A 203,881-nucleotide genomic window follows, 5' to 3' on the forward strand; every position below is an offset into this window, starting at 1 on the left:
CGAGAGTAAAACCCACGACCGACGATAAGAAAAGCGCTCTCAGAAAGTATCTGATCGAGCCACATACGACAGACGAACGAATCGCTCTCGGAAAGAATCCGATCGAGCATACCAACGAATACGAAAAGCTCTTAGAAAGTATCTAGTTGAGCATCCTACAAACGAATTGAAGACGGAAAGCATCCGATTCAAACACGAGAAGAAAACGAATATCTTCATCATCATGGCTGCAAGCGAACCGTCGAGCCCACCCGAGTGGGCCAGGACGTTGATGCAGCACATCAGTCAGACAAGTATTAGTACCGATGAGAGAATTAGAAGACTCGAAGAATTAGTGGTTCGGTCCCAGGAGCGGGCCGCTCCCGAACCACCCACGGAACCACAAGGGATACCAATCGAATCAACCAGCGATAATAACCAGAGTCGACGACCTCGCCCTCGTCTCCCCGACCCCGCGATGTATGCAGGAAACATCTCTGATTGGCCAACCTGGAGAATCTCGATAGAGAACAAATTGCTAGTAGACGGAGCTGCCATCGGTACCCCACAAGAGCAATTCCTCTATACATTTTCCCGCCTAGAGAAAATGGCCGCCAAGAACACCGGAACGTTTGTGAAGACACAACGAAGCGAAGGCAACCCGTATATGCTTCTGGAATATCTTGAGAGGATGTATGGAGACCCTAACGCTCGATCACGAGCAGCTCGGCGTCTACATCAGCTTAAACAGAAGCCCGACCAGCCTTTTTCACGATTCCTTCCCCAGTTAGAAAGAGAGCTCGCAGATGCTGGTGCAACCGAATGGCACGACGAAGCAAAACGACAACTCTTACTAAACGCTCTTAACGAAGATATGACGAATTCGCTTATGAATCGTGGTGTTCCCTATGATTTTATAGGTCTTATCACACGGCTCCACGAAATCGACACTGATAGCGAGACACTGAATATCGCATTAGGCAGACGCCAGTTATCCACTCGCCAGCGAATCCAAAGAGATCAATCAACCATAGCCACAGAGGATAGGATGGACTGGACTCCAACAGTAAACACGAACACCACACAGACGAATTCGTCCCGATTCGTGAACGAAAAGGGACAGGTTCGTAAAGAGGATCAACATCTCGTGGGAAAACGTGCAAAATGGGTCGAGAAAGAAGAACTCCAACGTCGCCGTACAGAAAAGAGATGTCTACGATGTGGTCGAGATAACTGTTGGCAAAGTATATGCCCTTTACTGCCCGCACGGAATCCGAACCAAGTAGTGGTACGGAATGCAGTAGTCGAAGAACCAAGATCGAGCCACCCCCGAAGAAGGGAGTATTCGCCAGCGATCGAAGAAGATGAAGCGGAGAATGATTCGGGAAAAGATTAGCTCCTGCACTAAACCGCGAGCAGGAGCAGAAGGGGGTTGAGAAGCTGCTAAAGAAAGAGGCGTCATTCTATGTCGATGCTAGAGTTAATGGAATTCAATTCGCGAAGACTTTAGTAGACAACGGAAGCGATAGCTATGCATCTATCAGCGGACACCTAGCGCAATCTCTTAACCTTCCGCGTATCCCGATTCCACCGCGAATCCTGAACGGAGTCATCAAGAATCAAGGACGGATCACTCAGGCCACATACTTCGATCTTGATGTTAATGGACTACAACAGCAGAAAGTCTTTGCCTACATCATTCCAAGACAGTCAGACGAAATGATACTTGGGACGCCTTGGTTAAAAGATGTCGACGGAGTTTACGCTGCGAAACGAGGGTATTTAGATATCCATTCGAGAAATGGAGAGCGCATTCGTTGTTGGAACCGTATCGACCCGTCAATCGGTCCAATAAAAGTAAAGAGATTGAAAGTACAGCAATCATCTGCGGGAGAAATCAAAGAACTATTCGATAGCGTTTCGTCGCCGGACCACCTCCGAATAGCCAAAGTGACTATGGACGATATCGACAAGGCGCTGCAACCTAAGAAATTCACCGATCCGAGAGCTAAACTTCCCCCACAATATCTCCCTTGGTTAGATGTTTTTAGCCAGGAGAAAGCAGACAAGCTTCCGAGCCATCGCCCAGGGATCGATCATAAGATACCCTTGACACGCGATGGAAATGGTAACGAATCGACACCACCTCATGGGCCATTATATGGAATGAATAGAGAAGAGCTATTAGTTCTACGAAAAACTCTTACCGATCTACTGGGAAAAGGATTCATACGAGTCAGCAAATCGCCAGCAGCTTCACCGGTGTTATTAGTACGAAAACCTGGTGGAGGCATCCGATTCTGTGTCGATTATAGAGGGTTAAACTCCATAACCATCAAGGACCGTTACCCCCTACCTCTGATTCAAGAAACACTACGAAACATGTCGAAGGCTCGCTGGTTTACCAAACTCGATATCATAGCGGCTTTCCATAAGATCAGAATGCAGGAAGGCGAAGAATGGAAGACAGCGTTTCGAACACGATACGGGCTCTATGAGTGGCTAGTTACACCTTTTGGCCTGACTGGCGCTCCCGCAACCTTCCAACGGTATATCAATGAAGTTCTACGCGAATTTCTCGACGAGTTTGTGTCAGCATATGTGGACGATATCATTATTTACTCCGACGGATCGATCACGGATCATAGACGAAAAGTACGCGAGGTGCTCCAGAAGCTAAGAGATGCTGGACTTCAATGCGATATCGAGAAATCTGAATTTGAACAGAGCTCTGTGAAATACCTAGGGTTCATCATACGAGCTGGAGAAGGTCTATGTGTAGACCCGAAGAAAGTTGAAGCCATTAAGCTATGGGAAGCACCTACTAATATCCGAGAAGTACGTGGTTTTGTTGGATTCGCTAACTTCTACCGGACGTTTATACCACGATTCGCAGATGTCTCTGCACCATTGGTGCAGTTGACAAAGAAAGATACGATATTTAAATGGGACAAGGAGAAACAAGAATCATTCGAGACCCTAAAGGACCTCTTTATCTCTGCACCAATATTGGCTCATTTCCGAGAAGACACCGAAACAATAGTGGAAACAGACGCATCTGGATGGGCGACAGGAGCAGTCTTATCACAAAGACAAGAAGATGGGACACTAAGACCATGCGCCTATCTCTCGCGTAAGTTCTCACCTGCAGAGACCAATTATATGATACACGATAAGGAATTACTCGCTATCATCCATGCGCTACGGGAATGGAAGCCAGAGCTGAAGATGGTCCCGCGATTCGTGGTCTTAACGGACCACAAAAATCTACGATACTTTCATAAGGCGCAGGATCTAAGCGAACGACAAATGAGATGGGCAGACATCCTGGCCGAATTCGACTTTGAGCTACGATATCGACCCGGGAAACAGGCGATCCAACCAGATGCTCTATCCCGGCGAGGACAAGACGAACCTAAAGGAATCTCTGATGAGAGGCTCACGAATCGTTTCCGGAAACTCTTCGAATCAGTAACAATCCGTAACAATAGCACTGAACCAAGTCCACCTTTAGACTTTGATATACCAGTGGCGATGTTTGAAGAAGCAGAAACGCAGGAAGCATGGAATAACGCGCGGAAGGAAGATCAAATATACCAGCAGTTCGCACTCGCACTTGAAAAGGGAGACCGACGAATCCCTGCCGAATCGAACCTGAAAATAAGCCTATCCGAGTGTGACTTAGATGAACGAAATCTTCTACGCTTTAGGAAAAGGACATGGATTCCAGACAACGAACCACTACGCACAACCTTGATCCAGAAGGTCCATGATTCCTACACGACTGGACATCCAGGACGGGACGCAACCTATACGATACTGGCCCGTAGATTCTTTTGGCCAGGAATGACGAACGATGTACGGAGATTCTTAAGGAATTGCACCATTTGCGGACGAAACACGATTTGGAGAGATTCGAAGCAAGGCCTACTTAAACCGTTACCGATTCCACAACGAATCTGGGCCGAACTATCCATGGATTTCATCACAGAACTTCCACCCACTGGGAAAGAAAGAGCGACGAATTGTCTAGTAATTACTGATCGGCTATCTAAAGGAGTGATCCTAATAGATATGCATAGTATTACTGCGGAAAGCGTCGCAGATGTCTTTATGAAGCATATTTATATGCATCATGGTTTACCGATAGCGATCACTAGTGACCGCGGCCCACAGTTCGTAGGGGGGTTCTGGCGAATCGTGTGCGAAAAGCTAAAGATTCGACGCCGATTATCTACCGCATTCCACCCCCAAACTGATGGAGCTACGGAACGCGCAAATCAAGAAGTCGAACGAATTCTACGCGCCTTTACTACGTACGCACAGGACGACTGGGCAAGTTTACTACCTATCGTAGCCATGGCGATCAATAACCGAGACGCAACCTCTACTGGACTATCTCCATTCTTCTTCACACACGGATACCATGTCGATCCAGTCGAAGTGATAGAAGTCCAAGCAGAGAAAGGACCAGAGATCGCAGCGGAAACGTTCACGAACCGGCTACAAGACGCCACCGATTGGGCAAATGCAGCGATGGCTATCGCCCAAGAACGCCAACAGGAACAAGCGAATCGTTCAAGACGAGCCGCTCCAGTCTATAATATCAACGATAAAGTATGGCTAAACCTACGGAATGTACGCACGATACGGCCTTCAAAGAAACTAGACTGGCTTCACGCCAAATACACAGTTCTAGAAGTGCCATCCTCTCATACAGTGAAGCTGGATGTGCCAAGCGGCATACATCCTGTCTTCCATGTTGAGTTAATAAGACCCGCGGCAACGGACCCGTTACCGTCACAAATCGTGGACGATTCGCAACCGCCTCCGCTGTTAGTCGAAGGAGATCTGGAATACGAAATTGAAGAGATCCTACAAGCAAGGACGCGAAAAATTGGACGTGGATCGCGGAGGGAAGCATTAGTGAAATGGCGAGGATACGCAGAACTGACATGGGAACCTATCGACGCAATGGAAAACTGCACAGCTCTCGACACCTTTGAACTACGATACGGACCAATTACGACTTCGAATGGACCCCGGAAAACAGGAGAATAGGAGGGGGGTATTGTAACAGGTTGAATCCTGGTGAACTATCACGTGGTTGTACCACGTGACCCACCAACCGCATACCTCACGATTCCACCCCGAATTGTTCACGTTCTTCAAGGATTTTGTAAACAGCATGTGCCTAGCTAGTTCTGAATTTAAGATTAGCTTTAGCCCTTCACATACAAGCTCTCTTTCTAACTAGGGAAGGAATTGTGAAAAAGGCTGGTCGGGCTTCTGTTTAAGCTGATATAGACGCCGAGCTGCTCGTGACCGAGCGTTAGGGTCCCTATATATCCTCTCAAGATATTCCAGAAGCATATATAGGTTGCCTTCGCTTCGTTGTGTCTTCACAAACGTTCCAGTATTCTTGGCGGCCATTTTCTCTAGGCGGGAAAATATATAGAGGAATTGCTCCTGTGGGGTACCGATGGCAGCTCCGTCTACTAGCAATTTGTTCTCTATCGAGATTCTCCAGGTTGGCTAATCAGAGATGTTTCCTGCATACATCGCGGGGTCGGGGAGACAAGGGCGAGGTCGTCGAATCTGGTTATTATCGCTGGTTGATTCGATTGGTATCCCTTATGGTTCCGTGGGTGGTTCGGGAGCGGCTCGCTCCTGGGACCGAACCACTAATTCTTCGAGTCTTCTAATTCTCTCATCGGTACTAATACTTGTCTGACTGATGTGCTGCATCAACGTCCTGGCCCACTCGGGTGGGCTCGATGGTTCGCTTGTAGTCATGATGATAAAGATATTCGTTTTCTTCTCGTGTTTGAATCGGATGCTTTCCGTCTTCAATTCGTTTATCGGATGCTTAACTAGATACTTTCTAAGAGCGATTTCGTATTCGTAGGACGCTTAATTAGATACTTTCTAAGAGCTTTTCGTATTCGTTGGTATGCTCGATCGGATTCTTTCCGAGAGCGATTTGTTCGTCTATCGTATGTGGCTCGATCAGATACTTTCTGAGAGCGCTTTTCTTATCGTCGGTCGTGGGTTTTACTCTCGTTAGAGGAAGGATTTTGTATGTGAAGGGCTAAAGCTAATCTTGAATTCAGAACTAGCTAGGCACATGCTATTTACAAAATCCTTGAAGAACGTGAACAATTCGGGGTGGAATCGTGAGGTATGCGGTTGGTGGGTCACGTGGTACAACCACGTGATAGTTCACCAGGATTCAACCTGTTACAGTAAAAGGGCATGCGTTTGAAGATGCGTTTAATACTATAATATAAAAGGAGATCGACAGTCTTACTGAAAAGCACACATTCTTAGTCATCCCAAGGCTAAACGATAGATTAAAGCAGATTCTGCCCTTGAAATGGGTATATGCTTACAAGTTTGATGAGAATGGTTTACTCCTGAAGTGTAAAGCTCGTATCTACGTACGCGGAGATATGGAGTGGATATCTACTAAAGAGAAACGTTCAGCTACACTAGCCATTAAAACTATACGCATGCTATTCGCAATAATAGCTATATTCGATCTAGATGTACGTCAAAGAGATGCTGTCGCAGCTTTCCTGAACAGCTTCCTTGAAGATAAGGAGGTTTACACAGAGCTTCCCTCTGGCTTCAGGAGCACCAATGGCCAAGTTTGGCACCTCCATAAAGCACTATACGGATTACGCGTCTCACCAAAGCTCTGGCAGAAGGAGGCCTCTAGAGTCCTGTTAGGCCTAGGTCTTACATAGTTACTAGAGGATCCATGTGTCTTTATAGGCGACGGAGTCATAATATTCTTCTATGTTGATGACTTCCTGATTACTAGCCATAAGACAAAAGCTCAATACGCAAGGCAGCTTGAATCGGAACTCGAAAAAGCATGGGAACTGACTGATCACGGCGACGCAGAGTGGTTCCTGAACATACGCATTATACACGATTGTAAACAATGCAAGCTCTGGCTATGCTAGGACAGCTATATTGATAGTATGGCTGCCCGTTTCGGCCTAAATAACCGACCATTAGTGGCTACACCAATGCCAATTGAAGAACTCTTACTGTATGAAGGAACTGCGTCGCCTGATGCGATCAAACTCTACCAGGAAAAGATTGGTTCAATACAATATGCAGCTACTATAACCAGGCCTGATGTAGCTAAACCAGCCACTAAACTGGCCCAATTCCTGCAGAACCCAGGTCCGCAGCATTCTGCTACGGCAGATAGGACAATCACTTATCTGTTCTACACCAAGAACAGAGCACTCAGATATGGTTTAGGACACCATTCTGATGACACCTCTAACCCTGATTTCGGCCGAAATAAGGATCAGACCAACGACGTAAACCACCAATCTACAGGCACATCAGCACTAACCATCGCTAGTGACGCATCTTATGGTGACCATAAAGACCATAAGAGCTCTGCAGGCATGATATGCATGCTCTTCGGCGGCCCTATAGATTGGAAGGCGTCTAAACAAAAGACGGTGACGACGTCCACTACCGAAGCAGAATTGCTTGGTTTATCGGACGCAGCCAAAACACTGGTATGGTGGAAGAGAGTACTAGTCCATGTTGGACTAGAAATGGAATACGACAATATAACTCTCGACTACGACAACCAGAGAACAGTTGATCTGCTCACTAAAGAGGGAGCATTTGAGACCAAGCTACGTCACATAGACATACACCGCAGCTAGCTACGCCAGGAGGTGCAGGAAGGACGTATTAAGATCAGATGGGTCCCAACAAAGCTTATGGTGGCAGATGGCTTCACGAAAATCTTGCCAAAACAGAGATTTGACGCCTGGATTCGTCTTCTCAATTTGGAAGATATAAGTGAACTGCTCTAATCTAGGGTCTTACCCCTAGATTCAGAGGATTTAGAGCATCAACTGCCTAAATCAGGATATAGACTGCGTTTTTAGAGGGAATTGAGGCGATTCAACAGCCCAAATCGGCCCTGTGTTTAAGGCCAGTTTACACCTTGGAGGGGTGAAAACTGAAGGGGTGTGTCAAAGGCCCGATTCCATTTACAGTTAGTCTATTTTAGTCAGCATTGGAATCCCACAATGGGATTCCTCCATTCTACAATCGATACACATACACACTTTGGTACGCATACTGCGTTCTCATTTGCCCACTAGAATCCACTATTCCTTGGTAGTCGACCTCCATTTGACAAATCGTGTCAACTTGGGCGAGAAAGTGGGATTATATGAACCAATCAGAAGACTTCACAATCTCAAAAATGTGTGTATTCGCAGTAGTGAATCTTACTGCAAAGAGCGTACGGAAGCTGACTAATAAAGAACACTAGACTAAAATAGGACTGGCCATTTAACAAATCGAATATTCGATATCTTTGCCGAGCACTATAGATCATCCTCACCCACTTGGCTTCCTCCACAAACGAAGTACAATTCCCATCATCAGGTTTCCCCGCCTGACCTAATTATCCTGGTAATGGCCTTGAGAAATTTTCGGAAACCTTGTGGCTGTCGTGAAAACCTACTAATACCTCCAGTCCCTTTCTTCAAAGGCTGGGAGTTTACCGTCCACTCACATATTCCGTCACCACCAACACCTGTGATCCGTTTAAGCCACCTTTACACGAAAGAAGATACAGCTCGGTATGATAAGCTTGGTGCAGTTCAATGGCTTCCTAATAAATCTTTTCTTAAAGGCGAGAAGGGGTTACAGAGCATTACTTTAGAGATTATTGGTGACATTCGAAATGGGTATAACCATTCAGCCCAGGTTTTTACTGTGATTGTGCGAGATATGATACCTCAACCTCAACCTCCTGGGGAGCTTCAATCTAGTAAACTTTTGGTTGCTAAAGTTTATGATCCTCTCTATTTCGATAATGAAGAGGGTGGATTTTCGAGTCCCTTTAACCGCACCAAGCATGCCTATTTCCATGAGTGTGCTGCCTATGAGAAGCTTACAGAGTACCAAGGGAAGCAAATTCCTAAATTTCATGGATCCTTCTCACTCGATATTCTGTTCCTCCATGGAATTCGATCTGTTCACCTGATATTGATAGAGTTTATCTCTGGCGTGTCGATGCAGAAAGCTAGTGCAGCGGAATTTTCACAGCATGCCCGACAGCAAATAATGGAATCGATCATCAACCTAGAGAGCGACATCTTTGGCCGAAAGGATATTTTGCTTGACGATTTACACTAGACATGTGCATGGGTTGGGTATGGGTCAAAATTCATACCCATACCCAACCCATCAGGGGTAAGGTAAACCCATACCCATACCCAACCCAACCCACGTGGGTATGGGTTGGGTATGGGTCCCATATGGGTATTTTTGATGCCTTAATGCCTGATTTTCGCATCACCCTAAACTAAATTAGGGTAATTAGTGCCTTAGTGCCTAATTTTTGCCTCAATCTAGTACTAACTAGGTGACAAATATCACGTGAAATAAAAGTCTTGGCAAAAAGATGGGTTTATGGGCTGGGTGTGGGTTTTACTTCAAACCCATACCCAACCCATATGGGTTTTGGGTAAAATTTCTGACCCATACCCAGCCCATTGTGGGTTGGGTTGGGTTGGGTATGGGTTTACCCAACCCAATGAACATGTCTAATTTACACCCAAGGAACGTGATGCTAAGAGACACTATGGTAAAGGACAATGGTCATCATGATATTGTTTTTATTGATTTTGGGGACGCTATCTTTGGTCGTAAGCCAGACGATCGAATGTTTGCGAGGTTGAATGTGCTACTTGGTCACTATATTCCGCCAATTTTCAGGTGGAAATATCGCGGAAAACACTTTAAATCGGACGAGAAAGAGGACAGCTGGATTGACTGGGACATGAATGTTTGGCTTGATGAGAAATGGGGCTACATGGAAAACCTCATTACTCCCGAAGTAAGAGAATACTATACCAAAAAGAAGAAAGCGAGAGAGCCCTATGTCAGGAAAAAGAAAGCGTGATCCGCCTGCCAGTGTTGATTGGCATCCTACGAAAGCTCAGAACTTTGGAACTATACCTATCGTGGTGGATTTACGTACATTAATTTTGCTAGTACGTCCAAAAATGAAATTCAAGGTACCCTAGACAACTTTTAAGTGACTTCCATCTGTATTGTTCTGTTCGGAATCCCATTCCTCAGGCAGTCCAGTATTTCACACCCACGACGTAGGACGCCGGAAACAACAGCAGATATGGATATCATGAGATACTATCTCAGCTACCATCCTAGCTACTAGCTCTGCTGCTATCCCAGCTGCCATCATCTCTGCTAGCGTCTAGCCATGGAACTCCTGTGCTATCCCTCCACAGACCCCTGGAGATACAGAGGCTGTCTACACCCACAAAGAAGAAATAATGCCATTGTGGTTATCCATAACTAGTTAGTTAACATGATTCCCAGCTACTCGGGACATAAGTCCTATCACAATTTCATAAACGCATCAATTTTTATCCAATTTCTACGTACAAAAACATAATAAAACTGACTAAACTAGACGACTCCAACTCTAAGTATAGTTATGGCCCTTGTTATGGCACCCTGAATGTGTTATTTGACGTCTAATAGGGGTATGTGACACTGGCAATTCCAGAGGTCAGTTTCAGTAGGGTTATTCTAAGTGGCTTCAGTACCAGATATGTATACCCTATTACCATCATTCCCTTCAACACCAGGATTCTGCAGCTCCCGCAAACTCCTAAACTACCTTCAAATACCACCTATTTTTACTAGCACTCTTTTCTTTACTTATTTTTTTTGTTGGCTTGCTCTAAATGAGCGCAGCGATCGTGTAGAAAATTGTGGTGGTGGAGCCCTTTCCTTTGAAGATAAGGTAGGGTGGAAGAGCTTCTGTAATACACTTGACGACAGTCACCTACTCGCGATTTCCAGGCTTTAAACCTTTATGTTAGCGGGTTATACCCACAGTAGATTGGGGTGCCGATTTACAAGGCATCAGAATCGAGAACTATGAGAAGAAAGCGAGTTTCATTTACAGACTGTGCAATGTGCTGGCTCTGATTTATTCTGATTTATTACCTGATCTCGGACTTATTCTGTTTGTTTTTCTTACATTCACTAAGTAATCTCAATTAATCAACTGTTCAAATTTTAATTGGTCGCCATTCGGTGCGTATTAGTTGAAAGATGCCGTGAAGATAGTCAGATTAAGCAAATTTCGTTCAATGGCATCTATTTCATACATTCATATATTGAGCGGCCTTCGACTCTAGCGTGATAAAACTAAAAGTTGCTGCTTAAAGCATGTACATGGAATCGAGACTCCTATCTCCCTCCAAACCATTTGATGTAGCACCCTCAGCAAGAAGCTTCTTCTTCTTCATGTTTCTGCGCCTAAGCACAAACCAGCATGTTGTGTAGAGGAGCCCAGCGACACACGTCAAACCAGCAGAGACCGCATTTCCCTGAACATATCGAGGCTTATGTGTGCTAGGGTAGAGCTGCGATGATACCATGGAAGAAATATCGGCCATGGTATATACCATTGGCATGGCAATTGCACGTTTGGAATCGGGTGCAAAAGTATTGATCGCCCATGTGACAGCAAGCGTGGAAATAGGATAGAGACCTAGGCTAGGGATTAGAAATGTGCATCAAACAGGAGTGACTAGTGACTGCTTACCAAGAACGAGAATAAACATTCCCGCGTAGCCAGCGCCGGAAGACGATGATCCCACACAAATCAGGTAGCCGACAACAACTGGAGCACAACAGCCTATAATGAACATGCTCCGTTGTTTGAGCTTATCCGAAAAGTAGACCTGTGTTACAAGAGAGATAGCACCAAGAACGTAGACAGGGATAGTCATGTAGTTAGCCTGGAGGGAAGTGTATCTAATTTAGTCAGCAAGGTGCTCAAAGATCTCGTCTGATCCAGGTACTTACCCGAGGCCATTTATAATAGAAGGCAGGAAAACGCCGAAGCCATTGATCGCGACAGACGAGGTGAAGAAAGCTATGCCCAGGAAGTAGACAAATGGATCCTTCAGTGATTCTCTAGCCCACTTCCAGTCAAATTTTTCTTCACCTCTGATCACATAATCTCGCTCTCTCTTCAGACGCATAGTCTCCTTCTCTTCCTTATTAAGATACCATGCTGTTTCAGCCGAATCAGGGATAAAGATCCAACAAATTCCACCAATAAAGATAGTAAAGCAGAACTCAACAATGAATAGCCATCTCCAAGCCGCAAGGCCTCTTCGAGTTCCCATAGTTTGAATTCCATAGGCAAAAAGGCCGCCAAAAGCTCCAGCAATGCACTGAGCGAGGTTGGTCGTCATAATGCGCTTTCCTGCTTGCTCTTGAGGGTAGATAGTCGAGTAGACAAAGGCAAATCCAGGAGACAGGCCACCTTCGCAGGCGCACAGAATCATACGGACGGCGATGGCTTGACCATATGTGTGGATAAAGGCAGTGCCAAGAGTGCAGATACTCCACAATAAGAATGCGGTGCCGAGTGCCTTCCTGGCACCAAAGCGTCTAACAACCAGGGTCCAAGGGAGCTCGCCTAAAAAGCTACACAAGCTGGATAGAGTTTGGATGGTATTGAACTGATTGCCCACAAGGCCCAAGTCTTGCTCAAAGCCGAAGATGACAGCATTTCCGATCTAGTCAATGGTTAAGTATAAACATTTTCTGATGACACAGAGAATTCGTACATTGTTTCGGTCCAGGGCGGACAGGATAATAAAGATGAGTGAAACTGGTACAAGGTATTTGTCGAATTTTCTTCGTGCGGATGCTTCTTTCTCAGGATCAACGTAAATGGTTGAGCTGGCCTCGTCAGACCGAATATCAACGCTAACCTCAGCGCCGACGACTGTGGTCTTTATATCTTCAGTCTTTATATCAGAGTCCATTGGGGCGGCTTGTGCTATGGATAAGATCTGCAGGAAGTCGGATGTAGTCTGGAGGGAACAAGATCATGAACGTCCAGTGGTGTCACTATATACTTCATAGTCAGACCCTTATATTACCAGTTCAACGTGTACGCTGGGAACCATGTACGAAGTTGTAATTGTCAAGATAAGGGCTGTATATATGCTGACATAATATGATCCCTCGATAACTATGCGATCGGACAGAGTCCGAAGAGATAGATTATCGTAGCCACTCCCATTGGTAGATAAGCGCTATCAAGGTGGGGCAAATCGGCTTTTTCCGATGAAGCATCCAATCTATATTGCCTTCGTAACCTACCATGAAAGCCCCGTCAAGGTTATGCTAGCAGCCATTTCCCGTATCAGTTGTTGATCCTGATTCTCATCTAAAAATCACATGTCGCAAATGCAATCGCCATTGCCTCCGGCCGAAAGGCTAGCAAAAGGAGCGACCGCGTGTCTGAGGTAGGTGACCAGATTGCGTTCGTACGTGATGATTCGGGGCTAAAATAATTCGTAGATGTCGTCGGAGAAAGCAGAAGGTATCCATACTGTTTACCCTAGGCCGATAATCTGATTGCTGATGATATGATTGCTGACATTCTGCTAAACAGTGTGATTTGAGGCATCCGAGCTGCTCTAACTGCGAAGGCGCTGGTGTCCCATGCATGACATATCACTCACAGAATAAATCCAAGGTAAGTCTATCTTATAATAACCGTAATATCACCGTACTTACCTGGCATACTTGCAGGTTCCTCGTAACTACGTGTCGGAGCTTGAGGCAGAAATCGAGAAGTTGACTCGGCAGAACCGCGAACTGAGAGCACGAGCCCAGTCCGCTTCGGTCAATGGAGAGGTGAATACTCCACGCGACAACTTCTCCCCAGGAAGTCTAGCCGCGTCTGATGCAAGTTCAAATCACGTGCAAGACTTGGTGAAGAGCGTCAGTGACGTTGTTGTCGAGCCGTCAAGACAGCCACGATTTTTAGGACAGAGCGGCGGCATCACCCTTGCCAAATTGGTCATATCAGCAATCCGTGTCGAAGCCCTACCCTCTCCCCTGCTTACTGAGCCACGCTCATATAACTATTCGTCGTCTTCAATGGCAGCCGAGGCTTCGCTTCCACCGCGTCATGCTGCAGACCACCTGGTTGATGTCTACTTTCAGTACCAAACACCCCATTTACCCATTGTGAGTCGCTCAAGGGTTGAGGAGGCTGTAGAAAGCGCATATCAAGCCGCGAGTGGCCGGGACCTTCCGGACCGAGCGGTAGAAACGGACATTTTCATGTCTTTTATGATATTCGCTATTGCCCTCTGTGACGTTTCAAACCCATCTGGAGGTCGACCAAGCCAGAGTGAGGGATGCTTCAAATCAGCCATCAGTTTGTACGAAAAGGTTGTTACGAGCTTGGAAAGTGATATCGAGACTCTCCGCACTATCCTTCTATTGGCTCAATTTATTGCACTGTGCCCTTCCCGGGGGAGTCTATGGCATCTGACAGGTATCGCTTTACGCTTATGTATTGACATAGGCCTACATTGGGAAAACGAAGATCACGCCACTAGTGTGGAGCCAGCCATGTTATACGATCACCGACGCTTATGGTACTCTACATATCAATTTGACCGTATTTTATGCATCACGCTTGGTCGTCCCTTTGGCATCATCGACGAAAGCATGCGTGTGCCACTTCCAAATCCATGGGCTGTATATCAAGGAGCACCTAGCAGCGAATCCACTGCATTTGATATCTACAGCCAACGAGCTCACAACCACCTGTTTAGCTTATCAATGCTTGAATCTGAGATTAAACATGTGCAACACAGCCAAGTGTGGACTCCGAAAATAGCCTATCCCAGGGCAAACTATGCAGTCTGGCTTCAAGATATCCAACCGCGTCTTGAAGAATGGTACGCTACTATTCCGCAGACTACCAAGGCTCACCCATCATCCATATTCGCATATCAGGCATATTGGGACTATCTATATAATAACGCAATCATCCTGCTGTACCGGCCCAATTCCACCGGGCCACAAACATCCCCAGAATCAACAGTCCTCGCTTTTAAAGCCTCTTGTCAACTTATAGGAAGTATCAAAACCCTACAACGAGAAGGGAAGGTTGATATCTTATGGAAATCGGCCCATCATCTCTTTATGGCCGGTCTAGGGGTGATATACAGCCTTTGGCACTCGAAAGAAGTGCGAGACCAGAGTCCGGTTGGGAGTAGCATTTCCACTCTTCAATCTTGCGCCTCGACGCTCGCTGCAATGGCTGAGAACTTCCCGGGGGTTTCAGGCTGCCGTGATGCTTTTGATACGCTATCAGCAGCAACCGTCGATTGGCTAGTTAATAATAATGCTGCGGAACTACACCATGGCCGTCAAGAGTTCGAGAAACAAGCAGAGGACGTCCTGCAACGACTGCAGCCGTCTCGCAGAGTGAATGACTATAATGGAATGGAAATGTCAGGCATGCTATCGGCTGATAGTTTTGTTTTCAGCGAAATGTTCAGTAGTGCTGCTCAATGGCCTGAGCCTCAACACAGCGGTCTTAGTGACATGAGCTTTGACCCAATGGCAAGAGGAGGACCTCATATTTCTTGTAATACTTTCCTAGGTTAAAAAACGGATCTAATGAATTTCTATAACTCTAACGACATCTCAAATAAAGTTATCTACATCCTTGGTGAATTATACTTCGCTTTACTTGACGGTAGCCTCCATGGTCGATTGTAAGATCCAAGAATTTCTTTTAAAATATGAGTATTTGAACTATGCAGTACGCACGATCTGTGCGTAGTCCATTAGACTTACAGAGATTGAATTCATGAAAAATGAAAAATGACTACTGGTCATTTGAGCATAGCTATTGTATGCCATATTGGTTGACAAATTACGCCTTCTTTGTTGATCAGTATAGTTTCTTATCTCAAAATTTTGCGTATCTGTTCATTTAGGCCTGATCCCTTCGCAAATATCATGATAGATCCTGAGGGGACATCACAATCGAGCCTGCTTATAATAATTTGCGAAGTGAGGTCTTGAATTTGCCAATATGAGAGTCGGAAATAGCCCCCGTAAATACCCGCTTCGCTCAACTTACATCCAACGCCAACGCTTATATCATGAGAGAGAGTTTTAGTATCGAGCTGTTGCGAGGCCGATCGACGCTTTCAATGATTTTCGGAGAGTCCCGATAGGCTACCTGGGTGCAACAGGAAACCCTCACTATCCATAATGTGACCTGGATAAAGCAGTAGAAGGTTTCAAGTAAAAGATAATAATCCGTTTTTCATTTTTTATTATCTAAAGAGACATGTTGCTTCATCCGTAACAGAATGTTTATCATGTGAGTGCCTGATAGATAAGGCCTAGACATGATCAACTTTCTCATATGATCCATGATCGGAGATTTCCGACAGATTTGGAGCTTAAATGCTAATCAGTACAACAATCACAGCCAGTAACCTTTTCGGAAAAAAGCGATGCAGATTTAATACGAGGTAGATAGACAGCTTCGTTGGGAATACTTTTTTGCAACTGTCGCCCCTCTTTGTCTATAGTGGTAAATTACCTGAGTATATAGCTGTCCCTGCAAGTTGAGTAAAGCTCTTTTAGTCACTATTTTCCACGTAGAGAAAATTCATCATGGCTACTGGAGACTCGATTAAACTTTTTACCAATCGAAACTGCCCATGTTTGTTCTCCAAGTCTTGTTTTGCTGCAACATACTGACAAACTCCTACAGGGGCACACCGTGTTCATATTGTGCTGGCGGAGCTGGGTCTACCATTCGAGGAGGAGATCATTGACTACAGCAAACCAAGGACACCCGAGTATCTCAAGATCAATCCTCGTGGACAGGTTCCCACATTGACATATGGCGACCATATCGTTTACGAATCAGATTTAATCGCACAGTTCTTGGCCGACTCAGTCGCATCGACGCACTTGACTCCGCGCACTGGAGAAGCCCAAGATGCCCTAATACGCCACAGAATCGCCTTATTTGTCGGAGCATACTTTTCAAAGGCCAATGTCTACTACTACCGAGCAATCGAAGCCAAAACTGATGAAGATGCCGAGGAGCTCGGCAAGCGCTATGTTGAAGCCGTCGTCAAAGAGCTCGAGCCACTCTTGCAAGACGCGAAACCGTTCTTTGGTGGCAGTGACAAGCTGACCATGGCAGAGGTAATTACTCTCCGACCCTTTTGAAGCGTCTTGTTTGGTTATTTTCACATGCACCCGAGATTCATAATTGCTGAAACGGCTTGCAGGTTCTGACCGCTTCCTTTATCTTGCGTATTTTCACGCTGCCGTACACCGAGAATGCGCCACTGCCAAATACCATGGTAGCTGGCTTGGAGGAAAAGGCACCCAAATTCTTCGCATGGGCCCAGGCTGCCATGAAGCATCCGTCTGTGAACGGTATCTACAACCGAGATGGTTGTGCGGCAGAGATGCGTGATCGACGAGCTAAGGCTCGTGGTTTGGCATGATTCAATTCCTATTTTTCTCGACCAAGGCTGTTTTGCGGGAGTCGTGCATCGGCCAAGATACATAAAAGTTTTCGGTAGAGGTTATTCCGTCATACTGCTATGGATTTAATTAAAAGGAATAATGAAGAGCCTACTGTCAAGTCTACACTCCGCTACTTAGTGTTCTCATTGATTTGATAAGTAGAACACCTTTCTCGACATAAACCGGCTAGTTGAGTGCCACTGTGCTAGGAGGATTGAAATAATATCGTTTTCTTCGCAAATTCGATCAAATCCAGGAGTAAGATGGCTACTATGGCCATTTAGAATCAGAAGCCTAAATTCACCCTTTCTACGCGAAGTAGTAGCAGGGATAAAGAGCTTTGGAGGCAACGAAGCCCTATTTCGTCTGATGTCCAGCTATCAGAACTGACTTCAATTCGCCAATCTTGGGGTAGACCTAGATCAGGAGCACACCAGCTTTGCATAATCTCTAGGCAGCACGGTCGGAACGTGCGGGTCGATTCAGCTAGGAAGAAACCACCATAAACACTAGGGAAACTAAGGGAAACACAGAGGTTCCAGAGGGTGGAACAGGGAGTGGAGGTGTAACCGTGTTCGTTCTGTATCGATCTCAATCTATGAATAACTACATGCTTCGTTCAGGTTCTGACTGACATTCCATATACCAGGATCAGTATCATAGTGGTGCTTTCACTAACTACACTACTTCATTGGTCATTCTTGTTTTTTGGTTTGCATTAGTTTCTGGTATTCCCTCATTTCATCGGATTATCCAGCGTCTAGATCAACAGATCTAATCTGATAAGAACCGATAACAATGTTCCCTACCGCTTTTAAGGTTCCTAGTTTAAGGGTTATTCCGACAAAGGGTCTGATATTTGTTCTCCTATCTCCGGCCTTCGGATTACTCCGAATCGGACTTGCATCATGATGCGAAATCTCCAACAGTAAAGGTCTTGCGATCGGGAAGTATTTAACCTTGGGTGATCTGCTATTTTCAATTACATTCTTTTCTCAACAACAATCTCTTGTGCCTTGCTCACTTCCGAAGTTGCTAAGAATTCATCATCATGCAGCCATTCAATCTTACTGCTACTGGGCACAACCTAAATTATCTCCCTGAATATATCGCTCGCCGACATGGATTCTTCGAGGAACAAGGACTAGATGTCAAAGTTTCTATTCCCACCCCATGGGATGGCGTACTTGATGCGCTCGCTGATGGCTCAGCCGATATGGCCCTTGGCGGCCTTTGGGTACCGGCAATGTACCGCAACCGGGTGAAAGACTACACAGTCTTTGCGCAAATTGCGAATCGCTGCCCTCTTGCCCTCCTCTGTCGTAGCCCGGCGAAAGACTTCAAGATCGCCGATGTGGCTGGAAAGACAGTTTTGATGAAGGGTATCGGTGGCGCCAGCGCTGGTCTATTCTTCAAGATGTTCTTACGCGAGAACAAGGTTGACCACAGATCTGTCGACTATATCCAGGATCTCGATGGAAAAATGCTTGGTGAGTTGTTTGAGGGGGGAATGGGCGACTATTTCGTGACGGACAACCTCTCGGCCAAGGCTATGACTGAGCGGAACCCCAACATCTCAGTTGCGATGCAAATGGTCTCACAAGGTGAGATTCCCTGGAGCGTATACTATCGGGAGACCGCGACCATCACTCCCGAAGTCCTGGATGCACAGAGGAGGTTCTGCTTAGGCCTCCGTAAGGGTATCGAATGGGTTCTGGAACATGACGCAGAATCATACAAGGACGAGCTTGCCGAACTCTTCCCCAATATCCCAGTTGATGTCGCTGTTGCCGTTACAAATTCCTTCCGTCGCGATGGCATGTGGACGACACCAATCATTCCGCGCGCTGCTTTTGACCGATGGCAGCTAGGACTTGCCGAAGCTCAGCTGCTTGAGGAGCCTTTTGTATACGAAAAATTGGTCAATGATGAGCCTGCAGTAAAGGCTCAAAGTGAAAAGATTTCTTTCTCATGAATCTGAAATGGAAGTAGTCGAGATTGAGATGGAAGTCTGAAAGAATAAAGACTCCTAAGTTATCTCATCTTGGGACTGGATTTGGTACATAACATTTTTTGAATGTTGAATATTTTGAAATGAGTGTGTTGTTATGAGATGAGCATGTATCGGGTCGAAAATGGAACGAGAAGATATACGACAGCTCAGCATGCGATTGTGGAAAAACTTAGATTCTTTTTTTAAATAGTAACGCTGAGTGTTAAAACATTATGCTACCTTGAAGCTCTGGATCTGTGTGATAGATAATTTGATTCCGTGAGCTCAAAGCACAAATTGAGTCATCACACTGATCCTACGCAAGTAACAAAAAATTGTGGGATATCAGGCCATTCCGCGGCAGAATTTAGTATTTCCCCTACGCTAAAATTGTCGCTTGACAGAATATCTGACATAATAAAAGAGCTCTTTCAGCCCTGTAGGAAGCTCCATCTAAACAGCTGCAGATGTTGTATGAGATTTTTTTCAGTTGTATGTCGAAATCGAGATTTGTATGGTGTAGTATCATAAAGGTTGTAAGAATATCTCTTTTAATTCTTCTTGCTAGGCTCTGGTGACCATCTATGAAGAGGTATATACTCTCAATAGCTGCCTTAACTTGCGACCGCCAAATAGTTAGCTTATAGCACGTGTGATTTTAGAAGTAGATTTCGAACAGGTGGTCTGCAGCATTTGCGAGAAGTCTCGGCTGCTAGTTCGGAAACATAGGGATCGTGTGAACGTTTCTTGGTAAAGGATGGAAGTATTTCGACGTTAATGGCTGCTATACCTAATCTGGCCAGAGTGAGGCCGCCGCCACTTGGTTCTACAAAACGAGGTTGCTTTACAAAGGCTCCGCAAGGACATTCTTGAGGTTCTTCACCATACTCTGGAGATGAGTCAAGCTTGTATCGGAAATTTGAGCGGCTTACAACAGGATCAAGGTTGAAACCAGTACTCTTTCTATTGACTATTAACTGAACGTGTGCGTACTCGTAACTCTTCAATTTCTTCTATTGGTTTCTCTGGGACTCCAGATTCGCAAAGTAGTTTTGAGGTATCTCCCACAACCAAATTATCAATCACAGATGTAGTACCAGTTACATTTCATTAAACTCACCTCGATCGGTTTCTTCGAGTGATAAGTTAAGCACTGAAGATAGGGCAGTAGTTGGAAAGTGCAGACTGGTCGATCGGCATAGGCCGAGGAATAAGCCGATCAGATTATCAAGGGATACAAAAAACTCCGATGCGCAACAGATGCAATAATCTTGGATCTATATAGTGTCTGTACGCCTTTATTGTTTATTTGAGATCTTTTTCTATACTATATATGATCTGATGATATTAAAGATGTGTAAAGTTCTCTTCTATTCTTTCTATGTGACCTTGATTTGCAGCCTGGAATTTTAGTTGTTATATTATAGATAATTCCAACAAATGTCCAGATCTCAGATTAGGTGGAATAGATAAAATATGCATCTATCTTTGATCTCATGATCTCATGATTTTTATTCGTCCTGAGAGTCGGATTAGTCCGGTGGCGTCTCGAGACTGGCTGCCGAGGTTGCAGGATCCTTATCTTAACCAGATCGACGTATCTATCGCTTGATACATGGATAAATATTCACAGATATATATTACCTAGTTATTTGATCAGAAGGACCCACGAACATCTTGCTCCTTATTGATCAAAGGGGAGATACATAGAAAATCCCACTTGTGACTTGCCTCTGATATTCGCTATGTCGTCTCCGGAAACCGACAATAAATCCCTCAAGAGTGATATGAAAATCCCAGAAGAGACCAGCAACGAGATCAACCATGGAGTAGGCGAGATTATATCGGATATATATATCGAACCTGAAAAAGAGGCAGCTGTGTTGAGAAAATTTGATAAATTTGTCCTGCCGGTCTCGGTTGTCTTCCTGGTTCTATCCTCATTAGACCAGAACAATGTGAGTCAAGTCTTAATTTGAAGTAACCTCAATACACTCTCTAATATTTACCAGATGGGTAATGCTAGAGTCTTTGGCTTTGATAATGATATCGGACTCAAGGATGGACAATTTGGCAATATCACTCTGCTGGCCAATGTTTGCACCATCGTCTTCGAAGTGCCCTGGGTTTTAGCAGTCAAGCGTTTCGGCGCTAATAAGTCTCTGGGAACAGCATTGATCCTGTGGAGCTTCTGCACCCTTGGAACTGCTTTTATCCAAACCTACCACCAAGCTATCGCTGTTCGTATGCTGTTAAATGCCTTCGAAGCAGGTCTTGCTCAAAGCTTCGCCTATCTTTTTTCTACTATTTACCCTCCAAACTTGATAGGAAAGCGCATCATGTCTACCAATCTTGCCATGTGTATCTCAGGTGCCTTTGGTGGGCTTTTTGCATATGCTGTGCAAACCATGGGTACTCGACGCGGTCTAGAAGCCTGGAGGTGGTTGTTTATCGTTGAATTCTGCATAACGATTTTTGTTGGCGCCCTCGGCTTGCTTTGTCTCCCAAAAACAGCCGAAACGGCATGGTTTTTGAATGCCGAGGAAAAAGAAATTATGCGTCTTAAGAGAGAACGAGACATTATGCGCAGAGGAGAAGAGAAATTTGAGCGAAAGTGGATCAAGATCGCTCTAACAGACCCTTTTGTCTACCTTCTTGGTATCGCTTTCTTTACCTCATCGGTTTCTATCAACGGATTCAACGTTTTTCTACCCACTATTCTCTCTGGGCTTGGGTTCCCTTCTCTTTCAGTCAACTACCTAACTATCCCAGTTTATTTTCTTGGCCTGGTATCACTTGTCATTCAGGTGTACTTTTCTGACAGAGTCAACCGACGAGGTGTTTTCATAATAGGTTGCTGTGTTCCAGTCGTCGTTGGATATCTTATCTGTGTCGGCTCAGCAAGTGGTGCTGCTGGTTATGCAGGAATGTTCATTCTCGTTTTAGGTAAGTGTGATCTATCTTGCTGCTGATGTTTACTCGTAGTCTAAAACTTGTCTAGGACTATATCCAATTTCCACCCTTGCTGTAACATGGATATCTATCAATCTCCAGCCAGATTCCAAGCGTGCAATTGGAATGCCTATCGCCTATTCTATTGCGAACCTGTCTTCACTGGTGTCTTCCCAACTATACCCAAGTCATCAGGGCCCAAGGTATATCACTGGCAACGCTGTCTCTGCCGGCTTGACAGTGGTTGCTGGATTTTTGTATGCCTCATGCTGGATTCTTCTCAAACGCAGAAATCAAAAGAAGGCAAAGCTTCTTGCCGAGGGGGCCACTTCTAATGGGCTTGAAGGCGACATGAGCCTTGATACCATGTATAGCCTTTAATCAGCGAATGGCTTCTATATGCTTCCTAATCCTTTGAACAAGCTTACATACTAAAAAATTCTAGCATAATGGTATCACAATGAAATTCTATCATACTATATAGACCCGAATTAGATATTGAGGATGATATCTTTTTGTGTTGATAGGAGGTTAAAAGGGTTTTACTTTGGCAGTAGAAAGTTGAAATTTTTTAACTCGGTGCATTCAGGTGAGCAAAAACTTGAGTTAAAATTGGTAACATCAATAAACCCTCCTTATCGTTCTATACCCCTCAACACGCTCCTTTCAGTTTCATCATTTTCATAAATCCCCTCAAATATACTTTCTAATCCAATTACTCTGCCACCATGAACCACTCTATTTCTCTAAACGAAGCTGCTCCTCGGTCAAGTGAGGCTGTCCCTCCGCCAACCTTCGCTGCTTTTCAATCAAGATTTGCTCATTATCGCTCAACCAACTCGACTATCACCTCGAGTACTCAAATCACCCAGTCGACTGCCCCCACAAGCAATACAGATTTATCCAGTGATGGCGCAGAAGAATACCTCAAATGCAATGAGTATGTGATGAACAAGAAAATCATATCGCTGTCCAAGACTCTCACAGCAAATCAGGCTCTATCACTCGCAGAGCAGGATGGCTTCTTCGAGAAACTCCCTATTCACCTCACCTTTACCGAAATTAGTACAACACTTGGTCAAAACCTCTGGAGTCTTGTGGAGTCCCGGTATCCATTAACGCAGAAGACCTTTCTGCCCGCCCAGGGCGTATTTATCGTCAAGATGCCAGAGTTTGGACATAAAGCAATGCCCAATTATTTCTTCCAACAATTCGCAGATTGGATCCTACACGGTGTTTTCACTAGGGCAGAGGTCAGGGCTGTGGAGATTTACGCAACCCCAACCCTCCGATTTTCAAATGGAAGTCGGAAGCAACCAGATCTCTACCTGGGCATGTCCAATGAACCATCAAATCTGCCGACGGTTGTTGTTGAAACAGGATACTCCGAATCGTACCCTGAACTTCTTCGCGATATCAGCACCCATCTGATCGGCGGTGCGCCGACAATCTCTGTTTGCTTTCTCGTAAAGTGGAATCTACGCAAGCCTTCCCAACGTCATAACAATTACAATGCGTCAGGAATCATAGAGAAATACAAACTGGACCCTACAACCGGTACACGTCCAGTCAGCTGAGATTTTCCCACCAGACTCCACTAACCCGTCGATGTTTATGACTCGCGGAGAGCTCTTAGGGGCTCACCTTGCCCTGGGGAGAAACCCAGATGACCGTCTGGTCATGGACCTTGCGCTCTTGCGAACATGTTGTACGAAGAGCTTAGCACGTTCAGGACACACCGCATTGCAGTGAAGCTTGTAACAGTATAGCTAATGAAAACTTATTGAGTTATAAATTTCAGATGATAAATAACTCACTTCAGTTCTTATTCCAAACTTCCTATCATATTCTTCTCACACCATCGATCTTGAGTTCAATATTGAGATAACCTTGAAGTTTGACATGTTTGTGGTTGATGTAAGTGTTCCGTATCTAATCTAGACTTAATGGAGCGCAGGTGGAGCTCGACTGGAACTAGCTCAGGGTTAGCTCTCCAGTCACGGTCTTTTTATTGCATTCTGAGGTTCATGACGCTGCGCTGCTCGTTCGTTGTACCTCAAGAAGTCATCCGCTACGTATTCACATATTGGGTCTGCCAACCCTTCCTTTCCTTGAGATACCCCCACTATCATAGACCTGGAGCAAAAATAATAATACTATTTATAGAATCATCATCAATTGCTGGTGCCTTATCTACCGTCCTGCAACCTCATTACCTAAAGCCGGATCGTGGCCTGCGTGATGCATTTCCCCCGATAAATCTAGCAGGCCGAGCAGGGATGACCCACATAGAATTAGATTATGAAGGCAAGGGAGCCATGGATCATTAGGCGCTTTGTATAGATGCCAAGGGATCATTGCTTCAAGGGGGATAATACTATTCAATGGTTTTTTTAGAAGTGAAGGATTATTTAGTGCGATATTTAGTTATTTAATCATGCATTAGCTTAGTCTCACCCGGCGTTTACCCGTCGCTCACCCTATTGCACACTCATCTTGCTCACCCCACGGTCGCGCAACGCTAAGGCAGCGCTCACCCGCTGCTCACCCAGGCAACAACCACCTGACTATTGGCCGCGTTACATAGATGGCGGTACGCGGCCAATAGCCCAAAAGCCTTAAGCACCTAGCTCACCCTAAAGCAGCGATAGAACTCTCCTTAGGGGGAGGGTGATTAGGTGGGCAGTGAGCTGAGCAGCCCAGCCCGTTGTTATATTCTCGATTGCTAGTTGCTAGAGCTCAAAGCTGAAAATTGACATGCGATTGCCCGAAAAGCTAGCCCTAATTGATTTGTCTTTGATTTCACATGCTGAAAACCCTCTCAGACTGAATATTAGATATGAGACTTAAATATTATTATATTACGCCTGGCTCCATCCAAAATAATACAAACACCAGGTCCATAAACACCCAAATTCTCAAACAGAGTCAAAACAAACAAGATAACACCCTCTTGTTAAGAATTCGCGAAGTATAAAGAATAGAATCGGATAACCTCAAAAAAAGCGACCTGCGCCCAGCTGTTACCACACGAGTCAGGTAGTTGGGATTAAATCCACCCCGGAACGTTCATCTTTGGAGCCGTATTCGAACTCTCGCCGCTGCTATCGGTATCCATGTCCATGTCTATTTCCATTTCCATATCGGTATCTATTTGGCCGAACGTCGTACTCGTCGTCTCGCTTGAATTGAGACTGCCAGTGGAGCTTGTCTGCTGAAATGCCTCACGCCGCAGATAGTCTTCTTGGCTAATAGCTGTCTCGTTTGCACGTGGAGCTAGTGCCTCGCGGGACGGTTTGAATGGTGATGAGGGTTGAGCTCGTGGCTGGAAGAATTGCAGCAGGGTTTGTTGTCGCGGATCAACTGTTTCGGCCGTGAAAGGTGACTCTTCTATATCCATTGCTTCGTTACACGCATCAGCTTCTAGGGCATCCTGTTGCTTTTGCGCCGAGAAAATCCAACGAAGGGTTTTCGCTGGTGCTTCGTTAGCACTTGTTTTGATGCGAGCACGCGACATTACAGCAGCGATGAGAACCAACTATTATCAACAATGGCTACTTACCATATATCTGTTCATCACTAGGCCGATCGTCGCGGAATCTCTTTCTTGTACGGCTATGGAGGTGCTTGGTATTATCGACAGCTTCCCATTTGCTGGGCGCAGGAGCGAATGGGTTGGACGGGATTGCCGTAAACGAAGCCTTGCGTTTGAGAGACATGAGATTGGATATGGAAAGAGGATTATAGATTCCAGATATATGACTGAGAACGCTCGCAAGGAACAATTGCGCGTATCTTCCTCCGAGTCGTTATTGTTGAAGAGAGAATGTGCTCTAGAGTTGCATCTGAAGGTGAGAATGGCTGGGGCGGAATGCGATTGGCTCGGCGCGTCCATGAATTGAGGTCGTGTTTACGCTAACCATATTGGGCAATATTACATATTTCAACTCCCAGATTGGGCAAATATCTGTCTTTTCAATTCTGAATTCACTACCTATTAGCTGTGATAATTTTATAAGCTAGATCCAAGATAAAATATCAACTAGAACTTAGATCCGATAATATTTGAGAGGAGATCTGAAGGCGCGTCTCCGGAGAAGACCTCCAGCCCCTCAACAAAATCATCCCACAAGTTCTTCGAGGTCATGGGGGCCTGACTATATGGCTGTACACCAGAAGCCAACAGAAGATCATTCAGCTTAGGAAGCAATATATCTGCTGCATGAGCTTCCATCTCACGTTGGACCTCCCGGCTTATCCCGCCTTGCTCAACATACCAAGCCGAATCTTCCTTCACAACCCCACACTCATAAAGATCCAACAGGCTCGGATCAATATTGGCTTCTACGGCAGCTTCATATGCCATTCTGTGGCCAATTGCCTCAACCAATGGAAGAGCAAGAGGGAGAATATCCCGATTGAACTGTTTGCTGCGGTGAGTTCCCTTGGCACCTTGTTGCAACAATGTTCTCGCCTCAGAGAACAAAGAGGCTTCGTGTCGAGCAAGAGGGGTTTTAGGATCCTTGGGGGGTGGCATCCGGTACCGGTCAATCAAAATCTCCGAAGAAAGTCCTGTATCTTCGTGTCAGATTTTCTCAATTAATCTTGATCAATTTAAGTACATACGGATGGCAAGAACTCGGATATCACCCTCTGCCGTTGATGCACCGCGCATTTCAAGCTATAGAAAGATTGGTTAACTTGAACTAGAGTTCACGGGTGGGTGATCTTGGTTCTTACCTCCAACTGAAGAATCTGATTACTCTCATAATGTCCTTGCCAACCACATCGTTCATTTATGGCCTTCACACTCTTGCTGAAATGGCCCAGTGCCACTGCTTTGAAGGCTGTGGCTATCCCGTGACGCACTCTAGGGTCCAAACTCTGATTTCTGAATGCATTTGCTGCAGAAATAAGGAATGGTTCTAACACACTATACTGGGCGACAGCGTGGAGGATGGGCATTTGTTGAGTCCGGAACTCAATCACAGCTACTGGGCTTCCATTGTTTCCACTGACAAGCCTGTTCTGGCTGAAACTTGCGCCATTGAAGGCGGCAAGTTTGAGAAATGGAATAACACAGCCCGAGAGGAAGAGAGTTCCGACTGCAACGCGATGAATTGACTTGAAAAAGCTCTCTCGTTGGTTCTGAATCTCTTCTGTGCTACCCAGTAGGGCAGATATTGGTAGGCGAACATGGTCAAAGTATGTGATAGCATGGTCGACCGGGTGTGTGCCAGTCCGAAGAGGTAAGGCTCTTTTCATGAATCAGCCTTCACTCAAACTTCAAGCAACTACAATTGGAGAGGTTGGAGAATTACTTCGACACGATACCCTTGCACATTTCTTTTCCACTTCCAAGCTGAACTAGAAACGGCCGGATTCCACAGTCTTTATTCCTATTCACAAGACGAGCCATCACAATTGCAACTACTGGAATACCACCCCTGGTAGTAGTCGGCGGCATAACCCTGGCTATCTTTTAAGTATCACATGGCAAATCATGAATGGAATGTGATATTCTCGGCTTACTTTGCATCGTTTGGGGATGGAGTGTGGAGATCAATTTCACCACTGGGGAGAACCGTTGCAGTTGTCTGGATATTTCGTGCATCCAATCCATGACTGACTTCGGTCAACATGAATTGTGCCCTGAATATCAAGCTAATGTCAGCTTCAAATTGGAAGATGAGCCATCACATAAATCATCTTAAGCAAAATACTTACGAGATGTCAAAGTCCAAAGCAGATTGAAGAATTGGCTGAAGCTCAGTACGCTCCAAGGCAAAAGGAGCCAGTGTGCCCACAAAAAGATTACATTGAATACTGAGCAGGGTAAAGGCTCCTCCATCAAGTGCTACCAGAGGCTCTCGGTGCAGCTTCCAGAACTTAGGGGTGAGATATAGCACATCCTTGAGTGTCAAACCTGCACAAGTATTCGCTTAGTAGACGTACATATATAACTCCAGGGCTACTTAGGTAGGTGGCGGTGAATGAAAAGAGAGTGACATACCATAGGCATTGGCAAATGCTTTCGCCCTCTGGTAAGTCAGTCTGGTAGAGTCATTCAGGCTATAACTCCGCGGGGTAGGCTTGAAAATATCTGAGCTTGCCAGAGCATCCAAGCTGGCATTTGGTTGCTGTAGCTGTTTAAGCTGCTGCTGTAATCCAGCTTCCATAGTGGGAAAAAAGATCTTTCTTGAATTGCGAATAAACAGGTGAATTCCAGTTAAAAGATCACCTTGGAGGCAAGAGAAACAATTAAGTAATTTCTAAAAGTAGTAACAATTTTGTACTTAACATAGCGGATTGAAGCGGACTACTCGTCAGAGCTTAGGTGGAGTGCCGATGCATAGTGAGATTTTAGCAAAACACCACTCAGGTCTAGTCCCGTAGTACACTATCCTACGCCTTTATTCATGAGGGTTTTTTTCTCTGTAAGTCGTTATAAAGTATCCGTAGTTCTAAGTTCATGATGCTCCAAAACTATCAACAAAGTTAACGGATCTGCCAAGGTCATACCAACAAACCTCGGAAGTCCCGAGCTGCAACGACATGTGAATAAAGTCAAGTTGCTATGGTCCATCACTGATTACCTGAAGCGGTTATAAACTTGAATTGTGAAGAGCCTTGGTTGCGCGACCCTGTTGTTCGAGGTTGCATAAGAACTAGTCCGAATACGGCATGCTTCTCGTACATGTCTCTATTTAGAAATATGCTTTATTTAAATATTAGGTCAGTTGACCCCTTTTGCCCTTTTGTATTGACAAAATAGGCGAGGGTTAAGTAGCGTAAATTGACTCATACAATCATATCATTGGGGGTTCGGATCTCGATCTACAGTGCTTTTGTATACGAGAAAGAGTATCACAAATGCGCCATTCTGTAAGATACCACTGTGGACCAGTAAATCAAACTCCTAGATAATGGATACTGCTGAGAAGTCTGATTACTTCTTCAGTATTAGAAATATACTGATCTAGATCAGATACTCGCGGGGTCCCGATGTCTCAAAAAAGCACTCTTAAACAGCATATCTGCTTCTGGAAGGTATTGCGTAGCAATAATCAGGAAATGGGCTTAATTTTAAGGAACATCTAATTTCTTCAAGCTCGTATGCAGAAATGAGGACTTGTATGTTTTGAAATGTCTTAAAAAGGCTATATTCAACGAGAGTTTATCACTATAGATGAAGAGCAACAATTACTCGTCAAGAACACACTCTTCAGAAAATTGAATATTACTGCACTTCTCACAGTGGTTGGATGTGAGTACTGTGACCAATTCATATTGGAGGGAGTTTGCTAACTTCGCCTATAGACGTCGCAGTGGTGACAGACAACTTATTATCATTGCTGAAGCATATAGCGTTTCACCCCCTCCAAGTGGTCCTGATGAGGGAGATTGGGAAACGAAAACCATTGATTCATGGCAGTTAAGGAGAGAGATATGCTCTATTTTGGAGAGATGCGGCGTCAATGTATATAATATTTAGAAAAAATAGAGGGTTGTGGCGTGGATTTGGAAAAAAGACGGGGCGTGGCACACCAAACACGGGAAACATGTGTTTAGTGTGCTGATAAGACACAGATACCCGGAACTGAGTATACAGGCGGCGGGGTGGCAGGGTCGACCCTAGTGGTAAATAGCCATCTTATGTGGTAATATGCAAGATTTGACTTACGGTGCTTCAACCCTACCACCCCGCCACCTAGCTTCAATTTTCGACAATTTACCAGGAATTTGTAAAATGTTTCTTCCTTCATTCAACAATGAAGCAGTCAACTCAATTCAGATTTTGACAATATATATACAACTATTAAAGGAATTGCTAAGAATAACACGTTTGAACTGGTTTTAGGAACTTATTATCATTTTTTGAAGTTTTCATCTAAAATTATAAAATTTCATAACAATATATATCTATAGACTGGATCTATTTACATCTTAGTCCTTGCTAATCGATTCCTGTCTCTTACCATCTTTTACTGATCTTTACCATTATTTACCAGACTTTATAATTTCTTGGAACATATCAACTATTATCTATTCAAATTAAATACAATACTGTCGGTACACCTGTATCAAGTGTGGAATAACTATTCGATAGGCTAACGCCCACTTCTGACACCTATTACAGGTTGCGCTTTACGCCCCTATAATATCTTTGTGTTCTCTTGAAGTGGTTGTAAAGTCTGGTTTTTCATTCATGGTAAGGACTAGCTATTTATCCTACAAGTCGCTCTTCTGTCTGAGACGAATGTGTTCCATCGTCTAACACAGAATAGTCGGTAAAGACGGGACATCACAGTTACATGTATACTGTTTGTAACGGGTTGATGCCCGCCATATGGATCTTGGTGCCCATTATCCACTCTTACTGCAGTAGGATCACGTGACTCCAGGGCCCTTCATCCTCGACTCCACGCCGACTCTCTTACATCCCTTAAGGATTTTGTACACAGTTTGTGACCTAGCTAGTTCTGAATCTAAGATTAGCTTTACTCCTTCACAGAGATCACATCCTTAGAAATCAAGCGATATGTGTAGAGAAGTATAAATAGACGAAAAAAACAAATACCCAAATCTTCAGTCTAGTAAACAATGGTAAAGATCAGTAAAAGATGGTAAGAGACAGGAATCGATTAGCAAGGACTAAGATGTAAATAGATCCAGTCTATAGATATATATTGTTATGAAATTTTATAATTTTAGATGAAAACTTCAAAAAATGATAATAAGTTCCTAAAACCAGTTCAAACGTGTTATTCTTAGCAATTCCTTTAATAGTTGTATATATATTGTCAAAATCTGAATTGAGTTGACTGCTTCATTGTTGAATGAAGGAAGAAACATTTTACAAATTCCTGGTAAATTGTCGAAAATTGAAGCTAGGTGGCGGGGTGGTAGGGTTGAAGCACCGTAAGTCAAATCTTGCATATTACCACATAAGATGGCTATTTACCACTACCCGACGACTTTTTTTTTTTAGCTCCCCGACAAACTTATTATGATGTATCATATCACCCACAAAAAATGAAATGCAGAGTTTTTATTGGCCGATAAGACGAAAAGTTCGTCGGGTGGTAGAGTGGTAGGGTCGACCCTGCCACCCCGTCGCCTGTATACTCCCCGGAACTCTAATTGCTCCGCTGAATTCCCACTTTTTAGTCTCTTACTGCCTAGCACTGCTGCCTTGAATCGACCACTATTAAAGGCTTCAATCCCCCGTATTATTGAATACCTGATATCATAAGAAATACAAAATGGGTGGAACTGGTAAAATTAATCACTTGATCATCACCGCACCGTCTGCTCGGTTCGAGGAAGTCGTCCAGTGGTACATAAAGACATTATGTCCTCTAGGATATATAGAGCTTCATCGCTTTCCCGGGACAGTTGGGCTTGGTCCTGATGGCCATGCTGACTTCTGGATCTCCGCGAAGGAGGATTGGACACAGAGCCCCATTCACGTCGGGTTTACTGCTGCTGGTGAGTTGCGGACAATTGGTTCTTGTCTTTTGAGAAGAATATGCACTAAAGACCGCACTAGATCATGCCACCGTCGAAGCTTTTCATAAGGCAGGTATTGACGCTGGCGGTGAATGCCATGGTGCCCCGGGCTTACGAACACACTATCATGCAAATTACTTTGCGGCCTTTTTGCTTGACCCCCTTGGCAATAATATTGAAGCTGTAAATATATTTCTTGTCCTTCTCGTTCTGGCCAAAGCACAGGGATTAATAAAAATATCACAGGTTGATCACGGTATGTGAGTGGATGATAGTCGAGAAAGAATCCACGCCTCTCGAGAGTCTATATCGTTTGTATGGCTCCTTTATCTTTATATAATTATCAGATGAATCAATCAATCATTTGCCGTCGGGAAGTTACTGGCTTTTTTCAGACCATGTTATTGGCTGTTGTATGCAGGTCCTTCCTACAGTCCTAGTTGCAGCTACTACTTATAACCATCAAACAATCGTATGGCTTCAATGTCGGTTTACTCTTTCTCTTCATCTCGACTTGCATCAAAGTATTATTTAAAGGGTGAAATCTCTTAAGGTGGGCTCAGAAGTGCTACCTTGGGTAATATTGGAAGTGCTAGAAATTACACACGTTGACAGTTAGACAATCTTGAGTTGTTGAAACAAAAACCATGTTTTGAAAATTTGAACATTCTTTTCTACTAGTAGCACAAACATACGGAAATACTGTAAGTAAATTTCCTTTAGGTGCGAAAATATAGTCATGCTACTCTGCTCCGTAGTAGTCAGTGGATTACACTATAATTACGCCATCATACTAGTGCAATACCACTTTGTAAAGACCTGAGAAGTTATAGTTAGATGAAAAGCAGAAAAAATAAAATATGAAAAAAATAGTGCCATCGCGTCATCATTTTACACATCTTATAATGGGCTCATACTTCGGTTGCCTGGAGCTATCGAACATCTCATACTTCAAATACTGAAGCATTCATATCAGATATTAAAATATCAAAGGTGCTATTAATGATTAGGAAGTCAAGACAGAGCCTAGGTAATCTCCCTAATTTACCTAACTTTAGCTACGTTGATGGCTAATCCCTTACAGATACAAAATGACATCCAAGAATCTGAACCAGACCAGCAGCGAAATTATTCTTGCACAGTTCAGAACCGACCGTGCCGCTCACTCGCCTTATCCTATTCGATACCTTTTAAGCGATAGCGAGTTCTGGCAGGATATATTTTACGAGATTCCGCATGCCGTGGCCGCCCTTGATCAATATACCCGCCAGCGAAAACACACCATCGAGTACAGCCATCCAGTATTTAAAGCTTGGCCACGTCGCTCTTCTCAGAGTAGACCCGGCCCTGGCAATAATGCTGTAATAGGAAATACCAAAGTAGAAAGGGTTCATAACATTCTGAAAAAGCAAAATAGGTAAATAACCCTGTTCTACTAACTCTACCAGGCTGATAAGGTTATTAGCTCATCCTCGAAGGAAAAAAAAAATGACGTCCAAGAATCTGAACCGAACCAGGACCGATAAAATTCTTGCAGAGTTCAAAATCGACCGCGCTGCCAACTCGCCTTATCCTATTCGATACCTTTTATTCGATCGCAAATTCAACCAGGATATGTTCTACGAAATTCCGCAGGACGTGGAACCGGAAACCCTCAAAGCTGCCCTCAATCAATATACCCGCGAGCGGAAAAAGACTATCGAGTACAGTCATGCAGTTTTCAAAGCTTGGCCACGCCTCTCTTCGCTGGGCAACCCCAACTATAGCAATGATGCTGCTAGCACCCAGTCTGACTAGCGGTTGGGAATTATCTATCTACGGCGATAGTGAATGTGAGACCAGCGTGACCTCTTCATTTGAAGCGTCTGGCGATAGAAACTATACTCGTTTGACTAGTAGTCGCCGCAGCTTTGAATGGGATAATGTTGGCGACTGTATCATGACTCTTTATTCTTCGAGTGACTGTGACGAGGATACCCTTTAACTTTAGAGAATCAGATGATTGTGTCCCACCTGATTTTATTTAGAACTCGTTTGATGTATCAGGGTGCTGACGCTTCTGTTAAATCAAACGGATTTCTTTACTTCTCTTTTTCTTTTATGAATCTGTTAAGGAAAAAGCTGATCTCTTTTTTTGTAGTTCTGTCTGTTCAATATTGAAATTTATCAATCTCGTTTTGTTTATATATGGGCAAATGGGTCAGAATGGTCAAGAATCTTGACCTGACCTAACCTAATTCCCATATCTAAGTTTTGATTGCCTTATTATAACCACAAAGTTCTTTATATTAGAGTGTCGCTTCTCCGTATTTAGCCCACTTCATTCTCACGAGTGAGGCCACACAGAACATTAATACTTATCATGCCTATAATAGCATAGACAACCACTTTTTATAAGGACGGACTTTATCGCGTGTCAGGTTTATAGTGTGATCCTATAGTCGAGCGTTCGGCATCCCGCGCCCCGAGCCCCGCTATGACGCTGCCCAAGATGTCCCCCGCTTCTCAGCTCCTTTAGCATCCTTCTATTAACCCTGATATTTGAAACTATCACACATCACCATGCCTGCTAGAGAGGCTTTACACGCCGGTTCGTGGTACTCGGATAGTCCCCAGACTCTCACTGGCGAGCTGGATGACTGGCTAGCACAGGTACCGGAGGTGATGGACCATGTCAGCTCACTTCCGGTTCCTGGAGCTCGCGTAGTTATTGCGCCGTATGTATTCCCATCTTTATAGCACAAGGGTTAAATCGCCTTTTCTGATCAATGTTGGGATTAGACATGCTGGTTATGCCTACTCAGGACCCTGTGCAGCCTATGCGTACAAGGCACTTGATCTATCCAAGACGTAAGCTTTCCTGACTCATTCATCGCATGGTTGATTGACGGCTCTAACTATTGAATTCAAGGAAACGCATCTTTATACTGGGCCCCTCCCATCACCACTCACTCTCTACATTGGCCCTCCCCGAAGTCACATCATATTATACCCCGCTCTCGGACGATCCTCTCCCTCTAGACACCGAACTGATTTCTAAGCTCCGAACAGCGCAGGCCACTAAACCAAATGGATCAAATATCAGCTTCACGACTATGAAAAAGTCTGTTGACGAGGAGGAACACAGTATCGAAATGCACCTGCCATTCATCCACCGCCTCCTTCAATTGCAGTACCCGAACACTCCGACATCACAATACCCTAAATTAGTCCCGATCATGGTCGGTAGCACATCTTCTGCGACAGAAAAAGCATTCGGAGCTTTACTTGCCCCATACGTAGCCGACCCATCCAATGCCTTCGTCATAAGCTCTGACTTTTGTCATTGGGGCCTCCGCTTCCGCTATACGTATTATGTTCCGCAGGCACCAAAGCCAGGGCCCGAACTTCCTCTGTCGAGCGATGTGCTACCACAACCCAGTATTGATCCGCTTCATGTTGCGGAAAGCATCAATGTGGTCTCGGCTGGGCATTCCCTAAATCGGCGAGATCGGATCTCGAGTAAGGAGCCGGCTATTCACGAGAGTATCTCGGCCTTTGATATTGCCACCATGACAGCCATCGCAAGCGGGTCTGCAAAAACGTTCCTTGATACTATCGAGCGTACGGGAAACACTGTCTGCGGTCGTCACCCCATTGGAGTGATCATGGCGGCAATTGAGGTTGTCACGGCGAATCGACCGGAGGGCGAACAGGGTCAGTTCCATTTTCTGAGGTATGAACGTAGCTCAGATATCGTAGATGTGATGGATAGTTCTGTGAGCTATGTGTCGGCTTTTGCAGTGCTCTAGATCTTCAACGATACTAGGTGAAGTGTCTACTCTGATGTCGTATCACTTTGAAACATTACTTTTCGTACCAATTTGCGTGCATACCATATCAGGCCCGTGGGCTCTCAAAGGCTTTTAGCGCACAGAATATCTATATATTCCAGACTACATGAATTGACCAAATTATCACTTGCGAAAGTGAATGCTGAAAGTGAGTGCATTTTTTAGAAATTTGAGACTTGTGAGTCTAATCTCTGATATAACAAAAGTCACCAAACCCTAGGCAGCTTCGAGTGGCCGAATTTAAACAATCTTTTGAATGGGTTCAACCTCCCTTTGACTCTTGCCGTAATAAGAGGGCGTCTCAACTTTGAAAAGTGAATTTCTATCATCTTCAGGAGACACGCTGGATCGGGGCACTCAAGAGCCTGTATCAAAATATCACGCTCATTATATCGGTCACGATATCCATTTTCTTTATCATCTCCTCCACCATCTTTTCCAGGCTTTTCTTGATGCTTGAATGAACCACATCTACCCTGGGATTCCCTACAACATTGGCACCGGCCTGTGCAATGCCCGACTCCCTTGCTTCTTTCACTGTTCCAAAGACGATTCTCACAGCAATTGCAGCCTCGGCTGCAGCATCCGCCATTTCTCATACATTGAGCGATGAGATCCTTCTGAAGATACCAAGCTGGATCCTCTCGTATTTCCTCGTACATATCCTTCAAAGGCTGTCGAGGGAGACGCATCTCAGCATGATAGAGCTGCCACTCCCTCTGGTATATTGCTGCTTTTGCCTTTTCGATTTCTCGCTCAATATCTTCAACATTTCTCTTGAAAAGCCTTACAAGCTCACAGGCAGTATTCCGGAGGTCAGGTTTTTCCCTTCCGAAATCGTGGATTATCTCAAGAAATAGCTCACGCATCGTGATAAGAAATTCCTCTTCTTGCACGGATTCTCGAAGCAGATGCTCTCGGGTAATGATGTTGGCAAATGTGGAGGCGGGACACTGAAGGCCCTTACCATACTGGAAAACGCGATTGCGCATCTCTTCTTTACTGTAGTTTTGTGAAGGCTTGAAGCCTTTGATCTCTCCGAACATCAACTCAAGAGCCCAACCTGGGCAGACATCCCGGAAAATATTGAAGACCTTCATCTAAACAAGATTAGCACACTATACGTGACCTGTCAAAGCGCTGAGAACTTACTGATAATCTAGACTAGAATTCGAATGCATATGGATCAGAAAGAAATATTGGGGGGTAGAAAGAGATTAATCAAGTGCTACTAGAATGAGATCCATGGATCGATTACTTTTACTAGTACTCCGTATACGTGAAGATGATGTATATAGTCTAGCGCTGTCCCAAAACAGCTTAGTTGCGGGTTTTTCCTCAGCGGCAAAAAATGAACGACAAGGTGAACACTTCATTAAATGAACTGATCAAAACAAAGGGTGATAACCCCACCAATGACCGAGTGAGCTATAAAGTTGGATAGCTTCGAATACACTAAATACCTAGGTACGGACGTAATCCGATTGGGACCCGTTGATTAGAAAAAAGCAAGACAAGGATTTGGGAGTGACTCGTGGAGTGATTGATACTCCGTAGGTAGCACCTATGTATAAACCACAGAATCCTTGAATTCTCTCGATACGTTCCTACCTAGGTAACCTTGGAACCTTTCAACCTTTAGTTGGAAGGCACCTTTATTGGTCAATGAGCGCAGTGCAGATCACCCTGTCTAACGTGAAGTACTTCAAGCATCACCCTTGCTTAGCTTAGTATATATGTTCGTAATCATTGGTCTTATCTCATTAATGGATTTGAGGAAAGAGAAAGGAGTAGATAACTAGAGGTAAGTATAGAGGTATATAAGTAGACTAAGCCTAATTGGGAATTAGAAACAAACTCATCCACGTGATGACTCAGTAAGAAATGTCCGACCTTTGACAGTCTTGGCCTTTGGGCCCACTAACAAAGAGCTCCGAAAAACTTCAAACATGTGGGCTATGTAGAGTAACCTAGATGTCGTTCCGACTCGTTGCTCGGGGAGTACTCTCAGAAATTGCCTAGAATAACGAAAGAATCGGGATATTTCCAAAGTTCGCTCACCGATAAATGATAATTTTGAGTAAAGGTTGAGGCTCTAAGTTGGCTTTGTTACTGAAGTCTTTGACTTTTTTTTTTGTTACATGTCGATATCACTTCTTTAATGCAGGGCCCAGTCTGAAACATATCGAGGAGAGATATTAACGCGGCTATCGAGAAGTGCAGTACCATCTACTACGAATCTATCTTACTAAATATCTCTAGAGCCTTTAGTCAGATCTCGGAAACTTTTATTAGTGGATATCTGAAACCTAGCTAATCCTCCTTAATGACTTTACTTTTACCCCTGGACTTGCAAAGTCCTTGAGTAGTAAAATTGCAATTTGCGTCCCTCAATCTAGGGCCATCTTATCGTCTTCTATAGCAAATCAGAATGTCATCTGGGCACAAGCCACTCGCATCACCTAAACCCCCATGCACCAATCACACCTTCATATTGGTTCTTCGCAGCCACGGCGCTAACTTTTGGAGATGTCTTTCATGGTAATGGGGTTTTCTAGCTGTTTCATAGTCTGCACTGTGATGGAATCAATGTACAAATAAACTAAAATAAAATTAATGCTAAAATCCTTCTAATATGTAAGGAACTCCACGGAAGCTCCCGAATCACCAAATCATTCACTCTCTTTTCCCTTGATTTCACTTGCCCAGGAGGCAATCATTCTTTTTCCTTCTCCTCGCTTCATTCATTTATTTTTTTTATCCGGGGATTGGAACTGAGCTTTGAAGTGCGTATTTTACTGATTCTACGGATTCTATTGCTTAATCTATTGATTTATATGCTCTTGACAACTCAACTGACAGGTATAGAATGTTACATAAGCTCGTCTCGGTTGTACTTCTCGGCTTACTAGCGCCCTCGACCTGGGCCGTCCCGGTCCATGCTGCCCCAGCTCATGGGCATTTCCATCGACCTTCTTCAATCATGCATCGCTCAACCTCAACCTCATCTGGTGAAAAGCTGGTCTTTTGCCATTTCATGGTATGAACTGAGAACTTGAACAACTTCCCCGTATTTCATGTTAATATCTTGTAGGTTGGAATCGTGAGCAATCGCAAGAGCTCCGCAGACTATGATGATGACATGATCCGCGCAAAAGATGCTGGCATCGATGCTTTTGCTTTAAACATTGGAACCGACTCCTACTCTGATAACCAGCTGGAATATGCCTATACTTCCGCTGCTAAAAATGGAATGAAAGTGTTTCTGTCTTTCGACTTCAACTGGTGGTCCACCAGCGAGGGAAGTGCCGTCGGTACCAAGATCAAGAAGTATGCCAGTGAGTCCGCTCAGCTCATGGTTGATGGCAAAGTTTTTGTTTCTTCTTTTTCGGGCGATGGTGTCGATGTCGATGCCATGGTCTCCTCGGCTGGCCAAGAACTCTTCTTCGCCCCGAACTTCCATCCTGGAGAGGGCAATTTTGATAACGTTGATGCCGCTTTCAATTGGATGGGGTGGCCGAGCAACGGCAATAACAAGGCCCCTTCAGCAGGCAAAGATATTTCCGTGATCGCTGGTGACACTTCCTACGCTAGTGCTCTAAGCGGCAAGCCTTATATCGCACGTAAGATCTCCATATCCACAGCTAATGTGATAAGAAACTAAGAAAGCACTATAGCGGTCTCGGCATGGTTCTCTACCCACTTTGGCGATGAGGTCTCTTACAGCAAGAACTGGGTGTTCCCATCGGACTTGCTCTGGTATAACCGTTGGCGAGAGGTTCTCACTCTGCAGCCTCGATTTGTAGAGATTATTACCTGGAACGATTATGGAGAGTCGCACTATATTGGTCCACTGTCATCGCCTCATACTGATGATGGCGCGTCTAAATGGGTTATGGATATGTAAGTCACCTAACTACACCTGACTGAATGCTCAATACTGATACTCAAATTAGGCCACACGGAGGTTGGTTGGAAATGGCCAAGCCATTCATATCCGCCTACAAGGCCGGCAGTCTAGATGCAGGCCAATACATTACCGAAGAGAAGCTGGTCTATTGGTACCGTCCCTCGCCCCGAAACACCGACTGCGACGCAACCGACACGACAATGGGAGCTGCAGACAACTCCAGCGGTAACTACTTCCAGGGAAGGCCGGACGGATGGGAGACGATGAACGATGAGATCTTTGTTGTCTCGCTGCTCAAGGAACCCGCACAACTCTTGGTGAAATCAGGCAGTCATGAGAAGACTTTCTTGGCACCGGCTGGTATTGCTGCTTTCTCAGTGCCCATGGGTGTCGGTAAACAAAGTTTCTCGGTCACCAGATCTGGCGAGACTGTGTTGTCGGGAACTAGCATGAGAGATATTGTTACTTCTTGCCAGGCCGGTATCTACAACTTCAACGCCTATGTTGGAGTGCTGCCTGCCCCAGAGACTATTGACGAGCTTCTGCCTGAGGGATATGCTTCGCTAACAGTTGGGTTGAAAACGAAGTGTCCCATTAACACTCTGAGTGCGGTCTCCGGCGTGCCAACTGCCGTTGCGGTACCAACTACTGTCAGTGCTACTGCCAGTGCTATTCCCAATACCATTTCCAGTGCTAGTGCCAGTGCCAGTACCAGTACCGATACCGGTGCTAGTATCGATGTCGGCGCCAGCGTTGGTTTCAGTGTTGGTTACACTGTCGGCGCTAGTGCTGCTGCTACTGTCGCTGCTACTGCCGCTGCTACTCCCAGCGCCATTGCAGTCCCCAGTGCTAAATATAGCACCAACACCGGTGTCAGCGCCACCAAAGAACATTCCTCTCCAGCCAGCACTATTGATGATGATTCCTGCGGCTGTCATTGTTTCTGAGCCTCTGAGGCAATTTAGACAATCCAAAATCCAAAATAGAGAGATCAATTCCGCTATCATTGATAAATTGAATGCAATAGGATGATCATAATATGTCCCTAATTGTAAGATAGATCACAAAGTAAGCAAAATGAAAGTATGTTAGATATACGTACTATTGGGTCAAATTTAGTCAGAGTTGTTTTCGTTATCTTGGGATCCTCCTATTCTTTATCGCTCACCGACTCTATGGAATCACATCATGCGAGGTCGAACTGCGCTTTGTTTCTTTGACCCAATGCTGTCCGTCCAGATGGAATCGACATTCCTGTTAGGCTAGGCTCATGCTGACAATGGCTTGAGCCGATTTCCCCGAACATTTAATGCCTCAAGTTCCGTGCACCATCCCCTATTGTCTAAAGTTCAAGTATCTCCCGATTCCCTCATTTTCTCCTTCAATTCTTCTCCTCATTCCTATTCCTAAAGCATAAATGGCACGCATCAAACGGGGCGTTTTTTCTTGGGAGGATGTGCTCGCTCAGCGGTACCAGAGTCAGTTGTACCAACTCCAATACCCGCCAATGACTCTATCCGAAAAAATGATAGATCATCCAGGGTAGAGCTTAGGCTAATATCCAGGTCTTACTCTTGTGCATTTGGTAGCCGACAAGCCTGCTCCCCTCCCGCGCTCCCGCCGCATTGCAGAAGTCAAATCACAGACGCAGATACAACTCCAGTGCCAACTACTGACGCGCCTCTCGCCTGAACTCCGGCTGATGATATGGGAGTACGTACAAGGTGGTCACCGTCTACATATTATCCAGCGTAGTCGCCGGCGACTCGGTCATGTAGTGTGTCCGGTCAACGATCATGAGATATGCAAAATTTGTCAGGGCGGGGGAATTTCCCAGCCCGCGAAAGTGGGGGATCTGCGCGACTCTCGTGGCAATGGTATACTGCTAGGACTAGCATTGACATGCCGACAAATGTTTGGACATATACTTTTCCCTTACAACCTCACAGTACTGACAGTATGGAAGATATCACGAATCTATACATCTCCTCTACACACTCAACACCTTTGAATTCAGTAACCCCTGGTCTCTACCCTACCTCCGCCCAACAATCCTAGCTGACCATTGGAACTGCATCCAAAATGTCGAGCTCCGCTGGTCGTTTCACGGCCATTGGCTCCCGACCAAAGACCCCGTGCGTGCAGTATACGTCTCCGCAGGACGGGTGCAGTGGCACGAAACCTGTCACGCCCTCGCTAGTCTACCTGCATTGAAGACTTTCGTGTTGGTCCTGGGAAGTCGCTGGTTCAGTGAGCCTGTGGAGAGACTGCCTGTGTTTCTTGACCCGCTGAGCGCGCTGCATATTTCGTCATCGCCATCGTCATCGCCATTGCGGAACAAGGGCTGGATCAGTCGGATTGGACCGGGTCCAGGCTCGAAGGGTAAGCCGGCAGCACGTTTTGTGGAATCCAGTTCGGACGAGGAATCGTCGAGTTTAGACTCGAGTAGCTCGTCGGATTCGGAGACCAGTCTTCCTTCCTGCTCGTTCGCGCGTGCATCGTGGGAACTTAGACTACAGGGTCAGTCGTATGGGATGCCTGAGTTGAGTCGAGTAAGTGTTGATCTGCGGCGGAGGGGGATCGACTGTTGCATTTCCTATAGCTCGGGTTGAATGGAATCTTCTAGCGTTGCTGCTATGTATGCACATACCATATTGCCCTGCTACCTGGATATCTGCCAATGCCAATTTTCATCTCTTCTAACCTTGGACGGCTTCGAGGTTGTTTCTAGGCGGTTTCCCCCTTCGTATTTTACCTATAAGTTAAGAGTCCATGTGTATAGGCACTGTTTTCCAAGGCTATACTTCACCAAGTCGGATGCATTATACTCTGTTTCGAATTCCTAGCTGAGCTAAGAGGGTACCAACTACGGATACAAATGGCCTATTGATTTAATTGAACAATAAGGTGATAACCTCACGTTTAGGCGCTGATTAAATATGAAATCATGGAAGTACGTACAAAAATGCTAGATTCCATATAAAGACCCACATAGAACCATGGAATCTACAACTAAAAATAGACTCGGACCCCATTCAACCCGTGCCTGAATTGCACGCAGCAACTGAAATAAGAGTCAGAACGCTTGACATAATGTCATCTCAGGAGAAAACTTTGTCTCCAGTATATTGGGCATAGCGGGAATTTTTGTCAATGCGTAAATTATAACTGAGGATTGGTTTTTGGGTACAAAAGCTTAGTATTTCAGTGTGCGGTAGATGATTTGTAATGTTCATAGGGTCATTTCTTACGGAGAGCTTGATGCATAAAATAATAGATGGTATTGAAAGTGGGATAGATCCTCGTATAGAATAAGAATAGAAGGTGAAGAAATTGGATAGCAAGCCCTAAGCCAAGGGAGAAGGACATGGAAGGTAAAATGGAACCCCAATTAAGAAAGAAACCATTACTGGCAGAAGAAAAATAAAAGAAGCTATGCCCAAGCCAAATGCCATGCGAATAGGAAGAAATGAAAACCGATTATTTGTAGACCCGTGAGAATGCAAAATGCGTTGGAATCACTTCCTCGACGGCTGTTGTATCCAAAAAATGGAGAGAAAAAAGAATAAGAAGGAAAGATGATCGTGACAAGTGTCGATAGGTCATGTGGGGTATAAAATTTGTGATTGATGGATAATCGGTGTTTGTTTTTGTGCTCAGCATTTTTTTTTATTGCGAGTCAACTTTGGGATCGCGGTCGCGCCTCGGTGTCTGAACTGAACCCACGGCGTTATTTCACGCCGACGCGGGGAGATCCAGCGCGACAGTCATGCCCTCTGATCGGTCTAAGGGTGGTCACATCGCCGGAGATGCGATCATTCCCATGACTGGAGTCTAGTAGATCAGATTGGGTGGGTGTGTGTGTGTGTGTCGATTTGATACAATCGTTTTTTTTTTGTTTCTTCAAAATCCCAAGGGACAAAAGAAAGGAGAGGATGAAAGGTTCCGTTTGTAGGGCTTACCGCCCAGGAGACCGGTCAGGCCCTGACTGGCCATGTCCTCTGGCAGTGAGCCATTCCGCAGAAACCTCCTGGCGAGCTTCGGCGTGTTTCTGTTGCTCGCCCTGGAGACTGCTTGGGAATAGGTTTTTCATCTCTGTGGCGAGAGCAGAGGCAGTGTAGCCCTGCAACTCCCGTTCTTCACGTTCGTCCTCCTTGATCAAGCGGGCGTGATCCGACTTGGACATGTTTTCGCGGCGCTTTCGTCTAACCTCGCAAATCGACCAGAGAACAACTTCTTCGGGCGCACGGGTGCGTGGCTTTCCATTCCGGGCAAAGTTGCGTACGTAGCGGCGAGTGACGTCGGTCGCTCCCTCAATGGAGAAGGCAATGCAGTAGGAAATCTTCCAGCGCCATCCTTCAGTGTAGAGACGAGGCTGATCCCATGCTTCCTCGCAGGCATCCACATGCACCCATCGTTTGTTATGGTCAGAGTACACCTCTGTCCAGACATGGTCCTCTGAGTTCCATACCCAGCGAACGCGGGCCCCGACCGCACGGCAGAACATACTGAAGCAGTTGGCCCATTCTCCCACACGGCCTCGCCGTGTCTGTAGCAATTGCCACACATCTGAGTATCGGGGGAATCGTTCGTAGGCACCGCAACTCGGTGCTGAACATCGGTAAAGCTCGACACGGGTGGCGCTGCGGGCCGTTTCATCAGGGCTTGGGGGCGTCATGCCCTGGGAAATTGTGGGCATGTGGCATCTGGAGCATGGGGGGTTGTTGACAAATTGGAAGAAGGATCGCTTGAACCATCTGTAAAATAAGGGTTAATATAGGCGAGAGAGGGGGTGAAGAAAGTGGCATGGCTATTGGAATCTAGAGCACCCTGTACGAACCTCAATAATGCTCGAATAACACAATCCTGGTATCCCCAGTCCGGCTTCTCTCCTAGACTGGCGGCTTTCGCCTGCATAATTTGGCTCTCCTCCTCTGCTTCCGAGTACAACCGATCGAGTGGAATGATTGAAAGGGCATCGTCCAATAGACCTGGATTTTCGTATTTCGTGGGAGTCACGGATAGAACATTTAAAAAGTTAAAGAATGTGGTAGAGGTAGCATCCTGGGGAGGCGATGGCATGATGGGAAGGCCACGAAGTGTAGGCTTTGATGCTGATTGTGTAGTTGGTTGTTGTGCTGAAGCTCTCAAGGGAGGAGGCGGAGGTGCTCTTGAGGGTGGTGGGATTGAATAGTTGGGGTTTGAATTAGCGACCGGAGCAGGTGAGCCAGTTCGAGATCTGGATTGTTGAAGTTGATTAAATCGTCTGTTGCGCATTAATTGTTCGAACTCGCGACTGAGTGTTGAGGCATCGTAGCTGTTGTCCGAGGCAGGTGCCTGATGATGTCTGTCCGCCATGGTCTTTTTTCTCAAGTCAGGCAGACTCTAAATTCTGTGGATGTGAACCCAGAGAAGCTGGATGGGATGAGATGAACTGGAAGGTTGAAAGGGAGGATAAGGGGATTGGAAAAGATGTAGGGGAGGGGGCCCGTTTCCGAAGTTCGTTACGCGGCTCGATAGGGTAGGATACGTATTTACTGAGAAGGCGTGCGTAAGCCCTTAAAAAGCCAAGAAAAAGGACATTACTCCATGGTTTTTGAACACGTCAATCTCCACAGAAAATAAATATTAAGCTATTTTTTAAAATATTGTTATTTTCAAATAAGTATTACTGAGATGGAGAATGCAACAGTAGTGGAGGGAATATAGGCCTTGAAAAATGGTCAAGTCAAAATGGTCCAAATGGTAAAGATTACGCGCGTTCACTTGTAAATTTTATTCATTTTGTTCCGCCACGCAAGCGTCCGTCTTGGCATCGGACTAGGCCTTTTCGACTCCATCCTTTGTCATCGCATCTTACTCTCACATTTTACTTCATATACATGTTTATCTATATTGTTTGATTGGCAGCTCAATACCTAGTCACTACTAATCTGGTAGTTATACCATATTTACACAGTACTTTACACAGTTAGTGATTACTATATCATACCCTTCCAAGGGTTTCCAGATTCATCATTCATTGGACCCTGAAAAATCCATGGCTCGCGCATTTTCAACATTCCAAACAGAGTAACTGCACAGGTGGCAGTGTCTATCATGACGATATCAATATATCATACCTCAATCCAGATTCAATATGATAACTATACCGCCAAGTTCGATAGATGAAACAAACTTGAAATCTTCCAAATCTTCCAAGTCTTGTACTTTGAGTTATATAACTCTGATTATATAGAAAAGGCTTAGCCCTCAGTTTCATGCTTTGGTCTTCACCCTGAGTTCGGGGAATTTGCCCACATTATCTTGTACTTGATTGGTCCTAAATTTGTGCTAACCTATCTAGGCAGCAGCTTCATCTTCGAACCTTGGAATATCTCTTGTGGCGCCATATCTAATTGGGTAGTATTACGTGCTAATATCAGACTTCATGTTCGAACAACTGCACGGGCATGTACTCTGTGCCCTATGCATCGAGCCAAGAGTGACGATGTACAGGTCATTCGCGTCCAATATATTTTGAATTACTAGTTTCCAAGATTATTGGAGATGGACGATTCTTGGATTTTTCTTTTTCAGATCCACTTCAAGACTTACAACGCGTTAGCTTTACACCTCCGCGTCACCCTTGACTCCACTTCCTCCATGTTTTCAAGCCTTCCAAGGTTGAACGGTCGAACGGTTGAACTTTGTGTTGGCTACAAAATCAGGACTGAATTGCGTACATCGAAACACAAATAACTCAGCAGACATGGTCTTTTATGTCTATAGCATTCTAGACAGAGGACTGCTAGTTTTAATTTGAGGGAAATACTGCTTACATAGTATAATCCTTTCTCCACTATGGATAGCCCTTACGGACACAATGTCCAAACAAGGGTTAGCATCCTGCCCTATGGACCTCGCATCTTCTTAGTACAAATACCCCATCTCCACCTATGAACATGTCCATATACCTAGATGATGAAGGCTAAGTTAATTAAAGTAAATATTTACCTACGTAGTGAATAGTTGTCAACTATATGTCTAAATATGAGTCTAAGGTTTTTACTCCGCATTTCCACCTTCTCCTTCAGGTGTCAATCATATTTCAATCCCCCGCTTTCTTCTTCATTCTCCTTCTCTTCCTTCTCATTACTTCCCATCGCTCTGACCATATTAACTTCTATGTTTTCCATTGAACCCAAAAGCAAGAGCGTGCTCTAGAATAGACGCCGATTACCAACTATCCAACCTTGGAATGTTCTCTTCACCTTGGAAGGACTATCCCCATCAGGCAATACTACAAATCAACTGCATTGGGAAACCCCGGAGAAGCACGGTCTTTAGGGTAACGCCAGGCTGTAACATCCCCGAGAAACTTGTGGCGGGGTAGGAAGATCCGAGTTAATCCTACGGTTCCGAAGCTGCATGGTGTTGTTATAGGATATAACTAAGTCGCTCAATGTGAGATGTTAACTGATCTTATCAGCCAACCGGAAGTTTTAGGATGCGTTCTATATACATCTGGCTATTCACCACTCACTATTTCCAATTTTCGCTTTCCAAATACAATGAATCTACCTATTTAACCGAATGACCCATTAACTAGGACGCAGTTGCCTCGGCTGATACTGCGAATTCCTTTTCTTCTCAACTTCTGAATTCTTTTCTCTCCACGAACTCAACCTTGTCCATCTTCATTTCTCCTCCTAGGTTCCCCGTGATGACGGTGTTCATTGCCTCTCTGTGAGTTTAGACCCAATAGACCCGAATACCTAATCTTTAATCCCGAAACTAACACGATATCCAGGTTTCTTCCTTACACTATTGACTTCCAGTCAACTGACGTTGTGAGAAGACGACGACGCCGCAAATCGTCGCAAAGTTATGCTGCCCACGATGGCTCGGGTCCTCTACCCATCACTGGACGTGATATTCGCAAGTCGCGCCTCAGATCTGGCAGTCTGTCCCTGACACCCGGAGCTGCGACAGAGCATGAGAAGATCTTCAAGGCTTACGCATCGCATATGGCAGGAGAGATTCCTATTGCAGATGATCCCAGTGGACCCGGTCCTAATGAACCGCGCGACGTGCGGTGGGGTCGCAGTCGCAAATTCAACCAGCCTCGTTCAAAAGCAATGGCCCACCCTCAGCCATCTCTTCTGACCCTTCCACGTGAACCTCGGGAGTCTACTTTTCTGAATGGTGACGGTACACAAAGCTCGTCCGACCCCGATCATTGCAGCCCTACCGCAATTCTTTCCACTGTAGACTGGGTAGTGAAGGCCGCTGAACAAGGACATGGTGGTCTGCAGAATGCCATCCACGCGGCCGAAGACGTTGGTATCCTTGAAGATACCATGTGGGTTGGAACCTTGGGCATGCCCACCGACTCCCTGACCGAAACCACTAGAAGTCTTATCAGTGAGACTTTGAAGGACGATTATGAATCGCTCACTGTGTTCGTGGGCGATAGTGAGTTCGAGGGCCACTTCTCGCACTTCTGCCGCTCAGTACTCTGGCCTGCTCTCCACTACCAGATGCAAGAGACCCCTCGACACACTGAGTACGAGGACTACTCTTGGAAACAGTACCTCAAAGTGAATGAGGCTTTCGCCAACAGTATTGTCACTCACTGGTGTCCAGGAGATACCGTCTGGATCCACGACTACCACCTCTTAGCGCTGCCTGGTCTACTTCGAAAGATGTTGCCCGAAGCCGAGATTGGATTCTTTCTGCACACACCGTTTCCTTCATCGGAGATCTTTCGCTGCTTGACTCCGCGCAATGCCTTGCTCGACGGTCTTCTTGGTGCTGATCTGATTGCATTCCAGACGGACGAGTACTGTCAGCACTTTATCAACACCTGCAGTAAGCTTCAAAGACTCCAAGTCTCGCTTGATGTAGTACATGCTGGTAGTCGATTCGTTCATGTGAAGAGCATTCCTTTAGGGATTGATTATCAGTCACTCAACGTGTTGCGTCATTCTGTTGAAGTCAAGGACTGGATTCCAACCATCATGGAGAAGTATATGGGCAAGCGATTGATTGTGGCTCGGGACCGACTTGATTCTCCAGGTGGCATCAAGCAGAAGCTTCTAGCGTTTGAAATCTTTCTTGAAAGCTACCCAAAGTGGCGTGAGAATGTAGGAATAAGGCAAAAAAAAAAGAGCTCAAGGTGATACTGATCCATTTCAAACAGGTCGTCTTGATCCAGATCGCATCGTCGGCAACAGAAATTCCTGAATTAGAAGCTCAGGTATCAAAGATCACAATGCGAATCAACTCCCATTACTCAACACTCACACACTCGCCCCTCGTCTTACTCCAACAAGACATCAGTTATTCCCAGCTCCTCGCTCTACTCAACGTGGCCGAGATCTTCATGACCACCAACCTCCGCGAAGGAATGAACCTGACTAGCCACGACTTCATCCACTGCCAAGACGGCGAGCTCACCTCTCAAAAGCATGGCTCCCTCATTTTAAGCGAGTTCACAGGTAGTGCATCCATCTTCCATGGCTATGAGCTGCTCGTCAATCCATGGGACTACAAGCAATGCGCCGACGCTATCAATGCAGCCTTGGAAATGTCTCCAGCGCACAGAGAGCGCAACTGGAAGTTCCTACTCAAGCGCAAGGCTCCTCATACTGCAATTGCCTGGTACTCTTCCCTTCAAAATGCCCTCACGAACGCTCATAACGCGAATAAACTTGACGAAATTTACCTCGATTAAATTACCTTCCTCTGTTAATCCCGCACATACCAAATTCACGAGCATCATTACCTCGACTACATGCATTCGACCCCCCTTTAATCATTCTTAGGTCACACAATACCCCTCTTCTTTGGACTTCCGCCTTTTTTGAAGACAGTGCGCTCTTCTTCTGACATTCTCTCAATTTTCGAGACTTCACATAGGGAACAGCTCATCTTTATCGTTTCATTCCTTTTGTTAGGACTATTATTAGTGTCTCTTACTCTCCCAAGTATTACTTGATCTTCATTCCATCTAGCATAAGTACGTGTACATCACGCTCTCATTGGAACTAACGAGGATTGGCTAGTCATTGACTAAATAGGTAACTCACTTTCCAACTAGACGAGGTAAACCTACAGAAATGGAAACGACTATTGAAACAAGATGGTACAATAGTTTACAGTTTTTTTTTTTTTTTTTTTTTGTAACCTAGCAATTTCAAACCTCCAAAATAATAATAAAATATCTCATAGTAAGCACCTGCAGTATGCCACGTACTGTAACAAACGAAACACTCCAGCAAAATTGAAGTAAGAATATAACCCCGGCAACAATGCATCCTAAACAGGATTCATGTTGCACCCGGAAGAATATGAGAACAGGAACATTACAGCCACAAAGTCTTTTGGATGTAGAAGAACGTTAATCGGTCCAAGAATTCGAATAAAAGTTGAAAGAACATCCACCCGACAAGGTCACAGGGTATCAGTTCGAAGATGAGAGCGAAAAAGGAGATAATGAGATAGAGCAGGCTGATGAGCCAAGCAGATAGGGATATTGGAAAATGGTGAATCAAGACCGTGAAAGTTGGAAATAGCGTGTGAATCGTGATCGGAAGCAAAACTGTGGTTGTTTAGGCCCCAGTCGGACCAGCGCCATCCTTTGATGTTGATGCTGAATCGGTACTGGCTGAAATCAAAGTCGGGGCGATGCGGCGTTTCTTCGGCTGTTGGGCCTTGCTCTCCTGTTTTTCAGGTTCGCTAAAAGACGATGCGTCCCGTTTTCCTAAAACGGGCGCTGGGACGCCGGCTCCACTCTGTGAGGGGGTTGACAAGGGGGTTTGCGGGGGTGTGGTCAGCGGTAGCGTTGCAAGGTTCGCTGAGTGTGTTGCAGTCACTGAAGGGACGGATCCGAGTGTCGGTGTAGGGTTGTTCACTACCTGCTGGGAGGACTGAGTTGTGACTGAGCAAACTGAGCTGGAGCGCGCAGGACTAGCTGGCGGGGCCTGTGATGGGGTTGGTGCCGCCGGTCCCGTGCCTGCAGGTGCAAAGGTTGGCTTAACGGGAGATTGCAGAGATGTCGCGGCCGAGCTGGGTGGGTTGGTGGTAACAGAGTTCGGTCCAGTCACTCCTTTGTAAATTTGACCTAGCTCCTCAGGTGCGAATGCAAGGGTTGAACAGAACCCATCGGTGGAGCTCATAATCAAGGTCAGGCCATCAGTTGACCTATATGCGGTTAATTTCTGGTTCAAAAGTACTATGCGTTAAAGCAAGGATGGAGACCTACCAAGTCAGATCGGTAAAAGTGGCAAAGTGTAAGTTGCTCACAATACACAGGGGAGTCTGTTGCTGAGTATCATATACTAAAACAGCATCTTGTGTGGCTACAGCATAGACCATGCGGTATGGAAGCGCAAATGCAGCTACAGACAGGTTTTGACTGCTAGAATCGCTGTTGTTGGTGGTGGATGTTGGAGGGTCCATGGGTGGCTGGCTTGTGGACGATACTTGTGGAGCAACAATAGATTCTGGCAGAGGCGGGAACATTTCCTCACCAAAGGAAGTATCCAGTGTGATCCTCTTAGCGGGCTGGTAACCCGATTTCAGCGTGTAAAATATCGGAGAGCATTTGACAGCAACCGACGGTTTCTTGTGACCTGGAAGATGAGCAATGGGGGGCTTATTGAAGCCGCCTCTGGTGTAAATGTAGACAGTGTTAATTACTTCGTCAATTGTCTTCGAGGGATCATTGGGAGAAATATGAGTGGTCTTAAATTGTCCTGCCGGAGTGAACAGCATACTCCCATCAGGTGCAAAGGTCAATCGTCGGAAGAACGAAGTGAAGGTTTCGTTGGCATATAAGCTTGCGTTCTTCACACCCATTCCAAAGAGATTTGGGGAAGAGGCCTCCATAGGCTTTACAGCCGGCAAGGGTAGAGAAGGAGCAGGAGACGCCGAGCGTCGAAGTGACGGAGACGAACCAAACGACGAACGCCGGCTGTGAGAAACTGGAGGAGGATCCATAGGAAGGTGGAATGCCATAGGAGTCCCGGGAGTAGATGGAGCGGGTGAAGCAATTGAAAGGTTGTTGCGGCCCGTTAGATCTGGGGGAGCAGGACTGCTAGATATGATACGTCTGGCTGGCATGTCCATTTTGATGATTTTACCATGAGGTGTCAAAGTGAACTGGCCATCCTTGGTCTTTAAATTGTAGATGTGGACCGATCGATCCGATGACTGAGTCGCAACAAATTCATTAAGCGGATCCCAGGCCACACCTTGGACATAGTGAGAATGCTCTGCGATCTGTCGCACCATTTGACCTGTAGAAATCAATTAGTATAATGGCAACAAGATTGGATATAAATTTAGAAGGTCAGATTAGCCACGGACCATTTTGAGCATTGTAAATTCGAGCAATATTATCCATGCTGCCAGTCATGATAAAGACTCCATCGGGGGACCAGGCCAAATCATAGATTTCAGCACCTGACGAGCGACACATGTGCTTTACTCGCCAGGTCTCTTTGTCATCTGATCGATCTTCGCCCAGCGTATTCTGTAGTTGGAGCTCCGATGGTACCCAAAGCAAGACATTGCCGTCATCTCCGGCAGATGCAAGCATCTCACCTACACGTAAGTCAGATTATCACCCCGTTGAACGGAGCAGAAGATGGCGTACCTTTCGGGGAAAACCGAACCACATTGACAGCTTGTGTATGTTTGATCAGAGTACTCAAATACGTAACTTTGCGTTCGTCGCCGGTGGATTCAACCTTCCAGAGCTATAGAACTGGATTAGACAAGAATTATTTGGAACGGTAGGATCGGACGAAGGGAGATGCGGAGACGTACTCGAACGTTGTTGTCACTGAAAGATTCAAATTAGCCAAATTTCACAACATGACATTCATCAATCGGACTTACTTTCCAGCCGTTGCCAGGCGACCCTTGCCATTGGGGTCAAAATGGACGGAATAGATGGGGGCATGTTCATTATGCCATGAAATGAGCAGCGGAGAGACCTTCATGGTGAGCACAGCTGCTCAGTGAGCGAGTCTCGGGGGTTTGCCTATCCCACGAAAAAGATGTTTGGGATGATTTTCGTAAAGTAGGCACAAATAGTCTAACGGCTCAGGTTTCTCAGGGTTCTCAGGTTTGGCGTAATGGGGGAGGGGTTCAGGTCGGATAAGGTGGGTAGAAGGGTAGTATGAGGGGGAAAGAGAAGTAGTGTAAGTAGAAAGAGCGAAGCAGTTAAGAAGTAGAAGGGAAGGTTGGGAAAGAGAGAGGGAGAAAAGGAAGAGTAAAAGTGAGAAGTGAGTTCTTAACGATGATGCTTCGATTGTTTGCCGGGAACTTGAACGCGACCGAAAATGGTTTCCTGCCGATTAGATAGAATACGGCACAACAGGGAAGTTCAAGGTCACTTAATTTCCATATTTTCAATTTTGTATAGTTCTTGATTCCTCGTTACTGATTGTGTGACATTCATAGTTATAGGCAACCTTAATTGATACCTAGGTACAAATGCAAAGATTAATTGAGGATATAAGAGGTCCTTAAAATATCATAGCATAGGTCCCGGCCTTGAGATAAAAGTCTCCAAAACGCCGTTGCTTTTAAATCATATAGAGCAGAAGATAAATCGTATATAATACAGGTTCTCGAACAGCTACGACATCCATTTCCCAAGTGTCTTGCCGAACATGCTTACAGCCTTTTCTCTTCTCTTCTCGCGCGCATCCTCCTGGGATTTCATGAAGGGACTGGCCTCTTCGGCGTAGAGTGTATGCTGCTTTAACTGAGCATTGTGAGCTCGAATCTCCAGCTCTCGTTCATGTGGTGTGAGCTTGTGCAGCGCCTTAGAGGGCTTGAACCCTTCTGGGATAGCCTCGCCACCTGGAATCTCAAGGGTAGAACTTGATTTGGGCTGAGCTACCGGAGTCTTTGTTTGTTCGGTCTGGAAGAGCGATTGAAGGGGTGGTGGCTCAACACCAGCTGCCTTAGCCTCCTCTACGCGCTTCTCGTAGTCTAGCATTTGATGATAGAGCTTGTCGGCGTGCAACTGAATTCGCTCCTCTTTCTCGGCGTCATACTCGAAGGTTGAGGCGTAGCCAAGGGCTTGGAGGAATTTCTGATTTGATGTTAGCATTTGACCAAGAAGATCTAGATGGGAAACTCACACTCTGGGTTGTAAAGCATCGGGAGAAGGTGGCATTCTCCGCTGCGCACATTGTCAAGCGAGACTCGATTTGCTTTTTCCAGTTACCAGTTTGGAAGCAGAAGGTCAAATCCTCGTGCTCCAAGGCACAGTTCTCCATTGCTGCCCGCTGCACTGTATCCCCACGAGCCTTGAACTTTTCGATCACCCGCTCTGCTCCGTGAACTCCGTTGCTTTCATCAGCATTTGCGGTGGGATTATAGGTCTTCCACAGATCAGCATAGCGACCATCTTGAAAAAGCGACTGAGGGGGGACTTTGGGCTTCGAGGGATCGGTCTCTGACTCGGATGGCGTTGTAGAGGTTGGTTGCTTCACATCAGGCGCAGGCACATATTTGTCGGGAGTCTCTTGTTTGAGGTATTCTCGGAGACTAGGGTCGAGCTCCTTGACGGGATCATTTTGGCTGCTACCCCAGAACCAACCCATTGTGAATGGTTCTTGAGTAATATCAAGGTGAGAGCGTGGGTAATTGATTTATTCAGGACGCTGCGGAGAAGTTCGGTCAAAAATGGATCGACCCCGATAGTTGGCCCGACCGGTTGTCTTCTTCCATCATCAACACGACGCGTCTTTTTTGACGCCGTTCCTCCACTATGGCTTCTAGTATGTATATTTCATCGACAGAAATGGTAAAATCGTTACTAATTACTGATTCATAGCGCGAGAGGAGCGGCTGCAGATGCGACAGCGCGGAGCTGGGTACGCGTTCTACCCCGCGAAACATAACATGAGAACTGAGAGTTTGGAGCTGATGTGCGATATAGGCGCAAGATCAAAGATGTAGACTTTGGATTCTCATTCGGCGCTGCGGCACCTGGCCCCTCAGCCTCTGCTGGGCTTTCTCTATTTCCCGAACCAGAGAAAGCTTCGCAAACACGACCCGCGCCGAAGGTCGCGACACCACCGCGTGCCAATGCCTCTTCGCAGGTCGAATCTCACTTGACATCGTTTTCCCAGCGTACACCAAGAAGTGCGCGCAACAACCTTCCACCGCGTCCCTCGCCTTATGATTTACCATCAGATGACAGGCCTGGAGAACCGCGCAGCAACAAACGGAGACGAATCGGTGAATGCAAAGCCTAAGGCCATTTCTTGTGACATACCTACTAATAAAACTTGAATCATTCAGAAAATACAGCATATACATTGTCGCGAAATACCGCAGACTCTCAGGGTAGCGAACCGAAAACTGTGCCAAATGGCAACACAGATACTACCGAGGCACCAGCAAGCCACACCGCCGAAGTTCTGACTGCTCCAGATGCATCCCTAATAGCAGCTGAAACTCTCGCGCTTCAACCTCAGCTATTGCTTTTCCCATATTCCCAACCCAACGAACAAGCGCAGATCGAACCCCTCGAGACCAACGCCACGGTCACAGAGACTAGGGCACCTGCTCTCTTTGGGACAGAGCCACAGATATCAGAACAGGATGTAGCATCATATACTTCTCCAATACCGACTGCGGAGGTTGCTGCATCTGATAACGCACCAAAGTCCCCATCAGATGAAAATCAAGCTACCGTCGAATCTACAGTACCCCCAACCAGGCTACGAAAAAGTCAATCGCCACGAATCGCAAAAGCAACACAATCAACCAAAGCACGGATGCTTAAAAAAGATCTGAGAACCTCCGCCTCCCCAATTTCCTTGAAAGTCGTTAAGCAAAAAGTCAACGAGTCGAGGACCAAGGCCAAAAGCCAGGGTGGTTCAGTCGATTCTGGAGCTAGAGGCGATCCCGAGTCATATCAGTCGACTTCGGGGCCATCTCGGACAAACAAGAGTCGGGATGTTGAAGAACGACATCCGTCAAAATCACATGCCGTGGAAGAATCGATAGCTGCGGAGATTGAACGCAATGAATTGGACACTGTACAACCAGAGAAAGCGTCAAAACCCAAAAGTGGTCGCGGTAGGCTGTCACTTGCTGGTAAACATACTGGGACCATTGAGGCTGAAAGTCAGAAAGAGAATCAAGTGAACCCCGCGGATATTATAGTTGAATCGCCAGCCGGACCTCCTCGTCGGGGTCGCAAGGCGAAGAAAGCAGTGGGACCAGAGCCTGGGCCAGAATCACCTCAAGAGCCGGAAGCAGAGTTGCAGCTGGATTCTGCAAAGGCTGGCCGTGGGAGGTCTAAAAAGAAAGACAAGAGTTCAGTGACAGCGCACGAGCCTGAACCTGAACCGCCGATAGAGTCTAACCTTCCGAAATCTCGCGGTAGGTCGAAGAAAAACAAGCGGGCTGCAGTCGAAGAGCCCGAAGCCAACGCTGAAGCCGAAGTTGAAGTCGAAGTCGAGCCAGAAACGCAGGCAGGACCTGTTTCCAAGGCTCGTGGAAGATCTGGAAAGAAATCAAAGAGTGCATCAACTTCCGAGTCCATATCGAGGACTGAGCCTGTGGAAGAACAACCAGAGGGCGAGAGTAATAAGGAGACGCGATCTCAGCGTAAGCCCAGAGACAGACAGCCTCGTGGAGAAACCGTTCCCGTCACAGTCCATCGGTTGGCCAATGCATCTGCTTTGAGTGCCATATATAACTCTGCAGGCTCCGGTGACGAGGGAGAGGAATCTGCCGATGAAATATCAACCCGCCAGAAGACAAAGTTGCCCAATCGTGGTGGTGTCAATCCAGCAGATGTGCTTGGGCAGATATGTCGTGAAACCCTGGAGAAGACGCTCACAACGCTTCAGGACGGGATTGCTAAAGAGGCCAACCCTACACGGCGTGCCGAATGGACGCGCAAGCGGAAGGCCGTTGAAGCCTTTGGCTCGGAGCTCGACAGCCGTTTACTTGACCTGAGCGAGATGCTAGACAGCAACTTCATGTTGGGCATGCAGCTAAAGAAATCCAAGCGAGATATGATGGATCTCCGGACTCATTTGTTTCAAGTACGACGGGAACGAGAGAATATAGCTCTACAGATGGATGCAGTACGGGCCAAGCACATGGAAGAGGAAAAAGCGAAAACGGTGAGTTTCTCTTATTCAGTTATATCCTTTCTTGTCCGAAATTAATCAACCATATAGGCACGCAACACCATCAACCATTCTCTCCACAGCCTTGAATTGGCATTGGATCGCCGCCAGAACAATGCTCCACTTAGTGCGAACCCTTCGACCACAGAAATCGAGTTTATGCTCCGCTCTCTGGCTGACGATGTGAGCTCCCAAGCGCCAGGGTCTCAAGGTGGTCTTCTGAGTCAAATTCGTGCCTTTAATGCGCAGCTTGAAAGCACGGCGCGTCGTCTAGAAAGCTGATTCAACTGAAGAGCTTATGTATTTGTAATTCATGATACCATTATGCACATCATGGCATGATAGGGCTTTCAAAGATTTGTCAGCCAGATTATGAAGCCGGGCCTCCTGTTGCCCCGTATCCGAAACGGGTTCCAAAGTTCGATATGTCCTAGTGTCGGCCCTCGCTACACGAGAGCCTCTAATGAAGTATCATTTGTGTACTAGCGTCACCCCACCTGCTTAACAATCATAAATCTCAGATAACTAGTTATAAGAACAGTTAGATACTCGTCGTATGTGGTTTCTTATTTCAATTGACTCCATCTCTTCACCTCGATATCATCCCCTATAATATAAAAAAACTTGTTTCAAAATGACCAAGCTTTTCGAACCTCTCCGTGTCGGACGCGTCGAGCTCAAGAACCGTATTGTTCTGGCCCCATTGACCCGGTTCCGCAACGATGATGAGCACATCCCACTGCCCTTTGTAAAGGAGTACTACGCCCAGCGCGGCTCATCACCGGGCACCCTCCTCATCTCTGAAGCCGCACTGATCACTCCCCGCGCCGGAGGATACGCCAACGTTCCAATAATCCACAACGATGCCCAGATCGCTGCGTGGAAGGAAGTCACCAACGCCGTACACGCTAAGGGTTCTTACATCTATATGCAACTATGGGCCTTGGGCCGTGCTGCCAACCCCGAGCAGCTGAAGAAGGAAGGCGATTTCGACGTCGTATCCAGCAGCGCAACCCCTATATCTTCCGACAGCCCTGTCCCGCGTGCCCTGACCGAGACCGAGATCGAAGAGTGGATCGCTGACTACGCACAGGCCGCGCGCAATGCCATCGCTGCCGGCTTTGACGGTGTTGAAATCCACGGCGCGAACGGATATCTGATTGATCAGTTCATCCAGGATACATGCAACAAGCGCACTGATCGCTGGGGCGGCAGTGTTGAAAACCGCTCCCGCTTTGCGCTCGAGGTTACTCGCGCCGTTGTTGAGGCTGTCGGTGCCGACCGTACTAGTATCCGCCTGAGTCCCTTCAGTCCCTTCCAGGGCATGAAGATGGAAGACCCCTACCCGACTTTCACATACTTGGCAGAGGAGTTGAGCAAGTTCAAGCTTGCCTACACACATCTTGTTGAGCCGCGTGTTGCCGGTTTTGACATTATTGAGACCCCCAACTCCCTGGACTTCTTCTTGAAGGCCTACAAGAAAGCCAGCCCTGTTATTTTCGCTGGCGGATTCAGTTCTGACTCGGCGCGCGAGGCTGTTGATAAGCAGTACAGTGAGTATGATACTCTCGTTGCCTTTGGTCGGGCTTACATTTCCAACCCCGATCTGCCATTCCGCGTCCAGGAGAACGTGAAATTCCTTGACTATGACCGTAATACTTTCTACCTTCCCAAGGACCCCAAGGGATATACCGATTATGAGTTCAGTGATGAGTTCAAGGCCAAGTTTGTTGCTGTTGCCGCCTGATCAAGGGTTGTGTGATATAATCTTTTGCATAGCGGTTGCTTTTTCAGCTTTGAGAGTAACCTCTAGAATATAGACCGTTAATCTTTCAAATGTTTCATTTATGAGTTAATATCTCCAGTGTTGTTCCTTGGACATGTAGAATGTATGATCATTTATTGCCCTGGACGAGACCTGGTATGGAATAGTTGAATGTTAGCGCCCCAACAATGCCATATCTCCTGCAGATCAATATTTTAAAGAATTCAATCCCGTACGGACATGAAAATCAAACCCAAAAACATCGAATTGGAACTTCAGGTACCACCGAGCCGAAGGCTCTGAGGCAGTTCTGAAACTGAGCCAGATTGTTTCCAGAAGATAGACCAGCCTTGGCACCATGGAAGCTGAGTCTTGGATTCGGGAACACGGCAATGTTGGCACAAAGTAGCAATTGGTGGGTAAATCTAATGGTCTGATCCCCGCATTTCGGTTAATGGTCAGATGATGAAGTGTGGGGAAATTCAAAGTACGTAGTACTTTTTCCGGGGCTACGGAGTATCAAAGCCAGCATGTAGGGATCTGCAATGGATTCTCTAAAGTTGGATAGTAGACTGTACCTATAATTCCTTAACTCCGGGGAAGTCCTCTATGATTCGTGATGACGGTCAATGCGGTAAACTATGAGTTATAAAGTTTCTGACTTCATCATCCACGTGGACTTTAGGGCGGTGAAGAATATTGAAACTATCGAGTGTTGACAGACCGTTGAAAGTATTCCTTAAATTGTCCTAGGCTAGATAACTACTTAGGAGGGCACTGTGGCAGTATAGCGATTCCAAGGTTCCTGATTATGACCTATTTGCCACTGACTTGACTTCTGGGTTGCGTTCCACTCCACTATCAGCTACCGAGCAACTTGGCAACTTTTTATTTCTGCAGATATAGATGTAATAAATGGAGACTCTGGATTTTGAGAACAAGCTTTGGAAGATTAACTATGAATTTTCTATTAGTCATCGCTGACTATCTTTCGAGGTCTTAATCGTGACTGAGTAACTTGTTACCTATTTCATGAAGTCTGTTATCAATGTACATGCCTCTAGTTGAAGAATTAGATGCTAGAGGATTTATGATTAGTCCTCCTCGTCTAAAAAAAAAGCAGATGGAGGGAAATGGAGGATTTTCAGGCACATTTACCAATACTGGCATCTGAGTCGGACAAAATCAATGCGAGGGCCTGGGACTTCCAAGGTGACTGATCCAAGCCCTGGAGAAGAATAATCCAGCAAGATCATCATGAACAAAATAGGTTGAACGAAGGAAGAATGGAACGAGTGTGAAGTCCAAAATTTTGCTGTCGGTGTACCATTGGACGTTTCCTCCTTATTGGCTTCCAAGGTTAATTATTAATGTTCGGATGCGGGGTGGGCCAGATTGTGAGTATCCATTCCCTATTTAGACTAGCCTTCCTTTATATACGGTCAAACTTTCCAAAGTGGACTATGTTTTACGCAGGGCTAATTTAGATGAGATGCCGGTGAAAGAAAATCTGTCTTCTGTTTCAGGGGTTAAAACTCACCCACGCTTAGTTGGCAATACTCATTGGAGTATCTTGTAAAATCAATCTACTTTCTACTCCATGCTATTGTATCAGATTCATAGCAGGATCCAGAAGAGGGTCCGATGTTGATAACAATCGCGAAGGAAGAATAAACTTGAAGGCTGTGCTGTTGACGTGAAGATCAGTGTTTTGTTGTGGAGCTTACTTCAGCCAGCTTGTCCCACTTCCTTGGCCCATGGTCCCCAGCGCCTTCTCAAAAGATCTAGAAAAAAAATAATAGAGTGGCTTCTAAGGTTTGTTTAGCGTCGGGCCAATCGAGATTCAATTTCCTTTGTTTTCAATCTGGTTTTCCCCTTAGAGCTACCTTAGGGTCAAGGTTGTTTACAGGGTTATCAGCTTGTTCTGAAACATCCCGGAATCCCCAGGATAACCCTAACTCCTTTTCTAAGAGGGATGGACATGAGACGTTCCCGGTGTATAGACTTAGAAGTAGGACCAGATGTACTCTGTAGTTACCATCAAGAGTTCATTCTCTGACTCAAAAAGGGGTAAACTAGTACAGAATACCCCGTACGTCGTAGATGTCCACAGCCAACAGATGCAGTAGTGAGAGCAGTAGCGTGTATACTAAGGGGGGGGGAATAGCTTATCTCTTATTGGTGGTACTATTCGGCAAGATGTAGCTCCAACTGCATCATGTATTGCCTCCACATAGTTATCTATGATGACAGAAGGCATGACGCATTTGATGAACCTCCTTAAGTTCCTCTCCAATCATTGGAATCCAAGTTTCCCCAGAATATTGAAGATTTGCCACTTTTTCCGACGGAAAAGCAGGAGACATGGAAGTAGGAAAAATACAGTATTACCATGGTATGGCTGTGGTATCATTGAGCATAAACAGACCCTGGATGGATCCACATTTCACTTTAGAGCTTGATTAACTGTAAGATCTGGTTTACTTTACAGTTTCCAAGTCTTAAGTCTTTTTTGGCCGAGTATAATCTTGAATTGGAGAAACATTGAAGGGCCATTCATCTCAGATTGACCAAGGTAAGTTGGCAGGGCCTCCCCGGATTGTGGAACTGATTCCCCACGGTGCCCATATTATTATCCCGTTTCCCCGGGATGCTGAGATAAGTTCTGCTTAATTCCGTGAGCACGGAGTCTCTCGGGGCTGACTCCGGGGTGTTTCCCCTCATAATATTGCATGAGAAATAAGCAAATTACAGGACCTGCATTAAAAACAGTTAAGTATCCCTCGAAGCCAGAAGAGCCAGAATTCAGAGATAGGCATAAGCTACAGTAGTCTTTCAATTAACTGCTGTCCGGTGTGTAAATCAATATGAACCAGAAAGCGGATACGGAGTAAAGTAAACTCCACTTCTATTTTTTTTTCTTGCTTCCAACGGGTGTTAGGGCTTTTTGGGCTTTTTTGGGCTTTTTTGGGTCGTTTTGTTTCCCTGGTTCGGAAGCGGTTCATGGCACTTGTTGAACTTTCTTTGAATCCTAAAATCATCTGAGCTTTGGGAAAAAGTATATTAGCTTCTTTTTGTCATCTTCTCCAGCTTCTTTCTTCTCTCTTTCCATTATGCCTAACAGAGCTGCTCGGCCTTAATTCTTCCTCTTTTTTCTCCCAAGTATAACTGTGTTATACAAATTGGGTCCTTTTCATCTAATTCAGCAAGCTCTGAACTCATATTTCACGAATCCCCTTCTTGACGAATAAAGAAAAGAAAAAAGAATATCTCTCCATCTTCAAATATTCCTCGGAGACTCATACTCGAAATGTCCGCCAATTCCATCCATAGCCACGAGAAGGAGGGTGTTCCCCGGGTTTCCGGTGAGAATGGCTCGGCCCTTCGCCAACAAATGACTGCTGAGGAGCATGAGGTTGCCCGTGCGGCGGCTAGGTTTGGATATGGACCTCTGGCCGAGGTCAACCCTACAGAGTCTGGATTGCGTCCATTCGGTGGTGAGCTTCAACCTGGTCTGTACAAGTCTGTCGCAGATCGCAAGTTCGGTAACCCGGCTCCTCTGGGCTTGTCTGCTTTCGCTCTCACCACTTTCGTGCTGAGCGCCATTAACATGGGTGCGCATGATATCACTGCGCCCAATATTGTCGTCGCTCTTGCTTTCGGTTATGGTGGCTTGGTGCAGCTGTGTGCTGGCATGTGGTATGATCAAGGCCCTTACATCTCCAATAGGAGGTGTTTATCATCATTTGCAGTCTAGCTAATTCCATCATGATGATAATCACAGGGAAATGGCCGTTGGAAACACTTTCGGTGCTACCGCTTTGTCCTCGTATGGTGGATTCTGGATCGCCTTCGCAATTGTCTTGACTCCTGGTGGGTTCGATATTGCAGAGTCGCTCGGTGGTGCCACTAGTTGGAATTTTAACAGTTCGATGGGTATCTTCTTGATGGTAAGTGTCTTTGTTTTCGATCCTCTTGCTTGCCTTTAGCGACTCGGCTAATAAGTTACAAACAGGGTTGGTTCATCTTCACCACCATCCTCCTCTTCTGCACCCTCAAGTCGACCGTCGCTTTCTTCTGCCTATTCTTCTTCCTGGACCTGACCTTCCTTCTGCTGGGTATTTCCTACCTGCAGGGTGATGGTACCGCACCTGTTGCCTCTATTCAGAAGGCCGGTGGTTTCTTCGGTCTCCTCTCTGCTTTCGCCGCTTGGTACAACGCATTGGCTGGTATTGCCGACACCAGCAACAGCTTCTTCATTATTCCCGTCGCCCACTTCCCCTGGTCTCCCACTGGCAAGACCCGCCGTGCCAAGAGCGACCGTGAAACCGTCTAAGCTTTTCTCGTCGAGATTTTCGCGGGAATTTGTTGAATTATATTGTTGTAATGTTTCTGATATCCCCCTCATCGTATAATTCTGGGTTGTGGGCAATAGCAGTTCCGTCTCCTTTAAAACAGCTGTGCAGTCTCTAGTCGAGACGTTCGTTATCGACAGGGAAGAGGCGTTTTATCTGGAGGGGTAGTTTTTCGCTTCTTCTGTGGCTTGGAATGCTCGCTCGATTCTTAGCTGCATTGCTGGGTTGAGTTGATGCACAAAATGAACCTCTGTTTTCGTCGGGATTGATTTCTCGATGGGATCAGGTGAATATAATTGAGGATCTGAGATTTACCTCGAGGTCTTCTTATTTCCTTGTTATCTTTTCCCTTTTGTGTTTGTTTTCTTGCTGTATGTTAATGGATATGCACTTAATAGCATTGGATCATGAATCTATACTTTTCTCAACATGTTCAGTGATCTCAGAAGATTTCCGTATAGTTCCTAGAATACCAGGCAGAATACCAGGCAAGTTGACATTGGATACCAGTTCATTGCAACCCTATATACTAGGGCACAGTCAAATGGTCCATTTCAAGGATTGATCTGTGTTGAAAAGCATTCTAAGGTTAGCTCAAGATTGCAACTGATCTGATAATAGGTAGGTTCTGTGTTGTTCCAATAGAATCATCACAGTCCAAATATTTTCCCATAACTTTGAAATCAAAAATGATTTCAGAGAGTGATTATGCGAGATTAAAGAGAGAAATATTTTGAAAAAAAAAAAAGGAGCGAAGAGTAGGATTTCATTAGCTCCTGATCAAACCAAGCCGAGTGAATCCCGAGATTGAGCCGGGAAACTCTCTGCAGACACTCGGAGTTCAATTTATACCGTGTTGAACTTTAGTTATTCCTATTTCAACTACAGAGTAGTTATCTTAAAGGTGATCAATCTGTTCTCGTTGTAATTTCCGCGAAGTATATATGGAATTTTCTCACATTTAAATACCCCTGGACACCCTTGGAAAGTACTGGCAGATAGGTACTTTGGTACCGGATAGATATATACATAGGTACAACCTCGAGGTCATAAGGTGCCCAGATCCTACCTAGGTATGTGTTATTGGTCAGTACATATGGGAATGGATGGTTGAAGGTGGATCTGACACCGCACCTCTGGATACCTAGGTAGGCTTCTCGGATGGATCACTGGAATGATACTGAGTGGTCGACCTACAAGAATCATTTCAAGAGATTTACAAGGCTATAATTTACAAGAACCAACTAGAATGTTAATTACCCGAGTATGTTCTAGTTTTATGTTGAATAATATTCTAGTGACAATAGGTGTATATGCTAACTTCTTCCCACCACGCATTTAGTAGGATATGAGATTAATTACAATGTATATGGCAAGAGTGGGGATCATCGAAAAAAAGAATTCAAAGATGTCGGGATCAAACAGACAGCGGCTCCATATGCGTCTGCACCTCGACTTCATGCCAAATTTGACGCAGCATAGGCAGATGAATACGATCAGTGTAGAAGAAGCCCAATAGGATCTGCCGGCACTCTTGCCAAGAAGTCACGCCCATGAGACTAGTGGCATTAGCCAATTCCGAGATGAAATACGTCCGCTCATTCGGCATGACCTGTGTGCAGGCCGCGCCCATGAAGAGCAGCCAGACAAGCACATCCTGACAGAGCCCGTATAGGCCAGTTGGGATGGTGACTTCTAGGGCGGAGCGGAGGGTGAGAATGGGCTTTGGCAGCAGTGGTGCTATCATGGGGTAGAAACTCCAGATGGCGCTGTTGTGGAAGCAGAGGGCGGCTAGGCGGCAGCAGCCTTCGATTGAGTTGTCGCATTTCATTTGGCCGGTTGGCGTGTATCGGTCTGCGTATAGGGAGTATTCGACGTATAGGACTTCGAAGTTGAAGTATTCTTCTGTTTCGTCGTCGAAGTCTTTGTGGCCCGTGTTTCCTTTGATCCATTCTGCGTACCAGGATAGCTCTACAAGATCGATGATCGTTTTGGAGAATGCTTCGTCGAATATACCCGGGATTTTGATCAAGGGCATGAGTCTGGTTGCCATTTGCAGGGCGTCGTCGGTTGGTGGGATGAGAGTTAGCCCTAATGGGCGAGGGGATCGGACAAATGTGAAGATGGGTCTAGTCATTGCCATGGATGCGACTCGGATATCAGTCCTATCGTGGGATTTAGTAAGAAGGGATCTATGAGGAATTTAAATATCAAAACTAACCATGAGATCTGGAAGCGAATATCTGGAGCCACGTCGGCAAAGTTCTTGCGCAGTCCTACCATCTGTCGCAAACCAGCCAAGTGGATTTTCAAATAGTCAGGGTTACCAGACGCGATCTAGAACTTATGAGTATCTCGAATGAACTGTCAATTGGCATAATTTACTTACTTCGATGGTCAATAGAGTGGACACTGCCGCAATCAGCTCATCGCTGGCAGCCTTGACTGGGTCTGACAATCCCTCATTGACCAAGCGGATGGTCTCCCCACGATGATGGAAGGTATCAACCACAAGGGTGCTGCGTTGCTGGGTTGGATCTCTTATGGGCAATTCACCCCTTTGCATAGCTGCATTTGACGTTGACATACAAATAGTCGCATGCAAAATGGCCGGATCGCGTTGAACGAGAGCAGCCCAATGATTATGCAACTTGTTTTTATAACCCCGCTGCAGTGGGTGAGCCTGCTGCGTTAGGTCCCAAAGGACTATCATTTGAGTTAGTCACAATTTCGTAAGATAGAGTAGCAGTGAAATAGAAGACGCACAGTTATGCAGATAACTCAGCATACGATCTGTCATTTGAGTATGCCCAGTATTAAACGGGTCGTTAGCCCCCGATCCCACTGATGCATGTGACCATATAGACGGTCCCGCAGGCCTAGTCTGATAGCGCACGATTTCCTCATACTCATACTCATCATCCCAAGCCGTAGCCGTCGTTGTCGCTGTCGCCGTCGATGCAGGTAAATAATAGCCTACGGTAGTTGTTGTAGGGACGAATTCTTGCTTGATCGCGTGGTGGACATATGAGCCTCGACGATCAGAAGAGTGTGTGGGGGCGGAGACCGGTACCGGCGCGGACACCGACGGCCGGGAGGGACCTATGGCACCAGCGATGGTTTCAGGCGGTTGGAAAGCCAATTGCTTCCACGTCTTACTTTTATAATCATTTGTATTTTCTAATCGCTTCTTGCGATTATGCTCTGACATGACATGGGATCGAATTCGCTTCAATGTCTCTTCTTTTGACGAGCCCGCTGATACTGTCTTTTGGTCGGTATTGACCCAAAATAGGGTCGACTTCGTGGACTTTTTCCCAGCTGGGACTGAGGATGACGACGCATTGGTGGCCTTACGAGACTTGCGGACCTTGGAGACAACTTTGCGCTCCTTGGTCGTCGCAGTGGCAGCTGTAGTATCCGAAGCTGGAGCCTGAGCTGGTTGAGCTGGTTGAGCTGGTTGAGCTGGTTGAGCTGGTTGAGCTGGTTGAGCTGGTCGAGCTGGCAGAGGAGCTGTCTGCGTCGTCACAGTTGAGAGTTTCGCATGGGTTGCGGGATGCGGAGCAGTATAGGGGTCTTTGTAGAGGTCATCGACGTATGCCTGTGAACGAGATAACACTGGCAATCCATTCTCATATCCATAGGAAAAGGGATCCTTGGCGTCCATGACTCCACATATTATAAGGAAAGGAGGTGTAAAAGGGTTAAAAAAAAGGAAATATAAGGGAGAAGAAAGTAGTGTACGTCCCTCGGAGTGCCGGCGGGGTAGGGCCGTACTCCGTATCTCCGCCGAGAAATGGGAATTCTTCAAGGTGATAGGGAGTCAAGGGAACCCACCAAGTCAACTAGTGGGAATTGCAGGAGACTAGTGCTCCCTCTAACTCAGTTATAGGGATGTTGGAATGAAGATGAAAATGAATTTGTCAACCCTAATTGATTCGGGAAGTCAGTTTTGAACTTAATTTGATACAAGCTACTATCTACTATCTGTGGGGCTTGTACTTGTTGTTTTGCTGTTTAAACAGATATTATATCTTTTCCATTGATTCTGCTGATTCGATTCCAGATGTTTAGCTAGTCCACGTAGATCGACGCTTACAGTGGATACCATATTTTATTCAGACCCAATGGGATTTTACCCCTCAGATTGATACTGACACTATTATCCGCATGCACGCTTAGTGGTTGGGGGGCCATTTCTGTAAGATCACCGAGACCTGGGTTCAATCTGAAACTAGGAGGAAATTGTGAGGAGCTAATGACTGTGGAATTGTAGCAATGCCCACTAATTTTTGATAAGCTATTGGTAACTAACTTAATACTAAATATTCAATAGCTGTGATTACAAGATGTGGGTTCTTGGCATCTGCGAGTCTCAACTCCACTTTAACTGTCAACGTCTATTCTACATAAGCCGGGAGTAGGGATAAACCTGTATTTACACTTCATTGAGTATCTGGGGTTAGACCCAATGTGATATTATTTGCTCTAATTAATCTCCTCATGACTGTAATTGCGGATTACCAGCAAATGGCCATGCATAGTAAGGAGAGAAAATAAGGAAACACATAGGAAAAAGACAAAAGATAGAATAAAAACAAGATATGCAAAGGGAGAAGAGAATGCAAGAATGGTAGGGGTGTGTTGTAATATTGACCTTATGGAAATCTAGGCCATCCCGGGACGCGGGAATACTGGGACGGTAGGCAGCTGTTCTAACCCACCCATCGTTCCATTTTGTGTATTCTGCCAACCTTGGCCAGTTTGCTGGTTGATGAACTGGCTCTGTCGGAAAGGATTGGTACTTCCAGTAGGATTGGGTTGGAGTGGAGCTAAGCCGGCGTTCGTAGGAGCGACAGAGTTCCGAGCAAAGGGATTGGTTCCTGTACGCTGTTGTTGAAGTGGTTGCGGCGCCTGCTGCACTTGAGGCATCTGTGGGACTTGAGGCATTGGCTCAGGAGCACCATAGTTGGACTGGGGTGCCATGGAAAGGCGCTTGGCAAATGGATTCGTGTCCTGCCGTTTCAGAGCAGCTGCTGGTGCACTGCCAGTCGCCTGGCTGAACATTGTAGACTGACGGAAAGGGTTCGAGCCTGTCGGTTGCTGTTGTAACTGCTGCGGCTGTTGCTGTGGCTGTTGCTGTTGCTGAGGGAACGAGGTGACTCCGTTCTGTGGGATTGCTCCCAGCTGCGATTGGTAATATGACTGCGGTTGTGGTGTATATCCACCAAAGCCAGCACCCGTTGGAGTAGCCTGGAGAGGCTGTAGCTGCGGCTGTACCTGCTGCGTCTGTTGTACTTGCTGCTGTGATTGCAGCTGTCCAAATGGATTTCCGTTGTTTTGCTGTGGGGCGTTTCCATAGGGATTCTGTATGTCATATCCTGTCATCTGGGGCTGCTGCTGCTGTTGCTGTTGCGGGAAACCGGTCTGCTGGGGGTAAAACGCTTGCTGAGGTTGCTGGTAGCCGGTTTGTTGGTATTGTTGCTGGGCCATAGGCTGCTGGTTCTGTTCAATTGAATCAAAGAAATCAATCAAGTCCGGGGCTGGTCCCTTAGGCTGTTCCTTGGCCAGGCTTGGGAAAGCCTGTGAAGCAGAAGCCTGCGGTTGGTTAGGCGGCTGGCTAGGCGGTTGGTTGCTAGTAGTTGCAGCGGATGGAGCTTGTCCAGGGGGTTTGACGCCTTTCTGGACTAGATATTCTCGTCGACGAAGATCAAAATCGGGATCGTTTAGATCATCTTCAAGAAGACGTGCAAGGTCAGTGGAAGCGTGCTTGAGTTTCGGAATTTCCAACCGAGTGGCGGACTGGAAGTGTCTCGCAACTCCAAGGAACTGCACGACTTCCTCCGTCTGTTTCGTGAAAGTCTTATAGATTGCCAAGGCACGTTCACTATCCGGCCTTGACATTTCAAAATAGTGCTCTATTGGAGAGCTCTGTCAGAAGGTCACGCACAAAAGAAGACGGTGGCTGTAGACGTACCCAAGACATTGATTGTACCCTCATTCATCACTGAATACAGAGTAAGCAGGTCTAGTGTTAGAAGCCGAAATGCGGTCAGACTGATCTCGTTCTCGGGCTCATCCGTTAACAGCTAAATATCATGTCAGCCCCCCAAACATAACAAGTTTCGGGAAGAGTTCACTCACATCACATCGAAGCAATGCACGAATCTGCTTCTGTACAAATTCAGTTTCTCTCAAAAGACCCTTCTCCACACTTAGTCGCTTCAGGCGCCCAGGTCCGCTTCGCACGTAATCTGTCTTTGTCGCATCAAATGCTCTTGCGCGGGCAATAAGATAGTCGGCGTACCGTCGGATATTATGTCCTTGTGATTGCGCTGTACGCACGATCAGTCAATTGAAACAAATCCATAGTCCATCTGTAGTTCTCACCTTCAGAGAAATTGCTAGGCGCGATGTGTTTCGGGTGATCGGATAGGTACGCAAGTGCGGCATCTTGTTGGCCTTCTCGGATCATGAGGTGAACGATGATAAGTGCCTTGAATACTATGGTCCATGCTGAATCGCGCAGTCTGTGTTGGAGTGTTCGGAATACTTCTGCGACTCCAGCCTCGCCGGTGTGGGTCGCCATGAGGATAGTCTCGACATATTTGGATTTAGGGGCCGCGAGCTGCGCAGAGATAAGCGATGAGTATTTTATAGGATATATGACTATAGCTTCGCGTGAACCTCACCTTTAGCTTGGTGGCCCCTTTTACCGACTTCTCAAAGCCGGGCATTGTCTCGGCAGGTGTGTTCGCTAGATTTGGATTAAGTGAGTCAACAAAGACTGGATTGACCAGTCTTCAAAAAAGACTGAAAATATCAGTGCCTTCGTATGGCAGTGTAGATCCTCTATCATTACTGGCGTGTATGAAACGGGTATGGCGGCTCATTGGACCATGGATAAAGTGAGCGGGGGACAAGAGTCGTGTCCAGGAGAAAGTGACGGAGGGCGGAATGACCGGGTTGGGTCCTGAGAAACTGCACTAGCAGCACTATCTGGAGGATTTCAATAGGGCCTTGAAAGGATAAGGATATGGAGAGGTCATGAATCCAAGGGACAATCAGGTCGAGCTTCACTTCGGGCTGCGTAAGGGGCCCCTGAATAGGTTTAGCGTGTATCGGCGGCACGATCACTTCCAAGTTCATATTCTCGGAGAATAATGTACCACATCTGAATCATTTCAAGATTCAATTGTATTAAATTTGGCAAATTTGGCAAATTTGGCAATTTTTTAGAACTTAGACTCTTTCTGCTAAGTGGGTTATTAAGTCATAGACTGTAGTAGTGGTATCATCAATCAGGTACTCGTATATCCATAAATATTCAATGTTTCGAGCCGTATAAAACGTCACAACAAACATTATAAATATTCGTAGTCACACTTGAAGTTCTAGAATTGAATTTTCATAGATTACTGAATGCTAAGGACTTCGATCTACTGATCTATCTGCTAACCTTGGAATGATCTAAGCACCTGAGGTTTTCCTACCTAGGTATCTATCTATGTACTCACTTGGGCACTCTTTTAAAATTTGATGTTAAAAGATTCATTCCAAGATTCCTGCTGTCCTCTCAAATCGAATTTTGTTTAGGTAGGTAATTTCAGGTTATCCCTATTCTCCACTGCTTATTGTTTATTGTTTATTGTTATTTTTTATTTTCTATCTAACTATGCGTGCGAGCATCCAAGGGATTTCCAAAAGGTTGTAACATTCCAAAAGATGGAGACTACAGGCCGTTATTTACGGGTACCTGCCTTGAACTCGGTAAAAAAAAAAAATGGATATACGATAGTGTTGAGTTTTTTTATTTTAACATATTTGCTTATCAGGACTTCCGGCCTACCGCCGATAATTCCCTTGTTACCTGTCATGGGAAGCACTGTTGGTGGTGTTGGAAAGAGACTGAAGAGGAAGCCCGAGTAGAAATTCAACAAGAGGTTGAGCAAGAGACTCTAGCAGAAGAGAAGGGCGAGTCTATACTGAGACTCCTGAGTGCTTTGACAGCACAAGATGTACCCCAGCCAGGGATAGAAAGCAATATGAATCGTGCAGATACTCCCCATGAAGGTATCCTCGGACATTGCACATCGGAAGATCGGCCACCCCTGCCACCCATCCTGTATAGGTGGTCGAATATTTGGTCCCAGGGCATAAATGAACCAAATTCCTTGGTTGCAGGATTGTTTCAAAGCGTTGACTCGGAACAGTTTACCCCATATCAACTCTCCAGAGAACAATTTCTGAGGCACTTCAAGAACCATGTCACCAAACAGAAGGTCAGCACGCCATTCATTTCAACAAGTCAAATGCCTGTTACTCCAATACACAGAGCCCTTCACAATCAAGAGGATGCCATCGTGTTCATCATTGACACAGCGAAGCTTGACACGCCAGTAATCAAGGCCCAGACTCTGGTACCTCTGACTGGCACAGAAACACCGCACTGGCGAGGATATGGCGAGTATTTGATATGGGGCCAAGTGCCACGAGAGGCAATCGTGTGCTCCTTTAAGATAATCGATCTCGAAAAAATTGCTGGATTATCTGATGACATTGGAGAATTTCTTCAACTGGAACTGATCAAATCACATAAGTATTGTAGTAGAAACCTTTACATGGCTCTAACTGCAGGGCAGACAAGGAGTAATCATCATATCACTCTAGAACTGCTCAGTCTTCAACTCAAAGTGCCAGTGCCACAAAGAGATAAAGTGGAATCGGATTTTCTTAGGGCATGGTCGGAACGAGGAAGCCTGTTTATAAGTCGTCGTCAGCAAGTCGCTGAAGGCAGCAGAGAGCCGCCAATTCGTTCTCTGAATCCAGTGCTACATAGTCAGTTAGGGAATACTAGTGCATCGACATCTTCATACGAGCCACATTCCAAAGAGGATGAGCTTGAGACAAGACAGACAGAAACGAGACTACAGCCGCCTGAGGTGACAACAGACAGCCGGTATGAAGCAGCAAGTGACAGCTCTTCTGTTCGAGACTTCCCTAACCTGGAAGAAGGAGTTATTACAAAAGGGTACAGAGCTGGAAGGCATACGGTGAATGCCCCATATACCCCATCGACTTCTTCAAGTGCGATGAGAGCCAATATCAGAGGTACAGATCGACCCGGGACCAATGAACAGAATTCAATCAATCTACTCAGTGAAGAGGAATCTGGAATGGAATCTGGATGGGGTTCCATGGATGATGAAATTTATATGGAGCAACCAATATCTTTCTTTCCACGCCAACAGTGTAAGACGATGAGAGGTCAATGGGATCATAGAGAAAAATATGGCATAGTGGCGAGAATTGTTGCGCCGTTCGAGCTCGATAAAACTGGAATGGACTAATCTACGGCTGATCAGTTAATTTTGCAAAAGTCCAAAATTGAACATCTACAGGTGATGTAGAAATTGAAAACATCAACGCCTCCTATTTTGTCAATTACAACGGCCTATTCAGAATAGATGCCTGAGAAAAAAAAATTGCAGTATTCAGAACAAATCCGCCCCGACGGCTAGCTGGGGATAGTTCCCTTTCTGCTCCGGGTATACGGTTTCCCTGGTAGGAGGATTGATGAGAAATATTTTTGCTTTTTGTGTTAGATACACATTTTTAAGCAAGGTATCTGGGACATGGAAACTCGTAAACTATCCCGACCCTCGTCCTAGAAATTCCTGATATCCAGTTCAAACCGCTCCCTTCGCCGTACAGATCCAAACGCCTAGAACTTGGAGAAAGACTTGACAGCCTTACCGGTGCGGGGCAGGACACGCAGAACGTTGAAACGAACCTGTAGATAAAAAATGTTAGAATAGGGATCGTGAAAAAGTAGCATGTTGGGTAATGCAAGAGCCAAGAATTGACTCCGAATGAATATGACCACTATGGTGGACCACATCATGCATATAGATAGATCCAAGTGACATACAGTCTTGCTCAGGGGACGGCACTGGCCGACGGTAACCCAGTCACCCTCCTCAACACGGAAAGCGGGGGAAACGTGGGCGGAGAGGTTCTTGTGGCGCTTCTCGTAACGGTTGTACTTGGGGACGTAGTGGAGGTATTCACGGCGGATGACGATGGTACGGTGCATCTTGGTGGAGACAACACGGCCGGTCAAGATACGGCCACGGATGGAGACCTGACCAACGAAGGGGCACTTCTTGTCTATTGAATGTTAGTGTCGTGAACCTTTCCCTCATGCGATTTTGTTCTGGCGGGTCGAGATATTCGATTTCGTTTGTCCTGGTTTTTCGAGATTGGGAGATGGACAAGATTTCAATAGTAAATCATTGCAGCGTTCTTCTTGCAATACAAAGTATTCTGAGTCTCTCCAATCGCGTCGCAATGTCGCCACTTCTCTCAACCCTTGTTCGCTTTGTTGACTGTGCCCATCTTCAAACTCGAAAAGACGGTATAATATCGAATATCTCGCCCGGAAGAGAACTTAAAATCGTAGGTCGTGTGCATACCAATGTAGGAGCCCTCGATGGCGGTCAAAGGAGTACGGAAACCGAGACCGACATCCTTGTACCAACGGCGACCCTGGCCAGCCTTCTTGCTCTTGACCTTGGAGTTAAGGAAGATGTGAGGCTGCTTCTGGAAAGCGCGCTCGGACTGGACGGTCAACTCGGTCGCCATTTTTGCGGATATTTGTCGACGGGGGAAGCGGGTGTCGAAGAGATTGGCGATGTCGGGTCGGATTAGACGTTCAAAGTCTGAGAAAGATTCGCTAATGTGTGTGCGGCACTAGTCCATATTGGTCTAGTGCAAGCGGGCTTAGGGCTACCATATTTACCTATTATTGGCTATTGACAGGGGCGGTCAGACCGGCTTACCCCATCAAGGTTGCAACTCTATAGTTCAGGCTTACTATCTCTCGATTTTGGACTTTCAACCAGCCTTGTTAATACAAAATAAATGGAAATTTTAAATAGGGTTGGTGAGTATAGCCTTCAAAAGTTTGAGAGTTACCGGTCTTGAGAGTTGTGTGTTGTGGTGGTTTCAAATTTGACATTGCAGCTGTATACATTTGTATCCTTCGTGGCAGAAATGGTTGTTTGTATTCGCTGTCATGAACGGGCGGTCAGACCTTTGTTTACGTCACATGACTTAGACGCCTGCTTGGAAAAGCGGAGAGGAATGCCAGAGCTACGCTTGATCCGGTAGATTGTTACATCCCGCTCCCCTCTGACGTGAAGACCATGCTTTTCTGAACCGTGTCCATTATCAGGTCGCCAACATGTCTTCCCGACCTGATTCTGCGGCTACGCGCCTGCGCTCGCGTCGCTCAATAGCCCATATTCCACGGTCAAAGATGACGTCTGGACTCGATAAAGAGAATGCGACAACAGACATCGGAGCGGCAGAAGCATTTGGAACCACGAATAAAACTGCAACTAGAGATAAGAAATCCCGAAGTAAGAGCTTGGGACCTGGTGGTCTCGATGCTCTTCAGAAATCCAATGGTAATCGTCGCAAGGTAAATAATGATCTGATCTGAACTTGTCCTGCCATTGGAGAAACTAATTGTATAACTACTCAGTCAACTGCTTTATTTGCGCCAAAATCTATCTTGAAACCAACTCTCCCCGTATCTCCTGTACGAAGTATCCCATCATTCGCAGAAACACGCCGCCGTACCCCAGCTCGTGAAGCATCTAATCAGAAAGGCAACAACAATGATGACGCACGAAAAGAGGGTGTTTTGATTGATTTTGTGGCTTCCTCACAACCCCCTGCCAATGTATCTGATGACAAGAGCAACCCTTTCGATACGTTTAATGCGACATCTGCGATTCGCGACGAAATGGCCGCGACCAAAGAACGAGACGAAAAGGAGCGCCGTCAACGCGAGCGACAGAATATTCTTGAAAAGCGAGAGGCTCGACGGAAGTCAATGGGTTCGTATCAGTCCTTTCCAAACTTTATGCGACATCTCTAAATTGATCCCTAGCGAATCGCCGTGTATCGTTCGCCCCCGAGGCAACATTACACACATGGAACGTGGTGGACATTCCAGATGACTCAACTGCATCATCCGCCGCCAATTCTACCCGACGTGCTTCAACTCTCGGAGCCGCCCAGAATCAACACAATCCGGCGAGCGAGACACAATCCTCTTCAGATGACGAAGCAGAGTCAGAATTCGGATTCTCTCCAGTCCGTACGCAGGACCTCGAGCAGATAAGAAATAACTCGGCGCCTTCTGGCGGACATCAGCATACGGATCTCTCGGATCTCTCGTCTAGTCCCTTCAGTGGAAGCTCAGGCTCCGAGAATGAAGACACAGGCGCGCACGGCTTCGTTGAAGAGGGCGAGGACGGAGATTCCTCCGGGTCTGATGATGGGTTTGATGCTGAGAGTACAGCCATGAGTCTGGATGATATGACAGCTCGATCCGCCGCTACCATGCATTCAGATGTATCCTCCAGTTCAAGTTCAAGTGCCCGACTTAATGACGCACTACGACAGGCCGCAAGAGAAGCTGGAACTCCAGGACTTGATGAGGATAATGGCGAAATGTCGATGGAGATTGCTAGCGAAGAAATCACCGGCGCTTTTCAACCCTGGTTCAAAAAGGGCCAAAATCTTGACTGGGAAGATCTTAGCGCTCAGGTTGACTATTCTAAGACATCTCCCAATAAAGATGGCGCAGAATCAGATGGCATCAACGAAGACGAGGATATGAGTATGGATGTGACGAATGTCATCGGTGGTATCCTGGGCAAGTCCCCAGGACGCCGGAAAAGCGCTATGCGACGTCAATCTTCTAGCCAGGAAACTAATTACGATGACCAAACGATGGAGATGACGAACATGATCGGAGGAATCGCACAGATGAATCCTGTCCAATCACAAGACGATTATGATGAAGATGAAGATATGACCATGGAATTCACAGCAGCCATTGGTGGTCTCTTAAGCAAGGGCCCCTCTGACCCTCCTCCTGACAAGAATACCGGACAACCATCTTATCCACAGATCTCCGAGATCTCCGATCGCATAGATTTCGAACACGACAATGAATCTGATCAAGATGTGGATATGGAAATGACCAATGCCGTTGGTGGTATTCTACCATCGGGAATAGATAAGGCACACGCGAAAATGATAATGGAACTCGAAACGGAGTCGGGACAACTGAACAGCTCACCTTTCCAAGAAAATGTCCGGCAGTCGCCAGTCAAGTCACCAGCCAAGTCACCTCTTTTCAGAGTCGCTACTGTTACATCAGATGACGGAAGTCCAAGCTTAGCAACTGTCAAGTCTAGAAGCTCGCGCCGTAGCTCCGCCTCAGGGATACCAGACACACCTGGAACACCCCAGTCTACCTCTCTTGGCCGTTCTTCCACCAGGAAACCGTCAACACCTCCAAACTCGACTCCCGAACCTAAACCACATACACCCAGCAAAACCCCTCCTTCTGCGAGTGTGTCATTCAGAAGTGCTTCTCCGAAGAAGCTATTCCGGCCAGACATTAAGCAGTCTGCGGAACGACGAAAGTCTCTTCGTCGAAGCATTTTCGAACAGAATTCACTCACTGGACAGACGACACCACGTATTGTTTTGCAACCTAATAAGGGACGCCGCTCCTCTGGGCTTGGAATTGACAAGGAAGGCCTCGGGTCTCCCCGAGTAGCCGAATTGTTGGACAAACGCCTATCTTTAGGTGACAGCACTCCACCATTTATCATTCCACAGGAACGCCAACAAGCCGGTGTTCGGTTTGAAGATCCTTTGAAGCTACAAGCAGATGAAGAACGCGAGCGTGAGGAAGAGGAGCTCAGGGAAGATGGCCATCTCCTACAACCCAACGCCGCGAATGGGGACGTGACCTCGAACTTGAGAGACATGATCTCAAGCCTTAGTCCGAAAAAGACTAGGATTGGAAGTCGAAAGAGCCTACACGTCGGTGCTGCTCGAGGAATCTTGGGCAAGCGACCCATTGAGCTCGATCTGGACGAAGAGGAGTCTATGAATTCGCCTAAGAGATTGCGTGGCCATGATGTGAGCCCTGTCAAGGGGATTAAACTACCCGCACCAACTCCCTACGATCAAAGACCTCGACGCTCAATCCGCTCCCCTGTTCGCAGAGCTCAGAGTTCTTCGCCCGTCAAAGGCACCCCTACCCATGAATCTCGAGATGTTTCCAGAACAGGGGCAACTCCTCTAAAGGATGGTCTTGACGCTCTGCATATTGTTTCTGACCCCCAACAGCCGGAGCAAGATGAAGATGGGATTTCGGCCCAAGAGACTGCTTCCAATGTCGAGCCTATTCAATTACAGGAGTTCCTGAATATGACCAATGTCCACTTCATGGAGCTTACCACTACAAAAAGACGGCACACCACCGCGCCGGGGAGTGCTGCTAAAAGATTGGCCCGGCGGTCTGGATCGAATGTGCTTCCTACAGCCTCAATCACTCTCGATGATTGTGTTGCTGCCGGTTTCTGTACGGTCCCTATGCTTGAATTGTATCAGCACTCTTGTCGCGAGTTGAAGTCCTACATTTCGGAGGGTCGTCAGGTCATTCGATCGATAGAAGCTGAAACATATGAGAATAATCCACCCCTCTTCCAGGAGTATGCCACGGCCCCGGCAGATATTCGGGTGATTATGGATAATCAGTTCCGCAACGTGAAAACCCATGCACGTCTGCTTAGTAAAGCTACATGGTACGAATGGCGCATGAAGCTTCTCGAGGGTCTGAAGGACGGGCTGATCCGCCATGTGGATGAAATGAAGGCTGATGACGAGCTTCTATCTAAACGAGAGGAACTCCTGAATGCAACTGTGCCTGCACTTGTGGAAAAATATGAGTCACTAGAGCAAGAGGCAACCAAACTCCAACAGCATGTGGATGAAATAGAGAACTGTGACCATAATGAACTGCGTGGCGCGCGTGAGCAGCTTTCGAGCATAGAAGATGAGATCGAAGCGAAAAAACGTGAGCTTCAGCAATTGCAGCAAGAGGCTCAAGAAAAAACAGCTTCGGTTGAAGCTGGCACAGAGATGCGTGATGAGTACATGGCTCGGATCCAGGACGCGGAACAGGTCAAGGAGAAATGCCGTGGATGGAGTGCTCGGGATATCAACGAATTAAAGACGTCTGTTGAGCGTATTGAGCGCGAGACTGGATGGTCAATAATCTCAGCGTCTGATTCTATGCTGACCATGTCCTACCGAGATCAGCTGCAGGTCAAGTTCCACCCTAGTGCATTCGCCACGAATAAGTCCAACAACGCTCAGAAAGACAATCTTCCATTAGAGCTGACCTCTAAGAGCAAAACCACATCATCAATCGCTTCCCTTGTTCTGCAATCTCTACAGAAGCATCTAGCTACGATCGAGCAATTCAAGATCAGCCCGGCAAACCTTCTCAAATTCATCTCCACTGCATGGGACCGCACTCTGGGCCTTGAGAATGAGGTGCGCATGCTCGAATTCTGCGGCGTCACTCGCCTCACTCTCTCAGATCCTAAGGATGTCTCACTCTCCCTGCGTGCGCGCTGCACTATTCTTGGAAACACAGTTGGCTCATCTACACCGGCCCGCAAGGGCTCCTCGGCAAAACATAACGGTATCAAGCGCATTGACGTTGATTTTACTGTTCGCACACATATCAACCCTGGCGATCAAGACGCCCAAGAGATTGGGTCCCTGGATTTTGACATGGAAGTCCTTGCGACTAAGATCTACGGCTTCGGAGCTGGAAACAAGTCTGGTTTGCCGGATGATGAGATGCAAAGCATTCTAGGCAAGGAACTTGATGGGCAAAGCGGTACTTATCAACTTGGGAATGGCGTATGGTGCAAGGCTGTTCAGCAGCTTACTGCGTCTGTGTTTTGATTTCTGATACCCCCTTCTTTTATGACATTCTTGTTCAATTATTTTGCTATGGTGCTGGGAGGGTTCAATTGAGGGAGTTATGAATATCTCATTTTTATATTTTGTTTAAATCCGGTGTTTGAGAAGGTTTGTTTTATTACTTTTATGAATATTCATTCAAAATTCAAATTTTGATTCTTTCAACCTCAGAATTCCATACTGTATTCTTAAGCTAGCGACTGAATAGCAGTAAGTACAGATACCTAGCCAGGTAGTTCTTACATTACACCTGGGCAAAAAGTTGTAGAGACTGCACAAGAACCTTGGATTTTATTCGATATTTGATTCAAAACAATCGACTCAACCATCTACCATGTAATGCATAATCATCTCGGTTCGTAACATAACTTGACCAAACAGCTGGATCGTCCATCCTTTTCAACACGAGCAAGAAAGGCCTCACTGTCTCAATACAAGGAGAACAACGCGACAAAGAAAAGAGATCTCAGAAAGTGCGGTGGTATCTAAAAAAGGCCCAGCATCCCATTCGCCCAAAGAAACTCCTCTTGATTCTGCACCTGAGTCTGTTCTTGCGCTGTTGCCGCCGCAGAGTTAAAAGTCGTAGTATCTGTCCCGAACATAAGTTGTGTAGGATCGTGAGCAATATTCCCACTGTTAATACCAATCGGATGCTGTGCGGTATGAGTTGGATGGAGGTATGACTCTGCAGACAGAATAGGCAGAGAAATATCTTGGCCGTTTGCTGAGGTGGCGATTGATTCTGTGGGGAATAGACCTGACCATAGATTGTCTCCGTATTGCCAGTCTGCTGTTAGGGGCACTTGCCACGATTCTGGAATCCTGGTGCCGGTACTTGTGTCATTTTCTGCGGTTGTGTTTGAACTGCTGCTGTGCTGTGAGGATGACTGGGTTTCTAGCGGGTCTTGCGGTTGCCAAAAGGGGATGGTAGAATTGTTCTGTGGTATTTCGGTTGTGTGTACTCCGTTCAAGTTCAGATTTGTTACACCCAGACCTATTGTGGTGTAGGAGGGTGGTGGGGGTGGATGTTGGATAGTGGCTCTTGAAGCAAAAGTGCGCGGCTCGCCTGGTCCTGATTCTGGACTTAGGGGGACTACGTAACCAGATGAATTAATTGGAGGAAGACCCTCAATAGCTTCGGGGATCCCTATGTCGCCAAGACCATTGTGGGGTACTGCCGACGCGTTCGATATTGATGCAGTTAGAGTACGGGATCGATGATGTTTTGTGGATTCTGGGAGGGATGAAGACTGAGCGGACACGTGGTGTTTCATTGTCATAGGTTTGTGGCGTGGTTTTGGGTGGGATGCTGTAAGTACTCGTGATTGACGTTTTTTCGCCGAAGGGCGATGTTCCTCTTCTTTTTCGTCGGGACTTCGGGCCCGCTTCTCTTCTTTTTCGACTACCATCCGCGCGACGCGCTCTAGGTTCCCAGTCATGCGGGCCATGAATCCGGCGTAGCTTGCTGGGCCGGTGCCTGCCATTAGGCTTGTGAAGAAAGTCGATGCCATGTTCAGGGATTTGAGGTCTTCTCGGACTTGCGCGTGGCGGCTATCGCGAATAATAGTCGAAAAGATAGTTGCTGCTGCTAGAAAGACATAATACAGCATAGCCCTAAAACTCGAATCAGTGAGGACGCTTTACTTGATTTGTTTAGTGCAGCTTGTACTTACCACATCCATGCGATATCTCCCCACGGCATGTTATTCACCATCTTGAGCGTGTCTCTTGCCGCCTTGGTGGCGATTAATGCTGATCGTGAAGCATGTGCTTTACTCAGTGACATGAGTTCTTCATCGGGAAATTCACGAGAAGATATTTGGTAGTTGATAAGAAGAGGTACGCGATGAATCATGATCAAAGCGTTATAGTACCCGAATTTGAGAGCAATATTCGCAAAGCCGAATAAGAAGTCAACTCCAGCAACCTTTTCCTTGGGTTCCTCAACAACAGGGTAGTCCTTGTTCCACTCCTGAAGTTCTGCGTGCAGCTCTGTGACTATCCGGTAGATTTCACGAGGTGGCTTTAGCATTGCCTTGGCGGTATAAAGCCGGGAATAGATACGGCTTTTTATCAGCGACATACGGCATAGCTGACGGAAGAATAGAATATTACTCGGGAACTCTGGAGTTAGATCATCTTCCATTTCCGACGGAAGGGGAGCGTCGAAGTCATCAGGATGCTGAGATGGAGCATTTCCGGTACGCAAGCATGTGCTGATTGGAAATATTAGGTCTCAGTATCAGCGAATGTGGATCTAGATTGCTTACCTCTGGTCAACAGTAAAGGCGATCCAGAACACACGTCGTCTCTGTTCCACCTCAATAGCGCTCAGATCAGGTCTTGAAATATCACGGTGGAGCCCCATCCGTTGACTTGATCGCATAGCTGCCGTTATAAATGGAACAGCCGCCTGTGTTCCAGAATTTCCACGAAGATAAAAAGCCTAGAAGAACGTTAGGAGTAGTCAAAGAAAGAGATCCATTATCCATACCATGCTCAGTAGCGCCTGTACACTCAAAAGATCCGTGCGTCGCAATGCCAGCTCTGTAAAGACCGACATGGCATTTTGAAAGTATAGCCGGGACCTTTCTCGATCCTTTTCTGGCTTCAAGCTATGTGAAAAACGGTATTCATAGGCTAGACAGACGACCATGTTGATACTGGCCCATCGAGCGGCATCATCACATGTCTGTTGCGTATATTGCCACTCGACCATATTCATAAAAGTGCGTTCATGAAAGATTGGGAACAGTCGATTTGCTGTTCGGAAGAAATCTTTTATGAGGGAAAATACCTCTGATCTTGACGGGAGAGGCTTGAAAACCTGTGATGCAAATAGGTCGTGAAATACATCAGGGCGCCAAGTATTCCAAGGGGAATCATTGGCAGAGTTTGGAGACACAATACTCAAGAAGCTGATATCGCCAGTTTTGTTCTTAATCCACTCGATCCCGCCTCGAGATAAGATGGATAATGAAGAGCTCCGTCCTGTATCATTTTATTAGAATATTTAAGCAGAAGATGGTATAATGACATACCAAAATATCGTGTCTCATCGCTTTTGTGAGTCTTGAATAGGCCGGAGACCTCAAGATCACCAACTTCGGGAAAGTTGGCTTGATAAGAATCTAAAGATATACGAGATGCAGGTGAGAGATCGGATGAACCACCTGATGACTCAGTATGTCGATGGTCATTCTTCCAGTCTTCATATGGTGGATCTTCATCCTCATCGGAGGCAACCATATCACTCTCTTGCAAGATGCCAGCCGCCTTGAGGAGAGCTTCTGCTCTTCCAAGACGATCTTTGAGAAATTTTACATATTCATCACTGAAAGCAAGAGCGTTAGATGATAGAAAGAAAAAAAAAACGGCACATATTCACGAATCATAGAAAGCTACCTTTGTAAATCTTCGGCCTTCTCTTGCACAGTAGGAAAGACGCAATCCGTTCTACGACGCATACACTGCACACAAGTCTGAGCAGCATCTGATTCTGGACCATCAAGTTCACATTTGGTCTTCTTCTGATAACACATTCCACAAGCCTGAGGATCTAGTCAGTTCAGTCACCGCCACACGGATCTCACCGGCAACAAGAACAAATCAACATACCCGCTGGCTTCTTCTCCGCCCGAGTACACCAGAGACATTTCCGTGGGCGGAGTTGTCATTCATCTCAGAGTCTACCATCGGTCGGATGTGTGCATTTCCCCGGGACTCGAGTTTCCCGTGTCTTCTCATGCCAAGACTTAATTTTTCGGCGTCCCGAGATTCAACTTCAGACTTAGTGATTCCATAGGTGGCATAAGAAGAGCTTGTACCTTTTGAGTTAAGATGAAATTATGATTTTCATTCTGAGTGGTAAAGGGAAGAGTCTTACCACTTTGAACAGGGCGTTTAGGAGGTCTGTGGCTCGGGAACTCGGCAAATCCGAAGCCCGAGTCATTTTAACTATCTTCCAGGTACTTCCACGGTACTTGCATTTACGGTAATTTAACTAGGTATTCAAGGTTTCTATCATGTCTAGAACTTGCCATGATTCAATACGGTCTTTCGCGAGGAAATCCGTATTTTCATGCTTACTCTAAAGAAAACAAGATATGGTACGGAGTATGGGGCTTAAAATAGCTTAGATTACCTAGTAGCTAATAACTGTTATATCTGCAACCCCGGGACTAATGGTGATCTCCAGGGTTGTGAAAAGCCACTAATACCTACTAGATAGAAAGGCCAAGGTGACTGGGGTAAGAGAAAGTGTTCACTGTTTGGTAATATGGCCCACTGTCGCTGACAAATAGCCCCGCATTGGAGACAACAAGATAGCTATATTTCAATGGGAAAGGCAACTTATTCCTTCTCCATAGCCCGATATCCTCGAAACCACCCGGGCAGGATGCGAGCAGTTACCGTCGGAATCATCTCTATCGGAGACATGGGGCTAGGGATGTCAAGGCTGTTAAAAGCCCATGGCTATCGAGTAGTCACCTCGGTGGAAGGAAGAAGGTATTACAAGACTCTTTCCATATTCCATACTCCGTAGACAGGAACTAATCTTCCAAGTGAACACACACTTTCCCGGGTCCGCGCGGCAGATATTGAGCCATTGTCTGACCAGGAACTCGTCGTTCAGACAGATTACGTGTTGTCTATCGTGCCTCCTCGAGATGCCCTGGCGACAGCGGAACGAATTACGAGGTCCTGCAGGGAAGCAGATACAGCAACGAAACGCAATGCAATTGAAAGGGTAAATGGTGGGTCAAGTCGGGGGCCATTGTACTATCTAGAACTCAACGCCACATCTCCCCGATTGGTGGAGGAGATCGCAGCGATGTTTGATACCGAATCCTTCGTTCCTTGTCAATTCCTGGACGGCGGGATCATTGGAGGCCCGCCATCTCAAACTCTACAGGAATGGAAGAAACCTAGTGTAGTACTTTCAGGCACGGTGGATCTTCCCCCCACATTTTCACAGCTGACTGAGGTTCTAAATCTCAAGCTGGTCTCGCCGCGTATTGGTGCGGCGTCTACACTCAAGCTTTCCTTTGCCGCCCTCACCAAAGGACTAACGGCGTTGTCTATCTTGTCATTCTCAACAGCTCAGAAGCAAGATTTGCTGCCTGAGCTACTGGAACATCTCCAGCAATACTCGCCCCATACAGCGGCACTCGCCAGTGCTGGCGTGATCGGGATGAGTCCTAAAGCATACCGATGGGTGGATGAGATGCGGGGAATTGGTGAAGCTATTGATCGTGAAGGTGCATGGGGTGGTTTAGGATCCAGTGTATATGGAGGATTTGCAGATGTCTATCGCAGTGTATCAGATGATACAGTCCTTGGACTAGAACGCGTGGAGGCAAGAAGCCGTGGTAAGACAGTCGAGGATGCAGCTAACATAATAGCGGAATCTAAGAAGTAGTCTAGTAGACCTAGAGTGTTAGAGCAGTTGGAAGCGAGGTGGTAGCTTTGCCGCAGAGATACTAAGTACAAAGGCATTCGTAATGGAAATTGCTTTACCTTAGAGCTAAGTCAGAGAATCGCCAAGGGCGGTTTTAGTTAACTAAAATGCCAAGCCATTACCTAAGCCACGGTCCGTGCGCATCATCAATCGTGCCTTTTCAACGCCCTGTTTCTGAAAGAGTCCACTCCAATTTGAGCAATGAGATAATACAGACGGAGTAGTAAATGAGATAATGAATATTCAATAATCGAGTCTATACTGTCTTTAATATTACTATCATCATATAGAATACCTTCTATATCGAGGATAGGATGGATATTGCCAAAGCGGTGAGGCCATGTCCCAACCAATAAAAAGCCCTAATCGGCCTCAATGTCGTGATGTTGATTTCCCATCACGACATTAAGTAAGAAGATCTTTCCTCCTACACTTTTGCCGCACCTTGGCTCCTTCCGCCCCCCTTTTTAACTTCTTTGATTCAAAACAGCCCTGATAGGTCTACACGGCATGCATGGTTGAACTATTTAGTAATTGTGGCCAAATTTCCCCATCTTCCAAGGCAAGAAATACCTCTTTCAGGTGTCGTTCCGGTCTGATTTGCTTTTTCCGAGATCGTCCTTTTCCCCTCTCTTCACCTAAGCCTGATCTAAGGTTACCGTGAATGGTCCAGAAGCCCTAACAAAGCACTTAAGCTCTTTTATGCTCTTTTGCTGACTCGGGATTTTAAATTTTTGTCTTCTTATTTCTACATCTTCCCTCCCCCTCCTAACCTTCCGCTCCAATATGTCGGAGAAACTCCCTCTCCCAACTGGTGCCTTTGATAAAATTGAAAACTTCAATTTTCTCATGTCAAGGCATGATCCCGTGTCAAAAGCCAGACATTATTCATTTGATGCTGATGCTGGGCTGGTCCCGATTACCAAAATGAATCCTCAAGATTATGACCAGACCGAAGGAATGGGTGGCCTATCTGTCAGTTCATACGACAGTATAGATGATGATCGTGCTTCTCTCGATCTCCGAGGATATCCTTACAGTAAGTTGAAGCTTTGACGTTTGCCAAAGGTTGCATTTCTTACGCCATATTCCGACCTTTTGGTTCGTGTTTGCCTACATGCTGCACGGCCTGGGCAAAAAAAAAAGATTTCCCCCATTTCTTCCCCATCACAAATCTAACCCCGGTATAATGAACGTTCTTTCGAATTCCATTCGTATTTGCTTGTTTCAAAGACCCCTGCATTTTCAAGCCCGTGCATTCCCCAAGTTCAAGCCCACCAAGTCCATTTTCAAAGTTTAGGACCTATGGGTCCTCAGAAAACGTATTATCACGGCTTCCCCAGAGCACAGCAATGATGGGATTCAAAGAGCCTTGCACGAGACCACCAACAAGGTCCACGCTAAACGGGTCTGTGAGATGAGATCATCGTCCGTGTTCCCCCGCCAGCGCAATTTCATTAGTGAGCACGCAATCCTGCGCCTGGATGACACCCGCATGGCTAGGGCTGTCTTTCTGATCCTGGCTTAATCTGCACCTCTCTTGCCCTTTCCCCCATTTATATGTTGAACCCTTTGAGCTTAATTAATTGCGAAGAATGAGTTTATCCGTGCGAGCCCTTCCCTCCATGGGTTTGCGGTTCCCTTTATCCCCCAGTCCGTGAATGCACTTTACATTATATACAATCATATTCATTACCCCAGATTACTTACTCTTCACCTCCCAGGCCACACCGGTGATAAGAATATCGATTATTCTATCTCTGACCACATGATGCCTTACTCGGCACACTCCATCTATCCTCCTGTCCCTTTTGCTTCTGATGATCTCGGTCGTGGAACGGGACAGATGACTCCTTCAGATGTCTCATCATCCATCTCCCCACCTAACGGCCAGATGGGCAACAACAAATACAGCACCTCCATACCTGGGGATCATCTTTCTGCAGCTTTGGGCCAGGAAGAGGGCGTCCGAATGGCCGCCGAAGAGGATCGCCGCCGCCGAAACACGGCTGCTAGTGCTCGTTTCCGCATGAAGAAGAAGCAGCGCGAGCAGGTTCTCGAGCGCACCGTCCGTGAAACAACAGAGAAGAATGCCTCCCTCGAGGCTCGTGTCGCCCAATTGGAGATGGAGAATCGATGGTTGAAGAACCTCCTCACTGAGAAGCACGAAGTCGTCACCACTAGTCGCATGCCTCCACCACTAAAAGACAGTTCAGCCCTCGAGTCAAAAGGAGTTGCGACTCGCTCCGGTCAAAAAAATCTGCAGCCCAAGAAGAAGGGCGTCGGGACTGATGAGTAAATACCGAAATCAAATCTTGGTATTTTCTGATCTGTTCAATGCGTCTGTATTTTCTTGTCTGCATCTTTGCTATCTTTTTGTTTGGCCGAGTTTAGTCTACTCTTCTTCCATATCTGGAAAAGATGGCAACGCTCACCATAACGATGTCACGACTTTTATCTCAAATACTTGGTTGCGACTCGGGCTCCTCATTTTCCGACCGTGACTTTTGCGATAGGAATGGTCTTTCTCGAATACCAGCTACTATATATACCCCATCATCTCTACTCTGCGCCCGGGTACTTGGAATTACAAGACCGGGGGGTTCTTCCGGATTACTGTTTTTCTCTTTGGGACTTTATATTTTGATATCGTGCCCGTGGATTGTGATGCGTTCTGCGCGTTTATGGAGTGTTGAGTGTTGCGGTAACTTCGTAAAGTTACGTTAGGACTTTGGGGGGGTTTTCTTTATTTTCTTTTATCTCTTGCTGGCATTTTGCCATATTCTCCCTTACGTTTTGGTTTTGGGCTGGGTTTTACTTGCATATACATATGGCATTAAATGGTTTTTTTCTCTTCTAATTCTTCCAATTCTTCTAATTTGGGGGTAGTAGAGCACGTTGCTTTGGGGTAGATTGACGTGATCGATGATCGTTCTAGACCCACTATCAACCTTGGAACCTGACCTTTTACTACCAAGTAATAAATATATGTATGCCAGTTATGTACCTGGACCTCGGCATCTGACTATTATACCGCAGTAACTACGGAGTACATCCGTACTTTGTACCTATTATGACCGGAGTCCGACGAAGGAAATTCTAATTTAGATGACCCACTGAGACTAAAACTGAAGAAGAGCATCCAGGTCATTCAAGCCAAGGGCCTGGTCAATATTCCCACTTCGCGCCATTGCGTCTTCAAATTCCTCAATCCCATTAGACGGAGCTAAAAGTGAATCCTGCGAAGGTTCCGCGGAGTTCCTTTTTTTAACCTATACCCACTCTGTCTATCTCTCATTCGCCCTTGGCGCCCTGGATTTTGTAGCCAATCCTTCGTATGCGAACCGGCGGGTTTTAGCCGGAGGCTTGACTGCGACCTCCTTGCATAACTCTTATTTTCGAAATCAGTCGGAAGCAGCCGTTTAGCCTCTAAGACGAATGAATGTAGCGGGGACCAAGTCGGTACTTCTTCGCCAGTATTCTGTTCATGTTGCAGAGTTATTTTGAGTTCGCGTGGAAGAGAATGATGCGAATCTAGTTTGACCGTGTAGTTTTTACGAGATCTGGTAATTATCAGTCAATCTGGCTTCTGACATTACTTTCTTTTGCTCTCTCTCTATCGAAGGATTTGGGTTTGTGGGGTCATACTTCGTTCGACGTTTTCTGGCAACACAGGCTTGTCCTTCTTTCATGCAATGAGTGCATTCTTGCTCTCGCGGGTCAAAGACACATCGCTTTTTGCGTACATAGCAGGCTTCGCAGGCTGATCGTTTGGTGTTATTCACATTATTCCCTCCGGATTGGTGTGTCTCTGGTCTTTCGAAGAGTTGTTGAGGCTCCAGCCGGTTGTCCATTGCTAATTAGATGGGATTTCAACCAAAGGGAGCTCGGATAGTAATAGATAAGGCACTTGATTCTTTAATACTTTATTTGATGTAAAAGAAGGAAAGATATCTAATAGTCGAGGAAGAAAGAATTGTCCTTGGTATGACTTGATGTTGATTGCCATGGAGTGGGGATTTCTTGGCTTCCCCGCGTGATCTACATCGTTGCCACTACTATTCAGAGATCATGTGACTTAGGCTGTGTAGCAAACAGAGCCTCTATCATTTGGACTAGACACATATTTTACTACTCATTTACCTTTACTATAGTAGACTATCTGCCTGGTAATAATATCGATGAAATTTGACTAAAAATAGCTAAGAAGTTTGGGAATATCAGCCTGGGAATATTCCTATCAATATATTTATACTTCACTACGACCAATCTCGAGAGATCGGTATTATGCACACCTAGGTACTCAACATTTCTAATGTTTTTATTATCAGGATCGGCTCTTCGTATTTAGGTACCTGGTTTCCCAGGGCTAAGTTCATTTCTTTGCAAGTCAGATTTAGATAAATCTAGATCTGACTCAAGATCGGCAGAAAAGATCGCCATTTCTCCGGAAAACAACGTAGCAAATTCGGAGAATACTTCATCTTCCCCTCCTTTGAACCGAAAAGACGATGTATGGAAATCCACACCTGAGTGGAAATAAGCCTCAAATATGTCTGTTTGAGATTTTGTTGTCGATGATACCTTGGTAATATCACCTGAGAACCCGAAAGACTTTCTAAGGGGGTTGCTTGGTAATATGAGTACAAGCAAGTAAACTTTCCAAGATTCTGGAAATTGGACAACTAGTGATATCATTATGCGGCTTTGGTTTATGTGGTACACGGCCAGTATCTTCATAACGTTTAAATAGGACAGGGTTCCCAAGAAACAAAAACAATGGTTGATAAACAATCGATACAGAAAAATTCATATGATATTTGGTGTACCACCATTTCAAGACATTGAACTCGGTACAAAGAACTTGATGGTGAGAAGTCCAATTTGCATCCCTAATCCTTTCAACAGCATCTAAAAAGCGTTAGATAGCGCTGTAAATGACCAGTGGACCTATATGTCAGGCCAGACAACCCTGGAATGTGAACAGAGCATACCTAGGTGCCTAGAGACCCACATTCATCAGTACATCTGGGGAGACAACACCATGGTAATGCACAGGTCTATTCTCATGATCTTCCATGCGCTCCCAGAAGTCACAGCCCCCAATAGCGCAGTGATAAAATATCGACCACGGGTTCTTAGTATTCCCACCTGCTATGGTACGCCTGCTGAGAAAGTTACAGTAGCATGTGGGATTTTCCGGCAGCAGGCCTCGCACATCTGCAAAGCAAATAAAAGCCCCACACGGAGTGCATTTATAGTAGGGACGATTTCCATTACCCTTGGGGTTATCTGCATGACATGTGTATCTGGTTGTAGGTTGTTCACAAATATGGCAATGAGGCGGGCTTCGAATGCCAATATGAGTCTGAGTATTTGCGAATGCAAGGAGAAATAGGCTGTTCATCTTGAATAGCTGATTGATGCAATGAATATCTCAACGTCGAGGAAATTGTTCAAATTGGGGTTCTGGGCGAAAAGCACATAGGATGAAGGGTAGAAGTCAGAAAGCTTGCGGGCTCTGCGAGTATTTAACTGCTCAGGTGGTAAGCCGTGCCTAAGAAGTTGCCTATGGACGAGAACTGGCTTGATTTATCCAATTAATGGTGCCCTAGTGCTTCGCCTCAGTTGCTTCGCCTTGATTCCAGCATCACATGGGATTTAATAAGTCATCCTACTTGCCTAGCTAACTAAGTATCAAATGATACTTCATTTCCAAGATTCATATACCTAAGTTAGTATTGAGGCACTTATGTCTACATTGAAATTAAGTATATACATATTTTTCAATGGGTCGGGCACCGAATGTAGCTGGGGCTTTAAAAGTCAAGTCAGTACATTGCCAGGGTGTGTGAACAACTTGGAAACCTAGAAGGTCCAATTATCAGTGTTTTTCGATGTTGGTAGATCCAAGATTAGAAGATAATCGTGGCTCATTCCATACTATTCAGGGTTACAAATGTACTATTAGTGGTGCAAGGTGTCTTTGCCTATAGAATACGTACTGAACTGTTGGGACTGCGCCTCATCTTCGAATATTGATCATAGATAGCCCTACAATTAAGCGCCCACTGAAAAGTCTAAAGTACCTATGTATCAGCCTCAACCTTGAAATAACTCAATCGTGGGAAAATCTAGATGCTAACCGCCCAGTATAAGCGCCTATTGATGGCACAGCTCCGACGTACATAGTCTCTGGATTTCTCAAGAGCCTAGAAAATTGTCGAGACTTCGAGCACAAAACCTTTGATATTTTAAAACCATGCACAAGTCTTCCAATGCCTTGATCTACAAGCTGCCTGAAATCATTACCATATTTTGGCATCAAATGAGAAGTATGATGCGTGAAGTTATTTTCCACTTGATACTGTCTTCACGTCTATCTAAATGCCCTAAAGCTAGGTTTTTTTCGTATCCTTGCTTCAATCCACCATAGTCTCACCCTTCACTTTTGCTTTGAACTTCGCATTTCCAATTTGCATAATCCTAAGTCACCCCTCGGCCCTCGGGGCTCTTCTTCTAATACAAGACCCTTACCACACTAAAGCATGCTAATATATATATATATATATGGACGATTTCTAGAGGCAAATGAGATAGTATCATAAACTAAATGCTCTATCAAATTTGACGCTAGCTACGATAGAGTGAACTGTTGGCCTGATTCTCTGATACCTTCAGGTTTTGAAGGAAAATCTGCTAGTGAGAACGAGGCTAAAAGCGAGATACTCAAGGATGTTTCTATTTGAATAGCGAGGTCGATCTCTTCGCACTCGTCAAGCGGAAAACGAGAAACAGGTGTGTTAAATGGGTGCTCATCATGCAAAATCTCGCCAAGCGAGTCGATTTACTTTTTCCTAGCTTGCTTTTGGAATTCCTCAAGGCCCTTTATGGGGCAAGACTGGTAGAGGGAGGATGTGTCATATTACTAGACAGAACATATCAAGTCAACTTGTTAGCTATGGCTGATGGCGTAAGGACTAGAATGGAAAGCATGCTACCACAATTCAAAACCAGTAAAGAACTAAAATACTGCAATGGTAGAACAAAGTCTATGTCTTAGCCTTGCTTAGTAGAAGATAGGATCATGATTTAGAACTCGATTTCATTAGGTCCTATGGGATTATCCAGCTCCAACTAGCTTGTTCCACGCCTCAGATCAAGCCAACAAGGGGGAAATGGAAAAGCTCTGCACAAGATGGTATTACATTAAGGGAAAAATGGATGGAGGAGTAGCTTAGAGGGTAAGTAAGAAGCCAATGATTATGATTCATTGCCTTTCCAAACCGGAAGATGAATGGGCAAGTCAGAGGAAATAATAGAGCCGTCATTCGTAACAAAAGAAAATCCGGAGAAAGAAGTTGAAGATAAAGCTTAGGGCTGATTTAAGCCGCAATTGGCTCCCGCTCCTCCTCGCGGCCTCGCTCCTCACCCTCAATAGTGCTGGCAGCATCATCCTCATAGTTGGGGTGCTCGTCAGCTGGCAACCAGGAGTCGCGGTCACCGTTCATCGGGGCATCCTGCGAAGACAGGTCAATGCCCTCTATGCGCTTGGCGATGTTCTCACGGTGGCGCTGGGATAGAGTGCGTGAGCGAGTGGAGAGACTCGATTTCACCACAGCCTTGGACGAAACCCAGTTGCTCAAGGCATCCTCGCAGTCTTGAATAATAGCCTTGCTGGCGTCGTAGCCGTCGTAGGCGTAGCGAGTCTCGCCAGGGGTGACGGGAGTGTCGTCAATCAGGTCCAGGAGGTGTTTTCCGTAGCCAGCGATGATGGCCACCTTCTCGCAGTGCTCACGCAGAGCATCAAACTGGTACTGGAAGGCTGCCTTGACCTTCTCGCGGGTGATGTTCGACAATTGTGCCTCGGCCACCAGGGACTCGGCCTCGGCGCGGACCAGCTCCTGCTCCAACACAACAATGCGCGGCGACTGAGGGTCTTTGTACTTGAGTTTGGCAATCTCATCGGTGATTTTCTGTTTGCCTGTAAGGTGAATTGGAGTCAGTTAAATTCTTTTTTTTTTTTCTTGTCGTATGTGGTTGGGTCTTACGGTCTCGGCTGGGCTGCACAGAGGCTTCGATGTTGCGAATGCTCTTAATGGTGACACGGTACTGGTCATAACGGTCGACAAATTGATCCTCCAGCTCACCAATCTCGTAAATCAGAACACCGAGCTTGTCAGTGACATCTGAGACATCCTCGTCGCATGCCTCACCCCGAGAGAGAGATGTTGCTAATAAGAAACAAACCCAGTCAGTTATTGATGATCATAGATATGCCTGAGAATTTCACGTACAGCGACTTCCATGCGCTCCCGGGCGACCATCTCCATGCTGCGCATCACATTCTTCTCCATCTTAACGAGCTGCGCCAACTTGCGCGAAAGATCGGGACCAAAGGCGCCGGCTGCATTTTTACGGAAGGCATGTCCTGTTTTACCACAAAATGTCAGCGGCTATGAATTGAGGGTGGCTATCCACTACATTCGCTTTTAAGCTGCAACAAAGAGGGCGGCCCGATTGGGCAGCTTCGGACCGCGATTCCCCTCCATTCCAGCGCATCGGAATGCAGCGAGAAAGCATCTGAATTGTTTAAGTAAGAACTTACCAATTCCACCAACTCCAAGCCATCGGCCTGTTTTGGTGGTAGAAACTGGCGGCGGAGGGTTCTCGACTTGCGAAGCAGTCGGCAGGCGCGATGTGCGCATGGAATAGGTACGGTGCATTATGGGTGTGGTTAAGTGGGGGAGATGTAAAGAGGAGAGGTAGATGAGACCTGGAGTTCTAGTTAGAAGAAAGGAAAAGGGACCCTTGCGCAGTAATGACGTGGGCGCTAAGAGGGGGGTCACCTTTTTTTTTTCTTTCTTAACGGGATGCAACGGAGTAAATCTGCAACCGGACTTTCAGGGGAAAGATAAACTGAGCTTAATTGATTTTCTGGGTCAGAATTGGAGTTGTCCAGACGGAATGTGTGGGATTTATTGAAAGTTGAGTCGTTGATTGTCTTGGTGACGTAGGCAATAACTCCAATATTTGGGAACTTTACCCGATTCGGTAGTCAGTTGAAGAGTAAATCTGAATTTCAATAAGAAGGTTTGGTTCGGACTCTAGCGGATCAAGCCCCTTTTGAAGTATATGTTCTGATTAGACTTATAAAAGCTCAATCAGGTACTAACAAGTGTAGATCTTGATAGTGTCGATGTTAATTGGGCTTTTCTTCATATTAGGACCTCGATCGCCGACGTCATCGATCCCACCGATGTCATTGCTGTACTTTAATCTACTTACTCCAATATGTCATTGGGTTGCATTGTTGTTCCTGAACGAATCATACCGAATTAATGACTTTTAAGAACTAAGAACACTGCTTATTAGGCTGATCAACGGGAAGATCGTGCATACATTAGTGAAGAACTCTAGTACATCGATCTACGCAGTATGGATACACGTGTCTGAATAGAGTTATTCCGGGAAAGGCTTAGCCCTTCATACGCCTTTTTCAAGGTTATATATACTAGAACCTCCAGTGTTATAAAGGTATCAGGCACAGAGCATGCGCTTACTCTTTGGAGGCTTTTTTTTAAATGCCACCACTGGACATACCCTGCACCAGAATATGAAGGCTGGATTGTCTTTGTAGTCATAGACGTAGCGATACAACAGAGGTTGTTAGGCTCTCAATTCAGGCTCATTTGATCAACAGGGCTCTCGCGAGCATTGCCCCATTAACAGTAACTGTCGTCAAAATGAAGGGAAGCTAGCCTGTCGTTTCAATCTTGTCCAAGGAGCTCTTTGATCCGCCTAAGGCTTAAAGGTGCGTAAATTCTGTCAAGCCCTATCACTACTACCTAGTCAATAAACCGTCAGACTTCAGTCTCCTTTATGACTCTCGCTTGTCGAGTTATGAAATTAATCTTGGAGTAGACACAGAGAACGTCTTGTGTAGCTTCCGAGATTCTTTCTGTCGTAGGAGATAGGGCATCACTAGTTCGGACAGAAAAATCATCTTTTTTGAATCCAGTTTCCACTGAGCTTAACTCGCCCATCAGCAATGCTACAGAATTGAACTCAAATTCTCTGAATCAGTCTTCTCTGTAGCTTTGTCATCTCATGGTAGCATTTGCATCCTCCATTACTTTCCTGGGCTTGAAAATCGTTAGCACTGGCCAGAATCGTGAAAAGAGCTTCTCAGTCTACATCAATGGTAAGGTGATTGTTGAACTCCCGATTATCATCGCTATCGTCACGTGAGTGACACCATCTTGGGACTAGCGCGGGGAGATGTGGAATTTTGGGAATAACTTCCAAAATACCAAGTTGAATTGTGAACATTACATTGTGTCATCTCTGATCTCTAGAGGGGAAATGGTGTATATGTTCCATGCATACAGCACCTGATTAAACATGTCCCTTTCTCTGGAGGTTGGTGCACCCGTGGAAGAAGTTAAAGCAAAAAATGTTCACTAACTCAAACCCTCAGCGTGTCGATGCTGTTCTACCCATAACAGCACTTCGGACCTTTGACTGGAATAAGCACCATTTTGTGTTCCAAGGCCAGGGTCCTTATTTTCGCGTCATTGATGATCGGACAGGGAATATTTCCGCTCAAGTCCAGGTTTTTCGACGAAACAATGTGCATGGCTTTATCATTCTCCCAGGAAGTGAAGCAGGCCATGTAAAAGTCATTGTTTGGGGTGGACATTCTTTGCGAGTAGTAGAGCTTCACCTGATATCTGAAAATGATACGTTTCTACTCCTATCCAGTGCCGAGTTCCTCGCCCCAGACTGGATTAAGAACGGATGTTGTGCTACCGAAGATCGGCCTGACACGACATACTTTGTTACTGCAAATAATGCACTACTCAGTGTGAAGCTTGTCAAAAGCATATCTCATAATCGCTTGGACATTAAAGTCTACCAACTGACAACAAGTGTCAAGTCTATCTTGTTCTCGGCAGACCTGGTTGCGCTTTCTGCCTCTCATGTGCTCGTTGCCTCCGGAACGGTATTTGGGGAAATCATCGTCTGGTCTTGCTTCATCGATGATAGTCAAACATCTAAGGTTGAAGCTGTCGGATCTATTCATCATTTCTTCACCGGCCACGACGGATCCATCTACGGCGTACGCATCTCACCAAAGATCTCATCTCTAAAGGGGGGTCAGTCTGGCAGGCTATTGGCAAGTTGTAGTGACGATAGAACTGTCAGAATTTGGGACATATCCGACTGTGAGTATAAAATGGCCAAGGACCAGTCTCCATATTCAACAGATGGCTTCGAGCTTCACAGCACTGGGTTTGGCGCCGGGTTTGGCGCCGGCACGGCCGAGGACTCGGGACTTAGATCAGAGTCATGTCTCGCAAAGGCCTTCGGACATTCTGCTCGGATCTGGGATGTACATTTTCGACCGGTTAAAAATGACTCGTGCACGATGGGCCTGGTCACTCGTGGCGAAGATTGTAATTGCGTGCTGTGGGATCTGAAGTGGGAGCCATCCAACCCGACAAAATACCAGCTGCACAACATTTCCACTTTTAACCGTCATTCTGGAAAGCATATTTGGTCTTTGGCTCTGCGTAGCGGTGACCAGGAAACAACTGTTTATACTGGAGGCGCTGATGGAGCATTGAGAAGTTTCAAGATCAACGAAGCTGAGTGCTCATCATCACCTCAGAGTACCACGCTCAATAAAAAGCACGTGAGATTTAAAGGAACAAAAGATTTTGCTTTCTTTGCCCCGGGCTACCTCATTGCCGGCTCTGCTCAGGGCGAGTTGACGATTGGGAAAGTGATTCCAGAAACTGAGAGTAGTGTCACATGGGAAACACTGTGCATCGAAGATGACCTCCGCTCTTACATCTTAATCACTGGAATTCCTCAAAAGAGACTGGCGTTGATAGGTAATTCCAAAGGCCAGATTCGATTGTACAACCAAAGCACGAAATCGGTCTCCGATCTGGTCGACCTCGGTGCACGTGCCATCGGTCTGTTTGCCCTAGAAAGCAATCCAGCTCACCCCGACCAAATTATATTTCTCGCATCCTACCCGAAAGACGATATGGCGGCATTGGTGGTTGTGTCAAGCTGGGAGAGCAGCTGTTCGAAGGTTGAGATCTTCAACTTTAATCTTCCACAGGCACCATGTGGTATATCTTGTGCATCATTAGTCTGCAACGGCGAATATTTGATCATTGGATCGCAAACGGGTGGCCTAGCTGTGTACCGAGTCACAGGTCTCGGGCTCTCTTCCCAGCCTCTCATGGTGGACCGACGTCTACACGGCTCGAAGAGCGTCAATCATATTCTAGCTGTACCGAGAGGTGCGGAGGAAATTGATAGCAACTCAGAATACGTTTTGACATGCGGACGTGATGGGAACTTTTGTGTTCATGAGTTGAAAGCATGCGATCGAGACAAATCTATCTCGTTCAAAACAATACATCGAACCACTTCTAGCCTGGGTGGAAATATTGAAGGGGGCTATTTTGACGAGGTGACGGGTGACCTGATGCTGTACGGATTCAGATCTCAGGATTTTGTCCTCCGAAACGAGTCCAAGCAAACTGATATAACCACCGTTCCCTCGGGAGGCTTCCGCAGGCTCTGGGCCTTTCAGCCTAACACGAAAAACAGCAAGGATGCTCTATTTGTGTGGAATGAAGTAACTCATGTAAAGTCTCTTTGCATTCGAACAGACCTTGGTCGCACTCTTCGTGCTGGAGGTCATGGCCGAGAAATTAAAACAATGGATTGCCTGAACAGTTCTCAGGCAATGCAGAGGCTTTTTGTCACGGGAGCGGAAGATAATACCGTTCGAATATTTGCATCATCAAGCCAAGCGAGCATAGGACCGTGGGGCTCTTTTGAGTCCCAGCGGGTTTTGGACACGCACAGATCCGGAATTCAGCAAGTCAAATGGTCGCAAGATGGCGATTTCTTGTTTACAAGTGCTGCATATGAGGAGTTCTTTGTCTGGGGAGTGCGCTCGATTCCTTCTTTCGGCCTTGCAACTGTGTTGGTAGCTGCTAGTCCGAAGGACGACTCAACCTCTGAACTTAGGACGACAAGCTTTGATATTCTGGAAGTGGAGGATATTGGTACTGCGAGAGGGTTTCTGATTTGTCTGACCTTCTCTAATTCCACAATCAAGGTAAGAGAGATAAATATGCACTTGTGTCGACCAAAGCTAAAGCAACTGATCCCATTCTGCCTAGATATTCCATTTCTCGCCAGCTGATGGCAACCGATTCACCCTCCTGGCCAGAGGAGCTTACATGACCAACTGTCTGACACAAGCACACTTTCTTATGAAAGGCTCCTCTTTACATCTTATTACTGCAGCTACGGATGGCTACTTTACTCTTTGGGACCTGACCAACGCCCTTGAACCATTTTACGCGATTACCCCCTCTGCACTAAAGCTCAAACAGCCATTTGGGAGCTCCCAGACTTCCCCGCAGATAATCAACTGCGAAAGCAGGTATCAAATCCATTCGAACAGCATCAAAGCTTTGGAGTTGGTCCCTCTATCCGAAACAGCCACTGTGATTCTGGCTGGCGGAGATGACAATTCTTGCTCGGTATCTCTTTTGGAGACACAAACAGGTACAATTGCATCTGTATCCACCGTTTCAATCCCAGACGCACACGCAGCCTCAGTCACAACACTCAAAGTCCTCGATCAGAGACTAATCAGGTCACCGGGGACTGAAACTGAAATCACGAAACTCAAAGTGGCTTCCTCGGGTAATGACCATCGTGTCAAAATTTGGTCGATCACCGTGGACCCCTCAAAACCTGACATATATGGAATTACTGTGACATTGCTGTTGGACATGTATAGCGCGGTGGCTGATATATCATCCTTGGACTCAATCCAGGTGCTCGCTCAAGACAAACCCGAGTCCAATGAATTGCCGATTAAGTTGCTCGTTTGCGGTGTTGGAATGGAGATATTTCAATTACGCTTCAATAACTTGCCTGAATTATGATGACGAGATGATTGAATGCACATGAAAATTAACATGATATTTATTTGGGTATGTAGAGTCACAGAAATATCTGATTCAGCATCAAATTTGGAATCTTGGAAAGCTTTCGGCTAAGTAATCAATCACCTGGCTTGTGAATTTCCCGATATGCCTATTGTACCTTTGTCGATGTGCCCGAAGGGGTAAGATGGAGAGGAGAGTGTCGTGACTGACGGACAAAATAACGGATCAAACATCACGGATGATGCGCTGTAGATGAATATCCGCCTTGTAAAGTATCTGACTAAGAAAAGATGTCACACAAGTACATAGATACCTTTTGCGTGGTTTATCGCGAACGCATATCAGTGGTGGGAAATTATAGAGGATTGACCCCACAGTTGTATGCTTCATGACGGTTAGGTCAGGAGAATATGGAACATTAAAAGAATGAAATCGGAATAGATACTTGAATAAGTAAGAGAAAGGGGCTAGAATCTATATTTTCAATGTGGGCTTAGTATCCGACACAACGTTACAAGGGTTGCGGTACAAAAGGAAGGTGCGAGCTTACCTTCCTCAGGACCGTAGTCATTCCTCACAAATACCGCATCTGATTCTCTTATTTCTTCGATTTCTGCCAATATGTTCATCATGAAGTTTGGGGTCTTCAATTTTGCCGCTGGCCTTGCCATGGCGGCCGCAGTGCCTCTATCAAGCTTTTCTTCAACTACCTATTTCTTCACCTTGTAAGGAAGGAAAATCTGTGGAAGAAACATGAGAAATCCAACTAACATTTTCAGTGGCGATTCATACTCACAGACCAACTTCAACGTCTCTGGCGAGCAGCCAAATGCCGTAGACCCGATGGGAAATCCTACATTGGGTGCGTATGAAAATTGAGATTCATACAGACAGCCTCTCCAGAAAACTTACCTATTTCATGCAGGAACTGGGACAACGGGTGGTGGGATTAACTGGATCGGCCGCTTGACGACTACGTACAATGATTCCCTCGTCTTGAGCTACAACTTAGCCGTCGGCGGTGCAACCATCAATAACGCTATTGTCAATTCCGGATATGAGGACATGACTTCGCAAGTGGCGACCTTCCAATACGTATACAGCAACAAATCTGGCTTTGCACCTTGGAAGAGTAGTGATGCAGTGTTCGGGTTTTGGATTGGGATCAATGAGTAAGACAGACTTTCACTAGAAGTGTTCAAGACCTGCTAACAGGTTTTAAGTATTGGTAATGGGTTCAAGAGTCAGAATGCTAGCCAAGTAGTGCCAAGACTAATGGCCCAGTACAAATACCTTTTCCAGTCTATCTACGCCGACGGCGGACGCAAATTCTTGTTCCTCAATGTCCCGCCAACGAATCGGAGTCCTTTTATTCTCGACCAGGGCCTGGCGGTATCGCGGAAGCATACTGCGTGGCTAGCTGACTACAATGAAGCACTCAAGCTGATGGTCCTTGGTCTAAGAGATAGATATTGGGATGTAAGTGTTGACCTGCGGTAAGATTGATATTGGAATTCTGACACTTTCTAGACGCAGATTGTTTTGTACGATTCTTTCAAGTTCATGACCAAGGTTCTCAACAATCCTCAAGGATATGGATTTCGGAACGCCTCTTGTATAGATGATGATGGGGTAAGTTGTATTTGGTGGAATAACTACCACCCGGGTCAGAAATATCACAGTTTGCAGGCGAGGGATATGAAGCCCTACCTCGCCGCATTTGAAGCGTGGTAAAGAGTGACAGGAAGACTTCATTTTGACGATTCTATAGTTTATAGAAGAACACAAAGTGTTATTCCGGTTCCCAAGCCCTGAAGGTCATTTTCAAGGTCGGACAAGTGGGTGGATGATAAGGGAACAACAATACTTATGGCTTCCAAAGTTCCCTTCAATGTTCAGTTTAAATCATATGACAGGAATCAAACTTCGGAATCAGATTTCCTATATACTCCGAAATTTCTCTCTATAGTCAATTCCTAAAGAGCTATCGCTCTTGACTCCCTATACCTTTTCACTTCGAGTTTGTAGGGGTGTCTTACTTCGGCGACTTTCTTAGAAGTTCTTAGTCTTCGTGTTAGCTAGTTTTTGACAGAAAATTCCTAACAAAAGCGCTAAGGATGAGAAAATAAAAAAGCAATCAAAATCTGTGAATCTATTATAGAAGTTTTATAAACTAAGAAGGCACCACGTGAAAGGCACCGTGGCTTAAGACGACCTAGTTAAAGAAGTTGACTAGGTCAACTATGTTTCCTTGGTTTGGTGGGGATTCGCGCTATTACTATAGCTTAATAAATAATCCACCTTCGCTAGCTAAATATTTTATTGTTATAGAATGACTATACAATTAAATGCCCTTAGATAATAGTATATCTCATCATCCACTGGATCTAGGATCATTGGTAGATACTTCATGGGCCACTACTTTTGAACAGCATTATCGAAATAAGTTGGAATCCGTTGGATCAGCCCTTATTCGTCGCGCCTTGCAATATTCCCAGTATGCAGGATACCACCCGGCCTGAGCCCAGTCGATGACCGCTGCTACTTTTGGATTTGGCCCTGACGATAATATAATGTTAGGTGGAGCAATGTCGTCGTGGGTGAGCATGATAGACATCTCGACATTGATTTCAATCTCACAGGCCTCTTGAAACTGTTGGACGGCGTTGGCACCTTGAAATGGCCTAGCAAGTTCTGGATGGGTTTCGAGCATCATTTCCTTCAGCGATTGCTTCCCCAAACTACCTATAATATAATAGAGGTTATGGTTGCTTATATGACTTAATTTGAGACTGAGCCTCGACAATGGTAGCATCGGCTCCGTACTTGACCGCCAAACCTAGGGATGGTATCATGACAGGGAACGGGCGATTGAATGACGTGGTGCGTGGATTGCCCAACGCTTTATTAAAGCTCTGAATTCTGCTGTTGTAGGGAGAGTAGAGGATCGGATCTCCTCGAAGAAGCTGGACTGGAAAAACCATCATCTTGAAGACGGGTGAGTTTTTTCAAGTTGGTGCCTAGATTTAAGTATCCGTTATCGACCAGGGATGCGAGCGAGGCAAGAAACTTGAGGTTATGTTTTAAAATTTCGTTTTGGAATAGAGCATATGGTGATTGATGTTGTGAAAGAAATCAAACGGAAAGCGAAACTCATCGACCGGTTTACATAGTTATAACTAATATTATGCTAAATTAGCGAGATCGCTACTTTTGATTTAGCACGAGGAAGGGACGATTGGGATAATTATACCGTCTAAATGACGAACTCTATAGTATTCCCATCATTATCACAACTTATGTATTTGATACCTCTAGTTTTGCTCTTCCTTTTCTTTCTCTTGAAAATCGAAATCAAGGAAATAGCGCTTACCTGGTGTCCAGTGACAAAAGCCCCATGGCCGAATGCGGCCTTCTGGGCTAGTTGATGGCTCGTATTCTTCGCTCGCTGATTTATATTAGCGACTATATTGTAAATATTAATCACATTTTGCTCGCCTCCGTCAAGAAGAACTTTTCAGTCGCGAGACATTCGTTTCGGCTGGCAAGGCGCCCGTCGTTGACGAAGAACTCGTCGTAGACGGTAACCTTGCCTTCTTTGTAAAATTAATGAGTGTAGACACGTTTTGCACAATATCGGACCAGTAAGGGTGGGTTTTCGGTGTTTTTATGAACTTGGCTATGGCAGGGGCACAAATGCTCGCTCCTATTAACGACCAGGAGGTTCTGATTCCAGATTTGATTTTTTGGGATTGGATTGAGACGTTTGAGAGTTGCTATTTCGTTGGAAAAGAAGAGGGGATGGGACAAGGAGGAATCGAAAAGAAAGTGAGACTGCACTAACGAGCGGTATGGTGGCGATTAGGTCCCGATTAGATAGTGATTAGATAATTGGGCGGTGAGCACTCGAAGGTGAAGGGATTAAAACCTGCGTCCGTTTTCTTCGTTATTCAAACGTTTGTGTTCTGTCTCTATTCTAGTACTGCCACCGAAAAACGATCGTAATACTTATCATGTTTGGCGATCTAGTCCCGTTGAGTAGAGAAGTGTTTCCTACGCATGACGAAGTTAATACAAAAGAAAATGCTTAGATAGAGCCGACGATCCCAAGTAATGGAAGGAGGCATAAAGCAAAGCTAAGTTATGTTATCGTGACAGGAAATACATCTACATACCTAGTCAGGTGAATAGATTAGTCTATAGTTAGTTCAGATTATGCATGCAACTAACCCTTGAATATGAGGTATGCGTATCTTAATCGTGAGCGACACGTAACCATGGAAGTGTTGCGGTCAAGGAACAAGGTTCGAAATGAATTCTCTACCTAGGTACCTAGGTACATATGTTCCAAACTTGTCTGAGGTTCGTCAGTACAACAGTCCCGAAAAACCTTATGCTAAGAATAAATATAGAAACAATATATCCTTGGATGATAGGGCTTAGCTAGAGGGTACGTACTCCTCAAAGCTAGGGCCAGTGGCATTTAACATTGCGCCGCATGGATCCAAAATGGGGAAATGGAGATATGGAGAAATGGAGAAATGGAGAAGCCTAAACGCAGGCTTAGGCATGGGTGGTGGGGAAAATGTCAGAGATCAGCGGGAAAAAAAAAAAAAAAAAGAAAAAAAGAAAAAAAGGCAAATGACGCAGGTGAATTGCCCGATATGGCCCATTGGTATCAGTTGGTATGGCGATCGACGTCAATTAATTAATGTGGAGAGGTAAATTTGACACAAAAGACTTTCGAATAAATTAATTTACCGAACTAGACTGCATACCTACTGACTAAATTCTCACACAGACAAATCATGTTAGACCTGAAATTGAAATTAAAAACAACGTAAGCATATCGAATCTACCTTGGTGTGATGTCCATTTTAGGTTTAGTGCTGACTGAAATAGAAGTTGAACGTGGCGAGGCAGAGTGGATCATAAACAATATTTATTATTGGTTTGTTCTTTGTCTGCGCCTCTCTCCAGGAGGCTGGAGCTCCAGGGCTATCTTGGCTAAAACTGTTAATCTCTTCATAAAGTCCGACTGTTTCGCCATTTTTATTTTCACTTGTTCCATCCCTCACTTCTCTTACATTCCCTCATATCACCCTCATAACTTTATCCATCATGGGAGCAGCCGGTCGCATTGCGTGTATTTTCACACCTTACGTACTCACTACCGCGTCACTGATTTGCCTTATCTTGGTCGGCCTGGGCTGCACTAAGGCCAGTAATAGTACCCTTGATAACCTATATTTCCTGAGGGTAAGTCTCAACTTTAAGTCTAGAAAGAGCGTCTCACTAACAAGTACATGTACTAGGTTGATCTCCAAAACATCACCAGCACCGGTTCTAAAACAACTGAAGAGATTGAGACTGTTCTCAATAAATTTGGCATCACCAGTGTCACTTCAGCTGAGGTATCAGACCTAATCTCAAGCTTGAAGGATGACAGCATTCTGAAGGACTTCTACGATATTGGTCTTTGGGGCTACTGCGAGGGTGACATTGCCAACAGCAGCAGTACTTTCAATACTGACTCGTGCTCTAAGCCTAAGGCTGAATTCTATTTCGATCCGCTAGAAATCTGGGGTCTGAGCAACAGCACCTCTGTTCAAAATGATCTACCCTCAGACTACAACAAGTACATGAAGATATACCGGACCGTTTCGAAGTGGATGTTCATCGCCTACCTGGTCGCCTTCATTGCCACGTGTGTCGAGATCGTAGTCGGCGTTTTTGCCATTTGCAGCCGCTGGGGCAGCTGTGTTACCACCCTGGTCGCTGCCGTCGCCTTCCTCTTCACCGCTGCCGCCTCCATCACCGCAACTGTCTTGTTCTCTATCTTCAAGGGCTCTCTCGGAAAGACCCTCGAAGCATACGGTATATATCTTAGTATGGGCAAGCACATCTACGCTACAACATGGCTTGCCGTTGTCTTCTCTCTCGGTGCTCTTATGTTCTGGACCTTGAGTGTGTGCTGCTGCTCTGGCCGATCCCCATACAACCACCGTGAGCGTAGCCGTGGTGTCACCGCCGAGAAGGCTCCTTACACGTACGAGCCCATCGGGGGCGGTACCCTGCCCTTCAACCAGCAGTATCCTACATCGTACTCGCCCCAGGCTCACCAGAACGCCTACCCCATGACCGCTCAGCCCACCCAGGCTTACGAGCCCTTCCGCCATGCCTAAGCGATTCAATGACCGTTCTTTTTTTCGTATTTTTGAAGCGTTTTTAAATGCGAGATACCATGCCGTTTTCAAGACCATGATGATCTTCCTATATATCATGTTGGCTTTATTCTTTGCGGCTTTTGCCGAATGACTCCCTTTTCTGCTTTGACGACATGACACTTGCAGCGACACGTCGTTGGCAACATGACTTTTTTGAGCGATGAACTATTTAGATCACTGCAAATTTTACATACACAAATATAAAAGTTTTGACAACATTCAAATTATACATCTTAGAATTTCTCTCCCGGTGATTGCTGTTTCAGTAATCTTATAGTAAGAGCTAGGTCGGTACCTAGTTGTCACTCAAGAGCTATCGCGTTTATATTAAAAGGGTCCATTTCTCATCTATTAATTGGCCGTTGAATAACGCCTTGCTCATCAACCAAGATATTGAACCCTCCACGACGACGACGCTCGCTGAACACATTCTGATCGGCCACAGCCCATTGCTTAAAAGGAGTGTTTGGATCATCAGACCATACCGGCTCACTCCGGCGCTGACGGAGCAGATAGTGGAACCAGTTCTCCTCCTCACATTCACTTTCACTTTCATGATTGGATTCCACGTCAGATTCAGTGTCGAATTCAGCGCTAGACTGGCCAGGGGTGGCCTCTCTACGAGACTGTTGCCGACTGGAGATAAATGTGTCATCACCGAGCTCGACACTGGTCTCGCGATGCCTGTCTTCTGTGTCGGTTTCTGCAATTTCTTCTGTGTTGGTTTCTGCAATTTCTTCTGTGTCGGTGACCACTGCATTCTCGTCTGAACTTTCGTTTTCGAATGTATCAGAGTCAGTGTCGGCTTTGCCCACTGCTGCACTTTCTTCTCCCTTTTCAGTCATGATGTCCGGCTCCTTTTCTTCTTCTTGGGTTTCTCCAATCTCAAGATCTTCTGGTCTTTCTTTGAACGTTTCTACTTCAAAGTCCGCCATTTCCTTATCCGGTTTCTCTTTCTCACCTTCCTCCTCTTCTTCGTTATTTCTTTCCTCTCCACGGTCCTCTGTGGTGACCACGTTGTCTGTATCCCGTATCTCTCCATTCGCTCCATTCTCAGCATTACAAATTATCATCTGATCCTCGTAAGGCTCTGGCAGCTGAGCGCCTATGGCATCCTTGTAATGTGGCCCAGATCCTTCCGCTTTGATCAGGGGAGAAGAGAATAGAGATGCTGATGCTAAGACAGGTGTGCCACTCGGACCCGCGTGAAGTCCAAGGCCATTGTTTTCGAACGAGTGAGTGTGAAATTTGGAGAACTGGTTTGTCAGACTGGCTGTGAAGGAGGTATCAATATCTTGACCTTCCACACTAGGTATATTTTCAACCACAGCTGGTAAATTACAATCCGCTGATCTGCTCGTAGATTGAGGAGGCATATCCGTTGGCATGAACTTGCAAGCAACCAAGTCAATGCGATCAGCCGTCAGGAAGCGCTTTTTGTAATTAGCCTTGCTAAACTTGTTCATGAAGTATTCTTCATAGCTCAGTGTCTTCCTCTCTTGCAGTGTGCACTCATGGATATATTCGGGATATTCTTCAAAATGCATAATGGCAAAGTCGTCCCAGAGATATGGCCGCTGCAGCTTTCCTTGGACTTGAAGGGCTTTCAATTTGGCACATACTTCAGAGAAATGGCCGAAATCACCAGAGTAATTTGTGTATTCACTGCAAAAGTGACGGTACACTTCTTGGGCGTCTTCGGGTGTCGCTTGACTACCGACATACTCCTGGCGAAGTTCCACCGAGACATTATTTTGGGTGGTGGTAGGCAGAGATTTTTTGACAATTTTCCGGGCTCGTTTTGGGCTCCTCGGATTCTTCGATGGAGATTGGTCTTGATCGGCAGAGGCAAGCGGTCCTAGCGGAAATGCCCGTGGAAGCTCCGTAGGCCCATTGATAGGGGTCCAACCATGAACAGGGGTGACTTTCATCGCGGTATCCTGGGAAGATGGGTTTTGCTGGGACGGAGCTGGCTCATGCGAGCTTGGGAAATTGGGTGACAATGGCTCAACAAGATGCGAGTTGGACAAAGGTAGGTTTTCATGCCCCTCTGAGGAATCGGGCACGATTTCAGATGAGACATTTTGAGATTGAGATTGAAACTCCTGGTTCATGCTGCTGGCCTCAACTTGTGTTCCAGGGACATGTACTAATGGTGTATCATCTCTAGTTTTCTTAGAGAGCTCGGAATCCTGGGCTGAGGATTGATATTTCTGATGGCTGTGGTATGTATTAAGCACTCTTGATTGCGAAGAGCGGTTATGAGCTTGCGAAGAAGACAGTATTGAATTGAAAGGTTCAGGTTCCGTTTGATTCTTGGACAATTTCTGATGGCCAACCGTTGGAGTCTCCGCAACTTGGACATGTTCCACATGTGCACTAGACACGAAGAGAGCTGAACTTGCCAATTCTGGCTCAGCCTGACTGCTCTGTGTGGGACACGGCCAAGCTTCACCAAGTCCCAAGGGCACAGAAACATCCATCATCGACTCGTCATCCGAGTCTGTTTCCTCATTTGCCGTGGATTGTATTGGATGGGTAGAAATAGACGATTCCTCTGGTAAAAGAGGGCTTGGAATTAGCACTTGGCTTTCAAGCTGAGAAGAAGCCTGACCATATACTTGTCCATCAGATTTTTCAGAATGGGCGGGGGAAGCGCGCGTCGCAGGCGGAAGCATGCCTTCATGAACAGTTTTGAAAAATTTCCGAGGTGACAGTGACTTTTCGGTCACCAAAGATTTAGTGGTACTCTGAGGCCAATAATTTTCATTTCTATCTGCTTGCGATGAGATTTGAGAGCCATGGATATCTTCCGACTCTTCGTTTCCAGCCGGGATGGCAAGTATTTCGCTTGGCCTCCGCGGCGCCACAGGACTACTGTCAGCGGGCAGATTGGGTCTTCTAAAGTGTGACAAGGGAGACGGAGACCAGTTGGATGCTTCTGATGCTGCAGAGGAGACTGTATCTTGGGTCGGGGTGACAGGTCTATCAACACTAGCTGCTCTGTCTTGTTCAGTAGAGCGAAGACTACGAGCGGCAATATTGTTCCAGATTTGCAGAAGCGAAGGTGGCACATGCGCTTGAGGCATGAGATCGCCTGTTTTTGGCGGAATCCAGCAGATGTTGTTATTGAGAAGTTCATCCTGGTCCTTTGGGATTGTAATGTCGTGGGACGAAATACTGACGAGGCCCTCCCAAGGATCACCGAATTTGGGATCATCAACGTTGACTGGGGTTATGTCACGTTCAGGATCGAAGAGAGTGTTAGAGGATGATGGCATCCCTGGCTGATTGATCGGCAATTGTGTTTCAAGTTGCTCTTCCAATTCTTCTTGAATGATATCAGTGCGTTGCCGTTTTTTGGAAGGTATGTCCTCTGACAACTCCGCAACCTCTTTAGCCGCCGACTCCGTAACTTCTAGTCGGCGCTTTTTGGAAAGTTTATGGGTACCAGGATCTTTCCGCACTGGAGATTCGGTCCCAAACTGGGATTCGATGGATATTCTGCGATCCATATGCCCAGACCGGAAGGGCGATAGTGGAGCTGTTTCGGTGGGCTCTTTGATCCGTGTGCGTTTAGTAGAGCCCACGTCATCTAACGGCAGTATTCTGGGAGATGAAACTTGGCTTTTTTCCTCTGAAGAGTTCCGTGAAGACTTGTTCCAGTTTGAAGTGAGATTTCGAAGTAGATCGGCACCCCGTGAGCGAGAAAGAGCGACCTCGGAACCGCTTTTCAATACATCATGGTCATGGGAAATGATCTGAGTGACAAGTTGCTGGGATTGCACACCACTGGGTTGTTCGCTCTGGGATTGAAAGGATTGATTAATTTCATGACTAACGGATTTGCAAGTTGGCGTCATTGCTATATTGGACTTGACAGGTGGGCGAGATTGTAGAGCCTTCTGCTTCGCTTGATCCAAATCTTTGAAATGGATCTTCTTGATTTTTTTCGAAGGGGTAAATTTGGCCGGTCCGTCGTCAAAGTGGATGCGACAGTGATTAACAACAAGGTGTAATTGAACTGCAGGCGTTGAGTACGTGAAAACGAACTTGAAATCAAGTAGCGTGATCATATGTTTCTGAGGACAGTTAGGTATCTTGGAAGAGTCAATCGAGTCGCGCAAGGTAGCTAGTGCCTCTGGCGAAAACATAAGAATGGCGTCTATTTGACACTTTGAATCCATTAGAGATACAAAGGCATCCGTCACTCGAGCTTGCCACTATTTGGAGACAGACTGTTAGTGGCATAAAACAGTAATTGACAGCATTATGGCAGATGCAAGTAGCTTTCCTAGCATATATAGAGCTGGTATGCGTAGACTTCAGTGGGAATCGCGTACTTGTAAGATAACAGCGGTAGGTGCATCGCAGGCAATAGTGAAGATCAGGCGAGAGCCATCGTCTTCCACCTCGAAACCATCCTCAGTCTTGTCCAACACGTAATTGGACAGGCACTTTCCAACAATGGTCAAAATCCACGGAGGAAATAGATTATCGAGACTATGCGACATGATTAAAAAGGATCATGGGCGAATTACGTGATTTCATCACTTTCATGTTGATACTCTTTGAAGAGGAAAAGCATCTGCATTGATAGCGATAAGGATAGAAGGGATCGCGCGTCGCTGACTCAGCGATACGGCCACGTCATTGCGGGACTCTTTTTGACTTTGAGCTTCTTTGTCAATTTCCTTTCACGGACTTAGAGTCAGTGGATGTGATATGCTCTTACCAAAGACCCTTAATATATTGGGTGTTTAATTTTTGACCTCTTCTAGGCTTCGTCGGGATGATATCCGAGCTTATGGTCTGACCGCATCAAAGCGATCATAAACATGGCGCAACGGTCTTATGAGACACCCAGCCCCTCTACATCGTCCGGGTTCCTTCCACTCGGGCGATACGAGTCAAGGAGCTCTCTTACTAGTACACAAACTGAACGAGAAAATATGAATGCAGCCCTCGATCAAATCCATACCGCCGCGTACCAATCTGACTCCCTAACACTTTTTAACGAGTTTACGACCCCCCTGCATCAGCACCGAGACCATCATCTGCATCAGATGACAAACGACTGTCGGAAGACCTCCAGGGGGTCTCAGTGGACTGTACAGTCGTTTCAGGACCTCGGTTGGGGGCATGAGAGACATTGTAAGCGGTGGAACGAAATCTGCAGATAAAGCTGCTGCCGAAACCCCTGCCGGGAAGAGCTCCACGTTTGATCGGTCGATATCCAAGTCCGCTTCTGACTTGACAGGTGGATCGGTAGATTATCCACTCTCAAATCCAATCTCATCTCAGGGATCAAGACTACATTCGCCAGTAGTGACAAGTTTCCAACATGGCCATGAATCTATCCCTCCGTCCAGCACGACTAAGAGCTCTAGAATCTCTTCCAAAAGTGCCAGTATATCTTCGAGGAATTCTATACCTCCCTCCCCAGGCCCCAAGGCCAGCATTGGCTCCATGACAAAATCGACCAGCAGCTCCAACGCCACAGATCTTGTAATCGCTGCTAATCAACCACAGCTCGCTTCGAGTAGCTCTGTTAATTTTTCCGCACACGGATCTAAAAATCCAGATTCTTTCAGTATAGCCAGCAGAGATGGCAGAGATGGCCCTGTGGATGCACCCATAAGCCGAAGCTCCTCGGTGCTAAGCCGGGATCTCCCTCATTCACCCATCCTTCCAATCAAAACTCAAGAACTTTTTCATGATGATCCAGATGCCCTGGATGGAAGTATACATTTTACGCCAACGAGTCAGGTGTCTGATCATCAACTCAGAAGTTCAGTGTCTGGAAGCCAACAAAAGTTATCTGACAAAGCATCTATGGCGTTGATGGGCGCGAAGCACACTGATTCTACTCAAGATTTAGCATCTCAGTCCCAAGAAAACATGTTGCATTCACGGACGTCTTTTGGGAACGCTGAGCCGGCTACACCAAAATCTGCATCAAATAATCAACTGAAAATACCACCCCACGAAGGAGTTCCATATCGCGCAAGCTCTGTCACGGATAGCATGGCTTCAGTGCCGCGCGAAGAGACACGCGCTGTTGAGCCTGCGACTGCCTCTATCTCTTCAAAATCTAGCGAGAAGCTCAGTCTCTTAAGTGGTAGAATTCGGTTTCCTGGCCACACAATGTCCCGGGCCTCTACAGCTGAGACTACCACCACGGTTTCTTCACTTCCACCATTGAATACTGGTGTTGACCGACTTACTGTGCCGTCTTCATGGGGCAGTCGACAGTCTGCTCCCAGCGATGGCATGTTTGGGAACTTGCGAAACAAGTTACTTAGCAGAGATTTCTGGATGCGTGATGAAAATGCGAAAGATTGTTTTCACTGTAGACTACCGTTTACAACATTTCGCAGAAAACATCATTGCCGTACTTGCGGGCATATTTTTGATTCGAAGTGCACACTTCTTATCCCTGGAAACCGATTTGGGCAGGCTGGTACCATTCGTGTTTGCAAACCCTGCGAAACCATGATTAATGCACATGAAGATGACTCTTCTGAGCTTTCGGATAGTGAGCAGAGTCCTATAGTGATAAATCCTCGGGTCTCTGAAATCAGCTGGGCCGCTAGCACCCGTCCTTCTGCGGATGAAGACGATTCGTCGTCAGTAATATCACAATCGATCGATCATGTCTTGAAGACCCCAACTATGGCCATTCCAGCTACTCGACGCGCGGGAGAAGGTCATAACCGTCGTTCAGCTATCCTGGAGATCAACTCTGATCGTCCACTTACAAGACCGACCTCTTCGCGATCCTTAAGATCTTCCCTGGCCAGCAGACCACATACTATCAGTCACAAAAGACACCATTCTCGCCAGCAATACATTCGAAGCTTCAAACCATACCATGAAGATCGAGCACCCTTTCAGCGCCGCCATGTGGATGACTTGACCTTTGAATCTAGACTCCCCGCGTTCCATAAGGACAACATTATCGATCCAGATCTGGCTCAGTATCTTTCGGACGATGGCTCAAGTGGCGATGAGCAACCCAGTATAATGTCCGTAGCGTCTGAAGGGCAACTTTCCAAAAGTGGAGACCAAGATCGGGCATTATTCGGTGGATTTCTTGCCGCCATGAAGAAGGGGAGATCTGCGTTTGGCGATCGAGGTATTTCTCTCATCAATCAACCTGTCCGTGACACAGATGATGTAAGTGTTAGCAGCTTAAAAGCGGTGAATCTCCCTCGCTCCTCTCGCCGTCGAAACATGAGTGTAGCTAGCAGCGTACATCGTCAATCACCTAAAACATCCAAGAGTGATATTGTACCGTATGACCCGACGTTGGGAAACGTCTCCCATCCCGTTAACTTGGGCCAGACAGGATTCAAAATGACGAGAAGTTCATCAATGAAAGGGACTGGAGCACCACCAGTTGAATTGAATAAAACTAGCTTGGAACACATGCGAAGTATCTTGCGACAACTTTTGGCGGAGTCATCCGTGCCACGTGCAGACAGCTGGGAAACTGCTCTCATGCCAATTCTGTTAAAGGCAGCTGATGAGGTTGACCCAGATGTCCAGCGAGGTGATGACATGGATATTCGTCACTACGTCAAGTTGAAGAAAATTCCAGGTGGTCGACCTAGTGATACCTCCTACGTGTCAGGGCTGGTATTCACTAAAAATCTGGCGTTGAAGAGCATGCCAAGGAGTATCTTTCGTCCAAACATCTTAATCCTCACATTTCCCCTTGAATATGCTCGGCAACAACAACATTTCATGAGTCTTGAACCAGTTTTACGACAAGAGCGAGAATTTCTTGAGAATCTCGTTACTCGAATCGCTTCCTTGCACCCAAATTTGTTGCTCGTCCAGAACAATGTCTCCGGTTTAGCTCTTGATCTCCTTGAAAAAGTTGGTATTGCAACTGCATACAATGTGAAGCCATCTGTTCTTGAGGCCGTATCAAGATGTACCCAGACCAGAATTATGACATCCATGGACAAACTTTTGATGAATGATGTGCATAGTGTCTGCAACAGCTTCGATGTGAAGACATACGTGCACAAGGGGCGAAAGAAGACATACATGTACATCTCCGGCTGTCCTAAAGAGCTTGGCTGCACCATCGTCTTGCGTGGTGGTGACGAAAAGGCTCTTGGTAAGGTGAAAGAAATCACTGAATTCATGATTTACGTGGTGTACAACCTGCGACTTGAGACCTGTGTGATGCGAGATGAGTTTGCAAAGCTGGAAGATGCCCCGAAAAGTGTTGTTTCCGATAGACAAAAGAAGAGGGGTCTGATTCAACCGGCTGAAAGCCTTCTTTTGGAAGCAGCAGTCTCTCAAACGAGTACAGCCGAGGCCCTCGTCGAGAATTCCAACAAGAAGGCAGCGACGATGAAATTCACTATTGAAGTTCCTGACGATGTTCCCATGCCCAAATACTACAGCGGCATGGTCCAAGACCATGAAACGAAGATCCTTTCTGCTTCACCTTCTGTCAAGTTTGAGCCTCCGTATCTACTTATGCGTACAAGAGAGATGGAACGTAGGTTGACCTACCTCCAACAACTCCGCGAGCAAGATAAATACTCCGAGGAGAGTGCAGATGAGAAGGCCACATCACACAGCTTCGCTCTCATCACCCCTGAAATGATCCATGAGCCCCCACTTGATGCTCCTCCGAAGGCCAAAGAGGTTATGCGTGCAGCCTACGACGCAGAATACGACAGGGTGCTTTACCACTACCAAACTCAGAAACGACAGTGGGAAACCTATGCTTCGGGTGAAGCCAACATGTTCGATCCATACGCTCATCAGAACATCGTTGTTCTCTACAGCCTTGTCTGCACAGAAACATCGGTTCCTTGTACTGGACCTGATATCTTCGCCCTTGAGTTCTACAATGAACATGGGGATGACACGATATTCGAGCCCGACTGCACGATTGGACAATATGTGGAGGATCTTTGTCACACTGCAAATGCGGCCTGTTCTGTCAATGGCTGTGAGCGACGCATGTTCGAACATCATCGCCAATACGTCCATGGAGAAGCTCAGCTTAGTGTCATGACCCAACCTTATCCAGCTAAAATTCGGGGACTGCAGGATACTGTGTTGATGTGGAGCATTTGCAAAAAATGCGGCCACGAAACACAAGTGACCCAAATGTCTCAAAATACCTGGAAATACTCTTTCGGTAAATACCTAGAGGTTTCCTTCTGGGGAAGAAATTTACATGCGCGTGCTGGAGTTTGCCCTCATGATCTCCAGCGTGACCATTTACGCTACTTTGGTTACAAGGATGTTGCAATCCGCGTTCAGTACGATCCGATCAATCTTCTTGAGATTATCGTTCCAAGACCCCGAGTTACCTGGAAAGTGGATAATGACCTCAGGATGAAAAATGAAGTATTCTTGCATTGCAAACAACGCATCGACAAATTCCTGAACTCTGTTCTTGCTCGCCTGAAAGCCATCAATGTCCAGAGTGTCGTGCCTGAGCTTCTCGACGAATGCAAAAAAGAGATTGAGAACTTGGTTCAGAAGGCGCACGAGGACATGACAACATGGGTTCAGCAGCTTCAGGATGGGTATAACAACTCTGGATACTGGGAAGTAATACCGCTCAACAAAGTGCTCCGAATAGTACAAGAGAATGTCGTAGAATGGGACATCATATTCGCCGCATTCGAGAATAGTTTCTTCCCCTCTGAAAAGGATATCAAACGGATGGCTACCCTCCAACTGAAGAAAATCTTCCTCGACAAAGATGCAACATCCATGACCACGGAAGACTCACTACACGCTCCGGCAGATGTGGAAGACGAGGAAGACAATCAAAGAAATATGCCACGAACCACACGTCGCATGACTCTCTCGCCCGAAAAAACCCAAGATGTCTTGGTCTCTGTAGTTCAAGAACATGCTGGCAAGAATTATCAAGAAACCCCTCAACAAAATCTAGTTGAGGAAGGTCAATCTCCCCCATTTTCCGAGCCTACTGAAGAAGAAAATTTGGGTATCGATGCTGTCAATGGCAAAGCCTGCTCCCCACAATCTGAACTGGTCTCGCAGAAGGAAGTTCAGCATCTTGATTTAGCCGTTCCTTCTAGTCAATTAGAACAAGGGCCCCTCGACTCAATGACGGCTCTCGATCAATCCCGGAGCCAATTCGGTGGGGCCCCTCTTCCTGCTGAAAGTCAAATTAGCAAAGCACTGGCAGAGTTATCATCGTTACCCTCTGAACAATGTATCAAATCAATGGAAGATGGTAGTACACCTAGCACTCCTCCACGGCGTTCCGCAATTCCCAGGCTTGCAGAGGGGGCTTTTCGCCGAGCAGCCGGGAAGGGACGTTCTCCTTCATTGCAACGCTCTCAGACACAGCCTTCGCAGTTACTTAGAGAGAAATCTTTTGGCATCAAGCTTACTCCAACGAACTCGAATGACTCGGAGGCTTCTCGAGGCGAATCAACAAAAACAGCAGAGAAGAAGCTCACAGATCGTCTCGGGCTAAGTGCTCTCAAGAATGGACGATTTACTACAAGCCAGTCCCTCATCCCACGAGCATCATCTGCTCCAAAACGGCATCAACTCCGCGTGTCGAGCCTCGCCAAGCATTTCGAGCAACTCAGTCGCGAGTTCGATAAAGAAAGACAACGCGAAAGAGATCAACGGGCTGCCCGAGGCACTCAGTCACGGGCTTTCCCTTTGGCCTCTTCAAAACCTATCGTGGAAGTGTATCGAAACGTGAGAGAAGCAGTGGAAGAACGGGAGCCACCGGCGGATGGAGAAGAGTCTCCAATATCGTTACGTTTCCCGCTTGATAACTCAAGCCGCAAGAGTGATGAGTTCACCAACTCAATCACAAAAGAAAACCTGGCCCCGAATCCCACATCAGAAGAGAACCCTCACGAAACTGAAGGCAGCCATCGCACCGACCCTCAACTCATGTCTGAGGGCGAGCAAGATGAGAATCTCAGTGACGAAGAACGAAATACAGCTGAAGACCTCCATCCCGTTGATTCACATGAAGAGACAAAGTTGCCAGAAGATGACTCGATCGACTTCAAAGACCTCCCGAAACATGAACGTACAACACTTTTGAAAATGCTGACGAATTTCTGGTCTGAGCGCTCCGCCAGTGGCTGGGAAAATCTCGATTATCCCCTCAGCGTTATGGATCACGTCTTTGCAGACTCTGACATTATTGTGCGTGAGGACGAGCCTAGCACTCTAGTTGCATTTGCACTAGACTCCCCCGATTACAAGGGGAAGTTGGCAAGCATTCAAAATCAGTTCAATGATATGGAGAAAACGGGCATTGAGCCTGGTGATGGACATGAGCCCACGATGGAGGCTCCAGTCGAAAAGGCACTCAAAAGACCAACGGGCACTCATCTCAAGTATCAATTTGAAGAAGGACCGGCCAAGATGCTATGCAAAGTGTTCTACGCCGAGCAATTTGATGCACTGCGCAAAAAGTGCGGTGTTGCAGATCGAATTGTGGAGTCGCTGTCTCGCTGCGCAAAATGGGATTCTAAGGGAGGGAAAACCAAGTCACTCTTCCTGAAGACTCTCGATGATCGATTTATTCTCAAGTCACTGTCTACCATTGAGACTCAAGCTTTTCTCAAGTTTGCCCCATCGTATTTCTTGATCATGGCCGAGGCTTTGTTCCACGAGCTGCCATCTGCAATTGCCAAGATGTTCGGCTTTTATCAAGTCATTATCAAGAATCCTGTGACTGGAACAGAGTTCAATTGGTACTTGTTGTTGATGGAGAACCTTTTCTACGATCGTGTGCCAGAGCGTATCTTCGATCTGAAGGGCTCAATGCGCAACCGCAAAGTAGAAAGTACTGGCGAGCGGGACGAAGTTCTGCTAGACGAGAATATGGTAGATTTCATCTACGAGACACCATTGTTCTCGCGAGAGCATTCAAAGAAGCTCCTCAGCCAGAGTGTGTGGAATGATACTCTTTTCCTGGGCCGACAGGATGTCATGGACTATTCACTCATGATTGCCATTGATGAGCAACGCAGCGAACTTGTCGTGGGCATCATCGACTGTATTCGCACCTACACCTGGGACAAGAAGCTGGAGTCGTGGATCAAAGATCGAGGTTTTGCTGGTGGTGGTAGAAACCGCCCAACCGTGACCAGTCCAAAAGAGTACAAAGGTCGATTCCGAGAAGCCATGGCAAGATATGTTCTTCAAGCGCCGAGGTTAGTCTTTCTCACATATTATTTCATCGTATAATACTAACATAATTAGTTGCTGGCATCAATTCCAACCAAGAACGATGTATCAATACCCGCAGAACGAGGCCCATGTTGGGCCATCCCGTTTCACTGATATCGACACCTATGATAGAGGCGGCGCGACTAGTAGTACCGAGTTTGGTGATTTTCAGGCATGAGAAAAATTCATCTCAAGGGCTGCCTGGGCATCCTTGACCACACTCATTAATGACTTATGACTGATGTAAATGTCTGAACACACAATTTTTTCTATTTTATGAGCAATGAGCATGGTTATGTTACTTGTTGAACATACATTAGCTTAATTTCTTAGTTAAGCCGTGACAGCTGCCTTTCAGTTACCGTCTTTCAATTGTCTCGTGGTACGGTAGTACCTATCTATGTAGTACAAGTCTTCTTCATATCAATAGCATAAGTAGTAATATTTAGTCCCTCATGCCGATTGCTGACACAAACGACTCGGCGAAAATCGGGATAGAAACGGGGCAAAATGACCGGATCGGGAATTCTTAGCAAATTCCGTAAACCGAATTTGAATGATCCGTAATCCAATTTGATTCCTGCATTTCCTTTTCTTATTCTCATTCTCTCTTCAAAGTCATATTCCAAGGGTGGGATGCGAAAGGCGTGAAATTGACCGCTATCAACGCTATGATCCCGACAATACGTGACACGGACATACGCGACCTCAACCGAGGGAGCAAGACCTAGTTTTCGTCTCCCCGCAATACATTTCTCTCCCTCTTTTCCCTCTTTCATTACATATATTTTTTTTTCGGTGTTTCAAGGCTCTACGGTTGATATGCGCTTGCATCCAGAGCCCTATGCTTCTCTCAAGTCATACTAAATATGGACAGGTGCTACAGATGAACAGAGCTAATGCAGAAGGCCCAGGCCTTTTCTATTTGGTTTATGGAAATTTCTAAGCTAACCATTTGGACCTGAAGGCATTAAATTCGTCTCATGTACATGAACCATGGAATTCCCAGACCACGGAAACAGAAAGGGTGGAAAGAGAAAAGGGTGAAAAAAAAAAAAGAAACAAGCTTCGATTTTGAAACACGCAAGAGCGAAAAGAAGAAGATGAACCGAACTAGCTCTCGCACCGGCAAGAGCTAAAAAGAAATGCGAATAAAATGTCGGGCCCGCTTACTATTTGGCGCCGAAGATTTACTCCAGACTCAGACCGAGGTTCTCCTCGGCGGGGACCACACGAACGGTGTTGGTGTGGCCCATGCCGCCGCGCCATCCTTGAACGCAGACGATGGGGTCGCCCTTGTTGATCAGGCCGAGCTGCATACCGTGGGAGATACCCCAGGTAAGACGGCGGTCGACATCCTCTTGCCAGATCTTGACGTTGAAGTCAGGCTTCTGCTCGGGGAAGTAGAAGGGCCAAACACCGCGGTACAAGTGGGAGTAGCGGGAGGCGGCCTCGCTGCGAGTGACCATGAGGATGGGGCACACGGGGCGGTACTTGGACAGCAGACGGGCAGTGCGACCGCTAGTGGTAAGGACGACAATGGCAGCGGCGTTCAGCTCCAGACTGGCGCTAACGGCAGCCATGGCAATGGACTCGGAGGTCTCGGTGGGGCGAGGAGCCAGGTTACGGAGCTCATCGAAGATGCTGAAGTGGGGGACGGTGACCTCGGCGAGCAAGCAAGTCTCGGACATCATCTTGACGGCCTCGCAAGGGTAGTTACCCTTGGCGGTCTCACCAGAAAGCATGACACAGTCAGCACCGTCCAGAACAGCGTTGGCAACGTCGGAAACCTCTGCACGAGTGGGGCGGGGGTTGTATGTCATGGACTCAAGCATCTGGGTGGCACAAATGACGGGCTTGCCCTTGATGTTGCACTTGGCGATCATCATCTTCTGGGCGATGAACACCTTGGGGGCGGGGATCTCGATACCGAGATCACCACGGGCGACCATGACACCGTCAGTCTCCTCGAGGATCTCATCGAAGTTGTTAACACCCTGCTGGTTCTCGATCTTGGCAATGATCTGGATGTTCTTTCCATCCTCACCGAGGACCTCACGGATCTTAAGGATGTCACTGCCGCGGCGGATGAAGGAGGCGAATACCATGTCAACATTGTTCTTGACACCGAAGCGCAGATCGGCGATATCCTTCTCGGACAGAGCAGGGAGGTCTACGTCGGTACCGGGGAGGTTAACACCCTTGCGGGAGGAGATGTTACCGTTGTTAAGGGCCTTGGCCAGCAAGGTCTTGTCATCAACAACCTCAACAACCTCGAAAGACAGAATACCGTCATCGACGTAGATGAGCTTGCCGGGGGAGATCACCTTGGTGATGTTCTTGTAGTCGAGATACATGGTGTTCTCGTCACAGGCTTCAGCGAAGGCCTCATCGGTGGTGATCTTGATCACATGGCCGGCGGCGATGGGGTAGTCCTTCTCACCGACGGTGAGACCGGTACGGATCTCAGGGCCCTTGGTGTCAAGGGCAATAGCAAGGGGGCGACCGGACTGAATACGAGCAGCCTCACGGGCGTTGTCGATGACAGATTGGTGGTACTACGACCGATGTCAGTGCTTGGTTCATCATCCGTCGGGAATCGCAAAAGTACTAACCTCATAGGAACCATGGGAGAAGTTCATACGAACAACGTTAAGGCCGACTATATGATTCAGTTAATTATATATTCAGTACGATTGAGGGCATCGAGTTGCCGTACCAGTGCGGAGAGCGTTGATTCTCTCGACCGAGTTGGTCTTGGGACCTGTAAAATGATTATTGGTTAGTGACAAGTTTTCCCCTCTCTCTTGTTGTGGGTCCCCAGGGAACAAGCTTGAACTGGAGAGGGAGAGAGATATAAACAATCCATTTCTAAGGAATATCATACCGATGGTACAGATGATAGAGGTACGGCGGAAAGTCTTCGCCGGGGTCATCTCAGTGCTGAGCTTGGAGTGCCATTCCAGCTTCATGCGGTTGGCAAGGTGGTCAAGAGAGCTTGTGGCCGCCATTTTGTGGAATGTGAATAAAGCTAATCAAACTAATAAAAGTTGGTAGCAAAGAAGAAGTTGATGCAGAAAAAGAAGAAAGGTGAGGGAGGGGCGAGAACTTGTAAGAAGTTGAGCGAGGGGCCGGGGAGGGAAAATGTCGGCCGCCGATTGGTATCTCCGCCCACACCAAAATGGTTCGGTTCTCTTCCGCAAGGTTGCTGCGGTGTACATTTTGCGCTTGGCTTAACCTAATTGCATGTTACCCCCCTTGGGTCTTCTTTCTTTTTTTCCCTTTTTTTTCTTGATATTTTCTATCTACTCTAAGAGGAAATCGGCAACAGCGTACCCCACCACAAGCAGAAAAAAATGGGTTAAATAAATCATACAAAAGGGCGTGGCCCGTGCTGTAGCAAGAGGTGCTGGGCTATACATCGTATATTGCAGTCCTATGAGCAGTAAACGTGACAAATAGAGATAGCCAATTTGTTCTCGGGACCTTTTGACAGAAACGGTCTTTCGGTGATGCTCTTATCGATGAGATATCAAAGGGCCATCGGAGCCGGAGATACTTCTATCCTTGATTAGTCATGAAAGCTCAGCTGTCTCTTTGATGTCATGTGAAATAGAAAACACACGTGACTCTAATCGCCTGCCCATCACCTGCGTCTATAATTATTCCCTTGCCCTTGCCACTATCTCGAGACTTTCATTCTTCCCATACTCAAAATTCCCGATCAGTAGAAATGGTATGATTTCGTCTCTCTGGCGTGGTCGTTGCTGTTCTTGTCTCCCGGTGAACAGCTCGAGTGGCACTATGATGAACTGACATCTATGATCTCAACCAGCTCGGGCGTCTTACCCACTACGCATTCGATGCTGTCCTGTGTAAGTTGCCCTCAAACTTATGATATTACTTACCATGGACTAGGTCTAACTATTTTCTTGTAATAGTCTCCGCTTTCCTGGCTGGCGTGAAACGATCCACAGGCCTCACGTAAATACCAACCCCCCCCCTTCCCTCTTCCAGTCAACTTTTGATCTTGCTTGCTTTGTCTATGAGCTGAGCTTGCGGATTTTTCGCGACTGGAGAGATATGGTTCTACAAGCAGACTAACTCGGTTCACCCTCGCGCACCGCCCAGAATTGGGTAGCGTGCGGGGGCGTCGACAGCCCTAGTCTCAACTCCGAAAAGATCTCTGAGAACAAAGATGTGAAGCACTGGATTGACAACTATCTCGGTGTCGGCGAGTGGGTTATGGATCAGTCCGTAGCCGTGATGGGCTCATCCAGCTGGTTCGAACGGAGGCGGTAATCAGTCAGCCCACCCCACTCCCGCGACTTACCCTACGATTCTTGATGCCCGTTCCTTTCCATTCTTTTCCGACCTGATAGTCGGCCATGATGGTGGTTGGACGATACTGTGGAGACAAAGATTACGATCTTAGATGGCGTGGTTACTTATGCGATGTGCCTAGCAGAGATAGCCTGGCAATATGTAATGTCTCCATCTTACTTCACCGAATTGGTACTTGCCAAACACAGCTGGACTGATTTTTACTGCATTGTCCTTTCATCATGGTCAGAGTTGCAACGTCTTGTCCGAGTTTTGGCGTCCTTGGGCTTTTAATACTGCGATACCTTCGTGCTTTTTCTTTCTGATTGATATCTCTTCCATGCACAATTCGCTCTGTATCTTCTTAGCCTACTTATTTTTTCAGTAGACTTCAGTCTATACTACTAGATTTTTCTGACGGCCGAAAACCTTGGAACAGTTGCCCTCAATTGATCACCGAAACAGTTTCCAATTCCTGGTATGAAATAGCACCCATAGACCTCGAATCTCTCATTCCTTCTGATTCTTATACGAATACAAGGTCCCTTTTTGGTTTTATTTTCCTTCTTTGATTCATTTTAATTTATGCTTCGCTGTTTATTTAACCTTAGGTAGCTTGCTATGCAATTTCAATCAACGAACGCTCATCCGCGGTCTTGCAAGGTTCTTATTCCCTTTATTTACTATGTATCTTCACATCCAGTAAGGCATTGATGCAAAGTCAGCTAAATCAACTAACTTATTTTCAATCTCCATTTATCAGCTCTTAGCTGGATACGATTGGCGGTGAGTGTTGTCATGGATAGATATAGTCCTCGAAGCCACGTGATCGCCAAAAGAAGCAGCATGTTTACCCAGTCTCAGCCTGACACGCGAGAGCCTTGCTTAACAAACTAGCCCCACAGCGTGTATTTATGTTGTGATCGACTTGTACCTAATTGTACGCGCCTGAAAAAGCACCAATAAGTGGAGTTGCTTCTCAACTCCTGCATTTATTGTTTTCCAAGGGAGGATTTGGTCCACCTTTTTCATTTTCTGCAAACTTCATTCATCCCATCAAGAGTACCAAAATTTCCATCTTCAAATCTTTCTCTCAGTATCTTAATCTATTTCTTCGCCACGATTGATAAGTCCCGAACTTCTCAAAGCAAACATGGAAACCCGACGGCTAGCAAAGAAACGAAGAAACAGTTCGATTCGAACATCACGGAGCTCGTCACCGGTTTCTCACCGAACAAGACAAGCCATAGCTCCTATATCAGACCATCCTGCACATAACCTGCAAAGATCAGCAAGCACTCCCAGGAATTCTCGAAAGAGGGTTCGATGTTCTGATCCTGGTCCTCGAATACATCGCAGTGCTTGCTCAACTGGATTAACCCCTGCTATGCAGCGGACTTCTGTTAACGCACTCTCAAAGACTGCAGAGGTGTCACCGAGTTGCAAAGCGCGGCGACGCTCAGCACTAGCAATGCGTTCCCGAGAGTCCTTTGACCCGGTAGATCCATTTACCCCAGCATCCTCTGAACGAGTGATGCAGTTCACCCCGCTACGACAGATTCTGGATCAGCGAACTCAACGAAGAATTCGTCGAATCGGGTTGAGTGGCGAGATTAATGATATCGAGCGTGAGAAGCGCGAGGCGAGAAGCTACGTTAAGAATGTAGAAATTTTGCGTCAAGAACGCGATACTCTGCAACAAGAGTTAAATGCAATGAAACAACTGCGGGGCAACCTAGAACACCAGTCACATTCCTACAGTTCCCATTGGACATCTCCTCTGCCCCAGTCTAGGCATATGGAGGAAGAATCTACTTGGATTCAAGATGACGTTTCTGTGGGTTCTATAAGCAACCTGGATGGACCCGCTTTGTCAGTTGGTGATGATGAAGACACCTTCATGATCAATGACAGTACCGTGGTGGCTTCCAGCTCACCTGATTTCAGACCTATACTGGATTCCAATCCGCCTATTTCCGACAATACGAGTCTATGTGGTGAAACGGCTGTGGATAATGTCGAAGACACTGAAGTTCAGTCTCTGTCGCTTGATCTGGAAGCCGCAAGAAATGAAAAGACTGCCTTGTTCAATGCCTGTCGGTCGCACATGCCGGCATTGGAGGAGTATGGTTTGGGAGAAGTTCTTCGCCAATCTTCACCGCCAGATTTCTTCGATAATGTTGTCAATATCTTGACAACAGCTCTTTCTCGTGCCTCTGATGCAACACAAGCTCTTGAAGGCATCTACGAAGAGTGTTCGACTATGGGCTTTTCGGGTGAAAATGCGAAAGACATAGTCGACAATGTGCGATGTGCCTTCCGCTCAGCACGCCTCGACCTCGAGCGAGCCATTCCTAGTGAGACCAATGGTGCTAGTCTTGATAATGGCAAAGCAACATTAGGTGCTCTGGTGAAACGTGTCAAGGGTCTGGCAAGAGACCTTCGAAACGAGCGAAAGTTCCACTATGGCTCGGTTGGTCGTGAAAAGGCTCTTCGAGGGCAATTCGACAGTCTACTGCTACGATATGAGACAGCCGCAGAAAAGATCGGCAAGCTTGAGGGCTCCATTGCTGATTCTGCAAGTGATATGCTCCACACTCGGATCAAGTTGCAAGACCTCGAGAACGAAGACCTTCAGAAAAATATCGGAATCGGGAGATTGAACGCTGCCCTAGATAAGTACCATGATGATATGAAGGGCCTTGAAGACCTAATTGGCAAGTTGGAAGACAAGAACTTGGCCATGAAGGATAAATATACTCAGCAAATTTCCACCATGGAGGAGAAATTGGCCAGCGAGCGGAGTCAACGATCTGCAATGGAGGTCTCCTCCGCCGCAAATGAGATCCGCGTTCAAGAGCTTGAGGCTATTGTGACACAGAATAATACTCGCGCCAGCGATCTCACTACACATATTGAAGCTCTCGAGAAGGAGCATTCCAGGGCGGTTGAATTACTCCAGAAAGATACAAATGAAAAAGTCCAGCGACACGAGCAAGAAGCCGGAACTCTGAATGTGCGCATCTCAGAGCTCACCACCACCCTTGAAACAGCCAGATCGGAGACCCAGCGTATTCGGTTCATCAACGCTAGCCTTGAAGAACAATTGCAGCTGGAAATTGATGCCCGCGATGAGCTCCTGGAGAAGTGGGCTGCGGAGCAAGCGCGCTCATTTGCCTACATGAAGGAAACCGTGAACTCCGGGCGCCGTAGTGCCAAAGTGCGCGCAGCAAACTGGGAACTAAAATCAGACGACCTGATGTCCAATGGTACCACTGTCATGGGCAGTGATCCCATAACTCCCGTCAACACAGCCCGCTTCATTGATGTTGAGTTTGGCCGCGGCAAGAGTCGTCGCCGCTTTGATAGCGGTATTGGGATCCTATCAGAGGATATCTTGGAGGATGAAGGAAGTTCGGATCTTCCGCATATGGCAGAGACTCCAATGTGGTGATCAGTTGGAAATGCTATCTGGTTCATGTATTGTGATGTCTTATCAACGTTGAGCAATATCCTGTCATTTACTTCTTTGTTCCTGTATATAGTCTTCCAAGGTTGGGTTGATGACCTCAAAATTGCATATAATCATTCAGACCAGGATTAATCCTCATCCCTATCGCACTAGCTAATGTGACTAGCGTCTCTTCACGGGTTAATCCTATCTTCTATCATCCCGCTTCTGAGATAATAACATGCCACTGGGAATATATGCCCACTTGACAAATCGGGTTTGTCCCAATCACGCTTGACCTGCTAACAGAGATGTTCGTTAGGCCCTTGGTATTGGGTTGATGTATCCTTCGGTAGGAATGTTGCATTCCTGTCACTACTGGAGCAAGCAGACAAATCATTGGGATATGAGTTTCTATCCATAGAATTCTGATCTATTGGGACCTCACCTACATTATGGGGCTCGAGTTTCAAGTGCTAGTTCATACCTGCTTCAAATTCCCACCAGTCTTTTTAGCAGTCTTATATACCAGACGAAAAAATCATAGAGAAAATTCAATCTAGTCATGTGATAATAGGGTGCGGCTCCGACGACCATCGGATCCGATCAAGCGCAAGCGGAAGCAATTTCCAACCACCACCAGTGAACTATTTCAATTATCTCTGGATTCTCTGCAAATTGAAATTTATCATAAAATAAATGTCACCGAATCCTGATCAGAATTCACATCTACTCTAGTGATGTCCGATTTACCAACGCTGCTCTTCATACCTGGCTCTTGGCATAAACCTGAATGCTACCAGAAAGTGATCAAAATAATCCAAGAGCAATCTGAGCTGCAATGTGTCTCAATCAGTCTTCCTTCAAACTCTGGAGACCCAGATGCAGCCCTCAAGGATGATATTGATGTCGCACGAGAAGCGATAACCAACGAGACTGTCCGTGGGCGCAATGTAGTAGTCATTGCGCACTCTTATGGCGGCATGGTTGGCAATAGTGCTATCAAGGGTTTCACACGGCCACAAGACACCATTTCAAGCCAATCTCAGAAGAGTGGATACGTCATTGGTCTCATCCTCATAGCCTCTGGCTTCACCCTCTCAGGACTATCCTTTATGGATCCATTCTTAGGCCACCCACCTCCTACCTGGCGCGTCAATTCGAAAACCGGTTTTTCAGAGCTTGTGACTCCTCCACGTGAGCTCTTTTATCACGACTTGCCACAGCAAGAGGCTGAGTTTTGGGTTTCTCAGCTTACTGACCAGAGCCTCAAGGCATTGTTTGAGGGTGGTGAACACTCATATGCTGGCTGGAGAGATTTACCAGTCTGGTATATTGGTACTGTGGAGGATCGGGGCTTACCGGTATTAGTGCAACGGATGCAGATAGGCATGGCGAGAGAAATGGGTTGCAGCGTGGAGCATAGGGAGTTACAGACAGGCCACTCGCCTTTTTTGAGTCAACCTGAGGCGACAGTCAAAATCATGGTAGATGCTCTTAGGGCATTTACAGGGACATCTGAGGAGCACAAGTCCACAGATAGCGAACGCGGTAATATGCAGATCATGGTGCCGAAGGCTGTGCTCTGGCGGCCGTTCACATGGTTGAAATTTGGACTTCCATTGGTATTTGGCCACATATTAGGAAGGTCAATTCTCCTTTTTACGTGGGGAAGAACATTGTGGAGGTCTAGATTCGGTTGATTAAGCTTCATCTTTCTTCAAGCATCAATAGATGTTATAATGACGCAACTTCTTCCATCCATCTATTGCAGCATTTCAAGAATGCCGTTCGAGATTTGCATCAACTCCTAGACAAAGATGATCTCTGTATAGTAGAATGCGACAAGCAGTCCATGGATCTAGAATAAGAAGATATAATGGAAAAGCCAAGAATGGAGAGGCAAACATGGCCCGTTGATAGCAGTTTACTTGAAACTAAGAATCCACTTAATGCTGACTACCTTTAAATCTGACGTCCACTCCTTTGGTCCCTCAAAATTATGGAAAGCTATAAATATACAATATGTAAATATCCTACATTTTTATCTAAAGCCCCATGGTTTCAAAGAAACCCGTCACTATCAGGTTAATTAATCCACCTTTGAGCTGAAGTAGATATATGAGAAGTAAAATACTCTAAGAGCCGTATCCCTCGTTCAGATGTCCAGGTCCGTATTTAATGTAGGTAAAGCTATAAACAATGACTGGAAGTCACAATATGATTTAACCAAATACCTCGTAGTTATGGATAACCTCCCTCCAAGATTAGCAGAAAAGCTGAAATAATTGGGGTCCGTTGCTCCATAGAACCCTTGGCCATGCACTTTACTTCCAAGAGTTTGGATCTTCTCCGTTTCATGTGGTATTAAAGTAGAAGTATATTTATTTTCTAGGGTGGTTTAATTTGATTTGGCCCACTGGGGCCAAATCCTTAGGGCGGAATAATTCATTTCTCGGGGCCAAATCCTATAGCCCGAAATGTGGGCATGAGAGTGTTCAATAAGTATCTAGAGCTTAGTACCTTGCCCATGTGATCTCTGGCCGCTATTTCTTAATATTCCTGTAGCAGATTAAGTACCACTGTCTAAATACTTAATTAACAGTTTGATAAGTACACGATTTTACTAGATCTACAGCCCCTGGAGATCACTAGTGGTGGATCTCAGGGTGAATATGCCTTATATAACCTGTATCTTCCTTCCTATTTCAAAAATCGCTTTTTTACACATACCTAAATAACAAATTTCCAAAGACTTCGCGCCTCCTATCCACATAAGATATATCAAGCTTATAACCTTAAACAAAACTATCATCAAGATGCAATTCACCAACTCCATCCTGGCCCTTGGCCTCTCCGTTGGTCTAGCCATCGCCACCCCACTCCTTGGAATTCAAACCTCGGGTACCGACTGTTATGTTCGCCTAGACAACTTCCCTGCCTGCAGTGGTGCCAACAGCCAAAGCTTCGGTACTGCCGCGGACGGATTCTCCTGCAGTAAGTCTTTCAGTCTTGAATCCTTTTATGGAATGCTCGCTAAACAATAATATCTTATAGCTCTCGTTGGCAGTTATCTAACTGTCCCCGACTGCGAAGGCGTTGAAATCAGCATGACCAACGACGGTTCCCAGACAATTGCCTATAATGATGATCAAGGTAACGAGCTGGAGTGTGCGATGCACGATCTTATTGTTGGTAGCAGCTGTGATGCAACAACGCCCTCGCCTTCTTCATCTTCTGCAGCTGCATCTGCAGCTGCTTAGAGTGCAGTATTTATGACCAACACTTTCCAAGGTTCATACCAAGAATTATGCAGGCAAAATCTTGGTTATTGAGCGCGTGGAATATTCAGTAAACCCTGTGAACTGGGCGATACATCAATAAATGTTCTAATAGTGCTGTGGTAGATTGTCTGGACCTCAGGAGTTCTATGAATTTTATATGTTGATTTTCACAACAGTGCCTAGGTAGTTGTTTCGATCTTCTAAGGTTGTCTAGATACCTAGGTAGTCTGCGCAGTCATTATCTCTACGAATTTACGGGCCTGGTATTGATATAGCTTGAATACTTCCAAGGCTCGCTTGAAATTGCCTTGAGGAATGAGCCATTATTATTGCTATAGTCTACAAAAGCCTAGGCGTCTTCTAAGGCTGAAAGAAGTTCGCATTGCTTATATAGCCAAAACTATGTCGTTGAAACTGAATTCGAAGTGGACGTAGTTAAAGTAGTTTAATATATATATAATATTTGTTTTTGAACAACGGAAGACGGGAAAGTTAAGGTCGTTTTTTACCCCTCCATCAACGCAAGTTTTTTTGTTAAATTCATCTCTTACAATCTCTTAAGAACATCATCCAGGACCTCCTGGGTGGTAGCCTTGCCGCCCATGTCGGGGGAGAGGAACTTGGCCTCATCAAGGTTAGCATCGACAGCAGTGTAAATCTTGGCGGCAGCGTTGGGCTCGCCCAAGAACTCAAGCATCAGAGCAACACTACGCAGGGTAGCGATAGGGTTGGCAATGCCCTTGCCCTCAATGTCGGGGGCACTGCCGTGGCAGGGTTCACCGATAGCAAAGTTGTCACCGACGTTAGCGCTAGGAACAAGACCCAGACTGCCGACAAGCGCAGCAGCACCATCAGACAGAATGTCACCGTACAGGTTAGGAGCAACGATAACATCGTAGTATTCAGGCTGGCGGAAAAGCTTGTAGACCATGGAGTCCACAATCTGCTCCTCAACGTGGATGGAAGAGAACTTCTGGTCGGCGAGAGCCTTGCGGGCAGTCTCACGGAACAGGCCGTCGGTCTGTGACAGAACGTTCGATTTGTGGGTGATGGTAACCATAGGCTCAGCGCGGGTGATGAGACCGGAGGCGGAGCTGCGGATATTTTGACGACGGAGAGCAATCTCACCGGCAATTGTGGAGATGCGGAATGAGGCCCGCTCGGAGATACGCTTGATGGCCTCGGCGACCTTGCCGTCAGGGCCCTCTGTTGTCCGCTCCTCCTTCACATACAGGTCCTCGGTGTTTTCACGAACGATGACGAGGTCAATTGGCTTGCCGTTGCTGCTGCCGGCGGTGGTCTTGACAGGGCGCACGTTGGCGTACAGGTCGAGCTTCTTGCGCAAAGCAACAATGGGGGATGAGTAGCCGGCGACCTTGGTGCTCGGGGAGCTAGCGCAATTGTGTCAGTAGAGCACAATTAATTGAGGTCAACCGCATCATGTATTACCTGACAGCACCGAAAAGAGCACCATCACACTCCTTCTTCAGGGTGTCGACGGTCTTGTCGGGCAGAGCGGAGCCGGTGCGCTCGAAGGCACCGAAACCGGCATCCAGGTCAACGAAGCTGAAGTTGAGATTCAGCGACGAGGGGAGAGACTCCAGAATCTTACGGCCGGCCTGTATTGCATCAATTGTGCCACGGTCAGCAAACTGATTTCGTATGTGTCATTATGCATGAGCTACATACCGGGATAACTTCCCGTCCGATACCGTCTCCGGGGATGAGACCTGTACAGATTCAATTAGCTTCAATTGAAACAACAAACTAGTAGACAGAAAAGCCTTACCAATGCGAAGAGTCCGAGCAGCAGCAGAAGCCATGATTATTTTTCAAGGTTACCTGTTGGATGACTCCGTCATCGGCGCTTCACTTTTTGTACAGGATGTGGATGCGGATGCGGATGATTATTGATCCGATAGACTCCGGAATCCGGAGGAAATAACGTCAGAATACAGAGTACGGAGTACGCTATGGAGTATTATGCGTTCAAAGGATCAATGTATTCAAAATTGTTGAGCGAAATTTACAGCCCATGCTAATAAAGGTACTTCCGATCATCTGATTATCCTTTATAGGCCAAATACCGCGAGAGAAAGTGAATTCCAACCAATGGATTCCTGCATGGTTGGTCTTTTGTAGACCTTGATTAAGGGGTTTTACTCGATCAATTCTTCCACATCTTCCATATTGAGTAGATTTGCCCAAGATTCGGACCGCTGTCTAGGTAAGATCTCGGTAAAGCCATCGGCTACCATCTGGGTGGTTGGCACCCATTCCACCTTAATGGTGCCGAATTGCACCTCCTGGCGAAGCCAATGTCGATGAATATCGACATGCCTAAGCTTGGTTTCGAACCCATCCTCTGAAGTAAGTACAGTTCTAGCGTGTGCGTTCGCTAGGTTCGTAACATTGTAATCGTGACTTATCAAGGGGGAAAGAAATAGGTAGCTGTTGTTCACCATTATATGTCGTAAATGAGGCGGATGGGATGTAGTGGTAGAACTCGAGACGCTGCTCTATAAGCCCTGCTTCATGACTGGCCTGTCCTTTTTGGCGTCGTCCACTAGCTTTTGCCTGTTTACTTTGGTAATCAGACGCATATTTTCGAGGGACCGGTATACTCGAATGGAAAGGGGGGATCTAAAGGATACCTAGGTAAGACCAAGCACCGACGAGGGATACATAGGTAAGAACAGACTTTACATGACAGGAGACCATGATTAACTTCTTTACCCTACAAGATATTGAAAATCACGTGATCAGACGCATAACTAATTCTATAGTAAATTTATCTTGGCATTGAAGCTAAGAGTCTCAGACCCACCTCGTGGCACCATACAGTCAATAAGGATAGAATTGTCACGTTGACCCCTTCGCTTCTCAAGCTAATGATATCACTTTTTTATTGATTTGTACTGATTGGTTCTTCCAAAGGTCTGGAAGGACCAAAATTAGCCTATGATTTTTAAGGTTGCGGATGTTCTACGCTAAACCCGAAGTGGTCAGTGACCGCGAAGTTATATACCAATACGAGAAAAAAAAAAAGCTGTCAAGGCGTGGATAGACTATTTAAGCCCTCCATAAATCTCGTAAGTCTTAAAATAATACAATGATCATTATATGAAGCAGTATATCTTCCTGGTTGAAATCTAGTCACTGCCTTCAAGCATCATCAAAATGCCCACTACTCTCCTCTCTCATGATATAGATGACTCGATCCCGAAAGGAGTGCACGACATTGCCATCGCAGAACTTGTCCTTTTCTCAGTCATCCATATTATCCAAATTCCCATGAGATATATGCAAGAGTCTCGATATTGGCACCACAACAAAAAGCCACATCCTGCACGCTGCTTTTTCTACTGCTGGTGGAGTATGGTTGGCTTATTGGCCCAAGGTGAGTTCCACGGATGGAAAGTGATGAAAGAAGCCTTTGCGACAAACCAATATCCAAATCAAGTTGCTGATTTAACATGGTCACAGTCCGTATAGCAAGCGCAGCCATGATTGTTTCGACCTCACACCCAAGTCAAGCCATGCTGATTGCGGAGATTAATCTGCAAAGTGTAGGCCTTTCACCGCTTTTATTTGAAGTCAGCCTTGTTCTTTTGAGATGGTATGCCAACTTTAGTCAATTCAAATTGGATACTGAACAGCTGTTGACTTTTGAACATAGTGGCCAGACCGGAGAATACGGGCCTGGGAAATCAAGATACTCGAAATTGCAGCGCTTCGCGATACATGCTTTCAGATTCCCTGTATTTGTTGCCATTGTTCTTGCAGTGGCTGGAGGAAGCATTGAAATGCACACTCTTAGTGAAGCAGGATCCATGGTTCTCGTCGTCACCTTTGCATTTGTTTGTGGCCTGGTTGTTTGGTTCGTATTGAAGTCTCGTTCAATTTTGCCTGTGAGAGGACACCATGGGATTTTGTTAATTTCTCTCACTCTTCCATTCCTGTGCGTTCGGATTATTTACTTTTTGTTGCTAGAGTATGGACCCCCACGTTTCAATCCTGCCTCCGGTGACGTTGGTGTGCTAGCTGGTATGGGGTTGTTGATGGAGGTCATTATCGTCATTCTGCTATTGGCCACACGTGCTATCATCGAGCCAATGAGGCTGACTGAGATGGAGGATTATATCACGCCGATTGACATTGAAGGCTCTGCAAACTGATTCTGTTGAACTCAATTTGCTTTGAGAATGGGGCCATTATAGGATGATGGTAGTTAGCCTTATAGCTCTTCTTAATTGCAACCCTTTATTTTTGCCTCGCGTCATAGAACTGGTTGGTAGTTTTCTGGCTGGGCCGCTGCGTAAATCTTCGAGAATTTCTCTAATCGATTTATGATCCAAGATTTTGTCACAGGGTCAGCAACCTCAATTGCAACCCGTAAGGAAAATCCCACCCTGTAGGGACCAAGGGCTCCCTTGCTGCTGAATTCGATTGATTTGCAGATTTGATCCCGGTAATACACCACCATATCTGCGTGGGGACCGATATAGCCCAAATTCTTCAATGTTTCGTGAATAATAACCATGTAGGAGTAGTAGCCACAGTATATTTGAGCATCAGTCAAACCAGCATATGTTAAAATGACGGGATATAGGGCGTCATCTGTTGAGAGCTCTTCAACTGGAAGTGGGGCAATTTTACACCACTGGTCATACCAGGAGTCCAATTTGCTCCTCATATCCAGAGCTTGTGAAAGAGCGTCTGATGCCACCTGAAATGCCTCTGGAGTCGTCGGGTCAATTTCTCTGAGACTGAAGAGCTTGTGCACAAGACTAGGTGCATATGTAAAGTAGGCAAAGAAACTCTCAATGATGTCATGATAGTCAGCAGGCATGTCGGTCACATATTGGTGTTTCATCGTTTGATGCCACTCATTCGATGCCAGAAAGCATGGTTCGCCGGAAAACATCGAGTGCATGACCTATTCTGGTTAGTCATAATTGTCGTAGGTGAAGTTTCAAAGTATCGAACTTACGATCAAACCTCGAGAGACCTTGAGCAGGGAAATATCAAGCTTATTACGATAGCGGCCAGGTCCTCTTACCCTGACCAGCTGCCCAAGCCCTTGAGCATGTTTGATCCAAGATTCTGGATTCTCCCTATTTGTAAAAAGCTGAAAAAGATGTTAAGACTGAGCAACCAGCGATTGAACGATGAGATTGAATTACCTCATATAGGCATAGCATGACAACTGCGCAGAAAACATGAGAGGAAAGATATTCTGAGGGATTTGCTAGTGATTTTCTCAGTCTATGCAGCGCCTCTCCGTAGGTAGATCGAGCGTATACGAGCATCCGCTCATCTCGATAAAGTTTTCCAAGATGGTGTGTAACAAACGATTTGATTGCTGCGTCGAGGATTTTACTCTGACCATAGATATCGGGAAGAAGTCCAAACCACTGTGAGACCACAAACTTCTGGCTTAGAGCGGGTGTTGGATTGGAAAAATCATCAACCAGAGCACTCAAGCTCTGTAGGACATTCAAATCTGCTGACACAAAAAACAGTTGAGTATGTCTCTGGATCAACTCCTGAGAAGCTGATCTCCTGTCACTGCTGATTATGCTCGGGCTCACAGATTCCGGGCTCTGGATGTCTGTGGTATCGTTACCATTACCGGGTAAACGTCGACGACTTCTATATGGCTTTCCGGTAATGAATTTGAAGCCCCTGTTGTAACCTGGACATGGCTTCCCATATTTCTCACACTTAGCGCACTCTGGGATGCGTTCATCACACTGTAGCGTCGTCAATTTCCAAATCTATCAGTCTCATCCCGCCTGGACCGTACGCACCTTGACCCGACGCTTCACACAGAGAGCACAGCCTCTACTACGGGGTACACCAACCATCTTTGATCATATTGCATAACGCCGTTCAAGAGTAATGGAGATCTCAGACCCGCATATTACTGATTAGTCATCTAGATATTTGCCGAAACGGTAATAGTGCAGTCTTGAACCAAGGAATTGTGCTTAACTAGTGATATCAGAGTAGTCTTAGATCACATTGTGACTACGGAGTTACTGTATTTTTGCTTGTAGTTGCCACCATAGTCTTTCAATTTGAGCGTAACTGCCCATCCTTTTACTCACCCATTTCAATCCTCGTTTGTCCAGCAGGAGCACTACCAAAATATTGCCTCTAATGTCTATTCCCCATGAAAACATCTCCAGCCGAGCCTTTCTTTACAAGTAAGAAAATCCAATTCTTTAAGGACGAGCATGTTTTCGTCCCTTCACAAAATTCTGGCAAGAGAAACGTTTTTATCGCATTCATTCCCCCAACAAGCGGTTGCATGGGTTCAACAACAGCGCTACCCAATTTGAAATTCCCACTAAGGACAGCGTTGTCATTATTGAACTCATGGGGCTCTAGAGAGCAGCAGTGGTTGAAATTTTCAATCGGTACATGGGGAGGCCAGATCCTCACCAAAATCCATATGATCTCCTGAAGTTTGCCCATGGGTATGGCATCTACGCGACCTTCGGGTCTACGTCCAGCACGGGCTTAGCCCAAAGACGCGATGAACCGAGTCCGCATCATTGGATACCTCCAGGAAGCCCTAACAGACCCGCCTTTAACGACATCCAAAATATCGAGGAGCTCGGGTACTGGCTGAAGTTTTCTGTTAAAAACAATCACAAGTCACTAGGAAAGTCGAAACAGCCAATAATTTATGGCCCACGCCTGGACCATACCTTCACAAAGCAATGCTGTGAGCCCTTGCTTGAAACATGTCCGGCTATGACCTTCCATTTATGATCATTGAGGAGCCATTAGTGCGGGGAGGGTAATGTCCAATCTAGCTTGACAGCGACACAGAATATATATACGCTACAGTTATGGATTTGATGAAGAATGAAGATAGACATGGTTCTTGTGAGGACGGGGAAAGTGAGGAATATAGTGAGGAAGAGGATGGAGATAATTTCGCCCACGATAAATGGTTCGAGTATCGATAGCAGGGGTTTCAACATCTATCCTTGCGTTTATGTCTTAGGGGATACACATATTACTAGGTATCTTTCTTATGAGTCTTATCCCTATCAATAAATGTGCTAAGGACAGGACAGAGTCTCAGTTTCGCTTGATCTCAAGTGCACTATAATCTACTTCTGTTCTGGAGATAACGTGACCTTTAGAATTACCACGTGATCCTAATCATGACTAAATCATCGTGCTCGGTCTTCAAGGCCACACGTTGGTTTTCAGGAGAAGAAGAAGCAAACCAATGCATAACACTTAGTATCACTTACACTCTATACTCCCTGACACACAAAGCCACTTGACACCACAATAATTGCAAGAAGACAAAGATCCACTGTCTTAGATATTCGGTAATTTGATCCAAGATTCCTCTATCCCCAGATTACGGAATTCCTTCGATATCTGGGTCCCTGATCCATGGTCGGGCCCGGTTTTGTTCTGCACATCCTTTGGGTTTTATGTTGTACTTTGAAGCAAGGAGTATGCGAATGGACGTGTCTATAGTTATAGATCAGATTGGGTTGTTTGCCTCAACATAATCAAGGAATTGATCATTCAATTGGATAGGAATAATCAATGGGAAATGAAAGAAAAGCAATATAAGTTATATGAGATCATGAAGCTGTCACAAATAAATGGAAACAATTCCCCCTTGACCCCTGAAATAGAAAAAATAGAAGAATCTCTATTGGATGCGCTAATCATCACTAGCGCATTGAAGTAACTCCGTATGAGTTTCCTGCTTTCTTCACATCTTCCCCTTCTTGTTTACTCTCAACACTTCTTTGCGGACTGTGTTTTTCTCTTGATTTTTGCTACCCCAGAGGGGGGAAACTAAGTGGGATCTCGTCTTCCACTCCCTCTCTACCTCCACTACGCGCCCACCTCACGACGCCTCAACTACTCCCTATGCCCCTGATAAATTAACACCTACTGAAATCATGGCGGATAACAACGCCCACCATCCTGGCGTTCGTAGCCTGCTGGCCAAATTTGAGACCAACCAAACCCCCTCCCCATCCGATCGTGGCAGATCTCCTCTCTCGTGTGATACCTCTGCCGTTAGACAACTCTCTAGGGTTCGTGCCAGTTTTGTCACCGTTGAAGGAGCTATTCAGTCGGCAACCCCGGGATCACCGTTGAGGAAGACAAGCGGAAGAAGTGAGCCGGATATTTTTGGGCCGAAGATAAATGAACAAGAGGTGTCACACAGACATAGCGTTGTGTCCCCAACTCCTGCCGCCAAAGTAGAGACGCCTCATAATGGTATTTCTGATCGAGTGGTCCTTGATCAGGTGGTGAAGGACTCTCGGCCAGAGCCAGCGCAATGTGGGGCTAAGGAAGAACCGGCTTCTCCAGTGGAGAACGCAGCTTCCTCGAAGGAAACAACTGCTTCCCGCAAAACACCAATCCCGAACACCTCTACAAAGCGCCCGCCTACCCTTCATTCGCCCAAGAACAACGCTTCAAGCAAATCTTCAACAATGTCAGCTTCAGCTACCACCCACCCCACCACAGCTCGGGAGACAGCGAAGGAGCGAGCTAATGCTTCCACTCATACAACCAACCGTGCTTCCACACATCCCACCAAGCCCACCACCACCCGGGCCACAAGAGCCTCGGTACCTTCTCAGAAACCTGCGCCCCAGAGTTTGACGAGTCCCAAAGCACCTACTAAGCATGTGCGCTTACCTGCTTCCATGACGGCGCCGACTCGATCATCCGTGGCAAAGACTGGAACTACCGCCCCTACAACGCGAGCCAGTGCGAACACATCTACAAAGCAGTCCTCTGTCAAAAGTGCATCTGGTGTCCCGACACGGTCAGCCGCCGGCGCCACAAATGTGCGGAAACAGCCTCGCCCCTCCTTGCCTGCTCATGATAATGTTGCCACCAAGCCAGTAAACAACAGCTTCCTTACACGCATGATGCGACCTACTGCTAGCTCGGCAAACAAGACGCACGATAAGACTGATAACGTTCCCCCGCCCAAAACCACGACCACCAGGGCTCTCCGAGCACCCATTGGAAAGGCAACGGAGCGCGTTAATGTCCAGCCAAAGGCAAAGGCCGCTCCTCTGCGACTACAGACTGAAAAGTCCCAGGTTCTTCCCAAGGATCTAGCGCAAAAGGATGATGCGACCAAAATTGCGCACAAGCGGGAGAGCGCCAAGGAAAATACCCAGGAATCTATCCCAGAAACTCCGGTAGAGCCCGAAACTGAGAAGCCAAATGAGACAATTGTCGAGCCAGTCTTTGAGACCCCTGTCAAATTGACCGAAGAAGTCAAGGATGAGCCTGTCAACATTGAGTCTGAACCCACAGCCGAGCGCACTGCAGAGCCTAAGAGCCCGGCCCAACCCGCTGCAGCGGATCTTACACCTGCCCCTAAGGAGGTTTTAACAGAAGTCCTCCCCTTGACTGAAGAAGCTCCAATCCGGGATGACAGCAACGAGTCTGAACTTCTTACCAACGCCACACACGAAGTTCCAGGGGAGTCAACTGTTGTGTCTGGCGGAGATGAGACCAAATTGTCCGAAGTGAGCATCGAACCCACTGATGCTCAGACGCCGTCGGAAGTCAAGGATGTCACATTGATTGACGATGTCTTGCAGGTTCCAGAAGAACCTACTTTCGAGGATGAATCTTCTAGTGTTGACACTCCTGAGACTCTGGAGAACCCAGACGCCACCAAATTCGTGCAGGAAATTGCTTTACCTGAGAACACAGTATCGCCATACACTGAGACTTCGACTATTGCTGAGCAATCCTCAACTGAAAAGTCGACTGTTGATGAAATTGACATTGTTGGTCTGACACTGAACTAAACTGGAATTTGGATTCTTTCGACTCCACACCCTGAGGCAAAATCAATCGTCTTTGCTTCTCACTCTTAATTCACATCCAAATGATGTGCTCTCAACTCTTGAACTGTCCCATATATTTTATTTAAAGATTTTCATCTATCGCTTCTGATATCATCACTAGATACCCGTGGGTGGTCTAGATCTCAAACTGCTGCATTGGTTGGTTTCATATTTCAAGCATAATTGCATCTGAGCAAATTTCAAAAATCATTTACTTTTTTTAGTACGAAAGATGTAGGATGTTTGTTCTCCATCATATCATTATTTATCCGGAATCATGGTGTCGCTACCACATGAAAAGGTCAACGTATGAAGTCTCATACATTATTATAGAGTACTTTAGTAAATATCGGTTCATATCGGTTCTAGTACCAATCTTACCATACTGTGTCCAATGGCCTCATTCGTCTAAATAAAGAATATGTGGGCCAATGAGGCTAAGACGTTCAGGGCTATAGTCAATATTAGTCAATATTGCCCTGTCACATCACATTCTAAGCGCCCTTCGTCTCACGGGCCAATGTAGTTTTACCCCTCACCGCTATGAATGCTGCTTCTTGATATTGTTAAAAGTTCTACACCATCAATTCCACAATCTCAAACTTATTCAGAACAATATGCCTCAGAGACACGGCGAAGAGCGTGTACTGAACGTGTGAGTTCAAATTCCATGCCATTTCGGTTGTCTTGCACAGAACAATGTTAAATTTCATAGATTTGCTGATATCCATTACTACTTCTCCCCGCCAACTCCCAAACCCATTCACCATCGCTTTGATAAGGGTTCCTACCTCTACGTCTATCGTAATCACCACCAAAACAGCTCCAGGCTTGAGATTGCCAACAACCCTGGAACTCCTGACCAAGATGCATTTGAAGGGTCATTTCACAATGCGCATATACGGCATTCCGTTCGATTTGGGTCTCACTGCACATTGACAGTGAATGCTCGGCCAGGTTCCGGCTCCTTGAGGGGTGAATGGCAACTACCGATACTGGACCCAAGCAGCAGACAACATAATGTTGCCCTACTTCACACTCTTGACATCTACTTCTGGTCAAAGGAGGATTCAAATCTGTTTCTGGACATAGTCAGTCGCTTTCTATCCCCGGATCAGATAGAAACAGACCGAGCTCCAGACTTGCAAATCAGTTCCGTGGTTCAGAAGCTTGAAAATGTGGCCGTCTCAGATCCAGCATATCAGAACGGACAAACACGCAATTCTCGATCCGAGCCTCTAGCCCCAGTTTCAGTTGCAGCTGTATCAAGCGTGCAAACCACCCCTCAAAGTCTCAGTTTCCCACCACCTCCAGCTGGCCTTGTAGCTGAGCAACAGGAAACTCAGAATTCCGTATACCAAACCCCTACAGAGGAGAAGAGGGACTCTGGGGCCTTCGCTCCTCTCCCATATAACCCGGCAGCTCCGGCAGCACCAGAGCCGATCAAGCACCGCGAGAAAACCCCACCTCCCGAGGATGGCGCCGCAGGCACCGGGCTCGCAGCAGCAGCAGCAGCCGACCAGGGACAGGGTCTTGGGTATCCAAGTCAACCTCAAGGGCCCAGTGTTGTCGGAATCAGTTCATTCGCACCTCCTCCAACCTCAGTGCAGGGAATACCATACTCAAATGTGCCAACAGGCTACGCTTCTCCACCTCCCAGTGCCGGCCTCCCATACCAGACATCATTTGGACCAACAATGCAGAACCCGGGCTTCCCATCATACCAACAACCCTTCCACTCAGTAATCGGATCTCAGTGGAACCCAGGTACTCCCGCGTCAATTTCCATGACGCCACAAGACCACAATGCATATATGTACGGACAACAGATGCCCGGCACATCGCAGCAATCATCACTTCAGCGCTCTGCGACGCTGCCAATCGGTGGATACTCGAACTCGTCTGAGGCCCAATCACAGCCGCAGCCAAAGCAAGCGGAAACTTCCGAATATGACATCCATAGCCAGGTGTACCGACCGACAGAGGTAGAATTTGGTTCACAAGCCGGTATTGAAAAGTATGCGAAGAAATCGTCGAAGAATTCCTCACGCCCGCGGAAATTGGAGGATAAAGCGGAGAAGCTGGAGAGTCGCGCGAACCGATTTCTGAAGAAGTTGGAGAAGAAACTGTGATGAGAGCTGTTAAAACTTATGTTCTTTTGTTTCTCACGATAGCTTTTCCAAAGGTTTTCTTTAGGCAATCAGTGATTCGGGGAGGTTTTCAGTTGATCAATCTCCTAATTTTTGAGAGTTTATTAGGCTGTTCAATCTTATTTTTCCTTAAATCATTTAGGGCTTTTTTCCATATCTTAACGTCTTCATGTTTACCAACCCTTTATTATGCATGACGACGATCGTGGGTAGGATACTGCTGGATCCTCTTTTCCTTCCTTCCTTAGTTAATTCTTCTTGATCATCATCGGATCCGCACAGCGTTGTTTCTATATTCATCCCGTAACACCAAGCCTTAAATTAATTTTTAAATTACCAAAAAAATCAGAATTATAGCATAACTAATTGGGGCGTTACATAAATAAGAATTGGTTTGGTTTGAAACCAATTCCCATATCTACCAACCACCGAGTCGGAGCTGGCAGTCGGATGTCAATCCAGAGCAACAACAAATACCGACGGTATTTATTATGCTTTAACCCCCATCTTTTATAAGGAGATTTTGCTACACGGTGAAGCAAATCTGCCGAAACTTCGGCTTGACTTTCCCGGAATGTCAAGTTTATATACGAGAAGCTACCACGTATGTAACGGGCTGAAGCCCGGTGATGGATCATGGTGCCCAATATCCAAGTCCAAGCATGAACATAAGACCGATAATCTTTCAGGCTAGAACACCACGCGATTCAAGAACATCTCATTCTAGATTCCACACCGATTCCTTTATGTTCTTCGAGGAATTTGTACACAGTTTTGTGCCTAGCTAGTTCTGAATATAATATTAGCTCTAGGCCTTCACAGAATGCCCTCGAGTGTTGGCACTATAGCGTCGAAGATAGTGACGATGTTCTTGTCTGGAACAACGATTTGTGGCCGTTGCGCTAAGGATTAAATGTAGCTTTAATAAGTTTATTTGAACATATTTCAACAAATCTCTGCTCCAATGTATGCTTATTTGAAATATCGATAAATGAAAACAGCTCGTCGTGGTTGGGGATACTAAAAGGGTATCAGATTACAAACTCCAAAACTTTTGAAGAAGTATAGGTTGAGAGAAGTAGTTTAAAGAATATGCAGATTCAAAGGTGTTTGTACATTATTTCGGGGCATAATCTCAGCACCACTTCTCAATAGCAGCTATGCAGCTTCCGGTTCATCATATTTTGCTGCAAGCTGAAGGGGGGAATTTATGGCTTCTGTATCAGCACCAGCTTTCAAGAGTAGTTCCAAGGCTTCTTCCCGTTCATGTTTGACTGCCCAGTCAAGAGGTGTCAAAGCCTCCTCATCTTGGAGTTTCACATTGGCTCCCCTTTCCAAAAGCAGGCGCATAGGTTTTAAGCCATGAAACGTCGAGCCGTATACTGCGATATGAAGAGGTGTATAGCCCGTATCGGTGCGGGCGTTTACATCAGCACCTTTCTCCAATAGCAGCCGCACAGCGTCCTCCTGGAACTCTGCAATAGCGAAATGAAGGGTTGTATAACCATTATCAGCAGTGGCATTTATATCAGCGCCATACTTCAATAGCAGACGCATAGTGTCACAGCTCTCAAATGAGATGTGAAGTGGCATTAATCCGTCTTCACGACGACAGAAGTGTACACTAGCGCCATTCGCTAATAACACTTCTGTATATTCCGGTCCCCTTAGTCTGACTGTATCGAGGAGAGGTGTCAGATCATACTTGGTTTTAGCATTTGGATCGGCGCCATTCGCAAATAATAGCCTCGCAATAGGTTCGAATTGAATAATACATTTCGTGTTCTGTATTGCGCAATCAAGAGGTGTACGACCATCGGAATTTATTTGGTCATTCACATCAGCACCATGATCTAAGAGCAGCCTCACAATCGATTCGAAGTTTCCAGCTGCATGATGAAGAGCTGTAAAGCCACTACAGTCTCGACCATTTGTAGCAGACGCGCCATTCTCCAAAAGTAGTTTTGCAAACTCCAAGTTCTGATTTTCTGATGCTGAATCATTAGCATGACAGCCGGAAATTCTACAGAGGGCTCTATCTTTGTGAGATGATATAGCCCTACAGTCTTTCAAAAGCTTGCGGGCGAGGCTTATATCGCCTTGGCTTGCGGCCCATTCCAGAACAGACCCTTCCACAGTATATCCTTCCAGAACATTCTCTTGAAGAACAGGCCCTTCAAGAGTACAGACGTGACTTCGCGCTCGGTAACAAAATGCAGGCTCGAGACGAATAGCCAAAGAGCGACAGGTGAGTTTTGTAAGTGCAAGGACGTCTTTTACGTCATCAAGTTGAGCAGATACCGCAAAGAGAATCTCGTTTGGCAGCTCCAGAAATAAGCTTGTGGGAGGCATGGCTCTTTCCTTCTTTGAAAAGCCCTATCGGTAGTGCAGACCTCGGGATCTGACAGAATGTCTTTTATAATTGGAACTTTAACCTATGAAGTTCAATTAGTATCAGGTTCATAATCAGTTAAGGGTGTAAATTTTAGCTATCTTACGACTTGTCTAATGTTCAATTTTTCTTTTCCTGTGGCTTCCGGAGCTTCCAAGGTTTTTATTTATTTATTGGGCCTCTTCAACTCTCATTAATTTCTCTTTTGTCAAAATAAGTCGACCATTCCTCTTTAAGATGGATAAGTGGGGATAACAGCCAGCCATTACACAGTAACGCCATGGCAGTTGTATCACGCATCCGCAAATGCTGAACAGACACGTTTATGATGAGGTAAACATAATCCACCAAAGCACCGTCCACACTTGATTTCTACTCTTGCCTGGACCGAGCGGATAAACAGCCTCAATTTGAATGTTTAGACGTGATTTACACGGCCGATGTTGCTGAGGCCAATCCAGGCGATATTGCTAATGTTGGCAGACATTGCTAAGCTTACGACGCTAGTAGATAAGTGGAACCTCAGCTTTCCAATAATGGGTGTTTGTCGATACCACTAGACCAAAGTGGGGCACAGGACCAATGGTTCCGATACTGTTGGTTCGACATGAAGTGAATCTAGCGAGTTTTGTCTATTTAGTTACAGCGAGGATAAGATTGAATAACACACCTCTTACAACTTCGCATCGACGCACCTAGATCTATTCCATCGAGAATACTAGTTGCATATGCACCGTAAGAACGTCACCGTTCCGACAGTGTTATTATCGAATTAGGAGGCTGAGCCGGTCCCATGGGATACTGCGATTCCTCTATCCGATTAAAACTAGTGAAGAGGGCAAGGTTAGTGCTGTAGTCACTGGATTAAGCAAAGAATAGGAATGGCAGTCGAATTCGGTGTCAAGAATGTACAGATCTTACGTATGTGTGGGTATTATATAAGGGTCACATGATAACGTGTTTCCTGGCCTTCGCCACACGTCCCGTGTATGGGTCGCGCGACGCTAAAGCAGCGCTCATTGCTCACCAAGGCGATACACACCTGATGATATTAGCTTTATAGTTAGTTCACTTTTGTAATCGTTCTACCACATACGACCACAGGGTGTGGAGAACAGGGCTTCCCGTCCGCTCAGCCGTACTTAAGCCACCTATGGAACGCGGAAAATAGTCTAAAAGCCCTTAGTATTCAGCTCACCCTTAAGCAGCTAGAGAAATCTCATTAGGGTGATGGTGGGTGATATAGGTGAGCACCGGGTTCTCGTATAATTCTAAGTAAACCTTAATATTAAGCTGTCAACAAATAACAATCTTCTTGAGCCCATGAACTTCTTTACACATAGATAGACATGTGCATGGGTTGGGTATGGGTCAAAATTCATACCCATACCCAACCCATCAGGGGTAAGGTAAACCCATACCCATACCCAACCCAACCCACGTGGGTATGGGTTGGGTATGGGTCCCATATGGGTATTTTTGATGCCTTAATGCCTGATTTTCGCCTCAACCTAAACTAAATTAGGGTAATTAGTGCCTTAGTGCCTAATTTTTGCCTCAATCTAGTACTAACTAGGTGACAAATATCACGTGAAATAAAAGTCTTGGCAAAAAGATGGGTTTATGGGCTGGGTGTGGGTTTTACTTCAAACCCATACCCAACCCATATGGGTTTTGGGTAAAATTTCTGACCCATACCCAGCCCATTGTGGGTTGGGTTGGGTTGGGTATGGGTTTACCCAACCCAATGAACATGTCTAGATTCTTTTGGCCAGGAATAACGAACGATATACAGAGATTCTTAAGGAATTACACAATTTGCGGACGAAACACGATTTAGAGAGATTCGAAGCAAGGCCTACTTAAACCATTACCGATTCCACAACGAATCTGGGCCGAACTATCCATGGATTTCATCACAGAACTTCCACCCACTGGGAAAGAAAGAGCGACGAATTGTCTAGTAATTACTGATCGGCTATCTAAAGGAGTGATCCTAATAGATATGCATAGTATTACTACGGAAAGCGTCGCAGATGTCTTTATGAAGCATATTTATATGCATCATGGTTTACTAATAGCGATCACTAGTAACCACGGCCCATAGTTCGTAGGGGGGTTCTGGCGAATCGTGTGCGAAAAGCTAAAGATTCGACGCCGATTATCTACCGCATTCCACCCCCAAACTAATGGAGCTATAGAACGCGCAAATCAAGAAGTCGAACGAATTCTACGCGCCTTTACTACGTACGCATAGGACGACTAGGCAAGTTTACTACCTATCGTAGCCATAGCGATCAATAACCAAGACGCAACCTCTACTGGACTATCTCCATTCTTCTTCACACACGGATACCATGTCGATCTAGTCGAAGTGATAGAAGTCCAAGCAGAGAGAGGACCAGAGATCGCAGCGGAAACATTCACGAACCGGCTACAAGACGCCACCGATTAGGCAAATACAGCGATGGCTATCGCCTAAGAACACCAACAGGAACAAGCGAATCGTTCAAGACGAGCCGCTCCAGTCTATAATATCAACGATAAAGTATGGCTAAACCTACGGAATGTACGCACGATACGGCCTTCAAAGAAACTAGACTGGCTTCACGCCAAATACATAGTTCTAGAAGTGCCATCCTCTCATACAGTGAAGCTGGATGTGCCAAGCGGCATACATCCTGTCTTCCATGTTGAGTTAATAAGACCCGCGGCAACGGACCCGTTACCGTCACAAATCGTGGACGATTCGCAACCGCCTCCGCTGTTAGTCGAAGGAGATCTGGAATACGAAATTGAAGAGATCCTACAAGCAAGGACACGAAAAATTGGACGTGGATCGCGGAGGGAAGCATTAGTGAAATGGCGAGGATACGCAGAACTGACATGGGAACCTATCAACGCAGTGGAAAACTGCACAGCTCTCGACACCTTTGAACTATGATACGGACCAATTACGACTTCGAATGGACCCCGGAAAACAGGAGAATAGGAAGGGGGTATTGTAACAGGTTGAATCCTGGTGAACTATCACGTGGTTGTACCACGTGACCCACCAACCGCATACCTCACGATTCCACCCCGAATTGTTCACGTTCTTCAAGGATTTTGTAAACAGCATGTGCCTAGCTAGTTCTGAATTCAAGATTAGCTTTAGCCCTTCACAAGTACAATTTATTCCTTCTCTGTCTTAGTCCCTTCAGTGCCAACAGCCTCACTCAAACAATTTTTTCGATAGAGCCTTTATCGAATGATATCAGCCACAATGGGTGGCTCGGTTACTGAGGCATACGTCGCCACCCTGAGCGGAACTGCCGTGGCCTTCACAGGAGGCTTCTGTTAGGTCCTCCGCTTTGACCTCGGAGTTGCACGATGTCCATGTAGTAGAGAAGAATGCTGCCCGAACCTTATAGGTGGACCAGCTTAGACAGCAGAGACTCCCCCCACGGGTCGCACACTTGCTACGAGGAGCCGAGTCAATCGTGATATCAAGACCGCAGGAATACCCACTGACGCATGCCAAAAAAGCCCCGCATTTGGTCCATTTCACAGCGTGGCGACTGCTCGTGGAAAAAGTGCTAGAGCCACTACGCTTTTCGAGAGAAGTAGTATTGCCAGCAACTAAAGCCAAGATCTCCTCGACGTCTTCAACCATATCTAAGTCATTCGCGTCAAACTTCTTAGAATAGGCCGCTTCAGTGAGTACAATCGCCTTTCCCTCATCGGTAGTGGCCGAGGCTGGGTCGAGGGAGCTAAGCCAGGAACGAGTATCGGCATCATTAATTGAAAATAGGCAATCAACGTCGAAAAGACTCAAGTTTCCCTTTGCATTTGGGAAGTAATCAGAGGCAGTGAGTGAAATGAGGACGTCTGTAGAGTTTGAGGCAACTGGCTGAGCAATAATGCTAGGAATGTGGGCTAAGCCAAGAATGAGGCTGGCAACAATAGTAGAAGAAATCATTTGGCCAGATCACTTAGCAGAGAAACTGTTGGAATATGGAACAAAGCAGTCATGTGATCAAATTGTTACTTTATAATAGATAGCAAACTAAGAATGAAAACCAGACTTTACAACCACTTCAAGAGGACACAAAGATATCATAGGGGCGTAAAGCGTTACCTGTGATAGGTGTCAGAAGTGGGCGTTAGCCTCATCACCTTTATCGAATAGCTATTCCACACTTGGTACAGGTGTACCGACAGAAACTAATGTATAGGGTTTTTTGATGAAGAAGTTGGAAAATTTGACTGCTTCTTAAATATTCCAAACGGCATTCGAGACCTCCCCTTAGTATACTAGTGCGCCGATATCTTCCCTCCGTAATCCGTCGGATATGAAATACGGATATATATTTACTATGGCCGGATGTTACGGGAATTTCAAAGAAACCCACTTTACCTACTTTATACGTTAGACTAATTCCCTAATCTAATAGAGGTGTGGATTGCCAAAAGGCTTACTTTTTGCCGTCCTAACTATATTTAGCCTGTCCTCCGAGGTATACCCAGTGTATGTTTAAACATTACTCCGTAAACTGCCAACACACTCGGGAGGCACCTGCCACATCAAACTGCCACAGCAAACTCAATAATTATTTCGAGGAACAATTTTGAGCAGTTGGTGGCGCACAATGTATAGTGATATTCCATAAGTTCGTACTTTACGGTGGTAATTTATGCCTAATCATAGTATATTTTGTCATTGGTAGTTCGCACAAGGAAAAATACAACACAGTCTAAGTAGGCAGAAATAGACCTTGACATTTCCCATGGGACTAGCAAAAATCTAGTCCCATGTCCATGGGAAATTTTCGAACTCCAGTCCCATTTCCCATGGGACTACCTATTTGGGTTAGCGAATTACCCAAATAAGTAATTGATCAGAGTCTTGGCACTCAGCTCAAAAATTTAGTCCCATGAAAGTTACCCCCACGCGACCCCCACGGGACTAAAATTTCCCATATGGCAAGGTCTAGGCAGAAACACTAACCTATAACCTACTTGCTAGTAGTTACTCGGTAAAATCTTTACGAGGTACCTTATAAAGGGCTTAGCCCCAGAGCTCCCCCCTCAATTCTCACCTACGCCAGGTTCACTACATACAAAAATTTCTACAAATATGAAGTCCTATCCCGACGCCTTTCTCGCATACCTGAGTAAATGCATAACTGATGCTCCCTTCCAAACTACTATCATCATCGCTATACCCATATTCCTCGTCATGATCCTCACAGGGTCAGTAATAATACAGCCAGCATTCGAAACACTTCATAGACATAGAGGAAGCCCTCACAGCGATTCTCTAAAGTCTGGTGTTTGCGTAAATTGTGGTGTTTGTCCAACTTGCGGCCGTCCCGGCAATGCCAACGAGACTCAAAAAACACTCTCAAATCGCAACAGTACCTAAGTCTTCACGCGTCAAAATACTCCCTTAACCCTAGCAAAGTCTATGAAAACTTGTTTTGGCTCATTCATCTTATCCTTATTTACCCCCACTTTCCGGGGCTGAAACTGTTAGGGAAATAGGCCACAGCCAATCTTACTCTATGGATGTTCGTGGTCACTTCAATGCTCAGGGATATCTTAAGGAGGGCGCCAGCTATGGTCTGCTTAGAATGAGGTAGCTGTCACTATATAACCTTTGCACGATGGAAAAATTGTCATCAACTACCGCTCTTCACCCAGGGAAGGTTCAACTTTAATCTATGTCGATATTCTTATTCTTTACACTTTCATACATATCTATTTATAAGGACTGTTTAGTGTCGATTGACCTACGGTCAAAAAGACATCCACACGATGCACTATATGTAACAGGCTGAATCCTGGATGGGGGGAATCAACTGAGGAAAACCTCGATCATGTGATAGATATATCAGGCTTAGCGTCTTGGCATTGGAATGTTTACGGATCGCGTCGTCCATGCCCTACTACGCTTCTCTCCTAGCCTCAGCCTCTTGATCATGACTTTGAATTTGATCTTGATGCTTTACCTATCAAATTTGGCTCTGAGTTTGATAAAGAGGAGATGAGAATAGCGATGCATAGTCTTTCAGATTTGATCTGGCACGAAGGTGGATTCCGATTCCGACATACCTCAACTGATTCCCAATATCATCGATATGGATATCATTGTTGTCAAGATAAAGCACATATCCAAAGCTATCAATCTAATGTAGAGGTTGAAAAGCAGATAGATGGCCGCCGTATAGAGCGATATCCTTGTGGAAGTAAGCTTATTATACAGCCATCCTTACTTGATCGAACCCTCCGCCTTTCTATTCAACATCTGTCGGAACATGGATATTGCAATCATGCAATACCATAAATCCGGAACGGAACAAACAGACCCCCGAGTCACGGGGGAACAACTATATTAGGAACTCAAGTAGCTACATGAATCGAACACATTTCACACCACTTTGCACAACGTATATACTAAGAACCTAGGACGAACCATACCCTTTTCCAGTATATATAGTGCAACGTGTGAACCCTGTCCTTTCAACGTAGTTGATCGACAAATATATTCCGCCAAAAACCTTAGCACGACTTCAGATGAACCAAGAGAAGATTGTCAAACATATTGATATAGACCTCCTTAAACCAAGGGTTCAAAGGGGACTTAAATATCTTACTCGTCATTCCCAATTAATCCAAGAAGAGCGTCAAAATCTTAAGATTACAGTTGAGAATATTAGGGTTGCGCAAGAACCAATTCAGCGCTCTAAGACCAAACGACAGCTTAACCAACCACCCCTCCAGCAGACTGGTGTATTAAACCTACACCATGCAAAACGCGCTATGAAAATCAGGAAAACCAAGGAGGAGTTACAACTAGAAAAAAAATTACAAAAATAGGCCCAAAAAGCTCTAAAAGCTCAAAAACAGGCCGAGGAGCAGGTTCAAGAGCAGGTTCAGGAGCAGGTTCAGGAGCAGATTCAGGAGCCAATTCAGGGGGGAAATGGCCAAATATTGGAGGTGATGGAAAGGGATATACTATATTTTAAACAGATGCAGCAGAATTGTATTTAAAGCAGAATTGATAGAGAGAGAGTAAAATAATATTTTAAATTGGCAGAACCGGTGAAGCACACCCGACTCGTTTTTTACGAGTCGGGTGTGCACATGACACAGATACGGCCTAATCGGTTTGGTTTGGCACTAGGCTCTATATCTATATGGCAAACGTATCACTATAACAAATATCACTCGACTATGTCCAGAACAGAAAGTATATCGAGTAACGATTGAACCTGCTGGCAATCGTCCTCGAAATATCATCGTTAAGCAACGATATCTAAACATTGATCGGTAGAAGTATTTTAAACAAGAGGCCATAGCTTATGAAAGGCTGAAAGATCTTCAAGGGATACTTATTCCTCACTTTTTTGGAATAGGCCACTTCAAGGGTCACCCGGCGCTTATTCTCTCTGAAGTAATTGGAGATATATTGCTTGATCTTGCCGAGAGAAACTACCCGATCCTGGTGATAACCCTACAAATCCAACTTTACCAAGCGTTCCAACTCTTTTCTGAGCACGACGTAGTCTATTTAGACCAACAACTGGAAAATGTCATGATCTGCTGCGATAATGAAGAGTGGGACAATACCAAAGTTATATTCATCGATCTCGAGCACGTCGAATTTGTTCCACGTAACCAGTCTCTTCATCGATACAATGATATTGGCGCGCGTTCTCTGATGGAAGATTATAGCGACTATCAGGACCTCGAAAGCGAACCTCGGTACGTTCCTTGAGATCGATATGTCTCTATAGATAAGATAAATCAAGATTTGGACAAAATTGTGAATAGAATAGACGAGTGAGGAGAAGAGGAACTGTTAGCATCGGATTGACTTCCAAAAAATGTCTAGTCGCCGAGCTTTGGAAGTGAAAAGGAGGAAGGAAATAGGTGACTAGTACAAATTAGTTATAGATTAGGTCTACGGGTATTACCGTAAGCTTAGCTGGATCCACGATACGCTACTATTCAATAATAATCAACTGATGTCATAGTACAAAGTACAATTCTGTTGATATAGTGAGGATTCCTATTGGACTGATGCAGCCCTAAGTGGGGCTGTGGAGTACTTCTTAGTTTGATTCAGTTATAGTTTTGAACAACACCTCTTACAACATTGCAACCATATATTTTACGAATCAAGTAGATGCATGCGCACTAAATGTTGGTAGTGTAAGGATCTGTCAAATGAGACTGAATAGTGGATTCGTGCGAGTAAATAGGAACAGAGTATTCAAGAATGTTGTGTGTAATTCAATTAATAGTAAATGGCAACCAAGGAATCTGATAATTATGCACTAAGCCTGATTAGGAATCGGCCCTGTGATAAAAGCATTCAATGCGAGTGGAGCCGTGTGAATTGGACCAATAATATTGGTTTAATCGTCTCGCACCTAATTGGACCGGAGCAAGGCCGAAAACTGGGATAGGATAGGAATCTTATCCCATCCCATCCCATCCTATTGCTCATATCTAAATAGGTAGGAGCTTTGGCTCTAATAAAATAAGACCTCTTTTACTTGGTTTTTCTTTCCTTTATACGCATTCAGCTTACGGATTTGCTTGATAGCCAGCACGATCAAACCTTGTATGATGGTGGAGTAGTCATCCACACATGGGGCGATAACGGGGGATGAGATACATCCGACCGGATTCTGGGTCGTGCGTAAGAATTGAATGAAGCGGAACTAGGCTTCGCCGTTTATCTTCTGGCGTCAAGGTCCTTTTCGGGTCTTTCGCTGGCCGATCCACCTATCAGGTGGGCCAACTGCCACAGAAATAGTAACTATTACGAGACGCGATATTATCCACTCCTCTCTTCTTTTGTTTACTACCTAGGTAAGAATCTGAATATATAAACACAGATCCCTAAGTTTCTATTAGACACCATTGCAAGTTTGACCCAGCCCATCTTTTATACTTTTCTCCTTTCATCAAATAATAAAGGAAAACCTACCGAATCCCAACAACATCATGGGCGACTCCAAGATGGGCGACTCCAATGTGTGCGAGAAGTGTGGTACAAGGCGCCGTGACCAAGGCGAACAATTTCGGGCTTTTGTTGTCAAAAATGTCTTGGGGTTCATTGTTATGACTATATGCTTTGTACTACTGAAAATGTTCTTCCCGGGTGCTCTTGCGCAGCCTTTAAGCAATTAGTCTGATGTTACACTCTTCGAAATGGGGAACTATACGGATAATCTGACCGGCATTGATTTCACACTCTACATACTCGACACGTCGTTAAACGATGAGGAGGCTCTACAGAGCTATTATGGTGCCTTTGCTAATGATACTAGCCTATCTAAGAGAACCTGGTATGACTGCAACTACCCTGGTGGTGGTATCAAGCTTGCTTGCTGTGGCTCAGCGCATGCGATAGGTGTAACGGGTCGAGCCCGGTTTAGATTGTATGGTCTACTGTGAGACCATACTGCTGTATCTATCTCCTTTCCTAGTTCTTGTTTACCAATCGGATCTTTACAGCGTACAAATTCCTGCATTCATCCCGTAACAGCAGGCATCACTACAGAGCGGTTTCTGGCAGATCAAGGTATTATAGTGACGCATTCAATTCCAGGACATCCTGAGATGAATGGCCCAATTGAACGGGCAGGCGGCATCATAATTACACGCGCCAGGGCCCTCCTAGAGGAAGGAAAGCTCCCCATCAGCCTATGGCCAGAGGCGGTAAAGGCTACGGTTTACATCCTAAATCGTACGCCAACGAACGCAAATGGTTCCTGGATAGTGCCCTGGGAAGAGGCGCGCAAATACGCCAATTCAGACCTACAGGATAAACGAACGACACTGCCTAAGTCGAATCTCGCGAACATACGTCTATACGGCAGTCTAGCTTACTGCAGAATCCAAAAGATTCCGAAATCAGACAAGATGCTGAGAAGGGCAGAGATTGGATTCCTTGTTGGATATATGGCATCTAATGTCTGGAGAATCTGGTTTCCAGATTCAAGGGGTGGTCAAGTCAGGCCAGTCAGAGACGTCTTTTTCGACGAGAATAGGCGATATATAGCTGATTTTGTACCACATAAGCTGGTGGAGATGCCTGTTTTTGCTGGTCCTGAGCCAGTTATCCTGACTGAAGAAGAGGCTGACGACGTCCTCCAGAGGGAGATTAGAGTCCTGCAAACCCACCTACTGTTACGGGATGAATGCAGGAATTTGTACGCTGTAAAGATCCGATTGGTAAACAAGAAGAATTAACTAAGGGGGGAAATGGGTCCTGGGGACCGGGTGTTCTTATAGCTCGTTCGGCTCCGCATAGATGCCAAGAGCGCAGTCTCTCCAGAGACTGAGCATTTCATCGGGTATCAACCCGTTACATTACTCCCCTCCTCCTCTCCGGCGTCTCGTACGACGTGCCGGGGGTTGTCGTTGTTCCGCGTTACTATTCCATATGCGTAGCGCTTTAGTGTCCGCGAAGGCGTCCTCGGGTTCCCATGTCGGCCGTTTATACCCTGTCCACTTCACCAGCACTTTTCTCCTGCCTTGTACAAGTTTCTCCTTCATAATGTAGTCGACCTCGTATTCTTCCTCCTGTCTGTCATTCCCGACCAACTTCGGCGGGGGTTGAGAGTCGTCTCGCTGTTGACTTGGTAGAGGGTCGTCTGACGCTAGGCGTAGTAGTTGGCTATGGAACATATTATGGATCCTAGGTGGTGTATTCAGCTTATACGAGTGAGATCCTATTACCTTTATCACTATGAACTTGGTGTGTCTAGCGTCTAATTTCTTTGTCGGCCTATTGGTGCGTATATTCTTGAGGTTCAGCCATACTTTATCTCCTACACGGAAATTTGGGGACTATTGGCGGTGGCGGTTTATTGTTTCTTCCATCCGCTGTTGAGCTGATACCATCGACATTTAGGCCTACTCTCTAGCTTGTTTTAGCTGTCGTACGATGGCGTCTGCCTATGAGATTGGAGAGTAGTGGCTTATGTTTTCTGTTAGGTTATGATGGAGGTCCAGAGGTCGTATATGGTAGCCATGGGATAGGAAGAATGAGCTCACACCAGTCGCGGCTGCGTCTCTACCATTAATAGCAATCTCGGCCGAGGGCAGTAATTCGTTCTAGTTGTCCTATATGTAGTCCATAAACATATTTAGGTAGGTCTCGATTGTCTGGTTCATTCGCTCCGTAGACCCATCAGTTTCGGGATGGAAAGCTATGGATAGGCGTCGTACGATGCCTAGTAACTAGCATACCCTTGTCTAGAGCTTCCCTACGAATTATGGGCCTCTATTAGAGACGATAGCATATGGGAGGTGGTGTTGGCGGTAGTAGACTCTTATAAACCATTTTACGTGTGAAGGGCTAAAGCTAATCTTGAATTCAGAACTAGCTAGGCACATGCTATTTACAAAATCCTTGAAGAACGTGAACAATTCGGGGTGGAATCGTGAGGTATGCGGTTGGTGGGTCACGTGGTACAACCACGTGATAGTTCACCAGGATTCAACCTGTTACATTACGAGCGTCTCCGTAGTAATATCAGGTAACCCATCAACCATAACTCCTTTTCCTAAACGATCTGTGATCACCACCATATTCGTTAGGGCTGTTGCGAATATTCGAAATTGCCGATATTATCGGTTATCTTATCGCTGCCGATAAATATCGGCAAGGCTTTTGAGTTGTCGATACGATATCCGATAATTATCGGCGAGGTTTTTGAGTTGCGAATATCGTATTCGCGAATATTCGTCGATACGATAATTATCGGCAGACTATCACATGTCATTTGAAATTAACCAAATTAGGACTAGTAGGCAGACTTTTCTAAATATCATCATTAGTATAGGTAATGAGTTCCAACTTCACCCTTTCTATCCCTCATACTTCAACCATGCAAACCCGTGGGAACCGTCTAGACTACTTCGCTTTAAATGATGGACCTGAAGACTGGATTTCTAGCCAGGAAGAGCCGGTCCCATCCTCCCCACCCTTTGGCGATAGTCAATCAGCAATCGGTACCAAGATCGATTCTCTTCTTGAATCTTTCGATGAAGTTTTACCTTCAGAATCCGCCTCCCAGCAACCAGCCACGAGTTCGCTAAGCTCGAATCCACGCCAAAAGAATGATTGGATGTAGAGACATTTCTTGATAAGAAATATTCCGAACGAATGGATCGAGAAGAGGAGTCAAAGGAAAAAGGTCACTGATCGAGAGATTTGTTGTGCTATCACCAATAAAGATAGGACATAATGCAACTGGTCTATAACGGACTCCAAACGGCATGGCTCTACCACCAACATTCGGCATCATTTGAAAGAGAAGCATGGTGTTCTACCACCTACTGTTTCCATCCCTGATCCAGCTCCGAAGCCTAATCTTATTAGTCTCTGGGGAAAGAAGGGAAAGATTACAGCTCAACAACTTCTTGAGAATAATCTTCTTCGTTAGGTTATTAGCAGCAAACAACCATTCACAGTCATTGAGTCCCCAGAATTTCAGCAATTATTCAAGGATATACCAGGGATTTCACTCCCATTTACCTCTCGATATACACTTCGATAGCGTCTTCTGGAAGACTTCAACTTATAACGTGCTAAGTTGAAAGAAGAGCTTGCGACTACATGCCAAACAATCGCTCTATCCCTTGATGTATGGACCAGCAAGAACCATATCCCAATTCTGGGTGTCATTAGCCATTGGCTTACAGAAGAATTTGACTATCGAGAGAAAGTCCTTGAATTCAAAGAGCTCCATGGTCCCCATAGTGGAGAGAACTTGGCTGCAGCTATTCAAGCTCTACTTGTTGAACTGGATCTTAAGCGTAAGCTGCTTTCAATTACTGGGGATAATGCTAGTAATAATGAGCGAATGGCATCAGAACTACACGATAACCTGCAAAAAGCGTTTAGGACCAATTCCTTATTCTGTGGTTTAGATAGTTATATAAGATGCTTGGCCTATATCATCAACCTCATTGTGAAGGATATTCTACTGGCTCTGAAGTCCGGTAATATAGAAGAAGCTGCTTCTATCTATAATAACCTTGATAAAGGAGAACACCAGTCATTTGAATTTCAGGCTATTAAACCACTTATAAAGCTACAGATCTTAGCTCTCTGGATTCAACAGAGTCCACAACGAAGGTAATCATGGAACGATACTTGCAACCGGATGAACTTATCCAACAAGTTTATCGAGTATGATGTCGATACACGGTGGAATTCAACCTTTCGCATGTTAGGGGATGCGTTAAAGGCAAGGTCCTTCGTTCTATATATATGCTTAATACTAATACTCTCTATAGTCAAGGCGATAGCTTAAGACGTTCATCTACTATGAGACTAGCTTCCTTTCCTTCTCATCAGATGAATGGATATAGCTTTCCTATATCTATAATGTTCTCTCGAGATTCAATGAGTTTACATTATTTGTCTTAGAGAAAAGACCACAGATCAGTCTCGTTTTGCTAATATACTACGAGCTCCACGATTTACTCCATGATGTGGCTGAGCGCAAGGAAGATTTTGCAGATCTTACTAAGGACATTGCAAGTGCTGTTGGTGGGAGTATCAAGAAATATATCAAGTACTATACTTTTATAGATGCCTCTGATCTATACTATACTACACTGGTCTTGGATCCTCGTGTGAAAGGAGCTCTCCTCCTAAATGAGTTGGGTGAAGAGAACGCTGGGAGAAACATTCTTCAAACTCTCCGTGATGACCTTCACCGCAAATATCCTGGGACCACTGAATCACTGGGTATGATAGAGCTATATGAGCCTAGTCATAAGAAGCAAAAAGTAGGTAGCCGGATGTTATAAAGACTACAACCTCAAGATAGCCCTCGGTTTTCTGATATTGATCGGTATTTTGATGGCGCTCGGGCTGAAGTAAGTGATATGGAGGATCAAAACTAGCTGTGTGATTGGTGGAAGGTGCATAAGAAGGAATACCCTCGGATGGCTGCTGTGAAGGGCTAAAGCTAATCTTGAATTCAGAACTAGCTAGGCACATGCTATTTACAAAATCCTTGAAGAACGTGAACAATTCGGGGTGGAATCGTGAGGTATGCGGTTGGTGGGTCACGTGGTACAACCACGTGATAGTTCACCAGGATTCAACCTGTTATAATACCCCCTGTATCTGTGTCATGTGCACACCCGACTCGTTTTTTACGAGTCGGGTGTGCTTCACCGGTTCTGCCAATTTCACCGGTTCTGCCAATTTAAAATATTATTTTACTCTCTCTCTATCAATTCTGCTTTAAATACAATTCTGCTGCATCTGTTTAAAATATAGTATATCCCTTTCCATCGCCTCCAATATTTGGCCATTTCCCCCTGAATTGTCTCCTGAATCTGCTCCTGAACCTGCTCCTGAACCTGCTCTTGAACCTGCTCCTCGGCCTGTTTTTGAGCTTTTAGAGAGCTTCTTGGGCCTGTTTTGTAATTTTTTTTCTAGTTGTAACTCCTCCTTGGTTTTCCTGATTTTCACAAAGCGTTTTATATGGTGTAGGTTTAATACACCAGTCTGCTGGAGGGGTGGTTGGTTAAGCTGTCGTTTGGTTTTAGAGCGCCGAATTGGTTCTTGCGCAACCCTAATATTCTCAACCGTAATCTTAAGATTTCGATACTCTTCTTGGATCAATTGGGAATGGCGAGTAAGATATTTAAGACCCCTTTAAACCCTTAGTTTGAGGAGGTCTATATCAATATGCTTGATAATCTTCTCTTGGTTCATCTGAAGTCGTACTAAGGTTTTTGGCGGAGTATATTCAATACTAGAGGAAGAGAGTGGTAGAGATGGTGTGCGTTCATCATTGTGTTGACGAAGAGGACCTATAAACCATATTGTTATGGGATCGTGCCTATGTTCACGTCCATTCTACTGAGCTAAAAGACTATAATGATTTCGCTCTCACGAAATCATACTTAGGCTCTACTTGTATAGTGCCACTCTTGATCCTACACTAAACATCATTTGTCAGGTGTTCTTAACCTATGACACCTCACTAGGTTGAAAACCACACTCATCAAAGTTATAGATTAACCGCGAAGGCATACCACGAAGCAGATCATACCAATGACCTATCTTAGCTGGATTTTTAGCCATCATTCGCTTAGAATCCTTGACTTTCTGCTTCTAAGGACCTAGTTTTAGACCTTTAGGAAGACGCTTAGTAAAGCGATATACCCAATTTGGCCCAACAGTTCTAGTATCCTTAGTATCTTCAGAACTAGAATCTTGAAGTAGGCGATTTGCCCACATCTCAACCTGTTTTGGTGTTGGTGGCATACGCCAATCAGTTAGCTGGGTAATTTAGCGTACTAAAATCTCCTCCTGGATATCGGTAAAAACCTTATTGACTGGTTTTTGTTGAGTTTTCGCGGTCGCATTGGTTTTAACGCGGTTATGGAGAGTACGTCGATTGACACCAAATTCGCGCGCAATCTTAGAGATATTTGGGTTTTTTTCGCGTTTGGCGCATCAAAGGCCTTAGAGAGATGGGCCTTAGTCGATTCAAAGGTTTTAGGCATGGTGGGTGGGAGATATTGGGTAAAATAGAATGGAATGTGGAATTGGAAGAACCGGTGAAAAAAAAAAAATTGGCAGAACCGGTGAAGCACACCCGACTCGTAAAAAACGAGTCGGGTGTGCACATGACACAGATAACAGGTTGAATCCTGGTGAACTATCACGTGGTTGTACCACGTGACCCACCAACCGCATACCTCACGATTCCACCCCGAATTGTTCACGTTCTTCAAGGATTTTGTAAACAGCATGTGCCTAGCTAGTTCTGAATTTAAGATTAGCTTTAGCCCTTCACATACAAAATCCTTCCTCTAACGAGAGTAAAACCCACGACCGACGATAAGAAAAGCGCTCTCAGAAAGTATCTGATCGAGCCACATACGACAGACGAACGAATCGCTCTCGGAAAGAATCCGATCGAGCATACCAACGAATACGAAAAGCTCTTAGAAAGTATCTAGTTGAGCATCCTACAAACGAATTGAAGACGGAAAGCATCCGATTCAAACACGAGAAGAAAACGAATATCTTCATCATCATGGCTGCAAGCGAACCGTCGAGCCCACCCGAGTGGGCCAGGACGTTGATGCAGCACATCAGTCAGACAAGTATTAGTACCGATGAGAGAATTAGAAGACTCGAAGAATTAGTGGTTCGGTCCCAGGAGCGGGCCGCTCCCGAACCACCCACGGAACCACAAGGGATACCAATCGAATCAACCAGCGATAATAACCAGAGTCGACGACCTCGCCCTCGTCTCCCCGACCCCGCGATGTATGCAGGAAACATCTCTGATTGGCCAACCTGGAGAATCTCGATAGAGAACAAATTGCTAGTAGACGGAGCTGCCATCGGTACCCCACAAGAGCAATTCCTCTATACATTTTCCCGCCTAGAGAAAATGGCCGCCAAGAACACCGGAACGTTTATGAAGACACAACGAAGCGAAGGCAACCCGTATATGCTTCTGGAATATCTTGAGAGGATATATGGAGACCCTAACGCTCGATCACGAGCAGCTCGGCGTCTACATCAGCTTAAACAGAAGCCCGACCAGCCTTTTTCACGATTCCTTCCCCAGTTAGAAAGAGAGCTCGCAGATGCTGGTGCAACCAAATGGCACGACGAAGCAAAACGACAACTCTTACTAAACGCTCTTAACGAAGATATGACGAATTCGCTTATGAATCGTGGTGTTCCCTATGATTTTATAGGTCTTATCACACGGCTCCACGAAATCGACACTGATAGCGAGACACTGAATATCGCATTAGGCAGACGCCAGTTATCCACTCGCCAGCGAATCCAAAGAGATCAATCAACCATAGCCACAGAGGATAGGATGGACTGGACTCCAACAGTAAACACGAACACCACACAGACGAATTCGTCCCGATTCGTGAACGAAAAGGGACAGGTTCGTAAAGAGGATCAACATCTCGTGGGAAAACGTGCAAAATGGGTCGAGAAAGAAGAACTCCAACGTCGCCGTACAGAAAAGAGATGTCTACGATGTGGTCGAGATAACTGTTGGCAAAGTATATGCCCTTTACTGCCCGCACGGAATCCGAACCAAGTAGTGGTACGGAATGCAGTAGTCGAAGAACCAAGATCGAGCCACCCCCGAAGAAGGGAGTATTCGCCAGCGATCGAAGAAGATAAAGCGGAGAATGATTCGGGAAAAGATTAGCTCCTGCACTAAACCGCGAGCAGGAGCAGAAGGGGGTTAAGAAGCTGCTAAAGAAAGAGGCGTCATTCTATGTCGATGCTAGAGTTAATGGAATTCAATTCGCGAAGACTTTAGTAGACAACGGAAGCGATAGCTATGCATCTATCAGCGGACACCTAGCGCAATCTCTTAACCTTCCGCGTATCCCGATTCCACCGCGAATCCTGAACGGAGTCATCAAGAATCAAGGACGGATCACTCAGGCCACATACTTCGATCTTGATGTTAATGGACTACAACAGCAGAAAGTCTTTGCCTACATCATTCCAAGACAGTCAGACGAAATGATACTTGGGACGCCTTGGTTAAAAGATGTCGACGGAGTTTACGCTGCGAAACGAGGGTATTTAGATATCCATTCGAGAAATGGAGAGCGCATTCGTTGTTAGAACCGTATCGACCCGTCAATCGGTCCAATAAAAGTAAAGAGATTGAAAGTACAGCAATCATCTGCGGGAGAAATCAAAGAACTATTCGATAGCGTTTCGTCGCCGGACCACCTCCGAATAGCCAAAGTGACTATGGACGATATCGACAAGGCGCTGCAACCTAAGAAATTCACCGATCCGAGAGCTAAACTTCCCCCACAATATCTCCCTTGGTTAGATGTTTTTAGCCAGGAGAAAGCAGACAAGCTTCCGAGCCATCGCCTAGGGATCGATCATAAGATACCCTTGACACGCGATGGAAATGGTAACGAATCGACACCACCTCATAGGCCATTATATGGAATGAATAGAGAAGAGCTATTAGTTCTACGAAAAACTCTTACCGATCTACTGGGAAAAGGATTCATACGAGTCAGCAAATCGCCAGCAGCTTCACCGGTGTTATTAGTACGAAAACCTGGTGGAGGCATCCGATTCTGTGTCGATTATAGAGGGTTAAACTCCATAACCATCAAGGACCGTTACCCCCTACCTCTGATTCAAGAAACACTACGAAACATGTCGAAGGCTCGCTGGTTTACTAAACTCGATATCATAGCGGCTTTCCATAAGATCAGAATGCAGGAAGGCGAAGAATGGAAGACAGCGTTTCGAACACGATACGGGCTCTATGAGTGGCTAGTTACACCTTTTGGCCTGACTGGCGCTCCCGCAACCTTCCAACGGTATATCAATGAAGTTCTACGCGAATTTCTCGACGAGTTTGTGTCAGCATATGTGGACGATATCATTATTTACTCCGACGGATCGATCACGGATCATAGACGAAAAGTACGCGAGGTGCTCCAGAAGCTAAGAGATGCTGGACTTCAATGCGATATCGAGAAATCTGAATTTGAACAGAGCTCTGTGAAATACCTAGGGTTCATCATATAAGCTGGAGAAGGTCTATGTATAGACCCGAAGAAAGTTGAAGCCATTAAGCTATGGGAAGCACCTACTAATATCCGAGAAGTACGTGGTTTTGTTAGATTCGCTAACTTCTACCGGACGTTTATACCACGATTCGCAGATGTCTCTGCACCATTGGTGCAGTTGACAAAGAAAGATACGATATTCAAATAGGACAAGGAGAAACAAGAATCATTCGAGACCCTAAAGGACCTCTTTATCTCTGCACCAATATTGGCTCATTTCCGAGAAGACACCGAAACAATAGTGGAAACAGACGCATCTGGATGGGCGACAGGAGCAGTCTTATCACAAAGACAAGAAGATGGGACACTAAGACCATGCGCCTATCTCTCGCGTAAGTTCTCACCTACAGAGACCAATTATATGATACACGATAAGGAATTACTCGCTATCATCCATACGCTACGGGAATGGAAGCCAGAGCTGAAGATGGTCCCGCGATTCGTGGTCTTAACGGACCACAAAAATCTACGATACTTTCATAAGGCGCAGGATCTAAGCGAACGACAAATGAGATGGGCAGACATCCTGGCCGAATTCGACTTTGAGCTACGATATCGACCCGGGAAACAGGCGATCCAACCAGATGCTCTATCCCGGCGAGGACAAGACGAACCTAAAGGAATCTCTGATGAGAGGCTCACGAATCGTTTCCGGAAACTCTTCGAATCAATAACAATCCGTAACAATAGCACTGAACCAAGTCCACCTTTAGACTTTGATATACCAGTGGCGATGTTTGAAGAAGCAGAAACGCAGGAAGCATGGAATAACGCGCGGAAGGAAGATCAAATATACCAGCAGTTCGCACTCGCACTTGAAAAGGGAGACCGACGAATCCCTGCCGAATCGAACCTGAAAATAAGCCTATCCGAGTGTGACTTAGATGAACGAAATCTTCTACGCTTTAGGAAAAGGACATGGATTCCAGATAACGAACCACTACGCACAACCTTGATCTAGAAGGTCCATGATTCCTACACGACTGGACATCTAGGACGGGACGCAACCTATACGATACTGGCCCGTAGATTCTTTTGGCCAGGAATGACGAACGATGTACAGAGATTCTTAAGGAATTGCACCATTTGCGGACGAAACACGATTTGGAGAGATTCGAAGCAAGGCCTACTTAAACCGTTACCGATTCCACAACGAATCTAGGCCGAACTATCCATGGATTTCATCACAGAACTTCCACCCACTAGGAAAGAAAGAGCGACGAATTGTCTAGTAATTACTGATCGGCTATCTAAAGGAGTGATCCTAATAGATATGCATAGTATTACTACGGAAAGCGTCGCAGATATCTTTATGAAGCATATTTATATGCATCATGGTTTACCGATAGCGATCACTAGTGACCGCGGCCCACAGTTCGTAGGGGGGTTCTAGCGAATCGTGTGCGAAAAGCTAAAGATTCGACGCCGATTATCTACCGCATTCCACCCCCAAACTGATGGAGCTACGGAACGCGCAAATCAAGAAGTCGAACGAATTCTACGCGCCTTTACTACGTACGCATAGGACGACTGGGCAAGTTTACTACCTATCGTAGCCATGGCGATCAATAACCGAGACGCAACCTCTACTGGACTATCTCCATTCTTCTTCACACACGGATACCATGTCGATCTAGTCGAAGTGATAGAAGTCCAAGCAGAGAGAGGACCAGAGATCGCAGCGGAAACGTTCACGAACCGGCTACGAGACGCCACCGATTAGGCAAATGCAGCGATGGCTATCGCCCAAGAACGCCAACAGGAACAAGCGAATCGTTCAAGACGAGCCGCTCCAGTCTATAATATCAACGATAAAGTATGGCTAAACCTACGGAATGTACGCACGATACGGCCTTCAAAGAAACTAGACTGGCTCCACGCCAAATACATAGTTCTAGAAGTGCCATCCTCTCATATAGTGAAGCTGGATGTGCCAAGCGGCATACATCCTGTCTTCCATGTTGAGTTAATAAGACCCGCGGCAACGGACCCGTTACCGTCACAAATCGTGGACGATTCGCAACCGCCTCCGCTGTTAGTCGAAGGAGATCTGGAATACGAAATTGAAGAGATCCTACAAGCAAGGACACGAAAAATTGGACGTGGATCGCGGAGGGAAGCATTAGTGAAATGGCGAGGATACGCAGAACTGACATGGGAACCTATCGACGCAATGGAAAACTGCACAGCTCTCGACACCTTTGAACTACAATACGGACCAATTACGACTTCGAATGGACCCCGGAAAACAGGAGAATAGGAGGGGGGTATTGTAACAGGTTGAATCCTGGTGAACTATCACATGGTTGTACCACGTGACCCACCAACCGCATACCTCACGATTCCACCCCGAATTGTTCACGTTCTTCAAGGATTTTGTAAACAGCATGTGCCTAGCTAGTTCTGAATTTAAGATTAGCTTTAGCCCTTCACACCCCCCTCCTATTCTCCTGTTTTCCGGGGTCCATTCGAAATCGTAATTGGTCCGTATCGTAGTTCAAAGGTGTCGAGAGCTGTGCAGTTTTCTATTGCGTCGATAGGTTCCCATGTCAGTTCTGCGTATCCTCGCCATTTCACTAATGCTTCCCTCCGCGATCCACGTCCAATTTTTTGTGTCCTTGCTTATAGGATCTCTTCAATTTTGTATTCCAGATCTCCTTCGACTAACAGCGGAGGCGGTTGCGAATCGTCCACGATTTGTGACGGTAACGGGTCTATTGCCGCGGGTCTTATTAACTCAATATGGAAGACAGGATGTATGCCGCTTAGCATATCCAGCTTCACTATATAAGAGGATGGTACTTCTAGAACTATGTATTTAGCGTAAAGCCAGTCTAGTTTCTTTAAAGGCCGTATTATGCGTACATTCTGTAGGTTTAGCCATACTTTATTGTTGATATTATAGACTAGAGCGGCTCGTCTTGAACGATTCGCTTGTTCCTGTTGGCGTTCTTAGGCGATAGCCATCGCTGTATTTGCCTAATTAGTGGCGTCTCGTAGCTGGTTCGTGAACGTTTCCGCTGCGATCTCTGGTCCTCTCTCTGCTTGGACTTCTATCACTTCGACTGGATCGATATAGTATCCGTGTATGAAGAAGAATAGAGATAGTCTAGTAGAGGTTGCGTCTCGGTTATTGATCGCCATAGCTATAATAGGTAGTAAACTTGCCTAGTCGTCCTATACATATATAGTAAAGGCGCGTAGAATTCGTTCGACTTCTTGATTTGCGTATTCCGTAGCTCTATTAGTTTGGGGGTAGAATGCGGTAGATAATCGGCGTCGAATCTTTAGCTTTTCGCACACGATTCGCTAGAACCCCCCTATAAACTATAGGCCGCGGTCACTAGTGATCGCTATCGGTAAACTATGATATATATAAATATGCTTTATAAAGATATCTGCGACGCTTTCTGTAGTAATACTATGCATATCTATTAGGATCACTCCTTTAGATAGCCGATCAGTAATTACTAGATAATTCGTCGCTCTTTCTTTCCTAGTAGGTAGAAGTTCTGTGATGAAATCCATAGATAGTTCGGCCTAGATTCGTTGTGGAATCGGTAATAGTTTAAGTAGGCCTTACTTCGAATCTCTCTAAATTATGTTTCGTCCGCAAATTGTGCAATTCCTTAAGAATCTCCGTATATTGTTCGTCATTCCTGGCCAAAAGAATCTACGGGCCAGTATTATATAGGTTGCGTCCCGTCCTAGATATCTAGTTATATAGGAATCGTGGACCTTCTAGATCAAGGTTGTGCGTAGTGGTTCGTTGTCTAGAATCCATGTCCTTTTCCTAAAGCATAGAAGATTTCGTTTATCTAAGTCGTACTCGGATAGGCTTATTTTCAGGTTCGATTCGGCAGGGATTCGTCGGTCTCCCTTTTCAAGTGCGAGTGCGAACTACTAGTATATTTGATCTTCCTTCCGCGCGTTATTCCATGCTTCTTGTGTTTCTGCTTCTTTAAACATCGCTACTAGTATATCAAAGTCTAAAGGTGGACTTGGTTTAGTGCTATTATTATAGATTGTTACTGATTCGAAGAGTTTCCGGAAACGATTCGTGAGCCTCTTATCAGAGATTCCTTTAGGTTCGTCTTGTCCTCGCTGGGATAGAGTATCTGGTTAGATCGCCTGTTTCCTGGGTCGATATTATAGCTTAAAGTCGAATTCGGCTAGGATATCTGCCCATCTTATTTGTCGTTCGCTTAGATCCTGCGCCTTATGAAAATATCGTAGATTTTTGTGGTCTATTAAGACCATAAATCGCGGGACTATCTTCAGCTCTGGCTTCTATTCCTATAGTATATAGATGATAGCGAGTAATTCCTTGTCGTGTATTATATAATTAGTCTCTATAGGTGAGAACTTACGCGAGAGATAGGCGTATAGTCTTAGCGTCCTATCTTCTTGTCTTTAGGATAAGACTACTCCTATCGCCTATCCAGATACGTCTATTTCTACTATTGTTTCGGTATCTTCTCGGAAATAAGCTAATATTAGTGCAGAGATAAAGAGGTCCTTTAGGGTCTCGAATGATTCTTGTTTCTCCTTGTCCTATTTAAATATTGTATCTTTCTTTATCAACTATACTAATGGTGTAGAGACGTCTACGAATTATGGTATAAACGTCTAGTAGAAGTTAGCGAATCCAATAAAACCACGTACTTCTTGGATATTAGTAGGTGCTTCCTATAGCTTAATAGCTTCAACTTTCTTTAGGTCTATATATAGACCTTCTCTAGCTCGTATGATGAACCCTAGGTATTTCATAGAGCTCTGTTCAAATTCAGATTTCTCGATATTGTATTAAAGTCCAGCATCTCTTAGCTTTTAGAGCACCTCGCGTACTTTTCGTCTATGATCCGTGATCGATCCGTCGGAGTAAATAATGATATTGTCTATATATACTGATATAAACTCGTCGAGAAATTCGCGTAGAACTTCATTGATATACTATTAGAAGGTTACGGGAGCGCTAGTTAGGCCAAAAGGTATAACTAGCTACTTATAGAGCCCATATCGTGTTCGAAACGCTGTCTTCCATTCTTCGCCTTCCTATATTCTGATCTTATAGAAAGCCGCTATAATATCGAGTTTAGTAAACCAGCGAGCCTTCGATATGTTTCGTAGTATTTCTTGAATCAGAGGTAGGGGGTAACGGTCCTTGATGGTTATAGAGTTTAATCCTCTATAATCGACACAGAATCGGATGCCTCTACCAGGTTTTCGTACTAATAACACCAGTGAAGCTGCTAGCGATTTATTAACTTATATAAATCCTTTTCCTAGTAGATCGGTAAGAGTTTTTCGTAGAACTAATAGCTCTTCTCTATTTATTCTATATAATAGCCTATAAGGTGGTGTCGATTCGTTACTATTTCTATCGCGTGTTAAGGGTATCTTATGATCGATCCCTAGGCGATGGCTCGGAAGCTTATCTGCTTTCTCCTAGCTAAAAACATCTAACCAAGGGAGATATTATAGGGGAAGTTTAGCTCTCGGATCGGTGAATTTCTTAGGTTGCAGCGCCTTATCGATATCGTCTATAGTTACTTTGGCTATTCGGAGGTGGTCTAGCGACGAAATACTATCGAATAGTTCTTTGATTTCTCCTATAGATGATTACTATACTTTTAATCTCTTTACTTTTATTAGACCGATTAACGGGTCGATGCGGTTCTAATAATAAATACGCTCTCTATTTCTCGAATAGATATCTAAATACCCTTGTTTCGTAGCGTAAACTCCGTCGACATCTTTTAACCAAGGCGTCCTAAGTATCATTTCGTCTAACTATCTTGGAATGATATAGGCAAAGACTTTCTGCTATTATAGTCTATTAACATCAAGATCGAAGTATATGGCCTAAGTAATCCGTCCTTGATTCTTGATGACTCTGTTCAGGATTCGCGATGGAATCGGGATACATAGAAGGTTAAGAGATTGCGCTAGGTGTCCGCTGATAGATATATAGCTATCGCTTCTATTATCTACTAAAGTCTTCGCGAATTAAATTCTATTAACTCTAGCATCGATATAGAATAACGCCTCTTTCTTTAGTAGCTTCTTAACCCCTTTCTGCTCCTACTTGTGGTTTAGTGCAGGAGCTAATCTTTTCCCGAATCATTCTCCGCTTCATCTTCTTCAATCGCTAGCGAATACTCCCTTCTTCGGGGGTGGCTCGATCTTGGTTCTTCGACTACTATATTCTATACCACTACTTGGTTCGGATTCCGTGCGGGCAGTAAAGGGCATATGCTTTACTAATAGTTGTCTCGACCATATTGTAGATATCTCTTTTCTATATAGCGACGTTGGAGTTCTTCTTTCTCGACCCATTTTATACGTTTTCCCACAAGATGTTGATCCTCTTTACAAACCTATCCCTTTTCGTTCACGAATCAGGACGAATTCGTCTATATGGTGTTTGTGTTTATTATTGGAGTCTAGTCTATCCTATCCTCTATGGCTATGGTTGATTAATCTCTTTAGATTCGCTAGCGAGTGGATAACTAGCGTCTACCTAATACGATATTCAGTGTCTCGCTATTAGTGTCGATTTCGTGGAGCTATATAATAAGACCTATAAAATCATAGGGAACATCACGATTCATAAGCGAATTCGTTATATCTTCGTTAAGAGCATTTAGTAAGAGTTGTTGTTTTGCTTCGTCGTGCTATTTGGTTACACCAGCATCTGCGAGCTCTCTTTCTAACTAGGGAAGGAATCGTGAAAAAGGCTGGTCGGGCTTCTGTTTAAGCTGATATAGACGCCGAGCTGCTTGTGACCGAGCGTTAGGGTCCCTATATATCCTCTCAAGATATTCTAGAAGCATATATAGGTTGCCTTCGCTTTATTATGTCTTCATAAACATTCTGGTATTCTTGGCGGCCATTTTCTCTAGGCGGGAAAATATATAGAGGAATTGCTCTTATGGGGTACCGATGGCAGCTCCGTCTACTAGTAATTTGTTCTCTATCGAGATTCTCTAGGTTGGCCAATCAGAGATGTTTCCTATATATATCGCGGGGTCGGGGAGACGAGGGCGAGGTCGTCGAATCTGGTTATTATCGCTGGTTGATTCGATTAGTATCCCTTATGGTTCCGTGGGTGGTTCGGGAGCGGCTCGCTCCTGGGACCGAACCACTAATTCTTCGAGTCTTCTAATTCTCTTATCGGTACTAATACTTGTCTGACTGATATGCTGCATCAACGTCCTGGCCCACTCGGGTGGGCTCGACGGTTCGCTTGCAGTCATGATGATGAAGATATTCGTTTTCTTCTCGTGTTTGAATCGGATGCTTTCTATCTTCAATTTGTTTATCGGATGCTCAACTAGATACTTTCTAAGAGCGATTTCGTATTTATAGGACGCTCAATTAGATACTTTCTAAGAGCTTTTCGTATTCATTGGTATGCTCGATCGGATTCTTTCCGAGAGCGATTTGTTCGTCTATCGTATATGGCTCGATCAGATACTTTCTGAGAGCGCTTTTCTTATCGTCGGTCGTGGGTTTTACTCTTGTTAGAGGAAGGATTTTGTATGTGAAGGGCTAAAGCTAATCTTGAATTCAGAACTAGCTAGGCACATGCTATTTACAAAATCCTTGAAGAACGTGAACAATTCGGGGTGGAATCGTGAGGTATGCGGTTGGTGGGTCACGTGGTACAACCACGTGATAGTTCACCAGGATTCAACCTGTTACAGAAGCTGCTATTATCTGTCCTACTATATTTCTGTTTCTCGGTGTAGACCTTAGAGATAGAGTTTATCTCCTTTGAGAAGTCAAGTTTTGGTTTCGTAGGGTGATATATAAAGGGAGACGGGCTGGATTCATAGGGAGAGTGGTTGAAAGCTCCTTCAGTATTCTCTATTATAAAATGATCACGTCCTGGGCTTGCGAGATTGCTTCCGGGGGTAGAGAAATTGATCTTTGGTGTGATTCTTTCGTCCTCTTTGGGGGAGTGATCTCTTAGTAAAGGCTGTTTCAATCTGTCGTAGGTCGAATTAAGGCGTTTTCTGAGCTTCAAAGTGACCATTAGGAGGGAGAATTCTTCAAAAAAGTCTTCGATATCTCTATCTGTCCATTCGTGAAACTCTTCTTGCCGAGCTACTATAGATAGTAGAGTGTATATTGGCGTTTTACGATCAGGGCGAGGGACGAAAACTCCATGCTGAAGGAGATTCGCCCGTAATGCTGATCGTCTCGAAGGGGAAATTTGTTTGAAATGTTCAGGTTCCCAGTTTTCAAATAATTCGTAGTATACAATCCAGAGGTTATAATCCAGTATCTTGTTGTCGAAAAGCATGTTTTTCTCCATATAGTCGTTCATCTCCTGCTTTATGGCTGTCGCTAAATCGATTTCCTAATCATAGTCATCGTTGATTGATTGAGCTGATTCAGCGGCTGAAGGTGGTGTAGACATAGTGTAAAGTAGTATAGGTTTTTCAGAAATGTTAAGATGGTGTAGCGGTATATGAGATAGGTCACTTTTGGGTTTCCTGAATTTTAAATGCAGGGGTATGCAAGGTTGGAGGGCGAGGATGAGGGGATTTGAGCGGTCAAGGATATGCAAGTAAGAGAAATAGGATGAGGGGATTTAAGCGGTCAGGGATATGCAAGTATGAGAAAATGAAGGGATTTGAAAGGAATGGAGGAAAATGAGAGGGAAGTTTGGTAGTGTTTTTCAGTGTTTTTGAGTGTTTTTGGACGTTCTCCATAGATCTTGGGGCTTCTATGAAGTAGGTTCTTAGCAAGATGGTGTAATTCTCGGCGATCGTTCAAGCCTCAAATTATCACGATCTTCTCCTTCGACTGAGATATGGCAAGGACTTAGCGAATCTGGAAAAACAGCTTTTGAAGACTGTTCAACACGCTCAAGCTTCGTAGGTGCGTATGTCCTGATCTGTACGTCTACTGATCAGTGTCGGTTGACTAGGTTATTACCGAAGCAGACAGCTATTGATATCGTTTCTGTACGTATATAATAGGTGTATGCATATTGGGTAAAAGTGAAGTGTCATTCTAAAATGCTCAGATGAAAGAAGATATAGTAGCTGCCCTGCCAAGATCACATGATCTTAGTATGTCAGCTGATATTCGTTCCAACACTCATCAAAATTAAGAATATTCCAAGATAAGAGGACATCTAGTAAGAACTATGCTGAGTTGATTCGGATCTTCCACAAAGTGCCCAGATAAAAAGAGTGGAGTCAGAAACCCACTATAACGATCTACACTTGTGCTTGTAGACTATTCCCTTGAGCCAAAAAGGCTATAATCTTCCGAACGGAAGATTATGTGTAAGTTCCTTATATATACCAACCTTGTAGAACACTGAATTGAGCATAATGCCGGTCGCATCTCCGTACGCCGTTACACCCACACCACCGAATTTCGCATGTACATATTAGGGAAATGTCTCATTAAGAATATTATTTTTCATTATAGAGGAGAATTTCACCTCGCCTCTGATAGCCCTATAAAGTTTATTCAAAATTACCCAGGTGATAAATATGTGAATCTTTTACCAGATCGGGCATCACAACTCAACAATCCGCTCCGCTGTACATAAAAATTTTACCACCGAGCTATTCGATTCGCTTTCCGATCACTTGCCCTTCTTTTGGTACTTACAGTCGCCATTGAAGAAATCAAACAGATATTATATATGAAACGAAGAAATTCAATGTCAACAATCTGCCATGCTATTGACGCGCCGGTCCTAGCTATTCATACCCTGAAAACCAGTAGAATGGCATAGAGGTAGTGAGGGAAGCATAAGGATTTTCCTATTTTTGCTGCTACTTGAGGATGACTGGCTAGGAAAATAGAGAATCGGAGCTTGATTAGTAGCATTTTTTAGAGCTACTGAAGAATAATCGGGCATTAGAAAACGCCAAGGAAGTTTACCAGGAGGAACAAGTCTTACTATGCTCAACATGCTTTAATAGCTTAAATAGAGCCCGTGGAGGAGTGGGCAGAATATTCGAAGGATCTGGAACCACTGAATAGCTATAAGGAGGATTATGTTACGGGATGAATGCAGGAATTTGTACACTGTAAAGATCCGATTGGTAAACGAAAAGAATTAACTAAGGAAGGGAAAGGGGTCCTGGGACCGGATGCTCTTATGGCTCGTCCGGCTCCGTACAAATGCCAGGAGCGCAGTCTCTCCAGAGACTGGACATTTCATCGGGTATCGACCCGTTACAGGATTAGCCTTTCCTGTCGCTCGAAAGAGCGATATTCGAATATCGTACTGAAAATAGTAAGCGTGGTGAGCTCCAACAAACCACTACTCAACACTGTAGACAAACCACCAAGTGTAGTGGTTTCTACAGTAAAGTAAATCACATACGACCCGTGATTACATACGACCCGTGATTACATACGACCCGTGAATTTCATTTTTTTTAACGCGTCATTTACGTGTCTTACTTTTTCAACCACCCACCATGCCACCTAAGAATGCTCAAATAGCTCAGAAACGGGTTGAACAGGAGAGTAGAATCTTATTAGCTATTAAAGCTATAAATAATGGCGAAATTACCAATACAACCCAAGCTGCATCTACCTTTAATGTACCCCGCTCAACCCTCCACGATCGCCTATCTGGTGTTAAATATCGCGTCGAGAAGCGCGCAAATGGTCATAAATTGACTGAATCTGAAGATAAAACTATTCTCAAATGGATTTTCTCTTTAGATGACCGTGGATCTGCCCCTAGACCTCATTATGTCGCTCAAATCGCCAATATTCTACTCGCCGACCGCGGAATCGACCCACCTCTTACAATCGGACGAAATTGGGTTTCAAACTTCATCAAGCGTACACCTGAAATCGAAACTCGCTATTCAAAACGTTACAATTTTGAGCGCGCAAAACAAGAAGACCCTAAGATTATTCGCGATTGATTTATCTTAGTTGAAAAGACTATTCGCGAGAATGGGATTCATGAAGACGACATTTACAACTTTGATGAAACTGGTTTCGCGATGGGACAAACCGCTACTGCCAAAATCGTTACTAGAGCTAGCTATTATGGCCGACAAGAAAAGATACAACCCGGGAATCGCGAATGGATTACGGCTATTGAATGTCTAAATTCAACTGGCTGGGCGCCTCCACCATGTATCATATTCAAGGGCAAAAACATGATGCAACGTTGGTTTCACGATGTCGATTTACCACCTAATACGCGCTTTGAAGTAAGTCCTAATGGCTGGACATCAGACCAAATAGGCCTTCGTTGGCTACAAAAGCTATTCATCCCCTCTACCATAACACGTACGAAGGGGCGATATAGGCTATTGATTCTAGATGGCCATGGTAGCCACCTTTAGACATGTGCATGGGTTGGGTATGGGTCAAAATTCATACCCATACCCAACCCATCAGGGGTAAGGTAAACCCATACCCATATGGGTATTTTTGATGCCTTAATGCCTGATTTTCGCCTCAACCTAAACTAAATTAGGGTAATTAGTGCCTTAGTGCCTAATTTTTGCCTCAATCTAGTACTAACTAGGTGACAAATATCACGTGAAATAGAAGTCTTGGCAAAAAGATGGGTTTATGGGCTGGGTGTGGGTTTTACTTCAAACCCATACCCAACCCAATGAACATGTCTAGCCACCTTACGCCTGATTTCGACCAGGCATGCCAATAGAACAACATTATACCAATATGTATGCCGCCGCATTCATCCCATCTTTTACAGCCTCTCAATGTAGGCTGTTTCGCCATTTTAAAGAGGTCATATGGCCGGCTAGTTAGCTCTCAAATGGAGCTAGGATTCAACTCTATCGATAAGAGAGATTTCCTAGCTATTTACCCTATCGCGCGCGAAGAGGCTATTAGATCTACATCTAATGCGTTCGCTGCTACTGGAATTACACCATTTGATCCAGAAAGGGTGCTTTCAAAGCTTACTATCTCGCTTCGTACACCAACACCACCACCACCACCATGTCACGGTGCCAGCTCAGACGACTACTGATTGATTAGATAGTGCGGGCCACGTGACCCGCAACCTCATGTAAACTCAGAACCTTGTCTGAATGTAGCTCTTCAAGCTACGTCTTCGTCTTAGCCTGTCAGTCAATGCAATACTGTCTGTCCAGTTCTAGTATAATTCTATTCACCTGCCCGCCCCGTGACACTATATAGCTTCTACCCTATACTAGAGCTGCCACCCGCCAGCATGCCCCGTCCTGAACCGCCTTTGAACGCCGATTCTATTGAAGAATTCCTGGCTCATGTCCAAGAACACCCCGACGTCTGGGTGCTGTACCTCCGGACTATGGAGGGCTACTCTCAAGAAATTGAGAAAGATAACCAAACCCTCCACTAAGCCGCGACTGAAAGCGAGGAGACTCGGCACCACAGGGAGGGCGTTATTAGATATCAGGAAGAGCGCATCAACAGCTTATACGACAAGATTGTTGGGCTCGAAGTCGAAAAAAATCAGATCCTGAACTCCGCCCTGCCTGCTGTACGAACCCCCCGACCGAAAACACTCCTGCCTAAGGTATTAAGAACCTAGCAGATATCCCTACGCGAGAACTTGCACCGACTCCTACCCTGGGTCCCCGGTCTGCCTCCCTTAGTGAAAGAATCCCTGACCCGAAAGAGTTTGATAGAACTCGCAGCGACCTCCGCCGCTTTACGCAGCAGATCTATGGCAAGATGAACGCGAACCAGGACCGTTTCCCAACAGCCACTATCAGACTTACTTATGTTATGGGGAGACTCACTGGTAAAGCGTACGAACTAGTACTGCCAAAGATCTCGTATAGAGTTCCCTAGTTTATAGACTACCCGTAAATGCTTAAATATCTCGAGAAGGCCTTCGGCGACCCTGATAGAGTCCAGAATACCTAGAACCGCTTATACCAGCTCCGCCAGAAGAATAACGACTTTAACACCTTCCTATCCGAATTCCAGCGTTTAGCCCTAGAGGGCGAACTACACGAAGAAGCTCTGACTCCCCTCCTGATATAAGCTATCTCGAACGAGCTCTAGGATATACTCTTGCATAACCCAGCTCCGTCCCGCTAGTTTCATAGCTACATAGCCCATCTTCAGTCGCTCGATAACCGCTTCCGCCAACACTAGTAATAGACACACCATGCCCGCTAACCCACGCCCTTAGGTAGTACACCCCAGGAGAAAATCGCAAGGACCTTGTACGCAGCCGCCGCGACAACGAATATACTACCTAGGACCCTGACTCCCGCCTAAGGCCCTAGCGAACCTATAGATCTCTCTAAGGCCAAGCTCACCCGGCGTGACTAGGGGGAGTGCTTTAGATGCGGATCCAAGGATCATCTAGTCCGGGACTGCCTGCTACCTGACACCCGCCCCTGTTCCCCTGCCCGCCTATATTCTAGCCGAATAGAGAACCCCGCCTAGGCTGACTCCGCTGCCTACGCTGAATCTACTGAGTCTGACTACTCTGTACTCCAGCCAACAAATGGAGTAAGCCTGGCCTAAATCGCGACCAGGTGAAACCCAACCGTGTGCTCCGCCTATCCATAGCTATGCTGGGAGACTCTATCGAAGAAGAGAACCTCCGCGCCGACGCTTTTATCCTGCCTATAACCCTGACCCAGAAAGAGACCTAGATCCCTATATACGCTATGATAGATAGTGGTATAGAAGGGAAGAGGTTCGTCGATGAAGATTGGGCCCGAGACCAGAGCCTTATATTCGAAACCCTGAAAGAACCTATCCGCCTAGAGGCCTTCGACGGCCGAGAGCCCGAGAAGGGCCACATCACCTATTTCGTACGAATGAATATAAGGGTAGAGAACCACTACGAGAAGAAGGCCCTATTCCTTATCACGAAAATCGCTTACTACCTTGTTGTACTAGGCCTGCCTTGGCTTAAGATCCACGATCCTAGTATATATTTCGCGAACTATACCCTCGAGCTAAATAGCCTGTACTGCTAGAAGTTCTGTAACACCCCTAGTAGGGCCCCGAAGATCCGAGCCCTACATGATGTCCCGAAGAAAACCCGCCCTATAAACCTGCCTGATCGCCCCTCTGTCCTAGAAGGCCTAGATATATAGTCTATAAGCCTAAGGGCCTACGCCGCGTACGCCCGAAGCGAGAAGGGCTATCATTTGTTCTCCGCGTCTATAGAGACACTGGACGAGATACTACAACCGAAACCTGACCCTGCCCTACCTAACGAATTTAAAGACTTTAGAGATATGTTCTCCCCTAAGGAAGCCGAACAACTGCCCCTATACCGACCTTACGACCATGATATTCGACTAATAGAGGGGAAGGCCCTGCTATTTAGGCCCCTCTATGCTATGTCCCGCCCTAAGCTAGAAGCTCTGAAGGAATGGATCTCCGAGAACCTAAGGAAAGGGTTTATCCGCCTAAGCTCCTCGCCTACTGCCTCGCCTGTCCTATTTGTGAAGAAACCTAGAGGGGGTCTCCGATTTTATGTAGACTACTAAGCCCTTAACATAATCTCGGTCAAGGACTGCTATCCCCTGCCCCTAACTAAAGAAACCCTGAACCAGTTAAAGGGGATGAAATACTTTACTCGCCTAGATATCATCTCTACCTTTAATAACCTTCGGGTGAAGGAGGGGCAGGAGTACCTAATAGCGTTCCGTACGAGATTAGGTCTCTACGAGAGCCTGGTAATGCCGTTTGGTCTAATAGGCGCCCCTACTATATTCTAGAGATTTATCAACGATTCCCTACGAGATTACTTAGACCTGTTCTATACTATATACCTTGACGATATACTGATATATAGTCGTATAAGGGAGGAACATATCGGACATGTCTATAAGGTCCTCGCCCGCCTCCGCGAAGCAGGGCTATTCGTGAAACTAGCTAAATACGAGTTCTGTGTTTCTGAGACCAAATTCCTAGGCCTGATTATAGGAGGCGAAGGAATCCGTATAGACCCTAAGAAGGTCCGGACGATCATAGACTAGAAATCGCCGACGAACGTAACTGATGTCCGAGCATTCCTAGGATTTACTGGCTTCTACCAACGCTTTATAAGAGACTTCTCGAAACTGACTGCCTATATGAACGAACTCATAAAGAAGGATGTTGCCTTTAAATAGACTCCCGCCTACGAAGAAGCCTTTAAGACCCTAAAGATAGCCTTTATATCCGCCCCGATCCTGGCACCATTTGACTAGACTAAAGATGTGATCCTGGAAACCAATGTGTCTGATTATATATCTACAGGCGTTATTTCCTAGTACGACGAAAAAGGAATACTATATCCTATTGCATTCTTCTCTAAGAAGCACTTAGCAGCTGAGTGTAATTACGAAATCTATGATAAGGAACTTATGGCTATTATACGCTATTTCGAAGAATGGCGCCCTAAACTTAAGGGCACGACCTCCCTAATCAAGGTTATCATAGACCACCAAAACCTAGAATACTTCATAAGTACTAAGTTACTAAACCACCAATAAGCCCGCTGGTCTAAGTTCCTATCCTGTTTCAATTTTACGATTATCTACCGCCTAGGTAAATAGGGCGCGAAGCCTGATGCACTAACCAGGAGGTCAGAAGATCTACCTAAGGAAGGGGATGAACGACTAAAGCACTAGAGTCGTATAATCCTGAAGCGCGAAAACCTAGATAGCTAGATCTAAGGAGAACTAGGAATACTGACCCCGCCTGCCTCACCACCGCCTAACTCCCCTCTAACCCTGAAACTAGATACCCTGATAGGCCTAGAACCTAACCCGCCTCCACCTGATATAGAAACAGTAAGAAGTGTACGCTTCGTAGACAAACTATAGCTAGAACTACTAGTCGCTGTGAAGGAAGCATATAAGTCTACCCTATAAAGAGACCAGATATTATAGTTAATCCTAAGTGCCCTAGATAAAAAGAAAACCCGGCACCTAGATATCACGCTCGCGCACTATGTAAGAGATAGGAACAACCTGCTATACTAAGGATATATTTATGTCCTAGACAACGACGACCTTAAAGCTGAACTAGCCCGACTCTGCTATAACAACCTAGTAACAGGACACCCAGGTCGCATAAAGATGTATAAGCTTATATCTCGCGAGTACTACTAGCCGAACCTCTACTATTATGTTGAGCAATGGACCAAAAACTGTTATACCTGTCGCAGAATTACCCCGTCCCGAGAAGCCCATCAAGGAGTCTTACAACTACTCCCGATCCCTGCCCGCGCCTGGCTAGATCTATTAATAGACTTTATCATATACCTGCCCGAGAGCCAAGGATTTGACGCAATCTTGGTAGTAGTCTGCCGCTTGACTAAAATAAAACACTTCCTGGCCTACCATAGGACCTGTAACGCTGAAGACCTCGCCTGCCTATTCTTGAAACACATCTGGAAGCTACATGGACTCCCTTATATAATTGTATCTGATAGAGGCCCCTAGTTTATAAGCCAGTTCTGGAAACACCTAATAACCCGCCTAAAGACTAAGAGCCTGCTATCCACTGCCTTTCACCCGGAAACAGATGGATAGACCGAGCGAGCTAATGCTATCCTGGAATAGTACCTCCGAGCCTATACAAACTACCTATAGGACGACTAGGCTAACTGGCTTCTGCTAGCCGAATTCGCCTCTAACTCCGTATAAAGCGAGTCGACTGGCGTCACCCCGTTCTTTGCTAATTATAGCCAACACCCAGTCGTTGGATTCGAGCCTGTCCGCCTAAGTAATCACCCCGCCGCCCGCGATATAGAGAGGTTCGCGGCTCATATAGAGGAGATCACGAACTTTATACAAGCCTAGATCCTGGCCGCCTAAGCTCGCCACAAAGAATTCGCCAACCATCACCACCAGCCTGCCCGAACGTTCACTAAAGGATAGAAAGTCTGGTTAGACGCCCGGAACATCAAGACCCGTCGCCCCTAGAAGAAATTAGACTAGAAGAACTTAGGCCCCTTCGAAATCACCGAAGTTCTAAGCCTATACGCCTGCCGTTTACAGCTTCCCCCTAGAATAATGATCCACCCAGTATTTAACGTCTCCTTATTACGCCCTGCCGACGACAACCCGCTTCCCGCGCAGCAACAAGAACCTGCCCCACCTATCGAAGTCGACGGAATCGACGAGTGGGAGGTAGAGGAGATCCTAGACTCCCGCTGGGAGAAACGTGGTCGCCGGGGAACACCACATCTAAAATACATGGTTAAGTGGACCGGTTACGATGACCCAACTGAAGAGCCTGCTGCTCACCTAGAAAATTGTGGACAGTTAGTGAAGAACTTCCACCTCCGCTACCCGTCCAAGCCAGGTCCTGTCTACGCCTCTACAGAGCTCGGCTCTAAGGAGGGGGATACTGTCACGGTGCCAGCTCAGACGACTACTGATTGATTAGATAGCGCGGGCCACGTGACCCGCAACCTCATGTAAACTTAGAACCTTGTCTGAATGTAGCTCTTCAAGCTACGTCTTCGTCTTAGCCTGTCAGTCAATATAATACTGTCTGTCCAGTTCTAGTATAATTCTATTCACCTGCCCGCCCCGTGACACACCACCACCACCACCACCATCCCGGGGCTGCGACTCTAGCCAGAACTATACTCCAAAGACACCAATGTCACAGAAGGATATACGCCGCCAATATAAAGCTCTATTATGTACAGTGTCACGATCGCCATCTACACAAACAAAGCAGATCTTAGACCAGTTCTTGAAAGGCGCAGTAGCTATACACCAACATATGGCAATACAAGCTCAGGAAATCGCCGCTCTTCGCAAAGCCAACATAAAAGAGAAGAAAAAAAAGGCATGCCCTAACCGCCGAATGGCTATTGAAGGTGGTCTTGCGCTCCATGAAGCACAACAGCTTATCGACGCGTCAATTAATGGTGTAAACCAACACCAAACCCCGGCTTCTTCTCAACCAGGCCATCGGCCACGTAGGTGTGGGATATGTCGGGAAACCGGGCATAGGAGAGAGACGTGTCCACAGCGCCCGATTCAATAGTTTATTTACATAGTTTTATTGAATTTAATGGAGTTATGGGATAAATAATGCAAAAGATGAAATAAAAGTGGGTCTAATTCACGGGTCGTATGTAATCACGGGTCGTATGTGATTTACTTTAGTAAGGTTATTTAGTTTAGTTTACTATGTTTTTGTATTTAAATATGGAGTTGAATTTGATGCGTTTATTGAAATTATTGGTGTGCCCTACCGGCCGGGAATTACGTTAATGTTTCACTCGCTTCGCTCGCTCAATAATCAAGATATTGCGACCTGAGTTATTGCTTTAGTACATCATACACTCACTGCGTTGCAAATGGACAAGCATCGGGTTAATTAGACGCTTTTGACATTTCGCAATACATAAAACACAATATCACGCAGAGCTCATTATATGCAGGATCAATCAAAGTGAATAATAATTTTTGCCAGAAGTCTAGTGTTCAGATCAAGGGCTAAGTGGATAAAATGAATCTTATTCTCAAATGAGGAATAATAGCTGCTTGTATTGATGATTCTAGAGGATAGCTCACAGAGAGAGCCCTCCGTGAGGGGAGCCATGAAGCAACACATAAAGGAACAAAGATAAAAACCGCAAAAGGATATCGCTGGCGAAAGTAAAGTCTCACAATTCAATGAACCGAAAATCTCCTAGAACTCCGAAGAGATCATAGCTGCCCGACGATTCTCATTCACCTTAGCCTTAACCATGATTAGAAACTCGAAGCCGTCAGGAAGATCGCCAAATGGCCACACAATACCCTTTGCACGAATACTTGCTAATGTCTTCAAAGGTTCTTCATGATTTACCCAAAATTGGGTATCGGCACACGATATAGTTCCGTCGCGTGTATCGTCATCAAAAATCGAACCATGTAAACGAGCCGTACGGACATAACTGACGGGACAAGAGGCCATGATAGACCGGGCATGCTCTTGAGCCATAGTAAGGTCTACTTCTTCTGGGCCGCGTCCGAATGCCCGAAGGGCAGCAAGAATGGCTTCCTTTTTTTTTTTTTTCAGATCCGTTAACTTAAGAATGATCATCAAAATGCTATGGAATACATTTCATCTAATTAAACACGGAATTTAGTTACGAGAAACGGATAAATAAGTTCAAGATTCCGTTAGAAATTGTTTACTTTACCACTTTCATCACATCCGGGAAAAAAAACAACTTTCCAAACTTCTGCTCTAGAGCTGCACGGTAAGTGAACCTCTCCAGGAATAGCGTGCTTTCATTGGAATAATAGCCTAAAGATAAATGCTAATGATCTGTGTATGATTAGATTGAAACGTGCCCACGATGGTGACGGAAATCCAAGCCCGCAATATTGTCGCGAGTCCTCTACCCAATCTCAATGAAGGCCCTCATATGACCAAATTTTCTGCAATCCATGATCTGAAATATGTAGGGGCCTTGAGTAAATGGCCGCGTTTTGCTCATGTGGTGGAATTCGCTTTTTGCATGGTCTCTCGGAATCCTTCGGTGTCACCACCTAAGATAATGAAAACGGATATCGCCCTTGTCGGAGACAAGAATTATGTTCAAGGCCGATTCCTGTCAGCAATTGGTGATAGACTAGGGCTTGCTCTCCGGAGCATGATGGTGGATCTTGAATTTGGGGGATTTAAATGCTCGGGGATCAACTACAACCTGATACCTGATATAATAGAGCTGACTCAGGGGAGGATCGTTCTCGTCGGAAAGCTGAAGGTCCCTTGGGACAGCGCTGACGATATTACGGGCTCTATTTTCGAAGCTGACACCGATAATCATAACCTCAGAGTATTACTCGCTCAGCCGCTGCGGTATATGAAGGACCTCAATGCTGAATTTGGCTTTTTGAGCTCTTATCAGTATACTGTTTTTCTGAGGCAGTCCTTGAATCTTCAGGGTATCTGAGAGGCCCAATACTTTCAGCCAGTAATGTCAAAAAATATGAATTTAGAAATATTGGGATTGAAAATTAATAACTCGTGATCGTACTCAAGTAATTTGACCTGGTAGCACTTGGTCATCAGCCAGATCGCCTTCTAATATACATACTAGCAGTTTAAATAGTTAGCAAGAATTTAATAAAGAAGATATATAGAAGTTTACCTGGAAATATTGATTCTGGAGGTCGGTTTCATCGAGCAAGGCTTTTTCAGCCGCTAAGGCTCGAATATCTTTGTTCTCCATACTGGCATGCATCTCTCGGCGGGAGCAATTGCGCCGCCAGAGAAGTACCCAGATTGAAATGAGGCAAATGACTTGAATGCCGACACAGAAGAACATCATTCCAATGCCAAGATTATACCTTGGTGCCTGATTGGTTTTGAAGAAGAATGGGCCAACAAAATTGCCCAGGCAGTACCCGATAATGAGCATAGCATTTGTGATTATTTTCTTTGTATGACCTGCTGTATTCGCGGTTGCGACTGACATCGAAAGAGACCATGCGGCAGTGTATGCAAAAGAAATCCATAAGCATACAAGCCGCCCATACGGCTTTGACTGATCGATTGTCCAAAGACCGATAGTACCAGCGAGGAACGGTATAATGCAAAGGAGCATAATCATGATTCGGGTATTAGGATAACGAGAGGCGAAATAACTAGTTGTTCGAGTCATTTTAGCAATCAGGGTTCAATGTTCATTTATCTTTCGAGAAAATCTTCATTCAACGCATTTCTTACCATGCAGCACAGCAGAAGACAAGCTGGACGCCGCCAGAAGGCATCTGAATAAGCGTAGTGCTTAAAGTTGAAAATCCCATACCCTTGATGATCAATCCTTGGAACTGACGAAAACGTTAGTTCTTAGCAGCAAATTGATGGGTATCAGCGATAGTATGAAAAGTAGAGTTCCAAAGTTGACGGCGCACGAGTGTGTTCAGAACGTGGGATGCTCGATATCTCATGAATCAAGCAAGAAAAGGATAAAATGAAACATGCTAAAGGCCAGGAGAAACTTACTGTTGTCAAACCACCGTTTGGTGAGTTGCTAGTCACAGCAAAAAGAAAAAGCAGCCATGTTTTGAGGTCCATCATTGCCTCCCAGAACTGTGGCCACTTGAATTTTTTGTTCTCAATACCAGTTCCATTATCTTTCACTCTAGCAATAGCCAAAGTACGCTCAGTTTCACTCAGAAACTTTGCGTTAAGCGGTGATCCTGGCAACAATATAAGTAAAAGAAGTCCCCATGCTGTAGTGATTGCTCCCCATATGATATATAGGAGGCGCCAGCTAGCAATAGAACTTTGAATATGGCCAATACCAAAGCTAGCAATACCTGCTATCACGTAGCCGAGACCAGCAGAGCCAATCCATATACCCATGCGCAGAGGCTGCTCCGCACGCTTATAGTACATAGAAAAGAAGAGCATAGTACCAGGGTTAATTGAAGATTCGAAGACACCTAGAAACGTGCGTGCAGCCGCTTCTCCAGCGAAATTAAAGGCAGCTCCATGACACATCAGAACGATACCCCATATAATGACCTAGAAATGTTAATCGGGATCTGCCATAAAACTAATAAATACTTACTGTGGCGGACATAAAATAGTTAATAGGAAGCTTTTGTAGCATAACGCTCGTTGGAAGCTCCCAAACGAGATAGCCCAAGTAAAAAATTGATCCAAGCCAAGAGTATTCGGTGCCCTTTAGGTTTAGGTCTTTCTGGAGTCCAAAGACTGCCGCATAGCCCAGAGTTGTCTTGTCAATAGATTGCAGAGCGTAAGTGACGCATAGGAGGGGAAGAAGGTAGCAATCTAGCTTCCATCGAAGCTTGGTTGACATCGCATCGTCGAATTCTTCCAATTCACCGCTTGACTGGTCGATGATCTTTTCGGGGTGTTCATCTATAAGTCCGGAAGGCTTGAAGTCGTTGTCAAGGTCCTTGGTGTTGGACATATTGTTGAGTATAATATAGATCAATATGGAGTTGAGTTTCTGTGAGAGAAAATGTCCTACCCATCAAGGCTACGTGAGCTTATAAATGAATTGCCATTGTATTAAATGATCGAAACACCCTATAAGCGCACTAGATATGCAACTGGTAGATAAGATAAGCTAAAATTACTTTAGATAAATCTACTTTAATCTGAGGAAAACAGGGGCTATAATTTAGATTTATCAAGGTTATCCTCGGGGTTTTTTTTAAACACTTGTATCTAGCTTGAAAGCCATCCAATCATCGTGGAGTGAAAACGCCTATCTAAGTTCGTATCGCTTTCGCCGCGGCGATATCTCCGCGGAAAGAATAACGGGCCTCGGAATGATGGGCCGCAATGCCTAGGTACCTTATCAAGATGATTCCATCATATATAAGCCATGAACTTCCTTATCAGTAACACGAGCTGAGTTTCTTCTGTATCACCTTTATCCCAACCAACATCATGGCTCCTGGAATCATTGCCGACGACTCAGCTGTTATTACTTCGAAGAAAAGCGAATTCTCTCCTCTATATTCTGTTAATAACGAAGAACTTCAGGCGAAAGCAGAAAAGTTCTTGGGTTACTACGGCACTAAGTACAGCAAGGATGTGATTTGTGGTACTAAGGATCTCCACGTATATACGGCGTCAGGACGAAAGGTCCTCGACTTCACTTCTGGCCAAATGTCCTGTCTACTAGGCCACGGCCACCCTGAGATTGTGAAAGTCATTGCAGACCACGCAGCATCACTCGACCATCTCTTCTCCGGCATGATTTCTCCACCTGTAATCAGTTTGGCCGAAAGACTGTGTAACCTACTACCTCAAGGTCTTGATACAGCCTTCTTCCTCTCTACAGGAGGCGAGAGCAATGAAGCAGCAATCAAAATGGCCAAAATATTCACAGGAAAATTCGAGATTGTCGGCCTCGGAGCTAGCTGGCACGGTGTTACTGCACAGGCACTAGGAACGCAGTATCACTACGGTCGCAAAGGCCAGGGTCCTCTGATGCCAGGAATGCTCATGCTGCCACAGCCAAATGCGTATCGTTCCGTTTTCCGTCGAGCAGATGGCTCATATGACTGGGAAGCTGAGATGGAATACGGCTGGCGTCTGATCGACATGCAGTCTTGTGGCTCTCTAGCAGCTTGTATCGTCGAATGCATCCAGTCTTCAGCTGGTATGCACGTACTTCCACCGGGATATCTGGCTGCACTAAAGAAGCAGTGCGAGAAGCGTGGTATGCTTCTCATTGTGGACGAAGCACAGACTGGTGTTGGCCGTTGCGGCGATATCATGGCAATCGCCCACGAGGGCGTTACTCCCGATATTCTCACCCTGAGCAAGACGCTCGGAAATGGATTACCTCTCAGTGCAGTTGTCACTAGCACTGAAATCCGTGATGTCTGTGCGGAGAGGGATTACTGCTTCTTCACAACGCACGTGAATGACCCTCTACCTGCTGCTGTCGGCGATAAAGTCTTAGAGATAGTCGTTCGTGACGGTCTGGTCGAACACTCTCGGGCCATGGGAAAAGTGCTACATGAAGGACTTCTAAGCCTAAAGGAAAAGTACGGATGTATTGGAGATGTACGAGGACGAGGTCTTATGGCGGGAGTGGAGATCGTGGAGGATCGCGAGACAAAGACGCCAGCACTGCCCCTTGGAAAAGCCATTGGTGACCGTGCTTATGAGCTGGGTCTATGGGCCAACCTGAGCAGTCACCCCAGCTTTGGAGGTGCATTCCGTATTGCTCCTCCTATCACTATTACCAAGGAACAGCTGCTCTGCGGCTTGCAAATTCTGGAGGAGGCTTTTGCATCAACTCCTGGCACTATGCCGTTGTAGCCTCAAACAACTCAGCTCGAGATTCTAAAACTATCAGTATCTTTTAATAAGAAAAATTTCTCACATATCTATTGAACTTCATTTGATATCAAGGTTCCAGAACTAAAATTGGAAAACCTCGATTTCGTAAACAATAGTCAACCATTAGACTCTGAAATCTTCATTTGCTTTTGTGTATAGTCGAAGAGCTCAAATTGTCAAAATGTACCTTTAACACCATTATTTTCTTATTTGCTTTCATCACAGCTTCCATCACTTGCAGTCATGAATCTTGCATATGCTTTAAAATCTTTACATCATCTTCTTCTTTGGACTTACCATATAAAATCACATGGCGACGGATAGTGGAGACCAACTCCAGGAGAGAATCTAGGTAGGGAAAGTGAGGCTCTTTCGCTTTCCATCGGATCAGTATGACTTCTCGATTGACCGGCCGCTTTCATTGTTGTCAACCCGCACCCGCACTAACCCGTGGACACTTCAACACCCGTATTAACAGGACTCTCATTTCATGTACTTGGATAGTTCTTCGTGTTTGTTCGCCATTATTGCTTCGGAGATACAGACTGCCAGACAAAACCAATTCATCTCACCTTTACTACTTGATTGCCATTGTTTGATACTCTACCTTCGAAGATCACAAAAACCATATGAATAGGGGATTACTCCCACATCGACTTATTCAGCGCTCTTGATCCCAAGGGCCTTTGATCGACTACTCTACAGACTTCAGGTTGCGAGTTTATCTCATCAGTAAGGTACGTTATACTTACAGTTTAGGTCTACGGGTCCACAGTGCGTAACACCGCCTTATACCATCTAATACAGATACTTCAGAGTAATATTTAATGAGAATTGAATAGTTAGTTAGTTGGTTAACTAGGACCTTTCAACTATATTTATTATCATGTGTTTAGAGCGAATTCATTCTTGATACATGCTTTGTAAAGTATCCCAAATGCTCGGAAACATGGCGTCAATAAAAGCCATATCTGGAATGTATGGCTGATGTTGATGGAGACTCGTTGCATCACGAAACTTTTCAGCAGTCGGTGTTGATCTCAATAGCGTTTGAACAACTTCTGAATGTTGAGCCAGACACATATCGGCTAGATCCCACCCCATATTCTCTTTGTGGACTCTTAGGGATGTAAGAAATTCATCTGCCATCAGCAGAGATGGACTGTTTGAGAGTCCATCAGGGCTTTGCTCCATTTCAAGAGCAACTCGGATAAGAAATGTGACGGTGGAAACAAACGTGAAAGCTGCCACAGGAAGCCAAAAGTCGCCGAGCTGCGCTTCTTGAAGTTCCTGGACTAGAATTACAATTTCTTCTGTAGTCCTTCGAGCATTGATGCTCTGATTGGCTAATAGTTCTGGGCTCGAGTCAGAGCTTTGCCGCCCTCTATCGAGATTGATTCGCTGAATGAGTAGCTTCATGGATAAGTAGGCCAGGCGGAGATTTGATGCACCGGGAATATCTAGCTTGACACCGCGAATAATGATCTTACGGACGTCGCCTCTTAGAGTTTCGACCCACTTATTGAGCTTCAAATGGAGGTTCCACTCAGAACTCGGCACAGTAATATTGTAGACTTCTTCAAGGCAATAGTCGAGAATGCTAGTCAACTCTGCAAGCGCAATAAAAACTTCAAGAGCACCTGCACTTTCATATTGGCCAATAAAGTATTCGCTCTTTGGGGGCGGAACGTCATATTGGAATCGTCTTATATGCGGTGGAGTGCCATATGACAGACTTGACCTATATGATTCGAGTCATTAGAGAGCTAGGTCGTAAGGTGTTTGTGGACTTTATCTTACCAGCGATCATGAATCAGCACGGACCACCAGATCTTTATTCTGAAATGTTTTTCTGAATCTGGAATATCCCAAGGAATCGGATTGCGGTTCAGTCCTAGGGAATTGCAGAGAGCGACTGCTGCGCCAAACTGAACGCCATTTCCAATCATTGAAGTTGTTGGACGCCCATTGACATTGATGAGAATTGCAGTTATCGTAGATATTCCAGGCGATAGATGAAGTTCCGAGTAGAGAGCCTCGCATGCTAAATTCCAGATGAATCGGTCGTCTGGACGTCGCACCTGGGATAGCTTCGGGTCATATCTCCAGAAAGGGAGCATATGTCCATAAAGACACGCCAGAAGAGCTGGAGAAATACGGTCTTTAGCATTATGATATTGCGCTTGAAAGCTGCTTGCATCGAAAAGTGGAAAACATGGGTTTATCTTCTTCATGTATCTTTTTTCCTGGTTAGTCCAAGGTTAAAAAGGCATCGGAATTGCTCTGTTCACTCACAGTTCAACCAGATGCGATCCCCAAGGCTCGAGGAGCTTCTCAATTATCTGGAGCTTTTGGAATGCCGGATTTGAGTTGAGCAACATTCCAAGTGGTCTTTTCTCAACCTTTGTGAAAACTATAGGCGACGAGCCACTAGGCTGAGCACATCGGATGGAACGCATTCCTTGATTCCCAGGAGCAGAAGAGAGATAATCAACTAGCACGTGGCTATCGCGTACAATAGCTGGACCGATGATATGTGGATTATCATTCTCAGCGTCAAGAGCCAAGGGTGTATCTTGAGTCGCGCATGTATTTGGCCATTCTGATTGATTAATTTGGGGAGATGGAGCTAATTGAAATGTCGGCGTTGTACGGGGATGTTGAGACTGTGCAGTATTAAGATCAGGTTGGGGAGTTGCTGGAATCACCAAATCCTTCGTAGGCAACCGAGATTGATTGCGGCTATAGGGAACATGGTTTTTGTAGTTCTTGCGCCGTTTCTCTGGGTACAAGCACTCTGTACCGTGAGCACGACATGCTAGGCAAATGGTGAAGTTCGCCTCTTGCGTGCATCGTGATTTTCGACTTCGGCAGGATAAGCATGCTGGCCTGGAGTGGGACCTGTAAGGGCGCTCTCTTCCCTCACTTTGCGGCCTAGATTCAGAATTCTGGAGATCTGAGCGGAGATTTGACATAGCGCCGCGGAGTATCTTGCAATCGAGTACGGAGTACGGAGGGAATTGTTCTTTTTCTCAAACTAGAGATTACTAACTCGATGTACGTATAGGCTTATCAGGGGATGATAAGCTATCTATTCCTATCCAAGGCTAAAATCAGTCAAATATATACTTGAAAACACCAGAAAAACACCAGAAATATACATCTCATCTGTCTCTAAGATTCATACAGATAGAATACAAGCTTTTTTTTTCGCAAAAATTGAAATTAGAAAAGCTGCGAGTTGATTTTTTGAAGCGTGCAGTTATCGGGGTTATCCCGAAGGATTAGCTGGCTGATATGATATGCCGCGGAATACCCGATATCTCAACTTTCCCGCGGCCCGTGTTATCTATAGCCTCGCCACCATTTCAGATAAGTTATATCATGCGAACTTGACCCTTTTCCTCATCAAGCTACCTCGATGTTCTTAGTTCGTCTTTCAAATTTCTACACATAGATAGAACAGAAAATGGCATCTGTTCATCCCTACCAGAAGCTTAACATTGACGAGAGGGTGAAGAGAGTACTTTTGGAAACACCACTCATTGACGGACACAATGATTTACCCCAACAGCCCAGAGCTTGCTTCCATGGCAAAATTCACGATAATCCAAAATTTGATCTGGAGAAAGGGTTTGAGAGGGGAATGACTGATATCCCTAGACTACGTGAAGGTACGTTTAATATAACCTGGGATGTTGACATTGTTCTAAATCGAAGGCTAGGTGCTGTTGGTGGCCAGTTCTGGTCTGTCTGTGTTCCTTGTCTGAGATCTGCCGAGAACTTTTCAACGCCCGAATATTCAGATATGGCTCGAGATGCGATTGAGCAAATTGACCTAACTCTTCGTCTTGTTGAGTCTCATCCGGATGTCTTCCAGCTTGTCAATGGTCCAGATACAGTCAAAGAGGTGTATAAGTCCGGAAAAATCGCATGCTCTATTGGAATTGAAGGGTAATCGTCTTGACTCATCATAATCATCCGAACCATAGCTAATAACTAGTAAACAGGCTTCATATGGCTGGGAATAGCATCGGAATCATTCGAGCTTTCTACAGATTAGGTGTTCGATATGTAAGCTATGACTTTCACAAGCTTATCTACTTATGTAGAAAAGTCACCTGGGAGGTCACATTAATCACATCTCTTACAGTGCACTTTGACTCATGTCTGCAACAACGCCTTTGCGGATAGCTCGACATCTAAAGTCGGGCCAGTTCATGGCGGACTCTCAAAACTAGGACGATCTGCCGTTGTCGAAATGAACAGACTCGGTGAGTACAAGCTTTATCTTTAATCTTTTAGTCAGATACCTAATTAACAGAAGATATTTAGGAATGATCATTGACTGTTCGCATGTATCTGAAGACTGCGCAAAGCAAGTCCTCGCGCTGACTCGTGCGCCTGTCATGTTTTCTCATTCTAATGTTCAAGCAGTCTTCGACTGCCCACGTAACGTGCCAGATGATGTTATTGACCTGGTACGTGATAACGGTGGAGTTATCATGGTGACCTTTGTACCCGAGCATGTCACCACTCGCCGTGCAGATGCCACAATGGACATGGTACTAGATCACCTATTCTATATCGCAGACCGTATTGGCTGGGATCATGTTGGCCTGGGCTCTGACTTTGATGGAATTGCATCTGTCATTCCAGGCTTGGAAGACGTTAAATGCTATCCAAAGCTTCTGCAGAGAATTCTGGATCGCGGCGCAACTGAAAAACAGCTGGCTAAGGTTGCAGGCGAAAACCTGCTCAGAGTGTGGAGAGGTGTTGAGGCGACTCGCGATCAAATGGCAGCGGAGGGTGTTAAGCCTGTAGAGGATGTTTGGGAAGATCGGACTTGGTGGCGCTACGATGGTTATTACCAAATGCCAGACCCGGATCCGGAAGACAAACTGGGACTGGATTGGTATGGTGTACCACCTCCGAGTGAAGGATTATATCTCAAAGAAGGCGAAAAATGATCCATTATAGATCACCGGTGCTTTATGGAATATTTTTTACATCTGATATTGGGTACCTACTGTAGAAATGAGTAGAATCTTTTGCATTGGGTTGGGTCTTTCGGATGTAAGTGAGCTTCTTTTGAAAAAGCATTCGCCTGAAAGGGCATGGCAAATTCTGCGACAAGAGAACTGCTAAATGATTCCAGACATCAATTCAAATCCTTAAATTGGGTTTATGAGTTATTTCAGCGCTTATATTTGAATCACCTAACCCAAACTAGTGAAACTACGAGGTAAATGGCGAACTAGGTAGGTTATGTTTGGCGATTTTTGTGAAAAGGGCCTATGAGTGTCATAATGAGACCTCGCCTTTCTGACTTGTATAAATTGAATTCGGCTTCAATAAAGGTTGGGTCAACAAGGATATATGTCTCAGTAAAACCTACAGAAGGGCTTTTTTATCATACTAAATCCTTCCTTTGTAGCGTATGAAAACCTACTGTCTCATCCTAATTTCTCTATTCAATGATTATTAATGGTTTTCAGTGGAAAATATCCCATTGATGAAATATGAACAGCTACAGAACATGGTTCATTCATTAGATAACGAAAAGAAAATATAAAACCTGACCTCAGTCTGAGCCCGTAGGAACACGGATGCCCCAAGATGCCATGAGCTCTTGCATCTCCTGAATCGAGATCTGCTGGTCTCTTTCCTGCTCCAACCGCAGTGGCTCGTCCTCCGGTGTTCTCCGCGGTGTGAGTTGGCGAACGAGTTGCCACCTTGGTCATCATGTAGACCAATATTCTCAAGATCTTCTTGTATTACGAAGCTTCAGCATTCACGGGGTAAAAACAGCACTCCATGTCGTCATTTAACTTCAGGAAATGGAAGGCTGAAGAGCCTGTAGCCTCCCCGTACACAGATAAGTCATTCTTTCTAGCGGCACGGCGTTTGTTCGCCACCATGCCCATAGCCCAGGCACTGGCCGATTTCACTCTCAGCTTCCAGGATGTTCTTCGCTTCTACACGAACGATACCGGTAAAGGCGCCCTCAGAAACACCATACCAGATCGTATAGTCGGGCTTTCCCGTCAGCCGAAATTGTTGATTGTCGTAGGTAACCGGGCCATAGTCCCACAAAATCTCAACCCGAAGATTGATAAGCTGTGCGTTCTTGATTTTCTTGGCTGAGACTATCTTTTCTGCAAGCACGAGGAGATGGTTCAACGTAGATCGAACCGAAGCTTCATTCTTTGAGCTCAATCCAAATGCCGATTGGATATCTGCGGGCCATTCAACTACATAAGTTAACCCTCTATCTTTAACCCATTCGATTCTTTGAAGACGTAATGCGGGAGGGTCGAATTTCCACGCCTGGGATATCCAAAAACTCCCGTGATTTTGTCACGTTGACAGACAATCCCATTGCTTTGATGATCTCGTTGGTTGATAGCTTAGACATAGCAAGAGGGGGAACCTGAGATACTCTTTGCGCCTCCAACAGTTTTCCGACTGCATCGAAGAAGTCTTGGATGCTGGTCTTCTGGGCATTCGCCTTTCCCCACTCAGTACGGAAGTTGTGCCCGAGCCGGCATGCGGAGAGCTCTTTATTGGTTGGCATCCTTAGAATGAGTAATAAGATGAGAAATATTTCGCGAGGGTGAAGGTATCTATGCATGGGAAGTTTGTTTGCACTTTTCTGTGGTGTCGTTGATATGCCCCAAATGGGACTGGTCCCTTCCCGATGAAGAAACAAGAGTGCAATACGTCACAAACACTCGCTGATCGAACAAATAATAGGCCCTCCTTTTTCTCTGGAATCCCAACCTATCATGCCAAAGATGTCTGATTTTGAAGTACTCCAGAAACTTGCCGTTCAACGTGCTGCACTTGCCGCACATGGATTTATACCTGAGTACCACGATACCAAAGAACGCAAAAAGAAGAACACACTTCATAAATGTTAAATAAGGGCACAAAACTCTGTACACTTATGCGTTACAAAAGAACACAGGTATAGCTACAGTAATAGAACATAATGCCACGCTTGAACTTCCCCGGCGGCGGGCTTACCACATAGCAACGTGGCTCGCGAGATTTCTTATGCATGAGAGAAGTTGTTGGGCGTAAGAATCGCATTGGAAGTTAAGTGATGAGTGTTCTATAGTAATTGGGGGGGGATGAAGGGCATCGACTTACAGCTTTGAAAAGAGATATTGATGCGAAGAATGGGTAAATTATAGGTCTTATTTAGAAGTCCTACGTGCTAACTTTTCTGAAGAGAAGCTCCTGATTGGGTCTTTATGTATGATAGCCCTATTTGTAATACTCGTATTATTCGAGAGTGGTTAGTGGGAAATAGGATAAACGTGATGGATTGGTTACTCATCTGATTTGAAGCCTATTGACCATGTGTGGGCTAAGCGTAAGGAGATAACTGATAGGTAAAGTGTTATACAGGTCCTTCTATCCTACGAAGCGCAAAGTTAAAGCCTGTGGTCACCCAGCAGGAGTCATTAGACTGCCGTAGCACACAACGACACCCCGATTAGTGCCTTAAAAGCACCATATTTGAAGCTGATCTTCGAGTGGATCTTTATTCCGTGCCCACTAAATAAGTAAAATCTCAAAAGGTACGCATAGAAAGCCGTCATCTGCAGGTGTGGTCATATTTCAAATTCTATCCATATTATTTCGTACATAAGTCACGAACCCAGTTCCCCCGCCAACTTTTCAGCCAAATTCTCAATAAAAGCTGAAGAAAATTTTTGTTAAGTTGTAAAAGTGGCCTTCGTTGTGACTTAGGCACAACCGGTTGGAGCAGCACCTAGAGAAGCCGGATACACAGCAGTCTGCTTCGGGTTCTCACACTGACAATAACGAGTTTCAAGGGCAATCCCATCACAAGCAGTGCCAGTAGCAGTGGCACAGTACTCATTTGTACGTGTAGAAGTTGTCATTCCAGACGGGCAGGAAGTATAGGGCATGCAGAACACTTCAACACTGGAGTCACTATTGACAGCCGTCATACTATACCATTGATCAGAAGAACAAGTGCAAGAGACCACTACAATAGAAATGGTTATGTTAATAAAACTCTTTGTTCTCAGAAGAGAAATAAATGTGATGTCTCACCTGAAATGGTGGTGGATTTTCCACCGGCTAAAGTTCCCTCGAAAAGGGTCGAGGTCGAGTACGGTACAGCGCCATTTGAGCAATCTGTTGTAATCCAATCGGCGTCGACTGGGAAACAGGTTGACTGCTCTATGCAATGACCTGGATGATAGACTGAGGGGAAGTACCCACTCTGGCATTGAATGGGGGGTTCCGGGCTATGGCAATAAGAGATCGGTTTTCCCACTGTGCACTCGGTCGTGTAGAGAACGGTTGATCCAGCCGAACACGTAAGAGCTGGTGCTGTAGTCACGGCTGGTGTGGCAGTAGCTACAGACACGGAGACAGATGGCTGTACTGACTCGGCGACAGAGGTCTCGCGAGGGAATAACGATGCGGTAGCAAAGGAGACGAATGGAATAAACGTGATCAAGTAAGATGAACGCATTTTGACAGCCGACAAATGCATGAAAAATATGATAAGATGAAAGTTGGGAGGAATTGACCTTGAGTATAATATTTGTTTTCAAGTAGATTGAAGTATATTTAAGAATTGCGATAATTTTTGCCTTCGAGGATTGTCCGCATTTTATACCTCCAGCGGCCAAGCTTAGAATATTGGAAGATTGGAAAATTTATGTGCCACCGCATCACCTGGTACTGTACCTGAGTGCTTGGCGATCGTTTAATCCACTTTTACTTAGGTTTCTCGATCAACAGTCATCTCGTAAACAGCAGCTACATTGCTATTATCTTCCAAGGATAGACACGAAAGCTACCTCAATATCTCCACATAACCTTGAGATCCATCATCGAGGCTATATTTATCAAGGATGGATATCATGGCACAAAATTAATACGAAATGGATAAAAATAGGTAAATCAACACCAACAGGATCGGGCCCTGAAGTAAAAAAAGAGTGGGACTCAGTGGGCCGACTCAGCCGCACAGCTGCACAACTCCGAATAAACAAACCCTTCATCCGGACACACGTCATATCCTTACAACATGGTTAGGTTGTTGCCGATCTTGCCGATTCTGACCTCGTAAGATAGGTGGGTTTCTTCAGAATACGTTTCTTTATGGTGACCTGGACAGTGCTCGCCAAATTCCTCCAGAGATCCCCTGTCGACAATACGACGTGCTGATTGATAAATGGGCCTAGACTTTCCAAGGTTGAATTTAATTGATATTGATAGAGAACCTTGGATCAAACATAAACTTTTCCAAGGGATGTCGCTCCAAATCTTGGCAACGTGTTCCACGTTATGTACAATTTAGCTCGAAGATAGTTTTACTAGTTACCATGCAACGATCAACTACTGCTCTGCCCAGGTGGCTGAATACTCTTTTCCAATCTAAAGGGAACTGATTAGTTTTCAATAACTTGTCCTAGATTAACAATTTTCCGAGACCTGCTTATGTCTCATTCGTATTACCTTGGGTTTCATGGCAACAGTGCTCAGGTCCAGCTATCGCCCGTTGACTTATAATTTAGTCCGAGACACCGTTTAAGATATTCCGAGCTATTGTGTAAAAAAACGGCTTACTGTCTCACTCTGGACCCAGAAGGCGAAGTCTTCCGAAGTCTTAAACCCTGCCGATCTTACCGATAGAAGGTAAGGATGATTCTATCAGACCTCATTACAAGGTGGGTCCGTGGTCCACTATTATCTCTCACCCATTCATCCACCTTAGATCATTATTTCTTGAAATTTTGAACTTTGGTAATGTACCTCGTAACATCTTTAGCTTTATTTATTATCTGCGACGGAAATCTACACTCAAACTAAAAAATCATAGAAAATCCTTCTTTTAACCTACTATGCCCAAGTTAGATCTAACTCAGGAAAAACGGGTAAATAAGATATTCCTTTTTTGTATGAAAACAGCGATAAGCTTAATTTTATCCCCATGTCACCCTAGTCTCACCCCATTCATCTAATCTCACCCGATCTCACCTAAATCTCCCAGCTGTTTATTGTGCACTCATCTAGGCGACAACCACCCGATTATCGCTGATAATTTAGTAGTACAGTGGGCGAACACATGCAAATCTTTGCTGTTGTGTGTTTTTATTCTTTACTTTTTGGTATTTTTGACGTGTTTAGGGTGAGAAGTATTCCATATTCTGAATGAATTCAGAAGAATAGGGGGTGGGGGTGAGGATGGGAAGATATGGTCCTCCCCTAATGTCTTTACTCTATTTACTATGAGGAACTTTTCAAGTACACCCACTTCAAACGAGGGAATTAAATGCATCAGGTAGGTGGCAAATCTAACCTACAGGATCCGGGCTCTGCCGGGCGATCAATCGTTGATCCGCTAATTTGTCTTCGGCAAAGACCAGTAGTTAACCAACATTGGTTCTCTAACAAACAATATTTGGCTCGTTAACAACAAACTTGGTATTCGGCCACCCTTAGTACTGGGGTTGGAACTGTGTCTCTTCTGACACCATCCCACGCCGTTACATAGTTTTATTAAATCTCTCAGAAACGAAACTAGTGATGGAATGACATAAGCATTAAAACCTGCCTCAGGCTAACATCTTACCTGGGTCACCTGGTTTGCATAGATGGTTTGTTATAGGCGTTTTGGGTGAATTTTAGAATAGAACAAGTTAACACAATGATTCAATTCATCTAATTAGATATTTATTTCTTCTTTCTTTTTTGTGAGTACTAAGTAGTATCATGACTCGACGGGCTGCCCATGGCTAAGCCTTAACGAGTTCTGTCGATTGCCGTTAGTCAAATACTAATATTTTCTAAAATCCCTGTGTGTCTCCGAAGAGGGTGCCCGTGTCTCGACGACGGCCGGTCTAGAGTTCGCCCATGACTACGCCTTAACGAGGTCTCTAGCGAAAGGAGTCTTCAACTTCCTCTTCAACTTCTGAAACTCCTATACTTTCCAGTTTTAGACTTACTACTGGTCTTAAAATTCTCTAACTTTCGGATTTTACCACCATGAGTTCTTTAACTTCTGATTACCCAAGTTCTGAACCCCAGAAAGCTCAAATTTAAAGGAGAATGTACCACCCGGCAGTCCCTCCAAGCGCCCAAAGAAACACGAAGACCTCATCAATAACCCAGAAATCCAGGACGAAGAGAGCTCCCAAGGGTCCGGAAACAATAATTTCGCTGAAAAAATGTCTCTTTCGCCAAAAAAGTGCTAGAGCTTCTCCAAAAAACGAGAACTTTGAGATTGAGGAGTTCATTATGTTGACAGACGTTACATTGAAATTAGGCAATTCTCTTTGGAACCTGCTAGTTCCTGGTATCCAAAAATCCGGAAACCCCTTTTGCCTGAACAAAGCATTCTTGAAATCAAGATGCCAAAATGAAGACATGAAGTGATTCTTCCCTGGCTGGTGATTTGTGATCGGATATGGATTTGCGAGATGGGCCTTTATAATGCCGCTGAGTGCCGCGATCTCATGATATACGCAAACCCACAAGTCGGTTTTGTGAATCTTCTATATAAGGGCAAAAAGATAGAACCTAATGTTCTGACGATCTCCAATCGCGCTCCCTCTACATCTCCAGGAAAATCGCCACTGTCGAGTATCGTTATCGAGCCGGTTTTAGCCAGAGCTATAAAAGCCTCGAAGAATATGCCCACAAGATCCTTATTGGGGCGGCCCCCGCAGCATGTCTCGTGATACTGGGGAAGTTCTTTCGCCGAAAACTCGGAATTGTCGTTCGTTTAGAATTCTGGGGGCTAAATGCTGCGGGAATTCCCAACTGCTATGAGGAACGAAGCATTTTTCTAATTCTCCAAGAACTACCTCTTTCCCTTACCAGTGCTGAACTCTTTAGGTCAAGCCTGGTGTTCGAAGACCGAAATCCTGAATATCTCTTTCCCCTCGACTTTGACGAGCTGTGGAACAAGATTCGAACCACTTTAGTCCACCAAGGTATCCACCCACACCTATAATAAGGGGTTTTCTCAACATTGACCATATTTCATCTTGATTTCACCACCATCCTGGAAATCTATCAATTCACCGACCCGGTACCGAGACCATTTTTTGGTTTCAGATGTCCCCTTTACCGGTTCTCTGTAGTTCCCGATTTCCCTGAGCAGAGCTACCACTCAAGTCACTATCAGTGGAATCAGTGGCGATCAGGTTTGAGGCACCAAGCACATCCGCGGGTTCGAAATATTGTCCATCCTTGTTTCCAAGTTCCTGAAAATTCTAAAATCAGTATTCAAGATCTAAACTTGACTTTGAAAGAGCTATCATTTGAGATATTTAGAATAGAAATTATACATGGATGTTTTATCTCTAGGGCAGACTTTTCTACTTGAGCCGAGAACTGCGCCCGAATTGGTGAAAGATCCCGAAGCCCGGAATTCAGATTCTCTTCCTCTTGGCCTGTGAGTTGCTGTGGAGATATCCACTCCGATAAACGGCTGATAGCTACAGAAGACATCTACGGTGTAATACAAGTTCCGTCGGATTCTCGAATAGGACTAGCGACCGCTAGTCCGTACCCACTGCCTTATCCTGACCTCATGTAAACACCAGATTTCAGTTACGTCTTTGTCAAGTGGCTTGGTGAATAGAATCCCTGTGATGTTCTCCGCCCTCGGTATCAGAGCATTTACTGATGGAAAGCAAGGCTGTTTTAACTGTCACTGTGGTGGTAGTGGTACAGTCAGTAACTTGATTTACATATCAGTGATGTGTGTCGGGTTTGGCTCGGAGACATCGTGTTTGCAGTTCGTAGCATATGGACGAGAAGTCTAAGCACACTGCGCATAGTTGCTCGGTATAGTAGTGAGATTCCGAGAGCTTCACTATTCTGTGGCTAGAGAGCATTATTTAAACGAAAGCTTATGAGGTCACGTACCTGGGACTTGTTCTTGATCTTTGAGTATCGAAACGGAAATGATTGAATAGAGCTCTCTCCTGAGCTCTGCTATATGCAGATGATAAGGTAGCACCGTTTCAGGAGGGATAATTTGAACTAATAGTCTTTGAATATTCAAGTATGAGTGCCGCAGCCATGTATTGTCATATATTAGCTTAGTCTCACGATGTTACCCTTTTCATTGTGCACTCGCCTGAGCGACACCCGACTACTGACCGTGTTGAAGCCACACACTGGCCAGTTAGTACTACGGTGGGTGAACAAATGCGAATCCTGGCTGTTATATGAATTTTTATTTTTTTATTTTTTGATTTATTTAATTGGCTGGGTAAGCAACCCTGGAGTTTTTTTCAAACCAGGTCTCCATAAATTGAGTTTTATATATTTACTTGTGCATACAGTAAAGTTTTGACGCCATCTTCCACCGGCATGAGCTACCTGAACGACAACACCGAGGCCTACCGAGAGGCTAAGGACGAATACATCGACAACTTCAACGGACGACAAAAGAACTGAAACGAGGGGAGGAGGATTCTACGAAGGGGGAGATGGGAAACGAAGAAAGTGGGCTACTAAGGGAGATCTACGGACTATTATGCATGGAGGGCGTTCTGGTTTAAAGTGTGATTTTGTTTTATAATGGCATGACGCCATATTTCCTTTCTAACTATTGTCTACATTATGGCGTTCTAAATACTCTTGTTTCCGCCGGAGGAAACGCCTGCATAGCCATTCGCTACTAGTTAAGCTGCATTAATAGAGTATTGGTTGATTGATTGATTGATATTTCAATTTTCCGATCCACATTGTCAGCAACCTCCCATTAATAGTCACAAAACGCCCGAAGCATGGGAAATTTCTATCAAAAATTTGGATGATAAGGTCAATCACTAAATGTCCGGAAATCATAAATTAGCAGATAGCCTGGGTCAGTGAAGAGTTTGGACCATGATGAAAGCAGAAATGGATGGTATCAAAATGGTTTCCTTGAGGAAAAAAACAGCTATAGAGGAAGCGCAGCGATGAAGAGTGTGACTGGATCCGGAGGCAATCAAAATCAGAAGGATATAGTCACCAGGTTCGATACTATCCCTTGACTGACAGATAACGGCTTTTATCTTATGAGAAAGCTTCCAAGGCAGCAATAAATCTTGGAGATTGATCTGACAATTCCTGCCTGAAATTTGCCTGATGATGCCTTAAAATCCTTAGAAATCAAAACCTAACTAGTGAAATGGGGAACGCTCTAGGCAGCACGGTCGGAACGTGCAGGTCGATTCAGCTAGGAAAAACCAACCACAATCACAAGGGAAGGCTCAGTAAGCGTAGGGAGTCAAAAAGTGAAGAGGTGTGTAAAGGTGGACATTCTGTAAATATCACAACTTCTAGATGAATGGTATCAGATGGTTCTGCCGTCTCAGACCGCTTTTTCCTTCATACTGTTTAGGGCTCCCCACTACACTAGTTAGTTAGTTATTTATAACTATTTACTTTGTAATCCAATGCTAGATTATTCTGCCACAGGCGGGAAGCGAAAAACGCGAAAAAAAACTGACCAGACTGGGGCTCGATCCCAGGACCTTGTCGGTGTTAACGACACGTGATAACCAACTACACCATCCGGCCAATCACATAGCAGGATCCCATTTACTGAATTTATGTACATAAATGATGATTTATGGTTGCGTTTATTACTTGATAATTTCGATCTGAAAATTACCACTAAATGTCGACCCATGAAAAATGATACATCGTGTCGACTTGGATCAATATATCACCTAGAGAATTTGTCTTCAGATTGATTTCACCGCCAGTCTTGGCAAACCATCGATTTTCCAGATTATTGATAAAGCCTACAGGGTTCTGAGTAGAAGATGGGCTGTTTTAAATCACACGGCGATACACACCTGACTATACTGACTATAGTAGCTTTATAGCTCACTTTTGTGGTCATTCTACCACATACGACCACAGGGTATGGAAAACAGGGCTTCCCGTCCGCTCAGCCGTACTTAAGCCACACGCCGGCCAGTTAGTAGTATGGTGGGTGACCACATGCGAATCCTGGCTGTTGTATGTTTTTTGTTTTTTTTTTTCTATTCTCTCTGACGCTCCCGATCAGGATGACCTCGAATCACTTGAGCTGAGGTCTTTAAACTAACACCTAAAAACGCATTGAGGATAGTAAGCAGATACCATAAGGGCGGCAGTTCTTCGTGAGGGCATTCCAGCAACTTTTCTGGCTCGTACAAGACTGAAAATTGAAGGAGCTCTAAGTTATCACTGTTTTCATCTCGATATCAAAATTCAGGTAATTTGGAGTTAGATTGGTGGTGTGGTGGTCAGTTGAAATTCACGGTAAGGTTTGATGGGGGTTTGCTAGAATGACTCTATTGGTGACCTCACGCAGTCAAGTGGAGAAGGAAGAATGTAGTTTGGCCATAACGAGTCACCTGTCGCTGCGATTATAGACTGTAGCGTCAGATGGGGCCCGTCCGCGCTCCGATGCAGGAGGGAAGGTGGGAGGGACAAAATCGAGACTTGACTGCGTAAGAGATGACGAGTGTAACGGCGTACAAGGTGCGGCCAACAATGCTCAATTCAGTGTTCATCAGAGTATGGTATATATGGAGCTTGCGCATAATCTTCCGAACAGGAAGATTATAATGGTCTTTTGGCTCAAGTGAATGGTTTGCAAGCGCAAGTGTAGGTCGTTACAACGAGCTACCCGTAGAGGCAAGCAACTGACTCTCACGAGGCAGTTGTAGAGGGTAGAGGTCCTCAATAATGATGGTGTAGACATCACGTGAGGCTGCAGGCATTGTGAGGCAACCCCGATAAAAATACTCCCTCCATGACAGAACACACTATTGTAAGCGCTTACGAGGTACTTAGAGAGCACTTTGCAGTGCTCAGTGCTCACTTTGATTATTGATTGATGGGATTTAGGCTGTTCCAGACTTGGAGAAGGCAAATCAAACGTGGTGAGTGCCGAAAAGCGCTACCAGATTGTCAGGTTGTTCTGGTAGAGGGGCCGGGATGTAAATTAATCTGAAAGCCCTTTCTAAGCGCTTAAAGAGCATTCAACTAATAGATCCTTTCTAACGACCCATGAGGTGAGCCTCGCTATGTGTGCAGTGTGTTCATAGGGTAGTTGACCCTACTGGTCACCAAAATATTGGCCAGTTCGGAGTGATGGAACAATTGGTATTGATCTCTTACATGCCCTTTTTGATCAGGAAAACTACCTATGGCTGAGAGAAATGAAGAGTGTGGGATGATTCAGCGAACTTCATCTAGACTTCAATAGTGCGGTACGTTGAATACTTATAAAGCGCTTTCGATCTGCTCACTAAGCACTTGACTAATAATGTAAAGCGTTTCCACACTCAAAAGGTCCACAACGTCTTGAAAACCGGCCCTGTGAGTTATAATTCCATTATATCATACCTCAGGACTTGATGTCTTTTCCCTATTGTGTCATTCTCTCAGTTGGAGAGCATTTACATCCGCCGCCACCACCTGGGAAGCCGCCAGTAGAGATTTGGCAAGGCGTTCACCATCTCATTCAGTCTAGCAGAGATCCTAACCCATTTACAATTAAGTTCAAAAGCACTTTTGAATCACTTTTCTAGTACTAGCTTGATTTATAGTTTTGCTAATCTATAGCTGTTAGGCAAATATATTTTAAGCCCTCAGCTTCGAGAGATTTGTGCGCGCTATGATGCTCTGAGCCTTCCTGAAATCCAACAAAGCTTTTCAAATGAAGGGCATTTACGTTGCGTGACTCTCAATTAGAAGCTCCTACATTATCCGGCCGGGTTGCCCGACCGACCAGGAATTACGTTAATTCAGATGAAGCTCATTTTCTCTGTCCAACCAAATAACGCTCAATTTTTCTAAGTCCAACTACTGTAAGAATACCCCTAGTGGATGCTCATGTTTTTGCCAAGTCTTGGGCATCGTCCGCATATTACGAACGGTCTTAGCTTCATCAATTAGCTTCTGGGTCTGAGCCCTTTGGCCTTTGATATGCTGAAGCCACTTCTTCACAAACCTTTCTCCCTGATCATCAACCATTGTTATGGTGTCAAATTGGAATTGGCGCCAAGCTGCTAGCTGAACTTGAATATCCTCCTCGTCCTCCTCCTCATCCTCATCCTCTTCCTCTTCCTCACTATCTGATGCTGTCGATGCAATCGGCAGTCGAGACATCTGTTCTGATTGGACGGATGTCAGAGCTGCTCTGATTGGGTAGATGCAGCCTCAAGTGGGGCAGCGGAGTATTTCAGTTGGAGAAGTGACAGGGATTAGTTAACACACCTCTTACAACTTTGCACCATTACATTTACGAATCAGTAGATGCATATGCATTAGTAGGACGCGTCCAGTTTACCGACAGATGCTGAAGAGGTATCGCTCTCATTGTCCGGTAGTGGAGTAGGCTTACTGCTGTCAGCGGGTTGTTACCCGCAGAATAAGAAGAGCGGAGAGGAAGGCGGAGAGAGGAGATTGTTATGAGAAAGGACCCCACAGTGTATTCTTCAAGTATTTCAATGACATTCATCCGTACCAGTTGATCTGTACCGAGATCCCTGCAATACGCTTACATAAATTACTCTGAATCCTCTAAACCCACTGCTGCTCTAGCGTCGCTCTTTGGACCTGCTCCTTCAGCTACATCTGCCCTGGACTCGGCAGAAAACTGACCTGGACCGGTGAGCCTTTTCCTAATTAGGCTTAGTCCGGTCTCGGTATATCAAGCCGTCATTATTGCTTCTAAGGAAAGAGCAACTTACAAGTAACAAATCCGTAGGAAGGAGCTCACTGACATAGATAACTGCCCAGTCTGCTCTTTTCACTGTTCCGGTAAGTCTCTTTTCGCACCCTCTACATCTGCCAAGTCTTCAAGCTGATATCATGGCGCAGTGTATGCCCCCGCCTCGTCCCAAGTCAAGAACCCCGAAGAAGTCTGTCATGTCTGCCACCCGTTCAGAAAGCAACAATTCAGGTGTCTTCTCCAGTGCTGTTCAAAACGAGGTCAGAAACAAATCAGAATCTCGTTGCTGGGTCTGCAGGTCGTTGAACCCCGAGATCGCCCATGTCATTGGAAAGCAGGATCGACAGGTCCGTATTTCCGCGGCTGATTTCAATAGATTTAGACTAACTTGTTTGGACAGACTGGTCTCTGGACCGAGGTCGGGCTCATCACGTTTGAACTCACATCGATCTTCAATGGAATCGCTCTGTGCCCCCTCTGCCACGACCAGTTTGACTGTGATGGAGACCAAGGCCTAGTCATCGTACCGACAGATCTGGAGTTTTTGGTTGCTCATGAACACAAGGACCAAGAAAGACGCACCACCACCGAGATTGGCTCACCCCGCAAAGTACCTACCAACATCGTCTACTCTGACCAGGGTGGGCAGTTCAAGCCCATCTTCTTGAAGCAATACCTCGGCCCACACTTCAACTACAAAAATGCAATCTACTCAAGGATATGGCATGGCGCTCCAATAGCAATGCTAAGACGCTGCATGATGGCCCTGGGAAGCGCACGGGTATCTGTCATAAACAAGGATATCCGTCAACACCTGGTTGAACTCCAAACTCTTTACTTCGAAGAGCATACCGTGAACACCATTTCTATAAATAGGATCAACATTCAGGAAGCCGATCTCGGGCCATCCAATGAGGGAAACCCTAAAGAGGGAGAGCAACAGCCCTCGGGCGGCGAAGCTAACAACAAGAAGCGACCTACAAGCCACGAGGGTTCCCCATCAGAGAAGAGAATTAAGATCGGAAACGAGGACGGCCAAATCAATATGAATCCCTCAGAGAATATTGTTCTAAGCTGTAGCCAGGAGTACCAGGGCTGGGTCCTGGGACCGGGTTCGAGAGCTGTAGATGCCATTGAGAGATGGAGTTATATGTTTTAACGAGTTGTATTATTAGATCTTCGCTACTGATGAGAATATGCAAGTCTGGCTCATCCTGACCCAACCAAACCTGACTGTCGGTCGGTAATGAGTAGGGTTCTTCTAAAATGGGGGAGACAATGATTCGGATGCACTAGTTTACTGAGGGAAAACAAGTGGTTAGAAATATCATACCTAGGTAGAATTCTGTCTGAATCTAGGTATGCAGGTGGGTACGGCCCGGGCCGCCCCGGAAAGAATATAAAGCCTCTCCGGCCAATCAACCCGGCTAAACCCGGGGAAATAATAAAAGCGGAAAAAAACTTAGAGTCCTCACTCGATCCAAGAGTAAGTTGCTCTCTAGGGATCGAAAAAGGAAAAGGGAATAAAATAAAACGCATATGATGATGATGATGATGATGATATTCTATTAACCTGATGCTGCCTAGCTAGAATCGCAGTG

The 203,881-nt window shown here is 45.6% G+C and overlaps 60 protein-coding genes across 60 annotated transcripts; 35 read left to right on the forward strand and 25 right to left on the reverse strand.

The window, feature by feature from the left end:
• Positions 1 to 11,234: 11,234 nt before the first annotated feature.
• On the reverse strand, positions 11,235 to 12,857 carry N7495_008308 (uncharacterized protein; the record flags this gene model as incomplete). Its single annotated transcript, XM_057210959.1, has 4 exons — positions 11,235 to 11,566; positions 11,621 to 11,832; positions 11,884 to 12,605; positions 12,657 to 12,857. 4 exons carry the CDS (start codon positions 12,855 to 12,857, stop codon positions 11,235 to 11,237), a joined length of 1,467 nt encoding a protein of 488 aa, XP_057060502.1.
• Positions 12,858 to 13,284: 427 nt separating this feature from the next.
• On the forward strand, positions 13,285 to 15,510 carry N7495_008309 (Zn(II)2Cys6 transcription factor; the record flags this gene model as incomplete). Its single annotated transcript, XM_057210960.1, has 4 exons — positions 13,285 to 13,343; positions 13,399 to 13,420; positions 13,493 to 13,576; positions 13,633 to 15,510. The coding sequence occupies 4 exons, from the start codon at positions 13,285 to 13,287 to the stop codon at positions 15,508 to 15,510; spliced, it is 2,043 nt and encodes a 680-aa protein (XP_057060503.1).
• Positions 15,511 to 16,536: 1,026 nt separating this feature from the next.
• N7495_008310 (glutathione S-transferase family protein) lies at positions 16,537 to 17,387 on the forward strand (the record flags this gene model as incomplete). Its single annotated transcript, XM_057210961.1, has 3 exons — positions 16,537 to 16,585; positions 16,637 to 17,079; positions 17,166 to 17,387. 3 exons carry the CDS (start codon positions 16,537 to 16,539, stop codon positions 17,385 to 17,387), a joined length of 714 nt encoding a protein of 237 aa, XP_057060504.1.
• Positions 17,388 to 18,460: 1,073 nt separating this feature from the next.
• Positions 18,461 to 19,384, forward strand: N7495_008311 (ABC transporter substrate-binding protein; the record flags this gene model as incomplete). Its single annotated transcript, XM_057210962.1, has 1 exon — positions 18,461 to 19,384. One exon carries the CDS (start codon positions 18,461 to 18,463, stop codon positions 19,382 to 19,384), a length of 924 nt encoding a protein of 307 aa, XP_057060505.1.
• Positions 19,385 to 21,147: 1,763 nt separating this feature from the next.
• Positions 21,148 to 22,735, forward strand: N7495_008312 (uncharacterized protein; the record flags this gene model as incomplete). Its single annotated transcript, XM_057210963.1, has 3 exons — positions 21,148 to 21,360; positions 21,415 to 22,348; positions 22,404 to 22,735. The coding sequence occupies 3 exons, from the start codon at positions 21,148 to 21,150 to the stop codon at positions 22,733 to 22,735; spliced, it is 1,479 nt and encodes a 492-aa protein (XP_057060506.1).
• Positions 22,736 to 23,082: 347 nt separating this feature from the next.
• Positions 23,083 to 23,931, forward strand: N7495_008313 (uncharacterized protein; the record flags this gene model as incomplete). The annotated part of the gene is made up of 1 exon (XM_057210964.1): positions 23,083 to 23,931. One exon carries the CDS (start codon positions 23,083 to 23,085, stop codon positions 23,929 to 23,931), a length of 849 nt encoding a protein of 282 aa, XP_057060507.1.
• A 1,472-nt stretch (positions 23,932 to 25,403) lies between these two features.
• N7495_008314 (uncharacterized protein) lies at positions 25,404 to 26,073 on the reverse strand (the record flags this gene model as incomplete). The annotated part of the gene is made up of 2 exons (XM_057210965.1): positions 25,404 to 25,845; positions 25,913 to 26,073. 2 exons carry the CDS (start codon positions 26,071 to 26,073, stop codon positions 25,404 to 25,406), a joined length of 603 nt encoding a protein of 200 aa, XP_057060508.1.
• Positions 26,074 to 26,396: 323 nt separating this feature from the next.
• On the reverse strand, positions 26,397 to 28,533 carry N7495_008315 (putative acyl-CoA oxidase; the record flags this gene model as incomplete). The annotated part of the gene is made up of 7 exons (XM_057210966.1): positions 26,397 to 26,926; positions 26,981 to 27,035; positions 27,095 to 27,611; positions 27,676 to 27,825; positions 27,887 to 28,006; positions 28,082 to 28,280; positions 28,368 to 28,533. 7 exons carry the CDS (start codon positions 28,531 to 28,533, stop codon positions 26,397 to 26,399), a joined length of 1,737 nt encoding a protein of 578 aa, XP_057060509.1.
• A 3,087-nt stretch (positions 28,534 to 31,620) lies between these two features.
• Positions 31,621 to 32,131, forward strand: N7495_008316 (VOC family protein; the record flags this gene model as incomplete). Its single annotated transcript, XM_057210967.1, has 2 exons — positions 31,621 to 31,846; positions 31,908 to 32,131. The coding sequence occupies 2 exons, from the start codon at positions 31,621 to 31,623 to the stop codon at positions 32,129 to 32,131; spliced, it is 450 nt and encodes a 149-aa protein (XP_057060510.1).
• An 827-nt stretch (positions 32,132 to 32,958) lies between these two features.
• N7495_008317 (uncharacterized protein) lies at positions 32,959 to 33,288 on the forward strand (the record flags this gene model as incomplete). The annotated part of the gene is made up of 1 exon (XM_057210968.1): positions 32,959 to 33,288. One exon carries the CDS (start codon positions 32,959 to 32,961, stop codon positions 33,286 to 33,288), a length of 330 nt encoding a protein of 109 aa, XP_057060511.1.
• A 67-nt stretch (positions 33,289 to 33,355) lies between these two features.
• On the forward strand, positions 33,356 to 33,851 carry N7495_008318 (uncharacterized protein; the record flags this gene model as incomplete). The annotated part of the gene is made up of 2 exons (XM_057210969.1): positions 33,356 to 33,570; positions 33,656 to 33,851. 2 exons carry the CDS (start codon positions 33,356 to 33,358, stop codon positions 33,849 to 33,851), a joined length of 411 nt encoding a protein of 136 aa, XP_057060512.1.
• A 578-nt stretch (positions 33,852 to 34,429) lies between these two features.
• N7495_008319 (protein MEMO1) lies at positions 34,430 to 35,658 on the forward strand (the record flags this gene model as incomplete). Its single annotated transcript, XM_057210970.1, has 3 exons — positions 34,430 to 34,584; positions 34,649 to 34,717; positions 34,779 to 35,658. The coding sequence occupies 3 exons, from the start codon at positions 34,430 to 34,432 to the stop codon at positions 35,656 to 35,658; spliced, it is 1,104 nt and encodes a 367-aa protein (XP_057060513.1).
• A 248-nt stretch (positions 35,659 to 35,906) lies between these two features.
• Positions 35,907 to 36,800, reverse strand: N7495_008320 (uncharacterized protein; the record flags this gene model as incomplete). Its single annotated transcript, XM_057210971.1, has 1 exon — positions 35,907 to 36,800. One exon carries the CDS (start codon positions 36,798 to 36,800, stop codon positions 35,907 to 35,909), a length of 894 nt encoding a protein of 297 aa, XP_057060514.1.
• Positions 36,801 to 38,683: 1,883 nt separating this feature from the next.
• N7495_008321 (glycoside hydrolase family 71 protein) lies at positions 38,684 to 40,557 on the forward strand (the record flags this gene model as incomplete). The annotated part of the gene is made up of 4 exons (XM_057210972.1): positions 38,684 to 38,740; positions 38,795 to 39,323; positions 39,378 to 39,603; positions 39,657 to 40,557. The coding sequence occupies 4 exons, from the start codon at positions 38,684 to 38,686 to the stop codon at positions 40,555 to 40,557; spliced, it is 1,713 nt and encodes a 570-aa protein (XP_057060515.1).
• A 470-nt stretch (positions 40,558 to 41,027) lies between these two features.
• N7495_008322 (uncharacterized protein) lies at positions 41,028 to 42,236 on the forward strand (the record flags this gene model as incomplete). Its single annotated transcript, XM_057210973.1, has 4 exons — positions 41,028 to 41,088; positions 41,176 to 41,524; positions 41,577 to 42,162; positions 42,213 to 42,236. The coding sequence occupies 4 exons, from the start codon at positions 41,028 to 41,030 to the stop codon at positions 42,234 to 42,236; spliced, it is 1,020 nt and encodes a 339-aa protein (XP_057060516.1).
• A 1,338-nt stretch (positions 42,237 to 43,574) lies between these two features.
• On the reverse strand, positions 43,575 to 44,968 carry png1 (peptide-N4-(N-acetyl-beta-glucosaminyl)asparagine amidase; the record flags this gene model as incomplete). The annotated part of the gene is made up of 2 exons (XM_057210974.1): positions 43,575 to 44,367; positions 44,451 to 44,968. Coding segments are annotated over 2 exons (1,311 nt in total), but the record flags the coding sequence as incomplete, so codon positions are not given.
• Positions 44,969 to 47,315: 2,347 nt separating this feature from the next.
• On the forward strand, positions 47,316 to 49,328 carry N7495_008324 (trehalose-6-phosphate synthase; the record flags this gene model as incomplete). The annotated part of the gene is made up of 3 exons (XM_057210975.1): positions 47,316 to 47,338; positions 47,403 to 48,738; positions 48,795 to 49,328. 3 exons carry the CDS (start codon positions 47,316 to 47,318, stop codon positions 49,326 to 49,328), a joined length of 1,893 nt encoding a protein of 630 aa, XP_057060518.1.
• Positions 49,329 to 50,205: 877 nt separating this feature from the next.
• Positions 50,206 to 52,602, reverse strand: N7495_008325 (uncharacterized protein; the record flags this gene model as incomplete). The annotated part of the gene is made up of 6 exons (XM_057210976.1): positions 50,206 to 50,797; positions 50,859 to 51,894; positions 51,965 to 52,201; positions 52,254 to 52,356; positions 52,427 to 52,442; positions 52,499 to 52,602. 6 exons carry the CDS (start codon positions 52,600 to 52,602, stop codon positions 50,206 to 50,208), a joined length of 2,088 nt encoding a protein of 695 aa, XP_057060519.1.
• Positions 52,603 to 53,243: 641 nt separating this feature from the next.
• On the reverse strand, positions 53,244 to 54,219 carry N7495_008326 (uncharacterized protein; the record flags this gene model as incomplete). Its single annotated transcript, XM_057210977.1, has 2 exons — positions 53,244 to 53,705; positions 53,755 to 54,219. The coding sequence occupies 2 exons, from the start codon at positions 54,217 to 54,219 to the stop codon at positions 53,244 to 53,246; spliced, it is 927 nt and encodes a 308-aa protein (XP_057060520.1).
• Positions 54,220 to 54,386: 167 nt separating this feature from the next.
• Positions 54,387 to 57,051, forward strand: N7495_008327 (uncharacterized protein; the record flags this gene model as incomplete). The annotated part of the gene is made up of 5 exons (XM_057210978.1): positions 54,387 to 54,396; positions 54,453 to 54,492; positions 54,558 to 54,859; positions 54,923 to 56,763; positions 56,821 to 57,051. The coding sequence occupies 5 exons, from the start codon at positions 54,387 to 54,389 to the stop codon at positions 57,049 to 57,051; spliced, it is 2,424 nt and encodes an 807-aa protein (XP_057060521.1).
• A 352-nt stretch (positions 57,052 to 57,403) lies between these two features.
• N7495_008328 (alkene reductase) lies at positions 57,404 to 58,516 on the forward strand (the record flags this gene model as incomplete). Its single annotated transcript, XM_057210979.1, has 1 exon — positions 57,404 to 58,516. The coding sequence occupies one exon, from the start codon at positions 57,404 to 57,406 to the stop codon at positions 58,514 to 58,516; it is 1,113 nt and encodes a 370-aa protein (XP_057060522.1).
• Positions 58,517 to 61,844: 3,328 nt separating this feature from the next.
• On the forward strand, positions 61,845 to 62,870 carry N7495_008329 (acetate uptake transporter family protein; the record flags this gene model as incomplete). The annotated part of the gene is made up of 3 exons (XM_057210980.1): positions 61,845 to 62,233; positions 62,319 to 62,484; positions 62,550 to 62,870. 3 exons carry the CDS (start codon positions 61,845 to 61,847, stop codon positions 62,868 to 62,870), a joined length of 876 nt encoding a protein of 291 aa, XP_057060523.1.
• A 1,436-nt stretch (positions 62,871 to 64,306) lies between these two features.
• N7495_008330 (uncharacterized protein) lies at positions 64,307 to 66,556 on the reverse strand (the record flags this gene model as incomplete). Its single annotated transcript, XM_057210981.1, has 4 exons — positions 64,307 to 65,054; positions 65,111 to 65,226; positions 65,279 to 65,595; positions 65,656 to 66,556. The coding sequence occupies 4 exons, from the start codon at positions 66,554 to 66,556 to the stop codon at positions 64,307 to 64,309; spliced, it is 2,082 nt and encodes a 693-aa protein (XP_057060524.1).
• A 1,001-nt stretch (positions 66,557 to 67,557) lies between these two features.
• Positions 67,558 to 69,626, reverse strand: N7495_008331 (ENTH domain protein; the record flags this gene model as incomplete). The annotated part of the gene is made up of 5 exons (XM_057210982.1): positions 67,558 to 68,807; positions 68,867 to 68,978; positions 69,034 to 69,224; positions 69,280 to 69,517; positions 69,582 to 69,626. The coding sequence occupies 5 exons, from the start codon at positions 69,624 to 69,626 to the stop codon at positions 67,558 to 67,560; spliced, it is 1,836 nt and encodes a 611-aa protein (XP_057060525.1).
• Positions 69,627 to 70,614: 988 nt separating this feature from the next.
• On the forward strand, positions 70,615 to 72,239 carry N7495_008332 (uncharacterized protein; the record flags this gene model as incomplete). The annotated part of the gene is made up of 2 exons (XM_057210983.1): positions 70,615 to 70,659; positions 70,725 to 72,239. The coding sequence occupies 2 exons, from the start codon at positions 70,615 to 70,617 to the stop codon at positions 72,237 to 72,239; spliced, it is 1,560 nt and encodes a 519-aa protein (XP_057060526.1).
• Positions 72,240 to 72,613: 374 nt separating this feature from the next.
• N7495_008333 (40S ribosomal protein uS17) lies at positions 72,614 to 73,533 on the reverse strand (the record flags this gene model as incomplete). Its single annotated transcript, XM_057210984.1, has 3 exons — positions 72,614 to 72,682; positions 72,821 to 73,059; positions 73,365 to 73,533. 3 exons carry the CDS (start codon positions 73,531 to 73,533, stop codon positions 72,614 to 72,616), a joined length of 477 nt encoding a protein of 158 aa, XP_057060527.1.
• A 601-nt stretch (positions 73,534 to 74,134) lies between these two features.
• On the forward strand, positions 74,135 to 78,744 carry N7495_008334 (kinetochore-microtubule binding complex subunit SPC105; the record flags this gene model as incomplete). Its single annotated transcript, XM_057210985.1, has 3 exons — positions 74,135 to 74,374; positions 74,438 to 74,795; positions 74,849 to 78,744. The coding sequence occupies 3 exons, from the start codon at positions 74,135 to 74,137 to the stop codon at positions 78,742 to 78,744; spliced, it is 4,494 nt and encodes a 1,497-aa protein (XP_057060528.1).
• Positions 78,745 to 79,247: 503 nt separating this feature from the next.
• Positions 79,248 to 82,458, reverse strand: N7495_008335 (transcription factor domain-containing protein; the record flags this gene model as incomplete). The annotated part of the gene is made up of 7 exons (XM_057210986.1): positions 79,248 to 80,376; positions 80,436 to 80,978; positions 81,033 to 81,208; positions 81,257 to 81,753; positions 81,804 to 82,096; positions 82,168 to 82,313; positions 82,381 to 82,458. 7 exons carry the CDS (start codon positions 82,456 to 82,458, stop codon positions 79,248 to 79,250), a joined length of 2,862 nt encoding a protein of 953 aa, XP_057060529.1.
• Positions 82,459 to 83,161: 703 nt separating this feature from the next.
• Positions 83,162 to 84,184, forward strand: N7495_008336 (Dehydrogenase multihelical; the record flags this gene model as incomplete). The annotated part of the gene is made up of 2 exons (XM_057210987.1): positions 83,162 to 83,271; positions 83,329 to 84,184. The coding sequence occupies 2 exons, from the start codon at positions 83,162 to 83,164 to the stop codon at positions 84,182 to 84,184; spliced, it is 966 nt and encodes a 321-aa protein (XP_057060530.1).
• An 825-nt stretch (positions 84,185 to 85,009) lies between these two features.
• Positions 85,010 to 86,522, forward strand: N7495_008337 (bZIP transcription factor; the record flags this gene model as incomplete). The annotated part of the gene is made up of 2 exons (XM_057210988.1): positions 85,010 to 85,262; positions 85,948 to 86,522. 2 exons carry the CDS (start codon positions 85,010 to 85,012, stop codon positions 86,520 to 86,522), a joined length of 828 nt encoding a protein of 275 aa, XP_057060531.1.
• Positions 86,523 to 87,777: 1,255 nt separating this feature from the next.
• N7495_008338 (uncharacterized protein) lies at positions 87,778 to 88,077 on the reverse strand (the record flags this gene model as incomplete). The annotated part of the gene is made up of 1 exon (XM_057210989.1): positions 87,778 to 88,077. One exon carries the CDS (start codon positions 88,075 to 88,077, stop codon positions 87,778 to 87,780), a length of 300 nt encoding a protein of 99 aa, XP_057060532.1.
• Positions 88,078 to 91,608: 3,531 nt separating this feature from the next.
• N7495_008339 (Eisosome component PIL1/LSP1 family protein) lies at positions 91,609 to 92,949 on the reverse strand (the record flags this gene model as incomplete). Its single annotated transcript, XM_057210990.1, has 4 exons — positions 91,609 to 92,207; positions 92,275 to 92,457; positions 92,517 to 92,654; positions 92,832 to 92,949. The coding sequence occupies 4 exons, from the start codon at positions 92,947 to 92,949 to the stop codon at positions 91,609 to 91,611; spliced, it is 1,038 nt and encodes a 345-aa protein (XP_057060533.1).
• Positions 92,950 to 94,679: 1,730 nt separating this feature from the next.
• On the forward strand, positions 94,680 to 98,214 carry N7495_008340 (tRNA (34-2'-O)-methyltransferase regulator RTT10; the record flags this gene model as incomplete). The annotated part of the gene is made up of 2 exons (XM_057210991.1): positions 94,680 to 97,373; positions 97,438 to 98,214. The coding sequence occupies 2 exons, from the start codon at positions 94,680 to 94,682 to the stop codon at positions 98,212 to 98,214; spliced, it is 3,471 nt and encodes a 1,156-aa protein (XP_057060534.1).
• A 633-nt stretch (positions 98,215 to 98,847) lies between these two features.
• N7495_008341 (SGNH/GDSL hydrolase family protein) lies at positions 98,848 to 99,951 on the forward strand (the record flags this gene model as incomplete). The annotated part of the gene is made up of 6 exons (XM_057210992.1): positions 98,848 to 98,942; positions 98,997 to 99,079; positions 99,143 to 99,389; positions 99,441 to 99,696; positions 99,748 to 99,849; positions 99,907 to 99,951. The coding sequence occupies 6 exons, from the start codon at positions 98,848 to 98,850 to the stop codon at positions 99,949 to 99,951; spliced, it is 828 nt and encodes a 275-aa protein (XP_057060535.1).
• Positions 99,952 to 100,651: 700 nt separating this feature from the next.
• N7495_008342 (phosphotransferase enzyme family protein) lies at positions 100,652 to 100,930 on the reverse strand (the record flags this gene model as incomplete). The annotated part of the gene is made up of 1 exon (XM_057210993.1): positions 100,652 to 100,930. One exon carries the CDS (start codon positions 100,928 to 100,930, stop codon positions 100,652 to 100,654), a length of 279 nt encoding a protein of 92 aa, XP_057060536.1.
• A 2,408-nt stretch (positions 100,931 to 103,338) lies between these two features.
• On the forward strand, positions 103,339 to 104,402 carry N7495_008343 (SUR7/PalI family protein; the record flags this gene model as incomplete). Its single annotated transcript, XM_057210994.1, has 2 exons — positions 103,339 to 103,476; positions 103,533 to 104,402. 2 exons carry the CDS (start codon positions 103,339 to 103,341, stop codon positions 104,400 to 104,402), a joined length of 1,008 nt encoding a protein of 335 aa, XP_057060537.1.
• Positions 104,403 to 104,788: 386 nt separating this feature from the next.
• Positions 104,789 to 108,958, reverse strand: N7495_008344 (uncharacterized protein; the record flags this gene model as incomplete). Its single annotated transcript, XM_057210995.1, has 2 exons — positions 104,789 to 108,667; positions 108,788 to 108,958. 2 exons carry the CDS (start codon positions 108,956 to 108,958, stop codon positions 104,789 to 104,791), a joined length of 4,050 nt encoding a protein of 1,349 aa, XP_057060538.1.
• A 324-nt stretch (positions 108,959 to 109,282) lies between these two features.
• N7495_008345 (1-phosphatidylinositol-3-phosphate 5-kinase FAB1) lies at positions 109,283 to 116,841 on the forward strand (the record flags this gene model as incomplete). Its single annotated transcript, XM_057210996.1, has 3 exons — positions 109,283 to 109,577; positions 109,624 to 116,647; positions 116,697 to 116,841. 3 exons carry the CDS (start codon positions 109,283 to 109,285, stop codon positions 116,839 to 116,841), a joined length of 7,464 nt encoding a protein of 2,487 aa, XP_057060539.1.
• A 1,012-nt stretch (positions 116,842 to 117,853) lies between these two features.
• On the reverse strand, positions 117,854 to 119,674 carry N7495_008346 (pyruvate kinase CDC19; the record flags this gene model as incomplete). Its single annotated transcript, XM_057210997.1, has 4 exons — positions 117,854 to 119,221; positions 119,279 to 119,325; positions 119,383 to 119,427; positions 119,551 to 119,674. 4 exons carry the CDS (start codon positions 119,672 to 119,674, stop codon positions 117,854 to 117,856), a joined length of 1,584 nt encoding a protein of 527 aa, XP_057060540.1.
• Positions 119,675 to 122,139: 2,465 nt separating this feature from the next.
• N7495_008347 (uncharacterized protein) lies at positions 122,140 to 124,440 on the forward strand (the record flags this gene model as incomplete). The annotated part of the gene is made up of 1 exon (XM_057210998.1): positions 122,140 to 124,440. The coding sequence occupies one exon, from the start codon at positions 122,140 to 122,142 to the stop codon at positions 124,438 to 124,440; it is 2,301 nt and encodes a 766-aa protein (XP_057060541.1).
• Positions 124,441 to 125,177: 737 nt separating this feature from the next.
• N7495_008348 (alpha/beta hydrolase) lies at positions 125,178 to 126,140 on the forward strand (the record flags this gene model as incomplete). The annotated part of the gene is made up of 1 exon (XM_057210999.1): positions 125,178 to 126,140. One exon carries the CDS (start codon positions 125,178 to 125,180, stop codon positions 126,138 to 126,140), a length of 963 nt encoding a protein of 320 aa, XP_057060542.1.
• A 1,116-nt stretch (positions 126,141 to 127,256) lies between these two features.
• N7495_008349 (uncharacterized protein) lies at positions 127,257 to 127,700 on the forward strand (the record flags this gene model as incomplete). The annotated part of the gene is made up of 2 exons (XM_057211000.1): positions 127,257 to 127,434; positions 127,495 to 127,700. The coding sequence occupies 2 exons, from the start codon at positions 127,257 to 127,259 to the stop codon at positions 127,698 to 127,700; spliced, it is 384 nt and encodes a 127-aa protein (XP_057060543.1).
• Positions 127,701 to 128,268: 568 nt separating this feature from the next.
• On the reverse strand, positions 128,269 to 129,544 carry lysB (homoisocitrate dehydrogenase lysB; the record flags this gene model as incomplete). Its single annotated transcript, XM_057211001.1, has 4 exons — positions 128,269 to 129,112; positions 129,171 to 129,373; positions 129,411 to 129,451; positions 129,511 to 129,544. The coding sequence occupies 4 exons, from the start codon at positions 129,542 to 129,544 to the stop codon at positions 128,269 to 128,271; spliced, it is 1,122 nt and encodes a 373-aa protein (XP_057060544.1).
• Positions 129,545 to 130,901: 1,357 nt separating this feature from the next.
• On the forward strand, positions 130,902 to 131,899 carry N7495_008351 (uncharacterized protein; the record flags this gene model as incomplete). Its single annotated transcript, XM_057211002.1, has 3 exons — positions 130,902 to 131,121; positions 131,208 to 131,340; positions 131,401 to 131,899. The coding sequence occupies 3 exons, from the start codon at positions 130,902 to 130,904 to the stop codon at positions 131,897 to 131,899; spliced, it is 852 nt and encodes a 283-aa protein (XP_057060545.1).
• Positions 131,900 to 132,000: 101 nt separating this feature from the next.
• On the reverse strand, positions 132,001 to 133,591 carry N7495_008352 (Zn(II)2Cys6 transcription factor; the record flags this gene model as incomplete). The annotated part of the gene is made up of 4 exons (XM_057211003.1): positions 132,001 to 132,660; positions 132,715 to 132,852; positions 132,908 to 133,477; positions 133,535 to 133,591. The coding sequence occupies 4 exons, from the start codon at positions 133,589 to 133,591 to the stop codon at positions 132,001 to 132,003; spliced, it is 1,425 nt and encodes a 474-aa protein (XP_057060546.1).
• Positions 133,592 to 135,670: 2,079 nt separating this feature from the next.
• Positions 135,671 to 137,557, forward strand: N7495_008353 (uncharacterized protein; the record flags this gene model as incomplete). The annotated part of the gene is made up of 1 exon (XM_057211004.1): positions 135,671 to 137,557. One exon carries the CDS (start codon positions 135,671 to 135,673, stop codon positions 137,555 to 137,557), a length of 1,887 nt encoding a protein of 628 aa, XP_057060547.1.
• A 656-nt stretch (positions 137,558 to 138,213) lies between these two features.
• Positions 138,214 to 139,728, forward strand: N7495_008354 (uncharacterized protein; the record flags this gene model as incomplete). Its single annotated transcript, XM_057211005.1, has 2 exons — positions 138,214 to 138,251; positions 138,312 to 139,728. The coding sequence occupies 2 exons, from the start codon at positions 138,214 to 138,216 to the stop codon at positions 139,726 to 139,728; spliced, it is 1,455 nt and encodes a 484-aa protein (XP_057060548.1).
• Positions 139,729 to 140,904: 1,176 nt separating this feature from the next.
• N7495_008355 (ankyrin repeat domain-containing protein) lies at positions 140,905 to 142,098 on the reverse strand (the record flags this gene model as incomplete). Its single annotated transcript, XM_057211006.1, has 1 exon — positions 140,905 to 142,098. The coding sequence occupies one exon, from the start codon at positions 142,096 to 142,098 to the stop codon at positions 140,905 to 140,907; it is 1,194 nt and encodes a 397-aa protein (XP_057060549.1).
• Positions 142,099 to 145,394: 3,296 nt separating this feature from the next.
• N7495_008356 (uncharacterized protein) lies at positions 145,395 to 146,099 on the reverse strand (the record flags this gene model as incomplete). Its single annotated transcript, XM_057211007.1, has 1 exon — positions 145,395 to 146,099. The coding sequence occupies one exon, from the start codon at positions 146,097 to 146,099 to the stop codon at positions 145,395 to 145,397; it is 705 nt and encodes a 234-aa protein (XP_057060550.1).
• Positions 146,100 to 151,138: 5,039 nt separating this feature from the next.
• N7495_008357 (uncharacterized protein) lies at positions 151,139 to 151,324 on the forward strand (the record flags this gene model as incomplete). The annotated part of the gene is made up of 1 exon (XM_057211008.1): positions 151,139 to 151,324. One exon carries the CDS (start codon positions 151,139 to 151,141, stop codon positions 151,322 to 151,324), a length of 186 nt encoding a protein of 61 aa, XP_057060551.1.
• A 2,708-nt stretch (positions 151,325 to 154,032) lies between these two features.
• Positions 154,033 to 154,278, forward strand: N7495_008358 (uncharacterized protein; the record flags this gene model as incomplete). Its single annotated transcript, XM_057211009.1, has 1 exon — positions 154,033 to 154,278. One exon carries the CDS (start codon positions 154,033 to 154,035, stop codon positions 154,276 to 154,278), a length of 246 nt encoding a protein of 81 aa, XP_057060552.1.
• A 25,132-nt stretch (positions 154,279 to 179,410) lies between these two features.
• Positions 179,411 to 179,806, reverse strand: N7495_008359 (uncharacterized protein; the record flags this gene model as incomplete). The annotated part of the gene is made up of 1 exon (XM_057211010.1): positions 179,411 to 179,806. One exon carries the CDS (start codon positions 179,804 to 179,806, stop codon positions 179,411 to 179,413), a length of 396 nt encoding a protein of 131 aa, XP_057060553.1.
• A 259-nt stretch (positions 179,807 to 180,065) lies between these two features.
• N7495_008360 (uncharacterized protein) lies at positions 180,066 to 180,665 on the forward strand (the record flags this gene model as incomplete). The annotated part of the gene is made up of 1 exon (XM_057211011.1): positions 180,066 to 180,665. The coding sequence occupies one exon, from the start codon at positions 180,066 to 180,068 to the stop codon at positions 180,663 to 180,665; it is 600 nt and encodes a 199-aa protein (XP_057060554.1).
• Positions 180,666 to 180,796: 131 nt separating this feature from the next.
• Positions 180,797 to 182,657, reverse strand: N7495_008361 (uncharacterized protein; the record flags this gene model as incomplete). The annotated part of the gene is made up of 5 exons (XM_057211012.1): positions 180,797 to 180,808; positions 180,864 to 181,359; positions 181,442 to 181,545; positions 181,721 to 182,245; positions 182,292 to 182,657. 5 exons carry the CDS (start codon positions 182,655 to 182,657, stop codon positions 180,797 to 180,799), a joined length of 1,503 nt encoding a protein of 500 aa, XP_057060555.1.
• A 485-nt stretch (positions 182,658 to 183,142) lies between these two features.
• N7495_008362 (aspartate aminotransferase family protein) lies at positions 183,143 to 184,528 on the forward strand (the record flags this gene model as incomplete). The annotated part of the gene is made up of 1 exon (XM_057211013.1): positions 183,143 to 184,528. The coding sequence occupies one exon, from the start codon at positions 183,143 to 183,145 to the stop codon at positions 184,526 to 184,528; it is 1,386 nt and encodes a 461-aa protein (XP_057060556.1).
• Positions 184,529 to 185,452: 924 nt separating this feature from the next.
• Positions 185,453 to 187,524, reverse strand: N7495_008363 (transcriptional regulator family TF; the record flags this gene model as incomplete). Its single annotated transcript, XM_057211014.1, has 3 exons — positions 185,453 to 186,290; positions 186,350 to 186,787; positions 186,845 to 187,524. 3 exons carry the CDS (start codon positions 187,522 to 187,524, stop codon positions 185,453 to 185,455), a joined length of 1,956 nt encoding a protein of 651 aa, XP_057060557.1.
• A 494-nt stretch (positions 187,525 to 188,018) lies between these two features.
• N7495_008364 (dipeptidase) lies at positions 188,019 to 189,519 on the forward strand (the record flags this gene model as incomplete). Its single annotated transcript, XM_057211015.1, has 5 exons — positions 188,019 to 188,223; positions 188,275 to 188,503; positions 188,560 to 188,623; positions 188,703 to 188,823; positions 188,885 to 189,519. The coding sequence occupies 5 exons, from the start codon at positions 188,019 to 188,021 to the stop codon at positions 189,517 to 189,519; spliced, it is 1,254 nt and encodes a 417-aa protein (XP_057060558.1).
• A 922-nt stretch (positions 189,520 to 190,441) lies between these two features.
• Positions 190,442 to 191,126, reverse strand: N7495_008365 (uncharacterized protein; the record flags this gene model as incomplete). The annotated part of the gene is made up of 2 exons (XM_057211016.1): positions 190,442 to 190,788; positions 190,832 to 191,126. The coding sequence occupies 2 exons, from the start codon at positions 191,124 to 191,126 to the stop codon at positions 190,442 to 190,444; spliced, it is 642 nt and encodes a 213-aa protein (XP_057060559.1).
• A 1,180-nt stretch (positions 191,127 to 192,306) lies between these two features.
• On the reverse strand, positions 192,307 to 193,067 carry N7495_008366 (uncharacterized protein; the record flags this gene model as incomplete). The annotated part of the gene is made up of 2 exons (XM_057211017.1): positions 192,307 to 192,572; positions 192,641 to 193,067. 2 exons carry the CDS (start codon positions 193,065 to 193,067, stop codon positions 192,307 to 192,309), a joined length of 693 nt encoding a protein of 230 aa, XP_057060560.1.
• Positions 193,068 to 202,420: 9,353 nt separating this feature from the next.
• On the forward strand, positions 202,421 to 203,439 carry N7495_008367 (uncharacterized protein; the record flags this gene model as incomplete). Its single annotated transcript, XM_057211018.1, has 2 exons — positions 202,421 to 202,627; positions 202,681 to 203,439. 2 exons carry the CDS (start codon positions 202,421 to 202,423, stop codon positions 203,437 to 203,439), a joined length of 966 nt encoding a protein of 321 aa, XP_057060561.1.
• Positions 203,440 to 203,881: the final 442 nt, after the last annotated feature.

Source organism: Penicillium taxi, assembly GCF_028828555.1.
Source record: "Penicillium taxi strain IBT 34144 chromosome Unknown utg000005l_segment0_segment0, whole genome shotgun sequence".
In the NCBI taxonomy this organism is placed as follows: domain Eukaryota; kingdom Fungi; phylum Ascomycota; class Eurotiomycetes; order Eurotiales; family Aspergillaceae; genus Penicillium; species Penicillium taxi.